The sequence below is a fragment of the Lepidochelys kempii genome, chromosome 15 (genome assembly GCF_965140285.1).
Source record: "Lepidochelys kempii isolate rLepKem1 chromosome 15, rLepKem1.hap1, whole genome shotgun sequence".
In the NCBI taxonomy this organism is placed as follows: Eukaryota; Metazoa; Chordata; order Testudines; family Cheloniidae; genus Lepidochelys; species Lepidochelys kempii.
The window spans coordinates 27455864-27695140 of NC_136394.1; the positions used below are offsets into that span (position 1 = coordinate 27455864).

At 47.8% G+C, this 239277-nt stretch overlaps 1 protein-coding gene and 1 long non-coding RNA gene across 15 annotated transcripts; one reads left to right on the forward strand and one right to left on the reverse strand.

Moving 5' to 3' along the window:
* Positions 1-4755: 4755 nt before the first annotated feature.
* On the reverse strand, positions 4756-8348 carry LOC140898592 (uncharacterized). Its single transcript, XR_012155036.2, has 3 exons — positions 8067-8348; positions 6709-6786; positions 4756-5026 (listed from the first exon to the last, which is right to left on the reverse strand). It is a non-coding gene; the product is annotated as an uncharacterized LOC140898592 (long non-coding RNA).
* Positions 7613-236355, forward strand: CUX2 (cut like homeobox 2). Of its 14 annotated transcripts, none has more exons than XR_012155035.2 (23): positions 7613-7756; positions 144513-144623; positions 148679-148750; positions 177843-177921; positions 191171-191308; positions 194787-194910; positions 198911-198987; positions 200787-200853; positions 203638-203686; positions 205716-205865; positions 208423-208614; positions 209891-209949; positions 210440-210488; positions 210593-210692; positions 212088-212747; positions 215668-215769; positions 221381-222135; positions 223948-224107; positions 227985-228254; positions 229010-229198; positions 230650-230923; positions 232929-234391; positions 235799-236355. XR_012155035.2 is itself a non-coding variant. In XM_073312603.2 (23 exons), the coding sequence occupies exons 1-23, from the start codon at positions 7694-7696 to the stop codon at positions 233740-233742; spliced, it is 4572 nt and encodes a 1523-aa protein (XP_073168704.1). In that variant the 5' UTR covers positions 7613-7693; the 3' UTR covers positions 233743-236355. The 14 variants fall into 14 exon arrangements, 13 of the variants coding, with proteins under 13 accessions (XP_073168704.1, XP_073168691.1, XP_073168703.1 ...); XM_073312603.2 differs by adding an exon at positions 148480-148566 and having other exon boundaries at positions 148679-148726; positions 205716-205820; positions 232929-236355; XM_073312590.2 differs by having other exon boundaries at positions 232929-236355.
* The last annotated feature ends 2922 nt before the right edge of the window (positions 236356-239277 follow it).

Genomic DNA, 239277 nt, shown 5'->3' on the forward strand with positions numbered 1-239277 from the left:
GGCACTGCAGACGCCACCAGGGATCTGAGAATCAAGCTGGGCACTGGCTACATCTTCAGTCACCACCGGGCTTTGCTGTTTGTTTTTAACTCTATCTTGCTAACGACTAGAATCCCGCCTGCTCTCTCAGAGCTGAGCTGGCTCTGTGGGGCTACAGGAGGTGCAGTTTGGTGTTGGTCAGTCAAGTAAATGTAGGACTCAAAGGCACAGAGAGAACACAGTGAGTTAGGACATGTCACTTCTCTAATCATAACTGCACTCAAGGCCTGATCTACACTGGGAAACTCACTTCAGCCCCAGTTCCACACTTGGATCTGCATAGGCAAAGCCCTGAACCTGTATCCAGACCCAGTGTGGGCAGGGTTCTGTCCGCACAGGCCCTGAGGTCTGTCTGTGTGGATCTGATTACAGAATTAGGGCCTGTGTTCTGAAATCCTTGTTATGCAGGAAAAATAGGGTAGGAGACACTTTGCAATGCCTGTTTGAACATCAGCGTCTTGCTAATCTTCCACCAACCCTTGGGCAGATTTTATGCCCTGTCTAGTGCTACGTTTTTACTAGGAACTATTTTAGGCTAAGTTAACAAAATAGTCAATTTTCTGGGGCTTTTAAGGTTTATACAAGCAATGGGGGTGGGGGAGGAAATGTGTTCCCCTGGCCTTTCAGTGACGGCACTAAGAAAATCTTTACTGAGTCTGGAATCACCTAGTGCCCCTAACCAAGACCCAGGGGACTAGCACTGGACACAGATGTAGTAAGAGTCCCTGCAGGGGAGCACTGACATTCTAAAGGCAGAGACTGGGAAATTATTCTCTTCATTTTGCTGATTGGGGGACCCAAGGCGCAGAGCAGGACAGTGACTTGTCCAAGGTCACCCAGGGAGCCGAAGGATCGGTGGGACTCTGACCCAGGCCTGTGGGATTGGGGCTAGCTGATGTTTCCACATTGCCACTGTGGGGAGGGGGAAGCGGAGGGAGGTTGGAGAACTACTTCCAAGGAGCACTGTGGAGATTAGGAACCACAGGAAGTACCGCCCAAAGGGTCCAGAGTGACCACATGCTGTGGCCTTCTGATTGGCCAATGTTCACTATTTAAGCTTGGAGAGTGGCCCAGGAAGTTTTCTGGGCAACCTTGCAGAATTCTGGCTTGCGGTGACTCCAGACGTTGTTCTGATCTCCAGTCTCTGACCCCAGCCTTAGTCTGACCTGATTCTGGCCTCCTGACTCCAGCCTGGTCACTTCCTCCGGTCTCTCACCCTAACTGATGCTTGCATGTTGATCCCAGCTCTAGCAATTTCTCTGATCCCGGCTTGCTGACTACCGCCTCGTAGCCATCCTAGGCTTGTGGCCATCTGCCCAGCTTTGACTGCTAGGCCAGACTGCCTGTGTCCTGCTCCCTTACAGTGAGGGTGCTAGATCTGGCAGTGGAATCAAGAAGCATGTGCCTAAGCAATGCATCCTCTCTACCCCATCAGAGAGGGAATCTATGGCTGGGGGAAATGCAGGACTGTATGATGGTGGAAGGCCATATTTAGGAGCATAGACATTGCCAGACTGGACCAGACCCAAAGCCCATCTAGGCCAGTGTCCTGTCTCTGTTAGTGGCCAGCTCCAGATGTGTCTGAGGAAGGTGTCAGAATGCTGCGGTAGGCAGATGAAGGACTCCTCCTTACCCCTAATAGTAAGTGATGGGCTTATAAGGTATCAAAGAGGGCAGGGGGGCAAGGGGTTGGACGTGGCCTGGGTCTGCCATGGCTGGGATAGCCCTGGCCTAACCAAAACCATAAACATGAAAGAATGTGCATGCTGGGTCAGACCAATGGTCCATCTCGCCCAGTGTCCTGTCTCCGGCAGTGGCCAGTGGCAGATGCTTCAAAGGGAATGAACAGTACAGGGTAATTTCAAGTGATCCATCCCCTGTTGTCCAGTCCCAGTGTCTGGCAGTTGGAGATCTAGGGATACCTGGAGCATGGGGTTGTGTCCCTGACCATCTTGGCTAATAGTCATCGGTGGATCTATCTTTCATGAACTTATCTAATTCTTTTATTTTTAACCCAGTTATCTATATTTATATATTTTTTGGCTTTCACAACATCCCTTGGCAAGGAGTTCCACAGGTTGACTGTGCTATGTGAAGAAATACTTCCCCTTTTTTTAAACCTGCTGCCTATTTATTTTGTTGAGTGACACCTGGTTCTTGTGTTATGTGCAGGGGTAAATAACACTTTTTCTCAACACCATTCATGAGTTGATAGACCTCCATCATGTCACATCTCCCCCCGCCCCCCCCATTGTCTCTTTTCTAAAAGGAACATTTCCAGTCCCTCCAATTTTTCCTTGAATGGAAAAGATGTTCCATATCTCTATTTTCATTGCCTGTCTCTGCAGCTTTTTCAACTCTAATGTATCTTTTTTTGAGATGAGGCAACCAGAACTGCACACAGTATTCAAGATGTGGGCGTACCATGGATTTATATAGTAGCATTGTATTTTCTGTCTCATCCATCCCTTTCCTAATGGTTCCTAACAACACTGTTCGCTTTTTTTGACTGACTGCCACTGCACATTGAGTGGATGTTTTCAGAGAACTATCCAGAATGATGCCAAGATCTTTCTTGAGTGGTAACAGCTAAGTTAGACCCTGTCATTTTGTATATGTAACTGGGATTGTTTTCCAATGTGCATCACTTTGCACTTAACAACATTGAATTTCGTCTGCCATTTTGTCACCCAGTTTTGTGAGGTCCCTTTGCAACTCCTCAGTCAGCTTTGGCCTTCACTGTCTTGAGTAATTTTGTATTGTTGGCAAATTTGGCCACCTGACTTTTCACCCCTTTTTCCAGCTCACTTATGAGTATGTTGAATTGCACAGGTCCCAGTACAGATCCTTGGGGACCCCCACTATTGACCCCTCCCCATTGTGAAAATGGACTGGAGGCAACTGAAATCTACATTGGGTTCTCCTCTAGCTGCCATCCTGAATGTTTGTGGTGCCTGGCTGCTGTGGCCACAAGCTAGGATGTAAAAGAGGGCAGAAGCCAGCACCAGCCCTGTGGGGGCGAGGGACCAGATGGTGACTGGGCAGAAAAAAACAAGTTGCCCCTGGGGGGAGATTGTTTTTCCTTTCAGTCTTTTGCAAAAAAAAAAAAAAAAAAAAATCTAACCAACCTAACTAATTGCACTAGCTTGCATGTAGGGCCTGATTCTGTAGGCCTTACTCCTACAAAACTCCTGTTGCCTCCAGTTACCATCCACTCGCCTCTGCTTGCTCGCTCTGCTTGCTTGCAGTGCTGTGTGCTATCTGAAAGCCACGGTGTCAAGTGTGATATAAACATGTAGTGCCAGATCCTCAGCTGGTGTAAATCCAAGTAGGTGCTTGGACTGCAGTAGAGGGAGGTTGATTTACAGCCGCTGAGGATCTGGCCCCCTAAGGCCTTTGGTTGCACTGGTGGACTGAGGTCAATGGCAGGTGTAAAGGAGAGAAAAGTGGCCCCTAAGTGGAGAGATCTAAGCTGTGCTGATTTGCATCTGTCTGATATTCCTAGGGCACCGAGAAGTACCATTAGCATCTGGCTTGACATCATTAACATGACAGCAGGGGGCGAATGGAACCAAATCTTTTACACTTAAAACACCACAAAACCCCAAACCCTTAATTGGGGTGATGGTACAGATACTCTCTGGCTCCCCCCCTCCTTCCCCGGTTTATTTCCAGACTCTCCTAAAGCTCTGGGGTGCAACTTCCACCACTTTCACTATAAGTTTTCAGGGCTAAGCGGGACACAAACAGGATCTAGAATTAGTTTGGGTGGAGATGCACTTATTCCTTGCATGTGACGCGCTCTGATTTAGGCCCAAGTTACTTTCCTTAAGCACCTCACTGCGTGATCAAGGCTTGGGGTTTGTTTCTGCCCCCCCCCCATTAAGTCAATGACAAATCTCCCATGTGGTGGTGTTAATTTGCATGACTTTATCATGAGTCTTGTGATATTGGGTCGCACTTGTGTTGCTGGTGAGTCGCCCTTGTGTAAGTGGTGTAATAAGAAAGAGGAAAAACGTGAGGGTAAAACCACAAAAATTGGTCAGGGGCTGTGGGGGGGGAGTGGAGGGTCGAAAACTATATTTAACTCCTTTTAAAAAATTGACTCTGTTTCAAGTTGTCCCTTTTAATTTAAACCATCACTTTTCAATGGAAATGTAATTGAAACTCCTGCTTTTCACATCAAGCAGAACCCCTTGAAATGCAAATGAAAACAACTCTGGCCTGACAGTAATTCCTGCACCGCTGCTGGGGCGACCAGGTGGAATAAAACTAACCTCATAAATTCTATAGCAGCCTAGAACTCCCCTTTCTTGCCAGAGCCAAATGGACCACGAAACTCCAAAAGCTGGGAGTTCTGCTCTAGAGCAAGAAGCTCAGTGGGTTCTAAGTTGGGAAGGTGAATTCTCCACTCTCGGGTGTTTGGCATCTAGATACTTCAGTGACTTTTTGTGTAGTTCAAGGTGCATAGTGTGTTCTACTGCTTAGAGGCCACACGCTGAAGTACTAACTCATGTAAAGCTTCCTATATACATCTTCCCTGTTTAGGAAAAAAAAAGTCACCTTACAAGCTCACCAGGGTGGGGAAGGCAGAGCCTAGTGGGCGATACCCCAGCAGAACTTGCAATTAGGCATGGCATACCGTCAGATGGGAGGGGTGGACGAAGGATCCCAGAACAAAACAAGGCTGCAGCTATTATTTCTTTGTGATGTTTATTTTCAGCTTCTACTTCTTGATCCAAATCATATACATAATTGTCACACCCTCATCTTTAGACAGCAGCTGTCTGAGGCATACCTGCATGTCATCATATGGAAAATACACTTCCATTCTGGTCTTGTGACTTCACAGTGAATTCAGTTGAAGGCTTAGGCATTGTCTATCATGTAGCCAGGCTTCTGGTGGCCTGTCTGGGGCTGCATAGTGTTCCTGGGTGACATTTTCTTTTGTTTCGGCTTTGATGCAGGGGAATTCGCATATCATTATCTGTTTGTGGTTAAGGACCTGCCATTATCTCTCAGAACATCTTTGTGCAAGCCTATGAATTTCTAAAGGCATGTTTACTTAAGCCTACATATGTTTTCTGGATAAAGCTACACTCTATCCTTAATATTCCTCCCTGTCTTGTTCATGCCTCATTTTTGCCCCAAATTTTCTTTGTAACGTAGAAAAAAAATCATTAGAGCTATTTTTTTTTCATATACAATGTTACCTGTGTGTGTGGATGCTTAGGATCTGTATCTATTTTTAAGAGAACTATGTCTCAGGCAGAAACTAGTGCCCTTGGATACTAAAAACTGTTCACTTAACGTCACAGGAAAAATATTCTAATAAAATAACTATTTAGCACTTTCTTTACACATGCAAACAATCTTCCTGACACAACCAACATCAATAATATCTTTTCAGTATGAAGATGGGTACGTTTTCCTAGTACTTTAATTTATTATTTACACATAGTGAAACAGAAATGTAATGTTCAAAGAATCTTCACATGCAATACCGTTCAGCATAACAAGCTGCTGTACAATTGTAAAATATCTGGAGCAGATATTTGAAAATCCTCTAACATCAACAAAAAAAGGCAATAAACAAAAAAAAAATCAGTATGAATCTGCTTTAGTTGCAGTACCACTTTCTGGCATTAAAGTTGTTTGAATTCTTTGGAGAATAGCTGCATTAAGGTGTTTTAAAAATATCAGTCTTCAAACAATCTGAATTATTGGATTTTTCTTGTTGCTGTGCTGTAAGCATGTTTGCTGTGGCAATTCCTATTAGGGTTAAAGGTGCAGAACATGTCAGTTTGAAAATCTGAAAAAGTTTACTGGCTGTCTGAAAAAGCTTTGTCTGGAAGCAGTCTTCTCTTTAGCAGCTAGCGGAAAGCAAGTCACCTTTTTACATTGATTTGATTAAAAATGAATTAAATTACACTGCAAGATCATATACACGTATCAGATTTTACAACTGTCTCTTAAAGGGCTATAAAAAAGTGACAGTTATTTCAAGTGCTTATAGGAAGGAGTTGTAAGTAGACAAATTGTAATGCCACATATCTATGAAACCTTCATGCATTAATTTTGTCCAGCGGAGATGGAAATGTAACTGTGAACTTGGCTGGAGCTAAGATTTTTTAAAAAGCACCAACACATCATCGTCTTTGTTAGAAAAACTGGTGCAATTTCAATTTATTTACTAAAGTTTAAAATCATTACTGTCTGCAAATTCTAGGGAACAGGGAATTGAGAAGACTGGCTGGCTGTGTCTTGATAAATGACATTTTAGCCCTGCCCATGGGAAAAAGGCTGTAAAGGTAGTAGGGGAAATTTTGTATTGTGATTGAAGAGCCATCTCCAGCCTGAATGATCCAGAACTAAGCCTTCAGGCAATTCAGTATCTAAGGGATGATCAACCAATTATTTGCTTGACATTAACAAAGTTTTAAAATAGCTTCAAAGCAGGTGCTATCCTAGACCTCCTTCCACAGGGCATAAAGGGAGGAGGGCATAGAAAACAGAAGACATTCGTTAGCTTTATGACTCTTATGAACTTTATCCTTTTAGGAAGCATTGCCGGGATCTATCGTCCTTATACACGAATGATGTAACGGCAGCTGGCTGATCATAAAATATAATTCTCCATCCCCTCTACTTTTTGCCTTTGAAGGATACATCTTCCTAGAACCCAGCAAAATTGATGCAGCTTTAATGCTCTCTCTCCCCGGGGGGGGGCACAGAATCAGCGCCTGCCTGAAGGATAGATATGGATTATTGGCAACAGGCTGGCACGGTGCCCGACGAGCCTTGGCAGCGAGGCGGCCCGTCTTCCCCTGCAAAAGGCAAAGCAGGGGGCGACCAGACGCCGCCTCGAGCCTGGATCTAGCCCGAGCCTGGTCCGCTCTGTGCGAGCACCCCGCTGCTGCACAGAAAGGGGGTGGGGGGTGCAGGAGCCCCGCCCCGCCCCAGCCAGGGCAGTACGGCCCACCGCGCACAACGGGGCGAGAGGCAGAACCACCCGCCGCCGCGTGTCCCCGCTTCTCCGCGCCTCCCGCAAGCCGCTGCGCGGGGAACGCACTGCCCGGCCCCGGGACGGAGCGGGCGGGAGCCAGGACCGCACGGGGCGGGGGCGGGGGCGGGGGCGGCGCCCCGGGAGTAACAACAAACCGCGAACTCGGAACCATTGTAACTTTGTGGGGGCGGGGTCTGGGCCCCCCCCTCCAATAAATTACGCCCCCCAAAGCGCTTCCTTCCCTGGCCTCCGGCATCGATCCGCACGTGACGTCAGGATCGATAAGGGGGGGGGCAGAAGCCAAAGTCAAGTGCAGCGCCTCGCGCCCGGACTTGGGGGGGGGGCAAGGGGGCGGGCAGCGCTCGCTGCCGGGGAAACCTCCTCGCCCGCCCGCCCGCCCGCCTCCGCCGCGCTCCGCTCGGCTCCTCGCTCCCGTCTCTTGGTCGCGGGCGGGCGGGCGGGCGGCGGCGGAGGGAGGGGGGCGACCGCAGGGGCAGCCCCGGCTCCTGGAGCGCCCGGGCGGGGGTGGGGGGGCTCGGCCGGCGCGGGGGGTGGGGGGCGCGAGAGCCCCGCCCGGCCCCTGAGCCCCGCCGCGGCGGGAGCCCACCCCGCACGCACTCGCCCCGCCGCTCGCCGGGCTCCCCCAAGATGGCCGCCGATGTGGGATCGATGTTCCAATATTGGAAGCAATTGGATCTGCGCCGGCTGCAGGTGAGTGGCCGGAGCGCCGGGCCGCGCGGCGCCGGGGAGCCGCGGGGCGCGCCCGGCCGGGCCCCCCCGCTCCCTGCCTCCCTCCCCGGGGCGGGCTTCTCGGGGCGCAGCATCGGTCGGTATCGGGAATTGACCCCCCCCCCCCAGCCGCGGCTGCCTTTGTTCGGGGCGCGCCCCCCCCCCCCCAAGCCGGCCACTTGCCGCCCGCCTCGCAACTTCTCCGGGCGGCCCGGCGCGGACTGTCCCCCCCCCCGCACCCCCGGGCCGGCTGCGGGGTGTGGAAAGGGGGCCCCTGCCCTCCCGGACTTACTGCCCCGCTCGCCCCGCGGTCCCCGGCTTCGCCTCCCCGTGCGCGGCTGGAAGTTCCCCCCCGGCTGCGTTAGGACTCGAATGGCCTGGGCTCCGGGCGCCTTGCCGGGCAGGTGAATTCAGCAAATGCAGATGTTCAACTTTTCCGTGGGGGGTGATTCCCCCTTTTCCCCTCTCGCTAGGCTCTGGGGAGAAGGGAGAGCTCGGCTTGCCTGTCCCGGGGCCCTGGAGCAGGTCCATACAGCGTGTTGTGTATCTTATCGATACTGTTTTCAGGGGTGCGTTGAAGGGATTAACTTCATATTTATACAGGGCGTAGGAGGCAACTGTGTTGTCTCTGCTGCTGAATACTCCATAAACGTTTAAATCTTTGAAGTTGCAATCACAGCAGGCAGAAGTTGAGGGGCAATGATGCAGATAACAGACCTATTATAGTATCTTGACTTGTTTGCCGTGACATTAGCTTAAGATAAAAGATAATCAGGCTGAAGATAAAAGGGCTGCTTTTTGCCTATGTGCAAATCTTGTTAAGTTTCTTACATTCAGGCAAGTGGTACCATCCCTGAGCCCCAACAACTGGCATTCTCATCAAATGAATTCAAAAGCAAGGCAAGGTGCTTTTAAAACATAAGCTGCAAGTGACTTGCATTTTTCAGAGGTCTACTGACCATGAGCATGTAGCAAAGAAACAAACCAAACTGTCTGTTACCTTTCAGAGTAACAGCCGTGTTAGTCTGTATTCGCAAAAAGAAAAGGAGGACTTGTGGCACCTTAGAGACTAACCAATTTATTAGAGCATAAGCTTTCGTGAGCTACAGCTCACTTCTTCAGATGCATCTGAAGAAGTGAGCTGTAGCTCACGAAAGCTTATGCTCTAATAAATTGGTTAGTCTCTAAGGTGCCACAAGTCCTCCTTTTCTTTTTGTCTGTTACCTGTATTTTCTGCCTTTTAAAAAGCTGCAGAGACCCCCCCCAAAAAAAAAAGTGTCTTAAAAATAAAAGGCTCATTCCCCCTCCCCCTGTTCTAGGTTGGCTGTATTGTATTTGATGTTAGGCAATTGTAATTGTATTCCCTGCTAATGTTTGTGAATCAGACCTGGGCACTCTAAGGGCATAGACTCTTTATTTATGATTGATGTTCTGTAACATAAGGAATGACAAGAGCATGGCAAACAGATATGGGAGACAGCAGAAGGAGAATCAAATCTGCTCAGGGCTGGCTGAAGCCCTTCTGTGGTCCTATTGTTATTCAGGTCTTGAGAATTTAGCGTGCAGATTTACAGCAGTGGTATTTGGGTTCATTCATCCCTGAATGTCAGTTAACAAAATTTTCATTAGCCAACTAATATTCAATCTTCTAACCTTACTCAAGGTGCATATAGATCTGATTGTCAGTGTTTTAGACTTGTGATGGATACACCTATCTTGCATTAGGAAAGAGATCCTTTGTGGTTCTGTTTAGGTCACAGAATACTGTATACAGCTATAGTGCCACTGGTCTGTGAAATTAATGATAAGCCCTTTAACATTTACAAGAGGACAGCTGACCTGAAAAAAATAGATGTTTACATTTTGTCATTTCTACAGCTTTCTGTATGTGGCACGTAATGAGATGAGGTGTAAGCTGGAACTCCTACAAAAGAAGAGATGCTCATTTACATGGATATTAAATAGGTTTATCCCTGTAGGATATTACAGACTTTAAAATGAGGCATGTTTCATAGGGGAGTAAACAAATTTAAATACGATTTATGGCACTTCAGTAATGTTTCAACAGTTCCAGCATTTAATACATTTTGGCTTTTAAGCAGATTACTTAGTACATCTGTGATACCCAACCCTCAAAGTAATACAGGTACTGCAGCCAGCTTTCCATGACTGTTCATTTATAGCCTTTTGGTTTGCAGGGTATTAGCATCCTAAACACATGGGATACAAAGTATTCCTTAATACATTCTGGTGATGACTTTTGCACCAACTTGTATTTACAACTAGTTTTTGGTCTGAAAGAAAAAAAATTCTTTTGAGCTGGGGCGGGGGCAGATTTTGGAAGATCTAGTTTGACTGTTCAGCTTAATTGTGCTTCCTTGGAAAGAGGTATATAGCTTTAATTCTCAGATGTTCTGGATGAATGGGTATCTGGGTCTGGGTGCTTACTGTAGAGAGAGTTCTTGCTGTCTTCGATCCAGGCAGCATTTCTGGCACCTCGCCCCAGATGGTGGTGGGAAAGGTGACCTTGTGCCAGTTTGGCCTCATGCCCTCTATTTTAAAAAAAAATTTGAAATAATCTATTATTCCCCCAAATGCATTTTTTAAAAATTTGTACGCACAGGCCTGTTTGCCTGGAACGCCCATGCAATGGCAAAGTTTGGACAACCTTGACAAATGGTGGGCATATGTAAAACATGCAGAAAATGGGATACTCTATGCACTTTGATCACAATGGCACTGAGCCTTTTTACAGCAAGTAGGCTCGGAAATGAGAAGAGATAAAATTCTATCAAAGATAATGCCAGGCATATTTCATTTGGTTATGAGATTGTTTTATAGTGTACATTACTAATGCTGTATTTTTTTACAGCTTTCTTGTGTGTAATAGTCATAACAGGTTTCATACCTTTATGATTTTTCTTGTTTTAATTTGCTCTGTTTTATTATGTTCGGTATAGCAGTATATGGATTCTATGCTGTCTGCATCCTAGATGCAGCCTATTCTATATTTAAAAAGGCAGAAGTAGAAAGCATTGTGGACTACTGATTTTGGATATCAAAGACTGCTCCAAACTGGGCGATAAATACCTACTATTGCCCTGGTTACACTGTGTGAGCAAGTTCATCAAATCAAATATTGTACATTTTGTTTCAGTAAGGCAGGCATTTTTGCGCGTCTGTGCGAACCAGTGCTTGAGGCAGTCGGCATGGTTGAACGTTCCGCAGAAACTTATGTGGTAAGGTAATGTGAGGCATCTAGTTAGTTCAGACTGTTTTACCATTCACTGAGTGCCAAGAATGTTCTGAATGCGTTGTGCTTGATGGAATGTTTTCACTGTTCAAAGTTTAGAAAAAATGTGGATGTGATTAAAATATTATAACCTTATGATATTCTGAAGTGCATAAATTTTACATATCCGCTACAGAGGGAGTTTAGACATCCATTAAGTTATGACAGCTTGACTTATCTAAATGTGCTATCATTTAACAATGTTTCAAAATTCTTCTTTATATAGATGACAGTGGTAAATAAGCTATCAGTCCTATTGCCTGAAGCTTAACTTCTGAAACTTGGCCGAATAAACTTCACTGCAGTACCGTGGAGCAGTCGTAGGTGGAATAATCTCGTTATTACCTCAGTGGGTATGCCCAGGACCTTGCAAGAGCCACCTCCAGAGCGCTTCATGGGAGGACTTAACCTTGCCAAATGCTCTGGGCTCTGCATATCATTAAGACATTCCAAATTTACAGTAAGACTGAGAAGTTATTGGATCATCCAACTTACTACTTCATGATCAGCTTCTTAAAAGGTACGGCATAACTGATTGCTTTGCCAATAGCCCTAAGCCATAGCATGAATCAATTCCTGCTGTGTATCAGACTCAAAGGTACATGCATATTAAAAGCAATAGACAGACAGGGCCACGTTCATTCCAGCTATGTCTCTCTTGACTTCAGTGGAGTTAAACCAGGGATGGATTTATCCCTAACTCCATTGACCTCCGTAGATGCTGTCCGGATGATGGAGCTCAACACTAGCTGTTTCTATTTGCAGTTGTTTTTGTGGTCAAACTTGGGACCATATCTGATTCTTTAAGGGTTTGTTTGGGGAAGCTGTTGGCCCAAACAGTGCTGGTTGTTTATATAGTCATGTCTTTATTATATTAATACCCTCTTAGGTATGATAAAAAGAATAGAGGTGTGGAGGACTTGCTTCCCCTTAAAAGATTCAAAATAAGCATAAACATGTCTCCTTTGATGTGTGGGTTTGTAGCACTGTCGTCTTCTTGTGTTAAGGATCTTGATCAAACTATCACTTGGAAGCAAAAAAAAAAATGTATCCAGGTTTTTTCATGCCCTTGGACAAGGTAGAAGGCACCGGTTCAAGAGTCCTGAAAATTCAGGTTCTTAAGCTCTCTATGGAAGAGGTACAACACAGGCAGCAGCAGCTTCGCCATGCTGCCCTACCTATGTGTCTTAACCCTGTTATCAATGGACCAGCTGTTGGGGCAAGAAGGGTGTTGGGTCTTCACGGGCCCAGTCAGTCTGTGATTTTCTCTTGCAATGCTGCCTGTGGAATGGTGGGTTTGGGAAATGTGGTCACTCATCCGCTGGGAACTGAACTGAGATCTGCCAACCAGTTCTTATATTGAGAGTACAGTTCACGTTAAACTTCCCATCCACTCAAAACAGTCTCTGAGGCACTCAGCTTTGTGGTGGACAAATATATTAGGAAACAGAAGGAGAGTATTGTCAGAGGACTGTTAACACCACTACCTCTGTCTTCCAGTTTCCGTTATTTGTTTCACTTATTTTCCAGAGTTTCTGAGCTCTAGGCTAATGAAGGTCTGGTTGTGGGCGACACGTGAGGTTGGATCCTCAGCAGGTGTAAATTCATAGAGCTCCACTGACGTTAATGGAGCTATGCTGATTTAACACCAGCTGAGGATCTGGCCCACAGTGTTCATGAGCTCAGCCTTGGAACTCTTTCACTCCTTTTGAGATGGGCTTGTGAATCTAATGTATATTGTTTAAGATGCATTGAAGCTTCAGTAACTGTTTTTTTTAAAACAAGGGGATTGCAGGTAGTTAGTTTCTAATGTGACCACAGCTAACACCCTTATCAGGAGGCCTGGCAGAATTAGATTTTAATGTTTTTTTAACAATTTCGACCGGTAATATCAAAGTTTATTTGTAAGCATTTTTTTCTATTATCGATTTAAATGTTTGCAGTTGTGGGAAATTGTGAGGGAGTCAGGCCGTAATTATTTAGTGACAGTGGATGTTGAGATTCAAAAAGTTAAAGCTTTATAACCATTAAAACACAAGCTGTCAACATCATGTGTCAAAATCTGAGTCTTAGATCAAACTCTGGCAAGTCCTCAAGCAGCATTTTTCTTAATTTTCCTGTCTGTGCATTTTGATTAACATCTGTGGAAATATTTCTTTCACCAGTTTGCATGTGTAGGGTGAAATCAACGTTTATCGACTTTTACTTTTAAAAATAATCCTTCCAAGCCTACTGATGGGCCCCCTCAGTGAGGCCAATGATTCAGTGGGTTCCTGAGTTTGCATGATCATCGTATCCCTGGAGGTGGTTCTTCTGGGTCAGGATAGATGGTAGAAGGGAAGTGGGCACTACCACTGCCCATGCTGCCAGTGTCCTGACCCACGGAAGTCAGACAGAAAAGGATCGTGAGTCTCCAGGATTGTCAAGCCAGCATCATTCACTCCTCCTTTTGGGGGTGAAGGGGAGGCAGGGTCTCCTGTTGGAAAATTGAAAACAATCCAGTTAGCTTGTAAAGTTGCTACATTTCTCCCCTTCTCCCCACAGAAGAGTCATTTGCAAAGTGCATTTCTGTTTCTGCAGGTGCCCAGTAACTGCTTCCATCAGCTATTTCCATCAAGGTTTCAGCATAGCCTGCATGGGACCTGGCACTGTGCAGTGTGAGTCTCAGTGCATTATGACCCAACTTTCCTTACCTGCTCCTCTGGAGCTGGGCCGGTCTGGCTGCCATTTACACAATAAACTACAACAGCTCCACATGATCTCTGATGGTGTCTTGGGTTAATGATCTGCAAAGTGCAGGATTTCCTTGTGTGCCACCACCCAGGGGCCGCCCCTTGGGAGACCGTCATGGTGTGTGGTGCCGACAGCACCCACTGGGATGGTTACATCTCCTTTGGAACTGCTATGGCTCCAAACTATGCTCTCATTGATCTGATAGACCATAATGGCTCCCAAAGCTGATAGACCATAATACCACTGAGAAATCTGGGTTAAAGCTTGCATAAGGATAATTCAGGGAGCAGTTAACGTTAACAGGCTAGATGCATCCTGGGTGTAGTTCCATGGCTTTGATGAAATAACACCAGGGTGAATTGAACCACGGTTTTCTCTAAAGAAAAACCATTACTTGAATGTTACAAGCTGGCTTCAAACCACAGAAGCTGGGACGTTCAGCTAAGGCTGGGCAACCATCCCTAATTTGCCTCCTTATGTCTAGCTGTCACCAGAACACGTAATATAATGCTGTATTCTGATCTGGGACCCTTGTGATACCAAGGTGCAATGGTACTGGGTATGTCCAGCAGGCCCTGCCTGGTCTGGTATTGGATATGACGGGGGAACGCTCTCCCTCTCTTGAAGCCTGGGTTTGGTGACCTCCAGGACATGGTGTCAGGCCATCTTTCTAGTTGGGTATTTCCACATTATTGCTGCTGTAGCAGGAGAGCCCAGGGCACTGGGTGGTTTCATGGTGGGCTCTTCTACTCTGCTTGCGTATTGAAGGCAATGTGCGTCTATCCTGTATGATTTTCAATGCTGCACGGCACCGAGAGGCCAGGAGTGAGTGCCAGGTGTGTGTGTGTTTAAAAGGGGAAGTAAAATGGGTCAAAGTATTTTACAGTTTCCAAAAAAATGGATCCTTTATAACATTATAAAAGTTCATTTCCCCAGCTGTGTTCAAGGAACAGAGTGTGACTTCCTTGGATCCTGTCACGTAGAAGAGGGTAGATTATGGAGCAATATGGAGAGTTATGAATTTCAGTAGCCTTCTCTTACTGACTTGAAGTCATTAAACTCCTATTAAAGTACAGTTTATTGTTTAGGTGGAATGCATGGTAGGCTGATGGCTGTCATTTGTATTACCCCAGTCAGGGATCAAGTCTCCGTTGTGCTAGTCACTGTGCACACGCCCCCCCCCCCCACCGGTGGTCCCTGCTCCAGAGAGCTCGCAGGCTAAGGGTAAGATCAGAGACAGGAGCTAGGTACAACACTCAGGTCAGGGCAGTACGGGGTAACAGGGAGGCAGTTCTGTTTGGCTTAAAGTACTTTGGTCTTCCTCGACTACTCTAGCTCATCTTCTCATCTTGATTGTGCAAACACTTACACCCACAAGGAACTTCGCACTCAGGAGCAGCAAAGTTGAGATCCTTGGTTTACTCATGTGAGTAAAGCTACTAACCCGCATCAGTGTTTGCAGGATCCAGAGCTGATTCTGTAGGTAACGTGTGACATGCTTGCTGGTGGCTCCAGCATCTCTTCTGGCATCTGAGCAGACAGAACATGCGATTGAAACTGATAGTTTGATTTAAAAAAAAAAAAAAAAAGTCACCCTGTCAGAAATGCCTGTCCCTGTCCTGCCAGGCTGAGGAAATCTAGTTGAAACTGAGTTTTAACAAATGGGAGACGCAACCCTGATACCTTCTTCTGTATAACTTGCCTTACTCAGCTCGTGCCCGGCTTCCTATTTCCTTGCATTGCCTTGTTGTTTCTTATTTAGGCTCTGATTCAACAGCCGTATCTCTGGGTGTGTTGGGGTCTGTCTGGGCGGATCTGAGTGAAGGGTCAGGTCCAGGATTTGTATGTTCCTCAGGGCAAGGTCTGCTCGTTATTGCTGTGTGCAGAACCATGCACACCTATGGCTCTAAATGCAAATGTTTAAGAATAACAATTCTGGTACCTGTCATCATTGGCTTGATCCTCCTACCATTGAAGTCCATGGGAGTTTTGCCATTGTGGCAGCAGGTCTAGGGATCTTTATTTTCAGTTGGGGGGGAATGGGGGTGCTGGTGGGAATTGGATGGACTTATAGTCCCACTTTCTTCCTCTTAATTCTGCATTTCTTTGCGTTGCCAGAGAAAGTCGGGCTGTGAAAGTTACCAAAGGGTAATGTTTTTTGTGGTTGAATAATTGAGACTTTGGCAGACAAGGCTGGCAGAGCTGAAGAAAATTAGAGTTTATCTTTAGCTCAGCAGCTCTCACTTTAGAAACTGGTGACCCCAATTCCAGCCTGAAGAGTGACTTCTTCCCTAATTAATAAATCCATTAATTAATTGTGTGCATGCTGCAGCCCATTAGAGATGAATTGGGTGGCCTCCCGATCCAGTTTAGTGGATTCTCTCTACGGCCTTGTGAAAAATGTGACCAAGAGGCAAATAGGGAACATAAACGAAAATATAATCAGATTCCCACGGGCCGACAGTGGATGTTATCGACGTTGTGACTCTTAGGTATTTCCTGGCCTATTACCTAGTGAGTTGGTGTTTGCAGACGCACGTTTGAGATTGGCCACCGCCACGTATTGTCCATAAATGACACCCCTTGGTGGCAGCTGCAATGAAAAGAGTGGGGACGTGTGGAGAGGCTGGTACAGGGCATTGGCGTGGGGGTGATTGTGCCAGGTGCCAGGAGACCCTTCTCTTCGAGAGCGCTCCACAACACGACAATATCTGGCCCCGATCTACCGCAACGGTGAAGAACCAGCGTAACTTTTAAACACGCGTGCTGCTCCCATTGACTTGAGTGGGGCTACTCATGTCCTTCACACTAGGCATGTGCTTAAGCATTTTGCTAGATTTGGGGGGGGGGGGGAGCCCTAGCATTCTCCTGAGCACTCAGGCCCAGCTCTCATGCCTGGTGGAACCCGCCATCCTGAGGCACATGGTCAGCTGACGTGAAGGCGTGGCCTGACGCTCTGCCCTGTCTGGTGCTGGAGGCAGAGGATGGTGCGTGCTGCTCGTTTGTGGAGCAGCAATTAGGAGAGCTGTGGAGCACCAGGCCCCCAGGATGATCCTGGCCTGGCATAGGCAGAATGACTTCAGAACCCTCCCCTCAGCCAATGCTGCTCCGCTCACCCCACGCGGCTCAGAGGAGCAAGAGGAGAATTTGCCTGCAGTTGGCTGCTTTTGTTAGATGTCCCTGGCCGTTCCCTGATCTCAGCTGCACTGGTGTAAGCCTGGAGAGATTGCTCTGCGCCTGCCCTGTCAATCGGGGGCAACGCCATTGTAACTGAGACCAGCATCTGGTTCCTATTGCATTCTTGCTGTTGGATAAATTGCTGAAGGAGCCCTTTGCTTGGGACCAAGCAGGTCATCTTGCCACCGCCAGGCCCAGCATGGGTGCAGTGCCTCAGGACTTCCATGGTGTGGGACAGCCAACCACACCTGGGGGCTGGTTTTTCCTGACCTTAACGTCAGCCAACATACAGTGAGTGATGGAAGGGGCTCATGCGCATGGCACTGTACCTGCTGGTGGAGCTGGGATCTCTAGGCAAGAAAAGATGCCCACGATAGAGCCAAGCTGCCGATCGTGCTGCTGCGTTTGTGTCAAACTCCTTGGAACTGCCTGAGCGCTTGGAAAGTTGTGTTGAATGAGGCAGGAAGTCAAGCATCCGTCTGCACCTGGAGCAGGTGGATTTGGAAGAGGGCTCTGGAGTTCTCCAGTCGCATGTGGAGTGGAATGTTAATTGTTTGGTGATCTGAGTGAGTAGATATGAACAGATTTAACAGACAGTATACTCCAAACTGAGCTCCCTTCGGGAGGCACGTGCTTAACCAGATAACCTCTATGGAGCTTTCACAACTAGCTATTCGTCTCCCTCCATATGTTGGCACAGTAGCTGCTTTCTTCATTTATTTTTTTCTTATCGTCTGCAGAGGCTTCAACTAAAAATGCAGAAAGAATTGTTGTGCATTCTGATCCCTGAGCTAATGTTTTCTCCACTGAACGTAGTTAACTGTCAGGCTCAAAATCATAATTTAATAAATCAAAATTCCTTGCTTGTCTCCTTGGATTTTAAAAACCGTATTGGCTTTTTGCATTTTTCTCTGCGTGGCTAGTGAAAATACACTAGTCAGTTTGGCACATCAGTTTCTAGTCTTTCAGGTTCCTATGTCTCGCATCATACCGGGCTAGTTGCACAGCAAACAATGATGAGGAATTGAAAAAAAGTTTTCATTGGAATTAAATAAAAAACATCCTTGAAAATATTTCTGTTGGGTTTGGTTATTGTAAATATTAGGTTTTGTTAAAAAACCCGACATTCAGATTTGCTTTGCTCAGTGTCTCTTCCATAGACAAGACTGCAGAGATAAAACTGTAGATTTGATACAGTATTGACTCTCTTTAGCAAACAGGCAGTGACACATATCTGTGCCAGCAAAAACAACCAGGAGTCCTTGTTGCACTTTAGAGATTAACCCATTTATTTGGGCATAAACTTTCCTGGGCTAAAACCCACTTCATTAGTTACTTCCACCAGAGACTTCACTTGGTGCTATCTAGGGAAGGCTAGAGGAATTTTCACAGAAGAAGTTTAGTGCTCTGTGCCCTTTTCTGGGGCCGGTTTTGGTTCAGCAAGTCAGTTAATCTCCATTTTGGGGATGTCTACACTGCAGTTAAACCCCCACAGCTGGCCTGTGTCAGCTGACTTGAGCCTGAACTCTACCCTGCAATTTTACAGCCCCACGACTCAAGCCTGGGTCATCTGAGATGGGCCAGTTGTGAGTCGTTACCTTCAGTGTAGACATACCCAGGGCGTTTCTTATGATGTTCAGCAGAGAGGGAGAGAGAATGAGGGGTGAGATCAAATTATTAGATCAGTAGCAACCCCCTACTGTTTCTGTCTCTTAGAAATAAAAGTGACTAGCTTTCCATGCACCTCATGTGGTGGGCAGTCCCCTGCCTGGATTCCAGTGAACGTTCACCAGAATAACTGATGCAACATGAGGAATGAAAATGCAGGCACGTTTGCAGAGACTGAGGGGTTCAGGACCTGAAGAATCCTGCTCCTAGAGCGGAGATCTGGTTTTAAATTAATTTAGGGTTTGAAAGCTACAGTATGTGCAAATACAGATTTTTTTTTTCTTGTACCTTGCGATGGAAAATGGACCCGCAACATGGTTTCTTTATGTACAGCACAGGAAGAGTCCCTCGCAAATTGGAAAATGAACCTCGAGGACATTCATTCCATCCAAAAAGGCTCTATGAAGATTCTCAGAACATTTGGTACCTTCTGGCACCTATTATAGAAAGATGTAATTCCCCAACTTGAGAGATAATAAGCAGGTATTGACTTCTGCTGAGGTCATTATCAAGATTTATTCAGTCAATATGGCTTCTTGGGTCAATAAATCTTGAGGCTGATGGAAGAAGAATGTGTACCTGTAGACTTTATTAAAAAGTTTTCCCCTTTTCGTAACACTTTCTGATGTATATTACATGGGCATCTCTTTCTGATTTTTTTTTATTACCACCTTTGGTGGTTACACTTTTTTATGCTGCTTTAGACCTGCTTTTGTTTGTTACAGAGTGAGTGAAAAACAGAAAAGATCTTGTTTTATTTAGTAGGTTTCATGTGGGAGTGTTGCTTTGTTCTGATATGCATTTTTTTGGGTGGGGAAAGATTCCTAAGACAAACAATATGTAGCTCTTTTAATCGTCAAAGCATATTACAAGCCTTAGCTAATTAATTAATCTTCCCATTAGCCTATAGCATTATATCTGTTTTGCAGATAGGGAAACTGAGGTTGAAATGCTGAGTGACTTTCCGAAGGCCGCAGAGATGGTTGGTGTTAGTTCTGGAATTAGAACCCAGGACTCCTGGAACCCAGTCCTGTGTTCACATGTTTGGCCCCTAGTTCTTTCTGTTTCCAATCCAAATATTTTGCTGAGGTTTGAGAGAGCAAGGTGCCTTGCAGTGATAAAATCCCCCCCTTATTTCAGTGGGGGCAGAATCAGACCCTCTAAAATCCCAAGCCTGGGGAGGTTGGTCTGTTTCTGAGCAGCAGTAGAAAAGCCAGGCTTCGGAGGAGCTGATGCTCCTTGTACAAATGTCCCTAAAGAGGTAAGCTGCCTTTGGGACACATCCTGCTCTCTGTGATAGTCGTTGGGGTTGAGTGGAGGTAACTGAGGGCGGAATCTGTCACACTGACTTCTTTTGGAGTCTCACTGGGTAACATTTCTCCCCTGGGCAGACAAGTGAGCACCACTTGACCCACATGTAAATCCTCAGAGCAGGGTTTAAGTGGGGTGTTAGTGGGGCCAGGGCCTTGCACAGGATCCTCTGGACTGGGCATGGGGTGTGTTTTGCAAGGGATTTGCCCCTAGTGAACACCTCTGTCAGCATTGTGTGTATTTACCTGATTGACACTGCTCTGCACAAAGCTTTCTGCCCAGAGGAGTTGGTGGCAGAGCTGTTACCTATGAGTCGGTTGTCGGGATGATTTGGGGGAATGCCAGTCTGAGTAGAAATCGTGTTTGCAGGATTCCGAGCGGGGGTAAAGCTTGTTCAGCCTCTCACTTGGACGCTCGCTTTGGTGATTCTTTGCTCTGTGTTATCAGGAATGGCCAGTGCAGTGTCCTTCTAGTTTTGATGGAGATTGCGCACGTAGAGAGGGTGCCGCTGCAAACTAAACGATTACACTCGGAATGCAGGAAAAACGAGGGACACTGTCCCCTATAGCAGGGAGTGTGTTCAGTGCAGCCTGTTCAGATTTCCAGTGTCCCACGTAGAAAATGGCCCCCTAAAGGCAGATCCAGAACACCAAAATACGTGTGCAATTGTACACATCATTTGCACACGCAATTGCCCTGATTGCGTGCGCAGATCAGGTGTTTGCATGTACCTGCCTTCTGAGGTTTCAGAGTAAATGGCCACTGGTGTGCACACATGCCTGACTTACATGTGGATTTTCGGTAATCACGAGTGCAGGCGTCTTTGCACAGAGTGCTAATATAGTTTACTGTGAAAATTTGGCCCCTGAAGCCAGAAAGATGTCAGCCGTGGGGGGTCATCAGAGGAATCTAACCAAAGGTTTAGTTGGACTAGAAAGCCGAAGTGTTCATTATGCACTGCAGTGCTTGTTAATTAACAGGGACTTGCAGGGAGTGCAGCCCTTTTATTCCTACTGGTTGTATACAAGTGCTGGAAGTGATCCTTGTGTCTGCAGCCCCAGGCTTGAGTTCAAGGAATAGTCTGCAGTAACAACCCATAATTCTTGAGGGTATCGCTGTGGCAAAAGAGAGTGAACAGACTAAAATCTGCATAGAACTTGCTATTATGTGTTCCCCTTCCTGGTATTTTCTGGTATTCATGATCCCTTGCCCCACTGCCCAGCTTTGCAAGTTGCCTTCCGTTATAAAGCTGTTGTACTGTATTTGGGGCCCATTGCATTTTGAGTTATTGGGCCCAGTCCTGTGTCCCTTGCCCACCCAAAACACTCTGCGTACATTTTGGGTGAGTGAGGATGCAAGATTGGGCACGGTGTTTATACAGCACTTCAAGGATGCAAGCACCAAGTATTGTAACAAAGCAATGCCCAGTGTGGGAATACACAGTTGTCCTTAGGCTGTAGTCCATGTCTAGTGGAACTTTGTGCATCTAAAGGACCAGAACTTGGAGTCTCCTGGTCCAGAAGAGCAGGACCTGCTTCTTAAACTAAATGAGTCTCTCTGTAAACTGTTAACTGTATAGGATCTATGACACATGGACGAGTATTTCTGATTCCATCCTAGAGAGGACAGTGGGACCTGCATGCAGACAATATGCGTGCGCATACACACCTTCACACCTCTCTTGTGATTTTCTATACCGTGTGAATTTCACCTCTGTTATCCCATGAAGACTGAATGGCAGATTCCTATGGCAGTTCAGGAATTGCTCTCTCTGTTTGGTTAGAGGGAGGGGCTAATGATTAAATCAGTTTTGTACTCCTCCAGGTATATTTCATAGCAGCTGCATATGATCATATAAGAGAAAAGAATCCAGTTAAAAGGATTGTGTGTAATTTAAGGATTGCTGTTGCTTTATTTGAGCACTAATATTGTTTGTTTTGGCAGTGGCAGCAAAGAGCCGTTTTTTGCAGAATTCCATCGGCTGGCGCTTCTCTGCTGGCTGTGTGTGTTGCACAATAAGAAGAGGTCATTTGTTTTAAGTTTAGATGCCAGATTACGTGTGAGCGCGCGCGCACTATTTTTCCAAAATGGTCTCAGTGCTTTTGAATGTCGCCTCACGGTGTAATTTTTGTTTTGACTAGTTTGGTGTAATGTCTTCCCAAAAGCCGAACCAGGATCCCCAAGTATTTATTTAGCTGCAGTTTAAGTGACTCTCAGCTGACGTGGGGTCGTTTGAATATTAATTGGTCTGCGTGTGCATGCAAGCTAGTTCTGCAACACAGACTTCCAAAAAAAAGTAAATAGCCAATTTGAATCCCGTGTAAATCTTACTCTAGTGGGAGCTGTGCCGTGCGTCAGCTGCTCTCAGTGGGGCCCGCTTGCCTGTGGGTAATGCTCAAGCAGTTTTATGCTGAAGTTAGGACCTCAGGCTTTCTTTGTTTTCTTCCATCAGGATAACATAATAAAAGTATTACCTGGTTCCTGGCACTGAGTCTTGTAACGTGTCACGTAGGCAGAGCCACTCATCTGGGAGATCTGGGGAGAGCAGCAGCACTGGCTAAGTAACATGTTGCCTAGCCTGGCTGCATGGTGTGTTAATTCTTTATTGATAATCATACAGCATGCTGACATAGCTGCTTTCATCTGAGGATCTCTAAGCACTTCACAAACCTAACTTAATTCCAGAGAGGTAGAGGGACAAGGTCGGGGAGATAATATCCTTTATTGAACCAACTTCTGCTGGTGAGAGGGAGAAGCTTTCAAGCCACACAGAGCTCTTCTTCGGGTCTTTAGGTAATTACTACCCTCATTTTACAGGTGGCCTGACGAAGCGTAAAGGGCCTTGGTGAGTTATGTTTACGTGTCTTGCCTGTTGCCACGCAGCAGGATGGTAGCAGAACCAGGGGACAGGCAGGTCGAAGGACAGTCCAGATCAGTGGTCAGAGTTGATGCAAGAGTTCCAATAGCCAGGAGGTCCAATCCAAGGGGAAGGTACTGCGAGGCAGCAAGATGGGGTCAGGCAAGGCAGGGTCCTAGTAGCAACTAGCAGGCAATGGCTGGTTGCTCAGCCAAGGTCAGAAAGGAAACAGGAAGTTTATATTATGGTCATCAGCCAATCAAGGTCAAGACCAGGTGGGCAATCGGGAAGCAGGCCAAGGAACCCTTGAAGCTGCCCCACCCAAGTTTGTGAATTCCTGGGTAACTGGATGAGTCTGTGCAGTGCAACAGCCAAGGCTGCTCCCCAAGGGTGGAGCCTTGCAAATCGGCTTTATAACTGCGGATATCCATGGACCACTTTTGCAGATGGTGGATAGGATGCGGATACAAATGTTGTATCCACATAGGGCTCTACCCAAGAACCCAGAGGGCTGGGCTTTGAGGCCAGGGTCCTGATAGCATAGAACCCAGGAGACCTGACTTCTAGTCCTCTCCTCTCTAACTACTGAGACAACAGAGGGCCTGCTCAGGAGTGGTGCTGTGCGCCAACAACTTTGAATAAAGTTTGTCAGATACATGTGCTCAGTGCCTCTGGGAGAAATCCCATTTGTGTTGCAGAAGGTTACGTTTCCTGATTTGGTGTGTGTTAGTTGTTTTAGAATCAGTCTAGTGCAGGGATACTCGTTTTTTGTTTGTTTTTTTTCAAGGTCCAGAGAAAATAGTAATAAAAAAACCCCAAAGTGATAAGTAAATAAAAAGATTCCGGGGTCCATTCAAAAGCATCTGTTGGTCTGGATTTGGCCCAGGGTTCACCTATACTATACTCCTGGTCTAGCACATCAGGAGGGTGATTTGATAATGAACCTTGCTTTGATTCATGGAGAGTTTTTTGGGGTTGTACAGTTTCAGTATTTTATGGTGGCTGTTGGAAATGGGTTGGGTGGTAGAAAGATGTCATTTGTTTGGTTCTCATTTGAATAGCGCTAATGGATCCAGTTGTGCTGCAAATAATTAACATTTTTAAATGCGCTTCTGCTACTGTAACTTCTGCATCAGTCAGTTTTGATTTCTGAGTTTGGGTTCTCCCTTGCCAGGTGGAGTTGGAGAAAACTATTTGCAAAAGGCAATGGCAGCTACGGCTCCTAACTCACCAAGGTTCTAGTGAACATTCTACCTGATATCTAAACCCTCCTGCCTCATTCTGAGACTCGGACCCTCGTACAGATGTAGAATAGTGTCAGTGTGCTCTAGGGTGATGGTGCTGTGGGGTTACTAGTGATAACCTAAAGTTACTGACATAGGAACACAGGAGTTGCCAGCCCGGATCAGATGGAGGTCCCTGTAGTCCAGTGTCCTGTCTCTGAGGAAGTGTCAAATGTGGGGTAATTTGCCTCCTATATTAAGTCTCCTCTTGATCCCAGAATAGTTAGAGACTGTCTGAGACCTGAGGTTTAATGTCCCTCCCAGAATGTTTGTTGTTAACCAGACTAGCCGTAGTTATAATTATCCACAGAAATGTCCAGTCCCTTTTGATTTCTAAGTTTATCCCCATTCCTTTGGCAAAGCAGGGAGCACCGTATCCACTGTAACTTCTGCTTTGGACTCTCTGCAGATTCAGGAACACCTTGGGCATCTCCTTATAGAGATCATGGAGGCTTTGTCTCCTTTGTGTCCTTTTAGCTTAGAGGAGATGCCCTCATCATGAAGAGCTGCTCCGGCTCCGGGGGCTCTGGCTACACAGTCATTGTAGCTGTTATGGTTCTACTGAGTTCATGAGTCTGTAGACTGCACCTGCCCTGATGGCGGCTCTCCGTCCCTCCAGGGAAGAATCCTCTTCAGAGCATGACGCTAAAGTGTCGAATCTTCCCTAGTTTCTGGGGTCATCTTTATTTAGATAAATGCTCTCCAAACCTCTCTGCCACACTGACTTTGCTGTCATGAGTATCCCGCGTCCCTGTTAAGTACAGGGATGACGTTGTCTAGTGCTCGCCCTTGTGCGTGGTGGCAGCTACAGAATATGGAGGGCAGAAAAAAATGTCTTTTGACTCCTCCTTAGATAGCTAGTCCAGTCTGGAACTGAGATGGGCACCGCTCAATCTAGCAGAGTCCTGTGTTCCATATGTAGAGCAGAAGGAGTCTTCCTCCTCTCTGAGATACTTATAAAGCAGCCTCCTTCTCTTGCCTGGCTGATCCTTTGTCTTTACGGTCAGAACAATGCCTTCCCTCCATCCTCTGTATCCATTCTGAGGACTTCACCTTTAGGTTTGGATTGCTGTGGAGTAAAGAGTAGAATAAAGTGCTGAGACCTTTTAACAAATAAGAACATGATAGTTTTCCTCCCCCAGTCCCTTCATTTGAGAGGTGTCTAGGCCCGGAGGTCCGACCTAGTCTTTTGTTTCCAACGAGGGTTTGTTTCAAACACGCTTAAGACGGAGAATACCATAAGCTGGGCTGTTTGAAGGGTCTGCTTGTGGATTGGAGAGGAGGGAGCTGAGGTCACTCCCTCAGCCTTGACTCCTGAAGAACTGCTGAGGAAAGAGTTGGAGACTACAGAGCTGCAGAGAGAGCCACGCTCGCTGGCGGTGTCCTTTGCGTTGTCTGATGCTTTAACAGAAGATTGGGAAGACAGAAGTGGCTGGAAAATTCCCTCCTCTGCTCTGAACACATGCTGCACTCTTGGACCTAAGTGCTCTGAGTGACTGGAGGAAATATCAAACCTAGCAGATTATTTGGCTGACTAAATGTGTTGTTCAGAACGATACATGGAAAAATCTTGCTGCCTCCATGGTGCTATTAACCTGGTGGAGGATAAGGAGAAGTCTGGGTGCTTTTGCAAAACCGGGACATTTGGAGGGAAGGGGGGAGTGGCATGAGGTACGTGGTCTTGGTAGCCCTGGGGATCAGCTGTTGTTCTGGGTATGCTGATAATGGAGCAAGGGATGGACAGGGCAGCGTGATGGGACAGGTAAGCCAAAGGGAGTGCTGTTGAGAGGATTAATATGTCCACTCGGGGGAAGGATCGTGAACATGTCTTTACAATCCCGGTGATCTATAAAAGGCATAGACAGAGGAAAGTTATTGTCCGATGATGTCGGGCATGAATGGAAATGACAGGTGAGGGTGGGTTGCCTGGCTGGTCCTTTGCAGTGTTGTGATCCTCCAGACTAAACTCCAGGCTTTACGTGTTGCCTTTCCCAGTTCCTTGCTGGTGCGGGGAGCGTCTTGGCTGGTACTCCTGGGGGATGATGCAATGTATTGCAATGGACTGTGGGCTGTGTGCCCCCCCCTGAGCCCACAAAGGGATGGAGCTGGGTATGCCATGCCTAGTGTTGGCGCGCAGGGCTCAGATCAGTGACAGAACGTCATTTGTGTCCATGCAAACTGCTCACTAGGCAATGAGCTGCTGAGCTAGAAATTCCTGTATTCTCTCCCAGCTTGAGTCTGATTTTTTCCAGCCTTCGGCTACGTTTGCCAGGCCCTTGCTGGCTGGCCAACTAGCCTGGGGGTAGATGTGAAAGCACCAGGTCAAGTCCCAGCAGGGTCCAGATGCAACACTCGGGTGGGCCAGCCCCTAGCTGCTGGGTAGGGGAATATTCGGGGATTCCTACCAGTCCCTGCTTGGAGTCCATGTCTCTGGTGGGTGCCTGTCACACTTGAAGCTCCACTCCTAGATCTGCTCGAAGGAGCTTTCTCGCTGATTTCCCCCCTGCAAAGTTTCCTGATTGCTGCAAGAGGGGAAGGCCTGTGCAGCTCTGCCGCTCCCTACTGTGTAGCCTTGGGCTCATCTGCCCCTCGCTGGGGGCCAGATTCATCCCTGGTGTCATTCCCACCGAAGGCTTCTGGCTTCCCTGTCTGTAAAAAGGGGACAATGCTAATACGACCACTGACCTCCTGGGGCTGGCCTGGGACTAGGTTAGTGTTTTGTGACCTCTGTTAGAGATGGGAAGTGCTGTCCACTGTCTCTTTCTGTGGAATGTGCCCTGAGCTGATGGTATCAGCCTGAAGTGAGCACGTCCGTGAACGTATTGGTACAGCATAAACTGTTAAAAACGGCAAGTGTAAGCAGACCACCGTGGTTAGGCTGAGCCCCCCGTTCGTGGAGTTCTCAGTACCCGGGTTCCCTGCCCTTGATCCGAAAGAAAGTGCGACTGGATGTGCCGTGCAGCAGACTGGTAATGGGCCACGCTGCAGTAATCCTAGCTGACTCTTAATTTCTGCAAGAGCCTGGCTTTCATGCTGCCCATCTCTGCAAAAGCCGAACGATGGGCAGAGTTTAGATTATACCCCATCAGTTGGCCCACATAGCGAGTTCTGTGACTGTGTCCCCCTCACGTAGGTTAGAATAGGAGGGGATTTGTTTTTTTTTTGGGTTATAAAGCTTAGTGTGTTGCAAAAACTGCTGCTTCTCTCTCTCTCGCACTTTTTTCCCTGAGCGCAGATATTGTAATCCAGCCTACGAGTATTGCTCAAGCAAATCTCTGATTAGGAGAGAAATACAGAAGAAGGCTGCTTCTCTTTTTAATTTTCCACAAGGAGAAGGCTGTGCAGAACTGTGTAGGCCTGACTCCAGTACTTAAGAGTCTCCTGCTACTGTACTTTCTTTCAAATAAAAGCAGCTAATTAACATTATTCTTTAATTATTGCTTTTATCAACAAGGGGTCTGATTTGTACCAGCAGGATAGTCGCTTTCCCTCAAACTACCCAAGCGAATGCTTCAGTTCCTGTTGCTTTAGAAATGAATTTGATGTCATCTGCCCATTGTCACTTAATGGGGGCACTTGGGTAATGATTGTGCGTACTGGCACTGTTAGCAGCACCGCAAGCATGTAATTTAGGCCCTTAGGCAACAGTACTTCTGAAATCTCTGGATAGTTTTGAACTCTCTGTTCTTAATTAAATATGCAATTTTTCACGGTAACCAGGTTAATTCTTTTGTGTTGTGTTGTAATACTGTTAGGAATTTTCATAGACCTTATTAAACATTATTCAGGCATTGTGAATTCCATAATTAAAAAAACCGAAAAGAACAAAGCTTGATTCACTTCTTCCTTTTCCCTGGTTAATTTATCAAATGAATTTTGCAAATTTTTCTTTTTGTCCCCAGACAGTATGCCAAGTGTTTTAAAGGGGAAGGATTTAATTGTTCTGTAGGGATTGGTTGGTTATGAAGGATTTGGCTGTTTGATTAGTAAACCCTACTGGGAATGGTTTAATGCTCCATGATCTTAAAAATTGTCTGATTGTTGGGCTCTCCAAGGATGCTTTCCCTTTTCGTTATGTACGGCAACAGCTTCACACAAGTGTGATTATTAGGTACTGAGGAGGAAGTGAAGGGGAAGATCTTACTTCTCTTTAAATTGGTGATCATGGGAGATTTTCCTTTTCCCCTGGCAGTGCAAAAAGACTGATTGCTTCCTACATAACAGGTAGGATGAGGAGACAAATCAGTAGCTGTTTACATACATCATCACAGATAATGCACATTGCTGGAGTGCTGGTGGTTAAACCAAATAGGTCATATATTATGTTGCAAAAGGGCCATTCCTGTTGTGAGACCGCTCCAGCTCTCACTTACTCCTTTGTGAATCCCGAGTAACTCCATTAACTTCAATAATGCATCATTAACTGCAGCTGAATTGCACCAGATTTTCTCCTGGCAGAATCTAGCCCCACCAGAGCTTATTTAGACAGAACAAAAGAGGTTACTGGGTGACTGGTATAAAAAGAAATCTTGATGTCTGTAAAAACATGGATAATTTTTTTCCTAGTATCTAGCCCTTCTAAATGCCTTTTGAGCTGAGTTTCTCTTTCAAGGCCTGTTTACCAATATCTGCAGTGTAGCATAATGAAATTATACAGTATGTCTGATTTATCAAGGGGCAAATCTGCAGCATTCTCTACTGCTGTGTCCAAATCAGTATGATATTTTCATTAGACAGTGACAGAGGAAATGGGGCATTGACATTACAGGTAACCATATTAAACTGGCATAATGGCCCACTGGAATGTACTCATCAGTGTGTTCTCTATAGCTGCACAAAACAGCTAAGTAAGGCGATGAACACAACCGGGTGTGGCCATGTTGCTAAAGCATGGGATGACCTTCCATTGGGAGGTGGCGGAAGTCCGGTTACTTGAGAGAAACTAGGTTGGACCCAATATACTGTAGGGAGCAACCCTGGTGAATGTTGCCCACTCTCACAATTTTATTACAAGTCTCACAATTTTAGCATTTTTTTCCCGTAAAGCCTCAGCTGTGGGAATCCACATGAGAATTCCAGCTTTAATTTTAAAAGATGTACGTTTGCTCTAAAGCTTGAAATCACAAACCCTTTAGGCTCAGAAACTAGAAGGCAAATAAAAAGGACCTAAACTTACTATTTTAAAAGAAATCTGGCTTGAAAATCATAAATCTCATGATTTCTGGGTTTATGAGGTTGATGATATTGTTAAGTAGATTCCTTAGTATGTCTCCTCCAGCTCCAACTCCTAACATTTTGGGGGATTAGCACACTCAATAGATACATTCAGGAGTGCTAAATCTTGTCTTGGCTCTCAACTGCTTTAAAACCCATAGAATGAATGGGCCAGGCTGTGATCTTACTCGTATAAAGAACTGACCTGAAGTCAATTGAAATTGAAAAGAGTCTTTCCATTCACTTCAATGGACTTTGAATCAAGCCCTAAATCTGGAGTATCTGCTTTGATTTCAGTTTACACTGGTATAACTGGGGACAGAATTTGGCCCTGTGGGAATATCTAGGGGGCTGGAGTGATAAAATTTTGCTCTCAGGGTGGGGGTTAAGCAACCGTGTGATATGTTTCTCTTGTAAAATGGACGCTTGGTTGGTTGGATTTTCAAAATGCCATTGTATTTGAGGAAAAAAAGTCAATATTTAGTATTTCTCCTCTTCTGTTGGTAATGCATTGATGCAGCTTTCAAAATAACTGAATTCAGTATCTAAGAGCTTCTTCTTCTCAGCTCTTTAATTGTGCAAGAGGTTGAAATGCCCGGATCCAAGAGTTTATGTAACAGAAATAACACTTCATGTCTGTGCCACTTGGGACTGATTGTGCCATTTCTGTGTCAAGTGAAGGAAGGAGGGTGAGAGCTAGACTGGGTCAGTTCTGATGCCACTGAAGCTTTCAGAGCTTAGCTACCCTGTGATAAAAGTTGACCCCCCCCCCCCCCCGACAACCTCCTGCAAACTGCTTAATCTGCAGGATTGGCAACTTCCGATGGGGAAAAAAAAATATTTGAAAAATATCAAATTTTATCTTTGGTTGTAAAAGAGTTTTATGGCTTTTTTAAGGCACAACGTTTGCTGCAGCCGAGGGCTGAGAGCGAAGGCCGACTTTCCCTCAGACATCCTGGGCATGGCTCCTGCAAGCTGTGAAAATGGGGTGACTCTTGCAACGTGAAGCGCTGGGGGCTCGATCCTGCGAGGTGCCTGGTGCTTCCTGCGAAATGCTACGCACCCTCCTTGAAGTTGCCACCCTGGTGAATTGGGACTTTCATGAGTCCCTCTGAGAGAGCAGGGCATGAAAAGAATGGACAGCTGGATATTCAGTTGCATTGTGAGGGCTTCAGAAGTTGCCATCCCAAGGTGATATTAGCTCCTCACACCCGCATGGTTCACAATTCTGATCAGGCGGCTGAGGGTCTAGGATTTCCATTGCTTTATAATTGGAATTGTAACATGAGCTCAGCAAATCCTGCAGTATAATTAACTGGGAAAACTCACAGCCCCTGGTGTTGATGTTCAGCAAAACAGTACGGACTAGAAACACTGCGTGAAACAGTTCTTGCTTTTCGCTCCTTTCCAGCATTGTTGGAGGGTCTGATCCTCCATTCCTGTGTATCCACTGAAGGCAGTGGGATTTTGTGGGTTGAAAGTAATGCAGCATTGGGCCTTCGAATTGCATGTGTGTTTGGGCATGCTTACAGTTGCCATGTGTGCATATACACCCACACTCTCTGTGTCTGTGTCTCTGTCTCTCTCTGGAACTGACCAGCACCACCCCGGTTAAGTCTTTTCTCATCCCTATTATGAATCTGTTTTTTCTTGGGCTTTTATCTTTTCTGCAAAATCCCATATTTCACCCCTGGCTGAAACCTCAAGAACATACATCTGCAGCCTGAAGGAAAAATTAATTTTTTTGGCTGAATCGAGTCCACTGTAAATGCTTCACGGGCAGCAGTTTCTAGGACTTTGCTGTCAGTGGAGACTGGGCATAGAATGCGGGGGGCGGGGGATGCTTCGTGTACAAAAGGATCACCTCATCGAAGGTGAATTAAAAGAAAAATGGGTTGTGATTTATTGGGACAGCAGGGTGGGGGCAGAGGACTCGGGTGTAGTGGCTCTGCTCTTTGTAGGCAGCTAGTCCATCTTGCAGACCGTTCTCAACATGGCCCTGGACTGCCCTTCCCTGAGAGTGGCCCAACAGGGCGCATTCTCCTACCCCTCAGCTCAGCAGAGTCAGGGCTTAGGGATTTCGGGGCTGTGCCAAGGGGAGGTGGAGGAGCCACACTCTGCTACCGATTCTCCCAGGATCTCTGAATGGAAGCTAGTGCTGCTGCTAAAAGCGACCTACTGTCAGGAAATCGGTTCGTAGGCAGTCAGGCCTAGTGGTCGGAGGTGGGAGTCTGACCTAGTTTCAAGGCAGAGTCAGTCTGGCCTAGTGGTCGGCGTGTGAATGCCAAAGCCAAGGGTCAAGGCGGAGTTGGAGTCAGGAATCCAAGCGAGGGTTGGACCAGGATTACCAGGAGTCAGGGAAGGTGGGAGCAGGGCTGGTTCTGAGGCAGGAGCAAGGCTGGGACAGGAGGGGAACAAGGCAGGGTGCAGGGCAGGATCTGGGTTGAAGTGGTGGAGGAGCAGGGCTTGCAGAGGTGAGCCCAGGGAGGCCGAATCCATGGGCATATGCTTGGAGCAGTCAGCGAGTTACTGCTGCTAGGTCTAAGAACGAGCCTGCTGGCTTCCTCAGCCAATCAGGCAGCCTCCCTGGCTCGTTAGGGCGCCAGCAGTACTGAGCAGGGGCAGCTGCGGGCCTCACTCCTGGCAGCTCCTGGGCATTCGCTGGTAGCGTAGCTCCTGACAGACCAGTCCTGCCAAATGGGGTCATGGGAGTAGGACCCATGGTGCAGTGGGAGGGACAGGCCTTCTGCGTGTAGCTCCTGGGATCACACCGGGTTGGGGATGGACATCCCTGTGGATCTGTGGTTCGGTAGGTTTGGAGACTTGTGGCTTTAGTCCCATCAGGATGGAGCTCCATGAGGGCTACCTCAAGGCCTTTTCTGGGTACATTGTCCCCTTGCTGCCGGCTTCACCCTGGGATGGTGCGGCGTGGCCCTCAGTTATCCATCTGAGACCTGGCTGCTGTCCATAGACAACAGTGTTACAGTAAAAGCTGCTTTATCCGGCATGTTGGGGGGAAGTAGGGTGCCGGTAAGTGAAAAATGCCAGTTAACTAAGAGGGAGGGAGTTTGAATGCAGGGCTGGGGGTTGTGGTTTAGGAGGGGGTGAGGGGCGTAAGCTCTGGGAGGGAGTTTGGGTGCGGGAGGGGGCTCAGGACTGGGAGTTGTGGTGCAGGAAGGGGTGTGAGGTGCTGGCTCTGGGAGGGAGTTTGGGCGTGCCGGGGGTGCAGTGTGCAGGCTCGGGGCAGAGGGTTGGGGTGCGGGAAGGGGCTTGGGGTGCCGGACCTGGGGGGCGCTGAACTTGGGTGGCTCCCCGCAAGTGGCGACCTGTCCTGGCCGCTTCTCGGCAGAGGTGTGGCTGGTGGGGCTGCGCGCTGCCCCTGCCCCGAGTGCTGACTCCGCAGCTCCCATTGGCCAGGAACCGCGATCAATGGGAACTGCCAGGGCAGCACCTGTGGGTGGAGGAGAGCCCGGAGCCACCTGCCGCACCTCCGCCTAGGAGCTGGAGTTACAGACTCACCCTGTATGTCTTGCTGGCTGTCTAGCTCCCAGATTGATGTACACAGCTCATGCTGAAGTCAGTGGAGTTAGTCCGGTCCAGGGTCTCCCTGGTCTGGATGAAGCAGTCATGAAACAGGCAGCTGATGTCACTGTAGCCCACATGAACCCCACCTTGCGCACAGGGACCTCTCCCACGCATCCCTGCCTGGGGTTCTAGAATCCTGCTCTCCCCACTGTTTCCCTCCATACAGATGAGCCACCGCTTCTCTGCGGCTGTCAGCGACCTTCCTGTGGGGGCGAGGGGGAGGCTCACTTCCGCCCTCCCAGGTCAGTGTTTTTGGGGAAGTTCTGTGCCTCGCCTTGAATTATGCCTGGATTTGATTTGATGATTTTTTTTTTTTTTTTTTTACTTCCCCATATGGGTGATCCGAGAAACAGACCATGCAGGATATTCCATGGGATTTCAAAATCTTTTGCGAGAGACACTGGCTTTGGGGTATGTCTTCACAGAAGCCACAGCAAGAGCGGGGAAGATGCAGACAGCACGTAATGCCAGTTTAAACCCATTTGGAGACAGGATCTGCCGATAGCTTTGCAGAAATAACTGTACTTTCTGATCATCCAATTACAGTGCTCTTCTCTTGCACATCAAAGAGCTGCCATTTTCAGAAGGGCTGCGATTAACTGTCACTTCATTTTGTACTGAAAGCAGTTTCCACACCAGATCACTAGTAACAGCTAGTTCAGACTGATCTCTTTCCCCCACTCCCTCAGTGACTCTGGAGTTACCCTGAAAGCACAATTTGGCTTTTTTAATGCTAATATAATTGCAGAATAGGCTGTTACTCTGGACCATATCCTGCATGCAGGAGTTCCCTTGATGTTGGGGGAGACTCGTGTACAAAATGTGGGTGGAAGACGGTGGATGTGCGTGGATCTCACTTATAGCAGTGTAATTTTAGATTAAGTCTACTGAAGACATCAGAGTTGCTCCGGACTGACACTGGCATAACTGAGAATCTGGACCCCAGATTACAGAGCTTTGCTGTAAGGACTTTGTATTAGCAGATGTGCGTATAAAGACACACCAGATATGTGTTCAACACCAACCCTGAGGAGCTTGTAGAGAATCATTTACTCTACCCAAAGAGCTTTATTGTATGCTCTTGAAATAGGCTTAAATTCAGTAGCCTTTAGTTGTCAACCTATGAGTAACTTGAGCTCTGGTCCTCAAACACCCTTCCTTCTGCCATTTTTGGTCATCGGCCCCTCTGTGGAGATCCAGCGTCTGGAACGTAGAAGAGATGTGTGGGACTGGGACAGAACAGAGCAGGGGGTAGCGAGGCTGCAAGGACCTGACTGAGGCTTGGTTTCACCATAGGTCTCACTAGCCTTGATCTCCAAGAATGATTTAGAAGAGGGAGCGAATAGCACATTAATGAAATGTGGGAGGCGTTACGACTCCCAGTGGGTGCAGGGAAGTAATACAGATTAGACTGGGCAAAAAGCCGCTAGGCAATGCCAGTTCTGTAGTACCAGGTGTATAACAGCAGGTGGACCTGTGAGCACCCTTACATTCCTGTTGACTTCAGTAGTAGCTCTGGGGGATCAGCACCACATCTGGGCTCTGTAGGGCTTTTGCATCATTTCTACAACCTGGGGTGACCCATGTTTTATGAAGATGCAAGGAAGTATGTTCAGCTCCCACCAAAGGCACCAAGCGCATGCAGCATCACGTGCCCCTTGGAAATGATGCTCACAGTGAAATCACAGACCAGACAGGATCGATATTCGCAGGTCTAAGGATGCCCCTGGAGGATTATTCTGGTTTTAAGGAGAGGTTGGAGAGGCATTAAACTTATAAATATATTATTATTTAAGCAAAGATTCATTGTAGTCTTTGAGTTTAGTTTATATGGCGCCAGTGTTTTGCTCTGTCATATTTTATGGTTATCGCTCTAGGTGAATTAAATTGAATGACTGTACAGTGCTGTCTGCATCCAGTTAGTTTTTGTTAAATAGAAAGTTTACTATAGGGCCACAATCAAGTAGTTTTGGTTTAAAAAAAAAGGTGTTTTTTTAAAGTGTTGTGGGGATTACAAAAATTAGTGTGTAGATATTTTTTTCCTATAAAATTTGCACACACATGTGCGAATTGTCTCATGTTTTATTGGAAACCCAAACACAACACTGCTGTGTTAGCTTGTGAGATTCAAAAGTGAAACTGCTAGACGGGGACTAAAGGCTTCCTTAATCTAGAATCACAGAAATGTGAGGCTGGAATGGACCTTGAGAAGTCGTCATGTCCAGCCCCCTGCGCTGAGGCAGAGCCAAGTAAACCTAGATCATCCCTGACGGGTTTGTCGAGCCTGTTCCTACAAACCTCCAGTGATGGGGATTCCGCAACCTCCTTAACGACCCTTATAGTTAGAAAGTTTTTCTTAATATCTAACCTAAATCTTCCTTGCTGCAGATTAAGCCCATTACTACTTGTCCTGCCTTCAGTGGACATAGAGAACAGATAATCAGTCCTCCATTATAACAGCTCTTAACATATTTGAAGACTATCAGGTCCCCCCTTCAGTCTCCTTTTTACAAACATTTTCATTTTTTTTAACCTTTCCTCATATAGTAGGTTGTCGAAACCTCTTATAATTTTTGTTGCTCTCCTCTGGTCTTCCTTCAATTTGTCCACATCTTTCCTAAAGCGTGGTGCCCAGAACAGCACACAGAACTCCAACTGGGGCCTCATGCTTGCTGAGTAGAGCCAGAGAATTACCTCCCATGTCTTACATTATGACCCTCCTGTTAATACATACCATAATGACATTAGCCTTTTTCACAGCTGCATCCCATTGTTGACTCATATTCAATTTGTGATCCACTAAACCTCCACATCCTTTTCAGCTATACTACTGCCTAGCCAGTTCTTCCCCATTTTGTGGTTGTGCAGTTGATTTTTTTTCCTTCCTAAGTGAAGTACTTTATACTTGTCTTTATTGAATGTTGTCTTGTTGAATTCAGACCAATTCTCCAATTTGTCAAGGTTGGTTTGAATTCTAATCCTGTCCTCCAAAGTGTTTGCAACCTCTCCCAGCTTGGAGTCGTCTACAAATTTTATAAGCATACTCTCCACTCCATTATCCAAGTTGTTAATGAAAATATTGACTAGTCATGGGCCCAGGTCTGACCCCTGTGGGACCCCACTAGGTACACCCTCCCAGTTTGACAGTGAATCACCGATAACTACTCGCAGTACAGACTTTCAACCAGTTGTGTATCCACTTACTGCAATTTCATCCAGATTATATTTCCCTAAATTATGTAGGAGAATGTCATGTAGGACAGTGTCTGAAGCCTTGCTAAAATCAAGATGCTGCTTCCTCCCTATCCACTAGGCCAGTTACCCTGTCAAAGAAGGAAATGAGGTTGGTTTGGCGAGATTTGTTCTTGACAAATCCATGCTGGCTATTCCTTATTATCCTTTTATCCTCTAGATGGTTACAAATTGATTGTTTAATAATTTGTTCCAATAACTTTCCAGGTATTGAAGTTAGGTTGACTGGTCTGTTGTTCTCCAGGTCCTCTTTGTTCCCACTATTTAAATATAGATATTATGTTTCCCCTTCTCCAGTCCTCTGGGACCTCACATGTCCTCCATGGATTCTCAGTCAAAGATAATTGGTAATGGTTCTGAGATTGCTTCAGGTAGTTCCTTAAGTACCCTAGGATGAATTTCATAAGACCCTGCTGACTTGAATATATTTAACTTATCTAAATATTCTTTCCCTATTTTGGCTTGCGTTCCTTCCCCCTTGTTAATATTGTGTTGAGTATCTGGTTACCATTAACCTTTTAGTCTAGTGAAGAAAGACATAACAAGAACCGATAACTGGAAGTTAAAGCCAGACAAATTCAAATGAGAAATAAGGCACAAACTTTTACCAGTGAGGGTGATTACCCATTGGAACAAAGAGCCAAGGGGAGTGATGGATGCTTTTGCTGTCTTCACATCAAGACTGGATGCCTTTCTGCAAGATATGCTTTAGTCAAGCACAAGTTATTGGGCTCACCACTGGGGTAACTGGGTGTAACTGTGTGGCTTATGTTGTCCCAGAGGTCAGATTAGATGATGTAATGGTCCCTCCTAGCCTTAGTCTGTGAATCAACAGAAAATGTTTGCTTTCCAGGTGGAATGTAAACGAACCTCATAGCGTGTGCAAAGCAAGTTTTAAAAAGCTCCTGTTGTAGGATCTTGAGAGGGTTTTATCGCAAGGCCTTTGTTTTTAATATGATTTTTATCTTTGTCTTTTGAGGAAAAAACACAGAGGTGCATGTTGATCTGCAAAAAAAAGTCCATGCTGATTTGGGCTGATATAACTGTATTTGACTGGATAGCAGGTAGTCAATTTTTTTGTTTGTTGTTAAGCTTGTAGGCTAGCAGATACACTAAATCTTCAGCCTTACAGTTTATGGCCAGATCCCCAGTCGGTGTAAAAGAGCCTAGCTTCTTTGGAGTCTGGGGAACTGTGTTGATTTACCCCAGCTGCAGGGTCTGGGCCACATACATTGCTGAGATGGGATTTGAAATGAAGTCTGTGTTTGTCCAGATATCTGGTCCAGAATAGCACAGACAGTATTTTTGCTTTAGAAAATGTGAATCCTAGAAGGTGCTGAGAGCTTTCCATTGCCACTGAAGTTAATGGGACTCAGAACCACTCAGGAGGCCCCTGCTGAGATGTGTGGAAGAACAGAAGAGAAGGCAATTCTGCTTGCTGTGTAAGGGAGGAAAGTGCTGCTTTGAGTAAAAGAGTAACTTCAAATGCAGCTCATTCCCAGCGTTGTCAGAAATGCGACTAAGCCCTGAAATGGGAATGTGTCTGTGACTTTCATTTATATATTTTTTTAAGTACCACTTCTGTCTGGTGCTGTAGTAACCTCAGTTCATTAGTTAGGGCCAAATTCTGACTCTAGTTACACCAGTGCAACCATGCTGATTCTCCCCCAGTTTCACACTCCATAGTGGGCTTGCTGCAGGCGGAGCAGTGCAGGAGCAGAATCGGCTTGCCGAATGCCATTTCAGGTGTGTAACTGTGCAAGCAGAATTGCCTCCTTAGTTATTTGCTTTGTTTTTGTTTTAACAAGAAATAATTGGCAAATGCAGCCTAATTCAAGGTCAAGGTGCTCAGATTTTCCTGAGAAGCCAGACTTGAAGCAATGAAAAATGTAGGTGGATAGCATGTCTTTTTAAAAACATACTTTACACTGAGCCATGTCAATCTTGCGACTTTTAAAACAGGGAAGTGAAATATTTGCCATTAAAGCTCTAAGCTCTACTGATTTAATTCAATGCCTTTGATCACGTTTGTTATAGGGGGGGAGAAAACCCCATCTCTCGCTTCCTCTTTTAAATAACGGCACCTTTTAGCTGTCTGCTGCTCCCACTGTGTAGCTCTGAATTCAGAGAGTCATTTTAAAATAAGGCCTAGACATCTGAAAGCTGAAGCTGAGCAGACGCTGGTAATGTATTCACAGTCATGACACAGAGTGGCAGCATGTCATGAACTATATTCTCCGGGGACCAATGGGTCTGGGATATTGGCTTTAACCCACAAAGGCTCCAGTCAGAGCGTAAATTCATCAGGCTTCCAATATTGCTCTTGGACTACTGAATAATTTACAGTTTCAGGGCCCAGCCAGGTTCAGGTCATTGGGGTTCATGGGTTAATAACAGGTTTGGTTTTTGTTGTCAGCAGCTGCCTTGATAACATATGAAAGAATCCTATTCTGTTGATTAGATTTTGAAATGGATCAATTTTTAATCAGCAGAACATCTGACTCACTCAATAAGAGTAGCATTGTAGAGACAGGATGGAGGTTCTCTTTATTTACAGGATTGTTTGTTTTTAGTAATACGCAAATACTCAGCATTGCTGCGGTCCTCCCTCCTCCCCAAAATAGACTGGCTGGATTTATTGTCAGACTTGAATCATATATTTGATTCATTGACTGATTAGTTAGTAAATCCATGGATCTGTTTAAGAGATAAGAGTACGCGCTAACGGTTTGATTTAGTTATCCATTGTTATTGATGGAAAAACATTTACTTCCTAACGAGGAAATTTTGCTTAATGGAATAATGAAAAAATGCCAATAGAATGGTGTTTGGGGGGACATCGGCAAGCTGGTAACGGGGTTCTGAAAAAGTCCCTTCCAGTCAGATTGGGAAACTCCACTAGAAACCTTGGTGCAACAACAGGGATGCTGTTAGTCAGGTTGCAACCATCGGGTGACAGAGTATCAGATGGTATCTGCATTTCAAAGTCTGCCACACTTGAGGGTCTTGCCACACTGCTATGATCCTATGGATGATACCAAAGTCTGAGTATAACTCTGTAGAGAAGCCATGATCTAGCCCTGGTCTTTATCCAACTACGGTGCTAGCCCTGGCATAGAAACGCCTGCGCCTTTGCTCCCATTCATGCAACTAAACCAGCCATGTGGAGGTGTTGTACGTACAATGTCATCGTTCTGCAACATGCTAAAATCACTGCAGTGTCTTCTGGGGCAGATGGGCTTGTGTCCCCAAATCATGCTCGGGCCTCGGGGAAGCTTGTTTCACCGCAAGGAGCTGATGAGATTTAAATGTTGTTCAAGCCCATCTACACCTTGGCCTCCAGCGCTGTCCATGGGATGGTGTTGTCCTGTCTGCTTAGAAAGGACTGTTGCTGCTGTGTCAGCATGATGATTTTCTTGCCCTACCAAACGGCAGTGCCAGGAAAGTGTCTGGTGGATCCACACATGTGGCTTGTGTTTATTGCTCACTGATTGTATTTGATGTGAGGATGAGACAACAATCCAGATTTCACCAGCTTCAGGGTCTCTTCCAATGACATCTGATGGGTTTTGCTGCCACTAGGTGACTCCCCCACCCCCATCCCGCAGTGTTGATGAATTTGACCCCCATGCAGCCCTGCCCCACTTCTGTCTTCCTGCAGTGTGGGACAGCTTCTCTGGGAAATACACATCAAACAGAGAAGGGCTGGGGATTTCTGGTGATAAGAGATCATGGGATTTCTCTTGGGTGAATCTGAGTCTTGCAGGCAGTTGCCATGTGCAGGGGGCTGCATGGGTGGGATCAGTGGATTCCTTGATGGGGGAAGGGATTCCACATTCTCCTTACACCCTGGGGAGAGGACAGAAAGCACTGCATGTGGCAAATGCTTGTCGTGTTGTGGAAGCTGTTCACAGCCTACGATGCAAGACTCTGTATAAGAATCCGAATAGGACAAGTTTCAGAGTAACAGCCGTGTTAGTCTGTATTCGCAAAAAGAAAAGGAGGACTTGTGGCACCTTAGAGACTAACCAATTTATTAGAGCATAAGCTTTCGTGAGCTACAGCTCACTTCTTCAGATGCATATCGTGGAAACTGCAGCAGGCTTTAAGACTCTCCAAGCCCCCTGTTTGTTTTGTGTTGTTGGGGAGGCGGCTTCCTTCTCCCAACGGCTGTATGACTGTTGGATCTGCTGGTAAACTGTTGGGGCCAGGAGCTCTCTGCCCATTCGCACCCGCTGTCTGAGCATCTAGCCCCAAACACCCATGATTGTCTCAGATCTGTTGGCTGTCTTCAGTATTGCTGAGCACAAGATATTGCTGACCTGCCTTGCACAGATAGTCAGGGCACTCTTGAGTGTCTTTGCTCCTTTCTTCATTAGGAAGCTTTTTTTATGAGCAGCTTATGATTTTCCCATATTCATTTGTTGTTGGCCATAATTTGCTGACTCTTTTCCGTGAGTAATCGTTGGGCTATAGATCGTTTGAGAGAGGTGTTGGTATTAAAAACACATGCAGTGCTGGTTCGTTTTGATTGGCTGCATAGGTTACATGGGGATTGTTTCTGTTCCCCGCGGGATGAGCACAACACCTAGATTGTGTGTTCGCTTTTATACAGTTCAGAATTCGCGCTTGCGGACTATCAGCTGCTTCCACAAACGTTCCCGCTAAACACATGTGCCCTATTTGTGGAAAGTGATCACACAAGGGACACCAACCCTTCCAAAACCAGTTTAGGGTCAGATCCTCAGTGATTTATAAATGATAGAAGCTCCGTGCTGATTAACATCAGCTGAGGATCTGGCCTTAATTTTTAAATTCAGTTGAAGACTGGCAACTAATTCTTCCAGCCATAATGGTAATGGTGGCTCTGCGGTCTAGCTGGTAAGAGCATTAAAGGCAAGGGGAGCAATTCCATTGACTAGTCCATAATGTAATGGTGATGGGTCTTTAGACCAATTCTGTGCATGAGCAAAGACAAAGTTTCAGAAGGGAACAGCTTGCCCAGTTCTCTTGTTCTTTTTAATATTAAAAGAGCCAAGTTTTCTTAATACGTTAAAAAGATCTATTTGGGGGTGGGAGCGGGATTGTGCTGTTTATGTTTTAAGAGCACAAAACAGCAACCGAAATCATCATTTCAACCTTGCATCCTAACAGCCATATGTATTCCTTTTGTAAAGACAGGTATAAAGTACATCTCCTTTTACGTGGAGTCCTGAGTGTCAGATTTTGGCCTGAAGCTAGCTTGAAAGCTTGAGTTAATAGAACTCCTTGAAAAGTAAGGCCCCCTCCCCCTTTTTTTTTAAATAACGGAAAAGGTAAGAGTCTCATAAATATGGTGCTGCTGTATTAAAGATTACTTTGTGGTTGCTCATTGAGTGCTGACAGATCAGTTGGGAAGGCCTTTTGCTGGCAGATATTGATGATGATTAATTACTATTCAGACTGGTTTCAGAGTAACAGCCGTGTTAGTCTGTATTCGCAAAAAGAAAAGGAGTACTTGTGGCACCTTAGAGACTAACCAATTTATTAGAGCATAAGCTTTCGTGAGCTGAGCTGTAGCTCACGAAAGCTTATGCTCTAATAAATTGGTTAGTCTCTAAGGTGCCACAAGTACTCCTTTTCTTTTTACCATTCAGACTGGCGTCTTTGCATAGTTTTGCCCTCGGTGCATTGTAATTTTACTTTTAAAACTCATTGCCTTCTGACAGTCTCCTTACCCTAAATAAATATTTTCTCTCTCACCTGGATCAATTAAGATCCCAGTTACATGCGGGCTTGCTGTTGGCCATATCTTCCGCCGTGGTGGTTTCAACATTTGCATCTTATTTAAAAATGCTTGCAAGTGTTCACTTCCCCCGAATGTGGGAGAACATGCAGAAGTGGGTCTCAGAACTGGTTCCAGATGTGTGGAATATATAGCAGCACAGCCATCATGCAACCTGTTAGACCACTGCTTCCAAACAGGATTTCAACCTGATGCTTGTCTTAGCGAGTGCTTTAAAATGACAACAGCCAAACGGAACAGGCTTCTGGCTATTATGGAAATAGGAAGCAGCAAGCACTCTCAGGGAGTGAATGGCCTAATTTAATTACTGCTTCAATGTATTTTAATGCTTACTATTTATATTTTTGGTAACTTGATTACATGGCATTTTAAACACCTGTGAATGTTTTTTTAAATCTCACTGTGCAATGGGTTGTTTGCAGTGTACTGAAAAACTTCACTACCAGCTTGAATATGAACGTTCCTGTGAGATCTCCAGTGCTTGTCACCTTGCGTAATGAAGGTAGGAAAGCCTCGTGACATGGAAACAGAGGCACAGAGATGATGTGCAGTGGGTCACACAACAGGGGTGTGATCTGCAAGGACTCAGGAACTCACCTTTGCATGATCTAGCTACATGTCTGTAACAGACTTGAGAATAGAAGTCACTGTGCTGCCTTGGTGACGGCACTGGGCTGGGATTCAGAAGACCTGGGTTCTATTCCTGGCTGTGCCATTGTTTTGCTTTGTGACACTGGTCACCTTGAGGTTCTGTGACTCAGTTTCCCCATCTGTGAAAAGGGGACAATAATACTGACCTTCCTCTGTAACCTGCTTTGAGAGCCACCGACGAAGAGCTAAGCCTCATTGTTGTTTCATTTATTTACTCGGCATTTCTGTGGCGCTCATCTCTGTATCACTGGAGTGCCGGGCCCCTGCAATGCTGCCTCCTGATCTCGGCTGCTTCCCAATGGCTCGGAGCAAGCCGCCCAGGGCCTGACATGGCGCTGCTGCTGCTGAAGCTGCAGCTAGATGGGGGGGCCTCACCACCCAGCGCTGCCACCGTGGCACCTTCCACAGCTTGGCATTCCCTGGGCATGAATACACACAGGAGCTCACCGTGATCCAGCGTATTTCCTCCACCTCTGCTCAGCTTTCCCACTTGTTGCTTTACAGCCAGAAAGCCAAGGTTAAGGCTGCATTGTAGCTAGGGCATAGCACCCTCCTGTGGGGGAGCAGGTGTGCTGCCTGGGATCCTTCCTGGGCATCAGGGAGAACTTTAACAAGGATCTTCAGGGAAGACTGCAGGGCCAGCTAAATAATTTCAGCAGCACAGAAGGAAAACGCCACCCCCATCCCCCGCACGCTTGTTTTTAAAGAGAAATTGTAATTGGTCTTGGCCTTTCTGCACACTATAGAGCCTGTTTTTATGTCTTTTGGCTCCAGTGATCTACGCTTCAGTGATTCCTAAAATGTACGTTATCCAGAATGGTACCTGCTGTTCCGGGCAGAACTGCTGAGCTTTTCCACTCTGAATTCAGCCAGCAGGTTGCTTGGTCTCTGTGTCGTGCAGGGGTAAAGCCGCTGCCGATTTGTATCTGCGTTATGATGGCTGCATCTTGAGAAGGCTTACTCAAAAAACAAAGTGTTCACAGAACAGGAGAAAGAGAACGTCTTCCCGGAGCTGCCCTGACAAACATGAGTGCCTTCCCCGGTCTGCTAGAGTTCTGTAAAGAAGATACAATTCCAGATGGGATTGGGGTAAATACTAGCCATTCTCCTTGGTGGGATGTGCTGCTCAAGGATCATCTTTGCATTTAAAAGGAAATCAACAAGGCAATAGTGCTTTATGCTTACAGAACATCTTCTGTCTGCAGGTCTGAAGCACTTAATGGACAGGTGAATTAAGCATCACTGCTACAACCCTATGAAGTAGGGAAGTGTTGTTATCCCCATCGTACTCGGGGAAACTGAGGCACGAGGCAGGTAAATGACTTGCCATGCATCACCTAATAAGGGCCTGCAGATCACATCACCGCTCGGTTTCCTTGGCTGTCAAATGGGGACAATACATAAGGGCTAATTAATCTTTGTAAAGTGCTTTGAGATCCTTGGATAAGAGGTGCAGTGTAAGAGCGAATTCTTACAGTACTTTGTTTATAAATGGTTAGCCACTATATGTTAGTCCTGGGGTGAAGCTGTTGCCCCTGCACACTGAAGGCAGATAAGGCCGGACGATACATTCTGATGTGTCTAGTGGAGTGACAGACGAAAGCAGTGGTTTGGAAAAGATTTGCAGTAGGCTAAGTGGAAAGCTCCTGTATAGAGCAATATAGTGCCCAATGTTATTACAGTAACATAAGCCCAAGGGCTCTCTTATATAACCTGGAAGTAACACTGCAGGAAATCGGCAGTTTGCTAATAGCCACAGTGATAGCTTATAGACTCTTGCTCCTGTCAGCAGGAACAGACGATATATCAGTTTCTGTTAAAAACATTAGCAGCATCAGAAGGTTAAATATGCATATTATATCATCCCTGGCGGTTTTATTTTCGTGAGAGCAATGGATGGCATAAGTTCATGACTTTAAAATTAAGTTTATTTCAGTGATGGAAAATGTGCTTACCTCCTTGACGTCTCCGAGTTATTTTCAGAGATTAGTTAAAAGGAAAAACATTTTTGTAAAGAGGAGAGGGCTGGCGGCCCTGATTTTTTAGTGACAAGTGCTTAGGAAGTATTGATTGAGATAATCAGCATTTAGTGTCTTTTTTTTGTAATTTAATGTGGAACTGTCCAGTTTATGCTTCATAAAGGCAGTTGGCGGCTCTGTGGCTGTAAGGAACTTTGCAGGTACTGGTGAATGGGAGAGCTTTCAAAATGAAAAATCCAATTGTAGGTGTTTCAAGGGGAAAGTACCAATCAAGTGCCTTCCTCAGCCTGCTGTACAGACATAATGCACATGTGGTGGAAAGTCCAAACTCAGGCAGCTGTGGGGTCCTGCTTTATTCGCTAAGGAAACAATGAAACACAGTGAAGATCAGCTGAGACTTTCTCTGATCCTACGATTCCTCCCTCAGAATTGCTCAGCCCACATCCTTGATCCTCTTTCCCCCAGGAAATCTCACTTCTTTTATAGCCAGGTGGGAATGAGTTACTTGCCTCTAGCAGAAATTGCTTCGACCTCTTTCAGCAAGATAACATCTGCTAATGATGTGTTCCGGTCAAATGCTGTCAGCTACTTGGGTCTGACCTATACTAAAAATTTAGGTTGACTCAACTACGTCATTTGAAGTGTAAAAAATCCACACCCCAGGAGATATATTTAAGTTGACCTAATCCCCAGTTTAGTCAGCACTAGGTTGATGGAGGAATGCTTCTGTCGACATAGCTACCACCTCTCAGGGTTACTCATGCTGACCGGAGAACCCTTCTGCCCCCACACCAGCATGGGTACTAGCTACACTGAAGTGCTGCTGCAGCAGCTGTCTGTAGCATTTCAAGTCTAGACAAGCCCTTGTTCAGCTTATCCATCCCTCTCAAAGTTCAGGACTGTTCCCAGCAGTGTTATCCCGTATTGTCAACCTCAAGCATTCAAAATTCATGAGTCAGGCCCCCAAAAATCACAAGGTTAGATTAAAAATAATGAGATTTTAAAAAATACTCAAATGTGCATTCTTTGTGCTCTGGTTTCTGAGCCTTCAGGTCACACATGGGTCCCATTTTGAAGCTTTTCTGTGCAGTGATGAGGGCTAGACACTTATTTTATTTGTACTGAGATCTGAAACGTTCACTGTCACCTGAGTCCTGGGGTTGGGGCTTGGAGAAGTAACGCTGAATATTGCGAGAGTCACAGTAAAATCCATGAGAATTGGCAACGCTGGGTCTCAGTGGTGGAGGGGCTCCCGCATAGCTGTCTGCACCGCTCCCTTGACTGCAGCGGACCCATTTCTTCTTATGCTAGCATTGAATTTGGCCCTACGTGTACACTTAGACCTGGGGTCGGCCAGTGTTTTGTTGCCCAGGCTGAAAAACATTCCCTGCCCCCCAAAGACACATGGAAACCACCCCCTCCCCCAAACCGGAGTTGGCCACCCCTGCATTTTGGCATCCAGGGCAGCCACGTGGATCGCTCGCTGCTGCTTAGGCCTAACATCTCAGAAGATTTTTGATGCCTTAGCTTTTGTGTGCCCAACTTGTCCCACTGTTGCCTGGTTTTATTGCAGGGTATTAAACACTCCCAATTCCAGTCGCAGCCAAAGGGACGATAGGGCATCCCAACACCTTGCTGGATTCCCTTCTGTTCTCCGGTTCTTATACTGCGGCCGTCCCCATGGTATCTGAGCGCCTGGCGTTTGATTGGGCTTTTAATAGCCAAATTCATTCCTGGTGTAACTCCACTGCAGGCCCTCAAGCCCCTTCTCGGCTTCGAAAAGCAACCTGACTGGTCTGGCTTACTGGTGTAAATAGGCCAAGGTTGCTGTGTTTCCAGACTAGTTCTGCTTTTAGGCATGTTGTACCAACAAACCTTGCCTAATGCCCCCCCCCCGCCCCCGCGATGTCCAATAAAATGACTGATGATCTGACTGGGGGTTTGACACAACATGTCCTCAGATGCGATATGAAAGGCTCTCACTTTTTGAAGTGCTGCTGTTTACCGAAAGGCAATCTTCTCCCCGCTTTCTTCTTCACGTGAGTCAGCCCACTGACTTCACTGGGAATACTCGAAATCTCTGCAAGCCTCTCCAGGGTCAAGTTCCGCTTACCTTAAAGCGCAAACTACTGTGTCGTGGATACAGAAATGCAACCTTTACATAGGCTTTTTGTGCTTGTCTCTTCTTCTGACTAGCTGAGTGCTACAACCTTGCCCCAGGGCTCCGTTGCATAGGGATCTGTTCTAGTATTGGTGGTCACTGGGAGTACGTTTGTAGAAGGTTTGGGAATAAAAATTGGCTTTGATTACCCAGGAGTTTGAAGTTCTAGCTGATCAGTGTTCATAGTCATGTATCTTTTCTAAGCAGCATTTTGCAGGACCAGAAGCTCTAGTGAAAGCTGCAGATGGATTTGCAGCCTAATGTCTAGTACAAACCTCAGTTTTCAGTTGCTCTTAACTTTCTCTGAAGCTCTTTGAAGGTTTGAGAACAATAACCTTATCAGATTTGGAGTTAGGTGACTTGGGGCAATAGACATTTAACTCAAAAAATAGCTGCATATGAGAACTTGAAGCTTTGTAACCTCCAGTTAATTCTGATTGTTATAAAAGGAGTCCTCTTTAGGTCTATTCAGTTTTATTTTCTAATTAATTTACGTTTGATTTGTTTCGTTCGTTTCATTTCTCCATACCAGCTGTGGCATTCTGAAACTTATCAGCTCTCAAAATTGCTGAAGTAAAAAATAGCACTTTTTCATTCTCCGCTTCACTTCCTGCTTGAGTCAGGATCCAACACAGTGAGCCGGGTTCTTTTCTGGATCATGCATCATCACAGACTTAACTGACTTCCAGCGGTGGGGCTGGATTTCAATATCAGTTGTACATTTTCAACCCGTTAAAGCCCAGGGGGTCTCTCCGTTGTAGCTGAGGGTTATTTCTGGCTTGTAAATTCTTACAGCTTGACCTGGAGAGCCCATGTTGAGAGCTGAAGACTGGCAGCTAACAAACAGGTCGTTTTACTTGTAAAGTTAGCTAAATTCAGTCGAGAGTTATTGAGACACAATAAGCATGGAGGGTGTTTTTTTGTTTTAACAGCCGCACTTCAGAGTAGAAACCCATTTTGATTTGCAGTGTCCTACAGTATTTGCATGGAATAGCTTCACTCAAAAAGATGTTTCAGAAAGACCCTCAACTTCATGAGAGAGACAAATGGAGAGCTTGTTGTGTAGAGTCGAGTTCACGGTTTCCCCTTTACAATCAGTCACTTCCTTGTTGAAAAGGCTCTTGTAAACCTCAACAGGCGAGTAGACCCTTCCTTTTCAGAAAGTTTATTTTAAGAGCCAGCCTTATTATTTAAAGGAGTCTCTGTAATTTTTTCTTTTTTTTGAAATTTGTCAATTTTAAAAACCATTCCAGTTGCCAGTGTCCCTTTTAAACAAAAATCTGACTAAAAAGCACATCCTGGTGGTGGGGTCCTGGCTCTACGGACAGTTAGTATACCCGGGCCAAAGCTTTTCTCTGTCTTATGTGGGTTTGTATCTGAAATTTCCAAGCAACTGTGCAAATCTTGCACTCCCCCCACGGTGCGTATTAGTCCACGGGCAATGGAACAGCGCAAGAATTAGGGTGTTGGGGCGTCATGCATGGCTATGTAATAATCTCTGTGTAATATCTTGTTAGTAGTATCAGATCTGGATGTGAGAATTTCAGGGCAATCCCAGGAAATGGCCTTGCATCATGGGCCCTTTAGAGTAAGATGTCACGCCCCTCTTCCGCTCATGTCAGCTGCAGTCATATGGATAATTCCCTATGTGCTACTTTGAAAAGCATCTTCTGGCCAAGGCTGGCTGCAGCTCCCTGGGGCCTGATCCTGCAGGATTCTGAGCACCTCCCCCTTCTCTCATTGACTTCACTGGGACACCCGGGTGCTCAGCAACTCTCTCTTTTGGATCAGGGTTGTGCAGAGAACTGACAGGCAATCCGAGGGGCTGAGATTTTTTTACTGATATAACTGGAGTGGAGCTTTTTGGTGACAGACTTGATAGTGGATAATCCCAGTCTGCCACTTCTAAAAGCGATAAAGCAGGAGCATTGGTTGCTGAGTTTGTCTGGAGCTGGCTGATCTCAATTACGGTTGTTAATGTTGCCTGATGCACAGCATGGAAAAGTTTTGGCTGCTGCATCTTTTACAAAGAGCCCAGACAATTTGCTAGTGAAATCACTGGCCCTCCAAGTGTTGCCTTTAGTGGGGAATGCCACCTCAGAGTTGTGTTGTTTTGCTTCCCTTCATCTGTGCCGATTTAGCATTGAAAGCTCCCCACCCCCACCTTTTTTTAAAGCAACTACAGTTGATAATTTAGCTTTGGACAAAGCAACCTTAGAGCTTTTATTTCTCAGAGGCCAAACATTGATGTTGTGTGAAATGGGGGCTTTGAGAAGCCTTTGTATGGAACTTAGCTTCCTGAAAAATTTATTTACTGCGACTGTGATCTGCAGGAGTGAATTGATGTTTATCTATAGTAATTCTTGCCAGGAAAAAAAATGCATAACTGCACTTTCTTTGGAAACCTTGAAGGGGCTTTTAAATAAGTGTCTAATAGTAGGCTCTCAATAGCACACAGCCAGCTTGATAGACAACATACAGTATATTATTACCTATAAGCAGGCTTAATCTTTCTCTCATGTTTTGAAGAATGCTTTATAACCTTATGGCCAAAGAATTCATGATCGCCAGGTATCTGAAGCTAAGCAAAATTATACCAGCTGTTGTGAGATCGATAATACTGGGAAACGTGCAAGGCCCTGAACTACCTTTTTGCAGTGTGGGTCCTGACATTAGCAGTGCCATCCGCTTTCCTGGGGTTGGGCAGATCTGCATCTAGCTTGCATGGGGGCCGAGAGCACGAAACAATTGGATACTTTCTTCCCAGCGTGTGCTTATCCCGGTGATGGAAACCCAGCCCCCCGTTATGACCACCAGCACTCCTCTTGCAGCCACATGTGTGGATGAGGGTTTGTTTGAAAGCTGTAATTGGGTGCATCTGGGTCTCCGCACCACCTTTATTTCGTGCTTCTCTCCATCTAATCTCCATTGCAGGCGGGCAAAGCCGTCAGCAAGCCATCGAGCTCGGGTACCTGGGAAAAGGCGCATTAGACAGACTGCGCGCATACGATACTTCCATTTTTCCAGCTGCCGCTCTGAAGAAACACCAGTGTCCCCAGACAACCTTCAGCCTTGTCACAGAAGGTCTGAGACCATCATAAAATCTGTTGTTGGACAAGCAGGCAATGTCGCCCAGGCTGCTTGCATCTCTGTTTCCCTTTCACTGCTCTTTCTCTGGCACAGCCCTCTTGTGACGGGTGGGGATTTACGCACCCTCCTGACTCTCCCTGTGGCCAGGCGAACCAGGGTTCACCTGACCCGCATCACCCAAAAACCTCACTCATCCCATATGAAATCATGTTCTTCCTCTTTGTCCCTGAGGTGGGTTACTAACCCCGAGAATGGCCTGACTTCTGCTGGGTGTGAAGGAAGGACCCTTATTCCATTTGGGTAATCAAAGTTGGATTGTGTATCCTAACGGTACTGTGTGACGGTGATGCAGAGATAATCGCCTCTCCAAATCCACTACATTTCAGCAGTGGCAGGGCTGCGCTAAGAGAGGGAGTAAAGTCCCTGCAAAATGTGGGAGAGTTTTCCAGCTCAAAGGCCAACTCCCACCAACCCTTTCTCATATGATTTCCCAGTGAAGGGCTCATGTAAAGGCAACTTCCCTCAGAATGTGCAGCATTGCCAACTCTCCTGGCTTTATTGTGAGTCTTGAGGTATTTGGAGGGTTGTTTTTATTTTCATGCCCCAGCTCCTGGAGTCAAGTGATTTCTTAACTTTTCGTATTTGTTAATGTAGGTTTCTAGCCCTCATGGCAGCAGAAAAATTTTGAAATTATGATCCAGAGTGACCCTAAAGGGCCAAAAAACCCCAGAAAGCAAACCAGAAGAATTCCAAATTAACTTTTTAGAAACCCCTTGATTTTTAAGCTGATCTCCAGATCTTTGAGGGGCCATACTCATGAATGTTTAACACCAAGGTTAACCATAGTGAATGTAGTTAAGAATTGTTGCCCTGAGGACTCCTAGCTGAGAATATAGGTGCTCAGCACCTTTCAGAATCAGGCCCTTACATTCCACAGAGGATCCTTATTACCCAGAGCAGTTCTGACCTGCATTCTCCCACCCAATTTATTTTAGTGCCATGACTGTAAATCCTGCGTCTTTAGAGAGCACTTGAATTACCTGCAACAATCCTAGGCTGGTGTTGTGTGCTGCGTACTGCAAGGCACACACAGTAACGTGCGGATGGATGCGCTGCATGACAGCGAGATGTAATCTCAAAGTGCAGATAAATGTTATCTTGGGACTTAGTGTAATGTCTAAATTACTCCAACGAGTCTGGTGCAGTTGTTTTTGCTCTTGCATTTGACATCAGATCATCTCCCTTTTCTCCTCCTCTTTTGTGTTTTTATTTCCATGACAAATATTTGTTAAGCGATTTCCTTCGGTGCTGGGTTGTTTTTTTTAATAGTCTGTAGTCGAACTAAAATCCAAGCTCCAAATGGAATCCTGGCTCTGACTGAGGGGGCTGTTTCAAAGGGAAGTGGGAACACACTGGCTATCCTGGCCTTGGATCGCTAGGGGCCCAACCCAACTGCTGCTGAAGTGAATGGGAGGCTTTTCATTGACGTTAATGGGAGCTGGATCAGACTGAGGGGCTGAATGTGATCTTTGGATTGCCTGCCTGGGGTGTCCATAGATTTATTGACTTAAATGGGAGCTGCCTGCACGCGTCTCAGTGGAGAGGTCTGGCCCCAGGACAGCAGAGCCAGGTGAAGCAGGGAGCCAAGTCTGGTCGCCTGTGGCTTTCCCCAGCTGGAGCCTGCAAATGATCATTAATAAATGTCCTTCCGAGTTAAGGGCCTGATCCTGCGAGGTGCTGAGCACCCTCACCCCCTCCATTGACTTCAGCGTGGGCTAAGGTTTCTCGGCAATTAGCGGATTCCAGGGCTAAGTATCCTATTGGCAGAACATGGAAGCAGGGAGGCAGTGGTAGCGATGTGCCCTGCAGCACAGGGCATTGCTCTTCCCGGAGCCTTGTACCCCACGCACCACCTATGAGTCAGGTCTCCGCCAGGCCTTGGGAAAGCCCAGGCCCCTCCCCATTTGGGCGCAATGAACCCACCGGGGGTGGATGCCAGGCATGTGCCTTGGCCTTAGACACAGGTTCTCTGATTGGCGGCCCTGCCTGGCCAGGTCAGAGTGAAAAGAATAAGCCAAGATTTTCACTGCTGGCGCTCTGAGCCAGGTGCCCAGCTCCGGGCTATGGGGCCTTGTGTCCTGTTTCCACTGTGGAAAATCATGGGCATGATGTTTTCCATGACCCTCTCTGAGCTCCTCGTTTGCTCATGCTATATTGACAGAACGAGGAGTAATGGTCTCAAGTTGCAGTGGGGGAGGTTTAGATTGGATATTAGGAAAAACTTTTTCACTAAGAGGGTGGTGAAACACTGGAATGCGTTACCTAGGGAGGTGGTAGAATCTCCTTCCTTAGAGGTTTTTAAGGTCAGGCTTGACAAAGCCCTGGCTGGGATGATTTAACTGGGAATTGGTCCTGCTTTGAGCAGGGGGTTGGACTAGATGACCTTCTGGGGTCCCTTCCAACCCTGATATTCTATGATTGTCTCATTTGTATACTGATAGCTCTGCCCAGAAATCAGGGGTTCGCTAGATGGTTGAGAAGTGGCTTCGCAAAAACCAATTTTGCAGAAGTGTCAGCAGAGTGGCTCCGTACCCCCTCACCCTGCATTCAAGCCACAGCCTACCTAGCACAATAGGGGCTGGAACACTCTGCATCTCTGAACCACTCTGCAAGCAGAACATCCCTGGGGAGTAAGCTTTGGGAGCCTCCTCTGGCCACCAGGCAAAATGAGGCAAAGAGAGGGTAAAGTGACTTCTCCGAGGCCACTCAGCAAGCCCATGTCAGAGCCGGGGCTAGAAGTCGGCATTTCCAGGCCTTCGCTTGGTTCCCTCTGGAGCTGGCCTTACATTTAGACCATTAGTTAGGGGATGTCAAAGACAGATGATGCTTTCCCCATGTGCTTTGTCTCTAGCTCCTCTGCCTTGCCTTTCATTCTTTTATACGTTTCCAATGCATGCAGAGGCGGGAGAAGTAACTGTAACTAGCTTCATTGAAGCTCCAGATAATGGCAAAGATTAATTTTGCTAGAACTAAACTTTTGTTGGTTTTCCCCATTGCCTGGCAATTTTATGTTGGTGTATGGGTGTCAGAACAGATAACAGCAGCACACCGTGCCGCAGAGTTCATGAAATCAGCAGAGACAACCACAAAAACCGAGCAAGCGAGATAGTTAGCTATTAAGAGCTGTTTGCTGGGCCTGCTTCAGGTTGGGAATAGGAAAACAGTGGAGTTTATTTTAACTTTAAGGCATCCCAGCGGATTTGTTCATTTCGCTTCCCGAAAGCAACGCGTTAATCTGTTTGAAAAGGAGGATGGAAATGTTTGTTGCCGTGCAAGGAGCATCACTCGGAGCGGGAGTCCCACGGGAGACGAGCTGCTCTCCCCACCTTTTTAGTTTGATTTGTTAACTCGTTAGTCACCGGTTTTGATGGCAGCATCAAAATGAGCTGTAGGACTGAATTTATCTGAGTGCCCCACAATCTTCAATGTATTTATCCTCACAACCCCTGAATAAGTCGTGTGGTGGTATTGTCTATGGCAGAGAGAGATGCAGGGAATTGAACCTTGGTTTCCAGAAGCTTTTTTTTCTCTCTTCCCCCCTCTCCTTCCCTCCAATTGACTTCAGTGTGTTTAAGGAATATGCCCACAGGCTTTCTTGTGTGTCATTAACCATTATTAATTGGTCTTTTGTCAATTGTGAAGACCAATGTTCTCCCCACCATCCCCCTCCTCCTTTTAAAATAAAATTCTAACAGGCTTGGGCCAGACTCTGCTCTGTTACTGTAAAATGGTGTAAATCTGGAGTGATGACATAACGTCAAAGGAGTCACTCCGATTATGCCATTGTAACTCAGGACAGAGTCTGGTCCCCTGAACACATCTGTGGACCAAACCTTGAAGTCCTTGTTTAGTTCATAGTCACTCCTTTCTCAAGCAGATCTACCCCCCAGCCCACACACACACACAAAGTGGCTTCGCTTCCTAGGTAAAGATTATGTGAAATCCGTGCCTTGGGCTTTGTCCTCGTGTTTAGAGCTGGGGTTAGGAAGCAGGACTCCTGGGTTCCAGGCTCAGCACTGACACGGATTCATTGTGTGACTTCAGGCACATCACCTTGACCAGATTTCCAGATAGAAGTCTGGTCTTTGGCTGTAAAGTGGAGCTGCCTAATATGTGGGGATTCTCTGTAGCATAAGAGACATTTGTCAAGGGCTTTGAGCTCCTTGGAGGACATTGAACAGAACTTAGCTGTCACGTGAAGGGCCAGCCATAGGCTCTGGTGAATGGATTTACCTCTCTTCTCCTGTAAACGCCCCACCCACCCCCATTGTTCATGCTTTGAATGAACAGATTGTTGTGTAGGTTTGTCTTGATGTAGGAAATGATTACAAGGTTGTGAATATCGGAGCTTGAAATGGCCCAGGGAGGAGCACTCATGTAAGCTGGAACCAGGCCACTCTGTTTCCTGGTCATCCTCTCCGAAGGCTCCTTTGGGAGGTTCCTTGTAATCCTGCGATAACCACCTTTCATTTGTGAGGCTTTCCTCTCTGACAGTCGACAGTCATTTTGTATATTAACACCCATTGTTTCATGTTCACAGTGTGGAGACTTTATATACACAAGGTTTTCCACTGCATGCATCCGATGAAGTGAGCTGTAGCTCACGAAAGCTTATGCTCAAATTTGTTAGCCTCTAAGGTGCCACAAGTACTCCTTTCCTTTTAGTTGACAGCTTGTTTGTTTGGAGGAAGAGTTCAGCAGGGTCTCTGGGCTATGGTCTATAGAGCCTTCTCTGCTTATTCCAGGAGGGAGTGGTGGGTCTGACTTCTATAGAACGAGGTCCTGTGTGAGGATCTGTATTGCTCCAGCATTCTGGAATAGCTGCTTTATTCCCAGCAGAGGAATGTGTGTATTCCTGGGACTGTCTTGCACATGGGATAGATGGACTTGCCTGTGGGGCAGGGGAGGTAGAAGACCCTGTAAGAAGTTGGGATGGACTGACTTTGGTGGAGCGAGCCACCTTTTCTGACCCCCTTGCAGGGGCCTCCTTCCGTAGAATCATAGGGCTGGAAGGAACCTCGAGAGGTCATCTAGTCCAGTCCCCTGCACTCATGGCAGGACTAAGTATTCTCTAGACTGTCCCTGACAGGTGTTTGTCTGTGTGTCGTCCCCAGTTTAGAGCCCATGTCCTGCTCCAACACCAGCCTTTCCTCTCCCCGTGAGGAGGCTCTAGCTGAAGATGAATGATCTGCCTCACTTTTTCTGAGGGGCGAGAAAGTTCCCCCAGGTCTCTGGGTTTTGGCAGGGTGAGTTCTTTGTGTGCAGAGGGATCATCTCATGAGCAGACAGTAACAAAAACCTGCGGTGTGGCAGTGTGAACTTTATACGGAGTCATTGAAAGGGCACGTGGCCAGCCGTGATGAAAAAGCCCAGGGTTTGAGTTGGATCTGAACCTTGCTCGCTGATGAGGGGACCTGGCCATGGGGGAAGGTGAGTTATTGTCGCGCTGGACAAAGGACTGTACTGTTCCACTGAACGAGATGGGGTTTCTGACCTCAGCCTTGCCTTTTAATGAGTGAGCTATTGGAAAAGGTCTGGGCACTACTGGCAGCCCTCCTGGAGTTGACTAGTGAAATTTCCAGGATCTGCAATAGCTCTGTGGTTCATATGAGACCCCCTAGGATGATAAAGGGACTCTTGCTCGGTGCAATAAGGATGACTGTCATTCTGTTCTGCACCTCAAATTTAACTCCCTCTTGCTGCTGGTAATTTGGGTGCTAACAGGGTAGAGTTTTTGGAGAGAATGGCACTCTCCAGCCAGAATGCCTGCGAGCCCGGGAGACAGGGGAGGAGAGCAGAAGTCAAAGGAATTCCTGGTGGGAAGAACAAACGTCTCTCTAGATTGCAGGGCTTAGCGAGTGACTGTGTCTTAGGTATGTGTATGTCCCAGGCTGTGGGCAGTTTGGGGCTAGAGGCGGAGCTGGCCTGTGGGGGGGAGTGGGGCTGGGCTGGAGTTGGGTGAGGGGCAGAGCAGGGGGTGTAGTGGAGTTGGAGCTGCGCTGTGGGGTGGTGGAGCTGTGGCTGGGGCCAGAGCTGAGCTGGGGCTGTGGGCAGAGTGGGGCTGGGTGACACTCTCTCCCTGCCCCCCCCCCCCCGCATGTTCTTCTGCCCCACAATTTGGGGACCACTGATGTGGAGGGAACAGGGAGATCCCCAAGGGAAGCAGAGTCTCTGGGGCGGGGAGGCAGTGGGGAGAAGCTGCTAGGGGAAAGCAGTGCAAGTGAAGCTGTTCAGAGCACAGCAGGGGTCTGGCAGCAGACCTCCAGTGTAGCCCACGGGGGCAGAAGTATTATTATTGGGTCTCTCTCTGGCCGTTCAGCTGGACCTTTCCCTCCCCTGGGAGGGGCCGGAGCTTTTATGTGAGTTGGCTGGAGGGCCAGGCCACAGAACACCCCAAAGGAGACTTGGGATAAGGCGCAGGCCGGGAAGGGGCATTGCAGAGCCAAGGAAGTGGCCGCGATGGGGCGCCAGAGATGAGGCACCATCACGCCCTGACGCCCGGGGGCGCTCTGGAGGTGAGGACCCACCCTGACAATATACCACTCTGGATTCAAGTGGCTCGGAAAGAGTTTTTCCCACCAGCTTCACTAGCATTTCCTTTTCCACTGCCAGAGTGCAGCCATCTCTGGGGTGACAGGCAGCAAGTGTTCAACCGTGCAAACGGACGTTACACGGCCGCCTAGGGCAGGGTGGGAATAGTGTCTCCAGTTCGCGTTGCTGGAGGAATTTAAATGGGCACAGAGCGATACACCCCTGTTGGAACTGGACTAAAATGCTCACTTCCACACAAAGGGCCATGGGGGCTCTAATGAGCACAGATGATCAGGACCTTGGTTTTACACCTTGGCAATTGGGGTGCTGCCCTCTTTTGACTATGGCATCAGCTCAGTGTTTACTCAGCGGGAGGGGCACCACCACTTGAGTCCTCCGCCCCCCCCCTCTTGCAGCTCCTTGGCTTTCCTGGGAGACCTCCCATCCGAACAGCTGTCCCAGCTGGGCTTATGAGGCCTGGCAGGATCCCAGTGCAGGGTGAGGGGTGGGATTTTCAGAAGTGCCTGTGGGATTTAGGAGCATGAGTCCTGTGGGCTTAAGTGACTTTTGCTCCTTCTTCTGAAGATCCCACTGGGTACAGTTACCAGCTGGGGTGCAATGAATACGGTGTCCAAAGGGAATGGTTTGGGAAGTCAGAGAGGTAAATGTGAAGCTGCACAAAAGGCAACAGGAAGTTAAACAAGGAGCACATACTCAGTGATACCTTATAGCTGGCCTTGGAGCCGATGGCTCTGCCAGCATTGTGATGGCAGTATGTACATAAGGATGAAGTGTTCTTGTACAGTTTCTCCAACAGAGTAGGGCACAATCCGGCTTTTCTTTAATCTGTGCCGTGAATGACTTCTGGGTCCAACTGTTTTTCCCCCACTTGAGCAAACAAATTTATTGTGCACCTGCAAAGAAAATCCCGTTTTCTGTTTGTTCTGAGCTCCCATCCGTCCCCCTGAGTTGATGGCATGCCAGCAGGATCTCCGATGATCCATGTGCCTGGTGGTTTGGGTTCCCTGGTGGGCACCGGAGCCCCAGAGGAACTGGGAGGGCCAAATTGATCCTGGTGCAGTATCAGAGATGGCTTTGTCCCAGTGCGCATAGTGATTTTTTTCCCCCTAGATCCCTTTTAAGCACTGAAATAAACTTTCTGCATCCTGGCGAGTGCTGATCCGACCCTGAAGTGGGAGCAGGTTTGCAGCGATGCCCTATCACCACCTATCTATTTAATCCTAACATCCTGGGGGGAAATTCTGCTTCTCCTCCTTCACTGGGACTCCCGTGTGACGGGTGCTTCATGTTTAGGGCTCAGTTGTGCTTCACCCACAGTTGGGAGTAAAGGGGTGTATGGTTCCTGCATGGGCTATCGGCACCACTGATTGGCATGATTGTGTGGTGGAGGAGCCGCTGCTCCTTGCTCGTCTGCGCAGGTGGGTGGGCAGAGCCTTGGGTCCACACCAGCGCAGCTGAGCCAGTGAAGGGAGACACAACCCACGCCAGGCGTAGGGTTGGTGCAGCTGATTTCTGCACTAAACCAGTTAGGTGCTGCCCTTTGCTCAGGACTTGTGGTACCTCCGTGATCCAGCCCATAAGAAGTGTCTGTAAAATGCCTGGATGCCCTTAAAGAGCGGGGATGGTTGAAAGGGCAAAAGTGCTATTGAAATGAATGAATTATTCCCACGCCTTCCTGAAGGTGTATGCAACATGAGCTTTGGTACCCAGCACACGCCGGGGGAAAACCACCGTCCCAGGAAAAAGCGAGTCAGTGCTAATTACCCACCCAGAGGTCTTGTGTGCAGAAAAGGTGTTTGGAGAAGCAGACATAAAGGGAATGGAATAACTCCTTTAAAGTAGCATCTCGGCAGTGTCTTTCCCAGAGGCAGCATCCGTTTTGAGCTGAGTTGTGAATAAGTACATACCTACTGCTGTCTTGTGTACTTGTCAGAAGAAGACTGGCAGCTGCCTGTTTTTCGGAGCTCTTGTTATGATTAAAAGGGGGTGATAGTATTCACTGCTGACCTATGTTGGTAATAGGAAAACATGGTATGGTGTTAAGGTCTTTTAAGACATGGACAAGTATAGATGTTTATGGCAGCTATCATGGGATCTACGGTTTGAATTTCTGAACTATTTTTTTTGCCTCTTTCCTGGTTCATTTAAGGGCTTCATTCAGCAGCTAGACTGAATTCCCAGTCAATCCAATGGGCGTTTCAGCATGGGACAGGCTGTATGATACAGCCAAAAACAAAACAAAAAAACCCCACACTGAAATTTTTTTTATGTTGTGCAAGTTGAAAAGTGAATAATAACATGTCTATAGTGCCCTTTAGCCAAGGATCTCCGAACGTATTACAGTATTGCCAATGTCAAATGTTCAAAAATCAGGAGCCCCCCTTCCCCCCAAGTCACGAGATCAGCATAAAAATAGTGAGATTTAAAAGAAAATAATTAGTTTTTTTTAATTTGCCTTCTGTTTTTTGAGCCTTGAGGGACTGGATTTTTCATTTTTTCCTCTGCAGCCAGCAGTGCTAAAAATGGACTTTCTAAAAAGAAAAGTTGAGATGCTCACGTAATCACATGATTCCAGGAGCTGAAGTGTTAAGAAATACCAAATATTGTGGCACTCATGCTAAAACATTGGTGCACATTAATGCGTTGAGCCTCTCCATTCCTATGGCAGGCAGTTAGGTAGGTGGCATTGTCCCTGTTTTACAAATGGAGAGCCAGATCCGCAGTGGGTATAAATCAGTATAGTTCCTGGAGCTGCTCCAAGCAACAGCAGCTGAGGATCTGGCTTGCTCGTCGTGCAGGGTAGGGAAGTTAAGTCACTGGCATGAGATTACAGAAGAGTCCTCAACAGAGCTGAGAAGAGGACCCAGAAATCCTCCCTCCCAGTCTTCTGCTACAGCCATTACACACATGGGTCCTGGTTCATCTCTCACCTGCATTGGTGAAAATCAGGATGAACTCCATTGAAACAGCTGGAGTCACACTGGTATGACCCAAGGCCTCGGCCCTTGGGCCACAGTGCAGGCCTCTCTTTTTCCATCCAAGGCACTTGAATGTACCCTTCCCCCACCCCTTCATTGAACATCTTACTGCTTTCAAGATCTCTGCAGTAACTGTCAATCTCAAATTTCCAGAAATCCGCATTTGCAGCCCAGAGATATCGTGTGTGTTTGCTGGTATTGATTCTTCCATGTGTTCTTTGGCATAACGTCAGATTTTTTGGGGGTTAGATTTTTCCAGACTTTCTGCTGGGAGTTGATCCTCAAAGAATTTCTTTTTCTTGAGAGTTCTCGTTCCATCTTGACTCCTTCGACCCTGCTCGCCTTCCTCCCGCTGCACGTCTTTAGAGGGCAAGGGAAAAAGTGTTATTTTATTTCTTTTCCTTCTGAGAGAACAACTCACTAGAGGCTGTAGACGACATTTTGCATGTTGCACTCACAGCTGAATAGCCTCAATGCACAATGCAAAGTCACCTTCTACCTTAGACACAACCCTGTTTTTTTTCCCCAGTTGTTCCAAACCAATGCTTTGCAGTTGAATTTAATTGAGTGTCGGTTGGATTTGATAAAAATATTAAGATCAAAACCTCATGAGAGAGATTCAGGGCCAGATTTTCAATTGAGCCCTCATTTAAGCATCTAAGGGCATGTCTACATGGTGGGGTAACGTGCGCTCTGGGGGTGTGATTTCTAAAGCACACAACCTGGTCCATGTGGGCCTTGCTGGTGCACACTACATTTTCCCTAGTGTGCTTTAACATAATACTGTTTCAAACAACGCTATGTGAACATGCACGAGGGAACTTTTAATGAGCACCAGCAGAGTCTATACAGGCCAGTTAGTGTGCAACATGTCTGTTTGCGTTAGAAATCACGCTCTCTCCCACGCCCCTGACCCCTGGAGCACCTTGCCATGGCTTCAGATCACCAAAATGCTCAGCAGCCAGCTGCGCCCACGGAGAAAAACTGCAAATGTCCCCGCACCGTTAAGGATGATGGGAGCTGTTAGATGGTGGGCACTTTAGATAATCTGAGCAATAGGCCCCAGTGCTACAAAGTGGTGAACTCATCAGGTGAGTCATTAATTCAGCTCAATGGTATGTGCTTAGCACCTTGCAAGCTCAGATGCAGGCCTGCCCTACACATGTTGTGTAGCAGCATAACTGTTTCAGTTAGGGTTGCTATTCTTGTTTTTGTGTAGTTAAGACCAGTACAGCCCTTAGCACAGACGCCTTTATATTGTATAAAGGTGCCGTCTACCAGCATAGCTTATTTCCCTTCCCAGAAGGGACTCCACTAGATTAGCCTAAACGCGTTTAACTGCCTCCGCACTAGGCTGTAGTACTGAGTTAAAGTGGTACAACTGTTGTGGATAGACTCAGCCTGAGAGTTGGATCATGACGTCTTTTTGTTCCATGTTTGCACAGCGCCTAGCACACGGAGTCCTGGTTGACGATTGGGGCTCCTAGATCCTGCAGTAGTATCAATCCAAATGTTAGAATGTTGTCCTGGGTTTCCTTTTACTGGCCATCAGCCTGCTGTTCTGTATGATGCTTCGAGAAGGGTGCTGTCCCTTAACAGGCTTTGGGGGGTCTAGGAAAGCGAATTCCGTTGTGGATGAGAGTGACAGCGATTTCCCACTCCTGTATGGGCTGCTTTCAGCGCTTTTGATAAGTGGAGGTGATAGGCAATACCTATTGATTTCTCCGCTTTCTGCCGTGAGGCAGCTTGTCCTGAAAGCCAGTGACTCAGCACAGCAGAAATACTTCCAAATTCAGGGAGGCGTTGGGGCTGGAAGGTAAAGGCAGCAGGCCAAGAACTTGGAGCAGCCTGTCAGCTAGTCATGCTATGGACTCGATCCTCCGGAGCTGCCAGCAGAACACACTGATTTACACTGCTGGGAATCTGACCGGCTGTGGGTTACTCTGTGTAGTCTCAGCAGGGTCTAAAGGGGGCTTTAAAAGAAGGCCCGGGCTCCATCTCTTTAGTTTTATCAGCATCAGTTTGCAGTAATTCTGCTGAGGTGAGGCAAGTTACTCTGCTTTTGCACTGGTGCCACTGAGATTAGTGACTGGTTCACAAGGACTTTGTGAGATCTCGGCATCCCAGTGAAGTGTGTGGCAGGGGATGCCAGGAGACACAAAGGGCCTGAGCAGTGACGTTCGCATGGGGCTTGCTTTCCAAACAGAGTTTTTGGTTTTTTTTTTTTAAACATATACCAGTGGCTGGTTGCCTCCATGTCTTAGGAGGGTCGTTGGAGAAGCAGATGTGGGGGGAAGGTCAGTAAGGGTTAAGGGGCCACCTGGAAGCAGGATATATTAACAAAAACATGGAGAAGAACATTGTAGAGGTGTAGCGGAAACGCCAGGGCCAAGCCTCAGGTACATTCGGAGAGCCAGATCCTTGATCCCATGTGCCCAGCCTAGCTCAGTGGAGATTTCCAGAGGGTCAGGGAGGATGCTGCCTCCTTGCGGGGCACTGTGCATTGACGGACTGTCCCCCTCTCCTGTGGGCTCCCAATCTGTCACCAACTCAGCGTATCTCTGTCCTTCTCCTTCCCAGAATGTTACAAAGATAATTGTTACCTCTCCTCAGCCAGCCTCAAGAAGAGGTTTAAAGGGGGGGGGAGGAAGAACGGAAGGAAATCTTTTGCTTCATAACTCTAATAGTTCTGCATTGATTTGTAGCGTTGGGAGCTTTCCAGTCACCGTGTTCTTAGGCATAGGCATCTGTTGGTACAACAGGGCTACCAGCCAGCTAACACAGGGCGTATTTCTCACCCAGTCCTGCAGCTTGGTAAAGCACCGTCACTCTTGGCCCCACCAGTCCTACTCACCTGATCATTTTTCCTGCACCCTGGCTCTGTGGAAGGAATAAATGATAAATAGCTCTGAAAAGTTGAATGTCTGGCAGAGATGGGCCTGAGCTGCAAAACTCAGAGCCAGAGCCACACTGAAACTGTTCCACACTCCGCAGAAGTTGGGATCCAGACCACAGCACAATCCTCGGCCATTCTAGGGTGTCATGGGAACATTGGAACTGCCAGGCAGGATCTGACCTGAGGTCTGGCTTGTCTAGTAGTCTGCCTCTGCCCAGCACCAGATGTTCTGGAGCAAGGTCAAGGAACCTCACAGTAGGCAGATTGTAGGATAATCTGCTCTCCTCCTACTCCCCAATAGAGCTTAACTCCCGAAGCCTGAGGTTTAATATCCCTTCCATAATGTGTGAGCGTTAACTGTAACAACTCTGGATACCCTTGATTTTCATCTCAATGTCCAGAACCTTTCCTGAATCTTGCTAAATTCTTGGCCCCAGGGACATTCTGGGGCAGTGAGTTCCACAGTTTAATTATGTGCTGGGTGAAAAAATATTTCCATTTTGGTTTGGGATTTGCCACCTTTTAATTTCATTGACTGTCCCCTTCTTGTTTTATGGGACAGGGAGAACAGTATCGCCCGATCTCCCTTCTCTAGACCCGCCAGTGTTTTATTGCCTCTTAAGTCCCCTCTTATTCATAATCATAATGCTAGCAAGTTAAAAAAGTATGCATTGAATGAATGGACTATAAGGTGGATAGAAAGCTGGCTAGATCGTAAGGCTCAACGGAGTGCCCCAGGGATCAGTCCTGGGGCAGGTTTTGTTCAACATCTTCATTAATGATCTGGATGATGGGACGGATTGCACCCTCAGCAAGTTCACTGACACTAAGCGGGGGGGTAGGCATAAGATCCAGAGTGACCTAGACAAATTGGAGGATTGGGCCAAAGAAAATCTGATGAGGTTCAACAAGGACAAGTGCAGAGTCCTGCACTTAGGATGGAAGAATCCCATGCATCGCTACAGGCTGGGGACCGACTGGCTAAGCGGTAGTTCTGCACAAAAGGACCTGGGGAATTACAGTGGACGAAAAACTGGATATGAGTGAGCCTTTGTTGCCAAGAAGGCTAATGGCATATTGAGCTGCATTAGTAGGAGCATTGCCAGCAGACCGAGGGAAGTGATTATTCCCCTTTATTCAGCACTGGTGAGGCCACATCAGGAGTATTGTATCCAGTTTTGGGCCGCCCACTACAGAAAGGATGTGGACAGATTGGAGAGAGTCCAGCGGAGGGCAACAAAAATGATTAGGGGGTTGGGGCACAAGGCTTACGAGGAGAGGCTGAGGGAACTGGGCTTATTTAGTCTGCAGAAGAGAAGAGCGAGGGGGGATTTGATAGCAGCCTTCAACTACCTGAAGGGGGGTTCCAAAGAGGATATTCTCAGTGGTGGCAGATGACAGAACAAGGAGCAGTGGTCTCAAGTTGCAGTGGGGGGGGGGGGTTCTAGGTTGGATATTAGGAAACACTATTTCACTAGGAGGGTGGTGAAGCACTGGAATGGGTTCCCTAGGGAGGTGGTGGAATTTCCATCCTTAGAGGTTTTTGTCAGGCTTGACAAAGCCCTGGCTGGGATGATTTGGTTGGGGTTGGTCCTGCTTTGAGCAGGGGGTTGGGCTAGATGACCTCTTGAGGTCTCTTCCAACCCTAATTTTCTATGATTCTTTCTTGGGCAAACAGTCCCAGTCAGTTCAATGTCTCTCCATGTGAGCATTTTTCCAGGCTCCTGATCTTTGTCACCTCTCTCTGAACCCTCTCCAGTGTCCTTTTTGAGATGGGGTGACCCATACTGCACACAGTATCCACCACTGATTTATATAATAGCATTATAATATTCTCCATCCTACTCTTTATGCATCCTAACATTTTGCTTTCTTTTCTGACCGCAGCTGCCCATTGCACAGAGGTTTTCATTGAGCTCAGCAGTGGTGCCCAGGTCCCTTTCTTGAGTGGATATGCTTAATTTGGAACCTTCTGAAGTATCTGAGCAGTATAAATTTTGCCCTGCAACATGCTTTACTTTGCATTTATCAATGCTGAATTTAATTTGCCATTGTGTTGCCCATTCACCTAGCTTGTTAAGTTGTCCAAAGTTCCTCACAAGCTGCAGTAGTCCTGAGTAATCTAAATAAATTTGTGTCATCTGCAAAGGATGGGGATCTTGAACAGCGCTTGAGTGCCCTTTCTCTTCCTGAACTTGAATGTCCGAGCCTGGTTAGCTACACAGAGCTACTCTTGGGCCCTCAGCATCCAAGACAGAGGCATTGCCTAGTGGTTAGAGTTCTGAGCCTGCCTCTGAAACTGACTTCCTCTTTGGCCTTGGACAAATCATTTTGTATCTCTGTAAAGTGAGGATAATAATTCTGGCCTAGCTACTGACCGGAGTGTTGAGGATCAATTATGGTTGCCAACATTAAGCATTTGAAAACGAGTCAGGGCCTCGAAAATAACAATTGGCTTGAAAACGAGATTTAAAAAAGAGAGCTGGGTTCTATTTATTTTCCTTCTGTTTTTTTAACCTTAAGGGGTCACTTTTTTTTAAGCTTCGTCCAAAACCATAAGGGCTCAAAAGGTAAGTCTCTCAGCTCTTGGAATCCCATGATTCTGTGACTTTTAAGAAAAATGTCCAGGTTTCATGAGAGCGGGAAGAACCATAATTATTGTTTTTTAAAGTCCTTTGAACAAGAAAAGTACTGTGCAAATACGAAATATCATTATTAAATTAGCTGTTACCACATAAGAGAGATCTTATGGTTACCTTCGATAGTTCTCTGAAAACTTTTGCTCAGCACACAGCAGCGGTCAAAAAGGCTAACAATATGTTAGGAGCTATGAAGGAAGGGATAGAAAATAAGAAAGAAAATGTGATAATGCCACTATATAACTCATGGTTCACCCACACTTTGAATACTGTGGCAAATTCTGGTCACCCCATTTCAAAAAGGATATAGTGAAACTGGACAGGGTACAGAGAAGGGCAACAAAGATGATCAGGGCTGTGGAATGGCTTCAGTATGAGGAGAGACTGAAAAGGTTAGGGCTGTTCACCTTAGAAAAGAGATGACTAAAGGGAGGGTGGGGGGGGGGTGATATGATAGAGGCCTATAAAACCATGAATAAAGTGACCAAGGAATTGTTATTTACAATACTTCCAATACAATAACCAGGGGTTACCTGATGATAAAGTTAATACAAACAAGGAAGTTCTTTTTTACACAGTACACAACTACCTGTGGAACTCATTGCCATGGGATATTGTGGTGGCCAAAAGAATAAATGAGTTCAAAAAAGAACTGGATAGATTCATGGAGGACAGCTCCACAATGATATTAGCCAACATAGTCAGGGACGCAACCCCATGCTCAGGGCGACCCTAAACCTCTGACTACCAGATGCTAGGAAGGAACACAGGGTGGATTACTGCATAATTGCCCTGTTCTGTGTACTTCCCCTGAAGCTCTGGTGAGGGCCGCTGTTGGAGACAAGATAGTGGGGAGGATGGATCATAGTCTTACCCGGTGTGGCTGTTATGTTCATATTAATCCTCTCAGGCTGGAATTCTGTATACTCGGAGGAGACAAGATGGTTAAATAACTGGCAAGTTTTTTTTGTGTTTTTTTTTTTTTAAAGTCTTAAATGTGTAACACTTTAAACTGACAATGTTCTGTTTAAGTGATTTATTTTGCAATAACTAATCTGAAATAAAAGCAGGTAAAATTAATCTCTGGTGCAACTGTGCTGACTTTAGCAAAGTTAAATCAGACATGAATTTGGCCCAAGTGTGTCTAATTAAAAACAACAGCACCTTTTCCCCCCCTATTTTGAGTGTTGGGTTCACGAACAAATTCCATATGAGCAGCTGCAGAGAATTTACATGACATATTGAAATCATTAGGTTACAGCTAGTAATTAGGTTTATGAGCGGGCTTTTTTCACCCCTCCCTTTCTTATGGAAACTATGTTGGGCATGTGTGTCTAGCAGACACATTTTTCAGTTCAGAGTTGGTATTGTTTTGTTAAGTTTACTTTGTTCCATTTTTTAAATCTTTTCCTGTGCTGTGTTCGCCTATAAGGCATAGATTGTATGTGGTTAATGACTGACTTGAAATTTTGATTTAAAAATAATTCCTGTTATCAGGCTAACGTATCCATGCATATCTGTTTTAGGAAGCATGAACGTTACTCCAGGGTCAGAGAGTACAATAGGTGGCATATCTCACTGTCTGTATCCTCTCCCAGAAGGAAACTGTGCATTGTGTTCCTAGTGTTCTAACTCATTGGAGTGTCTTATAGTGGGTGATATTAGACAAACTCCGACTAACTCCTACATGTTCCTAGTGGGCCTGATTCGGGCCCCATTGAAGTTAATGGCAAAACTTCCATTGTCTTTAATGGTGTCGGATCTGGGCACGTATTGAACACTTAAGGCCTGATTCTCATTCACATTAAGGGCCTTTTAGACCACTCTGGCAGTGCAGAGGGGCCTAGAAATGGGTGTAAAATTGCAGCTCCCCCCACTGCAAGGTGCCTTTTCATGTCAGAATGGCATACAGGGGTCTTAGTGCAAATGAGCATCAAGGCTGTAGGCCTAGCCGTCCACTCTTACATTAGCATGGCCCTGCCCTGTACTTGACAGTGCTCCCCAGTGTAAGAGTTGCACAAGCAGACCCTTGATTAGCTATGTGCTGCCCTAATGCCTGGTGGTGATCATTGTGCAGGCAGTGTTTGCGGCATGCCCTGACACCTGTAATGACTCCAGTCCTGATATCCAACCGCGCCAACATCTTACAGCTTCAAAGGGGTTTTCCTGTGGGATGTGCCCTTAGTCAGCACAAGCTACTGCTTAATTGTAGCCAGAAATGCTACAAGAAATATAGCACTGTGAGTTTTTGTGGGTATAATGTGGAGATGAAGCCATGACCCTCTTGTATAATAGAGCTACTGAGTCATGGATACCAAAAGTGCTGGAAGGCTCATTAGCTAAAGAAACTCCTCATATCTCCTGTTGTGGGAGGAGCCCCTTCAACCCCCCCCCCCAGGTAATCAATTTCTATTTTATTACAGTTCTGCTCAATACATTAGCAACACCATGACTCAGGCAGCTAGAAAGAGAGCCAGATACAAACCCTTGATGTCAGAAACGGGCTCAGTTTGGTTAGGCCCTACAATATTTATGCAGAATGTTTCCCATTCAAGAGTTCCTGAGAAACGGAAGTTTGTCTCGCTGGTATTTTTTTAATGTGGGGCGGAATAGGCATCAGGTGAACGAGGCTCAGCAAAATGGAAATGCCAACATAAGCCTGTATTTTATTGACACACGATGATTTCAGGGAATGTAGAAGAAAATGGAATGAATCATTGTTCGTGTGCCCCAGAGTGGAGAGAACCTGATCGCAGTTGTACTCTCTTAATAGGCCAGTGCTAAGGCATAACCATTGCTTCTCCTTCCCAAACTCTATTGGCTGCTCGAATCTGTTCTTTCCACCTGCTGGTTCACCAATCCCTGTTCTTGGGGCAGTGTCTCTGCAGGATTCATTCAATAAGAAAACAGAGGGGGTGCTCAAAAGAGGCTTCTCTGTGAAATAGCCTGGCTCCTGTATGTTTGTGCAGCACTGTCCTCTAATGGATGGAATCGGAACTGCCCAACTGTGTGTCAGAGACCCCGGGCTGCTAACAGCTAGTAACAATTCTCTTTCATCTTGAGTGGCAGGGCCTTGTGCTGTTGGAGCAGGAGGGTGTCGGTGCTTTCCCCTCTGCCTCCGTGAGGTTGTGAGTGGCTATCAGGTACAGCACAGTGATGATCATAACAGTGCTGGATGGCCACACGTGTTCCGGCATTCTGCATGTCAAGTAAATGGACACGGGTGCTGGCGAGCATGTGGCTCAGAATAGCCCCCTCTTCCTCCGTGCACTGCTCTCTGTCAGTTGCATTCCATCTCTCCTGCTGGCTCCGTTTTGCAGACGCTGGCAGCCCCGAAGAGGAGACCAGATCTCTCCCTGGTGTAAATGGGAATAGCCCCACTGGAGCCAGTGAAACTACACTGAGTTACAGCAGTGGAGAGTCTGGCTTGTGGTTCAGAGTGAGACACTAGATGACCCTTCATGACGCATGTGTGGCTTTCACCAGCTGCTAAAGGCTGGGACTGCTCTTCCATCTGATCCCTGTTGCTGTGTTTCATCCTGTGAAAAGGGAGACGCTACGAGAGGAGAAGGGGGAAGATCTGCAGCCGCAGAATAACTTTCTTGTCTTTGGAAGCCTTGGCTGGGAAATCTTCACCTTTTAGAACTCACTGCCTGGTTAATGGATCCTGAGGTTCACAGCCTACTGACCTGGGTTAATGAATCTGTGCCAGAGAAACCAGGGCTGGGATTTTCAAAGGAGCCTAATTCAATAGGAGTTGGGTGCCGAACTCCCTTAGGCTCTTTTGGAAAGTCCCAGCCCAAACAGAGAGATAGGGAAATGACCATTTCATTCCTCTAAGGCTGCATGCCTGGTGGGTACTATTCCTGTCCCATGGAACAGCAAATTTGATACTTGATCCTAGAGGAGATACTATCCATTTTAATTCTGATGGATTAGTTCTAAAGATTGTGTTTGGATTGATCTCAGAGTTACATTCCACTCCTCCTTATCAGAAAGCATTTGGCTTGAACTGATAAAGCTGAAAGCTTTGTTTGGAATCTGCAAATTTTGGAAATGCTCAGAATTTTAAGAGCCTTCAGCATCACCAAGTGAAAATGAAACACGATCCACCCAGCACTGTCTGATGAAAACTCGGCTCCAAACTTCCAGGACTTGCACGCTTCCAGGACAGGATCAATTTGAGGTCAGGCTGCTGGGGATGGGCTTCCGTGCTAGTGTTTGGGAAGGAAGTGAGATTCACCAGAAATGCTGCAGTTATTTCACTTACTGTGCTAAGTCATGGGATCAATTCTGATTTGGCTTTGGGCTCAATACAAACTGAAGTGGGGTGGTTTGTAACTTCACCAGCTGTTGAATTTCTTCCCTCTTTGATGGTCTCAGCAGATATCCATGGTCCTATATTGTGCCTGTGTGCGCCTACATACGTAACCCAATGATAGTTACATGAACCCCTTCTGTACATGATCCACAGAGGATGAGTGTCTGTTACAACTCTCACCTACACAACCTGCCTCTTTAGCCCAAGCTTTTAGCTTTAAAGGTCTCCAGTTCAATCCCAAATGTTGGCCAAAATGAGAGCCACCACATTGCGAGGTCCCCTGCAGGTTTTGAACTGTCGTGGGCCTTGGAGGCTGAGGATGAGCTTCCTCCTCCATCCAGGACATATGTTACCTGCCTGATCCATAGCATACCCTGACCAGTGGGTTACACAGCTTGTGTCCTCCACCCTCACCCAAATCTTTATCTAATGGATACTGCCTCCTGTTGTCTGTCTTTTGAACCTATCAGATATACATAGCAATTACTCCATGAACCAAATCCGGTCTATGAATTGAAGCTGCAGATAGTATTTATAACGAGCCCATACATGTAGTATCTAAATACTACATGTGGGTGTTTTTTCCTTCAGTACAATTGTTGTTTACCTCCAGGGGATGTGTTGGTTGTCCTCTACTGCTCTGTTCTTAATCACCAAACTGTCGCATCACTAGGCACCGCAGAAATAAGTAACGAATATTACAGTTGAGCAAAAGTACTTTATTTAGTGCCCTGCCCCTTCACCCCAGTGGTCAGGGATATTCTGCTCCTTGTCCCAGCCCCTCTCCCCGGTCTGCGTTCCAAACACCCTGATGGATGGCCTTGTGAAATTGATTGGACACCCGTGCGCTACCAGAAGGGCGCATGTTTAGCTTCCTCCTCTGCAGAGTCAATATCCCTGTACTTCTTTTCCCCCAACAGCTTGTGTAGCGAGAGTCCCCAGTCTAGCCGTTCTGCAACCTGGGCAAACTCTGTAGCCCACCTCCCAGCATAGCAGAGTGTTACTGCAACACGCCTGCTGGGCTTTGCATTCAGTTCTGCCATCCTGCAGCTTTAAAGGCCACCATCTCCTCTCCAATCTGCCCTGTGAAGTGCTTTTCCACATAGCATAGTCCACAATCATGCGGAACCACTTGCTTGGAAGTATCTGGCACTGGCTGCTCTCAGAGACAGGATGCTGGACGCTCTCAGAGACAGGGCCACTCGTCTGATCGGTAAGGCAGCACCCGTAATATCAAGGGAGAACCACCTATCCACAGAGAATACAGTATGCTCTAGAGGCCCTCAAATTTCAGAAAGGAAAGCTTACCCCAAGCTTCAGAGTAACAGCCGTGTTAGTCTGTATTCGCAAAAAGAAAAGGAGTACTTGTGGCACCTTAGAGACTAACCAATTTATTTGAGCATGAGCTTTCGTGAGCTACAGCTCACTTCATCGGATGCATGCCGTGGAAACTGTAGCAGACTTTATATATACACAGAGAATATGACAAAATACCTCCTCCCACCCCACTGTCCAGCTGGTAATAGCTTATCTAAAGTGATCACCAGGTGGGCCATTTCCAGCACAAATCCAGGTTTTCTCACCCTCCACCCCCCCACACAGATTCACTCTCCTGCTGGTGATCTGTGTGGAGGGTGAGAAAACCTGGATTTGTGCTGGAAATGGCCCACCTGGTGATCACTTTAGATAAGCTATTACCAGCAGGACAGTGGGGTGGGAGGAGGTATTGTTTCATATTCTCTGTGTATATATAAAGTCTGCTACAGTTTCCACGGCATGCACCCGATGAAGTGAGCTGTAGCTCACGAAAGCTCATGCTCAAATAAATTGGTTAGTCTCTAAGGTGCCACAAGTACTCCTTTTCTTTTTACCCCCAAGCTGTTAGCATCCAACTGCACAGCATGGTGGCTTGATCAGTGGTTAGTATTTATACCGTGCTAGTGTTTGAGTGACATCATTTTATATTCCAAAATGACAGGGGATTTTGTGCTTAATTTTAGCTACTAAATATGGCTCATTTATAGATGCTGCTCAAGCCAAATCATGGTAGCTTTGTTAGGGAAGTCAAAAAACAGAAAGGCAGGCACATTTCTGATGCTATCTCTTAACAGACTCAGTTTAAAAAATTAATGCAAGCAAGCTTTTGAGAGTTGCACGGTCTTCATCAGAGCGCTGAGAGCCTGTGTTTGAGATTAAACCTCACATTTCATTTTTATATGCTGTGCTTAATCCAATAATGATTTCATGTTACAAACTGCAATAATATCTTTCAGCATAGTTAATCAGAATAGACTTAATGCTGTCACTATTTATTAACCTTTGTTGAAAAGCAAGAAGTTTTCCTACTTATCTGTGATTGTTGCTCTTGTCAGGCTCTATCAAGTGAAAAAACAGATTTGGCATTCATTAAAACTGTGAGAATTCTGTAATGACAATTGAAACGACATGGTGTTTGGTGCATGAAATCTTTGTTCTATTCACTGTGATAGCTGTGAAAACTGAGCAGGGATCGAGTAACCCAAACTGGTATTTCAAAAGATTTAAGTTTATTTACCATCTAATGTATCTAAACACTGTATAACAAAGCTGCCCAGTAAATGAGGGAACTCCAGCCGTGTACAGTCTCCAGACAAAGGAAACCCTTTATTTGAAGCAGAATGGCCTTTTGGTATCAGGTGGTACAGAAAAAGGGGTGAATTCAGACACTGAACCATTCAGCTTTATCAGACTCATTGTGCAGCCCAAATGCCCCAGTTCTGTACCCCCAAAACTTTAGGAATGTTTGGATCCCAATTTCTTGGCTTAGTATCGTCCCTCATCCCTTTCTCAGGCAAAATTTCCACTAACATCTTGGTAGTTTTGCCAGAGGAAGGACTGCAGAATTTGGCCTATTTCCAACATGGACCAGTACGACATTCAGCCTTTCAGTGTAGGTGTCATATTGCCCTGTGAATAGGGTCAGTAACTGTTCAGTTTAGTCCAATGTTTTGTTGTTGTAATGTGTCTACCAGAGCCGTGATCATTTGGGCTAGTTTCAAGAGAGATCTTTGCCCTCTTACCTTAGCCAAATTGGGCTTTTAAGTATCTTTAGCATCATAGCCCCATTAATGTTTTATAGGATATCTGGAAGTCGTAGAGCAGTAGCCACGTCTAGCTTTACAACTCTGTATGAAGGTGGATAGACGTTCTTCCCATTTTATAGATGGAATAACTGAGGCATGGAGAAGTTAAGGGAATTCCTTAAGGTCGCATACAGGAAATGGGATCCAGGTTCCGCAAATCCCAGCCACTAACCTGCAGCTTTGTTCGTTGGGATTATGTTTGGCAGATGTAGGTGAACGTACATAACTGGTAATAGCTGAAATGTGTCTGTACCCTCAATCCAGGACCTGGGCTGAATCCAGTTGAAACCAATGGAAAGACTCTCCATTGAGTTTTGGATCAGGCCCTTAGGCATAGTGTCGGGGTTACATCTGGAGGCATGAGGCTTTATGAATAGTTTTAGTTGAGGGAGCCTCCAAAGAAGAACTGAATCTCAAGTAACCCTGGTACCCATTTAATAAGACAAGGACCCTATCATCATGTGAGTTACTTGCACAAACCTACTCCAAGACTCCTGGTTTATCCTACAACCTTTTCCCTTCATACGTTCCTCCACCCTTTCAGCCCTTCCCCCTATTTGAGTCTCCTCACCGCACCCTTTTGCCTGGAACTGCCTCTCATCTCTTGTCGGTCAAGTGCCCGCCTCTCCTCCTTGAGGCTAATGCTTCTTGCCTCTTCTTGCAAGTGAACTGCTCTCATGTATTTCTGGGTTAGCCTGCAAGTTCACTGGGGCAGGGACCCGGTCTGCCCAGTGTGGTGTAACACTTGTGATCCCCTTCTGGCAGCTGTGTTCTGCACGTCAGTGCATCGAAACTAAATCAAGGTGGGGAGTGATTGCCAGGGGAGAGAAGCCCCCAGCAGAAGAGAGAAAATGAAGTTCCCATGATCTTTCCCCAAGACTGATAGTATCCTCTGCCCATCATCGCTTTAAGGAGAGAACGCTTCTGCCATATGGGACCATCGCACCACTCAGCAGCCAGGAGTTTCCTGCAGTCTGAGAGCTGCACTGTGTGACTGTCTTAGCAAATGAACCCCAGAGAGGAAGTCTGGGTCTCGTGGCTAACACAAAGGCTGGTTGAGCTGACTTCCATTCTTGGGCTTTTTGTGCGACCACAAGGGAGTCTTTTCCCCTCCCCAGGACTCATTTTCTTCATGATGATAGTGTTCCCTTGTCTCTCGAGGGAGCTGTGAGGCTTAACTCATGCTTGTGTGATCCTTTGGATGAAAGGCACCGTGTAAGTGCATAGTAATGAGAATACCTAGCTTTTCATAGCAGATCACAAAGGTGGCCAGTCTCTTTCTCCCCATTTTACAGATAGGGAAACTGGGGCACAGAGTGGTGAAAGTGACTTGCCCAACATCACGCAGCCGGAGCAGTGGCAGGACGAGAACCGAGGTCTCCCAAGTCCCAATGTGGGGTCTATCTGCTAGGCCACACTGCTTGATGTTACTGAGGTTTCTCAGGAGCCTGGGGACCATGGATGTGGCGTGACTGGTGTGTAGATAATGATTTGTGATGGTGATAATTGAAATGCATATGTCGGCAAAGACCCAAATAACCAGCCGGGTAGACAAGTGCTGCTATTTGTGTGGGAGGAATGAAGCAGTTAGAGGTGCATGTTTTCAAGGCTGTGTGGTAATAAAAGGTTGTTGCATGACGGGATCTCAAAATTCAATATTCTCATGTTTGCCTCATATTGCAAAGAAGTCTGTGCTGGAACTGGCTTGTAGGAGCATCTGGAATTAATGAGCCAGTTTGGTACAGTGCAGAAATCAATGTTTTCTGCATTAATTGCACTATGTTCGAGCTTTGTCCTTTTATTTTGAGTTATGTAGTTACAACGGGAGATGTCTCTCTTAAACAGCAGTCTTCCATCTCCTGGGGAAAGGGTCTTTCTCACTGCACCAGTAGAGCTCCTAGGGCTTTGTTGGCATATCATGTGGCAGCTCTCACACGAGCACCGCTGATTGGGGCCTATTTGATATGCCCTACTTGAGTGGCACTGGGACAGGGGAGGCTTGGAGCAGTGGGTACAGTTGGTTTTGTGATCCTGGTTGGTAGGGACTGGCAATTACTCTAAGCCATGGTTTGTCTGAAGTGAGCTGATGGGCTCAGTCCAATGCCTGTTAGTACAGAGGCAGAGCTGCTTTCTGCTCCCAGAATGGCGGTTGTGATCTGCAATGTGTGGGTCCTGTCTGTTGCCCTGCCTCTGGGGGTGTTTACAGTGCGAATATATTGGGTTAGCTGAATAGGGGACTGTCAGGAGAAACAAGCAGGAAGAATGGCTTGAGAGAAGCCACCCCTCAGAACAAACACATGAGAGATGTTAAGGGACAATGCCCAAATTGTTGGCTTTGAATACTTGGCCTTCTCCCCTGTCAACCTGCAAAATTAGTTCTGTCCAGGAGGGCCAGAGCCTGTGAATACAGATGAGCGAAGGGATTATACCGGTTTTAAAAGGGTCTCTCTCAGGAGAGCGGGGAGTTGTTCAGGGGAACAGGACTAAGATGCAGGCTGAAGAAGCTGGGCTTGCCAGGGGATGGTGAGCCTCCAGGCAAGATGAACATGCATGGAGACTGTGGCTTTAAAATCATGTTCTCTGAATGCTTTGTCACTACTGCTACAATAAACCATACTTCAGCTTTCAGAAAGCCGTTTGGTCGCTGAACACCAGACCCCTAAGGGAAGAACTGCAGGTACCAGAACTGGCGGGTAGGCACGATTGGTACACAGGGTGCTGTAGCCTAGGGCCTGGTCTAAGTGTGGGAGGATTGCGGCGTTCTGCCTCAGGATAGGTAAAGGCACAAGGCCTGGCACCTGACTGAGAGCCCAGGAAGGGCACAGAGGTTCAGCTAGCCCTGTAACTGAGCCAGGCAGGCAGGGCTGCAGGTGTGTGTCAAGCTCACATTGATACTGCATGCTGTGGATGTGTTCTGCTGAGAGCTGATTTCTGTTTTCAGGGCTATCAGTTGGATCCGGCACCTTTCATGCATACTAGAGGCCTAAGCTGGAAGGCCTGGAGGAAAACTCTTGTAGATCTCTGTGGGAGGTGTTGCAGGAATAGGACTCCGTGAAAACGTCAGGACAGAACTCTCCAAATACACCTGAAAGGAACAAGAAATTCCAAGTTGGAGAAGTTTTGGGGGAAGGGGATTAGATCTGGAGTCAGGAAGCAGGGTCACAGGGAAGTTGTTTGAAAGGTAAGTTAATGTTCAGACAAGTATCCAAATTTCTGGACGCTTATCTGCCCTGAACCTCGACAGTGTCTGCATTTGCCGGTCATAAATATTAATACAACAGTGTGGCTATTGCTTCCTTGAAACACTTGCTGCTTATCTTAACTAAAGTAGAGGCTAGAGAACTATGCTACGGCATTCAGTATCCAAGATGGCCGGGACCTGCTGAGATATAAGTACAGTCTGTAGCACCCGGCTGGAAAGACTTCGCTGTACTTTCTATATACAGTGGGTGCTGTTAAGAACTCGGTATTCGCCACCCCCGATGCTGGTGGTACTTAGCCTGGGAGAGATCACAATCCTGCAATCAGCCATGATTCAGCAAAACGCTTCTGCCCGGGTTTAACTTCAATCATGTGCTTAAATCCTTCTCTATCCAGTGAAGAACTGAAGCATGTTCTGAAGGCTCCTTGAAATCAAAAGGACCTAAGAGTGTGCTTAAGGGCTTTGCTGAAACAGAGCCTCAGTGTGGAGTGGTAAGTGTGGCGTTTTTAATGGCACCGGTTTTGGCTTGAGTGCCTCCCCTGAGTATGCCAGAACTACCGCCGGAGCTTGTCTCCACCATCAAAATGTGCCTCCTAGTAGCCAACCTATAAGTATCCTTTTAACTTAAATCCATTTCTCCTTGTTTTATATCAATGCCCAATGGACATAGACCTTTTCCTTCGTTCTCATTATTACTCTTTATATGGAATTATCGGGCCAGTTTTCAAACTAACTTGTCTAAATTCATCTTCATATTCCCCATTTATGTACTTGAATTGGCCCTGAGATGCAAAAAGTTAATCTGTATTTGAGTGCTCACATTCAGAGTTGGGTGCCCCAAAGTGGGCCTCTGTAGAAAAAATTTGGACCTCGGTCTTGCACAGTCCCCAGTTAAATCAGTATGTAGTATGAGTTTATACACTCTGGCCTGCATTAATCAGACATAATTCACCGGTTAAAAAATAAATAAATATAGGCTTTCCAGATTTTTAATCTTTGTGTCCAAGAGTTTGTTTTAACAACATCCGTGGTGTGTGTGTGTTTGTGTTTGTGAATGTGTGTGTGTATGTATTTTGGAATTGTCATAGGCTGCAAATATATGATATACATTTAAGCAATATCGGCTAGAAAGAAAAAAGATACTTTTCCAATAGGATTTTCAAGTAGTAGGAAGTTTTTACTAGCTGATATGAGCTCTGTACCTTCATTGGCAGGATTGCTACATGTAATTGACAGATTGAAATTGCATGTCTGCAGAGAATTTACAGGTAATGATTATAATGTGAAAGTTTAATTTACTAAGAAGGTGTCACTTTCACAGCTCTGGGTAGAGCAGCTGAAAACCTGGAGGATAGTCTTGATTGAATTAATCTTAACTAATAATTAGGAAATTCCATGAACTGAAAAATACTGAGATTTTTTTTTTGAGAGGGGAGAATTAGGTGTTATCAAAGCAATGAAATGTAAGGGGTGTTTTGCAGTAGTGAGTGGAGGTATTTGGTGTCTTGTTTGGTTTTTTTTTTTTAAATTAACATTGTCAAGATTATATTTTGTAGTGTAGAGGTTTGTTCTCACATTTCATTGGCACTCCAGTGGCTCAGATCCTTGAGTTCTCTCTCCAGCAAAACTTCCATGGGTTCAGTGGAAATTTGTGCTGGAGGAAGCATTGAGTAACATCGGAGTGAGGACTTCAAGACTTGGTTCCATGTTTATTACATTCCAGGAAAGTCCATGGAAAACATTGTTTAAAAAGAACTGCTCTGAGACTGCACATCCAGCAGATAATGGGGCAGATATAGCAAGGCACATAAGCACTTGTTTAACTTTAAGCCTATGCTTAAGTTGCATTAAAGTCAATTGGACTTGAAGCACATGCTTAATCAGGATCTGATATGCTAGCTTTTTATTTCTTAGTGAGCTGGACCTCAGTGTGTTAGATTACAAATGAAATGAGTTTGCTCTAATTCTATACTGGGGTCTGTGTAAGTGGAGCCAGTGTAAAGAAATAACACAATGTCACTGTTGGGTGTAGCTGTGAGTTCCCAGAACTGTGTACCATTCTATTCTAGGTGGACAATGTCTCATTGAAGCATCAGTCTAAATGACTCTATCTAGACTTGTTTCAGAGTAGCAGCCGTGTTAGTCTGCATTCGCAAAAAGAACAGGAGTACTTGTGGCACCTTAGAGACTAATAAATTTATTCGAGCATTGTAGACTATGCTTAGTACTGCAATATCTGAACTCCCTAGAAGGTTTAAAAGACTGACCTGTCATGAGGTGGGGGAGGAAATGGTATGGCATCTTCTGATTACCCTGACATTGACGCGTGTCACTGATGACTGACAGCCTTATCCAGCACCCACTAAAATCAATGGAAAGACACTCATTGTCTTCAACAGGGCACTTAACTGGGGCCATAGAACGTAGTGCCTGTGAGTTAGCATCTCAAATACAGCTTTATGATGAACCTCCCCTGGTCAGAATGAACTGGCCATTGCTTATGTAAGTGTGCTGTTGCAAAGTACCAAGGCGGTGCATTGGTTGAGCTGTAACCACAATCTTTCTGGGGTATTTAATTTTTTTCTCTCTCTCATATTATCTTTCTTAATACCTTGGCCACAGATTGCCAGTAATCAACCAAATGAAGAGAGTGACCATGAAAGTCGGGTTTGATTTAAACCTGTTTAAAGAGTAGCTCTGTGTAACTTTGCTAGTTTCAGCTTTGATTTGCAGTTTGAGATAAATGCATAAGAGGTGTGTTTAGGCCTCTACTAAAGGGTTATATTTCTCTGCAAGTCAGTTGGTAGTCGCTTTGTTTTTGGAATGATTATTTGTGACGTTAATACCTGAACACTCCTTTACGTCAACAGAAAATTTCCTCTGGCTCCGCATAGCTGTAGTTCTACTGTTTTGGAGGGGAAACTGCTATCATCGTAAAATGTCTTTTTCAGCATTCCTGTTTCAAGTTCAGTTAGCAGCAAATATTGCTTTGATCTTATTCTGGTCACTTGAACAGATGCAGTTATTTTAGTAACAAAACTAAGAATAAAATCTTGTTAATATTGTTAAAGCGTAAATATGGTATTTGTATTTTTAGCAAATTGTTCTTTATGGTATTGATCTGCATGTAATGTAGTACTTGCATGAATAACTACTATAAATCTGCAAGCATTTATCATCTGAAGTAGCTATGAATTCAGTCAAATTTTTTATTTGAGATGTGATTATGGAGCTTACACTGTAAAGTTGAGAATAAAATGTAAACCATTTTTCCTATGAACAGCACCGAATTGTATCCAATGAACTAATTGATCTGTTAAGAGGTGTAAGGGTTCAAATCTGACAAAATGAAAAAAAAAAATACTATATACATGGCTGCTTTGATCTGACTTGTGAATATTAGTGCTGGGGGGTGTGTGCGATTTTGCAGAGAGGAAGAAACAAACTTTTGAGTAGAGTGGGTACAATATTTTCCTCTTGACTCTCATTCTTAGTCCTGATAGACAGCTGTAGTAGCAAATGATTTGTTTTCCTATTGATATTTGAAACACTGGAGAGTCCAGCTTTGTACGTCTAAGACATTTGACAAAAGTTTAAATCTTGTGTTTTAAATAGTGAACATAAAAATACCCTGGTTTCTGTCACGCGTGGCTACTTGGAGGTCTATAGTTCAGAGGTCTAATGTGTTCAGTGTTCTAAATTTAGCCATTTAAAAGAAGATTATGGGCTATCCACTTGGGACTTTTAAAAAGCCTTTCACAATAACTCTTGAAAGCCTGATGCCTTTAATCCTTAACTTTAATTTAAAATAAAGAAATCTTTTCAACTTGCATTCCTTCTATCCCCCGCCTCATTCTGCAGGAATAGGGATCCTTACAACTTGCTTATGGAGCAGAGATGTGCTAAAGCTCTTTTAATTTCGTATGCAGAGGGGTTTTTTTTAATAGAAAGAAAATCAAGTCAACACTCGAGAGTATACACAGCAGTTTACTGAGATAGAAGGAATTAATCAGTCTATAAAGTTCAGTATATAAAAAGGAAAAAAAAAAAACTGACTGATCAAACACAAGCTCTTCTATGAGATGCAAAGATAAAAGACTTTTCCTCTGCGAGCGTCTTAACTATTGGCAGACAGTGGGGTCAAGATTTTTTGTTATGGAAAGCTAGAGATAATTAATGTTGTTGAAAGAAGACTATTCTGTTGGCGTCTAGCTGGCTAGCCCCCTAGTCTGGGATCCTCTGAAAAAGAAGCAAGTCAGGGAAAAGTTATCCACTGAGGAACTGCCAATGTAACTGAGCAATAAATAATATCTACAGATAAAAAGAGCGTTTAAAAAGTTGTGGCTGCTGCTGCTATTTGATAGGCGGCAAAAAAATAAAGTGTGTGTGTTTGGGTGCGGGGGGCATTGGCAGGCAAATCTTTTTTTAAACGAGGTTGCAACAGAGCACGCAAATGTTAATCATAGAATCTCAGGGTTGGAAGGGACCTCAGGAGGTCATCTAGTCCAACCCCCTGCTCAAAGCAGGACCCATCCCCAACTAAATCATCCCAGCCAGAGCTTTGTCAAGCCTGACCTTAAAAATATCTAAGGAAGGAGTCGCCCTGATATTTACAGTCTTCATTACTTTCCCCTCTAACACAGTTCAGCCTTTTAATGTAATGGGCAGGAAATGTTTCACGCAGCTAAGAAGTTCATTGCTTCTTATGCTGCCCGTAAGAAGCGGGGGACTTTTGCGTGGTTTTGTTCGCTGGAGCGCTTGGGCCCCAGCAAAGCCCATGTTTGAGTGCAGAGCTCTCCGGCCATCGAACCTGCCTGGCTGAATGAAAGATGTCCTGCAAGCACTGCTGAGTGATGTGCTCCGTTTACATGTCCAACTCCCTGGGGCAAGGCCCTTCTCTTCTTACTTGTGTATGGCAGTAGTGTTATTGATAGTAACACATCCGCAGAGGATTTAGAGGCTGGTCTCATGTTGCTTCCTGCTGCCTTTTGCTTCGTCCTCTTTGTGGCTGTTTGGGGGTTTCCCCAAGAAGGACCGTGGGGCTGTGGAAATTACCACCCTGGGCTCCCTCTTCTTACTACCAAGTTGGTCAGAGGCTTTAAAAGCCTCTGGCTGGGCAGGAGGCAGTGCTTGTCTGGGTATCCTTCCTAAGAAGTCAATCAGCCAGACAGAGGGGAGTATAGAAGAAAAGGCTGAAGGGTTTTAGGGAGCTCTCTGGGGCCCAGGGGCTCTCTGTCTTCAGGCACAGGTGGTTCTTATAGAATGTGGGTACAAATCTGAGTACTTGTGTCCTTAAATACCAACTTTCCTCTCATCCTGGGATGGTCTGAGATGGCGGGACTCAGCTGGACGTCTGCAGTTTAAGTGCAGGTGGCTGGGTGAAACCAGCCGAGAGAAAGGATAGTAGAGGTGCAGAACTGAGACTCTGGAGAGCAGGGTTTGGTTCCTGACTCTGCCATTGGCTTCCCGGTTACCTTGGACAAGTTGCTGTCTCCTGTGATGGCTCCACAGTGCTGGCTGGCAGCCAGGATACTTGCCTGTTTCTGAACAGCGCACCAGACGGAAGGCCCAGGTCCGGTCTGGTTTGGTGTATTGGAGCTGAAGGCTCCCCTTGCTGGCACAATGGCCGAGCTTGCTGCACTCCCAGTCTCTGCCTCCTTGAAGGCTCTCCCCTCCCCTCCAGTTTTCCCTTTTATTTATTTTAGCTCCTGGCAGTTTTTGCCATCTGCCCAGCTTGGGCCTTTGCTCTCACTTCCCACATGCAGGGGAGTTGGGCTGGTAGGATGGTGTTTAGCACTTGGGGCAAATGCCCTTATCCCCGGAGGCTTTCCTCCAGGCCTTCTTGCCCCTGGACCCCTCCTGCAGCCGCCAGCTTTGCTGCACAGTGTACTGGGGCCGTGCCCAGGGTAGGAGGGAGTTCAGCAAGGCAATTCAGCACCCTATGTGTGCCTACCTCTCCTTTGGGATCGCTGTCCTGCCTCCATTGTGAGCCAGCTCTCCAGCCAGGCAGCTTTGGGATCTCCATGGGGACAGCTGCTGAATCAGCACTGCCAGCCTGCTCTCCACTGTTAAGACACACAGCCTTGGAGGGGGAAGGAAGGAGAAACTCCCCTCGTTTCTTGTGCAATGGACAGTCACAGCCAGGTGGCAGGACTTCTCTCCTGAGCAACAAAGCCATCAAGGGCAATTAGACTGAGCCCTAATCCTTGCTTTGCCTCTGCTTCCCCACCTGTGAAATGGGACCAGTTGGCGTTCCCAGCCTTGCAGGCTGTTTGGAGGCCAGCTCCATTGCTGTGTGTGAGAGGTCAGCTCCTCCAGGTAGGGGTGTCACATGCTAACCAAATAATGCAAGTGGCTTGCAGCAGTCAAGCCACTCCTGGGACACTGTGGGGAGGCTGTGATTGGAGGCAGCTGGTTCTTCAGTGGCTCATGCCTCTTGGGTGCTTTGGCAATAAGTTCCTGTCCCTGCTTCAAGACATTCCTGAAGCACACACGGGCTTTGGCAAAAACAGGCTCGGCAGAGTTATGATTAAATGGGCCTGGTGGGATGAGGCTACAGCAGCCAAGAAAAAAACATTAGCGTGGAGGTCCCTTAGGTCTGAGCCTTCATCATCCCAGCAAAGATGCTAGTTAGTGCTCGGACAGTATTTATGGCCAGGTTACAGGTAATTTTAGGCTTATATGGGCAAACAGTGAACCAGTGTTTTAAAAGCAGCTCTGTGTTGCGTGTGTGTGTGATTGATTATATATATATATATATATATATATATATATATATATATATATATATATATATATATATATATATATATATATATATATATATATATATATATATATATATATATATATATAAATGGCATTTACATGGTGTGACCAAATAGACATCCAAAGGAATAACCATCTAGAGTAGTGTTCCATAAATGCCACCTAGCATGATGCTCTGAACACAGCCAAATGTGACAGCATAGACATGGTGTGCGATGGGAATGCCAACCTGTGTGTGTGATTTTCAACATCTGTCATTCAGAATCAGTCATCGAGGGAAGCTTGTGAATTTAATGGGGAGATTTACACCCATTCCTAATCTTGACTGTTACAGACTGAACTGTGCGCTTCACCATTTTCACTAGGCACCTAGATAAATCTGGCGGCACAGTTAATATATGCTGCCCTTGCAGAGTTTGCAAGGTACTATGTTCTTGGGGTGTTGTCTGTTCACAACAGTGCCTTCCAATTTGGGGCTGTCCTTTCAGGAAGTGGCAGAGGTTAATATCACATGTGGAAACCAACCTGTGGCAGTTGTGTTTTGGGGGCCAGTGCTGTAGGAGGTGCTCACCTCAGTACTCAGAAGTTTGGAAGCTCAGAGAGAGAATGTGGCATGTGTTAAGAAAAGGTTATGCACATAAGGATTCGCTTCTCACACTGATTTTATACCACTTTGAACTCAGTGAAAGTATTCCTGATGCAGACTACTCTAAAAACATGGAGGCTCAAATCCAGAGGACTCATCATGTGTAGGGTTGGGTAATGGTGAACTTGAATTAATTTTCCTCATTCTCTGCCGTGCTGTGGACTCCATTATTATTATTTTAGTGCAGTAATGGCCAAGCGGCCAGCTGCGATCAAGGCTTCATTGCACATACGCATGTGACGGAGTCCCTGCTCCGGAGCTTACCGTCTGGCAGACAAAGTGAGTGTTGTTATGCCCATTTTGAAGATGGGGATGGAAGGCACAGAGGGACTAAGTGATTTCTTCAAAGTCTTGCAAGACGTCTATAGCAGAGACAGGAATTGAACCCAGCTCTCCTCATTCCCAGTCTAGTGCCTTACCCTGATAGATATGGTCTTGTGGTTATGAGCTCCAGCCAGTTTACACCAATAACTGAAGGTCTGTCTGTGCTCTGCATGCTCTCTCCATATGTTGGTCAAGTGCTACACAAGTTTTCTGAATGCTCAGTATGTGGCGCTCTCTCTAGGACTCAAGCTGTAAGTTGTGGTCTTCATAAGTTGACACATTGACTTTCCCTCCCATCTCCAGGAGTCTCTGGTCAGCCCCTGGAAGATCAGACTCAGGATCCCAGCTCTTCCTCTGTTTATCTGAGTTAACTACACCGGAGTGGATGCTTAAGGTCTATGTCTGGGTCGGAATCCACCTCCAAGGAGCGATTTGGTGAGGGAGATTCTGCTTCAGGTTCCTCAGCCTGTCAGAGGTTCAGTGCCATCAAATCCTCAAGGAGGCATGAGACGAATGCCAGTGTATGACCCAGGTCCTGCCTGCCCATCCCCTCTGTGCATGCATGAATCCGAAAGCACAATGGCTGGGACATGTGCACTGTTGCAACACCAAAGAGTATTGTCCACATGCACACGAAATAGCACATTGCTCATATCCACCTTTTTGTCATTAGTGATTTCTGCTCCTTCAGCCTTATTGGAAGTAATTTCACCTGATGTCCCATAGCTTTGGGATGAGCAACATTAGCCTAGCATTGAACTTTCTCTTTAGAACGCTCCATTGATCTTCTTCACATCTTCAGTGTAACCATTATGGTCAGTACATGGATGTTCAGGCACGGCTCTGCAAGGTCTCTTGGTTTTCACAGGAAGTCACTCATTGGGATTCCTTCCCAAAACTCCATCAAGCTGGTTTGTTTTCACTGCTGGAAATGTTTTAGATCCCTCTGTCCTTGGGCATGTTGTGATGGCTGCCTGAAGGGCAGAGGACCTGGAACGCCCTCCGTTTACACAGTGTATTAGGCACGTAAGGTGTCACTCGAACATGGTGGTGAAGGGAAGTGGATGGAGTGGGAGGGCTACTTGGACATGTAGAAATGTGTCTGGGTGATCATTTAAAGTTAGCTTGGACTGGAGGCATTTAAGCTGATTGATGCCCAGATAGAGGGCATGTTGCCTTGCCCCGCAGCAACACATTCATCATGCTGCAATGCCTAACGTACAGATGTGGTTAAACAATGAGGCTCTGGTGAACAGACAGTTTGGTTAATTTAATTTAATCTCTCAAATGCTTTTGAAAAAGCAGCAGCAGAAGCTTTGAAGGGAAACACTGGTTTGGGATCCCAAGCAGGTCTTTCCATTCTTGAGTTTTTAAAAGGGCAGAATATTTGTGAACCATTCAGGGCAGTCAGAGTTACCTAATCAGGCCATTTAGGTTCACTTGTCTCATGCTTGATCTATTTCGACTCCTACTGCTTGTTTGGCTATGGCCTATTGCACGGTTTGTGTTAAATCTCCTTGCACTAATAATCAATAGACGTATGGTCACCCACGCTGTTTATGTATCTCTTCTATCAAAGCTGTGACAACAGGCGATCGAGATGTGAGCAGAGGCTGATATGTTGGGGGCTATTTAAGAATCGGGATGAATTAATTACTAGCATTAATAATTGGGGATATCCAGTACTTTAGCAGGCTTCAGCTAATAGTTTTAAGCCTCCAGTGAGTACGTCTAGTAGGTGGCATGTTTTGGCATTTCTATTCTGGTATTTCAACAGGATGTACGTACGTAGATAATTATAGGCTGATGATTATATTTGTGCATATAAGCTATGCAGAAAATCTCTCCATGATATGATGCCCCGCTCGGGTGCTCCATTGTGCCCAACCTTAGATATCCTCTCTGATGAAACTCCTGAAATTCACCTCCCTTCAGGCCAAGTTCTGGTGATGTTGATGGAGTTAGAAGAGAGGTGGAGTTAATTAGTCCCTCTTGAGTGATCAGCACTTAATTGCCAGCTTGGGCGGTTTTCCATTGAGGTGCGCTCCTAGGTAAATCTTGGATCTCTGTGTCCCTGTGAATGTCTAATTTAGACCACATATACAGTGGAGATGGGTAGCGGCATGTCCTTTGCATGGCAAGGTCCATTCCTACAGCATGTGACAGGGAGAGCTGGTAGGGAAGAAGGATATGAAAATTTGACTGTATTGGTCCTAGCATGTGAATAAACCTTGTCCCTGTTTGCTGTCCCCTCATCCTAGTCCTGTAGAGCTACACCTAAATTTACAAATGACAACAGGTAACCAACTAGGACCATCTTGGTGCACAGCAAGGCTGCTTCCACCCAGCTAATCTGATGCCAATCTGTGTTGACTAGACAGCAGGGTCTTGTTGTGGGACCACTTAGTGCCAATCCTGCTTCATGCACACCCAGACGTCGCTGTCCGCTTGCGACGGGTGGAAGTGATCTGGGGTTGCTAAGTTGATCAATAATGCAACTCACATAAAGAGTGTGTTGCATTCATCCAGGGCCTGTTTAACAAGGCGTTGCTGGACCTGTGCTGCACAGGGAGGGAGCCTACAGAGCGAGTTTGGGCTGCTGGAGATAAACGTCACAGTTGAATCTGGCATCATCAGACTCTCTGTTCTGGGCAGAATGCCCATCTTCAGATGAGGGTTTCTTGCTGTAGAGCATAGAGTTGTCGGGATCTCTGGATAACTTGATTATCCAGCCAAAGAAGTGTGAATCAGATTCACACCTTTCCAGGAACAGATATTGGGTCCCTGTGCCCTGCTCTGGACCCCTCTAGGAGAAGAGGCCCAAATGAGGCGCTGTGATTCATAGAATCATTGGACTGGAAGGAACCTTGTGAGGTCATCTAGTCCAGTCCCCTGCACTTATGGCGGGACCAAGCATTATCTAGAGCATCCCTGACTGGTGTTTGTCTAACCTGCTCTTAAAAATGTCCAGTGATGGAGATTCCACAACCTCCCTAGGCAGTTTATTGCACAATGGTGACACCACTTACCCTGGAGGGCTGCTCGGTTATTTGCTGTGGGGCTTGACTCAACTTCAGTTATGGTAGCATCTGTTGATGTAACTCAAGACCCAGAGAGAGATTTTGGAGGTTTGAAGCACTAGAGGGCTGCATCAAGGGACGTGTGTGTTGACAGCCCCCTCCGATAATGAGCTCTCTTGGCCACCTCTCTCTTCTGGTCAGGCACCTGGGAGATGTGCCGATTCATTTAATCTCTGCAGCCACTTGTCCCAGTGAGCTGGGGTGCTCTTGCTACAAACTAAAGCTGCCTTTCCTCAGTTGAAGCCCAGGAGGGATATGATGATGCAAATCCTGCCTGCCCTCCCCTGTGCTGAATTCCCCCCGACTCCCAGGCGCGGTGGGGTAAACTTTTTTAGCAGGGAGTGGGCAGAACAGGGATGAAATATTGGCTCTGCGAGCTTTGACAGTCCCCAAATGACCTACTAGCAAATTTTGATTGTAAGTGTTTGCATCATTACAGCTTAGTGAGACGATCACTTCTAACAATCATTGGGCACTGAATCTGCCCCGTCGGGCCGCTCACTGTTTTGAGAAGATCCAATTAATTTTTTTTTAATTGCTTGGGGGCATTTCTGTCTTCCCCCCCACCTCTACAAAGCAGAGATACCACTTACCTCCCCTTCTCCTCCACCTTTCTTTCTATTGCTGCGTGATAAATAACTGCATAATCAAAATTGTTATCAGACAGAACTTGTCAGCTATAAAGATACTGGGGAAATTTTATTAGTGGAGAGAAAAGGCTTTTTTTCTTGTGAAAATATTAAAAAGTCATGCTAGTTTGTAAACCTAATTTTAATTTAGTTTTAGTTTTTTAAATGTATTTTTCAGACAGAAGTCAGTTTTTCAAGTATAATTTGATGCAGTCAGTGGCTTATACCCCCCCGGTGCAGATGCCCCTTACTCTCACCTTGAGGAAGAGGGGGAACCCCTGATCTCCCTTCCCTTCTGGTGCTGGTGGAATGGTTAGAGGATTGTTCAGAGCACAGCCGTGGAGTGTTTCTTTACTACTGCCCAAAGTTAAGGAATTCTTTGTCTCTGGGCCCCGGGGACAGAGACTGCCATAGATTGCACAGCTCAAATTGCAGCCATTTTGTTCTGATCCCTGGACGGCACAGACTTACTGAGCAGGGAGCGATTGTGTTGGCTGCATTCGGATAGCCGAGAGAGGTTGCTTGCTTGGAGGAGGGCACTGGAGGGGCAATGTGCATAATTAAGTAAAACCACATCTCCACTTCTATATAAAAGCTGAAACTTAATATGGAGACCCAATTTCCAGACTAAATGTGGAATACAGGCTTCTAGGAGGGATGGATGCTTGGAAAGGGGATGTTTGACCGGATGGCAATTGTCCCCTTTTTGGGGTACATCTGCACTACACGCCAGCTCTGCTTGAGTGAGTGCGCTAAAATACTAGCGCGGCTGTGCTGGATCAGGCGGCTTGGGCTAGCCACTTAAGGGCAACCCTGTCCGAGCCCCTGGGTATGTATTCGGTTGGCTCGTCTGTGCAGCTGCGGCCACGCGGCTAGCCAGCTAGTGGTGTAAGTCTGCCTGCGCTGAGAATCCCGCTGCCCAGCTGCTGTGTAGACGTACCCTTTGTCCATGCAACAGGTCGGGGAGGCAGTGAAGGAAGTCAGGCTGCAAGGGAAGAAGCCTATTAGGACTGGCTAGTATAGCGAGAAGTTGATTCTCTAAAATGTTCTGCAACCTGCCAAACTGAAATCCCCACCCGACTGTGCCAATACAGATGTTCCTCTGTTTGCTTCGGTCACTCTAGATCCCTGGGGAGGAATGTGGCTGTTTTGAGGGCCGCTCTGCTGGGCTCGACTGTCTGCAGTTCAGGGAGCCTTTTTTTTTTTTTTTTTTTTTAAATAAGTGTGTTTCCACTTGTATGTAGGCCAGGGTGGGGTAAATCCCCCAAATACAAACCTCACAAGGCTGACAGCACTGGGCAGAGGCTTAGCAAGAAAAGTCCTAAAGGACAGCTGCTGTAGAGCAGAGTGAGGTCTTGACTCAGCAGGGTACTTAAGCAAGGATGTAACTTTAAGCACGTACTTGCGTGCCTTGCTGCTCTGGGACTTAAGCGATTGCTTGGTTTGGGTCCTTTCCTGGAATGCTCTAACCTACAGTACCGATGATAATTTTACAGTGTGGTTTGTTGCCTAGGAAGGTGATGGGAACCAAGCTGAAGTTAGCTACCTCATTTTGCTTGACGCTTGTCTATCTTTAGATGGGACTTGACAACCCTCTTCTATTCCTGATAGATCCTCGTGCTGCCCCCACTGAAGTCAGTGTTAAAGCTCCAGTAGTCTTCAGGAGCGCAGAATCCGCTCCATAGCTTCAAGGCTTATCTACTGATTTTCTCCTCTTCTCAGTGATGGGTTTGTTTCCGTCAGTCAAAGCATGCTTTAAAAAATGTCGTAAATTAATGTTGGCATTTTCTCCTGGGTTAGTTAACATACATACAAACCTATTTGATTTCCAAAAGGGAAGAGGTACAGTGAGAGGAGCCCTTATATGTGCTACACACTAAGCCGAACACTTGTGTGTCTAAAAAATGAAGGCAAAATATCGTAAAGTTCTGTTGCATAAAACACCATCCCAATTTAATCTATTTAGTGTTCCATCTAATTACTATATTAGAAAAGTGTTCAGACCCTGTATTGAACATTATAAATGGGAATAAAATGATTCTGGTAATGGCTTAATAAAACAGGTGAGGTAGCTTGCTCTGTCTGCTTAGATCCTTGGATTGAGGCCAGATTGATTTGTCAAGGAAAAAAACCCCTCGGTGCTTGTGTTGTTACACTTTGGAGAGTGTATCCATTAGAAGGCTTTGATTTTAGTCTTGTTTTTGCTTCTGAGCGGTAGTCACTGGCTCCTTTTGTTAATGGTGGAATATGCAGGACCTGTGAAAAAACATGCATTGTGTAATTTTATATATGTATAAAAAGAAATGACTGACACATCCACTGACTGGTTTGAAGGAAACTGGTTCCTAAAACTGCCGGGTGAATGTTCAAACAATTAATCTTCCTCCTCTTAATAACATGTGCAATTGTTGGTATTCAAAAGCACTGGAAATTTGGTCACAAAAAGGAGGCTATTTGCAGCATAAAATTGCCTTTGAGTTGGTTGAATGCAGCAAAATGTTTCTGGAATCAACCAGCAAGCATGTGTTACCAGTTCCCCTCTGTGTGGATCCAGAGAGGATACAAGTTGTTACAGCCCTCAGCTAGGGACCCTTGACTCTCTCAACCTACAGCAGTTCATGCTTATAGTTCAGGAAGTTCAACCCCTGGTGTTTCAGCCGACATGGCAACCGTCACTTGCTTGGATTTTTTTTAATGAATTCTCTCTGCTGTGCTTATACCCCTTGGGATCTGCTTTCTGAGTGAAATTCACCCCAGTACAAGCTCAAGCCCCCATTTCTTTTTGGGGACTGAAATGGGACTTCACTGTTGCCCAGGCCTCTTGTTGACTCTCTGCAGAGTCAGATTTGGCCCTGTGCGAACCTTGCAGTGAATGAGCTTTCCCCATGTGGACATTTGCTGATGTGGAAGCTCGTAGTGAAGGTTGTGATCTGCTCATGGATACTCTGTCAGCAGAAAATAGAGTTGAAATTCCTTGGATAAATGGTTTGTTAGTAGCTGTTCATTTGGGCCCTGATTCAGCATGTCATTTACGTATTTGCTTAACTTTAAGCCTATGAGTATAGTTCTATTGAAGCCACGTACTTAAGTAATTTGCTGAGCTATGCCCTCCATTCTAGAATCGGCATCGATTGAAGCTTCTCTGGACCAGGACCTTTGGTTGCTCTGGTTTTTCAGAAGTGCTGGGCACCCAGAAATTCCAGTGAAATCAATGGAAGCGGCAGGTGCTCAGCACCTTTGAAAACCAGGACGCACGTTGTAGGCTCCAATTCAGCAAAACGTGTAAGCATCAGTGGGACTTAAATGCTTTGCTGACTAGGGATGGACTGCTGATCTGGGCCTTGGTTATCAGTAAAGTGCCATCCAGACCTATTGGGCTTTACAAATAGTTACCATGGGCTAAATCCTGTGGTTTTTACTCAGGCAAATGCCCAGTGCTGTAGGCAGGAGATTTCCCTGCATAAGGATCTCAAGATTTGACCCAGTAATAATAGACATGTCATTCTTTTTGCAATGAATCCCTAAGGTGCAAGACTTCAACTATGTGTGTATGTAAACTGTGGAGCCAAGGTTGTTTTTTTTTAACCTACCTTAATTCCTACAAAGCGTGTTGTGAATTCTTCATAGATTCTGCGGCGATATAATTATCACTTGCAATGCTCCTACTGGAAAAAAAAATGATTTGCAGGTTTCAGAGCTGGTGTCTGGTAAAGACCCTTGCCAAGATCTGAATTCCTTATTCCAGTGTATTTTAAAAGGTGTTCAGACTTCACGGAATGGGGCAAATTTGTAGTGCAAAGCACCTTGCTTATTTACAGTACAAACCCTATAATTTCTTGCTCCTAGTAGGCTATTATGCAGGTGTCAGAGGTTAAATTCCAATGCACCAATAAGGTGTCCATCTTATGCCGAGAGATGCCATTCCTGCTCGGCGTCTTCCATGTTGTCATGGATACAAAAGCATGGGACCCCAGAGATTGGAGCTGGGAATTAATGGCAGTCCTGTATAAAGGATTCCTGTCTTGGCTGAGTTGATGGATTACATTGATGTGCCATTTGTCATACTGTAATTGTTCTGGCAAATATAATACCCACTAGTATAAACATTGTGCTGCTTTGCTAATAAAAGTGAAAATAGGAAGAGAAAGGATGATACAGTGTTACGTTCAGATAAAGAGACAATGCTGCTTTTCTGTACCTGAGCATAGTTGTTCTTCCTGAAAACCCAGCTCATTCTGCACTCTTTATTGATGAGTGAAAAAGTACTAAGAAACCATTCAGGTTCCTTGTAGAATACTTATTGCAAAGCTTCTCTTTGTTAGTGCCTGCTGCCTAAATATCAGGGTTCAAATATTTCGGGGGGATGGGGTGGGTGGGTTCAGGTGGCAGAGAGAGAATTCAAAGCACGTGTTAGTGACCAGGTAGTCAATGCTAACTTCTTCTGATATTAAAAGTAATTTTCAATGGAAGACCTGTCCCGCAAGATTCCTGCTCAGGGCCCACTCATGCTTGAGACTTCTTCCACTCTGGGTTCTTGCCCATCATTCTTCTAGGAAGCTTTGAAGTTGTAATTCACTGAGTCGTGCGTGCCTTAGTTTCACGTGCAGTAGAAGCAGTTGTTGGAGGCAACGGTTTGGTTTGTGATGTCCAGTATTTGCCATGCTCAAGAGGAATTTTGGCATGGCACATTTTTATTGTTGATTGATTTTAGCATGCACAGGAAATTATGATGAGGCAAGGAATTGTTGGTTTGTCCTCTTGGACCAGCTAGTTATTTTGTTATGCTCTTAAAATAGTCTGTCTCTCTCTCTGTATCTGAATCTAGCTCTTTATGGTGAGGGATATTTCAGTGACCTAAGCACTAGCGGTCAAATTCATTCCTGGTGTAACTCCATCGAAGTCACCAGGGCTGAATTTAGACTCATCTAGGTAATAACTAAACTTATGGAAACGAAAGGTTCAAATTCAGGAGAGGACGACTCAGCCCCCAACCCTTGTTTGGTAGGTGACTTGAGTACCATGCAGTTTGGATGTGGGTAGCTCTCAGTGACAAAATCTTCAGACACCAAGGTCCTGCTAGAACTGTGCATCTGTTAAGGGTACTATGGCACTTTTGAAACAGTTCCATCCCCCGAGTCCGGTACTGTGCGTTGTTAAACAGCTGCTGCATTTCGGTGATTAATGTATATAGTGTCATTTGGAAAGTGCTTTGGGAAACTTCAGGATAAAATTTGGCATATAAATTATAATATAAAATATTGTTGGTATAAAATGACTAATAATTGAAAAATAAGTGAATCTATGGGTATCTCGGGCAGCAGGTCAAAGCCGGTCTCAATCACTCTCTTGTCCATGTTCCTCTCTATTGCTTAGAGAAATACATAAGAGTAAAGCCGGCTGCTAGTGAAGCCATGCCGGCAGTGTCATTGTGTCAGTGGATTTGAATGCAGACCTCAGCTCCTGCTGCCCCTGAACTTTAGCCAGATCAGAATTTTGGCCCAAATACCAGTTTTTTTTTTAAAAGAAAGGTCTCCACCTTCTTGTTTAGAATGTACGGTAGCTTTAGAATGTCATATATGAAATTTCTTGCCTTTTCAGTCTGTGCGCTCCCCTTTCAGAGACATGTTGGGATGGATGGATTCCTCTCTCACCCCCGGTGTAAACCCAGAGCAGCTTCCTTGAGGTCAATGGAGATATTTCTAATGTAAATCCAATAGAAGAAGAGAAGGAGGCCCGTTGCTGGATTATCCATTGAAGGATGCAAAAGCTAGCTGTCGTTTGTTTGCTTGTATGTTTTCTGACACCCTGGCATCAAGGATATCCACAGCTCAGGGGATCCTGCAGCTCAGTCTAGCCCCAGCCAAATTCCATCTTCTGATCTGTGCACATGGCTCCCAGGGAAGTCAACGGGAGCTGCAGACGGGCATCTGTGGGGAGTCCCCATTGTTTCTACTTGACACAAAAGCAGTGTGTGTTAGTTACTGTAGCTGCTGCTGGTGGTGATGGTGGTTAAAAACAGAGCCAATATCGGGAGCTGAAACAGGCAGCAAATCTATTACAATGCAACCTGGTATGATCTCACTGAGTGAATAGCAAGGATTTAGTTTTAATTTCTCAGTGACTGACTAGTAGATTGACCAACAACAACAAAGTATAGAAATAGTTGATTCTGGGTCAGGCCACCTTTTAGTCCTAAATAAATTGAGCACCAGTGTCTTTAACATGGGGAAAAATGCCAGCTACCCTGGACAGCTTCATAAAGCCAGTGGATTTATGCGGTCTTGACTGTCTATGTATTGTTCATTCCTCATTATATTAGTGTGATGAGACTCACTGCTGCTTCTCTATACCATTATTTATGGTAATACAATTATTCCTCTTTTGCCATTATCCATGCTACTTCCACTCTTTAAAGAGACACTGTCATGTTAAAAAGAAAATGCCAAACCCCAGTGTAGTTGACTATCTGACTAATAAGCCCAGAGGTTATTAGCACAGAGAGAGCTTTTTGGAATGTCATTTAATTTTTCACCATTTATGCAAGTTTATTCCCTCTTCTTGCTTTTCATGGAGGTTGGAGAATGATAGACAGACCCGTCCGTTTCACTTGATGTTTACAGAGCCTGATCCTGTGTGTGTATTTTATCCCCTGACTTTCAAATGAAGTACCGTAGAATATATTAGAGGGTGGTGTAGCTTGGGCAGGTAACTTTCCGCTGGCTAGCACTGTTGGTGCCCGAGTATCTAGAGGCATCAGACTGATTGAGGGCACCAGGCCCATGGCACCATCTCCGCTCCTGCATTCCACCCACCTGGGGGAAAGCGCCGATCTGGCACTGTAAGAGCATGGCAGTCTCTAAGGCTCTGATTCAGCAAAACACTTCTGCGCATCCTTAACATGAAGCACGTGAGTAAATATTTTGCTGAATCAGGGCCTAAGATCCTGTATAGAAAGGCAGGGCTCGAATCGCCCTAGACTCGGGTGTGAAGTAGGCTTACCAGCATCACTCAGCAGTAACTACAGTAAGTGGGTCCGCCCAATTCAGTTGAACTAGGGTACAAAGGAGTGGAAGTCCCTCTTTTTGGAAAGGGGGAACAAGGGGCTGGGACAGAGGCGGTACTGTGGGGAAACCCTTGGAATAACCCAGCACTGGGAAGAAGGTTAGGTTGAGCTTGTGTTGTGTTCTGATCCCTGTGGCCAGGCAGAAGAAGAAATCCAGGCCAGCAGATCTGATTGCAGGGCTGGGGCCCAACTTTGCCTGTTGTTTGCCTACCCCACTCTCTAAATGTTTCATCTTTGCTGACAACAATATGGGCTTTGGCTCCCTCTCGGTTCTTGTCTCGCGAGCGTTAAAGTTCTCTGAGAGGCAAAGGAAAGGGAAACTATGACCGCAAAAAGAAAAGAAAGAGGGGGGAAAAAAGAAGATAAAGTTGACCCTTTCGATGCAGTGCGTCTGTATAAAAGCCCATGTGAAGTCCTGAATATTGCAAAGGCATCTTCGTGTATATGATTGTATCTCCAAATGTTTTTAAAGTTTATGGTTGACCTGATTCGTAGAAAAAGATAAACACCCTTTCTGTGTTTGCAGTCATATGTAATTTTTATCTCTTGACCTTTAAACATAAGCAGCAGTAAAATGAAGAACTATGGCAGTCATTTAACACCCTGCCTGTACTAACTGGTTTCTGCCTGTGAGCCGTGGTTTTAAATTGGCTAATGCAGAATACTCGCAGAGCTAATAATAATTCAGATTACTCCTGTCAGCTATTCCGGTTTCATGGGTAATTTAGTAGTTGAATAAATTTTTAAAAAAATTCATTGGTTCCCATGCACTGTTATGAATCAGTAGATGGTTCCCCATTGGCAGCAGTAACTGTAAGAAGATTTAAATTGCTACTGAAAAGGATTTGAGTGAAGGTAATGTTTTATAATGTTCAAGCCATATGCACTACTTTCAGGCCTCATCAGTTTTACATTGATTCCTAGTGAAGTGTTTAATTGCATCATGAATGCAATATAATTCAGTTCTTTTTGCTAATATGGTATATATCTCAAAGTGATAGGCAGCACTGACAGGGAGAATTCAGAATTTTCATAGGTTTTTAATATATATATGTGTGTGTGTGTGTGTTTACACACATTCTGAACATGCTCGGGGTTCAATTCAGATCTCATGTATGTGTAACTGTCTATGTACCAGGTTGAATGTGCGTACTATGTGCAGGGCTAGCTAACAAATCTCCAGAGATGTATGAATAAGCACCTGTGAGTGGGTGGAGTTTAGCTGATTGTGTAATTGACCATGGATTTTAAATATGGGTACAGGGATTTATTTTTTTCCCTTTCTTTTCTTTTGTCCCCCCCCCATTGCTCAAAGAAGGGGCTACTCACATTTTCCCAGATGCTAAATAATCAACATAATACCCTGCACCTAAGGCCTTAGAGTCAAATTTGCTGGCTTATACTGGTGTAAATCTGGAGCATCAGTGAAGTTACTTTGGATTTACATCAGTGAAACCAAGCTCAGAATCTGGCCTTTAGCAGCCATAGCCATATGGTATGAAATTCATCTCTGTGCAGGCGGCTAGCATAAATTTCACAGAAGCCCTCAAAACAGGGCATAGCACTCTTCACAGGCTGAATATCCTCTGCAGTACTCAGACACTGTTTAGTCTCATCCCGGCAGGTGGCAGATCTACCTTATCCCAGTCTCTCTGGTGCTGCTAATTTTTATGCCCACCAGGCTTCAGCATAATATTGTGGTATACAACCCCACTGCTGTTTCTCCACACCGTGTGAGCGTGGTGAGGAGACACAATTCTGGTGCCACTGGCCTGGTCGTGGGCAGCAGATGAAAAGGAACATGTCTTCATGTTAACATGAAGACAATTTATTTGAGTCCATAAAAGAACTAATTACTGATGTAGAAGATCACTAAGCATTTCCCCAGTAGCTCTAAAACAGTGGCGTCTTCGAAGCAATTCTGCAAGCTAGATACCGTATAAGCAAAGAATGTTATCTTCTGGATTTGGGCTGGAACAAGTGGCGAGAGAGCCGAAATACAGATCGACTGTGGAGTTTAGCTGCCTGGTCAGAATAAATATGCTTCTTCCAGACAGAGGGGGATGGACAGAAAGATGCTGAAGGGAGTTAGCATTTAATGCAGTGGAGATACAGCTCAAGAACTGATCATCCTTGTATAAAGACTATCCCTGTAAAGCTGCCAAATTCACTAAGGTTGTGTTTTATCTGCCATGTAGCTGGTGATCTCTGCCCAGGAGCAGCGTGGTCATGCTTTCCTCTCCCCAGCCCCAGATTCCCTGTTTTCCATTCGGGAACTGGCAGGAGTAGTTCCCATTTGGGGCTGGATCCTCCCTCTCCCTCTCTCTGTCTCTTTGTAATTCACTCATTGCGGTTTAATTGGATAATGAGGGATTCGGGGTGAGTGACTATGCAGGGTTCACACAAGTTCAAAAAGAGACATTCTGCCACTTCTCCATTTTAAATTACATACAAGCTAGAAGAAAAGGAGGACTTGTGGCACCTTAGAGACTAACCAATTTATTAGAGCATAAGCTTTCGTGAGCTACAGCAGTGAGCTGTAGCTCACGAAAGCTTATGCTCTAATAAATTGGTTAGTCTCTAAGGTGCCACAAGTCCTCCTTTTCTTTTTGCGAATACAGACTAACACGGCTGTTACTCTGAAACCTGTCATCATACAAGCTAGACTCTTCTGTAGTGTAACACCCTCCCCATTCCCCCCACAGACACCAAAGGGCCCAGAATCAGTGGGTTATACCTTTCCAGATATCCCATGTTTGGACCTTGAGCTAACTAAGTGTGTATACAACACACAGGGCTTTAAGGTAAAGCCCCTCCAATCCAGCTCAGACGTGAGTAATCACAAGTCCTAGTTTCCTCCTCCATCCTTCCAAGGAAGGCTGACAGCCTTCCCTTTTTGATCATCATGCCTCCTTGGTACAGAGGAATACTTTATCCTGGGCCCCAAGGAGGAAAATGGCACCATACTATCTCTGAAAGCGGTTTCCCGTAATCTAAGGCAAAAGGATGTTCTTGCTTTCGTAAGAGAGATGTGGGATGTGTGCTCAAAAAGGCAGGGGGAAGAGGAGAGACCCCTGTGAAGAATAGTAATTACCGCAAGTTTTTACAAGAGAAATATTTCCCTTCTGTGGAGGGGAATATCCTCCCCCAGGAGACAAGGCACACTTGGCATTGTTCTTCCACTGCGTGAAGCCTTGCCGAGATCTGGAAGAAGCATCCTAAACACGTGGACTTCAAGGCCTTGATCCTGCCCTGAGAGCAGATGTCTACCTGGCCAGAGCCTCACTGGTTTCAGTGAGCATTGCAGTGGTACAGGATTCTACCCACAAGGTTTTCAGAACAAGATCAGGGCCTAAGGATGTGTTCTAAAGGAGAGGGGAGAAGGCATTCCCAAAATACAATCGCTGCTCACAGCAGCCCTGATCTAGCCATCCCTCCCCCCCATCCCCGATCACACTGTAGCCTCTGAGAACTGGAGATGGTTAATAAAAATGTGACGGAACAGTTTTCCACTGGAAAACGCAGTTTCATCAAAACGGAAACGTTTCATGGGAATGTGTCGATTTTGACATTTGCAATGGGGAAAAAGTCTAAATGGATCAGTTCTGTGTTCTCGTTTCATCTTTCAGATGACTAAAGTATTAATTTTTAATGTATTTTGTATATTATCTATTTTACGTTAGAATATAACATTTTTGACATTATTTAAATCCAACCATCTCCCAGCCACCCCCATCCCTCGCGATGGTGCTTCACTGACACTTTCCAAAATTTCCATTCATTCCGCAGGAGAGTTTGAAATGTCGGTCCTTCGGGCTGATTCAGACCAAACCCAAATGTCAACACATGAGAAATTTGCTTGGAACCGGAAATTCTGTTTTCCGACCAGCTCTGCTGAGATCCTCCTAAGTATTTGTGAATTTATCCTCCCAACCCTCTGTGATGGAGAGCTCCGTTACCCTCCTCTTACAGGTGGGAAACTGAGGCACGGAAAGGTTAAGGCTGTTACTTTACAAAGGAACGGAGGAGAGTCCAGTGGCAGTTGGGCTCCCAGCCAAAGCGATTTGTCTAGACCCACCTGGGAAGATTGTGGCACGGCCAAGAAATGATTTCAGATCTCTGGAGTCCTGCGTCAGTGCCTGAGCCACCAGGCCATTCCTCCTCCCTGCTAGCACACGTTGATCCTGTAATGATATGTTTTAATTCCTGAAAACATAAATTGTGATGGCTTTTTTAGCTAAAGAGATTTGAAGGGCATTAGGCAGCGATGCAGCCATTACAGAGCTTTGTGCTAATAGAGATTCGGGGCGGGGGTGGGAGCCACACATGTATTTACTGTGAGAGATTCCGCAGGTGGGTGGAAGTCATTAGATTTCTGCTGTGAGGCTGCAATTTTCGGCTTTAGGAGTCTTTCATTTTGAATGAAGTAGTAAGTTATTCATTCAGGATGCAGAGCCCTTGATTTTTATTTCACATCTTCCCAACTCGAGAAGAAATTCTCTCTCCTTTCTCCACAGTCCCCATCAATTCCCTGCCATGGAAATGGTAACAGGCTGCATGGTATGTAAAACAGACTCCCCCGGGCACAGGCCTTGGGGGATTTTGAAAAATTAAATAGGATTGCACTTCCGAATTGAAATGTACAAGTCAAGCCCATTAGTCTCTTAAGTTATCCTCAGCATTTCCACAGCAAACCATTTTCCCCCCCCGGCCCCCACACCCCTTGCCTTTTCTCTCTCCCCGGTGTAGTAACGTGCCTTGTTTTAGACTGCATCATGTTAAGCCGTGTGTCGACTCTGTTAAGATGTCTTATCAATGGCTGATCGAATAGAGCCCAACTGAGAGGATGCAGTGTGTAATTGAGAACACGAGGGGGAGCTTCCGCAAGGGCAAGTAATGAGTCACGGGGGAAGAAGCCGAATATAAAATCAGACGTGGGAAGGAAAGCCAGTGAATTCACCATCCATAGGTTAGTCTCCCGCATTCAGCAGTCAGCACCTTGTCCAGCAAGCTAAGGGTGTGATTCTGAGTGGGTCTAGAGACCCAGCCTGCGGATTGTCTCCTACAAAGGCGCTCTGCCCCATTCAGGATTTTGAACAATTAATAAATGTCGGGCTTCTTTGCTTTCTGATTTCTGAGCCTTTAGCGTAGGGGTCATACTTTCAAGCTTTGCTCTGCCACTGAGATTGTAAATTCTTTGGGTCAGGGACGGTGTTTTTCATTCTGTATCTGTACAGCATCTAGCAGACTAGGGTGCTGGTCCATGACTAGACCTTGCAGGTGGTGTTGCAGTACAAATAATAAGCAACAACCAGGAGGGGCTATAAACTTTTTTTTTAATGAAAGCTGAGATTCTCATTTGATCTCTTGACTCCAGGAGCTGGGGCTTTAAATAGAAATCCCAAATACTGTATCCTGAAGCTTGCATTAAGATATCAAGAGCTGGCAACACTGCAGTGAATGCAGTTGATCCATAAACATACGCCAATCACAAGCTGCTTCAATAGTTAACCGTCTCTCCTGAAGTCAAAGAAGGGCACATTTCACCTAGTCCGGTTACACTACTTTTCCTCAGAGTTGAGGCTAGCGAAGCATTGCTTAAAGAGAGACACACCCCATGCAATCCCACAGTTTCACACAGGCTCAGATGTTTTCTTCGCTGTATCCCTCTACCAAGCGGAGCAACCTTCTAAATAATCAATTGTTAAGCAGTTGGTCTTGGAAGTGGAAGTCGGTTTGATGTTGGAGGGAAACAAAACATTGAAATGTTTACTGGAAAATCAGCTGCTGCTCATCTTTTGTGTGTCAGCCCATCTGCATTTTCTTGCCCATTTACCGAGAAGTGAATAATTTGGGTACAATGGTAATAAGCATATGGGACTTAGGAATCTTTGTTACAGTGCTAAGTTCCCGCGCCCGTGATTAGAGAGGATGGCTCTGGACCCACGTGTGCTCTGCCGTGTGTGCTTGCTCTGTATATTTGTTGTTCGGGTGGTGGTAGTACCTGGGAGCCCCACGCGTGGACCAGGTGCTGCACAAACACAGGACAAAAAGACAGTCCCAGTCCCAAAGAATGTACAGTCTAAGTGGAAGACGAGAGACAACAGCCTGAGGCAGGCAGGGGCGTGCAAAGAACCAGTGAGATATGGGTCAGCATGACAGACAGCAGTTGACGTACCCGCTTGCTGAGCTTGGCTTAATTTGTAACTCGAATAGCAAAACGTACGTCATCCTAAGCTTTCTCTCAAAGCCTGGCTGTTCCTAGTGCTTCTCTGCAGGACCCCCTCTGCCCAGCCATGAAACCTCTGTGCCCCACGGAAATGACATGAACCCTCCCAGCGGTGCAACAATCCCCAGAGGGCCCTTGTGCCCCTTCCCGATTCCGAAATCTGCCCCCCTCCGAGTTTCCCCACAGCCTCAATCCAGACCCTGTCCCCTAGTTCGTGTCGGGCTCCCTGACGGCCCCAATCCAACTCCTGCAGACCCCCAGCTCCTGCCTACCTCCCCCGTAGCACCAATCCAGCCTTCCCTTCCCCCAGCTCCCTCCCTCCCTCTCTTCCAGTGCTGGTGCAGCCCCCTCCGCTCTTCCTCAACCCCCCTGCAACTTGGTTGAGTCCAGCCCTCAGCTCCCCCAGCCCTGAACCAATCACCCCTCCACATCCTCTTAGCTCCCCTTCTGCCCCCCACTTCCCTGATCCACCCTCCATCCCATTACAGGCTTCCACAAGCCCTGCCCCAGCTCCCCACCTTGGACCCCTCCAGTTCCACTCCAGCCACCCCCTTCCTTCATCCCCCCAGCTCTGATTCTGACCCCCTTCCCCTACCCTCAGCAGTTCTGAGGGGAGGGATAGCTCAGTGGTTTGAGCATTGGCCTGCTAAACCCAGGGTTGTGAGTTCAATCCTTGAGGGGACCATTTGGGGCAAAAATTGGGGATTGGCCCTGCTTTGAGCAGGGGGTTGGACTAGATGATCTCCTGAGGTCCCTTCCAACCCTGATATTCTATGAGTCTATGATGTAGTTGCCCAATGCCCCCCAACCCTCACTAGTCCCCCCCCCATTCAGAATGGCCAGTGCTTTCACTTTATGCTCCATCTTTTGTGGGTGGCCAACATATCCCATTTCCGGACTGCTCCCACGTATCCCCCAGCACTGCAATCCTTCTGTCTCCACGCATCCTTGCTGATTGCTCACGCCCAGGGCCTGGGGCCACCCCATCTGAAGGGCCCCCCAACCCACTGTCTCCTGGCAGCCCCTCTGGTTGGGCCCCAAACCTGTGGCATGGAGAGGTGAAGTGACTCACCCCAGAGGCGCATAGCAGCAATGCTGGCAAGAGAAGTCTGGAGTCCTGAATCCCAGGGCCCTGCCCTAACCACTAGGTCAGAAATCAGGTGCCTGCTAGCCAGAGGCTAACATGAAAGACAGAGTCCCCAGTTTGCGGGGGGAGGTTGGATAGCATCCTGGTAGGGACTGCTGCGGTGCCCTGGCCTCTGCACAGGGTGAATTGCCTCCGATGCTGTTAGCTGTGACAGACATGCCCTTTCCAGTTGCCTCTTTGGCTAGTTACTACTTCGAGCCCTGCTAAGGCCCTGGAATCTGACACACTGCTGTTCGTGTGCAGGCCTTGTATCGATCTCTTTATTTGCCAGCTTCCCTTCCAGCTCTTTCAGGGATATACTCTCCACGGGTGCTGTTTTATTGCTATTAATACCCTTCTCTAATTGACCTGGCATGTGACCTCTGGAGCTGGAGTCTGGCTGTAAGTTGTCATGCCCGGGTCCCCTCGTGTCGGAGCGTTCCTGGCTTTGAGGCTGGGGCAGAGTCTCTGTTTTTCTTCCAGTGAGATAGCTGCTGCTCTTCACCCCAACCTACGAAGCCTCCTGGCTCAGTCCGCTTGGGCAGCCCCCCTGTTGTGCAAGCAGAGGGGGTCAGAGAGGCAACAACAATCGTGTGGGCAAGTCTTCCTTCCTCAGCTCCTGCTCCATGGCCCGCTACACAAGGGGGTGCAGGACTTGGGAGGACCCTGCAGGGATGTCTGCGTGGCAGTGTAAAGGGGAGGGATGGTGCCAGGACTAGATCTGGATCATCCCCTAATCCGCCCAGGTTATAGGCTGTGAAGGCTGTTCCAGCCATTGGCCGGAGTAGCCTCCATGGAGCAAGGCTTGGAAGGTCCCGGATCTAACCTGGGTGCCCCTGGAACTGTCCTGGGGTCTTACAAGAATTCATCCTCACCTGCCCTGCCACTGCCCAGCCTGCCCCATTGGACTGAGCACAGAGCTCAGCATTTGCCTCTCTGGGTTTATGGCTCGAACCATTCCTTAAAATAATCTTCCCACTCTTCTCCCAGTGGTAGAGCTCCCTGTTAGTTGTTCATTTATTTCAGTGTTTTATGGATGCTGCCTATCACCATGGCACCTGGGTGCCTCCCATGAGTAGAACAGATCCGCAGTAGTGCATAGGATAATATGCATGCAAATATTGCCTATGCATATAACAGGTGCAGTTAATAAATAAGCTACATGGCACAGTGTGTTAGTCCACGGACTGAATACATGGCTAATCTGAAGCTCATTGGACTCAGATTCTGGAGGAGGATCTGGCGGCAAATTTTTGCATACGTGACTGATCTTTATTCTGGAGCTCAGAACCTGCCAGATTCGCACACTCAGTCTTTGAGGGATCTGAAAGCTAGATCCAGATTTTCCAGTACAGGACTGTCTGTTCCCAAATAAGATGTTTGGGAATGCCCCACCAGACAGGGGCGTGGGATGCCCCACCAGACAGGGGTGTGACCTTGCTGGGAACTGCCTCAGGGAATTTGCTGAAGGGACTGGGCCCGCATTGGCTCTCCGATACACATGTAACTCCCCCCGGCCCCCTTGAAATCAGTGGGGTCACAGGCGTGTCAGGGAGAGCTGCACAGTTTGGCCTGGCATTTGGACTATTCCTGCCGGAGAAATCTCTTTAGCGTGTGGCTCTGTGTAACAACGGTTCCAGGCAGGACTGCAGTCCAATTGTATAGTCTAATGTGATATCAAAGTCACTAACATGGTTATGCTTTTATATCATATTAGAGAAAATGAATACTAATTCAATACAAAATACTAATTCGGTAGAACAGAAAATTGCTGAGAGAATAGAAAACTACTTAATGTGCTGAACCTCACATTCCAGCTCCAAGTAAATACAAGGAGCTTCCCCCCAAGAGCTATTTTCTGCTTTCTGTTGCTTTGTGGCATAGTTAACTTAAGATCTGTGGAGTCAAATGTCCCTTGGTGAAGCGTTGTGGAAGCCAATGGAATGAAGCCAGAGATTAATTTGACCCATGATGATGATAGGGTAACCATGATGGTGACTTAGAATATTGTCCTCGGGGCCAGATCCTGCACCTCTTACCCTGGGGCGTGCTGCTTACTCACACTGTAGTGAGACTGGAGTTCATGGGGCCACATGCGCGGGTGAATGCTCCTCAGCCGGAGGGGGGGTTGTGGAATCAGGCTGTAAATGGACTCTTCTTTCGATACAAGTGCGGCCTCGGAATTGCAGCTGTGCTTAAAATTGTGCATTTAAATATTATTTAGTTGCCGTAGTGTCTAGATTGTGTGAGGTTTCAGAGTAACAGCCGTGTTAGTCTGTCTTTGCAAAAAGAAAAGGAGTACTTGTGGCACCTTAGAGACTAACCAATTTATTTGAGCATGAGCTTTCGTGAGCCACAGCTCACTTCATCGGATGCATACCGTGGAAACTGCAGCAGACATTATATACACACAGAGACTGTGACACAATACCCCCTCCCACCCCACTGTCCTGCAGGTAATAGCTTATCTAAAGTGATCATCAAGTTGGGCCATTTCCAGCACAAATCCAGGTTTTCTCACCCCCCCCCCCCACACACAAACTCACTCTCCTGCTGGTAATAGCCCATCCAAAGTGACCACTCTCTTCACAATGTGTATGATAATCAAGGTGGGTCATTTCCAGCACAAATCCAGGTTCTCTCACTCCCTCACCCCCCTCCAAAAAAACACAAAAAACCCTCCAAAAAACCTGGATTTGTGCTAGAAATGGCTCACCTTGATTATCATGCACATTGTAGGGAGAGTAGTCACTTTTGATAAGCTATTACCAGCAGGAGAGTGAGTTTGTGTGGGGGTGGGGGGGCGGAGGGTGAGAAAACCTGGATTTGTGCTGGAAATGGCCCAACTTGATGATCACTTTAGATAAGCTATTACCAGCAGGACAGTGGGGTGGGAGGGGGTATTGTTTCATGGTCTCTGTGTGTATATAATGTCTACTGCAGTTTCCATGGTATGCGTCCGATGAAGTGAGCTGTGGCTCACGAAAGCTCATGCTCAAATAAATTGGTTAGTCTCTAAGGTGCCACAAGTACTCCTTTTCTTTTTAGATTGTGTGAGGCACTGTCCAACCACATAGTGCAAACACACAGCACCTGCTCTGAAGAGCTTGCAGCCTATCTAGGCAAGATAGCCAAAGGGTGGGAAGCAAAACAACTAGCAGGTCAGTGGGACGAGAACCCCCGTGTCCTGATTCCCAATCCAGTACCCTAGACTAACCCAAAGGAGTCCAATCTGTTACTGTGTTAAGTACAGGATTACTAAGGTAATGCACCTTCCCTGAAGGCAGCAGGGAAATTTCCCTTGGATTCAACAAGAAGAAGATCGGGTCCTAGCTCTCTGTGGAGAATTAGGAATTTTTAAATGTATCAGAAAGAAAAATCATGAGCAGGGCAATTGTTCCTCATGCTGCAGGTGTGTGAAGAACAAAGATTACACCCAGCATCTAGACATCTGCTGAGCTGTGGCGTTAGCTTGAGAGTGAAAGGTGTTTTATCTTTTAAAATGTATTTTAAAAGGCTCTATCTAACTTGTCCATCATTAATCATCAGACCACAGCATATTAGTTAATATGATGCATTCATTTTGGAGGGAGGGTTGAGAGCTTCAACCAAGTAGAAACACATCCTAAACTCACACCAATCTAAAGCAAATATAGAAGTCCTGAGAACAGGTTCGCCATATAGATTTGCATCCTAGACCAGTACTTGGTTTAGATCCATGAAGGCCATGGGAGTTTCTTCATTGATCTCCATTAGGACCAGGATTTGGGCCTGGCCTCTGAAGGCTGTTACTCAAAGTATATTTAGGACCGAGCGCTCCATAAAGCGAGTCTCCTCACTGGGTCTGATCCAGGAATATGCGTGGGTGGATTCTCTTGAGTACATTCACAGCTCATGGGGAAAGGCATCCCATTGACCGTTCCTATTACAGATGCAGAGTGCTTTTCTTGCGAAGTTTGGGTGAAACTGAAAGGTGCCATTGACTGAGTCTTTATGTACCCTCAGGCTCTACCAGTCTCATGAACTGATGGGCTGCTCTCTTGCTGTAGGATTGACAGGCATACGTGACCACTAGGAAGTCAGGATTATTTGGTGCCCTTGTCTCCCCTAGCAACATGCCACCCTGGAACTCTTTGGTGATTCCATTCAGAGATGCCCGCAAATCGCTGGCTGATCAGAACCATTTGACCCCTTCAGGCAGCAAGTGTTGAAATCTCATGCAAACAGGTTTTCCAGTGAAATTTCCTGTACTTTCTGCTCTCACAGGCCTGAAATCCCACAAGACCAATTTTATCTGTGGTCTCTTCAGCATTTGGCTTCTTGGTTGGTGCTGGGAATATGAAAATTAGAAATAATGGAGGGGGGAAAGTGTTATTCGAACCAAATGTTTTTGAACCTCAAACGTTCTGTTAGGTTGTTAGGGAAAGGGGTTGACTTCCTTTTTATGCCTGGAACCAACCTGTGTGAATTGTAAGCCCGCCCAGAAATATAAAGCCATCTCTGCCACTAGTTATTAGAATCTAGGTGTGTCTGGTCTAAAGTGACTTGTGTAGGAAGGTGCTTTGCTTTACTTTCTCTGATTCCCATTATTTCCCTTCAGGCCTAGCCCCTTGCTCGATATCTCAGAGCTGCTCCTCAGGGTCAGGCTTTCAGTGTTGCCGGAATACTTTCTGCACGATATGGTAGCAATACCCCATACTAGATTACAAAGCGATGCATTCCGTGGAATTATCTGTTCTATGACTGCGTAAGCTATTCTGCTGCTGGTCTGCAGAACAAATCTACCAGGATTTAGTAAGTGGTGTAGACGTTCATAAAGTCTGCAAGTTTGATAAAGGTTGCTGCTAATGCAAAAATTACAGGGCCGAATACTTGATTTAGTTTTATTCCCATTTATTCCTCTTCATATTATTTTTAATTATTGCTTTTGTGAATTTTGGGGCCAGATTGAGAGCCCTAGAGACTGTCCAGGGAGAAGGTACAGCACACTCAGTGGCAGTGCAAGGCTGATGCGCCTATAAAATGTGTGTGTCATCTCCCTCTAATAGCTTGTCCATATAGAGGATAACAGCCTTCTGCTTCTGCAAGTTACAGTTACTCCTTTAGCTTAAGTGGAAGAGGTCTGCGCTCTGGTGCTGAAGAGTCCAGATTGAAAATCTGCTGACAACCTTTGAGGGTCCGTACGCCTGCTTTCCTGCCGTCCTGAATGGGCCATGCGTCTCCGCAAATGAGGGAAATAAATTTCTATGGCTCCTTCAATTCTCTGCTGAGACTGTTATCGAAGGAGCTGATTTGTGGTTATGTGGACACTTTTTTCCATGATGAAATGGACTCAGACCGACCTAGCTCATTTTGCACAGGTGTCCACTTATTGGATGTCAGTCACTGTCCGTCACTACCAACACACTCTGGATTAGAACCTGCAGCCCTAGCCGGGGGGGGGGAGGGGCGGGGCAAAGCTATTGCCTGTTACTGATCCCCGATCCAGAAAGTCCTCCTCTTCCATTATCATTTACATCACGTGGTAAATCTTTTGGGTGAAAGTTATATCTGTTGTTAAAAAAAGGATGGAATAAAAGGTCTTTTTACATTGTCTGACCAAATCATCTGGCCTCAGATTGAGCAGTCCTGAAGGTAGCTGGGATTCGCAAAAGTGAAAGGAACCCCTTGGAGCCTGCCTTGCCGGGGGAATCCATTGAAGAACACTGAGTTCGTGTAACAGATTCTCCGAGAGGGGGGGAATTGTAAGGCTCCAGGATTTAAAGGGGAAACTAGTGTGAGTGAGGGGGAATGTGAGCCATAGTGAACACAGGTGTGATGTGTGAAACCTTGCAGTCTAACCCCAGTAAGGGGCCCCATGGGGCAGGAGCAGGGCAATCGGGTTCCTGAAAGTAATTTGCACCAGCTCTCATAGGGGCTCAGATTACTCCACATGGGCACACAGGAGTGTGGAGTCCTGGTTCCTTTCACTCCCCGCCCACCAACATGGGGTGGGAAGTAGCTGCTCTCTCCCTGCACAGACTGTAATGGTCCGGTAGCACATGCAGGGATTTAAGGGGGCTCTTCACACCTCCCCTTCACAGATGCACTAGACGGATCACAGCTGAGCCCTGAATAACACAGGTTGTGTTTTTGCAGTGTAGGACTTCATTAGCCCCGAGTGGCTTGCAGGTTGAGATCTGCACTGTGCCTTGGGTGGCGCTACGTGCCTGTTGCTCTCGTCTCGGGTTTGGTTCACACAGGCTTTGGCCGTGTAGCTTTGTCAAACATCTGGATGGTTGTGTTACTCACAGCACTGCCAGGGCAACAAGTGAGCAGCCTGTGCCTGGTGGGGTTGTGTGTACATAATTCAGCTGCTTGCCTGGGGAAGGAGAAATATTTGTCTTTCACAAATAATTGAAAAATTAGCCTTTGGATTCGGGGATCTGATAGAAAAGGCTCATTTTCCTTTTCGACGTGTGTTTTTAAGCGGCTGGAATAGTCTAATTTTATTCTGATTCTGTGCAAACGGCAACGTGGGGCCTAGACGGGACCATTTATTGGGGTGCTAGAAAGCTCTGTAATCTGTCGGTCATGGTCAAACATTGTGTGTGTGTGAGAGAGAGGTGTATGTGTCTCTCTCGCGTGCACAGGCCCAGATTAAAGATGTTTGGGGCCCTGTGCGCTACGGAAATTAGAGGGACAGAACATGTGAGATGTAAGATAATCACTGCCCTCAGCTGAACTGCAGTGTCCCTCCACCTCCGGGAACCGGTTCTCAACCGGGGTGGTGCGTCAGACTTTCCCGGGAGCATGGGGCATCCAGCCTTCTGATGGGGCCTAAGGTAGAAATGGGGGAGTCAAGCGCCAGGCCACAGTGCCACTCACTAAAGTTTGGCCCAGATGCCCCTCTGTTATAGAGTGAGTGGCATTGCGACCTGACACACAGGGTTGCAGCGCCACTGGGGGACTTTCCTGCCGCGGCCGGGGGACCCCTGAGATGGTGGCCCTGTGCAAGTGCAGCGAGTGCACATTGGCTAATCCAGGCCTGCGTGCGCACACCCTCCCCTCAATATAGCCTGATTCTTTTCAGTGAAATCAGTGAAGTTACACCAGTGTAAAATTGGTGCCAGGGAAATCAGAATCACAGTATTGCCAGCCCCACTCATTCACATATCGTGAGGCAGGCCCTAACAAATCATGAGATTGGCTTAAAAATTATGAGCTTTTAAAAGCCAGTAATCAATGTCGGGTTCCTTTCCCTTGCCTTCTCATTTCTGAGCCTTTGGGGAGTTTTTCTTCACAACCCTAGAGGTAGAAACTTACTTTAAACAAACAAACAAACCAGCCCCCCCCCAAGATTCTGACATAATCACCTGACTCCAGGAGCTGGGGCTTTATGAAAACCACATTACAATAAAATCACAAGAGTTGGCAACACTGGAGAAGTGTGTGTCCTGCTCATCCGGGAGTGATGGGGAGAGAGAGATGCTGGCCAGTATCAATATAGAAGCAGAGAACAGAGGACTAGGGGTGTTGGCTTTTGTGCCGGGGTGCTGTTTTGAGGATTTGGAGCCCTGTGTGCTCTGCAATCTCCACTGTGCTGCTATAGGTCAGTCAGAACCCGTGATCAAATTGCACTGATAGTATTGATGCCCAGGACTATTAATCCCTTCCAGATTTCCCTGGCAAAGCTTCTGTAGCACTTTGAAATTGAGGGGAACGTTGATTGTCGGGCTCCTGCCTGACATGCCTGGGAGGAGAGCGCCTCTCCCAGGTGTTCTAGGCTGGAGCACTCAGCATTCAGAAGCCTTGTTCGTAGGTGGAAGGTCTTGATGTACCTGCTGTCCCCATCTCAGTCTGATACACAGAACAATGTGGTTTCTGCAAATGGTACTGTCTCTGCGGTGGGATGTTTGCCATCTCCTGGCCAGCAGGAAAGAGGCAGGTGAAAACCAGCTCACATGAACGAGTGGCCAGTCCCCGAATAACAATCCGATCTCCATGGCACTCCAGTATAAAGCCGGTTCTTCTGAAACAAAGTCAGTTGGTTAACATGTCACCTGGCAGCTCCACTCTGGTGGCTGCTCGGTGGATATTTTTGTTGTTAGAATGCCACAGAGCCAAATCTGGGCCATCTGAAATACTAGCCAGGGTGACTGCTGCCGGCACCAGCCTTGGTAGGGGAGCGGCGCCCGCCTTTACCTCTCAGAGGCAGTCAGCAAACGGAGGCTCAACATGGTGAATTGTGTGCTATTTTGGGTTACATATCACCCCAAACACCCTTTGTGTGGGGGGGAAAATCATGTCGGCTCCAGGGTTCTGAGTATGTGGGCAAAACAATTCCAAGTGTACTGACTCTGAGGGAAGGAAATGAACCCCACCCTCAGTCCCCAGCCTTACTGCTGTGGTGGTTGTGAAATGTGCCGGAGGCAGCCAGCTTCCATCCACAGATCAGGTGCAGCGGTGCCAGTCAGCAGCTGTGCAAACATCCCTTCGCTCTGGGATGAAGTTGGTCTACGTTCGGTTGACGAATCCCAGCTCTCGCCAGATGAGGAATGAAAGGCAGAGACCAGGGTTTCCCATTCAAGCCTGAGACCACCAGTAAGGACGCTTGTTTGTGCCATTTGCAATCCCACCTGGCCTCTAGGACCTGGACTTAGTCAATGAGCTCCTTACATATACCCCATCACTGCACAGCCATTGGACTGTAGCTAGGAGAGCGAACAGCTCCCTCTACTTTACCGTATGCTGCCTTGCTAACCGCCATGTCTGCCCTGGGCCCGCTGTACACTTGTTTTGCGCACCCAGCGTGTCCCGGTTTGGTGCAAGTTGCACTCCAGTAGCACTTACTCCAGATTTACACTGCCATAAAGGAGAGGAGAAACAGGCCCACGGAGACTGTGTCAACCCATGTTAAGGGAGAGCAGAATTAGGGCCACTTACCCCCAGCGCGTAACATGCAGCGCCATTAACATCGCAGGCCTGAGATTGCGGTGGGAGCTGCAATCACTTCTTCTGTCTGCGTTCACCTCCTGTTCCCCAGAGCTGAAAGTAGAACTAGAGCACTGAGCCATCCTGTGTCACAAAGGAAACGGCACGCACTGAGCTCATGGAGCTGCACCAGCTCACCCATGGGGCAAATTCCATTCATTTACCCCCAGTGCAGCTTCCATTAAACTTAGCAGGAGGTGTGTTCCTGTAACTGAGATCAGCATTCGGCCCACAGGCAGGGGATCCTCCCAGTACCTTAAACAGCCCAGTCTGCACACCTGTGTACACAGAGCACACAGATATATTTAGAAATGTATGATCGCTTGCCTGGTTCAAAGTGAGCTGCAACTGGGAGTTTCAGCGTTTCGGTACTAATATGGTAGGAGAGTCTTACTGTATTAGCAATTTCCCATCAGATCATGTCATATTAGTATTGGATTGTATTAGTATTTGTTTTCACTAATGTGATGCGAAAGTTGCTAATATGATAAGACTTCTGCATTGTATTAGTGAAAACAAATATTAATACGATAGGATGGAAAATTCTTAATAAGAAACTAAGTTGCTAATCCGACATGATGGATCTCCTGGAGAAATGGGCTGTAGCTTTCCTGTACTTTTCCAGAACCACCTTCAACCGCACTCAGAGGGGAAATGGTGAAGAACATGTCCACTGGGGCCTCATGCTAACGTTAGTCAAAGTTGGATCTAAATAGCCAAGATGACATTCTAGCCTGAATGCCCACCAATAGTAAGCGGGGGGGGGGGGGGGGGGAAGAGGATAATAATAATTAACAGCAATTCTAGGCCCCACAATGCCTGCTTAGAGGCAGTAGGCCAGAACCTGCTTGTTTTACCCCAGATGCTGAAGGGAGCAGTCCCGTTGGTTTCACTGGGAGGGCTGGAGTGAATTGGATTTGCAGCAGTGGAAAAGTCTTCATTCTTTTTACAGTTAAAAAGCTCAGTTATTAGTCCACTGCACTAAACCTTGGCTGCTCTCTGCAGTGTGGTCAGTGGTTTAGAGCCACCATTTGGCCCACATTGTTCCCTGCAAAAGGCTTGGTGGTTTTTAAAGCGAAAACATCCATTATGCGAGTGTGTGAATTGATGCACTGAAGCTGCAATAGCATGGCCTCCTGGTAATACGTGATCAGAGAATTCTTAAAACTCCACTTACTTCCTCTCTGGTACATAATGGCTCTTTTGGACTTTGAGTAGGGTTTTATTTACTCCTTAATCCATAAAAGTTGCTGAAGAAACACTGCACTGTCTATGCTTAGACCATTTCAGAGATGCATATTACACCCTGACTGGAGCTCAGCGGTTGCAGGTGCTAGATCTGGTTATGTAAACATTTGGGTTTTTAAAATAACACTGTGACAGGTCCTAGGTCTAGCATGCAAATATTGAAATAAAATCCCCTTCTGAAATGATGCTGAGACGTTGCCCGGCATGAACAGTGGCTGATATTTTAATCATGTAGGCCAGATAAGGGACCTGTTGGTGAGCAGGCCCTCGTGTTAGCGGTCCCATTTGAAGTTTGCCCTTCCGAGAGGGAGCTGCGCTGGCTTTACTCCAAGGTTGCATGGAGCCAATAACTCAACTGTGTTAATCATTCGAAGTTGTAATATTTGTTTAAAGGACTTAAACTACAGGTAAGATTCTGATCTCTTTACTCATGTGGAGTAGCATCTTACTCCATAAGTAGTACCACTGATTTAAACAGGATTACTTGTGGAATAAGTTGCTACTTAGTGTGAGTAAAAGCCTCAGAAACTGGTCTGTTGTAACAAACTACAATGGGTTCGATCCTTAGTTGGTGTAAATCAACATAGCTCTGTCAATGTCAATGGAGCTACTTTGAGTTACATCAGTGGAGGAATCTATCTTCTCTGTCTCCTTGCCAGGGATGTGGTGAAGGCCAAAAGTATAACTGGCTTAAAAAAAGAACTAGATAATTTCATGGAGAATAGGTCCATCAATGGCTATTAGCCAAAGTGGTCTCAGATGCAACCCCATGCTCCAGGTGCCCCAAAAACTCTGACTGCCAGAAGCTGGGACTGGATGACGGGAGATGGATCATTCAGTAATTGCCCTGTTCTGTTCATTTCCTCTGAAGTTTCTGGCACTGGCTGCTGTCGGAAGACAGGATACAGGGATCGATAGGTCATTGGTGTGAGCCAGTATGGCCATTCTTATGTTCTTATCTATCTACTCAATCAAATCAAACAACATTTGAAATCTATGGGCTTGACTCTGATTTTCACCTCCACTGCTTTTGTATGGGATCAGTTTAGCTAGCTGGAGGAGTGACTTCTGATTTACACTGGTGTAAGTGAACTCAGAATTCAACCCAGTGGAAGTTTTCCCATTAACTTCAAGGGCAGCAGAATGAGAGCCTGGAAATGGACATTAAACTTGTTTAAATAAAAAAAAAAATCTGCGAGAGCTTGCTTCACGTGCCTGATTCCAAATTGGAGTGACTCGTTTATGGTCAATTATGATTCTCTGATGATAGAATTTAATAAAAGAATTGCTGACCTACACTTAACTATTGTAGCGCAAATGGCATTGCTATCACTTTGGTTATATTGCTGCTAACATGGCACTGTCCACTGAGTCTGAGTCTGGCTGAATCATCTCCTAGAAAAGCCCATTAATTCCTTTTGTGTGTGGAAAATGCCATGCTTTATCTTTTCGCCTCTTTTTTTAAAAAATACTTTTTATAGTGGTCTGCCCTATAATGTAACAGACACGCAATCCAATACTGATAGCACTTACGTTGCTGTAATACAGGGGTAACTGAGATCAGAACCTGAACTAGTGGGTCTGATTCTCCTCTCACTTTCACCAGCAAGTATTTATTTCAATGGAGTGACTCCTGATTTACCCCAGTGCACATGAGAGGCGAAACAGGCTTCGTGCCTTTCAGATAATGAGGCAAACTCATCCCATCACATTCAAAATACGGTTGGATGCCAGCTATGCGGGCACACGTGAGCGTCTTGCATTGATATATGGTACAGCATCCCATGGGCTTAATTGGGTTCTGTTACCCCTGTGGAATTCCAGTGTAACAGAGAGCACAGTTTGGCCCGTTAACCTTAGCATTTACTGGTCATGCGTTTCCAAAATTTAGTTTAACCGTGGCTAGCAGGCATCCCCATAAATGCCCCTACTATGCTCTGTGTTGGAATTATTAATATAGAATACTACCGTGACAGCAATTTAACCATAAATTCCATCATTAAATCTAATACTATTTCTACTGTTGCTCTGAACATGTTTAATAAGCCTAAAGACTAAGCAATTTACTGCATCCAAACAGAAACAGGTGTTTATAAGCATTTGATTGAAATAGTCACAAATGGGCCAAACCCAAGGGTGCTTAGACACATGTTGGTTGGCTCCAGCATGGTCAGGCAAGTATTAGTAATGACCCCCTTTAAGAGTTTACTCTTTTATACCTTTTAACAAAGAAGTGTGGTAATTGCCAATTAGCAGACCTTAGCTAAGGCCAGATGAAGCAGTTTTTTTTATAGCATCTTAAACTTATATAAGCCAATTATTTACTGTACCAGGTACCCAGGTAACCATGGTTTCTTTCTCTTGCTTCAGCCCAAACCTTAAATAAGATACCGCTTGTGTTTGGAAGGGTCACTACGAGATTAACACAACTCTTCTTTCTCATGATGGAGGAATCGCCTGAGGGTGGAATCTCCATCCTTAGAGGTTTTTAAGGGCCGGCTCGACAAAGCCCTGGCTGGGATGATTTAGTTGGGGTTGGTCCTGCTTTGAGCAGGGGGTTGGACTAGATGACCTCCTGAGGACACTTCCAACCCGAATATTCTATGACTCTATGATCTCATTCTTTCTGATCACCTGCTTTGGGCTTACTGCTCATGCTAATATCCCAAAGCAATTTACAACCATAGTTCACCCAGGTCTAATGTGGGCCAATATTCCTACACTGTGGAGCTGAACTTAAGAGCTTGGCCACCCTTAAAAAGGTTGCTGCTTTAATTCTGCTGGTTTAGTTACAGTGGCAAAAGAAAACCCCTAATGCGGTTGCAGTTTTATGCGTATAAAAGTTCCTGTGCTGGTAGAGGGTGAACCTCTCCAGTCCAGCACTCTCAGGACCTGACCAGCGCAGAACCAGAGAATTTGCCGAACCACGGGAGGTCAATACAGTCCTGTAGCGAGCGGGTCTCTCTCTACTTTTATTTCACCCAGGCAAATAAACAGAACAACATACTGATGTGTCCTTTTCCAATTTCTGCAACAATTCCACCTTTTACTGGATCGATACTGACACGTGCTTATGCTTAGCAGCATTACCAACACTTCAACTGCTTGCTGGTCTCTTAGGAGACCTATTTAGGGGTAGATTAGAGCTAAATAACAGTACTGAACACTGAGAGCCAGGACTGGTGGGGCTTTGCCAGACCACAGGAAACTTGGCCCCACCCACGATAAGCAGACATCCGGCTAACAAAAATCATGCCGGACCACGGATGTTGCTGGACCATGGATGATGTTGGAGTAGAGGTTCAACCTGTATAACTTGTTCTGATTCAGGAGCCAAAATAAGCTATGCCAGTAAAAGGACCCTTATACCGGTATAATTGCATCCATTCTAGGGTTTTTACTGGTAGAACTATGTTGATTTAAAAAAAAAATCACTCCTCTAACTGATATTAATGGCTATTAGCCAGGATGGGTAAGGAATGGTGTCCTTAGCCTCTGTTTGTCAGGGTGGAGATGGATGGCAAGAGAGAGATCACTTGGTCATTACCTGTTAAGTTTACTCGCTCTGGGGTCCCTGGTATTGGCCACTGTCGGCAGACAGGATACTGGGCTGGATGGACCTTTGGTCTGACCCAGTCTGGCCATTCTTATGTTCTTATGACATAGTTATATAGTAAAACTTTGAAGTGTAAACCAGCCTCAATGTGGTCTGATCTTGTCTCTTATCCGACTCTATTCATCTCTCAAACATCTTGCAGAAATTGTAGACGCGCCGTGTCATAGGTTTAACACACGCACCAAATAACAAGCAAGTAGGCAGTTCATTGCTAGGTCCCTTTTCAGTATGTATCTTAGCGAAGAGGCACCATAAAACTGATGGAGAGTCCTTGCTCTCACATTTAGCACGTTTAGGGGTCGCTTCCTCCATCAGTGTGAACTCGCCAAGAGGAGAATAGATCCCTTGGTAAGCAGAATGGACATGAATTTATGGACAACGTTCAGTTCTAGCCCACTCTGAAAGAGATGACAGAGAAATTAACTTCCTAGGGAGCCAGGATTTCATGCTTTGTCTTTGGAGCTAGTGGGCGCAGTGCATTTGACGAAGATTACCTCTGCGTTGTGATGAGTTTCCTAATTTCCCTCAAGGAATCTGAGCAAAATATCAATTTCTGTCATCAAGAGTCGGAGTAGGCGAGCCAGAACTAAACAAAAACAAACATTAAACAATTATTGGAATTTAGGTTTATTTTAAAAATCAGCAGGGTTGAGAGAGCAAGCCACCTATTAGCTAGAAAGAGCTATTGGGTTTTTAACAGCATGCTGCTTCTTGGCTGAGTCTGGGATTTGGGCTATGTAAGCGGTGCTCAACCCTAGATATTATTGATTAAAGATGATGCAGCAACAGTGCAATTATATCGCAGTTTGTGCTCACTGTGGTAGCAGCACTGGCCTCTCATTTGTCTGTCTGAAGATTGCTTTGTTTACATTGCTGTGCTGGATTTCGTTTGCTATTTTCCCTGCGTTGTTACTGGTTGTGGTTATCTTAGGAATTAAACGCACTGCGTTGCACGAACTTGATTTTCTTTTTGGTCTCTGATCTCCGGTGCTACTTGCTGTCTGCCTTGACTGTCATAATATTTTCATTTGTGTTTTTACCCTGTACTTTCTGTACATACTCCTAATTCAAGAGAAGTCAGTGCTTTTATCAGGCAAATCAATGCAAGTAATGGGTGAATGTTACTGTACTTTTCCATAGTAATTGATCTGCCTGGATCTGATATTGCATTGAAATATACGAATGGAGCAGCAGTCCTACAGCCTGGCTTAAAAGAATATAATTACTTTGGGTTATAGGAAAATAAATTTCTTGTCCTTGAAGCATCACGTCCTCAAAGAGGAAAGTAAACTTCAGTATTGAGAGGCTCCCATTAGCCTCTTAGCCTGGGGACCGTGATGCACTGAAATGCTGCTTGCTAACGTTCTTAGGTGGGCAACAGGTAGGGGACATGGATCGGTGATGCGGCTTTTGGGTTTTCACGTGTGGCTCTGCAGAGTTGGGATGGGGAGAATGCGTATTTCCCTGCCCACTCCCCACTGGGATTGTGGGGCTGGCAGAGACCCTCCTCCATGGGGTCCAGAGAGGGAGAAACGCTGCTGGGGAGGCAGCTGAGCTCTGTTCCTGTCTGGGTGAAGCAGAATTTGTTAGTGCGCTTGGAGGGACCTGTGTGGCCTGTGCTGGAGAAGGGCAGGAGGGAGGTTGTTTCCATGCATTCTCAGGAGCGGCAGAGGTACACACAAGCACCAGCCCAGGGGTGCCTTTCTGCTCAGTGTATTGTGCAGTTGAAATGTTGGGTGTGTGTTCAGTGCTGCTGGCAGCCCTGGAGTGTGAAGGCCACATTGATCCATAGAACAGGTAGGCCCAGGTGGCAGCAGAGTGAGCTTTGCCAGCATGCCTTGACCTCTCCTTGGAGGACCCAAGTCTAGGCCTAGGGGCAGTTCAGGCTTCATGGCCCATTCAGTCAATTATCGCCTTACCAAGGCTATCAACAATAATTAGGACTAGTTCTGGCGGGTAGTTTCTGTCCACTGACTTACTGGACTGTGACCACCAAACTGGTTTTACGTGGGCCACCAAATTGCCATTAGACGCTAGCAGCTTCCAGTCGCTCCAAGCCTCGTATGCAGTTGATCCTGTTCTTTTCAAGTTTGTTGCACTGGGGACATCCTTGGTTGAAGATGAGGAGGGGGATTCCTGCTTCCCCCTAAGGGGGTTAGACCATGACATGACTCCCTTGCCAAACAGCACAAGTCCTCCCGACAAAACGCTCACTAAACTGTAAATAATAAAGTTGGAACATTTTTGCAAAGCATTTCCAGAAAATTTGAAGCAAACCTTAGGATGAAAGTTACGAGGTAATCTAAATGTCTCTGCTCTCCAGCTTTCCACATGCATGGAACTTCACGGATACCTTGCGGGGATTGTGCATCTTAGAATCAGTCTATAATGCAATCAATTCTGTGTATCCCCAGTGAAACAGCAGCATTTATTTAACGTCTTTTATAGAGCAGCTGAGTTTTATCACAAATCACATTCCATTTCTATTCATCCGGGACCCCTTGAAGGCTAAAATGCACTTACTTTTCTCAGAGGAAATTTACCAATTCTTCAATAAAGACCCATTTGCCTCAGTATGTAAAATTGACACATTTATTGAATATTAAACATTTGTTGGTTTATTCCGTACTTCTTCCAACTTTATCTGCTGCCCTTAAAAGTCGTTAGGGGAAAGATATATCAAAGTTGCAATAAAGGCCTATTTATGCTCAGAAAAGAGAGATGTTTAAATTTCCTGGAGAGACTGGTTTTCCCATTTGTTCGGAGATTGCTAAGGTACAGCTTGAATGTAGGTGGTAACATTAAGTCCTTGGAGTGACCCTGTTTTACTTCTCTATTATCTTTGGCTTTGGTAAACAGTTGGTAGCCTTAGTATCTTTTATGATTATTCTAGGGTTTTTATAAAAGCTTTGGTTTGTTGCATGAAGGTCTGGGTTGTACAATATTGCAAAAGGCACAATAATCTCCCAACAGTAAATTGAACTAATTAGCACGAGGTCCAATAAAACAAGTTTTTCTTTTATCACTGTTACTAAATGCTGTTGTTAATCAATTAAAATGTATTCTAGTAATTCTATTTTTCCTGCGCTGTTGTGGGTTTTCGTTTAATGGCTCTGCATATCTTTAACAATTTTGTTAATGTGGGAAAAGATTGAACTGTTACACTTAAGTTCTGAACTCCATGTACCATCCCTGTAGTGAACAGTTGAGTGCACGGACCTCGATTTGTCCCCATTTTCTTCCATAAAGCCAGGTACCTCTGTATCTGGTTTATTGTTGGAATGAGGGGCATGGGATTTTTTTCTCTTTTTAATGGTGAATGATTCTGCTTATTCTGAAAACACAAGGATAAACACAAATGGTTACCCTGGTGATAGCAAAACATTGCCATTGTTCATGGCAAATAATTAAGATCCCTACCTTTTGAGTCTGATCCTGCAGTCATTACTCAAGCAACAGTAATTAAAAAAAACAAACAAAAAACGAGGAGTACTTGTGGCACCTTAGAGATTAACCAATTTATTTGGGCATAAACTTTTATGGGCTAAAACCCACTTTGTCGGGTGCATGCAATGGAAAATACAGTAGGAAGATAGATATACACAGAGAACATGGAAAAATGGGTGTTGCCATACCAACTGTAACGAGACCAATCAATTAAGGTGGGCTGTTATCAGCAGGAGAAAAAAAAACCTTTTGTAGTGATAATCGGGATGGCCCATTTCAAACAGTTGACAAGAAGGTGTGAGTAACAGTAGGGGGGAAAAATTAGCATGGGGAAATAGTTTTTATTTTGTGTAATGACCCATCCACTCCCAGTCTTTATTCAAGCCTAAGTTAATGGTGTCCAGTTTGCAAATTAATTCCAATTCTGGAGTTTCTTGTTGGAGTCTGTTTTTTGAAGTTTTTTTTGTTGGAGAATTGTGACTTTTAGGTCTGTAATTGAGTGACCAGAGAGGTTGAAGTGTTCTCCAACTGGTTTTTGAATGTTATAATTCTTGACGTCTGATTTGTGACCATTTATTCTTTTGTGCAGTGGTTTGTCCAGTTTGGCCAATGTACATGGCAGAGGGGCATTGTTGGCACATGATGGCATATATCGCATTGGTAGATATGCAGTTGAACAAGCCTCATGTGGTGTGGCTGATGTGATTAGGTCCTATGATGGTGTCCCCTAAATAGATATGTGGACAGAGTTGGCAACGGGCTTCGTTACAAGGATAGGTTCCTGGGTTAGTGTTTTTGTTGTGTGGCGTGTGGTTGCTGGTGAGTATTTGTTTCAGGTTAGGGGGCTGTCTGTAAGCAAGGACTGGCCTGTCTCCCAAGACCTGTGAGAGTGAGGGATAGGTTGTAGGTCCTTGATGATGTGCTGGAGAGGTTTTAGTTGGGGGCTGAAGGTGACGGCTAGTGGCGTTCTGTTACTTCCTTTGTTGGTCCTGTCCTGTAGTAGGTGACTTCTGGTTATTCTTCTGGCTCTGTCAATCTGTTTCTTCACTTCAGCAGGTAGGTATTGTAGTTGTAAGAATGCTTGATAGAGATCTTGTAAGTGTTTGTCTCTGTCTGAGGGATTGGAGCAAATGTGGTTGTATCTTAGAGCTTGGCTGTAGACAATGGATCGTGTGATGTGGTCTGGATGAAAGCTGGAGGCAAGTAGGTAGGAGTAGTGGTCAGTAGGTTTCCGGTAGTTGTGTGGCCATAGCTTATTATCATAGAATATCAAAGTTGGAAGGGACCTCAGGAGGTCATCTAGTCCAACCCCCTGCTCAAAGCAGGACCAGTTCCCAATGTTTGCCCCAGCTCCCTAAATGGCCCCCTCAAGGAATGAACTCTCAACCCTGGGTTTAGCAGGCCAATGCTCAAACCACTGAGCTATCCCTCCCCAGGAAGTGGATCTCTTGTGTGGACTGTTCCAGGCTGAGGTTGATGGTGGGATGGAAATTGTTGAAATCCATGGTGGAATGCCTCAAGGGCTTCTTTTCCATGGGTCCAGATGATGATGATGTCATCAATGTAGCGTAAGTAGAGTAGGGGTGTTAGGGTACGAGAGCTGAGGAAGCGTTGTTCTAAGTTAGCCATAAAAATGTTGGCATACTGTGGGGCCATGCGGGTACCCATAGCAGTGCCGCTGACTTGAAGGTATACATTCTCCCCAAATGTGAAATAGTTGTGGGTGAGGACAAAGTCACAAAGTTCAGCCACCAGGTTTGCCGTGACATTATCGGGGATAGTGTTCCAGACAGCTTGTAGTCCATCTCTGTGTGGAATGTTGGTGTAGAGGGCTTCTGCATCCATAGTGGCCAGGATGATGTTTTCTGGAAGACCACCAGTGGATCTGTAGTTTCCTCAGGAAGTCAGTGATGTCTTGAAGATAGCTGGGAGTGCTGGTAGCGTAGGGCCTGAGGAGAGACTACATAGCCAGACAATCCTGCTGTCAGGGTGCCAATGCCTGAGATGATGGGGTGTCCAGGATTTCCAGGTTTATGGATCTTGGGTAGCAGATAGAATACCCCTGGTCGTGGTTCTACGGGTGTGTCTGTGCAGATTTGTTCCTGTGCTTTTTCAGAGAGATTCTTGAGCAGATGGTGTAGTTTCTTTTGGTAATCCTCAGTGGGATCAGAGCGTAATGGCTTGTAGAAAGTGGTGTTGGAGAGCTGCCTAGCAGCCTCTCGTTCATATTCCAACCTATTCATGATGACGACAGCACCTCCTTTGTCAGCCTTTTTGATTCTGATGTCAGAGTTGTTCCTGGGGCTGTGGATGGCGTTATGTTCTGCACGGCTGAGGTTATGGGGCAAGTGATGCTGCTTTTCCACAATTTCAGCCTGTACATGTCGGTGGACTTAATCTATGTAGAAGTCCAGTCTCTTGTTTTGACCTTCAGGAGGAGTCCACCCAGAATCATTCTTTTTGTAGTGTTGGTAGGAAGGTTTTTGTGGATTTGTGTGCTGTTCAGAGGTGTGTTGGAAATATTCTTTGAGTCGGAGATGTCGAAAATAGGATTCCAGGTCACTGCAGAACTGTATCATGTTCGTGAGGGTGGAGGGGCAGAAGGAGAGGCCCCGAGATAGGACAAACTCTTCTGCTGGGCTAAGAGTATAACTGGATAGATTAACAATATTGTTGGGTGAGTTAAGGGAACCGCTGTTGTGGCCCCTTGTGGCGTGGGAGTGGATGGGTCATTACACAAAGTAAAAACTATTTCTCCATGCTAATTTTTCTCCCCTACTTGTCAAACCTTCAAACCTTCTTGTCAACTGTTTGAAATGGGCCATATCCTGATTATCACTACAAAAGGTTTTTTTTCTCCTGCTGATAATAGCCCATCTTAATTGATTGGTCTCCTTACAGTTGGTATGGCAACCCCCATTTTTTCCATGTTCTCTGTGTATATCTATCTTCCTACTGTATTTTCCACTTCATGCACCCGACAAAGTGGGTTCTAGCCCACAAAAGCTCATGCTCAAATAAATGTGTTAGCCTCTAAGGTGCCACAAGCACTCCTGGTTTTTTTCGCTGATACAGACTAACACGGCTACCACTCTGAGAGTAATTCAAAAGAATACTACAGTAATTACCCAAAGCATTGACCTTATTGTAAGATGTAGTGTTTTGACCCACCACTTTGTAGCAAACAGCAGTTCTTTTTGCATACAGAAAAAAGTTCCAGGGGTTTGAACAGGAGACCTGCCTGAGTAAAAACTAGGAAATCAGGTCCTTTGCTTATATATCTTTCATTCAATTTGCTTTCCTACTCCCCTCATCTCTCTATTTAAATAACTTGGTTTTAGTGGAAATTGCAGACTTCTGTCAGGTTGTCGTGTATTCTGAATAATTGTTCCACCTACAGTAAATAACTAAAGGAGAGATTGTTAGACTGGAAACTTACCCTCTGGTTACTTGGAGCTCTGGTGCGAGTGGACAAAGTCAAGACCTTTTGTCTTGTGGATAGCTTTACAAACTATTGAATGTCAACATTTCTTGACTAGCCATTTAATGCCAACTGGTTTTAGGTCCTAATCAGTCGATCTGTCGTTCTGAAAGCACATGGTGGTTTTGGATGAAGCCATTCCCCTGCACTGAGCCTTTCTCCTGCAGCGTTGTGACCCCAAATGGCCTTGTGCTAGCTCATGAGAACTAGAAAGTGAAACTGACCCGTCCGATTCCGTTGGCCAAACTGATTGAAATTTAAAGCATGAAACGAATCATGGGATTGGTGATAAACATCTGGCCCTTCCCCCATTGAAGTCTGTGAGAGGTGTGTCATTGACCTGTCTGAGCATTGGCTCAGACCCCACGTACCTTAGATTATAGCCTTAGATTATAGCTGTGATCTCAGTTCTGGGAATCTCTGGTGTAACTAACAGAACAAACAAAGTCTTACATTGACCAGGCAGGTCCACTTTTCTAATGGACAATGTAAGAGATGCCCAGATCCTCCGCCAGCTTGCTCCTGTCATCGCCTAGGTGCAAACCATGGACATCCAGGGACCTAGCTGTGCTACCTGCTATTATAGGGCCCATCTTCAAAAATCAGGTCCCTAAAGCTGCGATTTTCAAAGCTGCCTAAAACTGAGTAGCAAGTGGGTGTCCGCATCCTGCAAATGGCTTTGAAAATCTCTGTCTAGCCCTTAGAGAAGGATATTGCAATACAGGTGGCTCTGTTAAAAGCTCCCCGTGAGTTGCTCCCCTGCATACTCACTGCCCCTTCTCTACGGCAGAACAGTTCCCCTGGAGTGAGGAGGCTGAGATTTTAGGGGCACTTTCTCTCTTAGTGCTCTTGTTTCTCTTTAGTTTATAAAACAAGCTGGCGTAATAAATGTCATCTGAATAGAACTCCAGTAAACATACCACCTCTTGAGTGTATAATAAAAATAACATACCGTGGCGTCTCGCTCTCTGGAAGTGCAGAACAGCCATAACGTGGCCCTCCCCCGTGCTGTGGGGTAGAATATGCTGCAGGCTTTTCCCACAGCAGAGCGCTGTCTGCGCCTGTCATTCATCCATCCCTTTTGCTGCCTCAAGTGCACCCTAATTTCCGCCTCCTTTTTATTCCCTTTACCTTCTGTGCAAGAAACAGTGTAAAAACTGGGGCTCACTTATCCCCCCCATCCCTCCCCAGGGGAAGGAGTTTCAAGGCACGGTAGGCCTTTAAAAGGGGAGGCGGAGAGTTTAAAAAGTAACATGGTTTTGTTTTTATGATGGCCTCTGTGTCGTGAGCCTCAATGGATGTCAATGAGTGTGGTGGGCGTTTCTGGAGCTTTCATGCAGTCCGGTTCGGTCTCTTTCGCCGTTTACCGGTCCGGATGGCTATGTAATCAGGTGCTAGAGCGACGGCTGTGGTATTTTTCAGTTCCTTCTCCCTTCTCTGCTTCGCTCGCAGCCTAGAGGGCGGAGTGCCACCCCTAATGCTAGAGGGTGCACTCCTATTCAGCCAGTCCCTTGTGGATGAAGTAGAGAGGGCATCAGTGCTGGCCTCTCACCCTGTTGTTCTGTCTTAAGGCCAGGGCCGCATTGTGTTAGGTGCTGTACAAACATAGAACAAAGAAATAGCTCCTGCCCTGAAGCGCTTACATCTGCCAGGTGGCTAGCTGGCGGCTGCACACAAAATGGTGCCTGGCTGCCTCTGAGAGCACAATGACAAGTTAGAAGAAAAGGGAGGTTTATTCATCAGGAAGCAGTTATAAAATTGCCCTCCCCCGCATAGTCGTAAGATAAAGAAGGGTAACAACGTTCCTTTCATGTTACCGAGGAAGAAATATCACAAAGCAGCTCTTTATAAAAATAACTTTTCCAGTGCACAGAAAGGCTCTTCTTTATGGGTGAGGGAAAGTGCTTAAAATGCTTGGAGGGAATAAACAGCTTTTAATGAAGTTACATTGCCACATAATGGGTATCATAAAATTGCCTTCATAGTACAGGGTCCCAGGATGGCTTTTATTATTGACTGAGTTGGAATCCTCTCTGTAAAGCTCCAGCAGCTGCAGAAAGAAGAATGCAAAGTCTTCTTAAATTACCTGATTGAAATAACTGGCGAAATATTCTGCTTTGTTGAAGGGGAAGCTGCCTATGGGGTGGTCTGTCAGACCTGGTTTGCCGATTCTGAAGAACACAGGAGTTTCATTGCAGCAAAACAGATGTTCATCTTGTTTCTCTATCGGCTGTTTGATGAGAAATTTATTGCTCTTCTGCTGGGCTGGAGCTCCTCTGCTGTGGAGTCTATTAGCCAGACCAGCAGCTGGCAGGAAGCCAGGAAAGCACTGTTTTGATGAAACCCATGAAAGCTCTGGTTCGAAGGCGCCAGAAATAATGCATTGGCTAGACTCTTCTGATTGGGCAATTGATTGCTCTGATTTGATTTATTGATCAATACCCTCAAATTTGGCGTCTGAGAAGCTGAACTAATCTTTAACTGCTGTGAACATCTCTGCCTGGTGGAGAATTAGAACTGATAAGGAATGTATGAAAGGAATCTGAACTTATCTTAATCACACAGTGCCTCAGTCTGCCTTAGCCGAGAGAGAGTCTATGTGTGCAGAACACAATCACCAGGCAGAACAGAGCAGATCTATAAATTGATGGAATTCAAAGCCTCCAGCATCGATTACCATTATAACAAACAGTGGCGTGCAGAATGTCTGATTATTTTTAGACAAAGATTCTGTGGTCTCAGCAGCAATTTTGCTGATGCTGTCACTGTGTCAGATGTCTGTTGTTGATTGCAATTAGCTGCAATACAAAAAAAAAAAAATTAAAACCATCTCTGCCCATAGTTTTATTTCCCCTTATTAAATCCCCTCCTTTGTTTGCCTTCTCATAATGTCTACAGCTGGATGAAATATTGTGTTACCAGTAGAGATCTCCTATATTCAGTTGGGTGTAATCACTTTACAGATCATTGGATTATATCTGATATGTTTCAAATGATTCTGGGGAAATGTGGGACATTTACTCTGGCTTGTTTAAAACAGTCCTGGTTTTGGTTTGGAATGCTTTTGGTTTTCAGAACAGATCTCCAAACCCCCAAATGGTTTAATTCTATTTACAATACTGGTTTACTCCCCTCTCACCCCTTCACATCATTCCATGTTCCCTTCAGTAGTGAATGTTAGGTCCAATGAGGATCTGTTCTTTCTTTTTTTAAAATTTTGTTTGGAGTTGCAATAGCATAACACTGAATAGTTTAAAGAATTAATGTTTTCTAATGGAGCCCACATTTTGGAAACGGTCAGCAATAAATCACACCCGAGAAGCAGGCTCCAAGTAACTATGGATATGAACAAATTATCCAGAGATCTGCAGTTTAGTTTTCCGTGGGGCTGTGTACTGGGATTCTTTCATTGTCAAGTTCATTCATCATCTTGATGATTTCCAGTTTATCTCTAGTTTCAGAGCCATTAGCAGAGTATCCTATATTGCACAACAGCTGTAAACTTGTGACTGTCTAAGGGGTGTCTGTGATTGACAACTCATACCTGAACGAGAGCGGATAGGACTTGTCTACACTATCAGAATGTCTGTGTGAAGGAAATGTGGCTTTAAAATAACCGTTTTTAAAATGGCTTCCATGGCATAGCTTTGCTCCCTGCATTGACAGACATAATAGCAATTAAAATGGGATTTTGGAAACAATTCTGGAAACTACCCAGATGTATCAGGGAGGGCCAAAGCCAATGTAACCGTCTGTCTGTCCAGCACAACATAAACTGTATGTCCAAGTGGAACATACAAGCTGGTGCTCGTTAAATGTCAGACATGGTGGAAAAATGACCACTGGGCTGGGAGAATTGTGTAATCCTTTGTTCCTTCTCAAGGAGAAACTTCCCTTTGGAGTTCAGAGGAGTCCAGACTTGCCTGCCTTGGAACAAAACAGACTGGGCACAAAGATATTCTAAGAGAGTACACGGAAAGGCCCTGCAGCCCAAGAGTCTGGAGAAGGTGGAGGAGGGTATAAGATCTCAGAGCAGCTCAGACCACGAAGCCTCTGGGATCTGCTTGGGTACCTCATGTTCAGCCCTAACACCCCATAACTTGCCTTCAACAATGTGCATCAGCCTTGTGAGGTTAGCACAGAACCATGCTCCCATTTCCTTTCCAAGAACGAGTGTCTTCCTCCAGGACTAGACTCCAGCAATGTAGAGCCTTGTTTCCATTGCTTGCTGAGATTTCCAGGATACTTAGCTACCGCTGGCTGTAACTAACATCAGAACAAACCCACCTGGCAAATGTCACTTGGAATATATTGACACAGGAATGGGCTGGACTTTGTTATTCTGAAGATCAGCTTTGTTCTCCTCCTCGTCACCCCTGCCGAACTCTCTTCTCCTACTGCTGCCTCCTCTTGTCTTCATAAGCATAGTTTGACTTTTATATTTGGGGGCAACTCCAGTCAGGCCAATGGGGTTGCATGGGGCGGGGGCAAATTCTGTGCTAGCCTAAGGCTTGCAGTTTTGGGGGGGGGCAATGCACCCTGCCCCCCAAACTATATCCATGGTTGTCTTCTGAGATGTCCCACCCATTTGCCTGCTGGACTTCCCGACCCTTTCTCTCTGTCTCTAGAAGCTCATGTAGGCCAACCTGTGCCGGAGTTGAAGGCCATCTGGACTCCTGTAGGTCCCTTTAGGGAGTCCCGTAAGATCCTGCTACACCCAGCACCGATTTAGTCTGAGGCTCTTCATCGCACTGAACTCTCTAGGGGCATAGCAATTAGAAATGGATGTCAGGAGCAAAGATGTCAGAAAGCAGCCCCCTCCATGTACACACAGGAAAAACCGGGTTGTGTGTTCTCAGATGGTGCTATCGTGATGGTTATATTTATTATTTATTGGGGGGGGGGCAAAGTTGCATCAACATGTAGAACATTATATGTGATTCTATTATATCCTGCAAAGTGTGTGTGTGGGGGGGAAGAATGGAAGCCATAATGGAGCAAATAGACCTATGAAAAGTGTGTGTGTGTGTGTGGGGGAAACAGCTGCTCTCCTTGCCCCCCACCAGATGAGACCCCGGGCCACTGATCAAAACCAGGGCTCCGTTGTGCTAGATAGTGTACATGCATAATGAAAAGCGAGCCCCTTCCCCCATACAGCCGGTGCTCCACCTAGGGCGACCAGATAGCAAGCATGAAAAATCAAGTTGGGGTGGGAGATAACAGGCGCCTCTGTAAGACAAAGCCCCGAATATTGGGACTGTCCCTATAAAATCAGGACATCGGGTCATCCAAGTTCCATGGGTTCAGTGTATGTTACACGTTGCCCTCCATGTTCTCAGGCTCTTACAGCATTAGCTCAAATTGTAGCAATTTATGCTTTAGCTCAGAGGTCCCTGGTTCAATCCCTGGAGCGTTGGCCACGATGGCGGCTGTTTGACTTGCAGCCTGTAGTTAAAGTCCAGAGGCTAGTCCTGGGAATGGTTACTTACCCGTTAACCAAATTCCATCCATGAGCGCCGGGTCAAAGAGCTGATGTGCAGTACCACAGATTACCCAGCATGGATGCTTCGTGCCACGTTCCTGAGACCTTGACTAAGTTGTTCGAGATCTGACACTTGTCACTGGACACAACCTGCAGAGTCAGGGAACGGAAGGTCGCCTTCTTCCTGGACATGTGTGCAGCTGATGGCAAATGCACCATAGCATAGGAATTATGCATAGCTGGCAGCTGGTGTTTTTTTTTTCTTTGGGAAATCTAATCTATTGATTAGCTTTCCTCAGAACAGCATCAATAGACTGTATAATGGCATGGCTGGTGCCTGTGGCGTCTTCCCCACCAGTCTGAAAACCCCTGCAGCCAGGAAGCCTACATCAGCTACCTTGACTACTGCAGCCCACGCATGGCTCCACCTGGTCTGACGCTCTGCTTTCCCTTGTCGTTCCTAGCAGAGCTAGTGAAGGTTCTGCTCGTTAAATGCACACTTGTTGGAAGAGCCGTTCCGTAGGGAAGTTGAGAAGAGGTTCCTTCAGCCACAGGTCGTTTTGAGAGGATCTTTTTCCTTTTCCTTCTCCTCATCCTGCTCCTGCTCAGATCCCTTCATCGCCGCCGCCACCAGACCTAGCAGAACATCAGCGTTTTAGAGAGACGTGAATTGCTTAGTTGTCTGTCTGCCACTTTCTGCTGGAGTACATCACCGTGATGCTTGAGCCAGACATGTGCTTTCATCATTTCTCCTGGATGGGCCATTTTGGGAACACCCTGCTCTCTCTCCCCTTTTGCACAGGCAAGGCTCCGACTCCTGGAGGAGTACAGAGGAGACTTGCGGGATGGTGTGGGTTGTGCTTGGTGAATTAGGTGTCTTGTGCTGGGGAGGAGTGGCACAAGCAGCTGCACGCTAACTAACCCTTCTGGGCAAATCCCATGCATATTAACGAGAGGCTTGTGTTTAATGCATCTTCCTTGCTGGGTTTAATGCGGCTGATAAGACAGGAGTCCCTCAGTGGGGAAGGCAGAACTCCCAGCTGCTAAATGAATCAGATGCCATTTAGGTGAGTGAGTCAGTGGAAGGCCAGGAATAGGATTCCGTCCCCATCTCACCCTACAAACCAGCAGGATGCCACCATTACCAAGTGGAGTCTCTCAGAGCCGCAGAGCACCCCTGGCCTGCCTGTCTTCACAACATTGGGGCAGTAAGTGCTGGCATCACATCACCATGGCACAAGATGTTGATGCAACATCATGCTTACGTATTGGCCCGATTCCCCCCTTTATCCCCTCCTGGCTACTGCTAGGGGGAGGGGGAGCATTTCCACTCCTTGGTTGGTGGGCTCTGCTTGTCTGTGCATAGACACACATGCACTGGGCAAGGGGGAGCTGAAAAATGGATCTGCCACTACTGAGTGCATTGACTCATCCCTCCCTGCTCTGTCTGGGGCGCACACACCGGCATGGCCCCTACCATCACTCTGCCTAGGCTGCTGGGAGAGGGAGCGAAGTGCTTGGTGTGTGCATGGATGGACCCAACGGCCGCATGCAGGGCAGCAAAGCGTCCCCTGGAGTGCGGCAATGGGTCAGGTATCACGGACTGAACCCATTAGCCACACTGCAGGTAAATTTCCCATTAAAACGATCCATGACTGTAGCTCTAAGGTGGGGTGGGGTGGGGGACTAGTGGATCGATTGCAATAATGAATTGCATCCCAGAAATAGTTCTGAATGGCTGCTTGGCTGCTGGTAGCTGAATTTAAAGTCCTGGTTGGCTTTGAGCCTCTTAACTACTTCTGTCAAACTGCAACAGCGTTCATCTGTAAAATATGCAGAAGCAAAGCCGAATCTTATTTAGCACTATCCTAAGCACAGATCTGACCTGAGATGCCAGCGTCTTTAGGAATGGATGTCTTGCAGGTGTCAAGAGCCCTATTATATACTGCTGTTTTATTTATTCCTTCCTGATTCAGTGGCCAGAGACTCCGTTCTAAGAAAATAAGCCCCACCACGAGGCTGCGCCTTGTCAAGAGGTATGGCTGGGTAAGACACAGCGATCTAAGCTTGAGCAATCTTATTACTTCCCTTTTGAGCGCCACGTCACTTTCAAAAACATTGTTTGGGATCCATTCTGAGGTTTAGCTACTGCAGTTTTCTCAGGCTCCTGTAAAAATGGGCTTTACTTGGTGCATTTTGACATACGTTTGCCAGATTTTCTCTCCCCATGCCGTGGTGAAATGGTGCATAAAGACAGGGTCCTTTAATTTCTTGCCGACAGGATCAAAGGTGACGTAGGTCCCAGATTTTACCTTATCTTTGTGGCATTGCATGCTCTGCTGCGGAGCGTGAGCTATTCACAACGGGAAGCGCTTTGCCTGGTAGCAAGTGCTTGTAGAATTGGTGCCTTTCATTGTTACTTGGTGGGAAGTGTCCCCCAGAACATCTGTGTCCCTTCCTCTTGGGTATGAGCCCTGGGAAAACTCCGGGCTCGATCGTATTGTTTTCTAACTGGAGCAAGGCATGCTGGGGAAACCTGGCAGAACTTCTGGGGTCAAGGAAGGTGCTGAATGGGGAGCATGTTGATTCTGTGTCATGTCCTCCCCAGCTACCCAATGCCACCAGAGTGTCTCCACAGGTGTGCTGTGATTTGGGAGGTGACCCTGCATGGCATTTTACCCCTTGCACCCCAGGAGGATTATCTGGTGTGAAACAAAGCTGACCCATTGCCAGGCAAAATATTTATTGATGTGGCAACCTCCTCCAGGAGCGGGGGGGGGTGGGTTCCCCTTCTGAAGAGGGCTGCATGGGAGGGAGCTATCGGGGGAGGTGGACCTCCTTTGCTGTCCCCAGGTTTAGCGGGGGCGGGGAAGGTGAACCCTCTGTCTGCTTCATGTGGGGGGGATGGAGCAAACCCCACGCCTCATAGAATGAGTTGGCGGGATCTCCTCATGGAAACCTGGTGGACGTTCTCTCTCGCTAAGGAATGTATATGGCTGCTGTTACCGTGGTAGCTGAGCATTCCTGATGCCCTTGAGGGAGCTGAGACGTGCTCCAGCAAGCAACCGGAGCTGAGACGTGCTGCCCTGTGGCCCTTGGAATGCCCGTGGCTGCAGCAGGGAGTAGCGGGGAAGTGTTGCAAATACCAGCATGCTAGAAACCAAGGAGAGTAGCACAAAACGCCTGCAGGAGATGAGCTCCGGGAGCGCCTTCCTCTAGCCCACGCCAAGGGAGCAACTGCTCTTTAACATGCGCTACCAAGTCCTAAGGAGCTCCGTCCCCCTGGGTCCCGTCAGGAGAAATGGTCAGAGTTCTGGATGGGGTTAGAAGTGTGCAGCTCCCTAGAACAGCAATGGGAGCTGCATTGCTAAAGCCCCGTGCAATGCTCTGTAAAAGTTGCCCTCAGTCTCTCCAGGCAGCTCTTTGTTCTCCTCCTCTTTTTTTTCTTTCCAGTTTTGCCTGTGATGATGATTTCTCCTTCCTCCGAGAAATCAAAATCTGGAGGCAGCTGGAGCAAAGCACCCACTGAAGCGCTTGGGAACCTGATCTGGGCCTGCAGCCTGAGTTGCTTTAGGAGTGCAAGTGGATATTATTCAATATACGGAAGTGCCCTGTATTATTGTGGGAGCAACAGTGGTCCCCTATATTTACCTAACACTTTCTGTTATAGACATTCATTTTTTGGAGAGTGCTATGGCTTGGAGCGTGAACATGAAATTTAGCAGGGGGCTTGTCTTGGAGTCAGGGAGGTACCTTTTGCCATCCCCCATGAAAATCCAGCCAGATTTGGACTGCATAAAATATGCAGCAATTGTATTTAGAAAGTGTAGTAGGGTTGAGGCCCATTAACACTGAGGCTACTTGATAGCTCTCTGACAATGCAAAGATGCCTTAAAGTGGGCATAAAAGCTCCTTCACGCTGCCAGAGCAGTAGGAAGGAGTCTTAGTGTAAATGACAATCAGGCCCTCCAGCCTTATCTCAAAGCACTTACAAAAGTGGGAAAGTTGCATTATCCCCATTTTACAAATGGGGAAACTGAGGCACAGAGCGGCAGTATCTAAGGTTGCACAGCACATCAGTGGCAGTGCTGGGGATAGAACTCAGGTCTCCGGATTCCCACTCGCATTCCCTCTCTGCTGCTTTGTCAGGTAAAGTCAAAGCATTTCCTCCATACCCTTTCCAAACATCTTTCTATAAACTCATTTTGGGTGGAGAGAGCAAAGTTTTTTTTGGAAAACTGATGGATTGGGACTATAGCAAGATGTTTTCAAAAGGAGAAACAATTTACAATAATTAGAAATTTATAAAATATCTTTAAACATGGCAGGAAAAGGGATAAGAAAACACTTGCTGCAGTGTAATCAGTTATTAGCAGCTGATCAGTTATCTCCGTGGATAGCTGCTGCTGGTACATGAGGCCCGTAATAATAGGACTCTTGATTAACTAATTTGAATATCTTTTGAGCACAAATTCCGAATTCTCTTTTTTCTCCATTGTAACGGATCCGTACATCTGCGAGATAAACACGGAATGAATATGGTAATGAATATTATTCTGTAAATGCAGCCCTTGAACACTCCCATCATCATTACAGCTCTGTTGTTGGGAGCCGCTGTAATAGATCTAATAATAAAGAGGGCTAAATAATGTGAGGAATCTGTGATGGGACGACCCAAGGTGTGGCATTCCAGGCAGAGAGAGCAGCCTATAGCTTAGGAAGCTGAATAATATGTCATCCAGAGGAATGGGAAACATGGCCATAATTCATGGGAGCGGCCAGCTGTGTACATGGAAGTGAGATTGTAGGGTCTGATCTGTTTGCAGGAACATTGTGTTGAGGCCGGTGGGTCCTTCAGATGTGATGCCGTCAGTGGAATTGATGATTTTGTACAGGGATCCTGGGTGGGAATCAAACTGACATGTTATCCCATTGCTCAAACCTAACCAAAGGCACCCATCTCCGCTAAGGACTGGGGGTACTGCTGTTTTAACTCCCTCTGACTCCAGTGAGCACTGGGTTGGGCCTCACTATAACCTTTCGGGTAGAGGTGCTCCCCTTTTAGAGGGCATCATCCAAGGAGCCTGATTCCATGCTGGGTTGCGTCTTGTCGTCCCTGACACCCACGCAGCGTGGACGTCGAACGCTGCCCGCTTGGGATGGCAGCGCCTTGGGCTCACTCTGCAAGGGTGTAATTGCTACACAAAGCAGCCAGCTGCTGACGCCAGGTGAACTCTGCCTGGTGTTTTGACCTCCCAATGTGCGTGCAGTATAAAGAAGAGCAGGGCAGCCAAACACGAGGGCCTGCAAAATACTTACAGACTGTTTCACAGTGTGTGAGCTGTGGCAGCCGACTGCACGTTTGTCCGTTTCTGTGGGGCGCCATAACACCGGAGTCCCCCGGAGGCGGCTATCTGTATAATACGTTAGATAGCGTTGCTTGATATTTTTGAAACACTGGCTTTTCATATCTCCTCTGGAATGGACATCTAACCCGTGTCTCAAATCGCAGCCCTCTTAGAGATCCCATTTCAGCCGTTTTGATGAAGCACTGTAAACCTAGATTCCATTTTAGATTGTAAGATCATATCGCTTACGTTTCAGCACAGTTTGAGCTAAGATTATTTGTTTCACGGGGTTCTGAATGAACAGGCACATCGTGGCCTGCTGATTCTTTTCACCAGACGAGACAAATCTGTAGATTGGCCTGAGCTGATAGGTGGCAGGGCCTGGCAAAAGTTACCGATAGCAAATGCACCGTAGGAATTAAGAAGCTGCTATACTTTTTTCAAGGACTCTGATTCTTGTTGCATTTCTGTTTCGCTTAAATGTGGGAGGTGGGATACAAAATGAATGTGGCAAATCTTCAGCAAGAAAGGCCAGGTTTTAATTCCTGGTTAACTGGTGTAAATCTGGAATAACTCCACTGAAATCATTGGATGGGGAAGAGATCAGAATTTGGACCACATACGCTTAATTCACTTTATAAAGCACAACCTGGAAAGTGACATCAGGTGAATAAGGGGAAATGAAATCTATTCTCAATTATGCCCATTGGAGCCAACTGGATTTCATGAGTACGACTGATAGCAGAATTAGGCCCAACAAACTCTTCATTTTATCTGACAGACATGAACCACTCCCTACTCTACCTGTGAAATGAAGTCTGTTTCTACTGCTGCTGTTTTTTCCCCTTGTGCTTGGTTCCTGGTCCTTCGTTCCAGCCGTAAGTGAATTCATCAGCTGTGGAGTGACTCCTGCTGCCTGATATTTATTCAGGTCCTGAAATAATAATAGATTCACATTCAAATAATTCTCAGTGGTCCCCAAAATATTAGAATTCATGCCATGTCTGAAAAGCGAGAACATTTGAAAGCGAGAGTCCCAGAGCAGCTTATATTTATGAATCCTGGTTTTCTCACCATCATAATTTCCCCCTCTCTTCTCTTGCGCTCATGTACCTGCTCCCCACTGCCTTCTTCTGATGTGCCCAATGTCTTTCCTTTGGCTGGATTGAGCCGCTTGCCAGCACAGCTCCCTGCTCAGCCAATACATGGTGCCTTAGTGGGGTACAGCACATGGTTGATTTTCCCTCTTCCCCAGGGGACTGGGTATGACACTGGTCTTCAGTGTTTGTGGGCTGGTGGAGAAGGGGCTTGAGGTCTCCATTTTTACCTTGATGATGGGCATCTACCCTAGAACACAAGCAAAGTTAATTATGGGGTGTATCAAAATAAGAGTACGCGGTTGTGAGACAGAAGCCTTTTCGTAATGCCTGTAATGTGGCTTTTGAAGGAGAGGAAATGGCTTGTATGGACTAGCAAAGGGCATCAGTTCTGTCAATGGCAAGATCCCATAGGCTTCTGCAGGAGTAGGATGGGCACCGAAAACCACCAGGTTTAGTTTTATCTGAAACTTTAAAAGTCACAGTTTGGTGGTTTGGTCCCAGATTAGAGCCTTCTGATCCAGCTCCCCCTGAAGTGAGCGAGAGCCTTTGCGTTGACCTGAGTGAAGCTGCACCTGGCCCTCCCGCCGTAACTGGAGCACCAATCCCACCACCTGTGAAATGAGTTGGAGTTCTAAGACATCACAGCCTTTAGCGCTCTGGAAGCTGTCCCTCGTGCTTGGTGGCTTTGATTTCTTACTGCTGCTAAAGGGCAATAAACAGAGTTCAGCTAGACCTGTGCAGAGGCAGTTCATTGCATTTTGTGGAGGATTTTGATAGTTCAAAATTTGGTTGCATTCCTATTTCTAAAGAAAACCCAGTGTTTTGAAAGTCAGATCTTTAAAGCCGTGGGCTCCCCACTCCAAGCCTGCCGGGCTGCCCTAGACTCTGGAGAACCTGTGCCAGCCAGAATAGGTGGAGTGCTGAAGAAGCAAGGTGGAATGGTGGAGTGGAGCTGTGTTATGTCGATTCTCTGCTACTGTAAATTTAGAGCAGTCTCATGGCTGTTCTAACTAATGTTCCCTGACAACCCATGCTGATCAAAGATGTAGGAGAGAACAGAGCCGTGTCTAAGTTCTTTTGACTGCACGGGGACTCATTTCTAGTTGGTGCTTTCACTCTTAAAAACATGGGAGGGAAAAGAAACAGGTTTGTCTGTAAAAATAACAAAGTAAATCTGTGCCCCCTAACTGAAATGAACCCCCCATCTGGTTGTGTCGGTCAGTTGTCTGTCCTTGAATTCAGTTGGTTCAGCTGGTTAGCATTGTTATTTACGTACCTCGGCTTATCACTTTTATTTCCTGCTAGTAGAAAGGAAGTCCTCGTGGTGGTGGGTACAGTTTATAGGTAATTCAACGCAGCTTGGTGGGGATTTAAACATTAGTATTGATGCTAAAGTTTTTAATAAAATATAGGTAGAGAGAGGGGTATTGATTCTTAAAGTTTTTTTCTTTTTATTGTAGCAGAGAAGGGTTGATGTATTGGCTAATATGAAATAAGAATGTCCTATGCTAGTACATGAGACTGCAAATGAGGACAGATATGCTATCAGGAAAACGTATCTGGAATTGATCATTTGCAGCTTTCTAGAGTGGGGTGATGCGCATAGGCAAAAGGGCAATGGACCCAGGATAAGAATTGGTAAGATCCCAGACAAGGAATGTAGCACAGAAGTTTCAGATCATGGCATATTAATTTCTGCAGTTTAAAGGGTATTTTTTGATTCAGTTAGTGACTCCACCTTTCTGGAGGCCAGTAACTGACTGTCACAAGCGTGGGAACAGCAGGTTTGTGTGGGACAGAGCTGAATTTGGATCATAGCTAAGGGATGTTGCGAGCTGGGATTGGAGGGCAAAAACGAGTGGTATTTCTCATCTGTTTTTAAAGTGGAATTTTTGAATGGAAGAAACTCAATTGACCATGCTGCTTGCCTCCTGTGAAATGAGATGACTGGCCACAAAGTAATGGTCCAATCCAGTCTAGTTACAAGGGCACGGTTTGGTCCCTAGACATGCTACAGCTCCAGCATGCTTCCATTGCATACAGGACCTAGCCACGTCCTTGGGCTGTACACTGGGCACTTGGGCTGCCCAAAGTTTTGGGCTGCTAGTGACTTTCTGTGTGGCCCTGCGTAAGTAACTTCACCTTGAGGGATTGGGCCCTTATACAGCCCCCTCCATGCTCAACGCACAGCACGAGCCAAACCTGTCTTCCAGACATCCGTGGAGACGGACATCCCAAGTGCCTTGCCCCCTACGAAACCCCCACAATTCTCTCTGTGGCCCCAGCAGCCAATACAGTGTGAGACGGTGGCCGGGGTTTTCCCAGAATGCACTGCTGCAAGCATACAGCTCTACATGCCAGACACGAGTTTGTGCTTCTGGGTGAAATGCTGCCATCTGGACACGCTGAAAAAACGTTGGCTTGTAGCTGTTCTCTCTGGAGCCTGTCAAACCCTGGTTATGCTAACGGGGTTCTGTTTGCAGGAGGGCCTCTAAACAATGGGACTAGACTGTGGACATGTCACACTGGGCCAAACATAGGAGTTACACCTGGAATGAGTTTGTGTTACCGGCCAGAGAGTGGCTCTGCGGCCAGTTGTGTTTGGCAGCTCAGCTGTCAGCAAAAGCAGGTGGCTGAGAGGTGGATCAGAAGTGCTTGGGGCATTTGAAACTCAGAGGCATATTTTGCAGCCCCTCTCTAATCATTGTGTATGGTACCAGTGCAGTCCCCTCGCTGCTGGGGTGCAGAACGCTGGTAGCACTCTCCTGTACTGCTCAATATCCTCATTTCCCTTCGGGGATGGGGGGCCCCCCTGTGATCATGGGACCTGCAGATAACCCCCAGCCTGACCTTGTGTTAATTCAGCTTGCTGTGTGGCTCCCCTTTCTCAACATAGTTTTGCCTTGAGGCTAACACATATGCAAATTAAATAGCCAGCAAATACCAAGGGCCACTACCTTCCACCTCATGGTCAGGAAGGCCTCCTTTCAGCAAAGCTCTTAAGAACACACTTAAAATCTAAGCGTGTGCTTACCTTGTATTGAAGTCAGTGGAATGGAAGCACATCCTTAAAGTTCTGTGGATGCTGAGTCCGGGCCTTCTGTCTGAACACAGAGGGTGCAGCATGCTCCCAGGGCAGAGGTGCCTGGGGTCAGACGACTCTGCGAGGCTGGGGAGGAAGGGGTTCGTCGTGTGACATAGCAGCCTGTCTCCTGGGATTCATAGAACCTCGCGCCCAGTTCTCCGAAGGGCAGGGCTGACTCTGGACGGGCAGTCCAGGCCAAGCGGAAGCTCCGTGATTCTGATGTCAATTTATATGTGCTCAGCTCAGCTCGTTAGACGTGTGATGGGCTTCCTTTCCCATCCAGAGGTCTCGCTTTTCTGTTGGCATGGCCAGAAAGCACAGGCCAGTACTACATTTTGCTGCCAATGGGGAGGCTCCAGTTTGGAAGTGGGGCCGATCAGGCAGAGAATTGGTGCTTAGCAGAACTAAAGGGACGTACTTAACTGTGGCAAAGGGCCTCTGGTTTCATGTCAAGCTGTATTGTGGAGGTGGCTGCGTTTCAGTGGTGGAGGAAGTGATTCCTCTCTCGCTGTTCGTACAGTCTGATAGGAAAGCTTGTAAAACACCTGGGGATGACAGGCAGTGCATGCCACACACGTGAGATTGTTGGAGTTACAGTGAGCATCTCAGTTTGAGGAACAGCTGTTCTGCTGCCTGTTTATCCTCGCTACAGACTCATCCCCAGTACCTAACACCCCCACCGCACACGCGGCCCCCACTGAGACGCTGGCAGCTCTGCATGTGGTGCCAGCAACACGTATGCTGGTACCCGATCTGAGAGGTCACTCTGACAGCCAGCAAACGGAAGGATTCTGGCTGGAGCATTTAGGTTTGGCTCTGGCCTTTCCCAGGTTTTTTATCTCAGGGCCTGTCTGGCTGTTCTGTTCTTATTTATAATCTTCTTCCTAAACTGTTTGGAAATGTTACTGTGCACAAAACAAAACCCACCAGGCAGTGCTTGTGTTAGGAGGCTAGTACTGTATTTACTGTTTTTTAGCTTTTATTAAGTTATTAAACAAGGGAGTACAAGAAACAACTGTGGCTGTGATTTATTGGCTAATGATTACACCGAAGCCTTTGACTAACTACTGTATGTCATGGAAAGCCCTGGACAAGTCTACGAGAAATGGGTTTCCATGTACATTTCATCATTTCACTCTTTGATCTCTGTCATGGCTAGAAAGTGACAGTTAGAACAAGACACTCAACAAAACGGCTCAAAATTAAACACAGGAGCTTGTCACTCTCTGGCTTTGCTTCCATGCATTGGCACAGCTTTTACGCTAGTACCCATTGCTCTCGATTTACTCTGGTGTAACTGAGAACAGGATTGTGTTTCCGGAGAGCTTGGATCTCTCTGGTTGCTTTCCAATACCAGATCTTTCCGTTTGTTAGAAACACAGGCTGCCACTGTACCATCGTGAAACCACCAATAAAACCTGCTTCACAACCAGTATTCCTGTAACACACCAAAAGGCCGTTAAAAAGATGCTGACTGCCATTTTTCACTCCCTGTTTCTCTGTATACACACAGGATTTAGTTTTATCTGCTTTCTCTCCAATATTTTTTATATAACAGTGAAATATTTATATTGTCCAATAAAAGGCAGTAAGCTTGCAATCTCTCTCAAATTCATTTGAGACCAAGAGAGCTTCATTGTATGAATTTCACACCCAGCAGTGACCCCTGATAATTGACTCCATACATCTTTAGCATCAGAAATTTACATAATATGTAGGAAATGATTGATCGCTTCTGTAACCCGGCCTGTCTAACATCCCGTCTACCGTGCGCCCGTGTGCACCGCAATCCGTCTTGTGCACGGCAATCTGTCTTGTTCTGCCCTGTTTCACAAACCTGGCAGGCCCTCTTTCTCTGTGTCCCCTTCCCACTGCAGCGGCACCCACAGTGTCAGCCATTTCCTTTTCTGTCTCACGTGGACGGATCCGTTCCCTGCACCACATGCAGGAACAAGGAGAGGCTTGCAAAGAGCGTAGGACTGTGAGGAGGGCGATTGAGGGCCACACGCTGCTCTCAGTGATGCTGGAATTGGGAATGACTCCACTGATATTGGGGCAGTTACTCTGCATTTACACTGGGGTCAGTGAGCAGAGTTTGCGTCCTGGGTTCTATTCCCAGTTTGTGCTGTGTGATCTCTGGGCCTAATTCCTCCTGGTGCTGTGGCCCCTTCCCATGAGCTCTGGCAGATTTGTCTCCAGGGACAGTTGACGTAATGGCTGTATGCTGTCCCTGGCGCAGAGTTGTGTTGGAGACATTCCCAGGGGAACGTCAGATGCATGATTTTTTGGTGGCCTGACTCATTACTGTTTAACATTGGAGACCTGCCGTGCTGAGGAAAGTCCTGCACTGCCTAACCCAAAGAGAGAGTTAAGAGTCAGAGAAGCATATCGGAGCAGTCACTGCGAGAGCACTGACCTGCCCTGCTTCTCTTTGAATGGGTGAATGCTCGGTGACTTGACTGCACATCACATCCCCTACAGGGCAGGTAACTATTGAGAAGTTTTCACATCTGTGCAGGGCTGTTGTAAAGAGGACGATGGTGATCAGTTGCTCTCCATGTCCACAGAAGGCCAGACAAGAAGTGATGAGCTTAATGTGCAGCAAGGGCGATTTAGGTTGGATCTTTGGGGAAATGTTCTAACTATAAGGAGAGTTAAGCTCTGGAACAGGCTTGGAATCTCCGTCACTGGAGGTTTTTAAGAACCGATTGGGCAAACATCTGTCAGGGATGATCTCAATTTCCTTGGCCCTGCCTTAGCACAAAGAGCTGGACTCGACTGCTCAGTGTCCCTTCCATTCCTACATTTGTATGGTTCTGTTATTCACCCCATTTCACAGACTGAGTAGCTGAGGCCCAGAGGTTAGTCTCCTGCCCAAGACCCAAGCAACTCACTGGCAGAAGTGGGGATACAAACAGGAGGCCCAACTCCTCATCCGTAGCTCTAGCTGCTAGACTGGACACCCTCTTTAAAATGTTAGGTTAAGATGGCCTCCCATCTCAGGGTTCAAGGAGTGCAGCAGTCCAGCCTCGGATGCTTCATATCAGTACTTACCTGGGGCATTTTCATCCCTGTCAGGATGGAAATGCTGTGGCAGCAGGTTTCCTCATGGGATTTCCAGAACTTCCTGGTCCAGTTGTGGGAGGATATACCAACTGATCATTATCTTGTTGCTTCTCTGACCAACCTGGACAGGCGATATGGGGCTTATATGACGTGTGTTTATGCGCACATGAGAAATGGATGTATGAATAAAAAGTTCATGGGATTTTTTTTTTCCAGTTCCTCAAAGGGTTGAATTCAGGTGGGGCTTGGAGTCAAGTTTCCCTGTTGGATCAGTGCTTTTTGGAACTGAAGTCATGGGCACGTCTCCACGGCCCCTGCCCCCATCAGAAGTCAGTGGCAAAAGCTTCTGTGGAGGTAAAGAAGAGCAGGACGGAGCTTGTAGTTTCAGCTCTGCTTGTTGGGCTCCCTAGCAGATGTCGCGGTTACTGTGGGGTGTCTGTTCTCGGAAACTCAAATCTCTTCCCAAGTTGTCCCCTTGTTGGTGTATGGCTTGAGGACGTAGACCATCTGACCCCGTGGACGCTGTTGTGTTAGTGGAATGTGGGATGTTTATTATTCAGAGCGGGCTGCTCGGAGGCTCCCGCATGTCTGTGTCTGATGTGCCGTTAATCGGAGGAGCCTATCAAAATGGAAGGGTTGGCATAAATGACAGGGTTTGTGTAAGCGTGTCCCCCATAAGATCAGATGGGGGCTGGGCGGGAGGTGACAGTGCTGCATATTCAGGCTGGCAGAGGGGTTCACCTTGTGATAGAATCGGCTGCTTGCTGAGTGGTCTCTTGTCTGAATTCTGGCCTTATACAGGGAAGCCCAGCCTTGGCCGGAATTTGATACATGTCCCCAGCCGAATGCTGATACAGTTAATGGCTGTTATCTCAACCCATGCCTCCTAGTTACACACACAGACATTCAGTAACTGGTTGACCATGAGATTGGAAACTAGCCAGCCCCTTGCCCTGCAGCCATCCCGCGGCCTTCGCGTGGGTAGGTTATCGCTTTCCGCAGGACAAGTTTACTTTACTTTAAACACTTTCGCATAGGTGAAAGCGAGCTGGTGCACCGTACTGGGGCTGGCTTTCCCAGACGGCAATTTCAAGCCCTGGGGTAGCTGCGGTGGGGATTTAAAGGGCCCCGGAGCTCCAGCCCCGCTACTGCCCTGGCCCTTTAAATACCCCACCATGGTAACGGCGGCTGGAGCCCTGGAGCCCTTTAAATCCCCGACGGAGCCCGGCTGCTGCTACCCCAGGGCTCGGGCAGCAGGGCTCAGGCGGGGATTTAAAGGGCTCGGAGCTCCGGCAGCCGTTACCCACAGCGGAGCCCCAGGCCCTTTAAAGCTCTGCCAGAGCCCCAGGGTAGCAGTGGCAGCCGGGAGCCCCCAGGGCTCCTTGGTGATTTAAAGGGCCCGGGGCTCTGCTGCGGTAGCAGCAGCTGGATCCCTGGGCCCTTTAAATCACCCCCAAGCCCTGGGTTCCCAGCCGCCATTACCGCAGCTGAAGCCCTGGCCCTTTAAATCAAGATTTAAAGGGCCTGGGGATTTAAGGCCATGCCCCCTGCTCAGGGCTCTGGCGTACCAGTAAGTCCTCTAACTTACTTTCACCCCTGCACTTCCGTCTCCTGAGCCCCTCGCCCACGTGACAGCAGCAGGGGGGGTGTTGCTGTCCAGGAGGGCCCTGGCGGGACTCGAAGAAGGCCTCAATTGATGTCATTCCCTGTCAGAGGGCAGGGCAGAGTGCTGGTGAACAGCTGAGCAGCCCCCGGAGTTAATTCAGTTGTGCTCAGTGAGGTTATTTCTGCTCCGGACGGTGGAGCCACGGTACTTCTCACGGGTGACACTGCTGCTCAGGCTCCTCGGCCACACCCATCCCCGGGGGGGTCCCGAGCACCAGGGAGGCCCATTGCCAGGTACTAGAGCTTGTGCGTGAGGGTGTATTTCTCCAGCAGGGCTGTGGGTGGGGAGCTCTGCAGAACCTGATCGGGGGATAGAATAGTAAAACCTACACACCACGCTGCAGCTGAGGATCCACAATTTATAGATGGGGAAGCTGAGGCTCAGAAAGGTTACAGGATGTGTTCAAGGCTCCACAGTGAGTCAGTGGCACAGCTAGGACTAGAAACCTGGTCTCCTGGTTCCCAGGCAGGTTCCCTGTGTACTGCACCACATGGTCTCTATAGAGTCTTTCCTCCCCAGACCTGCTGGAACCTAACTTGGCAACCCCTCCGAGACCTTATTTCCAGGATCTGGAGCAGCAGCCATAGTTCCTCCATGCTTCCAGTGTGCATAGGCGTGGGCTGCTGGCTACACCTAGGCCTCGTGGCCACTCGGTGTGATTATAACACCTGTAGGTTAATGAGGGCCTACTGTAGCATTTTCTTTTCCAGGCAGTGAACTGCAGCTTCAGTCCCACCTACTGGGCAGAGCAGGCTGCATGTACAGTTCATCCTACTGGGGCATTTCCCTCTTAAGGCAGCTCTGGGAGATGGAGGAACAATCTGAGACTAACGCGGGGACATTCTGACCCTCTGACACCAGCGCTTCAGCCTCCGATTTATCCAAAAGCAATTAATAGAATCTTTCTCCTCTTACATTTTACAGTTTGCGTCTCTTCCCTTAGACTGAAGGGTGGTAATTAGAATCTGCGTTAACAGATAAATTCTAATGAGGTTTTGATGGCTGGAATATATGCTCTTACTGTATTCCTGTATCAGACAAAGGCCTCTACGTTTTGCCATGTTTTATGGCACTGGTATAAATTTTTACTGGTCTAACCTGATAGGAGTCGGACAATTACTGTGTATTTCATTATTTGGGGGTGGGGAGAGAAATACCGGAAGAGAGGAAGTGAGATGTAGTGGTTAGAGCTTGGGACAGAATAATGGAAAACCTGGGTGGTGTCTGCCTGGATAAGACACTTAATTGTGAAATGGGGATATTGCTAGTTCTGTAAAGTGCTTTGGGATCTGGGTGGAAAGTGCACAGTGTTGTTTCAACATAATCATCACCATATTTCATTATCGGGAGTCCGGCCTTTCCAGTTGGAAGCATTGAGCTGGGCATGCCACCTATACGGGTATAAATGAGTATAAATGTGACGGCTACTCCCACTGATTCCTTTAGCGCCTATATATATTACTTTCCTCCAGACATATTTCCAGCATGTACTTGCGGGTTTGTAATAAGTGTGAATGCGTCTGTCAGTTACGGCGCTGGGTCTTGACAAAGTAGGATTTGATTGGTGCTCCCAGAGTCCCAGGGTATGTATGCTATACCACAGCCTGACTTGCCAGCCAGGGGACCCCCCCTTTGGTGCAAACAGGCAGCAGAGCACACCAGCAGACTAGGGCCTGAATTATGTAAATTAATTCCATGACTGCTAATGGGGCCACGCGTTCCCCTCGTGAAATTTGCAAACACTAAAGTTAAGAAGAGAAGGAAGGGTATGATGAAAAATACATTCCTAACAAATGTGGCAATGCATAGTGTATTATTCCCTTCTCCCCCAGCCTATATCTGTTGGCTTGGAGGGTGATTTTTTTTTTAAATGCCATTTTAAATCCTGCATCTGATTGCGGTTTCACACACGCAGGTTAGTGTTCTTCAAAACCAGCTTGATCTGAATCCATAATTCTTTAATGAAATATTTCCCTGCACTTGAAGTGAACTGTGCATGATTTACTGCGGGATACCCAAAAGGTCAGTTTACTTAATATCGGCACCTTCATTTTTCCAAATTCGGCTGAAATTAAAAAGCCATATATATCTTAACAGGCATATTTATGAACACTTAAGCGTAAGTAAGTCATAGTTGGACTTCTTCCCTCTCTGCTGATATATGGAATCTGGCAACGAAGAGGGCTTAGAATAAAATCTGGCAATACAATATGCTGCACTTTACTATTTTGACACTACCATGGTGATGTTTTTTTTGCAGTTATTGTGGAGCTTATGTCACTGTTCCTTTTGGGAGTGAAAGGGTGGAGGGAGGAGAATATTGATGAGCTGAGTTTCTTGATTATCTCGCTTTTATTTTATTTTAGTTTATCTTGCATTGGATACATAGTTTCTTCAATTATTCATGCAACCTCCTTGTCGATATTGCATGTCTTTGTTTTGTAAGGGAGGGAAATAAAATGTTTGGGAAAATGATGTGTACACTTTAAAAAAAAATGCATCAAAACATCTTTGTTTTTTTGTTTTTTGTTTTTGTTTTTTGTTCTGTTCCAGAAGGAGCTTAATTCTGTTGCTTCAGAACTGGCTGCTCGGCAGGAAGAGAGTGAACATTCTCATAAACATTTAATTGAACTCAGCCGGGAATTTAAGAAAAATGTACCCGAGGTACAGTATATTTGCTGTTATGGAATTAACTCGGTAGGGCGGCATATTTTCCTCTGTCCAAACTAGATTTTGAAACCCGTACACATAAGTGACTAACAAGAAAGGAAGCTAATTAGCCACAAAGACAAATTATAGTCTCTAACCTTTGGGGTTTCTTTATTGCTTATTCTTGCCGTCTCTGCTGGCTCCATTGTATTTAAAGGGGCTGATCCTGGGAGATGCTGAACGGTTTCTGTCTTGAGGGGAGCTCAGTGCTTCACGGCACCGCTCTGAATCTGGCCCAAAAGCATTTCCATTAACAGAACTTGGGGTTTATAAAAAGCAAGTGTTAAGCGTTCGGAGCTGAGATCCTGGCATCCAGCTCTCAGCCCAGATGGGGTAGGCACATTTTAATTTTTTTCTAAAATACATTTTATTTTAGTCAGTTTGACTCTTAGGATTTCTCCCCCCCACCCTCCATTTCATATGCTATTTTCTTTCCTGTCTGTAAAAACAAAACCGTAAGGGGAGATTTTCAAAGGCCGCCCCCCAGGCAGGTAGGTACACAGCACCCACTGAAAGACACTGTGAGGGGGGCATGACCCTTTGAAAATCTACCCCTTTGTTCATGAGATTCAGAGGGCCTGAGGCTAACATATCACCTCGCTCGATGAGTAGCCCCATTGCTTCTGGTGGGACCATGGCAGGAGGTGTGGTGATCTCCTTCGTGGGAGTAAGGCTGGCAGAAAGGGGCTCATAGAAATTAGAGAGAGGGGCAAGGGCCTTTATGGTCCTGTCTGATCCATTCTCAGTTTCCTCCTGGTGTTCTATCCAATAAGATTTAAGGCTGGGCCAAAGGGAGTTAGGCACTCCAGCCAGTGAATTTCAGTTAAGCCAGTGAATTTCAATGGCCTTTGGATGCCTAACTAATTCCCTCAGACACATTGACAATCTCAGTCTAACTGCCCCAGGAATGGGCTTTCCTCTTGCTAATGGGAATGACACCACTGCCCCATAGTAAATTTTCCTGACATCGAACCTAAAATCTCCTCCCATGAATCGCATCTTCTTGTCTAGAAACCTGCTCCCTCCTTGGTCTTCCCACTGTTCATATATTTGTGATTTTAATTCAATGGATTTTGCATGCACTTAAAAGGTAACCAGCATTTTCTCTCACTACAGCATAGCATTTAAAGATCTTAAACCATGTATAGAAATTTGACACAGGGAACGCACTTCACCAACCTCTGAAATGCAGCCACACCTGGGGTGGTGACTGTATGACAGCTGTCACTAACAGTACAGAGCAGGTTAGGACTGGAATTGAAGAGTAACTTACTCAACTGAAAAGGAAAAAGGAAATGAAGGTGATCAGGATGTAATGATTGTATGTACTTTGGCCCATCACCATGATTAATACTTCTAATGTGGTGAAAAAGTGCAAGGGGATTGTTAACGAGCACAAGGGGACAGAACTTGCGTGTTCTATCTGGTGTGCAAATTGGCAGCTCCAGCAGCCATTGCTTCAGTACGGATTCCAATTCAAAGGGTCAGCACAGCAAAAGTGAAGGGTGGCCAGCGTAGATGGGAGCAGCAGCTTTAAAGTTTCCTTCCTGTTAATTCCAGTGGGAGACTGGTGCTCTCTGCTCCGTTAAATCCTGTCAGTTTTCCTTTTCAGGAAAGATCCTGGTGGGCCATAATGTGAGTCGCATGCTTTGGGGGTTAATTTGTTTAAAAACGATGGGTGAATTGGGTGCCAATGAAAGAGAGAAACCTTGGGCCTGATCCAAATCCCAATGAAGTCAATTGAAAGCTTTCTGTCAAATTCAGTGAAAGCTAGATCTGACTCTAACAGCTCTGCCCATGAGCTGATGCAAGAATGCACTGTGCAAACTTCCACCACTTAGAAATGTTGATGCGTCTCCATTCTGAGTGTGCACGCTCTGGCTGATAGCTGGCCCGGAGAGAGTTAACCTTGTCTCCCTGAGCGGAAAGCCTACCACAAGTGTATACGCTCACTCTGGGGAATAATACAGATTCTGCTTTCATGTCCATGTGAATGGGAGTAACTCCTTTAAGGTCAATGGAGTGACTCTGGATTTACATGGGTGAGAGAGCTGGGGATCCGGCTGGGCTCTGTAGCGGTGGATTGTCCATTGGAAGAGACCCCTAGAGTGAGCTTTCAAAGCCCTCTCTGAGCTTGGATAGAAATGGGCACCTCAGAGGGGAGTCTGCCTTCATGGATTCAATCCTGACTGTAAGATGCCCACATGCTCTTTGAATCAGCTTTATAAGCCACAGACTTCCCAGCTCTTCCCTTGCTTGGTCTTGGCTCCATGCCCCCCATTATCTAGTGTGGGCCTCCCTCGGCAGGGTCTGCCCTTCCTGCAGTGCTTCACAATGAGGCCTCAGTGGAGGTCACCAAATACATCAACATTTGGGGTGCATGCCAGGATTTGAACCCAGACCCCTAGAGGTGACAGACGTATGCCCATTTCTGCTGAGCCCCCGGACCATCTCCCCACATCGGCTGCACTTGAGAAATAGCCACCGATGCGTCCGCTGTTCAAAGGAAATGGATACAGTTAGCGTAGAGCTGATGGAAGGTGTTGGATAAGGGTGTCCCCTCACCTGCAAAACCCCACGTAGCGGCATTACACATCATCGAAAGTGCCTTCCACCTTAAGGGAATGAACCAATGTGAGGGGCAAAAGGGGGCCGTCTCGGTTGTATCTGCCCTGCAGTCCCAAGGAGTGATGGCGGCTCATGTCGACATATGCGAGCTAGTGTTTCTCTAGCTAGCTTGGTACTCCTGCAATGAAGCTATGGCAGCACAGACATCAGTAATGACCCAGGGTTCCAGGCGACTCGTCCAGCCTGTCGTGAAGCCTGTGTCTTCGCTGCTCCGGTACCGAGCTAGTTAGAGCAAAGTTACCTCTGGTTGTAGACGTCCCTTAGTCCCCATGTCCCGTTCAGTCCTTGGCTCCCCATCTGCCACCCTCGGTAAGGTACCTGCTGTGATGATCTGTGACCAGATTTTCAGAGGCGCTGCTCCCACTGACTTCAGTGCTCAGCCCCTCTGAAATTCAGATCAGTCAGAACTGGCCCGAGACTCGCCGGCTCCTGTTGGGTGGGCCGCTGCACGAGGTGCCCATGCTCACCTGGTTGTTAGAATGGCTGCTCACCAAACGCTGTCGTTCATCTGGCAGCAATGTTTCAGTTTAAGCTGAGCTGTGTGCTTCCAATCTGCTGTACTCCCATGAATTGTATTTCTCACAACATAGAAAGGGCCAAACCACATCCCCTGCTAGGTAGCTGTGTGCAGGAAGGACCCTCTGTGGCATGGCTGTCTGGCCATTATCACAGCCTCAGGGCTGAAGTAGCCCTTACAGGCATTGCCCTCCCCTTCCATAGCTTGGCCATGCCTAGGCGGAAACAGGGATCCTGAGACAGTGATGTGTCCTTGTAAACACACGTACGCAGAAGAGCAGCTGGTGTAGAGCAGTATCAACCCCTGAAGAGTACTGACAAAGTTCAGTGTCTTTACACACTCCTCTCAGAGACATGTAGGCAGCTCCTATTGCCTTCTACTCCGGGATCACGAATGTGGCCGCTGCTGAGCGTGGCCCTGAGAATGTCCTCTTGCAGGGTGGGGGACCCATTCACAGCCGCTCGGGGGCACCACATTCATTGGAAACGGATGCTGCAAAGGACCAATGTGTCTGGTAGGCAGAGGACAGGAGGGAGGGGTTTGACTACCCCCTGTAAAGAGAAAGTGGGGGTGGGGAGAAAAATCCGTTCTGTTCCACTGGCCTCTTGCAAAGACTCAGCCAATGTAGATGTGCTATGGATTAAAAACCTTTTCACCTTTTGTCAGATTTTAGATTACGGTAGGTCAAGAGTATCCGTTGAGAAGATTAAGTCCAGCCAGGGCCTCAGCTCTAAAGCTTCAGAGAAGAGACAGGTAGTTACTCGTGTCCATAGTTCAGTGTGTGTGGATCTGTAGATATGTACAAATACCACTGCAGAACTCGTACGATATCTGCTTCTGGTGAACTCTCTGATCTCTCTTTCAGGAAATCAGAGAGATGGTGGCTCCTGTCTTAAAGAGCTTCCAAGCAGAGGTAAGAAGCCGTCACTCGCAAGAGGTACTCTGTCGTGAGGGTGTTTGCGACTAGCCAGATTAGACTGAGATGGACCCAGGGGATCAAAAAAAAAAGCAGACAGACACCAAGACCAAACTGCACAATCACTGCACAGCATGCTCCTCACTTCCAGCTCTCACATGCTTCCTCTGAGCTCACGAAGGCCAAATTCATCCCTTCATTGGCCCCCTGCTGGTACTGATTGCTCCTAGTTTGTACTGTGTCCCCCCCACCTAGTCATCTCACAAAAGGTCTTGGGTATTTTACATGTGCAAATGAACTTCCCCAGCTCAGGTACTAGTCTGATGTGGAGAGATTTAAATCCTTCCAAAGGGGAGGGCAGTGTGGGAGAAATATCGCACTTCAGAACGGTTTTTTTTTTAATGATTGCTCTTCTGTGGGCTGCTTTCTGTGTTCTTCTAATGTGCGTAGATTGAAACCCCTTGAGAGATGTAGGCACTCAGCGCTCGCCACCAGCAACACATTAGAATCTGTCATCTGCTGAGCATTACATTACTTTAAATCTGTCTCTTTGGAACACCGTAACTGCATAAGAAAATATGAAAGTAAACAATAACTGGATTTACACAAATGCGGCTGATTTCCATATTTCTCATCACTTCATTTTATTCCTCAGTTTACTGATACGCTCATTTATTTATAGGGCAATCCGGTATTGATTCATTCGAATGCACTATGCATAAATACACAAAAGAGAGCGATAACAATAGGAATACATTTTCAGTCTTTTAAATACTGAGATTTTCCCACTAGCTTTCATTAGATCCGCTAGGAGAAGATGAGCTATGTGCTTTGGGAGACCCAGCTTGCCCCTAAACAGGAGTGGCTCTGGATTTACGGCAGTGTAACTCACATCAGAGTCTGGCCACCTGTCTCCACGTTTTCTTTAGAATCCCCCTTACTGACTCGGTTTCTTCCAGGAAGGTTTTTGCAGGGGATTTTGAGGAGTTGCATCTGAATGATGAATAGGAAGATGCCTGTCCGGCTTTAGGGGTGTTGGGCCCAGTGCTGCTCCCACTGAAATCGATAGGAGTTTTTCCACTGAATACAGCGGATGCAAGATTGGGCCTTTCTCCAACAAAAGCTGATAAAACTCCAGACCCTTAACTCTGCTTTTGGCAAGTAATTGAGGGAGGAGCTGATTTCCGTCTCTTTGGGGGCTGTATTCTTCCCTCACTCGCCCTGTGCAAACCAGGTTCAGAGTCAGTGGCTGTACAGGTGACACTTGCTAATTTTCCATCCCATCGTAGTTCGGTTGACTCTGATCTTTGCAAACGTAGGAGCAAAATCCTTCATGCGTCAAAACCCTTGCTGAGGTCACTGGGAGTTTTGACTGAGTAAAGGCTACAGCCTTTGGCCCATCCTCAGCCCCTATAAAGAATACACATTTAAGGCGAAAGGTGTGTTAGGTGGAGAGCAGCATCCTTCTTCAGCGTAAATCAGGATAGCTCCATGGACTTCCACACGACTGTGCTGATTTATAACAGCAGGCAATCTGCCCCGTTTGCTTATTAGCTGGGGCGAAATCCTGAAATCGAGAGAACTCGGGCTTTACACAGCAGTTCTTTTTGCAAGAAATCCTCCCCTCCCATGCTCCAGGGTCTGACCGCTGGATCTATGTAATCATGGATCCAGTGGCCCTGATCCCATCTCCACAGATCCCGGCTGCTTCTGCATGTTCAGAATCCCCCCTCCAGTAGGCAGGAGATAGCTGAGTCCCGCCTCTGGGCCAATCCAGTGATGCCCCACTCCACCAAACCACTCATAGCCAGAATGGCTGGTGCTGGGTGTGTTTTTACTATGGTTTAGATTTCACTAAACATGAATATTTACAAGGGAGAATACAGAGCTACATCATATGTCATGGGGAGTAGCCAATGAGCCCCCATGATGAAAGTAGACGCTCCCACTCCTGATTTTTCTTTTAAATGGAAAGAAAAAGATCATTTTGAAGTAACAACCTGTGGTTTTGCAGTCTCCATAAGCAGCTTGTATACCTTTAGGCGCCTGTATCCTTTATATGCAGTTTCTTAGTGGGAAGGGGAAGTTGTGGGGTGGAGAAGGGACTAAATCGTACCCACTGAGAATAAAAACAGCTTTATTTTCCATCCTGGTTAGATAAAGGCTGGTTTATTTCCCTGATACGGAATAACAAAAAGCTGTCCATGACAGTAGCTTAATGGCAACAGCTTGAAATGGACAAAGTTTTTGAATCTCCTTGCACAGAGAAAAAAGAGCAAACCGAAAGCCCTGCTAATTACAAAAGTTGCTTTATGAAAGATAATTCAAAGCAATAATTTAGCAAACATAATCAAGTAGCGCAGATGGGGATTTTGATGAATAGTTTGCAACATGCAATTAGCAGCTCTTGCAGTTACATATCATTAACCCTCAGAGCACAAAAATTATTTTCTCATTATTAGATGAAAAGGTAAAATTAAGCTGACTAGACAGTAAAGGAACAAACTACAATTAATTACCTTCATTTATTACAGTCATTATTTTAAACTTATTTTTTTCTCCAATAGATAGATGAAAACATCTAAATTAAAAGTTTTGTTATTCTAAAGCAGAGGTGAAACTTTCCAATCCGTCTGTACACTGGAGCATCCCTGTGCCGTGGAAAGGGCTGCTTCATCCACTTGGTGCGTCTGATTGAGTGGATATTTTATTTCAAACAAAAAGGCAATTTAGCAATAATTAAAGCTGTATAATACATTAGGTTTAACACAGAAAGTAAAGTTAAGGACTAAGGATCAAAAGGGTGAAGGCTAAAGAAAACATGTCATCCTTTTTCTGAGTCCCCTGTTTGTATGTTTGCGGAGATAGCTCACCAGAGCCAGTCCTCCTGTCTTGCTCTGTATCTGTAAAGTGGCTGTTGCATTTCGCGGACAATATAAATAGGTTTTGCTGAAGTGAGTCCCCTTTGGTTGATGTGAAATGGACACTTCTAAAAGGCTGTGGTACTGGAGCAGCTATGGCTGGAATGTCAAATACCCAAGACCGGATTCTCCTCTGTGAATCCCAGACAATCCCATTGAAGTCAGTGGAGTGACTGGGGGCTGAATTCAGCTCTCATATCCTTGGAACAGAAAGTATCTGTCACGTGGACGCCACCAAGCCAGTGAACTGATGCTGGGAATGACTGATCTCTTGCTTCCTGATGGGGAGGTGAAAAGAAGCAGTGTCTCCAGCACGCCTTACTCGGGTAAAACTCCCCTTGACCGTGATGAGGAAGGACAGCAGAGGAGGGTCTAAGTGTTCTGCAGCAAGGTAAAACCTGTACTTTTTCTCATGTGCAAAATCTGACCACGGGAGAAAAGTGCAAAAGGTTGGTAAGGGAAGGACTTTTGCAACAGAGCCACTTTTGAGTCTCGGTGAGCTTTTTGTGGTAAACTCCCAGTGCCATGAATCTGTGCCCAGCAGAGCCGACTAATGCGGAAATGAGAACAGCTGGAAAAAAAACTTCATTTTTTTCCTGCAAAGAATCAAGTGTAAAGTGTGGAATGTGCCCTGGGGTATCAGATGGGCCTGTTTAATGCCAACATGTTTTATGTGCATATTTGGGTGCTGTTTCTGAGTGCCGGCCACAGCAGTAACTGGGGAATGTATGCACATGCTGTTTAATTTCATTAAGGGAGGGAAGGGCGCAGACTTTGAATTAAATTGATGGAAACGTGGCAAGTAATTAACCAATGTCAGAGACATAAATCCTGTCTGGAATGACAAACCACAGAAAAGGGAGAGACAGAGCCTGTATTTGTGCTCTATGGATCTAATGCCCATGTCTGCACATGTACTAGTCAGTGGGAGGTTTGCCTGAGTAAGGACTGCAAGATGAGCCCGGGTGAAGGAGGTATGAATTGAATTCTAAGGGGCAGGTTACAGTTGCTCTGCGCAGGTGCACTGGAAGGGGAGATGATGCAGGTGTGTCTAAGTGGGCATGACCACGGCCCACTTACCAGCACACTGGCCAGGCAGTGCTGGGGGGAGTGCCAGCTTTACCTTTCCATAGCAGGATCCCATGCCCAGCACACTGAGCCATCATGTCTTACAAAGGCATTATCTGCCTCCACAGTGCTCTGGCGCCGAGGGTGCTCTCCTCTGCCTCCTGGGTGGAACCAGAGGGGGGAAATTAAATTTGTGTTAGAAACTAGTTTAATAATATCCACTGGACCCAATCCCGACTGGTAACACTTCCTGTGGCGTTCTGTGCACTCTCTTGACCTTGTCCAGTGGCTCCATTTGCTTTTTGGTGCTGTCTGATATGAATGCACAAGCCAGAGGCCTGATCCTGAGAGTTGCTGAGCACCCACAACTCCCAGTGGCTTGAGTGGGAGCTGAAGATACTCAGCACCAGTTGGGATCAATCCCGAGATGTCTCCTATTTCTTTGGCAGCCCACATTCTGTTCTTAAAGGCTTATCCACAACCCCAAATAATGTGCACGCACCCCAGAATGAGCCCAGATTGACAAGTTGTGCATTACCCCTGCATGCCAGCTTTCCTCTTCAGAGTTGTTGTAATGGCTCTCCGAATGGCTTTGAGTCTGATTCACAGTTGTCAGTATAACCAATGGATATAATGAAAGGCCCGTGAAAATTTTACATGTAAGACCTTAGCTCAGAATTTCCTTGGCTTTGTCTTTTTATCTCCTGACTCGTAATGTTGTCTTTAAAGCATAGCAGTTTTTCTAGAATAGTGCTAGTGAGATTCAAGTCACTTACTGGACAGTAATTTGCTGGTATATAAAGGGCCTTTTACGGCCCAAAGCTTTTTCTGGTGGTGTGCTGACTTTTTGAAGTTAGAAGATCCAGAAGCTCCTTCTCTCTCACCTTCTCAGAAAAGATGCGGCAGAAGTGGGAGAGGACCCAGGCCTGGAAAGGCTTCTGTATACGGAGAGACAAACAAAAGATAGAAACAGTCTAGTTCAGAGAGGAGTTAGAGCCAAGAGCTGTGATAGAGAGAGACAGACTCACAAATGATCGTGAGAAGGTCTGTCTGGCACTCTTGTATAATAGGATAAGGGGCCACTCTAGGAACCATATTTAAAACTGGCAAAAGAAAATACTATTTTACATACTACAGAATTGGCCTGTGGAACTCTCTGCCACAGGATAGCACTGAGACCAAGAGCATAGTGGCATCCAAAAAACAACAGGCATTTCCCTGGGTAATGAGAATGTCTAACACCTTTTTTTTTTTTATCCTGTGCAGTGTGGAAGGGATTTAAACTCTCCCCCATAAGGGTACAAGCCAACCTGTGGGGATTAGAGACAAAGGTTCTCTATCGGACACTTCTTCCAATAATTGTCTATGAGGGACAATTCCTCCTGGAGGAGCTGGTTCTGGCTGCTGCCAGAGACAAAATCCTGAGCTGGTTGGATCCCCTGTGGCAGTGCCTATTCTCACCTGCCTTGGTGGAATTATTCTAGTTCATGAATCTAACAGGAAGAGGCTCCCTGTGGATTCCATCCAGCACACAGAGAGTTAGCAGGAGTTCGTTCCTTGGGGGCTGCATTTGAGGGCTGTAATTTCCCTCTGCTTATCCATCCATGGCAGGGGTGAGGCCCCGTTCCTGGCCACCAAGCGATGATGGTTTGGGAGCCTCAACTGTTTTCTCCATGGGGAGGTGATTGAGTGTGGTTTTGAGATGGGGGGCTGAGGCTTTCCCCTGGGCGCTGGTGCCCCAAGAGCAGGAAAGGGCATCACTGGTGGACTTGTGAAGCAGTGACTGGCCAGGCCACACTCTCCTTTGGGAGTGACGCAGGCGAGGCTGGATGGCAGCATGTCTAGAGGGAGAGGGCCAACCCCTGGATTACATATCCAGCCTTCTGCCTCCCATACAGTCAACAGTCAAGGTCCCTCTTTGCTGGGAGTTCTGCTTATACAGCTTGACTTCTACACACACGGGCAGGGCTTATCACGTCCCGTCCATCGGAGCCTGGTGCTGCTGAAGGCATTAGGACTGGAAGCTTGGACTAAGATGAGGCCTGTAGGGTAGCCACCAATTCCTACCATGACAGCCTCACCTGGCTCAGGGCCTAGACATCCCCCGTGTGGATCATCCCCAGGCTTTTCAGGGTTTGAAATCCGGGTCCAAATTCTGCGGCATGGGCCTATCTCCAACCGTTTCCCCCCTGGGCTGGGGGAAACAGTTCTCCTCTCCCATCAGCCTTGGTTTTGCTGGAGTTGCTCCCAGTTCGTTCCAGTGTAAGAGGAAGCTGGGCCCTCGATGGCTCTGGTCCTGGTATCAGTGGCAGGTTTGCCATTCCTGGCGGAGGAAACATGGTGGCTTCCATGGTGAATGTAACTTACACCCAACATACAGCATTGTCCTGCGGCGTAAAGAGATATACGGGGGGGCCCACAAAGAGGGCTGGGAATAAACAGGGGGCAGGTCATGGAAAGATAGAAAATTTGTTCCAATGAGTGATTTCTCCCCAACCCTTGTATTGTGCAAAAAGCCCACATAAGCAAGCTCTCAAAAGCATCTTTAGCTGCAACACCATCCATACGCCCTTCTGTTCCACCAGTCAGAGCCTGCTTCCTCCATCCTCACCCCCGCCCTTACAGGCTTTTAGAAAGTTGGAAAGGAATAAAGCTTTGGCTGTGACCCTGTCTCACTGACCATCTAAAATCAATCTGCTCCTCACAGCCTCGTTCATTTCACTCTGAAGCCTTCCATTGCAGATGAGGCATCAATACAAGGTGGTTTCCAGTTGCCAACTGTCAGTAACTGCACTAAAAAAATAAAATTAAATCAAAACCAAACTGTCAGTTAAAAACAAAACAAAAAAAATTTACGTTGGTGAAAAGGGCAAAATAATCTTGAAATATTTCCTCCCCTTACTCTGCTATAAAAACCGCCTTTAATTTACTACAATAACAGTCCTTTAGTGGTTAGGGTACCACCCTGGGATTTGGGAAAATCAGGTTTAATTCCCAGTTCTGCCACAGCCTTCCTGCATGACCTTGTCCAAGTCACTTAGCCCCTCTGCGTCTTGGTTCCCCAGCAGCAGAATACATCACGTGATGCTGTCGAGGATAAATACAGTAAAGATTGTGAGGTGCTCAGATAGCTCGGTGCTGGGGGCCAGAGAAGAGTCTTAGGTAGATAAAAGGTATAGTCCCAAATTGCCTCCAAATAATCATTCTCTAGACTTTATAGCTCCAGCTTGGAAATCAGTTAAGCCCCTGCTCTGCAGGGATGTGCCTGTATGGCTCTGACTGCAAGATTGGGGCCCGTGTGCATTTTATTGTGTGCTGCAGTCTGCATTTCCTGACCTTTGAAAATGTGTCGTCATAATTTATGAGTGTCAGGACAAAGCGTGAATGTTCTCAGTAAATGTATTACTTGCCAGTTGGCATTCCTGGCTGCGACAGTGCTCCAGCGAGGCTTACAGCATTAAAGCTGTTGAATAATGCTTGCAGGTTATGATTTTTCATATTAATTTTTTCTTACAATATTTATATAGTGCCTTGACTTTGCTGGGCATTCTGTAGACACTGAACACTTGCCCTAGAGAGTTTACAAGCTGTGGGTCCGATTCTGCAGAAACGTAAGCCCACAGGAGTAACTTTACTCACAGGAGTAACCTCATTAAAGTCAATAGGATTACTCACAGGAGTGATGTTACACCCCTCCCTTCCAATATTTTGTAGATTAGGCCCAGGTGGACAGCCCAGATTCTCCAGCTGTTGCAATAAGCCCAGAGTCTCACAGCTGGCTCTGGTGAGCTTCTCTATAATTCCCCCTTAACTCTGGCTGCCATGCCGTGTAGGGACACACTCCTGCAAGGTGCTGAGCTTTCTGGTTCCAACCCGACAAAGCCCTTAAGCTCCTGCTTATCTTTGAGCATGAGGGTCATCCCAGCGAGGTCCGTGGCGCTATGTGGAGTTACACCAGTTGAGGATCTGGCCCGATAAGTTCTCCCAAAGCATTGGATGAAAAATTGGCTCTCCCAGCATGCTACTGGGCTGATTTCTGAATGGCTCCCAGTGGCACCAGCTATGATCCCTCCCCATTTCCTCTCTGAACGACTTGTTCAACGAGGCAGTAGCAGCTTTCCCAGCAAATAGCAAAACAGGGCAATGCAAGTCACCAGAAAAATTCTCTTCCGCAGTGAACTGCGAGTCAGACATGGCCAGTGGGGCCTGGGTATCAAAGTCTTAGCGCTCTTCTCTCCTGACTTTCTAACAGTGCCCACTGAGACACCCGCTGATGGCTGTGGGTTGCTGTTGCCCTCTAGTTTTCTTTGCCACCGAGAGCAGGAGAAGCCCCAACCAATGGTCACTGGGTGCTGTAAAGCCCATCACCATCCCATTGAGAAAGGGCTAGAACAGTTTCAAAGAGCATTCCTGGGGCCTGCTGCTGTTGTGCAGGACCCAGGTCTTGTTTAAAAGTCAGCGGTGGTCATGTGTGACCCTTGGAAAGGCGTCCCATTAGCGTGGCATGGAGTATCCGTCACAGGGTGCTTCATCGATCAGATCACACCAACCAGGATCCTTGGTGATATTTTCCCACCTGCTACAAGTGCGTGTTTTAAAGAAAAGACACAATCTGCCTAGGCATTTAGAGTTGCACGCTCAGCTGAAATTTCAAGGCCTGCTCTGCGTGTGCTCTCCCACAGAATCCAGTGGGAGTGAGCCGCGCACACAAAGGACTCATAGGGTGTGTGACCAAGTGGGATGCTCTATTCGTTATCTGATATTTGGGATTGAGCTTGAGCTCACAAGCCCTGCCTGGCTGAAGCTTGCAATTTAGAGATCAAGGGTGGAGGACCAGTGGTTAGGTTGCTTGTCTAGAAATTGGGAGACCCAGGTTAAATTCCTGGCTGTACCAGAGACTCCCCGTATGTCCCTTGGGATCTCTGTGCCTCAAGTCCCTGTCTGTACAATAGGGATAACAGGCACTGGCCCTCCTCACGGGAGTGCTGCAAGGATAAATACATCACAGATTGTGAGGGTCATAAGAATGGCCAGACTGGGTCAGACCAAAGGTCCATCTAGCCCAGTATCCTGTTTTCCGACAGTGGCCAGTGCCAGGAGCCCCAGAAGGAATGAGCAGAACAGGTAATCATCAAGTGATCCATGCCCTGTTGCCCATTCCCAGCCTCTGGCAAACAGAAGCTAGGGACACCATCCCTGCCCATCCTGGCTAATAGCCATTGATGGACCTATTCTCCATGAATTTATCTAGTTCTTTTTTGAACCCTGTTATAGTCTTGGCCTTCACAACGTCCTCTGGTAAGGAATTCCACAGATACTTCAGTAATTGGGGGCCATATATACCTTTAATACTTAGACAACTGTCCAAGACCCTGATTATGTGATGGCTTGGGATCTCCCCTGGGACCTTTGCATAATTGGGGTTTACCTGTATTTTGGGGGTATCCCCCGAGCTGTTGGGCCTGACCATTGACTGCCCCAAATATCTCAGAGAGAGTGTTTGGTTTTTCTGATCTCTCATACAGTGCCTCTCCTTAGGATTACTCACGTGCCAACTTCTTGGTTTTGGCACTCTAATAAATAAGATACACCTGACGAGATTTATGGTGTTTGAAAATAACCATGATTCCCATCAAGTGACCAAAGCCAGCAAGGCGTTCGTGTGATGGGAGGGGGAATTCCTCGGAAAAAATTCGAATGAGATTAACATCTTTTGACTTTAATATCAGGAACTTGGCCAAAGCATCATTGAGCGTGTCAGGAAGTATTACAACAAAATTAAGAACCAGCAGCAATTTTCTTTCATTCAGTATCATATGCTTTATAAAGTAAATTATTAATGCTTTTTTCCCTCCGTTAAAGCAGTTATTTGCAGCGTCTTGGTATATTTCTCATTAGAAATAACATCATCTAAAGAACTATATTGATTAATTTTTTTTAATCTTAGATTCACGAACGTGAACAACATATTTATATGACATTCCCTTTAACTAGAATTCTCCTGCTTTATTTTTATATTATTGATTTTTTTGACGTGAATTGCTTTTTGGCCTCATGAAAATGTTGTAAGCTTTCTGACTTCAGAGAAATGGACTCCAGTGTGAGCAGCGCTGGAAAGAATGATAACTCCCATGTCCCAGGGTAATATCTAACATATTTAATGACAGTTAAATGCAGCAGCTCCTTAGTGTGTCTTTGGAGTCTCAGCATTTACAAGCGCTTTAATGGACTGGGTTACAAAGCCTGAGCGGTATGTGGAAAATATTTAGAAATATTTAACCCCGCTTTCCAGCTGCTGGCTCGCAGGGCTGCAGCACTCTAGGGGGAAAGACAGGGACTCTCAGACAATAGGCATGTTCCAGATTTAGCTTTGATCCCAACATTTAGTTTCATTTCGCTCCACTGGGGCTAGCTGTTGGGTAAGGAGCTCTGCTGTGCTTGAGTTCCTGTGGGATCGTCCGATGCCTGTGTGAGGACTGGGAAAATGTGTGGCCGTTAGTCACTAACAGGGAAGATACGGACAGTTAGCACCTCTTGACCAAAATTGTCTCTGATCCCTGTCCAAGACCTGCCTGTGGGCCTGATCCAAAGGCCACTGAAGGCAATGGGAAGCCTGCCACTGACTTTGAAGGGCTTTGGGTCAGATACAGTGTTCTGGCAACGTGGTCAGTGGTGAGGCACGTGGAGTTTGGTACGCTGCCTACTAAGGCCCCCCGGTCTTCGCTGAGCACTGCAGGCTGGCCATGGGAAAGCATCCCCCCTACTCCCTCCTCCTCCTGGAAACCTGCCATCCTGGCGCTGCTGCTCCAGAGCACCCTGGGTTTGACGAGACCTCCCAGTTCTGACTGGATACTCTCCTTCCTTCCTCTCCCTTTCCACAGCCAGTGGGTAACTCCCCTGCTTCCTTCTCTCGCCCCTCTGCCCCTCTTTAGACATGATCCTGTCTGTCCTCCACCAGCGTGGTTCCTCCTCTCTAGTGCCTCCTGGCTGGGGATCGTCCACAGCCCTAGGCGGCCACGCGTGCCTCTCCCTCCTGGAAAAGCCATCCCCCTTTCTCGGCTGTCGTGAGCCACTTTTAAGGACTGTCCCCCCAGGGAAGCAGCCAGGCTTTGCTAAGTGCTGTCTCCTTTGCAGCCCCCCTCAGCTCCCTTTCCAGACCTGCCTTCATGTCCCAGCCTCTCCAGGCGGCTGAGGCCGTAGCATCCCCGGGGGGGTCCCTCACTGCTTTGCTGTTGGCTGCACACTCACCCAATCCCCTTCCCCGGTCTGTTTTCCAGCAATATTTCCTTGGCTAGGAAACCTGCTGTTGCTTTCATAGAATATCAGGGTTGGAAGGGACCTCAGGAGGTCATCTAGTCCATCCCCCTGCTCAAAGCAGGACCAATCCCCAATTTTTTTTGCCCCAGATCCCTAAATGGCCCCCTCAAGGATTGAACTCATAACCCTGGGTTTAGCAGGCCAATGCTCAAACCACTGAGCTATCTCTCCTCCCTTTCAGCACCTCCTGTCTGCAGCTTTCTGCCCTGGGGCGTGCAATGCTGCAGCTTCCCTGGCTGGGTAGGGGCCTTCCCCGCTCGCAGGCTGCACCTGCCCTCCTCCTAACACAGCTGCTACTCTGAAACCTCCTTCCAGAGTAGTTGGTGTCTTCTGGGGTCTCTGTTGAGTGGATCTCCCGTTCCAAGTCCCAGCTGATCCTGTCTCCCTTTGTCATCTCTCCTCTTGCTCCCCTGTATTTGTCTTTATTTTCTTCCTCTCCATTAGAGACCAGGATGATTATGCTCAGCTCCCCCCAGCCCAGCCATTATAACCCCCTGTTCCTGTCCCCCTCAGTCACTCTTGTCCCTGATGGCTTTGACCGGGCCCCAGCCGAGAGTGCTGCCTTCCTTTGCACAGCACCTATTGCTATGCTGGCTGCTCTTGCCTTGAATTCCTCAGCTTTTGACATTCCCCTGGAACATGGGATCCAATGGGCCCCAGCGCTGAATCAGCTCAGATCTGGGTAGGTGGCAAGCAAGCCTCCCGCTGAGGAAGTTACGCAAATCTGGGCTGAAACCTGCCACTCTTAGCAATGTGTCCGTCTCAGCCAGATCTGTCGAGTTACCTGTGTGGCTCTCATCACCATTGGATCTGAGCATCTCTCTATCACTCCTGCATTGTAACTCCACAGCCCCCCACAAGGGATGGAAATGCAATCCCCACTCTACACATGAGGACCTGAGGTGCAGGGGAATGAAGTGGCTGATTTGAGGTCACACAGGAAATCTGTGAGTGAGACAGTAATTGACCCCAAACCATCTGTGTCCCAGACCTGTGCTCTACCCAGTAGGCCATTCATCCTACCCCAGTTTTACAGCTTGGAAGGGTTTTGTATTGGATCGATACAGCAAGATAGGTGGTTACATTGTGCTGTGTGCTCCTGTGAACTCTGGTGTGTATATATTTACTCCCCTTTGCATCCTGTCTTCTTATTTAATGTCCCCTTAACCACTTGAGGCCAGTATAGCACAGTATTACCCAGCGGCAGGCATGCTTTTCTTTCCCCACAGCATCTGGCCGGGGAGTATTTCCTAGAAAGCAGTTTAGTTGCTTTAATGTTGAACAGCTCCAAGACCTGAGTTTCAGTGGGCGTGCTGTGTCATCAGAAGACTCAAGAGTTACGAGACCTGGGTTCTCTCCCTGCTCCTCCCCTCGTTGTGTGACCTTGGACAAGTCACTTAAGCGCTCTGGGCCTCAGTTTCCCTGTCTGTGTAATGGAGGATGATGACACTGCTCCAGCTTTGTAGAGCACTCTGAGATCCATGGATGAAAGATCCAAATTATTATTTGCTCACCTGGCTGGCAAAAGCCACCCATTGTCGCATCTGTGGCTGTTGCTCTGTCATTCAGATAGATTTCCCCTGGACGTTGTTTTATTTCAGCCAGCCATGGGCCTCTGCAGGTTTTTTTTCCTAATGATTTCATTACCAGTTTCATTGTGGCTGAAAACAAATTACCATCCAACAGTCAGCCCTGTTACAATCCTTTCTCCAGCCTCTGATCACGCTGCCCTGCTGCCAGTTTCACAGTAATTCCTCCGCAGTGGTCACTCCGCGCTGGTGCTTGCTGCTTGTACTCTGTAAGGGCTGCCTGTCCCTGAAAGGAAGCAGCATTAAAAAATTGGAGGGGTACCTCTCCCGTCTCCATATCCTTCAAGAAATGTAGCAGCACTTTTGGGGAGGCATTTTTATGGAGCATAAAGAACTCTTGACAAGTTTTGGCTTTCTTTTTTCTAAGGGAATAATTTTATTTATGTATTTGCATGTTTTCTAGGTTAGAATTTCAGGCCTTGGTCCACAGGGTCTGCAAGGAAGAACACAAGACACTCGGAAAGTTTTGTAGGCTTAGGGCATCCCATATTTAAAATGGAAATCTGACGAATTGAAGTGATTATCCTCTATTTGAATTCGATGGGAGTTTAACAAAACCAAGGTTTTAAACCGAGCAATGAAGAGGTGGAAGGAAAGATCCATGTGCTAACTAAAAAAGCAAAAAGGTTTGAAGCAATCCCATGGAGCCCCTAACCAGAACCAGGGAACATTAGGAGCTGCAATGTGGGGTGCTTTTGCAGTACATAACAACAACTTTATTGAACCAACAGCCTTATGAACAATGTTACATACTCTTGTGCGCCACTAGATGGCACTGTTCAGATTGACTATCTACATCGGGGCGGGCAAACTTTTTGGCCTTAGGGCCGCATTGAGTTTCCAAAATTGTATGGAGGGCTGGTTAGGGGAGCAGGTTGTGGCCTGCCCTCCCCCGTACTATCCACCCCCCCATTCAACCCCTCCTGTTCCCTGTTGGCCCCTCCACAGGACCCTTGCCCCATCCACACACCCCCACTCCCTGGCCCCTGACTGCCCCCTGCCGCCCCATCCAACCCCCCCTTCTTCTTGACTGCTCCCCCGGACTGCTGCCCCCATCCAACCACCCCTTCTCCCTGGCCCCTGACTGCCCCCTGCCGCCCCATCCAACCCCCCTCCTTCTTGACTGCTCCCCCGGACCGCTGCCCCATCCAACCACCCCTTCTCCCTGGCCCCTGACTGCCCCCTGCTGCCCCATCCAACCCCCCACCCCCTTTCTGACTGCTCCCCCGGGACCCCTGCCCCATCCAACCACCCCATCTCGCTGTCCCCTGACTGCCCCCGGAACCCCTGTTCCCGCCCCGAGCCCATCCACACCCCTGCCCTCTGACCACCACTCCGAACTCCCCTGGCCTCTACCCAACCCCTCCTGCTCCGTGCCCCCTTACCGCGCTGCCTGGAGCACCGGTGGCTGGTGGTGCTACAGCCAAGCTGCCCGGCTGTAGCTGGGCCATGACGACGCCACCGCGCAGTACAGAGCCCCAGGTCAGGCTGGGCTCTGCAGCTACGCTGCCCCAGGAGCTCACAGCCCCGCCACCCAGAGCATTGCGCCAGCAGCGAGGTGAGGCTGCGGGGGAGGGGCCGGGGGCGAGCCTCCCCGGCCAGGAGCTCAGGGGCTGAGCAGGAGGGTCCTGCGGGCTGGATGTGGCCTGCGGGCCATAGTTTGCCCACCTCTGATCTACATACATAACAAGCTGTTTTTGCATAGAACTCTCATAACAAGGGACACCTGATTTGACCTTCCTCATAAATATAAGGGGGAAAAGAAGGCAACAAGTCCTCTTCTCTTCCGCATCCGCCTCTAGTCTTTCTTCTTTCTACAGGGCTTCTTTATACGTTACAAAAAAAAGTGCAAACTATGATTTTCTCTCCTTCACAATTTGCATTTAACTTGTGGAGACCTCCATTGCCGTGTTCCTAGTCTTAAACACACACATCTTTGTTTTACTGTAACAAGTATTTAGACTGAAATAACTGAATTCTCATCCTAGATTTGATTGCATGTTCAAAATAATAAAACCACCCCGATGCAATTCAGATTCTGCTCCTTTTGAGATGAGACACTGAGGCAATCATATCATTGGTGGTTAACAAAGTTTTGATACTGGGAAGGCTCAACAGAGATAGGAGAGTTTAACCATTTTGCCAGTCAATTATAATAATATTTCTGCTTCCAAATGTTTAAAAAGTTGGCTTCATAAGGTATAATCATGGCATAAAGGCCAGTCTGACAATAGTAATTAATTAGGCTATTATGCATTCTACAGTGATAATTGCTTTGCTGGAAAGTCACCAGCCATGAAAAAGACCCAGCACATGAATGTAATTCATCAATCCGAGTTGTTCCAGCACAGTTGCGTTTTCTCACCTGCAGTCAGTGTACACTGTGGAAGGAAACAAAAAAAAAATTGATGTTACATCGATATATAATGGCTGAGTGCTTGCCATGCCTCGGATCAGCGGAGGATTTTGCAGGGGCCAGGGAAAGTCAGCAGTTAAATGAAGGTTTAGCATCTCAAATGGCCATCTCTGTGATCTCATGGCTGGCAGCAGGCATTTCAACTCCTCTCCCATTACTGATTGCAATCAGGAGGGTGGGAAAACTAGCTACTCTGACAGGTTGCCCGTGAACACCACACAAAGGAGCTGGGAGTTTTCATCTGAGTGAAATGTATCCAACTGGCAGCGATGTTCTTATAGGATTATAGCCATGTGGGCAGTGCTTCCTTGCAGACATTGAGACTCAGGTGTGGGAAGGAGATCTCTGAAGAATACAGCTTCGCAAGTTTCTGGGTGGAGTTTGGATCTTTGTTTTGGAGCATTTGCTGTTTGGGTGGATTTCACCTCTGGGCAGAGGGCCCAGCACCAGGTCTAGATGCCACCTACCTCTCATTTATACCCTCATAATAAGGCTTAAGTGGTACCTAAGCCTCGTGCTGGTCCCTCTGCCCGGGGTAAATTCCATCCAATGAACAGAGAACACGTTTGTAAATAATTCCACATGTGATCTGGGATGTGGTTGCATGTGTGCTTCCTTGTTGCTTCCCCCTTTTTTCCTGGCCTTAAAGAGGTGGTGTCGAATTAAAAACAATCTCCTTTTGAAAAGCATGTTCCCTGCCTTGGGTGATTAACACAAAGTTAAATCTAAGTAGCTTTCCCCCTTTTGTGCAGTTGGTTCACTTTTTGCCCTTCATTCCACTCAAGCTATGAAAATCGACTGATCGATTTCACTTTTTATTTCTAGTCAGTTTCTCCTCCCTCTCCTGCTCCAAGCACCCTGAAGCCTTGTTTGGGCAGTAGATACCATGCACTGCAAATGTTGGTGTAAATCCAAGCCCAAACCCTTCTATTTTCACTCTCCTTTCTTGTTTTTAAATGCATGTGAATATTTGTATTGCTTTCACAATTTTTAAAAACCTTTCTGTCTTGCTTGAGGACAAACCCTACATCTTGGATCTAAATTATCACTTGACTAGGTATCACAACCCAAAATATTTTAAACAGGCTGGGGAGGGAAATTGAACCCAGCTGCTCACATAGTATAGAATGTCTCTATACTGTGATATATTTTTCACACAACCAAGTGATTTGAAATTAGATCCGATGGGCCAATTTCCACCCTGCCGTAAGAAGGGCATACTAAATGGAGTGGCACAGGCATATATCAGGGCTGAATTAGACTGTATTTCTCTCCCCATCCACACAAACATTCTCCCCATCCACACAAACATTCTTGCTGTCTTTTCACCTGGAGAAGGACAGCCAGCCACATTGTGCCGTTGGGTTTTATGCAGAACTCCCCCCTGGTTTCAAAAGGGAATCTTATTTAAAAGCCAGCTGTATTCTATGGGTCAGTCCACTCGTGTGGGTGGAAGAGTTCCTCTTGGAAACTCCAGACTTCGGTGCAGCTCAGCCCATGCTATTGACCCATGTAAGAAAGGAGTCTTGGACAGGATAGTACCCTTTATGTAAAACTCAGTCCAAGGGGCAGCCTGGAAAAAGGAAGTGATCTGATTAGTCAGGATTGGTTGATTGGTCACAAACGGCTCTGTTTCAGTTGCGGTATGACCTTTAACTTTTTTTTTTTAAAGAACTCAGGTAAAATACCAACCTCCAGCCCGTCACATCATTTCCCAGCAAAAGTAGTAGTTAATCCCCAGGACCAGCCTGGCAGAGCTGTGTCAGGCAATTAAACAGCCTCTGTGGGTCCGCACTCACTTGACAACTTGTGTCTTGCCCACACGGGCTCTTTATGCTCTTGCTAAGGTAGGTGGTAGGGTTCTCAGACGAAATCGGTGGGGGACTGTACAGATAAAATCAGAGAAGAAATTTCTTCCATTGGGTACATTGCTGCAAGTGGGGTTTTCGTAAGCGCTCAGCGTTGGCTTAGCTTTGCGCCCAGTGGGAATTTACCACTGACTCCATTGGGAGCAGAGTAAGATGATGAGAATGATCATGAGAATGAAAATCAAATCCTAATATATAGAGGACCTGATCTTGCGCCCATTGAAATTAATGGGAAACTTCTGTTGACTTAACTGGGAGCAGGAGCTATCCCCAGATGACCAAATTTCCACCCCACCCCAGAGCAGTGGGCTAAATGTTCATAATTAACCAGGAAGTTACAGTGTTCCATATTTTGTGGTATTGAGGAACTAGAAGAATTGTCCCCACTCAGCCACGGGCCTGATCTAATGTGCAGTGAAATCAATGGAAAAATCGCCCTTGAGTTTGATGGGCGCTGGAGGTAGGTTTCACTTGCTAGTTGTGATGTATTAACGCTGTCCTCGTTTGCTGGGGTTTCTGGTACCACAAGGAAATATTCAACTCTAAAACTTTCATTGAGTTTTTTTTTTCAATCATGAAAACAATTCAGTTCTGGTTTTGTAAAAGCCGTTTTGTTAAAAAAAAAAAATTAAAAAATTATGCCGAAAAACTCAACACCATCCCTGGAAGGCTTTTCCAGTGTATTTATTAAATTTGCTGATCCACAGAACTAACAGTTCCTAGCAATGTATTTTCTAGAGTAGTTTAAGATGGCCCGTCTGCAGGAGGGAAGAATACATTCAGAGTGTCTCCAGAATGATTTTATTCTCTCCTTAAAAACACAAGCGATTGGCTGATATTTAGGTGGATTATCTCTATTCGGAAAAGGTCATTTAAATTTTTTTTAGCTGACATTTCCTGAAAGAGCAGAGCCAACTCCTGACTGAAAATACTGTGGATGGTAAAACGGGAGTAGCGTGTCTGAGCGCACCTGTCACATCATTCCGGTGTGTTTCACTGGGTCGCTCTCAGCTCCTGCTTTAACCCTTTGTAAGCACCTTTCCCATAAATTGGGACTGAATTGGTGTCCTCTCCAGGTGGCTCTTTAGCCAGTCACGTGGTGTCTGCTATGATACATTATTGCCGTATCCCATCGTTCAGTCTGAGGACTGCAGAGGAGTTGCATGCAGACTGCTGTCTCTCATCAGCTTCATTAACATCGGTGGAAGGGCACCTCATGGACCACATTATCTCCACTGCGAGCTGTGTCCCACGAGTCCTGTTTAGCTCAGAGCTTCCCTGCGGTGGGTGCTTGGCTGGCACTGCAGCCCTCTTTCAGTGCTGGGGAGAGGCTCAGGCGTCAGGGTCAAACTGGCATGATGATCACCCTGTTGCTGATTAAACTGCTCATGTGTGAACAGAGCCACTCTTGGGTTTCCATTCCTTTGTGGCAAACTTCACCTCCCAGTGCCCTCCAGGAAATGATTGCAATAGGGTTGGAATCAAGAAGATTCTATAAAATGTAACAAGCTTCCATAGAAACGATCGCAAAACCTATGAGATGAAATCCCGACCCCATTAAAGTCAACAACAAAACTCCCATGACAGCATTTCACCCATCATATTTAAGCCAGTGATGTCCATTCTGTGGATTGTTGGAACCAGCCCTGTCCTGGAGCAAAAAAAGAATTTTCTGTTAATTTCTGCAGGAAACTTTCTAGCCCTGTAGAAAACTTAGCCTTTCTTACTGTTGACCCTTTTCCATAAGGGTTAAGGTTTATTTAAAATATGGATGCAAAGTCTTTTGTATATTTCTAAGGTGATTAATCTCAGATAATACATTGATAAATTGATCTGAAAGTTTAAAGTGCTTTGAAGATGAAAAGCGTTGCAGAAGCCCTAAGTGTTAATATTATTTATTACTGTGTTTTAACAAAGGCAGTACAGTGCTGCAGAACGCCTGCTGTAGTAATATTTAGCATTTGAAATCTTTGCCTGAGCATTTCCATTTACTCTTAATTCTGCTTGTCACCCTACCCCTTGCTTTTACCTTCCTGTCCCCGGCAGGCAGATTGTCTAGTGCATAAGGTGTGACCTAGGACTTGGGAACTGTGGCTTTAATACTCGGCTGAGCTACCGACTTCCTGTGTGACCTTTGCCAGGTTGTGTAATCTACCCTGGGCCTTGGTTCCAGTCTCTGTAATGGGGAGGGATTCTGCCCTTCTTCACAGGGAGGTTGTGGGGATAAAATTCACTCGTGACTGTGAAGGTTGCTCAAATATCATAGTTAAGAGGGCTATATAGGTAGGTAGAGTTCCTCTTAAAAAACCCCAAAACTTCTGTTACTCTTTTACTCTTTAACTACACGTGTTTGTATGCGTGTGCACAGAGGTGCATGTGTGTACTTAATGATTTTGTTCATTCATAGGAAAAAGAAACAAGTTCAGTACTGGAAGTATTACCCTCTATTGTGTGTGAATTTTAACATGTCTATTACATACTTTTTGGTTCTGACTAGAATGAACACTTGTCTGTTTTCCATTTGAATATTACAGGTTTTATGAAACCCCCAAACTATTTAAATATGGGGAAAAAATGTTGAAGCACCTTGAGCTTTTGATTGATATCGATCTCAGTGATTTCCGTAAGCAGGGAGGCAGAGTTAGCCACACGTTGCAGATGGGGAAATTGAGGCACAGAGGACAGGAATGATTTGCTCAGTGAGTCAATGGCAGAGCTGGGACCAGAATACAGGTCTCCTGAATCCCAGTGTATCCCCACTGGGCCCTCTTGACAAACGTAAAACCCAAGGAGAAAACAGGATTCTGTACAATTTCTGCTCTTTCCTAATCCATTGCTCCATGGGACGAGTTATGGCGCTTTTTGCACAAGTTGTAGAGTCAACACTCAATAGTTCTCGTCTCAGCCCCAGTGATACTGAGGTGATGCTTTTATAAAGTAAAAATTGGGCTACCATAACATTTCCAATAAAAGTCAACGCCGATGATTGTTTCCTCTCCAGTGACATCCCTCTGCCTATTTGAAATGGAAAGTTACGTGTCACTGACATGGGTCATCAGGTTGAAACGTGGGTGCTCCAAGCTTAGGCACCTATGTTCATTGAGGCACCAGGACAAATGGCCTGTTTTCCACTTCAGCTGTGCGTGCTCAGCACCTTTGACAACCAGGCCACTTCTAGTGAGTGGCTAGGCCACAACCCGTGCCCACCGAAATTAATGGAAGTCTTTCCACTGACTTCGGTAGATGCCATCGGGTCCTTAGTATGTATTTAGGTGGCTAATTGTAGGCATCCAAGTTTGAAAATGTTGACCTTGAGCCATCGTGCCCTTTTGTTGTGCTAGTGAATTGCTAATGAATGTCAGTAACCCAGTTCTCTGGTTCTTGGCTGATAAAACAACTGCTTTAGAACGGTGAGTCTTGGGAAGGCAAAGTCTGCATTCATTGTATTGTACAGGCAAGAGCTGGAAAAGGGCTGTAAGACCGGCACCATAGGGACATTGTATTCTAGTGCAGAAGCCCTGCAGTAGCCTCTCCTGATGTAAAAAGGAGAAGCCTTAAATCAGGGCTTCTAAAACCACCTAGAGAGGATGTGCAGCTGTGTAGTGCAGAGACCGGAACTTTGTCCAGTTAAAATGCACACCCAGCTCTGATAGTTTTCTGCTTGCGTTACTGGCCTACTGCCGCTGTGTTTGTGGTTTGCTCTTTCAAGCCCCCTGAAGCCGAATTTGTTTGTGAAATGCTAAAGAAAGCCCCCAAATTTCATAGATGCTGGAAGCACTAGAATGAGAAAGTGGGTAAGTGTATAAGATGCTAAAAAAAGCCATGGCTTATGCAATTTTAACAATAGAAAAATGATCTTTGTGCTCTAGTGACTGTGAGCGTGGAGGGGGTTTGCTCAGGTGGCTGCTAAATTACAAATGAGTGGTTTGCTTTTGTTTTGAATGACAAGCAATTTAAATTCACTCTTGTGTGGAGGTTGGACGCTTTTCTAGCAATGAGAAGGGGGAAAAAACCCCAAACCTCTCACCCCTTTAAATTGGAGCGATTGTGAAGCTCCCACTGTGCTGCGGCTGGAAGTTAGGACTTCATTCAATAATTATCAAATCTGTGATTGGTGTAACTGATTTCGCCATTGCTCATACCACTTCTGCTAGTTGGGACCAGGTCAGTTTTAGCTTCAAATAGGACGTGGTTCTCTTTCTAGAGGTGCACGAGACCACTGCCCTTCCTTGGGTGGAAGGTGATTATTAACACAGACAAACTACTCGTCGTCTTATTTTTAGCTCTGGAGTTATTGCGAATGTTAGAGTACAATGTATCTGATAGGTTTTTCCCTGAGACGCTGAGAATTAGCCTTGCTTCCTGGTGAGATTCAGGGTAAAGATTCAGGGATCCTTTCCAAGGATAAATTAACACAGGGCAATATTTTTTGGTCCTTGACTTTTTCTGGAATAAATGGAATTCTGTTATAATAGTGCAGGTTGGTCCAGGGGCTTTATCATAACCCTGAGCACTTACGCAATCAGTGGTCTACACTTTCAAGCACGGAATGAACATTCAGTAGTGAATCTGTCCAGCGCCTCCATGAGGATGGGGAAGAGGAGGCACCGGGAGGTCAAACCCAAAGTTTTCGAGCCTGGCTGTCTAAAGTCAGACAACGAAATCCATGGTTAGGCGTTGAGCTGGGATGTGGGAGATCATGAGCCTGTTCCAAGCTTTGGCGCAGACTTCCTGGGGGCCTTGGTAAATCACTGCGGCCCCAGTTCAGCAAAGCACGTCAGAATGGGCCTAAGGCCCAGACCCCAAAAAGGAATCTAGGCTCCTATCTTCTAGGAAGCTAGGATTCTAAATCTCTTCGTGAATCTGGCCCTCAGGATCTAACCTCTCTGTGCCTCAGTCTTCCCCATAAGTGAAACAGGAGTAGTAATACTTTCCTACTCGAGGATAAATGCATTAATATTAGTGAGGCTCTCGGGTACTCCTGCCGTGAGCACTCTAGAAAACCTATACGCTATAGCTCATTCAGTGTGTTCTGTTGTTATCGGAAGGGCTAAGTACCCTTGGCCACTTCCTTTTACTTGCCTACCTGCCACTTGAATCTGACACATTACTCGGCCCAGTAACTGGCCCCAGACGTTGCCAGCCAGTCAGTGGAGGAGAGAGAATTGGGACCCTGCGATTCCAGGCTCCCAGTCTGGTTCTCAGCTTGCTAAACCAGGCAGCCTGCAGTGAGTTGGTGGCTAGACAGACGCCATCCCAGTCACACTCACCGCTGCAGTTTCAGCCTTTTCTCCTAACTTTTTTGTTACGAATTCAGGGTCTGCTCCCACAAGTGACAGCACGTGGGCAGATTGTCATGGCTACTTAGTGCCCCAGCGAGGTCAGGGGGGTTGCCTGGAGGCTCAGCTGGATGCTACTCTTGGCAGGAGCAGAGACTTTAGTGCTAGTGAAAGAGCCAGGTGATGGTTGATTATCCAATTCCAAGCAGCGCTAATGCAAACTTCCTCCCCACAGCCTTCAGAGACCTGCTGAGTCCTTAGGCTAGACTCCTCAATTCAGTCTCTGTGGCAGCTCGTGCTTGGAGCAAAATCCAAGCGGTAGCACAGAGATGCTCTTTGGAAGGGGATATTTGCCTGTCCCGGGCTCCCTAATTTTAACCTCTTTTTTTTCCCGTCTATCCAAGTGGTGGAAGGTGATGGATCATGCTGTCCGGCATCAGCAAAAGCAAGGCAAACCCGTCGGGGATGAACGTGAAAGTTCTGAGCAAAGTCACTTTGATCCAGATTCTCCAGGCTATGTAGGCACCTTTAAAACCTTTAGTGGGTCAGGACCGTAGTGAACAAAGAACTCTGCAGTCAGGTGGGAGCAGGTAGGAAACACCACCAGGATTGTGTAGGCAAATGCTGAAAAGTTAACTGGAGTAAAAGATTCATGCACATCAATGTTGAATGGGGATATTGCGGCACGACTAATATATTGGTCTGTTGTTAGCCATGCAACGCGGCAGAGTTTAGTTACTTCTGAATTGCACAGCGGGAGTCTGGCCGCGGTCCCTCTGGGAGGTGGCATGGTACTGGTGATGCACCCTGATGGGAAGGCCCCCAGGGTCTGCAAGGACCGAAAGCAAAGGGGTGGGGGAGCTGGGGGTCTCAGCCATCTCACCCTGACCTGAAGATGTCAACGTGGGCGAGGCTTTTGGGGATGTGTGGTGTTGGACCCAGCTCAGCAGCCTGCCGTTTAAATAAAAGGTGAAATTCTTATCTCTTATTTAAGCTCCAGCATTAAATTATAATTTTCATTGATGCAAAGCGCATCAATGATTTATCTTGGTGTGACATTACTGTAGTGTTAGGAATTTAGCCAAAGGCAAAGGATGCAGGGTGTAAACTAGTTACTTTGTTTAATTCCATGGATCCTTTTGACAACCTCCTCCCTTCTCACTGCCACGTGGGCACTTGGGAACTCCTGCCTTCCATGGGGCAGCAGAGATGTATTGGGAGTAAATGGGCCAGTGGCTACAGAACCACAGCCAGATAAACATTTCTCTGCCTGCTAATGCTGTCATGGTTGTTGTTGTTATATTTATATTACAGTAGTGCTCAGAGTCGCGATCTCTGGTGGGGCTTTATTGCCCTTGGCACTGGACAGACTAATAGAGGTGGTCCTGCCCCTGTCTGCAATCTAAATAGACTGGACAAGCAACAGCTGTAATGTCATTATCGTCCCTGTCTTGCAGGTGGGTAAACAGGCACAGAAAGAAGTGACTTGACCAAGGTCACACAGTGAGTCTGTAGCAGAGCCAAGGGTTGAACCCAGGTCTCTCGAATCCCAGTGCGGTGTTGTGGCTTAGCTGCAAAGTTGTGTTTCCTGTCTTGCTCATGTCTGCCCTCTGTGGGGCTCCCCCTGAGCCCTCTCTTGGGTTTCTGGGTTCCATATTAAAATAACTGACCAGTGCATGGAAGGTCCAGCTCCCAGCTCTAATGATGGGACATAGCGTAACAGACAACACCTGGGAATGGAAGCACAGCTGCTTGCATCTGGCAGGATTTCAGGGCCGTGGAGAAGGGTGAGGTAAACGCCTTGTGACTGGCCAGCCGTATCTTTCTCCTCCTTAACAGCCAGGTGCTTTTCCTCCCGTGGACGGATTCATGCACATAGACAGTGTGCTCCTTCTTAACGCTGACTGTGAAGCACGTAATGAAGCATGGTGAGCGCACTGGCTGGCCTTTCTGCCAGCCCATGTCAGCAGGGTTGGCTATCCTGGGGGCTGTTGGAGCCGTTTCTGTCGACCACGATACGGGGGTTCCACGTGTGTAACGTTGTGGGGATAAGGCATATGCTCCAGAGTCAGGGATAGCACTAAGCCGCCTTCAGTTAGAAGCAAATAAAGCCGAGCGAGCTGCATGGTTTGCTGGTCTGGTGGATACAGCACGGGACCAGGAGTCGGGAAACCTGGCTTCTCTTCTTGGTTCTGCCACTGACTCATTGTGTGACCTTGGACAACTCAGCTGAGCTCTCTTTGCCTGAGGTTCCCTGTCTGTAACAAGGGGGTAATATACTGATCTTCCCTGGTGGAGCACCGGGAGACCTGTTCACTGAAGAGTGCTGTACAGCAGCTGACTAGTAGGAGTCTTTCTTGCTCCTAGGGCTGGAATGGACTCCACTAACATGGTGCTTAGCGTACGGCTAACATGGCGCATTAACACAGGGCTTAGGGTTGCTCGCACCGGATCACTGCTATGATTCCTACCAGAGAGCTACAAGATAGTGTCTCTTCTGGGCTCATCTTGTGGCTGGGCATATGGCTCTGAGCTAGACACGTGGGGGTGATCGTGTCGGGGGTGTGTGTGTGTGTGTAGGTTTTTCTGCTCGCTCTCACTGTAGAGTTGAGAAGGAGGCTCACCCACGTCTCTGACAGATGATTAGCTGAGTTTAATGATCGCTGGGGGTTTCCTGGGGGTTTCCTTGGGGGTTGAGTGGCAGCTGGGAAGGCAAGCTGAAATGCACTACCTGTCCCCAGTGAAATTTCACTGACTGCTCTCACTAGGGTGAGGCATTAGAGGGAGGCACTGACAAGTTGGCTTTGCTTGGAGGTGCCCAGTGCTGATGGTCCACCAGGTTCTTCTAAGTGGGATTCTTTGTGCTGTTGCCTCTGCAGCGAGGGTGGCTGCGTGGGGAGCCTGGTAGGTACCAGCGAGAGTTTGTGTCTTTCATAACACAAGAACCTGGGGTCAGCCAATGAAATGAATAGGCAGCGGGTATAAAACAAACAATAGGAAGTATTTCTTCACACAGCACCCTGTCAACCTGTGGAACTCCTTGCCAGGGGATGTTGTGAAGGCCAAAACTATAACTGGGTTCAAAAAAGAATTAGATAAGTTCATGGAGGATAGGTGCGTCAGTGGCTATTAGCCAAGATGGTCAGGGATGTGATCCCGAGCTTTGAGTGTCCTTAGCCTCTGATTGCTTGAAAGTCCCATTACCCCCAGCTATCAGAGAGCAAAGACTGACCCCAGTGGGAGGGATGTGCGGAGCACTGACACATGGCGACCTGAAAGCAGGGGAGACATTGGGTCTGTTCCCACATGTGCCAACTCCCAGCATGACGTCACCCAAAGTGCGTGTCCCCTCTGTGTATCTACTTAGACAGCCCCAGTACCTCCCAAATGTTAATGCCTTTAACCTCCCAGGACCCCGGGGGCCAGGGCAGGGCTGTTATCCCAGTTATCATAGAATCTCAGGGTTGGAAGGGACCTCAGGAGGTCATCTAGTCCAACCCCCTGCTCAAAGCAGGACTAATCCCCAATTAAATCATCCCAGCCAGGGCTTTGTCAAACCTGACCTTAAAAACCTCTAAGGAAGGAGATTCTACCACCTCCCTAGGTAACGCATTCCAGTGTTTCACCACCATCCTAGTGAAAAAGTTTTTCCTAATATCCAATCTAAACCTCCCCCACTGCAACTTGAGACCATTACTCCTTGTTCTGTCCTCTTCTACCACTGAGAATAGTCTAGAACCATCCTCTCTGGAACCACCTCTCAGGTAGCTGAAAGCAGCTATCAAATCCCCCCTCATTCTTCTCTTCCGCAGACTAAACAATCCCAGTTCCCTCAGCCTCTCCTCATAAGTCATGTGTTCCAGACCCCTAATCATTTTTGTTGCTCTTTGCTGGACTCTCTCCAATTTATCCACATCCTTCTTGTAGTGTGGGGCCCAAAACTGGACACAGTACTCCAGATGAGGCCTCACCAATGTCGAATAGAGGGGGACGATCACATCCCCCGATCTGCTCGCTATGCCCCTACTTATACATCCCCAAATGCCACTGGCCTTCTTGGCAACAAGGGCATACTGCTGACTCATATCCAGCTTCTTGTCCACTGTCACCCCTAGGTCCTTTTCCGCAGAACTGCTGCCTAGCCATTCGGTCCCTAGTCTGTAGCGGTGCATTGGGTTCTTCCGTCCTAAGTGTAGGACCCTGCACTTATCCTTATTGAACCTCATCAGATTTCTTTTGGCCCAATCCTCCAATTTGTCTAGGTCCCTCTGTATCCTATCCCTGCCCTCCAGCGTATCTACCTCTCCTCCCAGTTTAGTATCATCCGCAAATTTGCTGAGTGCAATCCACACCATCCTCCAGATCATTTATGAAGATATTGAACAAAACCGGCCCCAGGACCGACCCCTGGGGCACTCCACTTGACACCGGCTGCCAGCTAGACATGGAGCCATTGATCACTACCCGTTGAGCTCGACAATCTAGCCAACTTTCTACCCACCTTATAGTGCATTCATCCAGCCCATACTTCTTTAACTTGCTGACAAGAATACTGTGGGAGACCGTGTCAAAAGCTTTGCTAAAGTCAAGAAACAATACATCCACTGCTTTCCCTTCATCCACAGAACCAGTAATCTCATCACAGAAGGCGATTAGATTAGTCAGGCATGACCTTCCCCTGGTGAATCCATGCTGACTGTTCCTGATCACTTTCCTCTCATGTAAGTGCTTCAGGATTGATTCTTTGAGGACCTGCTCCATGATTTTTCCGGGGACTGAGGTGAGGCTGACTGGCCTGTAGCTCCCAGGATCCTCCTTCTTCCTTTTTTAAAGATTGGCACTACAGTAACCTTTTTCCAGTCATCTGGGACTTCTGCCGTTCGCCACGAGTTTTCAAAGATAATGGCCAATGGCTCTGCAATCACAGCCGCCAATTCCTTCAGCACTCTCAGATGCAACTCGTCCGGCCCCATGGACTTTGCACGTCCAGCTTTTCTAAATAGTCCCTAACCACCTCTTTTTCCACAGAGGGCTGGCTATCTACTCCCCATGTTGTGATGTCCAGCGCAGCAGTCTGGGAGCTGACCTTGTTAGTGAAGACAGAGGCAAAAAAAGCATTGAGTACATTAGCTTTTTCCACATCCTCTGTCACTAGGTTGTCTCCCTCATTCAGTAAGGGGCCCACACTTTCCTTGGCTTTCTTCTTGTTGCCAACATACCTGAAGAAACCCTTCTTGTTACTCTTGACATCTCTTGCTAGCTGCAGCTCCAGGTGCGATTTGGCCCTCCTGATTTCATTCCTACATGCCCGAGCAGTATTTTTATACTCTTCCCTGGTCAAATGTCCAACCTTCCACTTCTTGTAAGCTTCTTTTTTTATGTTTGTTATGCAGTTGAGGAGCCGAGGCACAGATCTTCAGAGGTAGTTAGGCTCCTAACTTCCATTGAAATCAATGGAGCCTTAATTCCTCCCAGGATCTGGGCCAGAAAGGCTAAGTGACATGCCTGTGGTCTCAGGGGAAGTCTGTGGCAGAGCCCATTCCCCACTTTCGTATCTGTACTACAGAGATAACAGTTCAGTGCATTTGATGAAAGGGGCTAGACACATACCAAGTAGCATTAATATTCATTCCCATATCCCTGGGCTTTTTATAAAGTGCCCATAAGGCCCTTCCCTGGAAATATCACCTCCAGTGTTCACATACGAATATGCCAGTCCCATTTTCAACTCTGGTCAACTAGACAAACTACGTAATAGAACTAAACCGTGCAAAGAGCTCCGCAGCGGGGCAGCACGTGTGGATGTGGCTGCATCTTCCGTGTTTCCATTAAATAAGAACGTTAGAAGATCATGGAAGTTGGCAAAACATCCAAAGGCGAAAAGCAAACAAGTTGGTGGAACAGGCTTATGCGCTGTAAATTGACCTACAGGGCCTAGGAAATTCACACTGGGTTCTCCCTGTCTCTGTGGGATCTAAACACTGCACAGGTCAGTTAAGTCATCAACACAAAATCCGTTGTAAACTTTGTGGAATCTTTTTCTTTTTGTCATTCCTCTGGTCATAGGGACCTCGGTTTGGGGTTCAATTCCTTCCCCCACCCCAGTTCCCTGTTAGACCGCTGTAGTTATGGCAGAAGCAACTTGATCAAACAGGGTCTTGCAGCATGCCCTAGAGGCGCTCCGACTCTGCGTTGCTGTATTATGATCTTAAAGTCAGCGGTGACCTCTGCTAAAAATAATTCCTAGAGTGAGCCAGAAAAACCCCAGCAATCATCACTGATGACCAGAAGCGGCACCAAGCAATAAAACGAAGGGTCAAAGGCTGTTAAGTGCTGCTTACTGGTTCGAGAACAGACCCAGCAGCTTTGCAGTGGATGCAGTTGCACAGCCCCAGCAGTGTGAGGAGAGTGTAGGTGGTAATTATTAACTCTGCAGCGGGGCACGGATTCTGGTCTCCGTTACACTCGTGCCAAGCTGGAGTATCCCTGCTGCAATCCATGTGTATGCCAGGAAGATCTGCCTGTGGCTTGGATGGGAGAGACTCCAGATTCATGCCGACCTAGCTGGGACCAGAGTCCGGCCTTCAGGGATTTCTTCTCTTCTTTGAAGCCCTGGTTTCGCATTTCCTCACCTCCTATTTCTGTTTTCCCTCAGGTGATTGCACTTAGTAAAAGAAGCAAGGAGGCTGAGACGGCTTTCCTCAGTGTTTACAAGCAATTAATTGGAGCACCAGGTAAGGAATGCTTTGGCTACTTAGCTGAATAATTAATGTTGAGAACAGACCGCCCAGCAGCCATTAGAAGCAAGGATTGCTGTGTATGCTGCATGCCACAGCATCACTGCCCTGTCCTGGTGCTCAGGGCTTTCTGCAGCTCTATCTCTCATGTTATCCATCCCTCCAATTGCCCAGAATCGGGTCTCCTTCCAGTGTCCTTTGGGCCATGGCACTGCATCCTCAGTGTTTGATCTCCCTGCATCACGGCCGGGATGGTGGCCACTAACTTTTCCATGTTCTTTTTGAGATCCAAGCAGGTGGCACAGACAAAGTGGAAGCAGCTTTTGCCATTCTTGTATTTTGGCACGTGAGCCAAATGTATCTTGACATTAGAAAAGAAATACGTTTGCTCGAGCCTTGTAATAACATGGCTTCTATCCCCAGTTGTGTTTTTGACAGTAAGTTAACTACAATGACTGAGCTCCTTTTACAGCCCAGCTCCCAACAAGGACATGGAGGGGGTTTAAACACGCATCGGGACATCCGCCGAACCCTACACCTAGCGCTGTTCATGCCCATCTGTATGTTGTCTGAGCTCTTTTGAAAGGAGAGCCAATCAAGGCTGACCCCAAGGTTAACATACAGTAACTGGGCATCCTGAGCCTAGAATGAACCGTCCGCCCCTCCGTGCTCAGTAATAACAACAATGCTTTCTAGCACAGGGTCACACAGCCCTGTGCGAATGGTATTCCCGCAGCCTTGCAAAATCCTGCTTGTCAGCTCATCTGGGGTAACTAGCGAGGGTTTGATGGGCAAGTAAAATAATGCTGGGTTTTTCATTCTCGTCACAGTGGTCAGGGCGGGTGAGCAGATTTGGTGCCTGGTCTGGTAAATGTTCACAACTGGTTTAGCAAGACTGTGTTGTCCCCATCTTATAGATGGGGAAACTGAGGCACAGAGGAGTAAAGCAACTTGGCGAAGTCCAGCGGCAGAACTGGGCCTGGCACCCTGATTCGTGGCCAACCAACAGCCAACTCTGCCTGCTGCCAAAGTTGTCCGTGGAGCAAAGCAGTGTGGTGCAGCGGTTTGGGTGCTGGACTAGCATTCAGGAGTCCTGGGTTCTAACGCTGGTTCTGCCTCATGGGCTGTGCGAGCTTTTCAAGTCTCTGTGTCCCTAGAAAAATAGAGCTAGCTGCTGCCATGCTCAGAGCTCCCTCTGGGAAAGGACTAGAGGCTCTGCGTAGTGTGGCCTCCCCCGCACCTTCACCAGACTCTGGCCCCCCCACTGGTGGATTTGGTGCCTGGCCCTGTGTAGGCTTGAGCAGTAACTCCTAGCAGAGAGCCCCGTGTGTCGTACCAGGGGCCCTTTGCATTACGCGAACCCTCGCTCATGCAGTGCTTGGCAGGAAGGAGTCTCCCGGTATCGAAGAACCAGCCGAGCTGTCAAGTCGGAGGATGAAGAGTTGCAAGGTGCAGGAGGGCTCCGGCAGGGACACTAACTCATCGGGCAGACATTTAGGAATAACAAAATGTTTTAATGATTTCTTAGGGGAATTCAGGAGACATATTTTTGTCCTCATTAAATTTTATCCTGCGATACGAGAACCAAATGTCAGAGCTGTTTCCGGAGCCCGGATCTATTCGTTCACCCTCCCCATGCAGACCCCACCTCAGCGCGGGCTCTCACTCCTGTAATTTTAGCCATCTCGATGCATTCCTTGACAGGCAGATTCTTTGTAGACTACTTTCGAAGCGACACACAAGTCCTGATTCAACGTTTTTGTTCTGAATGGCTGCTGTCAACACGGCTCCCCGGCGGAGGCTGATTGCTCAGCGAGTATTTTGATAAGTGAGCGGGGCTGTGTGGCTGCAATTACGAAAGAAGATCGTAAATCTTTTCGATATTGTTCACACAGATGTGGCCTGAAGTGAGGGGGGAAAAAAGCAGTAAAATGTGTTAAAAGCATAATTAATGTCATTGTTGCCAAGGAAGATTTGATTTAAGCCTCCCTTTGACTTGTGTAGCAGGGCGGCTGATTTCTGTCTCGCGTTGGGCAAACCCACGAGGCGCAGCCCCGGGCTGGAGGGAAGGGGCTTGTTAGTGGAGTGACTGGGGAGAAGTAGGTGAGCACATGGGCTGAAGAAGAGGGAGATGCAGGGGGAACGGAGCGTGTTGCCTCCATTGAGAATTTGCCTCTGTTTCAGCCAGCAGCATAGCTGCACGGGTGTAATTCATGGTGTAGACTGGAACAGCCACTGTTTGCACTGGCCAAGTGGATACCGATTTCCAGCAGGGGCATACTTTGTCGGTGCAAATAGCAGCTGTGCCTGTCTACACTGATGGCTGAAATTGGAGCAAATCCCTGGTGTAGACAAGGCCTAGCGGTGACCAGATGTCCCGATTTTATAGGGACAGTCCCAATATCCAGGGATTTGTGTTATATAGGCACCTATTACCTCCCACCCCCTATCCCGATTTTTCACGCTTGCTATCTGGTCACCCTAACAAGGTCTTCTGTCTGTCTAGCTAACTCTAGCTGTAGCTGCTCCGCTGTAAGCCCCGAGCGTAGACACAGCCTACAGCGATGAAAGGGCTTTTCCCCTTGATGTAGGTATCCACCTCCCCAACAACGGGAGCAAGGCTGATAGAAGAATTCTTAGGTCAGCAGAACTATGGCACTTGGGTTGTGAATTTTTCACACGCCTGAGCACTGTAACTGTGTCAGCCTAAGTGCGGCTCAGACCTTCGTCCCAAATCCTGCCCCCCCCTTTTCCAGAGGGGCTCCGCTCTGCAGGGGGAGGTCCCTTCTCCTAGCTCTGCAGGGGCTGTCCGGGGGCATGTGCAGGATGGAGCAGGGGTGGTGGATCTGTCACCGGGTGGCTCCACCAGCCATTGGTCCCTGCACTGGGGGTACCAGGTGTCTGGAGGCTCCTGCACCCCTGAATCTGGAGCAGGTGCAGCCCCTGCTTCTGCCTGCACATGGGGAGGTAGGGGACTACCATGGCCATGCAGGCCCTAAGCCAGGAGTAGCAGCTGCTATCACTTTGCGGTGACCTTGTGAGCTGGAGAAATTCCTTCCCTCACCACGTGGCCACTGAGTGACTGGGGTTGGGCACTAGGTGTAGCATTTCCCCCGGGAGGATACTGCTGCTTTCCCAAAGGGCACTCAGGGGCTAAGGAAAGTAACTAGCCCTCCCCTCACTCCCCACACGGGGCTGGGTGCTCAGCAGGGCTGCATCTGGGGTCTCAGAGGGGTTTCGTGCACCTTCCCTGACCCGATTCGTGCAGGGAGCGGTGCTGGGTCACTCCCGCCAATGCCAGACGACATAGGAAGACATGCTGTTAACTTTCAACAGCAATGTCACGTGACAGGCCTCCGTGCGTGCGGGGTTGCTGAAGGCGAGCTAGTGGGCTTGGCCGGCTCTGCCAGCAAGCTGCTCAGGGAACCAGCCCAGAGAGAGCCTTGCAGATGGGAGACGGGGAAATGCCCTGCCAGGGTCAGCCAGTAGTGGCGAGGGAGGTTTCATGGTCAGCTGCATGGAGAAGGGATGAATGAGGGTCCAGTCCTGCAGTCTCCTGCTGATACCAACAGCAGCAGCATTTGGCCTCTTGACTTGAGTATCAATGGGAATGTTTGCCCAAGCAAGGGCTGCAGAACTGGGCCCAGAGGTGAAGGAGTCCCAGGTGGCGGAGCTGGCTCTGGGGACGAGGGAGGACGTGGCAATGAGGGCAGGGACATGTTGGGGGAGCATGGGAGAGTTAAAAGCCAGGGGACGGCTGTGGTCTGGAAATGGATGGGTAACTGTGAGTGAGGCTCTCCCTTCCTGCCGGTGCTGAGCGATCCCGCCGTCTGGAGTCCCTCAACGTGCCAGGCACGGTGTAGTTTGCTCTGTGCAGCTTCACGGCAACTTTGATGTAATGTGTAATTAGACGTTAACTAGAGTAATGTTCCGTGAGTATCACATGGAGCTGGAACATTTCAGGACCCGGGAAGGCCAATGAATTATTCAGTGAATAACTCGGGTAAGAACAGCCAAGCTGAGTGGAAAATATAACCCCAAAATCCAGGGCAGCAAGAGCCAAAATGTTGAGTTAGAAACATCAGGCCAAATTCAGTTCTATTCCACCCATGTCTCTGCATTGACTTTAGTGGGGCTGGATGGGCAGCCTCAGAACATCTCCTGAACATTAACGCTGGCCTTTCTTGGGCCCTGTATTAATCAAAGCGGGGGGAACGCTGGTTCAGAGGCAATAAGAACCATCCAGAACGTTCACCCAGCCCACAAACCCCAAGCTAACTCTTCTTCAGAGTTCTTGAAAGTTTGACCAAGTCTTGTATTTCGAGATGGGACATGAGGTGAGCTGGGAGTTTCAGCTTGAGTTCCTGGTGGGAGGGGTTCAGCTTGGAACCCACACTGGGCCTCTGACCCTTCAGGGGTCCCCCATCACTAGGGCTGCAGAGCTAAAGCGTACTGAAGGTCAGTTCCCGAGGGCACAACCTTCAGTTACTGACAATGTTTAGATTAAAAGATCTAAGTTGTAGGGCCCACCCCAGAGGTCCTTGCTCAGTTTGGACTCCGCGCATCTTCAGGCACAATTCCCGTTGGTGCTCAGGGGCCAAATCCTGGGGTATCCTGAGCACTCACTGCTCCCCCTGACTGCAGGAAGGGCTTTGCTTTCATGAGGACTCAGTATAGCAGGGACATTCAGGTTTGACCCATCATGATCCCGGCTGCAGGTTAGAGATGGAACCAAACCAAGACCCTGCTCCTGTGCATGACGACTTCCAGGATTAGGGCCCAAAGCCCCTAATGCAAATACCCCCGACAGGATCAGAATGGGGAATCTGCAGCAGTCCCTTCACTATGAGATGTGCAAGGTCAGATCCCCTCTATATTGCAGACACCTCCAGACTTTCAGCTCGGAGCCATGCAGCTGGATGGATGCCATCCCTCGTCGGCACTCTGCTTCCCCAAACATGCTCACGTCCCCAGCGGGTTTCAGTCTCTCTGCGGCAGAGTGTGGAAAGGTATTTTGTCTTTTCTTTACCAGGGAATTGGGTTTTCCTGGAAGCGTTACCAAGGTTTCCTAATGAAGCCGAAAACCCAACTCTTACGGACACATCAGTGAAAGACATTCTCCTTCCCTGTGAAGTTGTGAATGTTAAAATAGTGTGCAATAGCACCCGCTAGTGGCTGTATTTGGCATCGGTGAGTTGAGAAAAATACCAGGCCAATTTTTATTTTTAAAAAAAGACTACGTTTTGCATTCAAGTATTTAAAAAAACAGGTGGTTTGATCTCTTGTGAGGTAAGGCTCTAATGAAATCAAAGTAAGTTAGTCATTTAATTAAGCATTGTGTGCACAAATGGGTTAGTAATTGCCACACAAAGCCAATATCATTTTAATCCACGCGTTGTTTTCATAGGACTGGTCCTGCAAACACTGATGCATGTGCCTAATTCCGCCAGTGTGAGTTGCCTCCCTTGTGAGTAGAATTACACACCTGTGTCGGCGTTAGCAGGGTTGGGCCCATAGTCAGTAACAGACCTCTCCACTTGCCCCAAACTGGTACAGGAGGCAGGGGGCTGAAATGTGATATACAAACCTAAGATGAGGGACACTCAGAATGATTCTTCCAATGTCATAGGCACCACTCCCTTTACTGTCAATGGTTCTTCCTGTGAGCCCAGCCTCATGATGCTTCATTTCTGATGTAAATTGTTGCTAACAATAAAAGGCTCTGATCCTGCATCGTCAAAGTCAATGGGAACTTTGCCATTAACATCACCGGGCAGCAGATCAGACTCGAGGTGAGGGGTACCGCATGTGTGGACCAGATGGCTCTCTGGGACTACAGTGAGTTACATCCCTTGAAATGAAGGACATCTGAGAGAGATGGTTGGTGGTCACATGTGGTTGGCTGGACCTTTAAGATGTGTTGGCCAAATTAAGGGATATATTAAATTTCAAACCCTATTTTTAAAATGTAGATCTTAGGCAAGTTGATTTTATTGCCTCTGTTGCCTACATGTGGACCGTCCGTTTAGCCCACAGATCACACAAAATCTCACCTCTCACGTGGGCTAGCCGGGAGGGAATGGCGATACGCTGTTTTAAGATCAAATGTTTTCTTTGGAGCTCCCAGGTCCAAAAATATATAATCAAAATGCAAACGGCTCACATCTGAAGAGGAAATGTTTAGAAAATGTGTCATCTTTATTTCAGCAAAGGTATGGTTGCTGAAAGAAGCTAGATGGAAATGCTGATACAGGCAAAACTCCATCGTGGCTTTATTACACAGGGTAGTGGCATACATTTTTGCTATTACATTATTTCTTGTTACAAAGAGACAGAGGAATTTGCCATAACAGATTGGCTCATTGGTCTGTCTAGCTTTTTATTCTGCATTGGCTGTTCCCTGGTGCTTCCGGGGCTAGCAAGAAAAGACCCTCTTGGTGATACACCTAACCAGTATGTGCAGTGGGAATGAGGTGGGAAATGCTTCACAACCCAGCAGTCTATCATCTTAGGCCCTGGAGCATGAGGTTTAATTACCTATATCGTTATCTTAGCTTGCATAGCTACAAAAGTTATTAATGGCTGTAAAATTATCCTTTTTAAAATCAGCCATGCTATATGTCTTCAGCTGATGACCCTCTGTAGCTGGTATTTCGACAAGTGGACTGTATGCTGTGGGAAGGCATGGTTTCCTTTTATTGGTTCTAAATTTATGGCCCTCTAATTTCATTGAGTGTCACTTTCTGCTAATGTGTGCCAGGGTAAGATGCAAGGGTTAATTTCTACTGTGCTGCGGCTAAGCGGGAATCCTTAGTCAACTGTCCACTAACTTGTTTCTTTACTGTAGCTTCTTTTTCCGGGGATAAATCCATCAGTTATACCAGCAAATCAGGTTTATTCAGTGCTCATATACAGTAATCTAATGCACATCTTTAGTTCCCTTCAATCCAAGGATCTCAAAGCGCTTTATAAACATTATTTGTATTTATTTATTTAGATTTTAAAAAATTTAAAAGACGCTTATGCAATTAAAAATTTAAAAGATGCTCTGGACATCCAAGACATCATTAATAATATAGTAAAATCCGAGCAGCAATACAGTCCTCATCAGGACAGGGACTCAGCCAGGCAGCCACCTACAGAAACTCCTTTCTACCCTATCATCATTAGGGACATTCCCTATGCTGTCTCTCACAGCCCTATCAAACTGGCATCTCTTGCAGCATGCTTGGAAAGTCAGCAAATCCAAGCTATTAATCAAGGAATTTAGCCTCCCACCACCATGATGTAATCATATTATTGGCTAGTATTATTATTCTCATGTAACATAGGGAAACTGAGGCACAGAGACAATAAAGCAATTATTTTCAGGACGGTTGGATGCTTCATTTTCGGGGCATCCAATGTGAGACATTTGGGCCTGGCTTTTCAAAGGTATTGAGCAACTGCAGCTCCCACTGACTTCGGCTGGAGTTGAGAGTGCTCAGAAGCTCTGAAAAGTGGGGCCAGGGTTTCTAAGTCTGGGCATCCAGAATTCATCAATTCATCAATTGCAAGGTCAGAAGGGCCCATTGTGATCAGCTCGTCTGACCACTTGGGTAACAGGTCAGAGACCTGCCCCACAGTAATGCCTAGAGCAGTGCTTGTAGAAAAGCAGCCAATCTTGATTTCAAAATCGCCCGTGTTGGAGGACCCCCAGGACCCTTGGTAAATATTTCCAGTGAGAAGCCACTTTTGAAAATTTGGCCCCAAGTGACTTGCTCAATGGATTAGATATTCTGGATCTCCTGAGCCAGAAGCCGAAGACCATCCCTAGCTCAGGGGACACTGGGATTTCCATCGTAAGCCCTGGCTTTCATTGGTTCCTCTAACTCAATCATTTTTGCCAGGGATTCCAATGAGGAGAGCTCAGACCAGACCAAACCTCAGTGTGGGGGATTCTTGGCCACCGTTGGGTACATTGGATCTGACTCTCCTCTCATGTCTGGGTAAATCAGGAGTAACTCCACTGGAATCGTAGTGTTCTCTTGCGGTAAAACTGCTGCAGTGAGCAGGGAATCGGGCCCACCTTAATGCACATGACATATGCTGATTGGACCAGGAAATGGACGTCATCTCTTTATCCACAGAGCAAGTAGAGAATGAGCAGCGGCTGGTGAGCTTCTACCCACCCCAGCCACCACCTCTTGAATCTGGATGGAACCATCTTTAGGGATTAATGGGTAGTCCAGAGCTCCTGGGTTGTGTTCTTTGCTTTGGCACCGACTTGCCGTTGTCCTTGGGCAGTCGCTTTCTGTACATTGCTTTGCCCAGCTGCACTAGGGTAGCACAAAAGAGACTGATCTTCAACGGGTTTAGAGACTGATCTTACATCAGTGCTGTGCAGTGACTCATGGCTGCAGAGGTGAAAAGTGAGCACACAAGCTTTGCTCCTCACTTGAGCATGTTTTCTTCTTTCCCCTGCTATAATTATTATCAGAACAAGCCTTTCCTCTTCTTGGTTCTTGCTGAGAAAGGGGGATTTGGAGTGATTCTTTATGCAGCTGCTTTTACTGTAGTGAGAAACTATCTGGACATATTTAAAAGCAAACAGAAGGCTTCTCCCCCCACCCCCCATGCTTAACTTGTGTACCTTAGTCACTCTGCCTGGCATTTAGCTGATGCCTCAAATAATTCTTCAAGACAAAGTAAATGGGATTTCCTTTGATAAAGCAATTCTTCAGTTACAGGCATTTTAAGTATGCATATTTTGACAGTCGTCTTGTTGTGTGGTCTTTTATTTCTATAAAGAAAACCACCCGGCTGCGTTTCAAAATGAACAACAATGGATTGTTCTCTGAATTTTGGCAGAAATGGTGGTTGCATGAAGAAATTAATGGAGAATGGTTTTCATAAACTAATTGCAGCAAGCGATGGAAAAGAACCAGTGCGTCCATCAGGGTGCGATGCCAGTGCAGGGATACAGTTATTTGCTCAGAGCCTGTTATTCAAAGGTGCCGAATGCCGCTGCCTTCATTTGGAATGGTGACCTCTTCTGAAAACCAGGCGGTAGATTCCTTGGGCAAGATTCATCGTTGGGGTAACTCAATGAAGTTAATTGCATTCTACCAGGAATGTATTTGGCTCATCTTGCTAGAACGAAAAAGGCCAGAGTTTCAATCAATGGCCTCCATTTTGACAGACTCACTAATTCTGCTCACTTAGCAGTGTAAGTCTTTAATTGGTGGGGACCTTGATGTTGACATGGATTAAATTGCAGGTGTTACCTGATGAAGTTTTGCACCTTAAAAACTGTAGACTTGGATAAAGGTGCACTGAAAATTTGACCCAATGGGCTATATCCAAAGCCTAGTGAAGACTGGGGAAAGACTCCCATCAACTTCCATAGGAATTGGATCAGGTCTTTTATACATAACGTCAAGGTAGAAATTGAAAGGTGTCAAAGGAGCATTTTGGTCTTTGACTAATATTTGCTTCATTTTGATCTTCTGTCTTAGAAAATGTATGGAGTCAATTCTTTTGTTCTTCCAGAGGATTTCTTCATCAGAAACTGGAGAGTTCAAATTGGTCTTACGAGGAGACTTTTGTAACCATTTATACTAGGTAGAAAGCAACATTTAGCGCCAGTCCTCCATTGGTATAAATCAATTTATCTCCACTGAAGTCAGCCAGGCTATGCTGATTTATACCACTGAGGAACTGGCCTTCCAGACCCAAGTAAAGCCTTGGAAAAGATGCTTAACTGGCTAGTGCGGTTGAGGTTCTTGGTCAAGGGCCACACCCAAGTTTTCTCACTGACTTCACTGGGCTTTGGGTAAGGTTCTGAGTCCATAACTTGGCATTAAATTGTATTCATTTTACTCTAATAAACCCCTGAAATCTGCCATCTGCTACTAGGATTCCAAGATGGTCTCTGAGAAGAGGGTTCAGACTGTAATATCAATGAGTGCTTCCAGCCGCTCCAGAATGGTTAGCTTAATTATTGATGTTTTAGAGAATTCTTATTTCCAGCCATTGCAGCTTGTTCATTTCCTCTGCAGTGTAGGACAGTCGGGGCACAGGCTATCATTGGGATTTGGGTACTGTTGTTTGTATTACTGTAGCGCCTGGAGGCCCTAGTCATGGGCCAGGACCCCATTGTACTAGGCGCTGTACAAACACAGGACAAAAAGCTGGTCCCTGCCCCAAAGAGCTTCCACTCTAACTGCAAGACAAGAGACCATAGAGGGATACAGACAGCCCGACGGGAGAGAACAAGGGAACAAGACGGAATGAGACAGGATTGTTCTCAGCACACCAGCAGCCTAACTGATGTCAAGTTTTCATAGGCAAGCCCAATACTTGTCGTTGGAAGTCTGTAGCTGAATCACGGCATACCATGCTGCAAGCCAGTTCCCGCTGCAGAGCACGAGGGTTGCAGCTTGTTTTGAATCCGCGGTTCCCAGCCACTACTCTGTGTGCTACTACCAGTGCTTCAAGCTTTTGTGTGACCGTAGACAGCTTCCCTTCCCTCCCTTATGCCCTTTTATAGGGCTTTGCTATCTCAGTCTGTTCTCTAGATTCCCAAGAGGCAGGCTAAGAAGGTGAAGGATTAGCTGGGTGCGTAGCCCAAGGAAATGGCCCTGGTAGTCAAAGAGCATCTCCCACGACCAGTCTGAAGTCTCATTTGTCTTATGCAATGGACCAAGATTCACGCAGGTGAAGGAATATTCCACCAGATCAATGACTCGCAGGTTGCAGGGACAATTTCTTTACAGATCCTTCTGCACTGAGCATTTAAAGCTATTGCCGTTGAGTCTGGCAGTGGCAGAGCACATCCAGTGCGGTCTTGCTCCTGTTACAGTCATTGACAAAACGCCCATTGAATTCAATGGGCGCCTGATCAGGCCTCAACTCAGGTGCTTACCTCCACTGTAGCATCCGCCCTGAGTGCAGACAAGATGGCAGTCGCTCTAACAGTTCACCCACTGGGGTGTTTCTCCAGCGAGGGATGCCCCAGAAATGCAGTACGCACCCATTTATCCAAAAGGCCTGGGGGGACCGCCAAAAGCTTCAAATAACCAGGCATACACATGTGGACGCAGATAACTAGGATTTCCAGGTAAAGGGGATTCAGATAGCTGGTATTTAATTTCATGTGTGCCCAACTTTCTACACATGAATAGTCCCATTGACTGCAATCAGGTTGCCTGCTCGTGGGTGCAAAGTTAAGTAGGTGTATAAGTGTCCGGAAGATGGGGGCCTAAGTATATAAATATACAGGGCTACAAGAATCCTGGCAAATATGAAGGGATCAAATCCTGCTTCCTGTAGGTGAAATTTTCCCCATACAAAAGACAAACACAAGGCCCATAGGGCCAGATCATCAAAAGAATTTAGGCACCCAAATCCCATTGAAATCAGTGGGAGTTAAGCAGATAAATACCTTTGGAGAGTCTGGGCCAAACGGCTTAAGTGGGACTTGAGTGGGGCGTTGACCTTGATTGGTCTTCTACCCAGGGTGAATTTCCCCCTTCATAAGAGCAGGGCCACTGGAATCAGTAAGACCAGTACTGGCCATGATGCTGGTGGAAATCCAGAGGAAGCATGTTCACTCAGAGGACTTACTCCAGATCTACCTCTGTGTAAATGAGATAAGAACCTGGCCCAGTGGGCTCCTCGCAGGAATAAGGCAATCAGCCTAGGTCCTGTATCCTAGTTAATTGCCCCGTCTATGATTTCAAACTGACATTGCACCTTGTCGACTTCCCACCACCAAGTGTGTCCAAGCAGCCTCTGTACCATTATATATGGCAAGGAAAATGAAAGGTCAGTCATGCTGTCCACATGGCTGTGGCAAGCTGGCACCGTTTGTTACTACCGCGTGTAATTATTCTGCATGTGATACCATCAAAGGCTGAGGGAGTTGTTCTTAGCAACAGAGCTGGATTTTATTGTCAGTTGTTTTGCAGTTGGATTTGTGCCATAGGTGTGGGGTAGAAGGCAGAGAGCCTAGCTCTCTTCCGCTTCCCTCTTTATCTAACTTTCTGACCCTGGAGAATTTGATTCTATTTTTTTCCCTCTTTTCCTCTTTAAAAAAAAAAAATTAACCTGGCTCAATAGGAGGCATTTTCTTGAACTTATTAAAAATCCAGACTTGTAAATTAATTTGTTCATGTTGTACAATGGCAGTGCAGATGGACTCATTAGCATGCACACAACAAATAATTATAGATGAATTTTTAGCTGGCCTGCTTAATGGGCTTGCTGGGTTAATTATGTCAATGTATAATTACATCAGCCCTGGGAGACATAATGGCACACCCTGCTGAGCAGACACTAGCTAATGATGGTGTAATGCTGACAGAGGGAAGACATACTGTTCTGAATGCACCTGCTTACCTCTGCACAAACTGCGATTGTCTGCGCCTGCCTTTGCCTAAATAAACAGGCATGATCGGGAGTGTGTGTTGCTGGCTGGCGTTCGAGCAGGTTTCAGGGTGGGGACGGAGGGCCCCATGAACAGAAGGAGTGCTGAAGGCCTGGGATGAAAGCCTTTATCCTCGCAGCGCTTAGGACTGTGCTCAGACTTTAACAGGGCTCGTTGGCTTGTGTTAAGGACAATCTCAAAGACGCCGCGTTCAGATTCTGATCTCCCTGCCCCATTCTAAGGCCCAGGTTTCTAAAAGCTCCCACGCGCCCCAAATGCCCGAGTCACTGAGGCTATGAGTCCTAGGGTTTGCATACTCACCCCTTTTCCAGGATCGCTGTGCGGTATGGACACCTGGGTGACTGGGGCTGTCGGAAATGGGGGTCTAAATCCGTAGCTAATCCATTGACTTGGCTGCAGTCACTCCTGACCAATGCTGGTGTAACCGAGAGCAGAGTCTGGCCCCTTTAATTTAGGAAGGTGGCTGCAGCGTGCACCCTGTGCGGAATCGATAACGGGGGGGTTGTAAGAGGAAACCCATCCTGCCTTCCCTGCCATGCGGGAAATGTGGGTGTGCAGGGAATGCAGCCTGGGGCTCACGCCTAGCCGCCGTGGCCATTACAGTCTGGATCAACTGCCCGCTAAGGGAGGCCTGTGTTCCATGTGGCACGGATGGCCTCGATCCAGTGCAAAGGAACAGTTATGCTCACTGTAGCATTGGTCCCAGGCATGCTGGCTCTGATCAAGGCTGCAAACATCCACGTTGTTCCCAGACAGCGCGGGGGCGGCCCACTGCCCAGCTGCTGCCCCTCACCTCATCACCTTGCTCCCCTTTAGACCCCGTTCCTGTCCTGGAGGTGGCCCAGAGCGTAGAAGAGAGGCTGCAGCAGGGTCAGGGCCTCGACCCCGAGAACCCACCGCTGAAGGAGCTCAACAGGCAGCGGAAGAAGCACCCAGAGCTCCTTGGCACCAAAGGTACCAGCCGCTCCTCCCTTGCCCTGGTTCGTTTCCAGCACCGGGATGAGGGGGGGCCAGGGGCGTGTCCCTGTCCCCTGGCCCCCGGTGCTGGGGCAGTGCAGCAGGGTGGTCACTCACTCCAGCCCTGAAAGGGTTAAAGCCAGCCCTGGGAGAGGGCTGATTGGGGGAAGCAGCCACACCTGGGCCACGCCCCAATCAGGCCACACCTGGCCCTGTTATAAGGGCTCAGGGGGGAGCTGGGTCAGGACTCTCCCTCTCACTTCAGAGGGAGAAGGACCTAGCTGCCTGGGAGCTGAGGGTGCAGGCAACAGAGCAGGGATGGGGAAAGGCGAGAGGAGCTGGGGAGCTCCCGCCTGGCAACTCCCCAGGCTGCAGGCCTTGTCGAAGGCCAAACCAGCTGCTGGGGTTGCAGAGGCTGCAGCCCACAGGTAGGCAAAGGCAGCAGGTCCAAACCCCCCTTTGCCAATGATGAATGGCTTCTACACTGCAGTCCGCCCCAGTGAGTGGGGGCTAGATGGCGACTGGCAGTAGCCATAGATTGAGGAGAGGTGGGGATAGAGGGTTGGGGGTTCCCCAGGGAGGGGAGACCCAGAGCTGTGGGGTTACTGCAGGGGGGCAGAACCCTGCTGTAGAGGGGCACGGGTCCAGGAGGGACACGGGGACCAGTGGCAGGCGAGACAGCGGCCTGCAGAGGGCGCTCTGGGGCGGCAGAGCTAATTCTCAGGACAACCAGCAGGAGGCGCAGCGCCAGTGAGTGGCCGCCCTGCCACAGGCAGGCAGAGGCCTTCGCAGGCCTCCAGTTGTTTCCAGCTGGGTGGTAATAATGATAACTCTTAGCGCTTGTATGGGGCAAATCGTCCGCCCTGTCTGTGCTCCGCTTGGGGTATGGGACACCACGGCGACTGAGGGAGGGATGGAAACTCCCCTGCAATCTGCTTCAGGGCTGCGGTCACCTCCATAGCTGTGGGTCAGGGCCAGGCTGGTCCAGCATTTCCAGGGCGGGAGCAGCTCCATGGGGCTTTTGCTCCAAACCAGCTCAGTCCCTTCCATGGAGCTTTTCTTCCCATCCCCGACTCGGAGTCAAAGTTGAGAATGGAAGGCCGGGCAGGTCCCCCTGCAGACGAGCGGGCCAGCTCCCTGCAGCCTCGCACTCTCCCTCGCCTGGCGGTCCCTGCTGGGATCCACTGTAGATTCATCGGTGATCCTCTCTGCCCAGTGAGGGGTCACCTGGGGGCTGGTTTGACCGGTGAGGGCTGTGCTGTTGAGTTCCTGTCACTGAACCATCCCTCCCGTCCCCTGCCTGGTACCCCCCGTGGTATGCGGAATCTGTTCCCTTTAATTCGCTACAGGAAGGGGCCCGATCCTGTGTGCCCCCAGGGAGTTGTCTCCTCCCATTAAAGTCAAGGGGCCTGATCCTCAAAGTCCATGGAGCTGCGCTGATTTGTACCAGCTGATCACCATGAAAGGGACTGGGCGTCCAGGGAGCAGAATCAGCAGCAAATGCCGTACCCTGCTGCCCTCACACAGGGTTGTCAGTCCAAAGGGCTTTAACTGTGTTGATCTGCATTTTCTCCCAGCCTCTGGCAGCCGTGGGACAGGACAGAGTCCTTATCTAGAGCAGCCCCTTGCAGTTCCAGGTTCTGTGCAATAGTACCATGTGCTCATTTCTTTCTCCACCAGTACGGTACTTCATTGAGGGCTCCTCTGCAAACCCCAGTGAAATGTCACCAAAGGTGGAGAAAAAGAACAAGAAGAAACACATGAATTCTAACGAATATTCATTGGGAACAGCACAGTTAACGTTGGGGCTTAGTTCTAAAGGGGCACTGTCAGAATAAAAATCACGGCCTAGCTCTTCAGCTCGTGTAATTTAATAATATTTAACACTTAGCTCTTATATAGAGCTTTTCAGCAGTAGGTCTCAAACAGCTTTACGAAGGAGGTCAGGGTCTCTAGCCCCATTTTACAGATGGGGAAACTGAGGTACAGAGAGGGGAGGTGGCTTGCCCAAGGTCACCCAGCAAGCCAGTGGCAGAGCCAGGAATAGAGTCCAGGTTTCCTGAGTCCCAGTCCAGTGCTCTCCCCACTAAGCTGCACGGCTCTGTTGATGGCGAGGCAGCAGTACTGATTTATGCCAGCTAAGGATCTGGTCTTGTATTTTTAACAAACCTTTGTTTCTTACTGTGTCACTAATGACTCCTCAGATCGTTACAGCTGAAAAAGAGCCTGAACTGGCCCAGGTAGCTTATTTTGCTCTTCATGCAGCTTGTCTGGTTTTTTGCCTGTCGGAAATCCAGGAGGTCATTTTCACAGCTGGCTATGGTCAGTTTCCCTGTCAGGTTCTCAGTACAGCAGCGTTTGGGGTGCGAACCACTTTGGGGCGAGACAGTCATTGCAGGGCCCGAGACGATGCAGCCGGATCCTGCAATGTGCACTGGGACTGGGAGGGTGCTTTGCAGGGCTGTCCGGAAACAAGAACTCCACTTTGTGAAAAATGTCACGGTTTCCTTTTGCATTGGAACAAAATCTAGAGCATTCCAAAGAAAGGGTTGAAAAATGGAGAGAGAGAGCAAGCAAGCCCAACTTCCTGCCAGCAGCCCAGTGGGTATGGCGCTTACCTGGGGTGTGGGAGATGCAGGTTTGAGTCCCTGCCCTTTCTCATTCATCAGGTGCTAGAGTTGTATAAATAATTAAATACTCATTGGGTAAGAGCGATTGAGACTCCAGCAGCCTGCTGGGGATATGTGTATCTCTCTCTGGTTTTGACCAGAAATTCTATCCTGGTTCTCCGAAACCTCCCCCATGAAAGTTTCATTGAACCTGGTAAGTTTCCACAAAAACTTTTGGTTTTGACCAACTGGCATTTCCCGACAAAAAACCGTTTTTGTCTTTTAAAAAAAAAAAAAGAAGAAAAATAATTTCCCAGCCAGTTCTAGTGCACAGCACTTGTACAGAGTAGCCTGGAGACTACTGGCTTCCAGTATTCTAGTCCAGAAAGCTACACTCTCCCCCCTCCCCCCCCGACTTCTGCAAATCACATGAAAATTGCAGCCACCCAGGGTGTAAATAATGATGGGTCTTGAGCTCTAAGAGCTTTTTATGCAGAAGATTGGTTTCATGCAGGCATACTGTGTTCCAGGTTGGAGGCGCAGTGTAGCATAGCTTAAACAGCTTTGCTGGTCATTCCCGCCACTAGGAGCTGAAGTGGTTCGAATGAGACTATTAGCAGATATAACCTAGCCAGGAAGCTGCCACTTTGGCAGGGTTTGGGCTGCACTCAGGATTTCACGCCCCGCTGTGATCCTCTAACGCAATTGACCAGCGGAACCTGCAGAATGTATTAACTCCGTGGCTGAAGTTCTGGAAATCGATTCTTTACCCCCTGAGATTGATCTCTTGGCCCTGGAAGAAGTGGTTGCTTTTTCGCTTCTGTCATGCTGCTTATGTGAATTTTTCTCCCTGCTCCCCCCCGCAGAGCAAAGAGGGGGAACGTCTCCAGCTGTGCTCACAGTGTCGGAGGGAACCAGACTCACCAGCATCAACAGCAAAGCACTTTTCACAGACACCTTGCTGCAGAGAAATGAAGCTGAAAAACAGAAGTACGTGAGTAGCAGAGGATGGGCCTTAAAACCAAAAAGTAAATATGATCTAGAGCTGCCTGGGGTGCGAATGTGAGTCTGTCTGTCTGTCCTCTTTATAGGTCACCATACAGCTCTGTCTATCCATCCTCACCTTCTTTCTCACCGGCCTAGCATTTATTCTGTGCTCCTCCCTCTTGCGAGCTGGGCTGAGGTTCGCATGTCCTGCTCTGGCAACACTGGGCCAGACTCTGAGCTTTGTCACACCGGGCACCGTCCTCTGCCTGTCCTACCCATCTCAGCTGTCTCCTCTATTGTGGAGGTTTCTTACTGGGCCCATCCCCATGACTTGAGAGTTTCAAAGCTGCCTAAGGGATTTGGATTCCCATTTTTCATTCAAATTAATGAGTGCTTTGGGCACCTGAATCCCCTCGGTGTCGCTGAAACTCTTAGCCCTGGCATCCCAGCACAGAGGCTCTGGAGTTACCATGGTGTCCCTGGATCAGTCTGGCCCTGTACGAGTGCCAAGTCAGGCCAGGTCACTCAGGGAAGATGAGGCCCCAGTGACTGACCGAGGAGGAGTGGTTCTTTCCCCAGTTATTTCTGGTATCTAGGTTTCCTCACCTCACAGACTGGCCTGTCAGCACCCAGCCTGCTCTGGTAGGGGATCTGAGTTTGAGTCTCAGGCCAGCAGGTGTGGAGGAAATGGGCCCAAAATAGAGCCTGATGGAAGTGACTTTTGACCCCATTGGGACTGGATTTGGTCAATCGGGCTCATGTCCAGGTGCAGGAGCTCCAGCTGCACTCTAGAGCAACCCCCTCTGCCTGGTGCTCACAGTGGCATTCCCAAGATCCGAAGGGAGCTTTTCAAGCCCTCCATGGATGCAACCTCATTCAGGGCTGCTGAGGAGGGAAAAGGGCGTCGTGTGCCAGAAAGAAAAACTCTGCCTGCGGTCATCATCTGGTCAATGCAAACCAGTCTGAAATAGGACCCATTGGCAAAGATGTGCTTGAGTGACAGACATGTTTGCACACAAGATTGTGTCTGTGTGTGTGTTTACATGTGTATTTTGCATTCACACTGTCGTGGTCATTGTACCATTATCCCTAGAACTGGGAGTTCATTTCCTATGCCCATCTGGTAAACATGGTAATCACCAACTCGTATCTTTCTCCCATGTGTTGTTTTGCTTGGAGGATTTGGATAAATATAGCCCAACAGATGAACCTCATTCTTAACTGGCCTTTCAGTTTTGACAGTCCAGAGTTTACCAAAGGCTCCTTCAATGGAACTTCATTGTTATTCCTTAGCATGCAGAGCTGATAAACAAATGAATGCGCTTTAAACCCTCCTTGCAGTTCTTTTGGAGGAAGATCCTGCCAAACACAGGTTATAAATAATGCAAAATAACTTTTCCCTGATTGCTTTTTTTCCCACCTCAGATTAATTAAATAAACCCAGCCCCGCCCCATGCTACTCCAGGAGACGAGGACGATTTGCAAGGCACGCTGCCTCATCTGTCTAACCGTGCGTGGGCCCGGTTCACAAAGACTTCGCTGGGAGTGATCAGTGATCAGCATCTCTGAAAATTAGGCCTTTTGGCCCAGATCCTCCAAGGGATTGCGGCTGCAGAAGCTAGATGCTTAAATCCCTGTGAGGATCTAGGCCTTGGAGGGGCTCAAGGTGGGCACCCAGGATTCGTGGCTTCTACTGAAAATGTGAGCCCGACCCAGGAGCCACTCTCACATCCACCTCTGGGCCTGCCCCTACTTCTTTTGCCCCCACAGATGGGGTCCCATCCAGCATAGCACGCACAGGGCAAGGCCTTCCCTTCCTCTGCAGGCTCTCTCAATGGAACTCGGCCTGTTCTGCTGCTTGGCTCCTGCAAGGCTGTTGGGGGCCTCCGGGAGTCACAGATTCCACGTGGAGGCCTGGCTTCCCAGTCACTGGACTGACAGAGAGTCTCTGTGGAATTAACTCTGTGTCGTGGGTCCCTGGGGATAGGGACGGTGCAGACTGTGCCGTGACACCGTGGTTAGGCTATTCGAGGACTTGTCTCGGAGCGTGCTGTGACAGCAGCTAGCAAGAGGGCTGGGAGGCAGGGGCTGAGGGAGCAGATATGGAAATGATTTAGTCCTCTGTAGAAACCCCCGTCAGCACAGTCTCTGCTGGCCTATGGGCTGGGACGGGCCCAGTTTGGGCCGGGTACGGCTGGAGGCTAGCAGGGTGTTGGCATGTGCTGGGGGAAGCCAGTGCTTGAGAGTGAAGTGCTGACCTCAGTTTTGACTCCTAGATCTGAATGTCCTGGTTGCTGGGGAGCTGCCACAAACTCCGTGGATCTGGGGGGCTGGATGACCTGTGCTTTGGTTCTGTGGCTACCGAATCCAGCATTACGGACTCCCTGCTAATGACACTGCTGCGCGTTGGATCTTTGCCCTGCAGCCGTTCATTGCGTGGTGCAGTTCTGTCTGGCTGAGCCAACGCCTCCAGCGAAACAGGAGGTGGGGAAGGCCACCCCGATAATGGGCTAGATCACGTGGGGTAGCCCAAGGGAGGGGCAACACCATGCTAAAGCTTGCGCTGTCCCCAGTGAATCATTTGCTCGAGGCGGGGTTTGCAGGACTGCAGAGGACCGTGAGTTGTGGCCTTCCAATCACGTGGGTGCCCCAAGCCGTACATGGAGACTGTGTGTCTGGAAGGCCAGCCCCGCCAGAGCTGAGTTGCTGTGGTCTCCCCACCTGTGCCTATGCATGGGCCCTATTCCCTCCACCTCGTCAGGAGGCGCTTACAGGGTACAGAGCAAAATCTCCCGGGCGCTGAGGCTGACTGGGTCAGCTTTAATTCCTGGAGGTTTGCCAGGGGACGATGGCACACCAGGCAGCTGTCCCGGAGCACTGCCTCTGCCTCCTCCCGACACCAGTGGGTTCGGCTGGTTGGAAGGGGTGCTCATGCTCCGCTCCCCCGTTACCTTTACCAGCCACTCTTGGGCACCCCCAGTGTCGAGGCGACGGTATGGCTGAGTGGAGAAACCCTTCCGCAGCTGCTGTCTCTCTCCGGATCACACCGATTGCTAGCTAACGAAGAGTATTTCAGCTGTGCGCAATGCATGTGCGATTAGAGGGTCCTGGAAACCTCGATTCTCAGTGCACTCACTTGCTGTTAGGATAGCTTGTTAGTAACTGACCCAGAAGGTGGTGACCAATCCTTCCGAGCTAGGAAGGTCTATTATGTCAACCTGCTGCACTGATCATTGGCTCGGGAGATGGTTAAACATGGCTCGGAGCTTCACCATCCCCCTGGGTCAACAGTGAGGCTGGCAGCCTATGTATCTATAAAGTCCATCCAGTGCAAATTCCTCATGGACGGTTGGGACAGCACCTGTGTCTGCAGTGAGAGTGTTCAGGATCCAGAGCGAGTGTGAGTTATGCTATAGCACACACAGCAGCCCTGTAGGCTTAGCAGAGTGAAGGAGTCCATTAACGGCATGTACTCGCTTCTGGTTCATTTCCACTCTTAGAGGAACTCCAAAAGAGCCAAATGGATTTTCTTTTCTTCACGCTCTTATTTATCTATAGGTAGATCTTTAATTCTTTTCACCAATTTTTGTCAAGAAATTTATTTCTGGGCTGAGATCCAACATGCCAAGTTTTTCAGCCTGAAGTGAATTTTTACGGCCTGGGCTATAAACCCCTGGAAATAGAGGTTTTTAATGGAAATGTGGACAATTCTAGCAGCATGAAAACGTCTTGGCTGCAATAGGCATATAAATTTTCTAGGGAAACATCTGAATGATGGGTTTTAAGTACATGTTAAAAAGGATAAATGAGCAGCTCGATGGCACACTGTGGATGAAGCGGAGCTCGTAGTGAATTCCCAACCCTTGGGAGAGCAGAACAGGAGTGACTTCGGCTGTCTCTGAGAGTCAGCCCCCCATGGCTGGTGGAAGGCCTCATGCTGGCCGAGGGTTAGCTGTGTATGAACACAGAAGGTGATCACTGATACCGACCCTTCTCTTCACAGGGGACTACAGGAAGCACAGATCACTTTGGCAGCTAGGCTGGGAGAAGCAGAAGAAAAGATCAAAGTGCTACATGCAGGTATTGAAAGATGTGACGTCCAAAAGTCCTGCCCAGCTTGGGTCCCTGAGCCCTTGGCTGGAGATCCAGATGTGGGTAAGGCTCAGTGGTGCTTTGACTCTTCTCCTCTGGGTGCACGGATATCAATGCCCTCCTGGCAGAGCAGTTGGGGGTCACTGGTGCACCCCAAGGGGAGAATATGCTCTAGGGGCACATCACACCTGTCTGGCCTTTGTCATCATCAAAGTGTACTTGCTTTCCCAGCCTAGCCCTACCAAAGTATGGGCCTGATCTTACCCCCAGTAAAGTCAACAGGGAGAGTCTCACTGATTTCAGTGGGATCTGGATCTCAAAGGGCTTTACAAAGGAAGTCGGTGTCATTATCTCCATTTTACAGATGGGGAAACTGAGGCAGAGAGGGGCATGACTTACCCACAGTCACCCATCAGGGCAGCAGCAGAGCCAGGGGTAGAACCCAACTTCTCTGGGTTCCAGGCCATGCTCTAGCCACTAAGCCACTGTGACTCCGTTGACTTAATTGTGCCTAAGGACTTACTGGCCCCAGGGGTTGAGTGCCTGCCCCCTAGAGTCTGCCGGCCAGAGGGGGAAATTGCACCCACTCTGGCTCTGCTTCTGGAGGGGGCTACAGGCAGGGAGTTGGTGAGGCTGCGTGTTCGTGGCCTCAGACGTTCTCCTGTGTTCCTGGTGCACAGAGCTGCCCTGTAGCCTGTTGTCAATAGCTGCCTAGAGGCGGATGCATAGACGCTGTCGCGCCCCTTTGCCCTGCCACGCTGCCCACAGCGTCTCTGTGGGGCTCTCCCAAAGGTGTGGACGTACTCAGGGCATCTGTCCTGCAGTACCGTGCTCTGCCGCTATCCAGCATGGACCACGCTTATGTCCTGTGTTTGGACCACCCAGGGCCATGGTGCAGGAGGAAGGGCAAACTGGGCAGGAAAAGCAGCTGCTAAAGGTCTTGAACAAACTGCCACTGGCTGGGTTATGGTCACACAAGGGAGAAGAGAGGAGGAGATCTGGGTGCCATGGACTGGAACGAGCTGTGCAAGGGGGCACAGCGAGGAGCATGGGGGTGAAATTAAGTGAGGGGCAATTGGGCCACATCTTGACCCCACTGCAGCCACTGACAACGCTCCCATTGGCTTCTCTAGGGCCAGGCTTTGGCCCCATTACCAGGAATAACTTTCTGACAGTATCAGACTCTGGTCTCCCCAGGGAAGTGGAAACTACTGTGGATAATGAACTAGGAAGGAGAGGGCCAGATCCTCAGCTGGGATAAATCAATGCAGCTCCATTAACTTCAACAGAGCGACTTTGGTTCACTGCAGCTGAAGATCTGGCCTGTACCGTAGGGTGAGGAATGGGCCTATTAGATCTCTCCAGGTTTAATTTCTCTGGTTCTCGTGCTCTATTTCTGCTGCTGGCGGGAACCCAGAAAGTTGCTGGTGCATGAAAAGTGTTCATCCCTTCACTAGCAACACAGAGGCTAATTGAACGTTTCAGGAACTCCAAAAAGGTTTGGGTCGAAAATCTATTAACTGGTCCTAAAGTCTAGGAACATGGTGACTTTTTTTTAAAGCCTATCAGTGTTGTTGTCTTTGTCTGCATCTTGGTTTTGCATCAGTTCACATAAAAATTTAAAAAAAATATTGATTTGAATGGCAGCAGAGCAGAGGGCTGAGTGGGAGCCTGCCAAAGGCTGCTTGATCCACCTTCCAACCGGCCGGTGCTTTACCAACAACCAATAAATCTCTTTCCAAGGGGAGTGTTACTTACTGAGTGTTTGATTTTTTCCATCTGGTCAGCACTAAAGGCGACCCAGACGGAGCTGCTCGACCTGCGGTGTAAATATGACGAAGAGGCAACTTCAAAGTAAGTCACTCGGTTTTGTCTATCGACCAAAGCCGTGCACGGTCCAAGCAGAGACGTTGTGTCTGGCCACAGCCTCTGAGGAGGGCCCGGTCTTCGGGTTGCATGTGGGATGTGTCAAGAGGGACCAAGCTGGAACAAGGCCCGTCATCCCCATGCTTCTGATGCCGGGGCATTGCACTGTATGGTGGATCTAATACTAACCACTTCAACCGGCTGCCAAATCTCTCCTGCCAGCTGTTTGGCACTGGGTATATAGGTGGGTACAGACCCGCGTGGTGTATACCTACACACATGCCACTGTCACCATCAAGCTCTGTTCAGTGCAGCACACCAAGAGGCTGGGCAACTGTGACTTCACACCACCTTTACTCCTCCCCCAAACTGGGCTCCCCCAACCCCCCGCAACTGGGAGCAGCCTCAAAGCTACCCTAAATTGCACCTGGTCAGTATTTCATTTCATCCAGCAGCCTGTGACCTCTCGAGAGGCAGTTCCAGCCGTACTCTGCCCATACTGCCTGCTAGGAGATGGGAGTGGGGGTGACAGAGGGATATCTGTACTAATTCTATACCATTGGAAGAGTCCCCTTGCATTTGATCCAGCCTTTTACCACCAGAGCAGAGTGAACATAACAGGGCTGAAGGTCTCCAAGCAGCATCACAGAGCTAGCCAGCCATCGCTTCAGGTCCCAGAAGAATCACCTTCATGGGGGATATTTGAGACAGACGCAACAAACCCTAGATCAGTTGTCAGCAGACTACTCTGAGTTTGGGGTCTCTACAGGGATCTGGGTCATTTTCTCGAGCAAGTGAGCTATCATAAAGATGTCATGGCTAGGGGGTTTCTTGGTCCGTGTCTGCCAGGCCTCAGACATGCGATGGAATGGTTTGAGTGAAAAGGAAGGAATGAGGAAGCACCGAGTTCTAATCCCAGCTCTGCCCATTGGCTGCACCCACGTATCCAAGGGCAGACTTGGGTGGCATGGCACAGATGCTGCAGCATAGCAAGGGGGCACTGAAGATGGGGCAGACTCATCAAAGAAAAGACTAGATTTTCAGAAGCCGTGTCAACTGTCTGAGAAAGTGACTTGGGAAGTCAGCCAGTCCCAGGTGGGGCGTCGAGGTTCCTAGGTTTTCTGTCAGAGAGGGACCTCCAATAAGACCCCAGATCCAAACACCCTCCAACTTCTGCACAGTCTTGTTTTAGGTCTGGACTTCAGAAATTATAAGAAGGTAAAATCAGTTCTTCCTAAAAATCTCTGGACCTTCCCAGATCCTTCCAGACATGCAAATCTACCTTCAGCTGTCTTCTAATGGCAGGGGGAGCGCACAGTCACTGGGTTATGTTTAATGGGCTCCTCCACTTCATTAAATGTACATTTGCTTGTTCTTATTTTTGTTGGTCGGGTGCCATTTACTTTTATGAGTCAGGAACATCTTTTCCCTCCCTTCGGCTCCCGCTAGCCGTGGAGGCTGCCAAACATTTACAGCTGTTGAAATGTTCCACCGGTCTCGCTAACACAGCAGCGCGTGTTCACACACACACACGCTCGCTCATTCCCATTACGCAGCAGAGTCGGAACACTTAATCATATCATACCAAAGCAGATGTTCTTTGATAATTTGATATGCCATTTGTACATGCGGTGCTGTAACTAATTTTGCCTTTGATCAGGATTGCAGCCGCTATGCACAGAATGATGGGGATGAAAAAAGGGCTTGTCCCATCCCTTGGTATCTTTGCCTCTTCCGACGTCACGTTTTGGACTCTCCCCTCTTTGGGTTCATTTGGCTTGTTTCTATGTTGTTAATTCACCAGCTAGTGGGTGTTGCATGGCTGGGACTGGAGATCACAAATTAGAGGCTTTGAGTATTTACCTTCCTACAATAAACAAATCCGCCACCGTGTACCCAGTAGCTGTGCCAGCTCTCAGCGACTGGTGGAATAGTGGGTGGGAGGCAATTAAACAGATGCCAGTGTTCCTCATTGACAAACAACCTGAGATCAAGAGGGAAGGAGGCCTTTTGGAAAGTAATTTGGAGGCCGTGGGTGGCTCAGAGAACTGGCAGTGGGAGAGGGAGCCTTTCATGTCGAGATCCCCGCCTTACATATGGGCATGGCTTGTTAATGACCCGAAATTGTTCCCATCTCATGGCTGTTTGTTGGCCGGCGTGAAACGAGCTGGGATGGCCTGCAGCCAGTTCCTGATGGACAGATGCCCACTCTGTAACACTCACATCATAGCTGGCACGAACCGCCTCCTTGCTGGCAGTGTAGCAGAGAATCCAAGGCTTGACTGGACCACAGAGATTGAACTCCTGTTAACCCCGGGAAGTGGTCGCTCCAGAGCGGGCAGGGTGGGGTAGTTTGCGCGACTGCTGCCCATGTTGTATCTGACCTGTGAATAACCAGCATACTGATCATCCGGGCTGTCATTCTGGCCCCTTTGATGAGCATTAAGCCCACCCAGCACAATTCCACTCCTTGGGTGGGAATGTTATTTTGGATGGGCGAGTGAAATATCTTTAGTGTTTTCTTCATCAATGAATCCCTGCGTCTGCCGCAGGAGTGGGCAAGAAGGTTTTGTGCCTAGGTCGGTACGTTTCCATGACCGTTTTGCAAGGCTGCCTTATGCATATTGCACACAGATGGCTAAAATGTCATATTTCAATTAAATGTAAAAAACAAAAAAAACAAAGACCTGGGTGATTGTTTAACACAATGGAATGTTTGTGGGGACACTCTGCCTCCTTCCAACTAATTGGTTTTTTGCTTTGCTGTCTCAGGGCAGATGAAGTAGCAATGATCATGACAAACCTTGAAAAAGCCAATCAGGTGAGGAGAAATTCTTTCCACTGAATATCGAGCTGGCACGGCCCAAATAACTGATTTCCTTCCCTTTGCTCCCGGCGATTATCCAGGGACTGAGGTGATTCGTTCTGCAGTGGAGGCAGATCTGGGTGGGCGCAGGGTCCCACAGCCATTGATGGCAATGCCCAGGCTAAACGCTCCACCCCTTGCCCTGGGCTCTGTCCGTGTCCGTTGCACCACCGGAGCCTTTGTATCCTGTTGGATCTGCCACTTTGGGGCTTCTCGGGATGGGGGAGCTGACTCAGTGAACATGGGATCTCCTTACAGCTCTGGCAGCTGAATCCCAGGGTGGGTGAAGGAACTAAACCCAAGCCTGGCGGACATGGCTCAGAGTGACATGGTTGCTCGTTAGTTCCTACCGGGAACACTCCTGCATTAGCCAGGAGACATTGAGAAGGAGACTCCTTGTGAACAGGGCAACACTTTTATCCGTCGATGCTCTTTAAAAGTACGAGGGTTTGGCCACACGGGCACCAGAGACAGCCCTGATGTCCCTGACAGCAATATTTGACCTGATCTCTTTGTTTTGAGCTGTAGTTATCACGCTGCTATTTGGGACGTGCCGCCATCGTCCAAGAGTCATCAGTATTGTAAACCATCAGCCCCAGTATCTGGGGGTGTGGGAGGGCCGGGGGGGCGGTTAAGGCAGGGACATTGCTGGGGCCTAGAGCAAAATGATGCATTCAGAGCTGTATACGTTTCTGGAGTACTTACTACTCATTTTATATATTTCCATGTGAATCATAGAGTATCAGGGTTGGAATGCACCTCAGGAGGTCATCTAGTCCAACCCCCTGCTCAAAGCAGGACCAATCCGCAATTTTTGCCCCAGATCCCGAAATGGCCCCCTCAAGGATTGAACTCACAACCCTGGGTTTAGCAGGCCAATGCTCAAACCGCTGAGCTATCCCTCCCCCCTAATTGGTTGGGTTGTGTTTTTTTGAAGTCACAAAAATGTATATACAAACTAGGCATGAGTAATACAAATATTCCTAAGTAGCAATTTACATGTAGATATGGCCTTTCGTGCAGAAGGAATCAGTGTCTTTTCAATGACATACAAACAATGTGTGGGATCACTTTTCCCTTCACTGAAAGGCAGCCACCTCTGGGGTGGAACTTAGCAGCTGTTTAACAGTGCACAGCGACAATAAACAAGAGTTTAGGTCAGGAAGAGAAGAAAACAATGTCTAACTGGAATGAGGAGGAGTTTTAGATGAGTAGGAAGTAATTACCCACCTTGGGATTTGGTTGGGACAGGGATTGACACCCCCACGGTGGTGCCTGGCACTGTTAATGAGTACAGGTGATTAGGACATGGATTAAGGCACTGTGGCACCTGTGCTGCTGTATGGCATTAAGTAGCATATTGAAATGGTAGCGGGGGCCAAACCAAATCTGAACTCGGGGATGTTTGTATCCAGACCAGGACCTCACGGCCAGCCCTATTTCTGTAACGGGCCAACACTGACCCCTGGGTCTGAATACACCAGAACCCTGTGCTCTTCATGGCTGTTGCCCTTGGGACTAGCTGAAATCCATGTGGACAGTGAGCCCATACAGGGGGTCTGTTCTCTCACCCGCACAGAGGCAAACGTCCCCTCGACACCAGTGGAAGCAGTGAGCACTTGCTGGGGTGAACACCCTGTAATACCCTCTCTGGCTTTTCACCGTCCGCTTCCTGACTTACACTCTTAACAAAGGTGGTTTGGGCTCCGCATACCTGGAGCCTGGGTCATTGCCGTAGTGTTGTTCTGACCCCACCTCAGTATTATTGCAGGGTGGCCGGTGCTTAATTTGTGCCAGGGCTTGCTGGGTCAGGGCCCCGGCACCTCTTTCATTGCAGATTAAGCATGAGGGCGGCCCCCCCACGCCATGCAGCTTTAGACTGGGCGAAAAGCTCAGCCGAGGAAGAGCCCACAGCATGTCACTGCTTGGCTAGCTCAGTGGAACGGAGAGCCCTGCTGACACGTGTCACTTTCTTCCCTTGCAGCGCGCAGAGGCAGCCCAGAGGGAGGTGGAGAGTCTGCGGGAGCAGCTCGCGTGTGTAAATAGTTCCATTCGCCTGGCCTGTTGCTCTCCACAAGGACCCAGCGGGGTAAGGGACAGAAGTCTGACGTTCAGGAAGAACGACACGCAGCAGGTCAGATCCTCAGCTGTGGGAAAGTGGCTTCACTCCATAGATCTCACTGCAGCCAGGCCGACATACGCCAGCTGGGGAGCTGAACCAGAGTCTGCAGTCGGGGACGCAGGAAACTTTGAGGGGCATGGTTTTCCAGTGGTGGTTAAAACTTCCTTGTGCTAGGGCCCACATGGCCTGTGCACATGGGCTGGGTTGCACGCATGAGCCGAAAACTGGGCACGTCGTTGCTTTGGGAAGGACCTGGTTTTCCAGAGAGTGAGAAACGAAGCACCTTTGCTGCTGGAAGCCAGGGCAGCAAGCGGGCCATGGAGTGTGTGCATAAGAGCTCAGGCCTCGATCCTCAAAGGTATTTAGGTTGCTTTGGGGATCTGGGCCTCAGTTAGCAGGAACCGCGTAAGACTGTGTGTGTGTGTCCCTGTCCAATTAGACATCATAACTCCATCCTCAGACGGGTAAAATGCCACTGCCAATGGAACAAAATCATCCCTGTGAAGCACACAGCTGCCTTTGTCCCAATGGGAGTTCGTAAACTCTCCCGCCCCGTTCTAATGTTGTGCGGATCGTGTAGAAGAAACTCTGTTGCTCCCAAATCAGCAGCGTTCCCCAGCTGTGGATAGGCCCTTTGCACAGCATCCGGGTGGGAAATGTCAGATGGTTGCTGACTAGACGCCAGCCCAAGCAGAACCTCCTGCTGGAAACTCCAGAGGAGGTAGAAGAGTCTGTGGTGCTTGGAGCGGTTTTGCCGTCACACGTCTGTCCCCTCTCCCCTCCCAACCTTTCACTCTGTTGGGATGGATTTAGTGCTAGTGAAAGTCCCAGGTGACAGGGTTTTAGGTTGAATCCTGGATTTCTCCCAGGTCTAGCCTGTGGTTTGTCAGTATAACTGTACAGGAAGAGCTGCACTATGCCAGTATAGCTGTATTTGCAGACCCTCCCAATGGAGATGCAGCTATGCCAGTGAAATGCATTTGCCAGTATAGCTTGTACCAGGATGGGAATCCCGGCAACCCCAGCCTTGCCTAGGGGACAAAGCGGGTTCCTGTTCCTGTAGATAGGAGACCATGTGCTGCTGGCAGACCTGATCCAGAGCCCGCCGCAGTCAGTGGGAGCCTTTCCACTGGATTGCTTGGGCTTTGGCTCAAGCCCCAGGTCTCCTGAGTTCAGAGCTGCAGACAAAAACCCGAAGACCCAATCCTGCACAGCGCTGAGCACCCCCTGCTCCAGCAATGGGTGCTCGCAGGGCTCAGCACTTCACAGCATCAGGTCTTTAGAGGGATAGAAACCAGCATTAATTCTGGGTCCCACGCACTGCGCCAGGAGTGTTAATTCGCACCGAGCCCCGGATCTTTGGGGTTTGTAAAGACTGATTCATGCAGCATTAATGAAAGCCAACATATAAAAATATATACAGGTGGACACTCCTGGTGCTTTCCTTCCCAGCTTCTGGCTTCCTTGTTCCAGCTGGTTTGTTGCCTCTAGTAAGCTCATTTAAATATCTGTTTGTTTTTCAGTCTATATCCTCTGTCAATAGAAGGCCTTGCCCAGCAGAGGCTGCCCTGGGTCAGTCCTACAGCAATAAATCATCCCCTAGTTTGGAGGCACCCAGTTAGACCTGTCTGTATCTGGCCTTGTGTCCCCCCCCACCCCACCTCCTTCAGCCCCCAGAATTCAGGCAACGCCCCTCCCTGTGCAGAGTCATGGCTTGCCAGCTGGGGCACTTTGCTTTCCTTCAGCCTTTTTATCTCCGATCTCACCCCTGCTTTGGCACCTTGATGCCATGGCAAAGGGCTGGCGAGGTGCGAAGGGATCTGGCCAGGGGAGGATTCCTGCGGTGCAGGCATTATGGACGACAGCCGTAAGGCTGTCTCTCGAGGAGCCCCTTGCAAGCCTTGGTACAGAGCGTTGGTGTTGCAGTGCGGGGCATGCCAGGGAGGCTGCTGGAACTTAGCCCAACCTCCAGGCTTCTCTCAGGTATGCCAGGGCTTTCTCCAACCCCTCAACTAGCCCAGTCCTGGGAGGGTGCTAAGGTGGCTTAAAGCCACCCAAGGAATAGTGCAGCTCCTGGATCCTGTAATACCTGAAACACATGTCCAAAATCTCTAAGCCAGGTGGAACCTTGGGAACAGAAACGATCTGAAAATCTGGTCCCTCGAACCCAGCTTCTCGGAGCTGGCCGGATGATACCCTGGCCCACGGACTGTCAAGCTGGCAGCTAACCAGAGCGAAGCCAAAGTTGGCGGCTGTGCTCTGCGAGACAGAGCCCAGGGGCTCCATTGCTGTTCAAGACAGCTGCTGAAATCGAGCAGCTGAGCTGACGTAGGGTACTGGGTCATGCCGGGTTCTGTTGCCTCGAGTGACGGAGTGTAACCAGCCCCGACGCAGCAGGCAGAGCGTACGGCGACCCCTGGGGAGCAGTAGGTAGCACTGCGCTGTGGCTATTTCTCAATAACCCATGGGCTGGAATCTGGAGCTTTCGGGCTGCCAGCCAGGTTCTGCTCTGATCAGAATCCCTGGGCAGTGCGGCTGGATGGCTAACGCTGCCCTGATCTCCTTGCAGGATAAAGTGAACTATTCGCTGTGCTCAGGGCCTAGGCTTGAGGCTGCGCTGGCGGCGAAGGACCGGGAGATTCTCCGACTCCTCAAGGACATTCAGCACCTCCAGAACTCTCTGCAAGAGCTGGAAGAGTCCTCAGCCAACCAGATTGCGGACCTGGAGCGGCAGCTCACAGCCAAGAACGAAGCAATTGAAGTACGTGCCCCTTTCTGTCCCTCCAAGTAGGAACAAAGGCTCCGGCCTTCCATTGTGGGGGGTGGCTGCCTCACCCCCTCGGGCACCTGCAAATTACACAGTGAAGTGCTGAGCAGGACGTAGGGGATTCCCGTGGGGAAATCCATCCCTGCTGTCTGTAAATGGAGGCAATCCGAGGGGCGAGGACAACCGCTGTATGGGCCTGATTCCGATCTCAGTGACATGGTGTAAGTCAGGAGAGACGCCGCTGAAGTAAAGAGAGTCCCCCTGGGTTCAGTGAGACCAGAATCAGGTCCTTGCTGCCGGAGCCGAAAGAGAATGTCCATCACGGCAAGTAATGCGCCAGGGTATGGGCCAGAGCATGAGCAGAGGTAAATCAGCCTCGTTCCAGGAAAGCCAATGGAGCTGTGCCAGGTTGCACCAGCTGTGGGCCTGAGCCCCTCTCTTTGTGGGGCAGCTGGACAGCACGTGAGCTCACACTCGAGGGGATTCGCTATCCTGCCGGCACAATGCAGGGCACAACACGCACAGCCCAAAATACTAATCACCATAATCAGATTCTCCCTCCCCCCCCCCTTGGGTGAATTTGTTTTGCATGTGGGCCGCATGTCCTTCCCTGGCAATGATAAGGCTGACGCTGTGCATTAGCGGTGCATGTTCTCTTTGTACACACACGCAGCAGCGAGAAGGGGACAGACCCTCTCCTTCACGTCCGCTCAAAGGGATAGGGACCATTTTGTGCTGTGTACTTTAAATACACTGTCAGTAGGAACTGACCACAGCTGTAAGGGGCTGTCCGAGGGAGGGGAAATGTACCAGGCCAGTTTTACCAGGGGGTCATTCTCATAGACTCGGGCTAGTGGGTTCAATGGCTCTGGATTCTCAGACATCCTGACCGTTGACGTTAACGGGCGGTGCTGGGTGCTCTGCAAATTCTACTTGCCCACCGCACGGCATGGGTGCCCCGTACTGCATGTCACAGGGCCCTGGACTGATGCTTGGCCCAAACCGGAGCCCGGAAGTTGTGAGGCTGCGGGTCTGTCAAGCTCATCAGTTTGTCTCCCTCGTACGGCATCCCGGTCACTTGACTCAGCAGCCTAGGTCAGCGCTGGGGAGGAAGTGCTCTTCCCTCGCTCTCTGGGATGCCGGATGACTGCAGACAGACGAAGGGGAAGAGCTCTGGTAGCGAAGGCCATCTTCAGCCTGCATGGAACTGAGAGCTGGGGGGATGGACCAAGCAATTCTGACTCTTGTTTCACTCTCATTCCTTGTTCAGAAGCTGGAAGAAAAATTGCAGGCCCAGTCTGACTATGAGGAGATTAAAACGGAGCTGAGGTAAGGTCCGCAGCTGCGCGCGATCCCTTCCCTGCCCACGTGCCCGGCTGGTGTGTGCACACCTGGGAGCACCTGCTCTGAGCTGCGTTGGAGCCAGGCTCCCCAGACGTCTCCCCGGAACTGCCGGCTGGGAGGTACAGCAGCTCTGTAGCACACTTGCCAGCCAGTCGCCGAAGGCAGAGAGCAGCCTAACCCCCCAGCTCATGCCTCCTGACCCTGGGCCTGTGGAGGTCGCCCGCAGATACGCAGTGAGGATGTCACATCACATCGAGCTCAGCGGGGAAAAGCTGTGCCGGTAGCCCCGATGGGAAACCGTGGGCGTTAATTAAAAAACCTTCCCCCTGGTTTCAAAGGCAGTGCTTGGATGGGATGGAGCGGACGTCCTGTCCAGACCTCGAGAGCCGTATTCCTGTGTGCCAGTCTTTGATATGACTGGCAATCAAGGGGGAGAATTAGCAACAGGACTAACCCTGTCTTGTTTCTCTCCCAGCATCCTGAAGGCCATGAAGCTGGCGTCTGCTAATTGCAGCCTTTCCCAGGCAAGTGCCGGAATCTGCTCGGGAACCACTAAGAATCAGTCGCGAAATCCTTCATCTCCAAGCCATCAATAAACATTTCCTAAACGCTGCTTTCTCTCTTTCAGAGCATATCGAAATCAGACGAGCCGCTGCTTCTAGGCAAAGAATCTTTCTATCCATCCCAGAAATACGTTTTGGAAAAGCCAAATCTCTTGGCCAACGCTGGTAGGGCAACCGGGTTTATTTTTTGCATTGTAAACGTGCAGTTTTCATTGTTTGGTTTTATATTTATAATCCTTCCCTACCAATGTATTTATCGTTAAACACGTAAAAATGCAATGGTCATAACCATCCCTGGGTGTGCGCAGGACTCCTGGGTTCCATCACAAACTCTCTCATCGACTCATCCTTGGGCCAGTCACTGACATCCCTTTGGTTCCTTGAAAATGCTGCTCCTTAAGGATAGCTCGCTGAGTGTTTGTGGCACCTTCTATCAGAGACTGCTGGGCAAATTCCAGAACAGCCTCACAGTCCCCCGAGGCAGGGAAGAGGTATTATACGTGTGGGGAAACTGAGGCACAGAGTAGTGATATGGCTCCTCCCAGCTTGGACAAGGTGTCTGTAGCAGTGCTGGGGAGAGAACCCAAACTGTCAGAGCCCTAAGCCGCTGCTTTAGCCACAAGACCATCCTTCTCCACCTGTGCTGCCGTTTCCTCATTGCTAGCCCTGCCCCCGCCTTTGCAAGGTGCGTTGGCGTCTTTGGACAGACGGTGCAAAAGAGGCTTCTAGGCACTGGTGCAGAGTCTATGCTCCAGCACTGCCATGGTCCCGAGATTCACCTCAGGGGGTTCAGCTGGGGGCACAGCTCTCCGTCGCGCAAGAGCCTGAGAGAACCTGCGGGCTAGCTGGCCCAGGCTCTGCGGGACCAGGAGGGGCCCTGCCTGCCCCCAGCTGTGTCTGCTTTAGGGCTGATGGCAGCAGCTCCTCAGCTGGCATCCCGTGTCTCTGGGGCAGCGCTGGCCTCTCCCTTTGCCTGTGCGGCCGGGGCTTGTCCTGCCGATACGTCTACATTGCCATTCCACGCCCTTGGCTGGCCCGTGCCAGCTGACTTGGGCTCGCGGGACTTGGGCCAAGCGGCTGCTTAATTGCTTTGTAGACGTCCCCAGAACGCAGCCCAAGCTCTGGGACTCGCAGGGTCCGGGTGCCCGGGCTCCAGGCTGAGCCCGAACATCTACAGCGCAGTCAGCTGACACGGGCCAGCCGCAGACTTTTCAACGCCGCGTAGGCAGCCCCTACGGGGACCAGTATGGCCTGGATTCAGCAAAATAGGGCTCGGCTCCACCCAGCTTGGAGTCACTCAGCCACCCCATCCCCTAGTTGTGGACTGGGCGCTGAGGGTCCTGAGCTCAGAATCAGGCCCCAGGCAAGGGGCCGGTGTGATGCCCAACCACAGTGAGTATCCGGATGGTGCGACCATGTCGGCAACAAAGCCAGCTGGCTCTGGGCGTATCGCAGTCCCTGCTGGACTCCACCCGGCTGCTGCTGCCTGGCTGGGAGCACCGGCCCCAACTCAAGCGCCCTGCGCTATAGTGTGTATCTCTCTCTCTCTCTCGTCTCTAGAGGAGGATCATTCTGAGGACGAGTTGGTGAAGGATTCCATGGGCACGGACCAGTCCTACCCCTCTCCCCAGCAGCTCTCTCAGCCCCCCGGGGAAGACCCTGCCTCCCCCAGCCCCCTCCAGCCTCTGCTGGCCCCCACCATGGCCCAGGAAGCCCAGAGGACTTTCTCGTTGTCCCCTTTCCCCAGCCTGGCTGCGGGCGAGCGGCTGCCGACGGACGCCTTGCTCCCCAAGCAAATGGTGCCGCCGGCGTACAAGAGCGAGAACTGCAGCGCGCTGGCCTTTCCCTCCCCCTGCTACGCGGCCAAAGGCCCCCTGCTGCCCACCAACCCCAGCCACGCTGCCCCGGCCAGTGACTCGAGCCCCCCCAGCGACCAGTCGGAAGGCAGCAGCACCGGCTCGGCCGACGAGGAGCAGCTGGACACGGCAGAGATCGCCTTCCAAGTCAAGGAGCAGCTGCTGAAACACAACATCGGCCAGCGCGTCTTTGGCCATTATGTCCTGGGGCTCTCGCAGGGCTCGGTCAGCGAGATCCTGGCCAGGCCCAAGCCCTGGCGCAAGCTGACGGTGAAGGGGAAGGAGCCGTTCATCAAGATGAAGCAGTTCCTCTCTGACGAGCAGAATGTCCTGGCGCTGAGGACCATTCAGGTGCGCCAGCGAGGTGAGTGGCCTGGAGGGGGTCGGCTCTCACACTGCGTGAGTTGAGGGGGCGAGGGGGGCCGCTTTGCGGGGAGCAGTTGCAGGATTTTCACTTTGTCTTGCTGGGGGTGATTCCATAGCCCAGAGAGACCCAGGGGAGACTCCCTGCTTTGCACCAGCAGCTGGGAGGGGAAACGGCCCCAATTCCCAAGGCCCGTAAACAGCAGGCAAGGGTCGATCCTGCGAGATGCTGGACGCCTGCCACCATTGGCTTCTGTGGGCATGGAGGGAGGGTGGGGCCCTGGTGAATAACAGTGATTGAAAATAAACCTGAGGGGTCTGCGTCACTGAATGCACTTTATTCATTTCTTCTGACAAGTGGCATTTAATTATTCATGGTAATGTTTCAGGGAGTCCCAATCAATGTGCGGGAGAATGTTTTGTCAAAACAACAAAGTCTTGACATGAGACCGTAGCTATTTACTAAACAGTCTGAGCAATTCTCTAGCACCTCCATGCAAGGGAGCATTGCAAACACTCACCGCCAGAGAAACCTTAGCGCCCTGGCTTACAGCAGGGGAAACTGAGGCACAGAGAGGGACAATTACTTGTCTCAGGCCACACACAGTATATGTCAGAGCTGGGACTAAAACCCAGGTAGCCTGCCTCTTCAATCCTGGACTTGAACCACAAGACCAGCCAGCTTTGCTATGAGGGAGGATGGGATGTTCTTGCCTCTGCAGATTAGCAACATGAGAATTAGGCAGGTGCTGAACCCCTGCAGGCAGATGCTCAGCATCTCTGGACAGAATGAGGCCACTTTTATTGAGGAGCTGACCTTGGCCTGGATTTCTCTAGTGCCTGGCTGCCTGCAGCTCCCAGGCCATTCAGAATTGAACAAATGCAGGCTCAAATCCCTGAAAACGCACCAGATGACACCATGCCGTTTCAGACTGGGCTAAACCCACTGGTAAAATCAGTGCCCTCTGCCAGTAATAATCCGGAACACTGCGGTGTACAGATCACCTAGCCTTGGGTTAAAGCATCATCTCAGCTCAGTGGTGAGAGTAACTTCTGGCTCCTGTGTGACAAGGGACAAGACCCTGAACACACAGTATAAAGTGACTCTCAAGATGCCGATGTTCCATTGTCCATGAGGCCCTGGTGCCTTGTAGACTTTACGCCGCTGCAGCCCCTCTCCTCCCGCTGACAGGCAGGCTGTGGATTTTGCTGCGTGATACGCTGGAGCGACGACCTGCTGCCGCTGTGACTGAGAGCAGACTCAGGTCCTCTGGGGGCTTGGAACTAGCCGCGTTTTCCAGTTGTCTCCTTTTTAACCCCTTGGCTCCCTGATCCTCCTGCAGCTCCCCCTACGCTAACCAGGGGTGTGTGTCAATCAGTGTGGACCATCATTCCAGCTTCATCTCTCTCCAGAAATGACCTACATTAGCATTTAGCAGGCACGTTAGAAATCTCATCTTAGCCCAAGGGGCCAAAGCCGGGCCCAGGCTGTGCAGTTGGAGATGCCTGAAAAGTAGAGAACTGAGGGTACCCCCCCAAAACTTGCAGCATTCAGAGTCCAGCACAGGGGGTCCGGGGGAGGTCTGGAGGGTGTGCAGCTCACGCAGTCGCCTAGTGCGTCAATAGCTCCGTCCTAGTTCTCAGCACACACTTGACTTCTCCAGCCAGCCACTCCTACACTTCCCGTGGCCTCTAGCACTTCACAAACAAATATCCAGATGGTGCGTGGTATCGCAGAAGTCACATGTGCTCCTGGGTCTTTGCTGTACCGTAGGTGGCCCATGACGGGTGGGGTGGAAGGGGCTAAGCCACGGCATCTGTTCACATTTCAAGTGGTAACGGCTGCAATCCAGATAAGACCCACTCAGCTTGTTCTGCTTCAGGAGTCATGAGTAGTGGAAACTGTTTTTTTGTTTCTACGGGCTTGTCTGCATGGGGAAATTGACCAGCAGAGCTGCTCTGGAACCAGAGGAGCGCGAGGCAGGAGGAGACCTCAGGAGTCCATCACCCCACACGCTCAGGCTCCCTGCCAGGTTTTTAGCCTGTCCGGTTCAGCTTATGCTAAAGCACCGCTTGTGAGTCTAGCGGAGACAAGGCAGCGTGCGCCTCTAATGCATGCGAGCTGGTTGAGCCGAGGCCCAGAATTGGCCTGTTAGCAAACAGCAGGTTTTTAGCTCCTCTCGTGGGCCCATCACTGTGGTATCTGGGCATCGGCGCACCTGATGGGTGCTGTACAAACACTGATCACTGACTTCCTGATGACGGCAGCCTGCTCGTTCGGAACCCATGGCCCGATGGGCCCTTGGCCTCTCTGCTGGTGACAGGGACGGAAGGCGGGGGGAAGATCCGCAGGAGGGCGCAGTCGTAGTCAGCAGGGAGAACGGTTATAACACAAAGGCAGAAGACTTGCTGAGCCCAGCCCCGTGAAGCCCGAGGCTCCCAAAGGGACTTTGCCTCCTGTACCTCCCAGGCAGCCAAAATATAGCCCCTTCCCCTCAGCACCTGCAAAGGAGGGCGGGGGAAGCTGAGCTGCGAACACAGTGCTGTGAAATCCCTCTAGACTTTATTCCCCCAGAAGCGAAGTTAATTCACGATGTACGAACACCCACCCCCTGACTCCAGCATCCCTGCTCCGTTTGTGTGGTCCTGCCTTTGTTGCGCCCTTCAAATGAGAGGGCGGTGGGAGGAGGGGGACGAGGCCCTGCTGCGTGGTGCAGGAAATGAACGAGGCGAAAACTGACAGCCAGTTACCTGGCCTCTCTCTTCAGTCTTGCTAGTGACTAATGGGGAGTGATGTTTCCTTAAAACTGGTGTTCCTAAAAATAACTGAACATGAGCATCCGTAAATACTTCCTGACATACAAGTTGAGCTTGTAAAAACAATGCAAGTGACAAATCTGTTATCATGCCTCTTTGATCAGGTAGCATTACTCCGAGGATTAGAACTCCAGAAACCGGCTCTGACGATGCCATCAAAAGTATCCTGGAACAAGCGAAGAAGGAGATTGAGTCTCAGAAGGGAGGTAGGTGGAGAAATCACAGAGCCAGGCGAAGCTCCATCACACAGATGTGTGTGATCCTCAGTGCATACCTGGGATTTACGCCGCCAAGCAGACAAAGCGGTGTTTGTGAGCTGAACCAGCCAAGAGAGGCAGTGGAATCCCACTTTTCTCTCCTGGTTCTTTTCCTCCTGAGATTCCTCACTGGAAAACAGCGTCCAGGACTTGTTAAATGAGCAAAACTGTTGCAGGTGCAGGAGGAGGAAATGAACGGAGCGCTCAGCTGGGTGAATCTGACAGCCACACAAATAATGAGTAATGAGAACAAGTCACAGTATCCCCAGTACCCTTTCTAGTGTGTGGTCACCAGCAGTGAAGCCGCCTTGTGGCAGTTTGATGGTGTGTGTCCCCCCTGAGGGTTATTACTCCTTCCAAGCCAAGCAAAATGGGGAACAGTCCCCTGCCCTCCTTGCGTCCCACATTGCAGCTCAGTGTTCACACACACAGAGCCAGGAAGTGAAACTAACCTGCCCCTCGGCACTGGTAAGCTGGAAAAAATGATAAAAGGGGGGAAACACCACCAATAAAGCAACCCCAGGGAGGCTGAAAACCCAATGCACACTGTCCATTTCATCACCTGGGTTAGTTTGCGCACAGGTAGGGGTGAAAGGTTTGCCAAAGTGTCTGGTGATTTTCATCACCACCATTTTTGAGTGCCGAGTGGGGTCTGACTTACAGAAGGTGGCTGCTCTGGACTTTCTGAAGACCAACCCCCGTTGACGATGGCTCAGGCTGGAACCCCAGAGTCACTAGTTCCTTTTGAAAACCTTGGCCTTGGACAAGGTTAAACTTCTAGGCCAAAATTATCTGACTTGGGTACCAAAATGGCAGTGCCGACCGTACCTATGGATTTAGGCGCCTACCTTTAAGCATCCAGGTTTGAAAGTGTTGGCCATAGAGTTTTTAATCTGGAAGTGTCCCTTTAAAATTAATTCCCTGGTACTCTTTGAACTGCTTAGTCTGAGCACGATATGTATAAAATTCAACACTTCATTTCCAATAGGTCTGTTGAAACGTATGCTGTGTGTGCTGCCCTCTGCTGGACACAGGCACAGAAGCATCTCTGATTCTGGAAGTAATTCCATAATTGGGCTTTCCTTGTAGTTTCAAGTCTTTGAAGAAACATCTAGTATGGTGTGGCATTATCTTGCTACTGGGTTGGATCTGACTCTTAGTAGAACTGAGACAATGTCATTTTGCCATATCCGCATGCACAGTTGTAATAAAAAATTAAATCTTCAGTTTAAGTTTGTGACAGCAGAGGAGAGCAATGAAAACAAACCATTTAAACGTTGTTAGAGAGGAAACAGTTTTCCACAGTTCTGAGTGCTGCTTCACCTCCCTGCCTGCATAAGGGCAAATGTAAATTGAGTTGACATTGTATGTGATCTTTTAAAAACTTCAAATCTAACCCTTTTTCCCTGAAACAGATGATTAAATGAGAATGCACGATCCATGTGGCATGAGCAATCATTAAACCAGCTGTGTTCAGAGTCCATTACAAGAAGTGAAAAACTTTAAAACAGGTAGTCTGCTGAGAAAGCAGAATCCCCAAGAATTAAATTAGATGAGAATGGTGGAAAAACAAACAGGGAAAACAAACATGTCTGCATATTGGCATAATCTTTAATGGGATTTATTTTGCAGTAATAGAAATAGAACGCTGGCTATATATGTGCATGGCAAAACATACGCTCTTCTGGGCACTTATGTCCAGACAAACTCTCTGATTTCATGTGCCTGTGACTTTAAAAATCAGTCCTAATAGAGCTGACATTTTTTAAGATAGATGTGTGCCCAAAGGTGAACGTTATTAAGGAGGTTCAAGGAAAATCTCTTCACCTGGGTTTGAGTTATGGAAGAATTTAAAAACAATTGAAATCATTTTCCATTGTGAAGATACAGGATGCATCATGTAGCTAAATAGGTTGCTGCCATATTCATCTAGGAATGCAGGAAACTGACTCCAGTCACACAGTAGCAGCCAGTGTGGAAACTCCCCTGCCCCCTTAACTTCAACGAGATGTGAACATCACATCCAGACGGGGACAATTTACATGCTAATATATGAAGCAGAGGCAATTTTTTAAAAAGGCAAGGAAATTAAATGCAAAATATGGGCTGCAGAGATAAAATCCTAAAATGGGAATTGTAGAATTTAAGGGGTCAAAAGCAACATTAAATATTAGATGATTATTTGTATTATGGTAGTGCCTGCAGGCTGCAGCTGAAATCAGGGCCCCATTGTGCTAGGCTGCGTACGGCCGCATGGTGCGAGAGAGTCCTTGCCCCAACAAGTTTACAATCTAGACAGACAATACAAAAGGTGGGAGCAGAAAGAGAGGCAACGTGACCTGCCCAAGAGAACAGAGCAGGTCATAGTGGTAGAGTCAGGAATAGAGCCCAGCTGTCCTGACTCGCAGTCTAGTGCTTGAGCTACTGGATGACAGCCAGGTTATTGCCCCTCCACCTGGAAACTGTTCAGCTCCTCTTGTTTCAAGGAACCTTAAAATGGCTGTGAGAGGGTAGAGAAGGAAGTTATTTTTCTCTCTATTTTCAGTTTGGTTACTTTGTGCACTTTGTGTCTAGTCAGTTTCACTATTCCCCATCTGCTCTGTAAGGGCCCTGTCCTGCAAACTCACATGTCTGTCAGTTCTGGGACTGACAACATACCTAAATGTGTGCTGGATTGGTCAGTTTCCCCTGTTGTTTGTGTGGGTCTTTCACACGCCAGCAAGGGAAAGGAAACCTATTTTATGAGAAAATGAGATTATGAACCCGCAGATATTGGCCAGAGGGCCTTTTAGGGGCAGATGTGGCACCTGAAACCATGTTTAACAGACTGCTTCACTGACTGACTAGATTTTAAGTTGGAGCTCCCCCTCTATCTTGGCGCTGCTGCACCTATGCATTGTATTCTGTTCCTGTCTTTGTAGTTAACATGTGGCGTAATATATCGCTGGTTGTGCTGAAAAACATTATTATGGTAAGCATCCCCAGGTGGCGCTGTAACACATAGTCTTCCAAGTTCTTTTCCTTGGCATACGAGCAAATGTTCAGTCTTGGGAAGATATGCTCTGTGTCTTGATGTTAGCTTTATTATGCAAGGCTCAGAGGAGAGAGAGGTGTGGGAGCACCAGGAGAGTTTGCTCTCTGCCTTGGTCTCTGAGGCTATGTCTACACTACAGACCTTACAGTGGGACAGCTGTACTGCTACAGCTGTGCTGCTCTAACGTCTCCCATGTAGCCGTTCTTTGCTGGCAAGAGAGTGCTCTCCGGCCAACATCATTAAACCACCCACAACAAGTGATGTTAGCTGTGTCATCAGGAGGGCCTCTCCTGCCCACATAGTGCTGTCCACACCAGCACTTTTGTTGGTGAAACTTATGTCGGTCAAGGAGGTGGTTTTTTCACTCCCCTGACCAACAAAAGTTTTGCCGACAAAAGTGGTAGTGTAGACAAAGCCTGAGTGGAGTCAGTTCCTGAGGCAAAGTTGCTTCCTGGGAACCAGGCGTTGAGATGGGATGAGAACCCAGAAAGAAGGGATTGCTCTGCATGCTGTTTGATCCCCTCTCTTCCAGGACTGGTGTATGTGTGTAAATAAAAGAAGTTACACTCAGAGTATCCCTAGACACCACATTGCTGATTTCTCCTCCACTGGAGGGCCCCAGATATCTGCCACCTCTCATGAAATGAGCAACAATCTGTTCCCTATGTGTGTACACAATGCATAATAGGACTAAGGACCTATTGCTCCTGGAAACATCTGGCTTTCCTGACTCTTGTGATTTTAACCATGTATCCCATTAATAGAGATTAATTGAATTCTATATGTAAATATTTGCATGGGGTTCTAAATTCCCATCTGGACTTTAGGGCCAACATTTTCCAAAGTGGCTAGTGACTTTTGGGTGTCCATTTCACGACGCATTACGGAGTAATTGTGTCAAGTTTCAGCCCCGAAGGGAATGTGGTTCATAAAGCTGAAGCAAAGGAGAATGGGGGAATACAATGGAAAAGCTTTCTCTGTCCTTCACTAGCATATTAGCAGGCTGTCATTAGATTGCGTTTGTCACAGTTACATAACCCAGCAGTTTCAAAGATCTTATGCTATCTGCAAAAATAGCTTGGCTTTGTTCCCTCTCCACTCACAAACATTCAACTTTTCTGCAGGAGACACCGCACAGGGGGACACTGTGAGTGACACCTTAGTGAGTCAGGTTACAATGATTTTTAGCCATTTTTTTCCATGTAGGGTGCACAGATCTATAAATAGCTTCCATCGTTGTTTGGAGTGCGGTTGTAGCCAAGCTGGTCCCAGGATATTAGAGAGACAGAATGGGCGAGGTCAGATCTTTTATCTTTCATTGGATCAATTTATATTGGGGGAAAAAGACAAGAAAAGCTCTGGGTAAGCTCGAAAGCTTGTCTCTTTCACCAACACGTTGGTCCATGAAAGGTATGACCTCCCCTACCCTGTCTCTCTAGATATAGAAATAGCATCCCAGACTTCCTCCTGAAATACCCTATGCTATATAATCAATATAATCGTATTTGTATATCAGCGCCAGGTTTATTATTAAGAATAGTATTTTTAACAAACATAGCTCTTATATAAAGATATACGGGTGGTGGTGTGAAAGGGACTCGCCCCTGGGTATTTTAACTGGGGGTCGTATCCTCAGCTCCTCCTCACACGAACGCCCATAAGGGATTCCAAGGGCTGGCTCTCCACGAGGAGCGCATTGACACATGTTCTTTTCCAGGAAGGGCACGGCAGCCCTTCGCTTGTTTCTGCCTGGGGGGATCATTTGTAGACTGTTTGCTCTTTTCAGTGCATTTACAACCAGCTCATCCTATTGGTTTAGATTGTGTCGAGTCCAGCGTTGTGTCTCCAGGCTGCTGAGCCTTAATAGGGCTTTCCGGCTGTAGATCTCAGAGCTCCTTACAAAAGAATGGTTTCAGAGTAACAGCCGTGTTAGTCTGTATTCGCAAAAAGAAAAGGAGTACTTGTGACACCTTAGAGACTAACCAATTTATTTGAGCATAAGCTTTCGTGAGCTACAGCTCACTTCATCGGATGCAAAAGAATGTATCCCCATTTCACAGACGCCCCGTCAGTGTCCCCTACAGGTGCTGAGCTTGTCCCCCTGACATTGGCAGGGGCGTGTGACAGAGGGCATGCAAGTCTTGTGCAGCCCCAGCTCTTTTTAGTCCAAGCAATACAGCTCATGCTTTTAGCTCTGGAAGTCCCCAGTTCAGTCCCTGGTGTGTTGGCCAAGATGGCAGCCATCCCATCTCCTGTGCAGAATGGGCTCTACGGGGTCTTGGGGAACTGGCCCTCCCCGACCCAGCCAAGTCCCTGCTCCTTTAGTTCCAATATATGCTCCGAAGTGAAGGGGAGGGTCTAGCACAGCGCCCACGGCCTAAAATCTCCATGGGCCTTCCTTGGCATGCAGCCAGCAGAGCTGCACCCAGTGACTCAGTGGGGCCTGCCCCACAGCGAGATACCCGGTCCCCAATGAAGTTCCATTTCCCTGCCCCCTCATTCCTGCGTTGTCTGCCCTGTCCCCAGGTGAGACCAAGAGCTTGGCTGCTCCCCAGGTGGTCACCAATGGCAACAGCAACTCGGAAGAGGCCATTAAAAGCATCCTGGAGCAGGCCCGGCGGGAGATGCAGGCCCAGCAGCAGGCCCTGCTGGAGATTGAGTCCAGCAGCAGGGCCGTGGCCACGCCGCCTGCAGAGCGCTCCACCTTGGCCGCCGTCAGCCAGAACATTGTCCAGGCCTACATCAAGCAGGAGGAGGGGATGCTGGGTACCAGCTCCAGCTCCACCTCCACGCAGACCCCCCTGACGGTGCTGTCCCCCGCCGCCTTCGTGCAGAGCATCATCCGCAAGGTCAAGTCGGAGATCGGCGACGCCGGCTCCTACTTCGACCAGCACTGGGCATCGGAGCGGAGCCTGCTCAGCCGGCCCTACACCTCGGTGTCACCCTCCCTCTCCTCCTCCTCCAGCTACTCCAGCCTGGCCAACGGGCGGGCCTGGCCGCGGGGGGAGCCCAGTGAGGAGGAGCTGGCTGCGGGTGAGGACGAGCCCCACAAAGCTGTGGAGTTGAAGTCCGAAGGGGCCAGCTCGGAGCCGCAGAGCGCCGGCCGCCTCTCCTATTACCCGGCGTACGTACCGCGAACCCTCAAGCCAACTGTCCCGCCGCTGACCCCGGAGCAGTACGAGATGTATATGTACCGGGAGGTGGACACCCTGGAGCTGACCAGGCAGGTGAAGGAGAAACTGGCCAAGAATGGAATCTGCCAGAGGATCTTCGGGGAAAAGGTACCGATCCGGCTGGGGCTGGCCCAGGGCCTGGCTGGAGCCCCAAGCCCAAGCAAGCCCCAGTTTAAAGCTTGGCTTCCCTCTCTCGTCTTCTCAGCTGTCCTAGCCACTTCGGCTTCTTCCCCCACTGGCCATCCCCGAGCTCCTGAGCTTTCCTCTGCTAGCAGCGCAGTAGGGCCCCCAGCATTTCCGCAGCCCCTCGAGCACCGTGGGGAAGGATTTACACCTCTCAGTCCAGCAGAATCATGGGTTGGGGGCCGCTGCTGTGGGCTGGACTCTCCCCCAGCTATTGCTGATATCTGCCAACCCCTTCTTCCCCCTCCCCCCAGTGCTCAGAGCACGGGACTGACTGCACTGGCGAGGGGCTGGAGTGCCACAGAAAACCCACTCCTGGAGACAGGAGGGTGACCGGCTGGGGATCTGTGGAGAGACAAGGAATACAAACCAGTTTCTCAGGGAGGTGGGTAAAGTACCCAAGTAAAAGCCCAGCCCCTGTCTCTGGGGCCCTCTCTGCAGATGCCCTTTGCTTTCCCAGCCACTTGCCTCCTGCTCCCCAAGCCGCTTCCTCCCCCTGGATGCATTTCCCATCTGTCTCCCACACTGCCAGGCCTGGGCCAAGCTATACTAGTAATGGCTCTCTGCAGTCCCAGGTTCCTCTCCCTGCTGCCAGCCACAGCTTCCCCTCAGCTCCTAACGACAGGTCTCTGTCAGCCTCCTCTGCCCCTCTCCTTCCCCCGGCCCCCCGCAGAATCCCCCACAGACAACTCTGAGCCATGCCCGGGCCTAGCCTGTCCCCCCTCTCCTAGGCGCCCGGGGGAATGGCCAGAAGCACGGCACTCCCGTTGAGTGGCCGGAAGGGCTTTGGGGCCATTTCTGGCTGGAGTTCCCCCATGCTCTGGGACTTGTGGTGCTGGCTTCTGGGGGGTGCCAGGTGCTTCTGGGCCCAGCCAGGGGGAGATTCTCTTTGGAGATCGGCTAATGGAGTGGCGTCATCTCCGTTCCAGCCGCCATGCTGATCTTACGGTACAGTGTGCTTGGAGCGAGGCTTGGTACCACGCTGGGAGGAAGGGGATCTAGAGGCGTTCTCAGCCCAGATCCTCCTCTAAGTGCTAGGCACACAGCCTGATGCCCACAGAAACTGTGTAAACTGCAAGGTTGGACTCTGCCCCCTGTGGTCTCTCCCCTTCTCCACCCCCACCCCCCCATACATGGGTCAGAGAAGCCCCACAGCTACCTGGGAGAATTCTTCCCGAGCACAAGTTTTCCTATGAAACTCCCGCACACACGGCAGAGCCCCAGTGTGTAGGGGGCATGCTGGCAACGGGAGACGTTCGCCCATAGTGCGTGGCACCACTGGGAGCTCCTGGTGAGGGTGCCATCATTTAGAGCAGCCCGGGGGAGTTGACTCTATTATGCTGGTGTGAAGCAATCAGGAGGGCGCAAAGACGGCATCATGCCGTGTTCCCTCAGGGCTGCGAGTTCCCAGCACAGGCTCTGAACCGGGGCGGGACATGACGAGGAGACACTGTGAACACCAAGCTGGTCTCCAGCCTCAGTATTTTGGATGCACAGTGGCACGGAATCTCCCACTTAACACTAGGTTGATGTGAGGGGAATCTGAGGGAAGAAATAGCAAAGATTCATAGAGTTTAAGAGCAGAAGGGACCATCAGATCCTCTTGTGTATCACAGGCCATTATTTCACCCAGCTACTCCTCTCCTGAGCCCAGTAACTTGTGTTTGACTAAAGCACCTTCCTGAAGAGGACGCTCACCATGCAACCCAACCTCTCCCCCTGTGACATCTGCTCTAGGTGCTGGGCTTGTCTCAAGGGAGCGTGAGTGACATGCTGTCCAGGCCCAAACCATGGAGCAAGCTGACCCAGAAGGGCCGGGAACCGTTTATCAGGATGCAGTTATGGCTCACCGATCAGCTTGGCCAAGGGATCAGCCAGCAACCAAACCCCCCGCAGGGTAAGTTCATGCTGCTCTTTGTCTGACGGCTGCCTTGAATATTGTATGTAGGGATGGGCCTAAGCCATATTTGGGATCCAGTTTCCAACTTGGCCAGAGCTTGAGGATGTTTGGAGGGTTTGGCCCATCTGTGGTGTGAACTAACCAGCGCTATTCATCTGGTCCATTGGATTGACCCAGCTGATAAATCAATAGATGGGTCAGTCCACCTGTTAGACTTGTCGATCAATCTGATCGTTGATGCTTGTATCAACCATAAGCCATGGAATTTCCAATGTTAACCTGGAAACGTCAGTTACTTTCCAGCTCTCTCTTCTTCAACCAAACCCAGAAGCAGGAGCACACCTAGCAGGATAAAATATCTCCATAAGATCTGCACTTCCCGATCTGGCAGGTAGATTTGCAAGTTGTTTGCAGAGGGCTGAGCACAACGGGCCCTGGCCTCTCTAGGCACTAACCATAATACGAATGATAAATTATAGCAGAAGTGCCAAAATATGAGAGTTGGGTAACATTTTTCAGCGGAAACCCTTTTTCATCGAAAAAAATGCAGATTCAGTGACACCGAAACAGTTCATGAATTCATGTCAATTTCACCAAATTGTTCGTTTGGCGCGGGAGAGGATTCTGAAAACATCCAAGCATTTCCTTTCAACATTTTCTAAACAAACCATTTTGTTAAATTTGAAATTATTTCTGGTTTCAAAAGCTCTTTGAATTTTATATTTAAAATTCAGAACATTTTAAGAGTCAAAATTGAAACAAAGCATTTCATTCAACTTGACATTTTCTTCCATTTGTGGAATTTTTAGTTTTCGATCTGAAACAAAAAAATTTTTTCCGACTTTTTTAAATTGCGAATGAAGTGAAAAATCAGTTCTGAACCCCTGCAGAGACCAGTCTCACAATATTACTTCCTGACTGGCAGCCAGCTGTGCTGTACATTTCATAAACCAGCCTGTGCTTAAGAAACTTCCAGCCTAAGGTAGTTAGAGCAGAGTCATTAGGAAGAGGATCCAACATTTTGGGGGCTTATGTCTATGGATATTTGACAGCACCCATCCACAGGTCTGCACCCATCCACAGGTCTTCAGGAGGGTTTGAACCTGAGACCTGTAGCACCACAGCACAGACCTGTGCCACTTGAGCTAAAAAAGGAGTTTGATTAGGGGCACAAGTAGTAGGTTATTATCCTGTCTCTGGCACAACCACAAAGGGGGTGCAACCCACAATGTACATACACGTTACAGATTGATATGCACCCACAACTCCTGTAGAGTTGCATGCATGTATCTCGGAGCAAAATGCAGCCCTCTGTGCAGATGCAAGGCATGGGGCTCTCTCTCAAGGTGTGCCGCCGTGAGCTTCATTCATTTTCTAGTAAAGTCAGTGGAAAGACTCCCATTGACTTCACTGACACTGGATCAGGTGTCAAAGCCTGTTTAAATAGAGAAAGCAAATATAGCTGGTGAGCACCAGAGACTACAGGGGCACATGGCATGCTGCATTAGCAAACCAGTCTGGGAGATTGCCAGTCAATCCTTTGTCCCATCTCAGAGCCATTAGAGATGCTGACACTGCTCATCACAACTATTCCAGCTGCGCTCTGCATTGACCTCCTTTGAATTCTTAAACACAGGAGGAATTTTTGTTCTTTATTCTGTAAAACTCAGCCTCACCCCTCTTCTCCCCCCCCCCCCATGCTGCGTTCTAATTGCAGTGCTACATCTCCAGGTTAAAACAAGGCATGCTCATATCCCCCCAACACACACACACACACACACACACACACACACCCATGCTGTCATCTTTGGGAAAGGATCCTTCATGCATCTTTCCAGAGCCGTTGTTCTGACATATCCGACTCTTTTCCAACCCCCTTAATTAGTCTGTTAGACAAGATAAGGTGGTTATACAGATCTTTCAAATGTTATTTTGTCAGAAATTGGTTTTGAATGTCATCTAGTAAAAATAAACCCCAACAACAACAAAATCCCCTGGCTGTGTGCCTAGAACAGAAAAGGAACTGGGAGGGGGAGGGATGCTAATGTTGTGTTGTCTCTCCTCAATTATTTCCACCACCACAGGATCTGTATAAAAGATTTTGCCTTATTTCTCCCCCACTTCCAAAAAGAAGAGACACGTGGCATTTCTCCAGCCTGCACATGTTGCAAACGACAAGTCACCACAATAAATAATGTTCAGATTATTTTATTTCTCATTGATTTTTTTTCCTCTCCCTTCCACCTCCACCCCCCCACCACCACCACCAAGGTGACTGCAACACACAAGCTGGAGATTTACTGCAGAAATGAATTCTCTGTCAACCCCTATTTGCCCCCAGATGATCTCAGACTTGACTGGAATTGACAGTTGTTAAGAACGGGGGAAAGACCAGGCGAGACGGTGTGCGGCAAGATTAGTCTGCAGCCGCACACAGGCAGCTGACAGATTTGTACAGAGGATTTTGTTATCAATAAACCCATTCAAAATAATGTTTCAATTGCACTTAAATGTCTTCCCCTGTGATCTATCACGGTGGAGAGACAGTCGAGATCTAGAGCGGAGGGGATCTGGGGAGAAGGGGCAGCGGCCAGGGCAGAGTGAATATTACGTTCACTGTCTCACACCTGAGTTCTTATTTCTATGAGTTGTTCGGCTTGATGCTCACATGCAAACTTTCACTAGTTGTGAAAGGTACCACCGGGGCCAGATTAACACCATCCAGCATCCTAGGCCCGCGTGGGGGGGCCCCCCAGTCAAGCAGAGGGCTGCTGGCTGTGGCCCTAACCATGACGAGATGGGCAGCATCCTCCCCTAGTCTCTTCTGCTCTGGTGCCAAGTGTGGGGCCAGATGCCTTCCTGTCTGGCTGCAGTGGCTGTTGCTGCAACCTCTGCGTGAGGCTGTCAGCAGATTCAGACAGACGTTGTTGCTACATTGGTCATGTGGGATCCACCTTTTCAAGCTCTTCCTCTCAGCCAGGAGGGCTAGAGACATAAAGGGTATTGGAAAGAAAGCTTTGATTCTGCTGCCGTTGTAGGACTCTGGGATCCAGGGCCCTGGGGATGGGCCTGCTGTGCCCTCGGACTGGGCTTTTGTCCCCAAATCTGTAGGTTTCTCGTGTGCCACAATCAAAACCTAGTATTTGCCGGGAGCATTCAGGTGAGTAAGGCTCAGGCTGACCCTTGTGTCTCACATCTGGCTGACTAGGAGACAGCAGCCAAACGCAAGTGACTAGCTCATGGTGGAAAGTCAAAGCCATGGCATGGCAGCTATAAATAAGCCAGCAATAGGAAGTGGTGCTGGTGAGTCAACAGGCTGTCCTCTTGCCACTGAGTCAGGGCTGAACTCTGGACTCCAGCCCAGTGCTTGGGATTAATGTGCTGCAGAGGAGAACTGGGTTTCTCAAGTCCTAACTGCTTATGGCTAATAAGATTCCTGCAGCACCTTTTGCAAGAGTCAGCATGTTAACCCTGCTCTTTCACCCAATGTCCTTCCGTCCTGCCTTCCTAAACGCCCCCTTGCAGTTTGAAGTGGAGATGATACTCTCTTCTCTGGTGCATAGTGTTGCTCTGTGCTGTTAAATAGTTGCTGCGTTTTGCCCCAGAGGTGGCTGCATTTCAGTGATGCGGGAAATGATCCCTGGGTATAGCTTGCCTGGGATCCTTCAGGTTGAAAAATGCTCTGGGATGTTATCAATGACTAGTTAGGTTGAAAGGCTCATTCAGAAGCCTCTGTCCCACACAGGGCTAACTAGCAAACAATCCGAGCTCACCAGGCTAAAATTAAAACCCCTAAGGGCGAACACTACCGCTAGGAGGAAACAGGATTGTGTGAATGGCAACAATAATGCTTTGTCTCCCTGGTGTTTGACAGCCAGCCCTGGAGAGACCCAGTCTTCTCCCTCCCCACCACCCAGCCCTTTGGAGCAAGACAAAAGCCCCCCAGAGCCACTCACTCTAACTCTGGAGAGCAGCAAAGAAAATCAGCAACCGGAGAGCAGGTCGGCCTCGTCGCTGAGTGGGAAGATGTGTCCCAACAGCCAAGCACTGGTGGGCATCCAGGAAATCGTCGCCATGTCGCCCGAACTAGACACTTACTCCATCACCAAGAAGGTCAAAGAGGTGTTAACGGACAACAATCTAGGTGCTGATTTCCAGATGCCTCTTGGCGAGCCGCGACGTGTGCTTAGCTGCAGAGATGGGCGAGGCTGGGGGGGACTCTGGGGTTTCAGTCCAGCCTGGAGCAGGGAGAAGGGTCAGGCACACGGTTTGGTTGTGGAAGCAGATCCGGGGGGCTCCATTGGGGAGCATTGGATGGGGCTTCTCACCAGGTCTAAGGGTAGGTTTCTGCTTCAGCTGGAGGGATAATTCCCAGCTTGAAGAGCCAGACCTCGTGCAGCTGCAGCAACGTCCATAACTTTAGCACACTGGCTCGAGGAGAGCGCGCCCGGGTCTGTCTGCTCAAGCTGGAAGTGACACCTCCATCTCCAGCGTAGACATCCCCTCGGCGTCAGACCCTGAGCGAGGCCAGGCTGTGGCCAGTCCGATGGCAAGGAGGACACCCCAGCAGCAGGGAAGCTGAGCATGGCTGGAGACCGGCTGATTCAGCCACCTCCACTGCACAATATTCTGTTCATTGCTTCCTTCATGAGAGCATCAGCTTCGTAGCAGCAACAGACGGGCCAAATTCCCCACTGGGATGGGCCTGCTCCTGCTCCCCTGAAGTCAGTGGGAACTTTGTCGCTGGCTGAGATAATCAGGGACAACTTCATTGCAGGCAGCGGTGCTGGCAGAATAGTCCAGTTGGCATAAGGGACAGTGCTGAGCTCCAAACCCCCGGTTCCAGGCCTGAGCCATGGTGGCGTATGGCATAACCCCCCTCTGCTTCTCCTCTGCCAGGCCAGCGGCTGTTTGGGGAGAGCATCCTGGGCCTGACGCAGGGCTCGGTTTCCGACCTCCTCTCCAGACCCAAGCCCTGGCACAAGCTGAGCCTGAAGGGCAGGGAGCCCTTCGTCCGCATGCAGCTCTGGCTCAACGACCCTCACAACGTCGACAAGCTCCGCGACATGAAGAAACTGGAGAAGAAAGGTGAGCGTCAAGGGGAGGGATAGCTCAGTGGTTTGAGCATTGGCCTGCTAAACCCAGGGTTGTGAGTTCAATCCTTGAGGGGGCCATTTAGGGATCTGGGGCAAAAATGGGGGATTGGTCCTGCTTCGAGCAGGGGGTTGGACTAGATGACCTCCTGAGGTCCCTTCCAACCCTGATAGTCTATGAAAGCCCCTGAGCTCACCGCAGCACCGGGGCACAGAGCCGGGGCTGCATTCTGACCCAGGTGTAAATCCAGAGTCACTCCCTGAACGCCACACTGGATCAACACTGCTGTGCACCAAATTCAGCCTCACGTGTCTAGCTAGTCATGGGCTGGCCTTTATTGAAGGCAGTTCCTTGTGAGTTGGGAGATGATTCTGCTCTCGCACTGGTGTAAATCAGGAGTGACCGTACTGAAATCAATGGAGTTACCCCCGTGTAAACCTGGGGGAAGGCAGGTCGGAACCTCTGCTGCTCAGTGTCATCAGTTCAACCGAGCAGGGATCAGAGCTAGCGGACTGCTGAGACAAACCTGGGACTTGCGCGTTTGCCCATCGCAAGCTGGTGACTTACAAATGACCTTGCCATGACGATAAATAGCATTCCAGGCAGTGTTACTGAATGGGGGCGAAGGGCTGACAGCGCCAATCTGGGCGCTCGAATAGGGGCATGACCAGAACGTTCCCTCCCCACCCCATGGTGCAATATGCTGTTGCTGGTTGACTCTTCCCTCCACCCTAGAGGTGGCTGCATTTCGCCAGAGCAGGACGTACTTGACGGTGCTGTGCTCTGACAGTCTTCGGGGCTGGCAGGTGCCCTACACAGGCGGGGTGTCAATAGGAAGTATTGGCTGGGGCTCGCCAGTCTCCAGTGCTTGCTCTGGCCTTCTCGGGGGGTGTAATCGTCTTAGAATGACAGGATTGCAAGCTGCCGAGATACATTTCCTCATCGCTAAGGAATGACAAGAATGCTGTGGTCAGAGAGGGTTTGGGCAGGTGAGTGCCCCGGTAGAGATGGATTGATGAGACGTGTGCAGACGTAGGCTCAGGGTCAGTTATGTCTGCATTTTTGCCAGCGGTAACCCAGCTCCTAGGGTGAATCCCCCTCCCCCCAGTGCAACCCAAGATTCAGGCCCTGGTGTCTGGAGGGGAAAGCCTGATGCTTTGACCCGCTGCAGCACTCGCTTGCGAGGAGGGAAAGGCCAGGGAGCGCGCTTTCTGGAAGCTGCTTGCAGCTGCACTAAAACGGACCGTGCCGCGTGCGGTTTCTGTCCAGGCTGCCTCAGATTTGGTTTGGCTGGTTTAATGGCCCCGGCCTCTTTGTTGCCAAGTTCCCCATTGGCTGCCCACTGGGAGAGCCTGGTGGTAGCAGAACGAGTGGCGAGATGGGCCGAGGGGTGTTGGCAGCACAGGGCATCTCATGGACGGCTGTGTCTTCTCCTCTCCTGTTAGCTTATCTGAAGCGTCGCTATGGGCTGATCAGCACCAGCTCCGACAGCGAATCTCCCAACACCCACTCAGAGTGCACCAGCCCCAGCCTCCAGCCCCAAGACCTCAGCCTTCTCCAGGTCAAAAAGCCCCGGGTGGTCCTAGCTCCAGAGGAGAAGGAGGCCCTGAAGAAGGCCTACCAGCTGGAGCCGTACCCATCCCAACAGACCATCGAGCTGCTCTCCTTCCAGCTGAACCTCAAGACCAACACGGTCATCAACTGGTTCCATAATTACAGGTATGGCAGGTTCAGGTGGGGTGGAGCCATCTCCATCTCGGCGGGGAGCGGGACGGGGTGGGGATCTCGGGCGGCTCTACGCTTGGCAGAGCCATAGCTCCATTTTCAGTGGCGAGACGTTGGCAGAGGGCTGCCTGTCATCCTCAGGGGGAGCAGGAGGGGAGGGGACCCCAGAGGAAGGTCTGTGTGTTTGTTGCTCATAGACACAAACCAGGTTCTCCTGAGATCTACCTGGCCCTGGCTCGAGGGTGGGGGCACTGGGGTGTCAGTGGGTGGCATTTCCATGTATCACACAGCAGCAAGCAAAATCCCACGGCCATAGATCTCACAAACCCAAGCGAGGAGTCAGCATGCGGGGCACAGCGGGTCCCGGATGGCCCAGCCGAGTGGGATCGCTCCACTGCAGAACCTCGGGTCTCATTGCTAACACCATCGTGGTGTGGTCACAAGCCCAGCGCTGGTTCCTGGACTTGCAGCCAGGCTGGCCAAGAGAGGAGTGAGCAGCCAATGTCTGTTAAAACAGGGGGTTGATTCTGAAACCTACTGACGACACGTTCAGTGTCAGCATTGATAGCTATTGCAGCTTGCTGCTGCAGAACCTCACCCATGGCTAAGTTTCAAACCCACCGCTGGTGTTGCAGAATTGAACAAGGCAGGATTTGTGCACTGTGCAGGTTCAAATGCTGCATCTGGCCCTGTCTGGAGTCTCAGTGAGCAGACACGGTCAGTCAGGAGGCCAGAACTCAGAGCCACTCCATCTCCAAAGGGCTGCTCTCTTACATCCACCAGTCTCAGTTCTTCTTCAATGACTAGCATGGGCCTCCGGTCCAACAGCTGCCTAGCAAGGGCTAACACTAGATCCCTGGCTCTTCCTGCCGGGCTCCAAGGGCCTCAGGAATCATCCTTTGGCTCCCACTCACTGAGGCGTGCAGACATGTGGGGTGGGGTGGGGCGAAGTGACTCTGGGGAATGGATGGAGAGATTATACTTGAGTAAGGTGCAGACAGATGCAATGGATCTTAAAAAGAGCCAGCCTGAGTTTCTCTCAGCCCAGCTTCCAGGGGCTGGTCTACACACTGGTTTTGTATCATGCCAACAATATCACTTTGAAACCCCAGTCCAGCTAACGCAGTACAGTCCCCTCGCGTGGATGCTTATGCTGGTACAAAGGTGCTTATATCTAACCCTGGACAGTTCATTAGCCTCGCTCTGCCTCAGATCTCCCCAAGGTAACACCACTGGGGGTTAATGCTAGGGCTGCCCAGCATTGCTTGCACTCAGTTTTTTGGCTGAAGAATGCGCTTGTCTCCCCTCCCCCGCAGAAAAATGAAACTGTTTGTGAAAATGTGTCCAAAAGTTTTTGTTTTTTGCAACGTTTCCCCCAATACTTTACCCTCAAAATCACAACTGAAGTGTTTCATGGAGGTGTCAGTCAGTGAAACGGCGAGAAAACGGTCAGAGAAAAAACCCACGTGGAAAATAATTGCAGCCTGTGGGGGTCCATTGGAAGCCTGCGCGACGGAAACAAGTGGGAAAGTTTGAACAAATGTTGACAGATTGTTTCCCTATGTTTCGGCCCACTCTAATAGCAACCGTCCAGGGGAGTTGGGAGCCTTCACTCAGCGTACACTAAAAATGTCCAGGGGCACGGCTGAGCCTCTCTAGTGCTGTAGTGTAGACACTCCCTACAGCCAGGGGTGGGGTTCTTCTGTCACGGTGGTAAACTCACCTCCCTGAGGGGCAGCAGCTAGGCTGACAGAAGAATTCTTCCGTCGCCCCGGGTCTGTCTACGCTGGGGCTTTGGCCGGCTTAACGACGTCTCTCACACCCCTGAGTGACGTCGCTAAGGCGACCTGACTTTCTAGTGTGGACCAGCCCTCAGTAATGTGGCAGCCTGGGCTCGTGGAGAGGAGAAGGGATTCAGAGGCGAAGACACCCCCCACTCTGAGGGGCTCGGCTGGAGCCCTAATGCTGCTGTTACCGTCCTGTTGTGCTTGTCCTGCAGGTCCCGGATGCGCCGGGAAATGCTGGTGGAAGGGGCCCAAGACAACGACACAGACCTGGAGCCGAGCAGCTGTGGGGGTGTCGCGCCTGGCAGCAATTCGCACAGAGTCCCCAACCCGCTGAGCCCTGATTCAGAGGGGGAGGACAGGAAGCCCGTCTTCAGAGACACGAAGCACAGAGGGCCGAACGAGACCCTGATCAGGGTCAAGCAGGAGCAGATGGAGGCGGGGGAGAAGGGCGACTGTTACAATCCCCGGGACTCTTGCAGCCTGCAGCGGGAGACGGAGCACGTGGGGGCCTCTATCCAGCATCCCCGACTTCTCAAAGAAGAGCAGGTGGATGCTGCTCAGGACGCTCCCCAAAGCACTGCCAGCCTCACCAGGAGCAGCGCTTCGTACAGCACCGTGCATGCTGCTGGCGCTCCCGATTGCTCTGCCCTACAGCCACCCCAGGAATCGGAAGGTGGAGAGCGGCTGCACCCTGACCCCGTTAGCTTTAAATCTGCCTCGGAGTCCTCCCGCTGCAGCCTAGAGGTCTCTCTGAACTCGCCCTCAGCTGCCTCCTCTCCGGGCCTCATGATGTCCGTCTCACCAGTCCCGTCCTCTTCTGCTCCCATCTCTCCGTCACTGCCAAACACCGCCTCCGCCAAGGTGCAGAGTTCAAGTCCTGCCGCAGATACGGGCTCTTTACAGCAGAGCGTCAAGCTGAACTCAAACATCCAGCGGAGACACGAGAAAATGGCCAACCTCAACAACATCATCCACAGGCTAGAAAAGGCAGCCAATCGGGAGGAATCCCTGGAGTGGGAATTCTGAACGGTGGGCAGTGGCTGCAGAACAAGGGTCTGATTGGTTGCTTTCGTTGGTACCAATTATAAACTTTCTGGAACACGTTGATGGAACAGGGAGCCCTACTGGCGTATATATATAAATATATATATATTTTGTTAATTTCATCACATGCTGAGGACAAAAGAAAAACCCATTTGGTTAATAAGAAAGGGATGGAAAAACAGCACGTAGCTTCTGAATCTTCACACCTGATGAAAGGGAACAAAAATAAATAAAACCCAATCTTTGTTTTAAATGTGAAAAACTGGGAACACTTTTAGAAAAAAAAAATATTTATAGACCTCTTTTAGATATTTTAATAAAAGGATACTTTGGAATTTATTAACAGCTTAAGCTGTTTTGATATTAAAGAGAGCTATAAAATCAAGATGATGTAGCAGTTGTGTCATTAAATGTACACTGAAGTCTTGTAGTTTGCCACTGGAAGAGATTAAAAAAAAAAGACTTATTGATCAAAGCCATCGAGAAGCACTATAAGACTGACCAAATTTAATAAACTTTTGACTAGCGGTTTTTCCACATTTGTCTGTAAGACACTGCATTGCTACTCTCCTTTCCAGAGACTGTGGTATAGTCCGTGAAGACTCTAAATTGAAAACCGTGATGCCATCAAGTATGTATTTAGTTCTGGTGGTACGTTTTGAACCCTTTGTAACACAGAATGTCACGTGCAGTTGTATATGTTGTAGAAAATGTCTGCAATAGCCTTCCTGAACAAGCTGTAGCATGGTCCATAACCAATTCCTTCCACTTCCTCTAGTGAGTAACCCATGACAAACTGAAATGAACTAAACAATTTCAGCAGTTTGCGGCAAAGCTTTCTGTCCGTTTAAAAAACGAAAAAATGAAATAACCCCTCGCTCTGATTTTGGGAGGGAGAAGGGCAAGGTTCACGGGTGCAAATTGTCTTTTGACTTCTCTGGTTTGATGGGAACATACGTTAACAATGATCATGACATTGCAAGATTTTTTTTTTTATGCATGAGCATCACCTCCTTTGGTGAGTGGGCGTCAGCCAGCAGGACACCTTAACTCTGAGCTTTCAATGCCAGTGCTTGGGGGCGAGCACTCAGAAAACATAAACCACCGGCTCACATCCGGAGTCGGAATCTGTTTGTTTTTACCTTGGGCAGCTCCAGCTTTTCAGGCAGAAGCACCTTTATGTTGCTAGATTTTGGGCTCTAAGAAGAGCGCCGAGCAGAGAGAGATTTATCCTCCAGGTTTGAATCCGTCAACAGTAAATGGCTTTCTTTACATGTTATGGTTTCTGCATGTCAAATAGGTCCTCAACTGTTTTCTACAGCAGCACTTGGTTGAAGTTACAGCCTAAGGCCAACCGCCTTCCCTGCACTGAGTGAAGGGTATAAACCCTTGACGGTAGAAAGGCAGTGCGGCTGCACTTGGGGGTGCTCGCTTCCACCCCACCCCCACTTTGCAGTGGGCGCTGTTGCAACAAATTGCCCTCTGGTACCTGCAGCATCTTCCCGTGCTTAGGCAGGAGGTCCTTGGTAATTGACCGGGGCCCTGATTCAGCAAAGCCCTTTTAAGCACATGCTTTGACTTTAGTGAGGCCTAAGCACGTGTGTGAAGTTACACCTCAGTGTTTTGCTGAACTGCGGCCTTCAGGCCTGATCCACAGCTCACTGAAGAGTGCAGGGGTCTTTCCATCGATTTCCGGGGGCTTTGGATCAGGCCTCCCTTACAGGGGGGCACGTGCTGAGTTGTCAGCCATCGGACCAGGCATTTTAGCAGCATCAGTGGCACGTGTAGCTCTGTGCTGTTGAATTGCCCTTGCGATGGATTTTTCCCCCCCATTCTCGCAGCTAAAGACTGTTGAATAGACCAAGATCTATCTTAATCCATGCCAGTGATCAAGCCCTGGCTAATGCTATGCCTTTCAAAGAAGACTGGTTGAAATGAATTGTGTTGGTTTGTTCAGTACTGCGCGGGGGCTTTTAATGGCATTTGGCAAGGACCAGACCGCAGCATGCAAAGACCTACCCATTCCCTCCCTCCACAGATGCAGCCAGTTAAAAATCTCCGCACCGAATGATGACTGAAGTGTCGTGAGCGCACATCTGCCGGGCACGGAGGTGATGCATGGAACAGTTTTCCACTGTATACATTTTTATCGGAATAGAAGGTATTTTTATACTTGGGTGGCAGTTAATGACCAATTTTAAAAGCAAATCCATTTGACTCCATGACGGCCAGGATCCCATCTGCCATATTTTAGCAACCATAGTCCTGTCTGAACAAGTGAGAGCTTGTCTAACGGAACGATTTGTACGGTTTCAAACCCCAACATGCCATAGAAGGGCAAGGCGTACACGTTGACTACTATTCTTAGTGTGCTAGTTGTTAGCTTTAGTGGAACGGGATTTGATTAAGCACTTAGTCTAGTCTTTTGAACACAGAAATCCTGTTGTACTAAAAGCTAGTGGGACATGTTGATCACTTTTTGTTAGGCTCATGTACTGTACTTAAAAAGTTTCTATGAGATTGATGAACTTTGTTAAAAATTTTAAAAGGAACAAGTTCTGTAAAGAGCCACTAAATACAGAAGTTGTATAATAACTTTGCTGTTTCGGTCTGTTTTGTTCTGAGTTGGTTCCTAAGCAATCCCTTTCCTCCCTCCGTTCATCTCTCTGCTTTCTGAACCTGCAAGGAGTTAGTTCTTGATGACACAACACACCATTGATATATGATGTGTCATGTCTAGGGCCCAGCCTGCCTCCCATTGCAGTCAATTAGAGCTTTTGCCTTTGCATTCAGGGGCAGTGGGGCCTGCCTGGTTAAACTGTTCTACCCTCTGTAACTATCGCCTGCTTGCTTACATGTACCTGTGATTCCGAGAAGGAAGCAGCACTATCATCCAGTGGCTGGGGCACTAGCCCAGAAGTCAAGAGACCAGATGGAAAATCCTGGCTCCAGTGAAATCAGTGGCAAACCTCCCCCTGGCTTCATTGAACCAAGATTTTAACCTGGATTCTCACCTTGGCTCTGCCACCGACTCACTGTGTGGTCTTGGCCAAGTCACTTCCTCTTTCTGTGCCTCTGTTTCCCTGGACTAATGCTTTCCTCCTTTGGAAGGTGCATGGAGATGTGCAGGTGAAGGGTTCCCGCTAAGCATTACTATTGACTATTGCGGAGTGTGAACTTTCCAGCACACAGCTCGGCAGACCAGAAAGCATTTTGGACCTAAGCAGATTAAATAAAAATTTCAGAGTTAAGATTTGCACTAGCCCCGAAGCCAGCTGTCACCAGAATATCCTCCTGGGGATGGAGAGCAGACAGGCTCTTCCTCCAGCCTCCTCTGGGCCTGCTCCCTCTGTTTATCACCTCATCAGCCCACTGCCTGAAAGCGATCAGTTTTTCCCATCCAGGACAGTTCTCTGCGCTCTGACAGGGTACATCTACACTGCAAATGAAGGTGTGAGCACGGTGGCTGGGCGGACCCGTTCTAGCTTTAATCAAGCTAGCGCAGCTAAGGCTAGCGGTGAAGGCATGGCGGCATGGGCTAGTAACCCAAGTACGTACGCAGGCTGCCGGTACGCAGACAGCTAGCCTCCGCTGATGCCCGTGCTGCCACATCTTGGCGGCTGCTGGTGTGCGCTAGCCAGATCAAAGCTAGCGCGGGTATGCCTAGCCACCCCTGCGCTTCCAGAGACCGCATACCCAGAGTCAACTCCGTGCATCCTGTGCAGTCCTCCGGATGGGCTGAACCACACACCTCTTTCCACACAGCCCTGGGCCTGGGTCAAAATCCAGCTGGGGAGCTGGGTTTGAATTCTGCAACCAGCCCCTAGCTTACCATGGCACAAACTAAACCCCAGCAGCCAACCCGCCCCATATCGACAGCCCAGGGGCCATCTCTACTGACGCCCAGCCGTTTGGAGCCCACTCTGGCTTTCTGCAAGCAGATCACACTGCGCGTCCACTGCAGGTAAGTCCCTGGGGTGTTAAACGGGCCCCTAACCAAGGCAGTCCGCCTTCAGCTTCGACTAACACTTGGCACCTTAGCGGAGGGCTAAGGGGCGGCTGTTCTCATTGCAGCCTCTTTGTTTCTTTAAGGAGCCGGCTGACCTTACACAGATTCGTATCGCTCGACTGTTTTGTAGCTTCCGACAGGAGACAAGGTGTTGCCTTTGATGAATTAATAAATCCTTATGTTGTAGAACTGTTTAAGCGCGTTCGGCTGCTAACATGGTGGGGAGGATTTATTTTTAATGACTATCTGCAACTTCTCAAGAAAGCTCAGCCTGCTGCCATGGCAACCGTTTTTCTGTCTTTGTGGACAATTGAATGTTACAAAGTTAACCCTTTGGCTGCGAGTGGGGAGGGGGGTTCTCCACACTCCGGCTGCGGTGTTAAGACAGTAGATCTGAGCTGGTTTTACTGAAGTACTTTGTTTAAAAAAAAATCCACAGCATTTTATCTAGCAAAGCAAGGTAAAGATTGGAAGGCCTGTACAGTAGCCAGGAGGCCTCTGCTACTGGCTTGGCTACGTACACCCTGAGTGACACTGGGAAAGTCACGTCACCCCTGTGTGCCTCGGTTTCCCTAGGAGTAATAAATCATCTCACTGGGTTGTTGCAACAATTCGTGTTGGCAAAGTGCTTTGAGATCCTCAGACTGAAGCAGCGATTGCCACAAAATAGAGGCTGGTTCGTTCTTGCTGTACAAACGTGTAGCTCCACAATCGAAACAGATTTGGGGGTAGCGGTGAACAGCATTAAAGCATCACTCCCTGGATGTGCGGGGGTGGGGGTTGCGGGCAAAGCAACACTCTATCCACATCTGAAATCGGGGCTAGGTTTGCCTGCAAGCTGGATGGATTGGCACAAATCTTCTTCCTCCCCTTCTCAGTGCCCATGCCGAGCTGGGGCCTGTCTCCCGTCTACCCCAGTGTGGTCATGGGTAAAGCAGTAGGGACGTGACCACTGTGAGTGATACTGGGGCTGGGCATGGTGCCAGGGTGTGGCTGAGTCCCCCCTGCTACTTCTATATTGATGGATAAGCAGGGGTTGTTATTGGAAAACTTCCCTGCACTTTGGGCTAAGCTGGCTCCAACCAGCAAAGCCCAGCTCCAAACCTCTGAAGTATGAAGGCACGGTTTTGCTCTGGGCTTTTACAGCCATAAACTTTCAGTCTGGATCTCAGTGGTTTGGATCCAGGATTTTGATTTGGCCCAGCTCTGATTCTATTGAAGTCACTCCCCCTTCTCCTTGGCAAGGGACCGTCCTGCCATGGCAGGTGAGTAGTCGCAGGCTCATGCCCAGCGCTGAGCCCAGCAGATCAATATTTGTGAGACTGTCTCCCTGCCCTGTTTATTTTAATGCAGCCATGCTGGGGCCAGCCTGCTCCCTGTTTTATGAGGCAGCTAATTACCAGTGATGCTCCTGCAGTGGATACCGGAGGCAAGAAGAGGCTGGTTGATGCACAAAGGGCTTTGAGACAAGAGCCAAGCCCCATGTTGTGAGCTGGACAATTCAATAT

Bases quoted from the DNA above. Each gene is read 5' to 3' on its own strand.
- CUX2 (XM_073312603.2), top strand. From the start codon at position 7,694: ATGGCCGCCGATGTGGGATCGATGTTCCAATATTGGAAGCAATTGGAT. The intron at 228,255-229,009 runs GTGCTGATTTCC...CTCCTCTGCCAG, and splicing joins GTTAACGGACAACAATCTAG to GCCAGCGGCTGTTTGGGGAG. The intron at 230,924-232,928 runs GTATGGCAGGTT...CTTGTCCTGCAG, and splicing joins AACTGGTTCCATAATTACAG to GTCCCGGATGCGCCGGGAAA.